Source organism: Castor canadensis, chromosome 3 (assembly GCF_047511655.1).
Source record: "Castor canadensis chromosome 3, mCasCan1.hap1v2, whole genome shotgun sequence".
Taxonomy (NCBI): domain Eukaryota; kingdom Metazoa; phylum Chordata; class Mammalia; order Rodentia; family Castoridae; genus Castor; species Castor canadensis.
In genome coordinates, this window is record NC_133388.1 from 88,595,040 (window position 1) to 88,883,397 (window position 288,358).

General features: G+C 39.0%; 2 long non-coding RNA genes and 1 pseudogene across 3 annotated transcripts; 2 read left to right on the forward strand and 1 right to left on the reverse strand.

Annotated features, from left to right (window-relative positions):
* Positions 1-32,554: 32,554 nt before the first annotated feature.
* LOC109677545 (uncharacterized) lies at positions 32,555-41,148 on the reverse strand. 2 transcript variants are annotated; one of them, XR_012446238.1, is made up of 4 exons: positions 41,094-41,148; positions 40,909-40,986; positions 39,639-39,727; positions 32,555-39,488 (listed from the first exon to the last, which is right to left on the reverse strand). It is a non-coding gene; the product is annotated as an uncharacterized lncRNA (long non-coding RNA). The 2 variants fall into 2 exon arrangements; XR_012446239.1 differs by lacking the exon at positions 41,094-41,148 and having other exon boundaries at positions 40,866-40,980.
* An 11,418-nt stretch (positions 41,149-52,566) lies between these two features.
* Positions 52,567-237,070, forward strand: LOC141421302 (uncharacterized). The gene is made up of 6 exons (XR_012445908.1): positions 52,567-52,750; positions 54,125-54,245; positions 128,790-128,890; positions 221,216-221,301; positions 232,444-232,519; positions 236,877-237,070. It is a non-coding gene; the product is annotated as an uncharacterized lncRNA (long non-coding RNA).
* A 15,708-nt stretch (positions 237,071-252,778) lies between these two features.
* On the forward strand, positions 252,779-257,605 carry LOC109676112 (pre-mRNA-splicing factor SYF2 pseudogene; annotated as a pseudogene).
* The last annotated feature ends 30,753 nt before the right edge of the window (positions 257,606-288,358 follow it).

Below are 288,358 nucleotides of genomic sequence, written 5' to 3' on the forward strand. Positions count from 1 at the left end.
CCCCTGTGATAAGTGGCCATGAGATTTTTGATCATTCCCCTTTACAAAAGGCTATGCAGGAGGATAGGCAGCAGAGAGGAGATATGAGGGGATTCCATTGTCTCCCTATTTGATTACAGGGGAATCAGAGAGTCTATGAGGCTTTGTCCTTTAAAATTTTAAAGGAACTGAAAGTGGCAGTGAGGCAGTATGGACTTACTGCTCCTTTCATTCTGGGACTAGTTGAAACATTGGTGAGTGAGCCTTTGCCTCCCTCGGATTGTAAGGCCATAGCCAAGGCTTGCATTTCAGGAGGTGATTACTTGCTATGAAGATCTGAGTTTCAAGATAGATATTTTGATCAATACATTAGGCCACCCAGATCCCCTTTGCTGCTGATCAACTGGCAGGGGAAGGCCAATGGAGAACTGTGCAGAAACAGCTGGATTTCCCCTAAGGAATACAATAGGCAGGTAAATACTTTGGCTAAGCAGGTCTGGAGGTAACTTCTTTCTTTGAACTTAAAGACAAAGGAGCTAAGTAGAATCGGTCATGGGCCAGAGAAACCCTATCAGGATTTTGTTTCCTGTTTGTTGCAAGCTGTAGGAAGGTTGATGGTAGAGGGAGAAGCATGGATGATCTTCGTAAAGCAACTGGCTTTTGAAAATGCTAATGCTGCTTGTCAAACAGCCATTCGGCCCTATTAGAAACAGGGAACTTTGGCAGATTATATTAGATTGTGCACTGATATAGGACCTTCCTATTTGCAAGGTGTGGCTGTGGCCGCTGTAATGAAGGGAATGATGCCACCACAGTTATGGAGAACAATTCTTCAATCTGGCAAGTGGTCACAAGGAAATTATTTTAATTGTGGAAAACCTGGACATTTGGCTAAGTAGTGTCCTCATCCTCAGAAGTCTGGAGGTACCTCCAAGCCTATTCCTTCTGAAGCTGTAGGACAAATTCCACTTCCTCCTACACTTTGTCCGAGATGCCAGAGAGAATGGCATTGGGCAAATCAATGTCACCCTCAGTATACTGCTGAGGGCCAGCCCATCACCTATTCAATCTAAAGCACAGCAGGGAAACTTCCTCAGAGGCCTGGCTGCCTGGCCCCCTCAAACAATGGCAGCAATAACATTCAAAATAGCTTAGAATCCAAACGAGGGATTTCAGATCTTCAATGGGCAACCCCTGGATGTGAGGGACTGGACCTCAGCCCCACCTCCAGAGTCGTATTTATCCCTGAAAGGGCCACTCAAGCCATTTCTTCAGGGATTTATGGGCCATTGCCTGCAGGTAGTGTTGGCTTGCTTTTAGGACAAAGTGGTATGACCATGAAGGGACTTCATGTGTTTCCAGGGGTAATTGATTCCAACTTTCAGAGGGTAATGAAAGTCATGGTTTATACTCTCACCACCATGGTTACCCTCACTCCCAAGGAAAATCTGGTGAAGCTAATTCTAATTCCTTACATTTTGGGCTCAGATAGGGTATTAAACAATCAACCTCGGGACAAAAGGATTTGGGTCCTCTGAAAAAACTTATTGGATTCAAAACATCAGAGACTCTCATCCTGAGTTAGAGCTTAACATTAATGGTAAGAAATTTAAAGGGTTAATTGATACTGGAGCAGATGTTTCAGTGCTTTCTTTGTATCATTGGTCTGATGCCTGGCCAATGCAGCCAGCCATAACTCAGCTTTGTGGCATTGGGCAGAGCCAATCTCCTTATCAAAGTTCTTCACTTCTTCAGTGGGACAATCTGGAAGGAAATACTTGTTACTTTCAGACATATATCCTATCACGTTTCCCTATTAATTTATGGGGACATGATGTACTAAATGATGTGGGGCTATAATTTGTTAGTCCTAATAGCCAAGTTACCCAAATGATATTAAATCAAGGTTTTGACCCATAGGAAGGATTGGGTGTCACCCATCAGGGTATAACTGATCCCATTCAGCCCTTCCAAAAAAAATTGACATGGTTTGGGGTTTAAACATTTTTTGCAGGGGCTCTGATGACTCCTCCACTGCAGACTGCAGGTGCAATGACCTGGCTGTCAGACAAGCCTGTCTGGGTAGAACAGTGGCCCCTTATTAAGGAGAAATTAGCTGCCACTCACAAGTTAGTACATTAACAGTTACAGGAAGGGCATAGTGAACCTACTACTAGCCCCTGGAATACTCCCATATTTGTAATAAAAAAGAAGTCAGATAAATGGAGGCTCTTGCAGGATCTGTGAGCTATTAATAAAACTATGCAGATTATGGGTTCTCTGCAACCAAGTCTTCCTTCCTCTACTGCCATTCCTTTACATTTTCATTTAATTGTTATAGATTTGAAAGATTGTTTTTTCACAACACCTTTCTACCCTAATGATTGTCCCAAGTTTGCTTTCAGCCTGCCAACCATTAATTTCAAAGAACCCATGCATAGATTTCAATGGAAAGTGTTAGCCTAAGGTATGGCTAATAGTCTTACCCTAAGTCAAAAATTCATTGCTCAGGCTCTTGTTCCTGTCCAATTGCAGTTCCCTGATGCTTATATCATTCATAATATGTATGATATCCTCCTTGCTTCTTCAGAGGAGAGTCAATTACATATTATCTTTGATAATATTCATCATGTTTTGGTTGCTCTTGGGTTATGTATTGCCACAGAAAAGTTCAAAAGCAAGCCCCCTATTCGTATGTAGAACATATTATTGATGGTTCCCAAATAAAACCAACAGTCCCTCAACTTAGATTTGACAATTTAAAAACTTTCAAAAACCTTTGGGTGACATTAATTGGACTTGTCCTACCTTAAAGCTAATTACTGGAGTTCTAAAGCCTCTTTTTGATATCCACAAGGGAGACTTTGGCTCCTCCTCTCCATGGGTACTGACACCTCCAGCTAAGGAGGCCATACAGATGATTCTAAAGTTCTTTGTCTGGCACAGGTCATCCAGATTGATCTTGCAGTACCTCTTTATTTGCTCTTAATGGCCACAGAACATACCCCAACTGCACTACTGTAGCAGAAACATGGGCCCTTGGAATGGCAGCATTTACCTGTTTCTGGGTCTCATACCCTTATACCTTTCCACACCCTCATTTCTTCTCTTATTGTAAAAGGCTGCCTTCACCCCCAGAAGCTTTTGGGTCTTGACCCTGATATTATTGTTCTTCTATTTACTAAAACACAGGTATCCTGGCTTTTTCAATCATCAGAAGACTGTCAGGTAGCACTGGCTGATATTCCAAGATGAATTTCTTTTAACTATCCAGCAAAGAATTTAATCCATTTTTACAAAAATAACATTTATTTTTCCTCAGATTATTCACAAAACTCCTATTCCTCAGGCTAAATTTGTATTTACTGATGGCTCTGCCAAAGGAGTAGCTGCTGTTGTCATCGATGGATGAGTTCACACTAGGAACTGCCCTCTGCCCAGAATGTTGAACTACATGGTATATTGCTTGCTTTTGAAATCCTTTCTAGTGATGCTTTCAATCTTTTCACAGTCAATATCTTTATCAGGTATTATGTACTATTGAAGCTGCATTGATCTTCCATACTGCAGATGAAGAATTATTTCACCTGTTCCTCCAGTTACCAGTTACATGCCTTTATTCATCACCATTCCACTCCCTGTTTTATTGGTCACCTCCAAGCACATATTAATTTATCTGTCCCCTTGATGTGGAAATGCCATCCCAGTGCTGCTACAGAGCAGGTATTTGTTTTACAACAGGCCCAGTATTCTCATGCCCTTCATCACCAAAATGCTGACACACTTGAAAAACAATTTGGTTTTTCCAGGGAAGCAGAACACCAGAGTGTTCACAGATGCACTTTGTGCCCATAGGATTTTTCTGTTCCAAGTTTTGGCATTAACCCTCAAGGTTTTTTACTTGGCCATTTATGGCAGATGGATGTTACTCACTTTTCTGAGTTTGGTAGACTGCAATTTGTACATGTTATCATAGATACCTTTTCTCACTTCCTTGTAGCTACCACATGAACTGGAGAGGCCATCAAGGATGTTGTAGCCCATTTTCTTCACACTTTCTCCATTTTAGGAATTCCAAAATGCATAAAAGCAGATAATGCCCCTGCCTCTACTTCCAAATCTTTTCTTTCTTTCTGTTTATGTTTTGGTATTAATCTTAAAACAGGCATTCCCTATAATCCTCACAGTCAAACAATTGTTGAGCATGCACACCAAACACTTAAAGCTCAATTATTAAAACAAAAAGGGAGAATAGAGTATGCCACTCCTGCTAATAGACTTAATCACACTCTTTGTTTTAAATTTTTAAAATGTAGATAAACAGGGATGGTCAGCAGCAGAAAGATTTTGGGGCCCTTCTAAACAGACTCATCCTCTGGTCATGTAGAAGGATCCACTGACAAATTAATGGATGGGCCCCAACCCTTTGTTAATGTGGGGTAGAAGATTTCTTTGTATTTTCCCCAGGAATGTTGGTTCTTCACATTAGATTCCAGAAAGATTGGTGAAACATCATGAGTTCTCTGGTGATGCCTACAACAGAGGACGTGATCAATTGAGGAGTGAAAATTATGAGAATAACTCAGAGATTGCCCCCTCATCCAGTAAAGAAGGCAAATAATACCCATGCCTCTTTTCTGCCTATTTGGGGTCAAATCATAAAGTTGGTTGCAGAGCATGAGGAGTTGCTGTGACATACATCATATCCTCAGACATCAGAGGCCTTGTTTTTGGCCATGGTTACCATACTCTCCTGTAAGGTGTGTGGGACTTCTGGAGAAACTTATTGGGCATACTTCTCTAATTCCCCTATTATTCATCCTGCATCACTGAATGACACTGGCATCAAGATTTTTACTAATGATACTGCTTTACTGGGGGGCTCTGACTCTTCCCATATTCTTATCAGTTGGCCTCCTTCAATTATTCTGCAAGGTCATTTTCTCCTCCTTTGTATTTATCCCATAATGATGGCATTGCATGTTTGGATGTTCAATTAACTACTCAAATGTCCAGTGCCTTGGGCTTGCAAGATGATTTTACTGAATTATGTTGGCATGCTATTTTTAAGATGGGCTTTCCTAGTCATTATCCTCTTGATCAACAAGGGCCACCTAGGGGCCTTCTTCCTTGTCCTGATCTGGATGAGAAGTTTTATGGAACTCCTCCTTGGATGGACTGTGCATACCCAACACCTGTTAAGCAATCCTTGGGTAGGTAAGGGACAAATGAACATCTCTGGGATTGGTCTCAAAGATGACCTATGTGTACCCATGTGGGGGATTGTGTCACAACTGCAGGGTGGATCTCACCCATATTGGTTACATCTTCTTGAGTGATGCAAAAGGATATTTGGTGGTTGGTAGCAGGTATGGGTCCTGTGAGGGTCTCATCAACACAGCATTATCAGATTGTATATCATGTTGTTTGTATCTCTCCACCTTATCCTTTACTAATAGGTCATGTTGTGATAGCTGAACATAGTAATAGAATCTCTTACCCTTACTAGGACATTACTTGTGAGCATCGTATTTTAACTAATTGTATTAATAACTCAAGACCTCTAGATCAAAAAAGGATACTGATAGTGAAGCAGCCTGCTTTCATTATGCTGCCTGTGCAGACAAATGGTATTTGCTATGACAATCCAGGAATACAGGCTTTACTGGAAATTGGAAAAACTTTGACCAGGTGCAAGAGTTTTTGTCCTTATGATTGCTGGAGTATTGGGTATGGTGTCACTCATTGCTTTTGCTGTGGCATCCACTGTAACCTTGTCACAAAGTATCCAAACAGCTCATTATGTTAATCATTTGGCTAAAAATGTGTCTTTAACACTAATATCTCAAGAAGCTATTGACAAAAAGATTGAGACACGATTTAATGCCTTAGAATCACTAGTTGTTTTGCTTGGGAATGAGGTACAAGCCACAAAAACCGATGTGTCCCTGTGCTGTCACTCGTCTACTAATGGATTTGTGTCACAGCTAAACCTTACAATGTGTCTCAATTGAGCTGGTAACATATTAAACAACATTTAAAAGGAATCTGATCTCATACTAACCTGAGTTTAGATTTAGTTGCTTTGAATCAAGAAATATTAGACATACAAAACAGTAATTTGCCTATCATTCAACCCTCAGATGTGGCTGATCAGGTGTGGATGCTTTGAATGTTTTTAACCCCTTTAACATATTAAGACACTCATTTTTGATTATGCTTGGAATGGCTCTCCTAATTTTTCTTATGCTGTGTTTATTTCCAGTCTTCTGCTGAATTGGCATTACCAGCTCTTCAAATTGAAAGCAGACCTTCACCACATTCAATTAAAAAATATAAAAGAGAAGAGATGTTGGGAACCAAAATCCACGGTCTGGCAAGGCCATTGTGGTTTAGCAGCATTCTAACAAGGTCAGAATTTGCAGGTGCACCATGTCTCTTATCACTGTGGGAAGGAACACTAAATGATTTCCCTTGACTGAAAAGAAGTTTATACTTAGTCAAGGACACTGGAAGTAAAAATACAGGATGGCAAAAACAGAAAGGTTTTAACTAGGTCAAAGTGCTTTGATGTTTAAGTCTCCTCCTCTTTTGTATAAAGCTTGCTGAGAGAAATAAAATTTTGCCAGTTGGTCATCAGCCTTCTGGCCCTCTTGATTATGTGTCTTGTCTATTCATTCCTATCCCAAGCCCTTTCCAGGTTTAAGACCCTTGTGATCCTGGCACCCTCACCCTTATTCCAACCTTTTGGGCTCTGTACCTGAGAAGCAGCTCACCACCCTATTGACCTCCTACCCACACTTAGGCTTCTGTTCAATTAACAAGTCATGCTATGCTACCTTTAGCCTCTGCTGTGTCCCCACTCTTGCCTTTGCTTTTGAGTCTCTGGGAGTCTGCCAGAGCTGTCTTTATCATTTGCATTTTCTGCACCAAAGAGGGGGCTCCTTCTGCTTTGTCTGTCTGACCTCCACTTGCTGCGTGGTCCATTTGCCTTTTCACTAGATTGCTGAGGGTAGCCACTAGGCAGCATTGGGGATTTCAGGATCAAGCCCTGTGGAGAATCTTTATTATCTTTGAGCATGTGCTGTCATTTCCTAGCTATAAAATGTCAAGCCTTGGTTTCCTATCAGCCTTAGTTTTTCTCTGTAAAATGGGACTGTCCTACTTGGTGAGCTTTGAGTGCTGGTCCTTAATGCAGTGTTCACAGCAGGTTTGTAGTACCTAGAATTGGGACAGGCATGGACTAGCTGCTTGCTGGGGTCAGCCAGCCTCTAATAGTGCTCAATATCAAGGAATAAGTTAATTCAGCTGTTCTAATTATTCTGCAAGATATTGGATTTTTGCCTGCTCAGCATCCTCTTCTCCCTACAGCCACTCATTCCTGAACTGGCCTTAAGTCACTCCCACATCATTTTATCCACTGGCTTCAGGGATTGGTTAGGGATTAGACATGTGATCCACTCAGCCAATAAATTGTTTTGGGTGCTAGCTGGGAATACTCTGAAGGATTCTTGCTCCTTGCCTGGGATTTGATACTAAGTCTCTATCTTGGAACATGGGAGAAAACATGACTGCCAAAGAAGTTAACATTTTAGCCCAGCAAGCTGTTCTTGGATCTTCCATCTGGACTTTTCACCCATCCATACAAATATTTATTGAACAGTGTTCTGTGCCAAGTACCACTCTAGTTGATGAAGACAGAACTGGGGGAAGACAGTTCCTACCTCACAGACAACACAGTACAGCCTGCTTCACTTTGCTCCTGCTTTTCCCTCTCCCTGTACTTCCTTTCCCATAATACCTCCTTGGCTCCCTCCTTGGTCCTTTCTATTACCCACGTCACATAATGACTCACAGGATTTCACCTCCTGGGCCAAATTATACATGCACAGATGTCTCCTTTCATTTCCCAGAGTATTTTCTTCCTCAACACTTGCAACCACCTGCTGCATTCTGTGGAATACTTGGTTTGCTGAGTTTCTGTCACCTCATGAGAATCTCAGCTCCGTGAAGGAAGGATTTTCATCACAGCAGCTCCCTGGAACCTAGAATAGAGCCAGGCATGGAGTAGGTGTGCTGATAGTGAGTCCCAAAAGGGCCCTCTGAGGCAGTGATAATGCCATAGTAGTTTAAAGGTTGCAGAACGAGCCAAAACTTTGAGAAACCCCCAGGCATGGGCACAGCATGTGGCCACTATTGCCATGAGTTCTCTTTGGGTTGAATCAGCTATGGCTAATTATTTATTTGGGGGAGGATGTTTGCTTTCAGACCTCAGAGCTTCTTGTGTTGAACTTGGTAGCCTGTCGTACTCTATAGCTGCCCCTCGAGGGCACAAGAGAGCACCTTGAGTGCACTTGGATTTGCAGTTACTAGCACACTGCAGAAACCAGGAAAATCAGGGACCATTTGATTATGATGATGTTGATGGTAATCAGCCCCATGAAGTAGGTACTATTGTCACCCCTGTTTCCCAATTGAGAAAACCAAGGCACAAGGAGGCCAAGTAACTTACTCTAGATTCCCCAAGATGGTAACCTTCAGCCATTGGGACTTTGATGTGAAGACCTTGGGAACCTCAATAAGGTGTCTGACCTAGCTTGGGGAGGGAGGGTGGGAGTCATGAGAAGTCTAAGAAGAGGGGACAATCAATAGGCCTGAAGAACATGGCCAGGACAAGCAGCCTGTAGAGAGGTCCCCTCAACTGGTCCTCTCCTCTGGAAGTATAGGTGAGTGCACAAAGCCTCCAGACTGACCTGGCAGCCTCTCCCAATAACCTTCACACCTCACTAGCCTGTGGGTCCAGGTGCACTCAGATGTTTCAACCATGACAGGGGGTAGCATTCCTTATTAGGTTCCCAGTGTGAGTGGCCTCTGTCTGTCAGAAAGATCTACCAGGCATCTACCATGAGCCTTGCTTATAGATACAGGAAAAACACAAAGTCCACATTCTCAGCATGCTTTGCCTTCTAGCAGAGGACAGAGATAATATGTCAACAGACTGATACATGTGTGTTTTGTTTAAGCAATGAAGAACAGTGCTGGACCAGGGATGGAGAATGGAGAGGCTGTCAAGGCAGGGGTAATAGAGGAGGAGGCATTGAGCCAGAGACCTAACTAAAATGCAGTTACTGAGCCAGGAAGAGAGAACTGGAAATGCAAAAACCATGAGTTTGAACCTTGCTCCCTCTATTCACCAGCCACCAAGGGACTTGAGCGAGTAACATAAAGAGGCCTGCATAGCTGGAGGGGAGTGAGTCAAGTCAGGAGGTCATTGTACATCATGCAGGGCCTCGTGAACTGTTACCTCATGTGAGGTGAAAGCCCTAGAGGTCTTCTGGCACAGAGGGATGTGAGAGGACATAGGGAGAGCCAGGCCCTGTGCTTGATGCTTAAAGTCCCCTTAACAACACCCCCCAGTGTGGGTCACCTTCACTGCTCCATTTTCAGAGTGGTCAGATGTCCTTATGTCACTGCCCAGGACCACACTGCCACCCTGCAGTAGATCTGTGACCATGATTGGGAATCTGATTCACTGAGAAGGAGCCTGTCACCCTCCAAGGCAAGTTCAGTAAATCTAGTGTGATTATAGAAAGAGGCCTAGACTAAAAATCATAATAAGAATTATATTTTCAAGAAGTAGAAGACATTTTATTAAAAGTGGATTAAATCATTCTATATAATCATGAGTGAATAAATGTATGGATGGTTCTGAAAAACTTGCAACTCATCAATAGAAGTACCCATTTGGTCTAGGATAATTTGATATTTTTCCCACCTCAATGTAATCAACCAAAGATTAATAGGTTTTGTTAAATTGCATTTATCCATAATTTTTACATGTGCTATATATATTTTTTTCTCAATGCATTATAAAGAATAGAGGGTGTATGTGCTTCTAAAATAATGTATCTAGACATCTACATGAATTGAGCTACAGTTTCCTTACAAATCCACCTGTCCACACAGCCCTTCTTCTTCCCATCTGTGGTGGAGTATCCTCAGCTCTCCTTAAGGTTGGTGTGGGGTTCTTGCATGTTCCACTCTCACTGTGGCCCCTCTCAGTGAGCAGAAATACACAGTCAAGTCTTCCAGCTGTGCAGCTGTGATGGTGAGGCCAATGAAACTGGTTGACTTCTGGAAATTCACACTGTTTTGCTCATTGTAAAATTCCTGGCAAATTAAGAAGACCATTTCCCCACTTGGTGGTCCTTTGTACCAGAATATGTAGTAAATAGTATCATGGGTTTCATATACACAGTCCAAAATCATAGCCTCCTTCTCAACCACAGAAATTGCAATTAGAACCTGAGTTACTTTCTGGGCCATACTGGTTCCTGCAGGGAAGATAATAGAAACAGACTGGTAAGTTATTTATAACCAAGGTATATAAGGAAGAAGTGACTTAGGACCCAGAGTGCTGATTCCCTCCCTTCTGAGCCTGATCAGAGAACAGTGTTCTTCTCTCCCCACCACCTTCAGCCCTGTGCCTGGGACATCCTTACCAAGACAGATGGAAGTGACAGCTTCTTCCAGCAGGCTGATAGTCAGCATGGTAGTAGCTGCTCCCTTACTGAAAAGCTCTGTCTAAAATCCATATGCTAATCTGTACCTTGTGCTCAAGAGAGGAACAAGCAAATTACTGGGTTGTGTGATTTGTCTGCCCAACAGGAAACACAGTTAGCAAACCTCAGGCAGGTTCACCTGGGTCTTGTCACATGCTTCCTGTACCAAGGCAGATGCTAGACTCTTTTGAGTATTTGTTGTGTCTCAATTTAACTTACTGGACTGTAAATAATCAGAGGTAATACTGAATCATGCTCAGGTAATTCTTGGATGGACAGTGCAGGTCTCAAGGTTTAATATCAACAACAGTGAACACATTGGGTAGCATACTCATGCATCTGTTTTGGGTTGGAACTTAGGGTTTTGTGCTTGCTAGAAAATCACTCTACCATTTCAGCCTCCCCTCCAGCCCTTTTTACTTTAGGTTATTTTTCAGATGAGGTCTTATGTTTTTGCCTGGGCTGGCCTCAATCTTCCATCCTCCTACCTTTGCCTCCTGCATACCTGGGATGACAAGGCATGTACCACCTCGCTTTGTTTGTTGAGATGAGATCTCACTAACATTTTGTCTGCACTGACTTTGAACCATGTTCCTCCCAATCTCTGCCTCCTGAGTAGCTCGATTGCAGATGGAACCTGCCTCTCATGCACTTTTTGTTCTTACATATGCCTCCTTTTCTCCAGACATTATCAATGTAAATAGTAATCACTGAGTTTATTCCCTAAAAAATGGCAAAACTTCTATTTTCATTCTTTGTTTCTACCTTGCCAGACATGAGATTCAGTAGAAATTTATATGAGAAATTTTATTGTTAATTAATGGTTTTACACCATGCCTCCCACATCACAAGTCTATCAACTGTATGCATGTCATGTAAACAGGCATTTTATACTCACACATGTAGATAAAACATTCATAATATTCTGAGTAGTATTCAAGTACAGAAATTTCAGTTATAACCAAACCCATGTTTTCCTGGAAATTCTCCTGCTCCTTCAAATCATACACAATTATGGCAGAAATTAGGATAAGGAAAACACCAAAATACACAATTTGCAATCAGTTCATTATCAAAGACAAGAGAAACCATGTTAAGATACTGGCTGAAACCAGGCATGGTGGTGCACACCTGTTATCCCCAGATTCAGAAAACTGAAGTAGACAGATTGAATGTGAGAAAAACCTGGGCTACCTAGTGAGGCCCTGTCTCAATAAAAGGACCAGTGGAATTCAAGCTCTATTGGCATTTGTTTCTTGCACTACAGCAGTAAATCATTGACGTATTAAATTAATAAAACTTGTATCAGCCCTCTACATACACAGTCATAAGAGATTAGCTAAAAACTTTGAATTATTTTCCTCACAAATCAATATTTTAACACCATAGATAGAGATATCATTATAGTCTTTTTTCTATGACTAGATTTTTACAGCAATGTAATGTATACTTTCAAATTGAGGAGCTGAGCAGACTGTACAGGGATTTCCAATCCCCTCCACACTCCTGAATGCACAGTCTCTCCCATTATCAATGTCCTGCAGCAGAGGGAAACACTTGTGCAAACTGATGAACCTGCATAACCACATCATTGTCAGTCAGAGTTCATAGTTTCATTAGGATTCTTGCCTGATGGTGTACTTTCTATAGGTTTAGACAAATCTACTTACAACTATCCACCACTGCAGTATCATACAGAGTAGTTTTACTGCCCTAATGTTATGTAATTAGATGCAATAGTGATGATTGGACACTTCTGTGAATATACTATAAGAATGAAGTTTATGGAATGTGAATTCTATCTCAACAAAGTGTTATTTTAAAATGAGAAACGTAAAAATATTCATATGAATGACAGCAAAAGTGTCTTGATTGCTCTGGTGGAAAGGAGAACTGGGGGTAGGGAACCTGCCAATATGAGGACAGACTGAGGCTATTATATTATGTCAGTCTTAAAGCAGAAGGTGACCTCTATGGGGTTCCAGACACAGAGCTACCACTAAGTAAATCAGGTTTTTATTTTAGAGTCTCTTGCTATCCCAGACCCCAGAAACTTGTGCTGGTAATTTCACTTTCTTTTCCTTACAGAGAACTCAGAAATCAGAGCAGCCCAAAGCCCTGTAAAACATGTCACCAATCCCAGAAGCATGCAAGATGGAGAAAGGACAGCAAGGCTTCGAGACCTCCAGAAGGTCAGGAGAGCTTCTTGTGTGCTGCAGCCATGAGTGGTTCAGTGAAAACACCTTCCTCTGTTTAGGCTGCATAGTGTAGAGAAATGTGGCAGTATTTTGTCCATCTCAAACCCAGTGAACTAGAGTCCATGGGCTTCCTCTCTATGTCTAAACAGACTCCTGAATCTTTCATTTGCTGCTGAATTTCACACGCTGCAAGTGGGACATGAATATAAATAAGAATAAGAATAATATGTCAGTTTCCACAGCTACAGTCATGTCCAGCATCCAGACGATGTCACAGCCTGCATCCTGTAGTCCAGAACTGGGTTGTCCTTTACCATTATAGCAAGACACTGCCAGACTAAGCACAAGGTCAGAGTGAGGGATGTCAGCAGAGTGAGGAAGACATATCATTTTGCCCCTGTATTGACTGGGCTGTTCTGTACCTGCAGTGTCCTGGACAAGAAGACAATATCTCCTTGGGACACTCTCCTCAAAGACTTATTAAGGCAGTGGAACTTCTAGAGCAACTCTGAGGGAATAGAAAATCAAGGGAAAGACAAATAAAGGCCCTGTTTACTGAAGGTGGAATTGCTGCTGTTAAAATCTGTAAGATACATTTCTCTAGTTCCAATTGTGTTAAAACAGCAACCAGATTACAGGCCACAAGCTAATCTGTGAACTCTTTTTCCTGAGAAATATTTCAACATAGACTAACAGGAGCTGTCTATCATATAGCAGTTACTTCTAGAGGAGAGAAGAGACATCTGTGCTGAAAACAAGGCAAACCTGGAAAACAGAAGCTTTATGCTGTCCCTAACCAGTGCCTCTCAGGAGAGTAACCCGTGAACTCCAGAGACCTTGGCTCCAAGGTCTGGAAGATCTGGAGGAGTCCTCCAGCCCAGAACCGTGAACCCCTCTGGTGTAAACTCACCCCCTCAACTCCTCTCACTGTGACTCAGAATGTAGTAGTACACAGCCAAGTCTGCATCTACATGGAGAATTTCTTCAGGTAGAGGAGCTGAAGCCCTTAGAATGACAGGCCTAGGGACCTGTGCTGCCATCTCTGGGTCTGATGAGCCTCTCAGGAGGAGCTCAGGTTCTTTATATTGATATTGGACATACCAGAAAAGGAAAAGTGGTCAACCGATTTGGAAAGTGTGGTTCAGGGTTTGCAGCTGCCCCCTTAGGGAGGGTGACCCAGCCTTCTTTCTCTGACTCTGAAGCTCTTTGAACATGTCATATTACTTCTTAGAGAGAGGAGACAACTTTTAGCCAATGTTCTATATTTCATCCAACAATCTCCTCCTTTTCCTCTGTCCTTTCTTTTTATTCTTCCTTTCTCCCCTTCTTCTCTATCACTCCCTCTGTCTTACCCACAATATATAAAATTCAATTTAGAAACATCTGTGAATCACTCTAGGGGATTTTTGGACATTGCTTTAACTGTTTAGCATTAGGACCCATTTTTGGCAGCAGCAAATTTTTAGCCATCACTGTCAGGCCCCATTCTAAACGTCCTATCATCCTTTCCTCATTAAACTTTCCACAACTCTGAAAATGTTGCTCTATATTGTTATCATACAGAGTACATAAGCAGCTGCTGGATGGGCAGATCTCGGCTTGACTGGATGTTATAACTGTGAAGCTTATTCTCAGCCTGTGCCACTGCCACAGAAACTGAAAATCCAGATACTCATTGTTATGTTGTCACATTTCTACAATACCATATGCTGAAGTCCCAATCCCAGTTCCTCAATGTGGCTGCTATTGAAGATAGAGCCTTTAAATGATGTCTTTATATTGGCCCTAACTCTGGGTGGCTTGGGTCTATGTAAGGAAAGGAGGTTCTGACAGATAAGACAGACAGAAGGATGGTCATATGAGAACACACTAAGAAGGTTGCCATCTACAAGCCAACTGCAGGAGAAATCAAGCTGTTGACATCTTAACCTTTGATTTCTGTCTTCTACAATTGTGAAGTCCTTTCAAATTCATGATTTTTTGAGTCACCTTGAACTAGGCAAAGGGACTGGGATTTGAAATTGGAAACAAATAACAGGCTCAGACCCGCCTGTCCAGGCTATGTGTCCTCCAGCTGCTCAGCAGTGTAGCAGCCTTGAATGTCCTCACTTGACATGAAGCACCTGGATTGCTGAGCTTAGTGGGTCCTTCATGCTCTGATTTCATCAGAGAAAGTAAGGTCTGGGCACTTGTGGAGGCTGAGGATGGACTGCCCAGTACCTGGACTATGTGCAGCACAAGGCTGTAGTGGGACATTGAGATGCTGATGCCAATCCTACAGTCCCCTAGTCCAGGATCAGTGCACTCATCAGGCCCTGCAGTGAGCAGGGAGCCTAGACTTCAGCTGAGTCTTTCATGTCACAGCCGAGGAGTGGAGCCAGTAATAAGTAAGGCAAAGATCCAAATCATAGAGTAATGGAGACCAAACCAGTTGTGTGATTTCTGAGCCTTGATTTCTTCATTAGGAAAATGGGAACTCATAAGAAAGTCATAATTTTTTTTGTGTGTGAAAATATTTAAAAAATTTTCATTTTTAATAGAGCAATCACTATATACATATTAATAAAATAAAGTAAAAATGCTAGATTATGTGAAGATTACACTGAGGAAAGAAACTAGAAAAAGTAGCCTCCCAGCTCTCGGGGCAGCCCAAACAAAACCTTCTGCTTGGCGTCATCCAGCTATGTTGTCTGCTTCCTGCTCAGGGATAATCATAATGTTGATATTCAGTAAGCATCATTTATTCAACATATCCAAGATGAGATGTTCCTTGGTGTTAGGATAACCTGTAACCCCCTTGGAAGTGCAGAATGCCCCTCTTATCATGCCAATGTTAACAAACCCTTTACTGTTTCCAGGAGGGGCTCTTAATTCAAAGAGGAAAGGATTCCAGTTCTCTTGATATTGGTATTTAGCTGTACATGCAAATAGTATTCAGACTCTGGGAAGGAGAATGATGAAGAGGTCAGCTGACCAGGATGAAAGGGAAGCTGTACATTGTACCTTCAAATTTTAACACATGAAAACTTATTCCTATTCAAAAATGAAATAAGTCAAAAAAGAAAAAGAGATACAGTGTTTGTTCCAAGAACTCAAGTATGATAATACTTAATATTTATATATTTAATATTATTATATTATTTAATATTTAAATATTAATTAATATCAATTATTTAATATTTATATATTAAATATTTATATTTAATATTTTAATATTAAAATACCCATTAATTCATCAAGTTAAAAATTCAGATACTTTGCAAAGGAGCAAAAGTGGTGAGTAAACTTCAAGATTTTTCCATATAAAGTTTTAATTACTAATCATGTTAAAACATAAACCATGTCTGTTCAAAACAATTCACACATGTTATACCCAATAGTCAAAAATTACATTTATTTAAAGACAAAAGACATGATTACTAAGTATTCATGGAATGATTTCCCAACAGTAGCCTTTTAAAAACAGTAAAAAGAGGGTGGGGTGTGGTCCAAGTGGTAGAGTACTTGCCTAGCAAGCACAAGGCCCTGAGTTCACACTAGTACCACCAAAAACTAAAAAACTGAAAAGAAAGATTCCATTCTTCATACCAACAACATTTAAATGCCTAGAAAGAAACACACATACATTGAAAAGACTGACATGTTTGTATAAGAAATTTAAAATTAAGAGGAAATGTATATTTTAGATATAAATTCAAGTCTATTGCACTTTAAAAGTAATTTTTTAATTTAATACATATTAGAAAAAGAAGGAAAATTTCAAACTAAAGCAGACTTTGAAAGCTTACCTTTCATATAAATCGAGAAAAATGTAATCTTAAGATGTGACATTTTTTACTTCTGGTCTAAAAATGTCAAGAATTATTCCTGTTATGTGTTGATTTCACTGGTAGAACATAACTTTGTATTGTGTGGTCTCTCACCTCCAGCCCTACAAGATGTTTAGTCAGCCCTTTCAGTATGATCCAAAATCATTTACTTCAAATAAATGCTGAAGTCCTATAAGTTTCCAGCTAAACGGGGAAAAAAAAAGTTACCCAACAAAGAGAGAATCAGGTTGATTTCCACTGAAACAGTAAATGACAGAACAGCACTTCTCAAAATGAGTGTCCGTGGCTCACTGGAGAATCTGTATTCCAGGTGATCTGCAGTTGAAAATCAGTTGTGATTTGTGTTGTCACTTTGTTGATGTTTACACTGACAGTGCAAATGCAACTGCTGTCACCTGAGCTCAAGTAAAATCACTGACCCCCATGTGAGAATGGTCACTGCCTGTGCATCACCACCCCACACAGAGCCACCACATGCTCACACAAGAAGAAAAAATCTAGAGCTGGCAGAGAGTCTCAAATGGTAGCGTGTCTGTCTAGCAAGCTGGAGGCATTGAGTTTAAAACCCAGTACTAACAAAAAAAGAAGGAAAGAAATGAATTGTTAAAAAAAAGAAGAAACGTTTTGTTGAAGGAAGTCCTTGATGAAGAAGCAAAAAAAACCAAAAAGTGTTCTATCTTGTCTCTTATCTCCATCTTTTTATTAATCTGGGAGATGAAATCAGAAGTGCCATGGATCACCTGTTTGGTGTGCTAAGAGTGATCAGGTCTCAAAGAGAGCACCAGCACTCTGTCTGAGATGAGAGCTGAAGAAGATGCTTTTAATAGAACTCCCATTCTTTCTAATATGGAAGCATAAGTACAGAGCTAAAAATTTTGTTAGTATGCAGATATTTTCTTCCAAATGAAAGATGGTGCCAACAACCATGAAAGAACTAAGTGGTTCTTGTCAGTGATAAAATTGGAATGTTTCAGTGAAAATTAAATTTTGCAGCATCTGTTCTCATGGACTTAATATCTTCCCAGTTTTTAATCATTTTCCTGATAAGATTGGTGATGATGGTAGAAAGTACAGCTTTATTTTGGAATTGTTCTGGAGCCACAGGAAATTACTAAAAGATTCTGAAGCCCTATGTCTTCTCACATAGCTTCCTCCAGTGGCAAGTTTTATAGAACTGCCATACATCCTGAAAACCAGGAAATGGCACTGCTCAAATACACTAGTGGATTATCTGTTTTCTACACTGAGATTTGTGACTTCTTTATTTAGTCTAGATATAAAGTCTCTGGTATATATCTGATTTACAAGCACTTTCTCTGTCCTATGGTCGGCTTTCATCCTCCTCACAGGGCCTGTCACAGTGCTGAAGGTTTTAATTTTGATAAATCCAATTTACTTTTTATTCTTTGATAGATTATACCTTTGGTGGCATGTCTAGAAGCATGATGCCTATCTTATCTTTTTCTCCATAATAAATACAAAGTCAGGATTCTTGAGAACTCAGACCCTGGGAGAATGAATATTTTAGTCAATCTACTAGGTAAATAATAACCCAAAACTACCTATGTCATGGCTGGACTGTAGAATAAAACTGGGAAGTAAAGGAAGAGGGAAGTTTAAGTCAATTGGAAACTCATGACTAAATCTTTGGTCAAGGAATGCAGTAGCTTCCTCTATTTTCTCTTTGTTCATTATACATATGTCTTCTTTACTTATTCTTCTCTCTCACTCACCATAATAATAATAATTACTATTTTTTGGTGGTACTGGGGTTTGAATTCAGGGCCTTATGCTTGCTAGGCAGGCTCTCTAACACCTGAGTCACTCTGTTAGCCTCGTTTTGAGTTTTGGTATTTTTAAAAGCCTTGTGAACTATTTACTTCGGGCTGCCTTTGAACCATGATCCTCCTGATCTCTGCCTCCTGAGTAGTTAGGATTGCAGGCATGAGTCACCAGCACCCAGCTTTCACCATAATTATTCTTACACAAAAAACTGAAGACTACATTTGTGGTTTAGTCTGTGTACAGAAACATATTCAGTGGACTCCCTCTGCATTTTATAAATGCTAATATATCCAGAGATTCACACAGTGAAGATTGGGACTACAGATTTCCTTATGTTGGGTCTGGAGACCTAAGGAAGATGAGTGAGTTTCCCATCCCTCCCATGGAGAGCCCTATGATTCCTGCATCCTGAGAAGGAGTTGTAAACCTGCATTTTGCATCCTGAGAAGGAGTTATAAATCTGCATTTCTGCATCCTGAAGAGGAGATACAGAGTCTGATAGATCTGCCACAGGGCTGATAAGCAAAACGCTCTCAAGATTGTTTCCCCTTCCCCAATAAGGGGCAAACAAATCAGTTCACCTAAGAAAACCCACAAATCCATGGGCAATGAAAAGAACCCACCCAACCCAAAGGTAAAGCATCCATAAAAACCTTCAGTTTTCACCTGAGCAGTGAGCTACTGGTTTCCATGCTCTGCTGTACTGCTCTAACTGTAGTCTTTTCTTTCTCTTTAATAAACCCTATTTTATATACTGGCTTTGGCTCATCAATCAGCTGCCTCATGAGCCAGTTCTCTGGCCTACATTAACTTCAGGTCTATTGTGAGGTCTGTTCCCATCAAGCTTCAAATGTTTTTCCTGAACATGGAATGGCAATTCCATGGTGCCCAAGAGTCAGATGGGGGACACGCATATGCACTTCTGTGTCTCTAATTCTCCTCACTAATATTTGCCAAAAGACTCTCAGTACCATGTGGTCATGATAGCTGATCCATGCAGACCTGACCCTCCACATTGTGTCTAGTACTCTACTAGAGTTCTTCTCAGAGAGCCATGCAAGAAATCAGGAGTCACCATGTTCTCATCTCCTGCTGGGGCTGGGGCCCTCTGGCAGTGTATAATGCTACCCATATCTCTAGGCCACACTCCAGTGCACAGCAGCAAGTTTCAGGACAGGAATTTGAAGCACTTCACAGCTGTTACTGAAGACTGGCGATGTTGATGCTTTCTGATTTTCAGTCTCTGCAACTGTCTGAGTTTTTGTTTTAATCAGTTCTCCCCTCTGACTCTAGTCCTTCTTTCAACCCATCAAATGTTTCCTTACGTCATCCAGGGATGTGGTTTCAGTGAGAGTGGAGATGCACTGGGAGATCTGTAATAAAATAATTTATAACTAATTTTTCAATTTACATCTTTTATGACTCATTTCTTTCCTTTGCATTTCTCTTGTTTGCCATTCCATTGCTAGTACAAGGCACCAAATATCTTCAGATACTGAATGAAAAACAGCAAAGTATATTAATAACTGTGAAGAAATATCTACTGTCCTGTTAAAATATTTTCTCTTATGTATAATAAAAGGAATTCCCTTGAATAAACTTGCATAAAACTGGATTGTACATCAAGGTGCAAACCCTACATATGTGCACCGTTTTGAATATCTAATGTACTACAACATTAAAGAAGAAACAGGAAGGAAGCTTTTTGAGCAATGTTTATGTAAATAGCATAGTTCATGGTGACAGTCTGTCTTTAAATTCTTCAAGATGTAGATGTTAAATGTGTGCACCATTTCTGTCCATACCTCAATATGAATTTTAAAACTGGAATAAAAAAGAAAATTGGAAAGTATTTCAATCAGACCAATACTGTGTTTTCAATTTCCCTCAAAGGAAATTTTAAGAACATTGAATACTTCCCCCATCAATCAAAGCCTCCTTGCTACTATTCTTAATTCCCATGTCATCTTCAACACAGTAGAATTTCCCTACCTTGTGGTCTGCGCTGCTCCTCAGGCCCTGCTGGGGCCCCTGTAGGCTTTGGAGCAGGCTGCAGGTGTCTAGGGAGCACTGTGTGCTCACTGCACAGAAGTAAGTGGCTGAGTCACTGGTGTAGGAGCCTCTAACATGCAGGGAAAGTAATCAGCTGGTTGTATTGAGATGCACTGTAAATCTTCCTTCACCTTTATCACCACTGGAGAATGGACACACCAGTAGCTCAAGGTCTTTCCAAGAATACTGTGTGTACCACTTGAAATTATTAGAAGCACTACCTCTTTATATGCTGTTGAGAGAGGCCATGGCTCCCTTTGGAACACTGAGGGGTTCAGGATGCTGTTCCACTTCCTTCTGTTGGCTACTCACCCCTGTGCAGAAAGACAATGGTCAGAAACAGATCCTTGGTTAGGTACTGGACACTACAAAATCTAAATTATCTTTTCACAGACCTCACAGACTCCCTAGTGAAAGGGCAAAAACCTTGACGTTTCTACTCAGTCCTGGAACAGACAACAACTTCCAACACTGTACTATATGTTCCCATAGAAATGTCCAATTCACAGCACAAATGAAGTCACAGAATCACTAGTAAAACTCAAGAATCTCATCATTCTTTTCCCCCATTCACTGAGGACGCAGATTTTAAATCCTATAAAAATAATCTCATTCAACATTTCTAATTATTGTCCTTTAGTAAACATAAAAAGACTGTTCTACCAATCAGAACAAAAAGAGGTTATTTTCACCACTCCTGCTACAACAGCAAGCCCTTCCTCTCATTCTCTCTCTCTCTCTCTCTCTCTCTCTCACACACACACACACACACACACACACACATACACACACACACACACACACACAGAAGCACTTGAGTTTTCCTGGAATTCCTGAGAAAACACTGCTCTCTAATGTTGTGATAGTGATCAAAAAGTACTCAAAATGCAGACCCTTAGGTGAACCATTAAAAGTCTGGCACTCTAGCTCAATTAAAAATTGAAATGACATTTGCCCATGTCAATGTGGGAGATGTGTATGTGTGTGTATTTTTCCTCAAAAGGCAGATCTTTTCTGAGTAAGATTAGTTATTTGCAAAATCCAGTTTCCTGCACTGAACAAAATCATTCATTGTGTAAATGGGTGAGGTTCTTGCAAATCAAGGAGTATTCATAATGCACAGCCCTTCTAACATGTCATGTTAGACACCCCACATCAATCCCTCATCTCTAATTTTTAAATAAGTTTACTGTAATTTAAAACAATCTTTTCAAAACAGAAAGGATAAAATCTTTATTAATAGACATGGTTCCTGCTTACAGCCTGGGAAAACATTTTATTTTTATGTTTTACTAGTGAGTATTAAATTTATAAAATAATGGGTTTTATTATGACATTTTCATACATGAATGTAATGTACTTTGGTCATAATCACCCCACCATTCCCCTTTCCCTCTCCCCCTCTCCTGATCTCCTTCTCCCTCCCTAATAGCTCCCCTTGCACCTCCAGGTCTTGCTTTTTTTTTCTAGATTCCACATATGAAAGAAAACATATGCTAAGTGACTTTTGGAGTATGGATTATTTTATTTAACATGAAATCTATGAGGTGCTTAATTGGGTGTATACAGAAACATGCATAGGACACTCATATTGCTCTTTGTCCCTCAATGGGCTTTGTCACTTTTCAGAAACTGGTGGTTGGAGTCCAGCAATGCAGCACACTTTTTACTACTCCAGAGCCATGGAATCCGCATCCACCAAAGATGTCCTTGTCAAACCCTTCTCTTTTCCACCAACAACTGCACAGAAAATAGAATGAGGATGAAGAGAAGAGTGAAATCTACAACAGTTCATTGCACTTGAGAAAAATAACAAGAGCCATTTTTCATTAATTGTGAAAAACAAAGGAGAAGTGACAACAGAGCAAGACGGCAGCCACCACAGTCTTGGAAAATGCTTGAAAATGAAGCATAATAAATATGGGGTGTGGGTCTGAGGCACAGTCTTTGTAAGAATCAGGCACTTGTAAGATTTTGAAACAAAAAATAACATATGGTAACCAACCTAAGAGCCACATCAGTACTGAAAAAATGACAGAATTCATCTAGCATCAAAGTTGTCCTGCAAGGGTTTATGTGCCTAATGATGTTAAAGGAGAGGTGACTCTGTCATGTGCATTCAGTGTCATGGCCATCAGTCAAAAGAGGAAAACCACAGCTCTCCCCACCATTTGGGTTGACCAGTCTTCATTCTCCACAGTAGTAAGTCTGTAGATATGTCTTGTAAACCACAAGGTTCTGAAAAGTCTGTTCCTACTCAAAAACAATTTATTTTAAGGTAAATCATACTGTATTGGCACTAATTAGGGTCCAATTGAATTATGCAAATTGCATTAATTAAAAAAGCAAGAATGAGTGAGAGCTTTATTTATATGGAAAACTATCCATGTCATTCCCCATTCTGCTCATATGTATATTTTTATATATGTATTTTAAATTATATAGGGAAAAGAAATAAGACCATACATACAAAATACTGGCTATTTATCTATGTGACAATGATGACTGTTCATTTTTTTTATGGTTCTAATCTACTGCTTAGTGCCATGTAATTTCAGTCTGGATGACTCCTCATAGGATTTCTTGTAGAGAAGGTCCAGAAATGATGAACACTATAAGTCTTGATTTTCTCCATTCATCTTTGATTTTTCAAAAATACTTTTGCAAGATACAGGATCATTGATTCAGTGGGTTTTTTTCTTTTAACCACTTTAGATAAATTCCAGTGCCTCTAAATGTCAATTTTATTAAGGATCACTTAAAGTGATTAATTTCTGTTGTCTTGCAGCTTTCTAGATTGTCAATTTGTCCTTGTCTTCAACAGTTGGATTATAATTTGTCTCAATGTGGATTTGTTTTTTGTTATTTTCTTGGTACATGCTGAACTTGAACATGTATGTTCATGTCTTCCACCAAATTTAGGAAGTTTTTGTTTACTGTTTCTTCATGTATTCTTTTACCTTACCCTCTCCTCTACCTTTCTAGGATTGCTATTATACTTATGTCTGTGCATTTGATAATGCCCCAAAGGTCTCAGTCTCTGTTTACTTTGCTCTCTGTTTTTTCTTCCTTGTCAAACTGGATAATGTTAATTTACCTATCCCTAAGGTTGAGGATTCTTTCTCTTAAATGCTCAGATATGTTGTTGAATCACTCTAGTGAAATTACATTGAGATAATATCCACTACATAGTCATTTTCCTGGTCTGATAGAGTTTTGACATATAGTGACATATAGGCAAATCTTTTGCAGTAGTGCTTCAAGGAAATACATCAAGCAGTCAAGCACAATGCTTTGATAACAAGATCTACTCTGCTTCTACCAGAATAAGAACCCACATGGGCAGTGTATATTGCTATTTAAACACTGTCCTTGAGCCCACGATGCAGAGATTTGGCAAAGGTAAGTTAAAATACCACAACGTTTTTGTACTAGCTTTCAATTACCTTTCTCTTCTCTCAAGTGTTTTCTTGGTTGTTGTCTACATTATGTGGTGTTTGGTTGGAGTAGGATGGTAACTGTCTTAATGTTTCCTGTCTTGTTGGACTGTTCTTTCCTTAGTCTATGATTAGAGAGAGCAAGTTTTTCTTTGGGCTTATTGTCTATACTCACTGACTTTTCCAGGTTACTGGCTTCTGCAGGTTCCACTTTTTTATATGAAGCAAAGCATAACTTAGGGAAATCACCAGGCTATCATTCTTCTGGTCCCAAGCTCCTTCATGTTCCCTGGCCTCTTCTCTCCTCTTTGTGGACTATTATGTTCTGTTTTTACATATTGTACAGGAATTTAGATGTTCTTAATGGGAGATAGAGAAAAATTATGTGAGTACTGCACTTTCTAAAATTGTAAGGCATGAAGCTTCATTCTTTCTCTTAACCACAATGATTGGTAGGTTCTCCTAGTAGTAACCTCATCAGAATGGTAATAAAATTGCAATCTGGTTGATGCTTCTGGATTCCCTAATTAGATGAACATGGTTCTAGAGCACGAGGCTATGTACCATTTATCTGAGCTCTCTGCTGTACTGTATAGAGGACTAGCAGAACCAGATAGTGAATATAATGGGTCTCTATAAACATCATGAAAATGTCCTTATCCCTATTGCTCCTTTTCCTTGTAGAAAAAAGTTTTGGATATAACTAAAAAAAAGAAAATAGAGAGTACACACTGATTTTGTTGTGGTGGAGAAAATGGAACAACTCCACTACCTAGAAATTGGAAACTATAGACCCTTGGAGATGCAGAGGTGTGTTAATACAAAAGAACCGTACGTTCTACTGGACCCAAGCAGCAGCTGCAGCTGTCAATCTGAGCTCCTGCTGGTTTGTAATCCTCATCTACATTCCCTGAAACAAGAATGTCATGTGAATATGGCCTCTCCTTATCTCTTCTGCTATAACAATGATAACTTCCCAGCATAGATTGCTATCCCCACACTTTACAGATCCATGAACCAGGAGAAGCTTTCCTTCAACTGGCTGATACAAACATATATGTTTGTTATGATGTCTGAAAGTCCTGAGTCCATGAATGTGTACAGAGACTACCAATTTAGTATAATACAAAATCCCATAGAGATCTAACCTACCCCTTCAGGTTATGTTATGTCTAGGAAAAAGGGGACATAGAACCTCTCTCTAATGGGAATCATAGTTGGGTTTTGGTCTCTTTGGCTATTAAACCAAATATCAAAATGTAAATATCAACTTAATTGCAGAGGTCATAATGGATAATATGTTACATCCTAGCTGACTATACTCTGGGACTTACTGACAATTGGTTGAATCTGGCATCATAGGAGACATATTGTGGTTAACTTAACAGGTTGGTTTAGAATTCTGTGGAAGAAGCTTAAATTAAGTGTGCTTAAATTAAATATATTTAGGAGCTTAAGTTAAATATATTTAGGTTCAACCTCTATTAACCAGATTAATGAGAATGGTGAGTAAAGTATATTTATTAGAAATATTTTGAGAACCATACAGAATGTAGGACCAGGAGTGGGTATTGTTAAAAAATTGTCCATTGTGAGTCTCTGAGATAAACATCAAACTTGCTTACTGCTTACTGTTAAACAGGGAAGTCCCAAGCTGAATGCTTGGCTATGGCATAATACTACTGCAGGCATACACCCATCTGTACACATTGTACTGCCTCTGTGGGACATAATTTAAAGCAAAGGGTAACTGCAGCAAATACAGCATTGTTTATGCTGTTTCCTGTGCATTAGCAATAAAGTCCTTTGTCTTTGACCCAAAAGTCTTGTATTTTATAGGCAATATCAATGAAACAACAAACTCCTCAGCTTCAAAAACGTAAAATCCAAGACCTGGCAACACGCTTTCTACTATAATAAAGACTGGTATGAAGTGGATCTTTTTTGAAGGATATAAGATATAGTCCTTTATGTGAATTAAACATTACTTCTGATAAAATGATTGAGCAATTTTCTGATATATTTTAATGAAATGAACACGCCTTCTGTAAATTAATGTTGCACACTCAGATGATTCTTAATCTTATGAGAAGCCTAATAGCCACTGCACAGATAATAAAAGCAGGACAGTTAGTAACAAATTCACTGACCCCAATAATGATCTTTAACAATAATTTAAAAATATCTACTCTCCCAGACAAGTCTACCATGGCAATTATTTGAATTTAATTCCTGAGGAGCTTTTTAGCTTGCAGTAGTTTGAGGTAAAACATTGGCAGTTGATCATAATTACCAAACTCCAGAAGTCACTTTTTAATTTTATACTCCCTGTGTCTTTTACATATGTCTTTTTAGAAAATGTTTGTTCTTCCCACAGTGTGAGAAGCCTTAGCTCTGACCCAGTGCTCCTGGTTATACTGATCGGGTGAGAGGGTTCATGAGCGAAGACTGAGGCCCCAAGTGGATCTAATTACATGACAGGGCCCGGAGCACATGCAGGCAAGGATCTGAGTCTGGGCTAAGTGGTCAGAGAGAACTGTGCTGTACATGTAATGAAGCAGAGATCACACACTAAGTCAGAGTTGCTGGGTAGGAATAGGAAGAAGGGAGAAGTGAGGGAGACAAGAGCCAAGCGACATTCACTAATTTACCCATCAGTCATTCATGCAGTGAATATGTCTGATCTGACCACTATTGGCCAAACACTAGTCTAGACACTAAGGATAAACCTGCGAATTAAACAAACAGTATCCCAGCCTCATAAAGCTTGTGCTCTGATTGGAGGAATAGGCAATGAACACATTGCCACACAAGTCAGTCACACACTGGCATGTTATGATGGATGGCAACTTTAGGCAGCAGGATCAGTACAAGTCAGAGGGTTTTTCTACAATAGAGATATTTGAGCTGAGACCTGAAGAATAAAAAAATGAGTCAGGCTCACCAAGATTTGGAGAATGTGGATAAAAGAGTAAGACTGCATGTGAGAGTTTCAGAAATCTGAAAAGAGAACAGTGTTGTTTTTGCTCAGAGAACCAGGAAAGGAGAGTTAAGAGCTGAGATTGGAGAGTCAGACCAGGTTCATATTATGTGCAACTTTGTAGATCACATCCTAAGTCTTCATTCATTTTAGGAGCAAAAGAAAGCCATTGAAGAACTTCAGGGAAATATAGATAGCTTTTGATTTCCATTGTAAAAATCCACGATGGTAGACAGATTGGTGCTTCTCCAACTTTTAAGAGCAATATGACCCTCGGGATCTCACATGCAGTAGTTTGGTGAGGGTGGGGGCTGAGATTTTACACAGATGCAGATCTCGCTCTTCCTCATCTGGGGATGCCTTGAGAAGAAAAGGGCCAGTGAGAAGGTAACTTGGACCAGAACAATGCTTTTCATAGTCATATATATATATATATATATATATATATATATATATATATATATCAATGTAGAAAATGATAACTATTCTGTGTGATGGACACTGATATTTTCTAATTTTGTTTTCCTTCTTTTTAACAACAAAGTGTGTACCCTCATGGGTTAATAGAAAAGAATAAAAATACTGTGAAAAAATGTTACTTGAAATAATGTAAACTACTTCAAATAATAACATCCATATTGATGAGGTATTGGGAAAGTCACATTAAGTACTGTTGTTGAAATCAGTACTATGACAGATATCTTCAAGAAAATTAGGCATTCAGTGTCATGTGTTTTTTTCTTTTGTTGAAATAGCTCTATTTCTTTCAAAAGTACAGTTTAATTGTGTTCATTAAATTATTATCTACAATACTCCATTGGTAGAAACAGTATCAAAGATAAAATATATATCTATAAAGTACACAGTCATTTCAAATTATGCCCTGAAAAGTTTTCTTGGCATGGAAATATTTAAATACAATGCAGAGAGAAACAAACATGCTCATAACACAGAATACCCATAAGCCCTTTTCATAGAAAAATATAGCTGTGTATGTATGTCTCCAAAGTTTTAAATGGTACTAGCTTTTATTTCCAAGCATAGATCATAAAATTATGGCAGTATTCTACTTTCTTCTGACAGTTTCTATATTCCAATATGTCTAAAATAACATGTACAATAAATAAAAGTTTAATTTAATTTACTTTATAACATTCATGCTTCCTTCAGCCTCTGGATCCTGCTGATCATCTCTTATGGAAAAATCAGTTGTCTTTTTTTTGTGATGATGTGGATAGAGCCTAGTACTTCACACATACTTGACAAGCTTTCTATCATTAAGCTACACTCCCAATTCCCTCACATCAATTGTCAAAGAGTACATATGCCCAAGTTCTACTCCTAGTTTTCTTTTCTGTAAGGTTTGCATTGAGTAAGTAAGGTCAAGCAGTGCAGAGATGAGATTTTTAAGGTGACACATATAATGCTATTATAATTTGTGATAGAAAATAATATAACCAGTACATCAGATACATGGTTCCAAATATAATACCAATTTCAGTGATAATTTTATGCTGTGATTTTGAAGTCCACTTAATAATAATTAAAGGAAATAAGGGTGTATGTATCATATAGATACGAAAATATTACACAGATTATGAACAAATGGGTAAAGTGCCTCTAGCAAGGTTACTGCTTGGTGAAAATTTGTTTCATGAACTCAGAGCCTGAACCATAGAGGGGTCGGCTCTCTTAGAGACAGAGAGGTGCAGTTCAAAGGATCTTTGGGCAAGCAGCCACAGAACATGAGCTATCTGAATGGAAGAGTGAAATAGAAGCACAGGAGAAGATGGCTAAGCCTGCAGGGTGAGTGACTGGGATGCTCAAACACTGTCTAACTTCTTCTTTTCAAGCAGATCTTTGTATTTTTGTCTTCCTCCTTTTTTTGGCTGGGTTGAATTTAGTCCAAAAATGTGAGTCCTTTTTCAGGATACTGCCCAAACCAATGGAAGTTTAAGACCTTTCTCTCTAGAGCAGTGCAATTAAGAATGGCAGGCATTCTCTCTTGGATACTCAGGAATTAAGGGCTCTGCTGCTACATAGGCAGGCTTCTCACCCCTGTTTAGATGGAGAATCACACACAGAGGAGATCCATTAAGGCTGACTACATTTTGAAAATACAGTCTTTCTTATCAATCCCCACAAATGGGCACAGTAATTCTAATCATCCTTCTGTAACTTCCAAGTTTATGGAGATTACTACAATCTATTTTTTCTTTGTGTGTGTGTATGCATGTGTGTGTGTAGTACTAGGGCTTGAACTCAGGTCTCCTTAGGCAGACACTCTATGCTTGAGTCCCTACAATCTGTTTTTTATTGACATCTCCAAAACCACCAACTCACAGCTCAGTTGTCACAAGAAAATATTGAATGAAACTCCCAAGTTTCTCTCCATTTTTTCTGTCCCTCAAATGCACTGAAGACTCTGGTCAGAGTCTGAGAGACCACAAACATGGCACACCAAATGTTTCATTTCCCTGAGTACATTTCATAATTCTGTCATTGTGGCAGTTGAGAGTTGCCCAGTCAATCAGAAACTGGATCCAGCCCTGTGCTCAGATCACATACCCACCACTGATTTCTGCAGAGGGAATTGGGAAAAGACTAGGTCAGGACCAGGTGCTGATGTGTAGGAGAACTGAGCTGTTATTTGTCTCCTAGATTCATCTTTCCTTTTTTCTTCTATAATAAATGTTAAATAGTTACTGTTCACTAAAAGGATTCCCCATCCAATGCAGGAAGTTGTTAAATGAGCTCCCAGGTATAAACATAGTTTTGGGCATTGTAGCATTGGGTAATGGTTTTATACATTGACTCTGCTCCATAAAGCTTACATGGATTTGTTATAGAAATTACACTAAATTACACCAGAAGCAAGAAATAGTCATTTTCTATGCATGTAACCTATCTTAGAAATTACATTAAATTTTATAAGAAGCAAGAATTGACCATTTTTTACCAGAAAACCTATCAGTTAAAGAAAGCACCCAAGACAATCTTGTTTACATTTTGGAACAAAGAGTTTAAATTTTAAAAGTCATTTTACTTAGAGTATTAAGAATATCACAGTCACTACACTTGGAGTAGCTCTCAACTTTAGAGTCTCACCTAATACTGCTTTTGATTCTTCATATGAAGAAATGTTGAAGTGATAGTGAAATGAAAAGTCTAAACCTGCAATCACACAGGAGATGAGTTCGTGTTAGGAAGCCACACCCTGTGGTGGACAGGGACTTAACTGGGGTGAATGTTTTCCTGGATTCTCAAAAGTCAGCAGTATGTCCTCCTTGACCTTGCAATATAAAGCACATATTATTCTGCAAATGTCCCTTGCACATGAAAAGGACAGCTATGTGACTTCTAAGGTCTTTTTTGTTCTTGGGACTCTTACTGACATGAAATACTGTAGTAGAAGATCTTGAGGTATCTTGGTAGCTAAGAAGATATTAATTGCTTTGAACTTTTTAATACAGTATTTTATATATTTATGGATCTATTGAGGAGCAGCCTGCTATCTATTCAAATGCTGTGTTTTGGCTTGAAACTATGTGAAGCAATAAAGAAGTCAAGTCATTACTCAGTGATTCTGTTTTTCACTACTGTACCTAACAAATAGATAGTGACTGACATTGACAAGGCACCCAACTCATATTTGTTAAGTGAAAATGAAAAAATAGATAGATGATCTTTGGTTGAAGAAAAACTAGTACTTAAAGGTATTATTTCCTCTGTTCTAAAATTACTCCCAAGTTTAGGGATATTATTTCTTTAAATAAGAACTTTTCGTGGGGGAGAACTCACTAATCAATACTCAAATATTTCATGATATCAAAATCATTAAAAAGTGAAAAACAGGTAATCCATACTGAAAAAAAAAACATAATTTAAGTTATTGAAAACTGATGGAATGGTCTTGGATCAATGTTTTTCCCCCATGATTTCATTGACTCTAATATAAGGTGACCAGATATCAGAAGGAGGCAAGTGCTAATGCTATACTCCAACGGTGGTTTAAGAAGAAGGATACTTTTCACATTGATGAAGCCCTTGGACAATCTGTTTCCTAGTGTTTACTCTCCACAGATTCAGATAAAGGCACTCATGAGTCCAGAGTCAGAGACTGTGAACAGTTTCTTAGACACAGACTTAAGAAATTTACTAGGAGGTATTGTTTGGGTTCACACATTCCTTTTCCCTTTCCTTCTTCCACTTTCCAAATCACATTGTAAGAACTGGACACAGACTATACTACAGAGAAAATCTGTAAAATCAGTTATAAATTTCGATTGTAATTTATGGGTAATGATAAAATAGGTTGGGATAAGGCTGAGTTACAAAACCAGTTTAAGTTTTACAGAATAAGAAGAATTTTAGAGATGGATGTTTGCAAGCAATGTGAATATACTGAATACCTGAATAGTACACATAAACATGGTTACAGTGGTAAAATTAAGTTATGCATCTTATAACTAATTAAAAGCTAGTAATGTATAAAAAATGAGTCCCTTTCTCAGTTTTTATCCACACCTCTGCTTTCCCAATGTAAATCTAGAGGAAGTTACAATAAAAGGTCATTTATCCACCAAACACTACAGCTCTGATTGTAAGACATGAGAAAGTAGGAGTGGAGTTGAAAGCAAGGTGGAGAGAATGAGCATTTGGAACTGAGCACATCATTCTGTCTGCAAGATGATGCACACAGCATGAGATGTTTTTGAAGAAGAGATGAAGGACAAGAGCAGAGAGAGGTGGACTGTCCATGTGCCAGTCATTATTGATCTTTCTATGGGTAGGATTGGTGTGAGATAGGCAAGCTTGCAGTGTAGAAGTTAAGCCTTTCATACTGCAGGTTGTAATAATGCCATCAAATTGAGTGGATTTTCCACTCAATTCTTGTCACACAAAAATCACTCAATGACTTTTATACATTAGTGGATCTATAAGTGAATGTCATTGTTAAAAAAAAGTTCAAGCTGTGTTATTCTATTAAAACACTGCCTATCATTTTTTAATTTCTTAATTTAAATATTCACATTTCTATTCAAGGTTTAGTATTTTTATCATGATTTTTCTATGTACTGAATTTAAAGTTAAGCCATCTCTATAAAATAAAATTTAATGGTAAGGACGTAAGATTACATGGCAAATTATACTTTGAAATGCAATATACTTTGAAATTGCAATATAACCAATGCAATTTTTTTTGATGGAACTGGGGTTAGAAGTCAGGGATTTGTGCATACAAAGCACATGCTCTTCCGCTTGAGCCATACTTCCAATATAATTTTTAATATAACCTTTTTGGATTTGGAATACTAGCAAAAATGAATATATAATATAAAATTCAATTTAAAATGCATAGAGACGGATGAATATGGAGGAATAGATTCTGAGAATTTCAGTAGAAAATAAACATAAACTTTGAAATATATGGAAGAACATAAAGGATTCTTTACAAATTGAGAAAATAGCATTTTCAAAATTAAAATTAATACATAAGTTGGTATTTCATATGTTAATATATTTGTTAAATATAATTTCAACTTTCTGGTTTTAGAAAATTTTACTTATCCTTTGTTTTAGTGGAGAATTGCAAAATATGAGGAAAATAGACATTTTAAAAACATTTTTATTATTGAAAATACAAAACTTCAGTCATTCTGAGGAATTAATTTACCCCAACAGGTAATAAATTTTACTACAGAACTATTTTCTGAATTTGGCACAGAATGAAACAAATAAAACATGGAAACATAATATGATGAAAGGGAAAATTAACACATTCAAAGGATGTTGATTACTGTAGAAAAAAAGAATGCTATATTTATACACAAATAAACAGTTTTGGGTCCAAGTGGGAAACACATACCCTTGACATGTTACTAATTATTGATTATTTTATGGACATGACTGGTGAGATTCAAGTAACCCTTCAGAAGGGAAGTTGAGCTCTTCCATGCTAGAGGTGTCAAGGAGTCAGAATTTATGCTGAGCACAAAGCCTGTCACTGTGGTAAATTTATTTATTCATTCATTCATTCATTTTGGAGTACTGTGTTTGAAACTAGGGCACTGTACATGCTAGGCAAGTCCTCTCCATCTTGATCCAGGTCCCCACCCCTTTTGTTTTTGTATGTGGTTTCTGATATTAAAAATAATTTTGCCCATGCTAGACTCAAAGTGGTGAACTTCCTTCTCCACCTCCTGAATAGCTGGGATTAATATGATGTTTTTAGCAAGGAAAAATAGAGAGATATTAGAAAGTCATCATTATTCAGACAATAGGTAGCATAATATTTGTTCATTAAAAAATCACTGGACAAATTAATCCAACAATTCAACAATTCATGATGATTTTTTATCATGTTTCTGAATTTTTTAGCCAGTTCTTGTAGTTCAATCCAATGTCCAAATGTGAATCATTTCTTGTCATTGTTCTTCCTTCTCACTCTTAGGTGACAAGTTCTGGGTCTAACTTCAAGAAAAGGCTTCAAGACACAGAAGTTTTTGGTTAATGATAATTTTGGATGTGGTCTATGAAGCACATCAGTATTTTCTCAGAGTGAGCATTTTCCCTCCAATGTAACACTTGTGCTGCCACAGCCTTGCCACTTCTTGTCTGGGCTGGCAATTCCCTGCCTCTGTCCATATAGCACATGAACATCTCAGGTAGACCCCTGGTTTTTTTTTTTTTATTATGGTTGTTGTTGTTATTGTACTGGGCATTTACAAAGGTTCTTACAATGTATCAAATACATCATACTTGAATTCACCCCCTCCACAGCTCTCTTTGATCCCCTCTCCTGATTCCTAGAACAGTTTCAACAGGTATCATTTTTGCATTTACTTACATGTGGACCCTTGGGTTTTTGTATGCCTCCCTTCAACAGCCACCTCACTGTGCCTCCCTCAGGACAGAAATGACCACTGAGTCCCCCAGCTGTGAAGCTGAGATGACAAACTTGATGGATTTGCCTGCCTTCTGGAAATTCAATGACAAGCAGCTTCCTGTTGCATTCTGCTGCCTGTAAGAGTCCCAAGGAATAAGGAACACTGTCTCCCCACTGCTAGGCTGTTTGTACCAGAGTAGACCCTAACTTGTCTCACTGGTGTCATCGCTGCACTGCAGGATCACAACCTCCTTCTCCTGCACCTACATTGCTGATAGGGCTTGAGTTACCTTTTGGGCAATATGGATCCTGAAGGGAGAAGACAGAATGACAAAATTTAGGTATCAGTGGTTTGGGACAAAGAAATTCCACTTTTACATCCCAATGCCCTTTTTTCCCCAAGATACTTCCTATACCCCAGCCCTCAGGTCACAGAGGAGGGCCATTCCCACTGGGATCATTCGTACCCAACCACAATGAAGCCATGACCAACTTTAGCAATCTAGAGAACAGCATGTTTGTGTTGTCCCTCTCGTTGTGAAAATTTTTTTTTTCCATTCTCAGGGCTCTGCACTGTGAGGTGAGCCTAACAAGGTGAGGGGAGGGACACTGCACTGTGTGCAATTGCTTCACCAGAACAGGAAACAGGAGCTTCCTGTTTTAGTGAGTTGGCATGTGTAATGTAAAACCTCTCTGTGTCCTGACTGACAGTCTCACCCAGCCCAGCTTCCTTTAGAATTAACCCACTGTTAATCTGATAGCCTTTAAATCTGAAAATAATCTTGGGCCTATCAAAGGAAAATCTGCCAACTGTTATGCTCAGTCATGTGTCTGATGGAAATGGGAAGTTGGAACTATTTAAACATATTATCTGTAATGGAATAGAGGACAAAGTGAGGTGTAGTAATCATGGGTCCTCACAGATATGTGTATGCTGTTTACTCTGAAGCAGAAATCAACTGCTTTGGGAATTGAATGCAAAGCTAGCTATACTAATACGTGCAGCTCTTTCAACTTAGTGTGAATGAAACAATATTCTACTTCATTTCAAAAGACTGTCTAGTTGCCTACCTTGAGTAAACAGGAGAGAAAACCTAAGTTCTCTTTCCTAAAGAGTCAGAATAAAGCCCTCAGATATTGAGTCCTGTTGCAAATGTTCCTGTCTCTAATCTATTTCATTTTGAAAGCTGAGCTCTCTTCATAAAGGTCAGATTTGACACAAGAGTTTTATATTTTTTCCTCTTGCCTCAACTGGGACCCTAAAGAAGCCACAGTGAGCTTATGCTTTCTAGATGCTAGCACTGGAGGTAAAGTAGTCTGCTGGCACTTTTCTTTACCCTAGGAAAGCTGATTTTAGTGTCACTAATTGTGATAAACCTGTATTTCTATGAACATTAAAGATAAGGCCATGTCCTGGAGATATTACTCAACAGCATGTCAAATTATGCAGACACATTGCCTATCATAGCCTACATTTTGGCACAGAAAACAAAACTTCTCCTCATCTTGAAATAATTCAGTCTTGTCTGCCTTGGTAGAAACATCTTCACATTTGCACTGGAATTCCCCTGAATCTGGTAACACCACGCTCAGTACGACAGTTCCACTCTCTAAGAGCACTCAACATTTTTCTACCACCAGGTTAACTAATTATGAGATATTATTAATTTATTCTCATAATAGTCAACTCCATTACATTTCTCATTCTACGAAGACTTACAACTACTGCTGTCATTCAAGTAGTGCTCATATCCAGAGCAGATATCTTGACACTTTCATGCCAAATTTTGAAAAGGAATTCTACCAGGCTGGTTACACAATAACCATTCAAGTCTCAACTGAAAACCCAGTGCCCAAGAAGAAGAAAAGCTAATTCAGGTGCTGAACTAGTGAGTCCCTTTTGGAAATGTCAAATTACAAAACTAATATGAACATCAATATGTTTTAATGTAGTTGACAATGTCCAAATATTAAGGAGTCAGTGACATTTCTTACCCTGCTTAACCTTATGTATCTCTTGTATCACTACAGAAAATGGGCACCAAATACACAATTTATTTCAAGTCTTTGTACTACTGGAAGAAACTTTTGTTATAAGGACATGATCCTCCAGTGTAGACAACACTGTAGCAACTAGGAAAAAATACTTGAGCAGTTAATCAGGCCAAGTTAAAGCTGCCTTTCTGACAAAAGTTCTTATGCAAAGACATCATAAAAATCATGCAGACATCCATGGATAAGCTCTATTATTCCATCTTAGATGAAAATAATTTGGTTTGCAAATTTTAAAGAAACATTAAACATGGTAGTCTTGTTTCATCAATGTAGAAAGGTATTTCCAAAGACAGAAAGGCTTGCTGGCAGAGACAGATGGTCTTCACTAAATGCTTCCTAAACACCTCCAGAGACAACTTCATTACACATAGTTGGGACATAATGAATGCAATTATAAATGAACACTTGTGAGAAAATTTTGGTAGAATGGCAGACCCTATGGCCAACTCATGCCTTCCTGAGCAAGCAAAATCCCCCAAATCTGCAAAGGTGGGATTAGTAGGAAGTTGTACCTGTGGAAACATTTGAATTTCTCTTAAAGAAGTTTATGAAATTGCATTACCTGTATGAATGTGTACTCATAACAGTATTACTTTTATTTTCTCCATGGGTTAAAGTCCTCTCCTGTCACACAGCCACTGTAGTCATGTAATCAAATGCAATTGGATTTTCTATTTCTTATATATGCCATGTCTTTTATCTACACGTAAGGGGGAAAATTTTTCTGAGGCAGTTTTGCAAGCTTTTACTCTCACCTAGAACATTCACATTTTTTATCAAGTTCTTATTATCTGACAATGAGAAAAATAACAAATGTAACAGCAAAACAAATAAATTCCTGTATCAGACATCCTTGAATCCATATTGCCAATGTGATGTATTATTACCTTAGCTCCCACTGTCCTTAATTATTCTTGCTTAGAAAGTTACATGTTGCCATGTTGTAAACTTATGACCAGTGGCCACATGTAACTCCCAAACCATGCATATTCCATTCTTTTACAAAAATAATCAGATAAATAAGCTCCTGAAATTCAATCTTTCATCAACACATCAATAAGGTGTCTTTCCTGTCCTTTCATTTAATCAGCCTTTATGTGACTTAAACCTGAATGACTTGGTGTTCTAAAAACAATTCCAGAGAATTGTTTAGCCCTGTAAAAATGAACTCATTGGATACTGTTTATGAAAAATTTAGTAGAAAAAGTATAAAGAACTGAACATTTGTTGCATCTTACCAACTAATATGACATCATTCATTCTTCAATGACAAGAGTTAAAAAGTTACTCAAATTGAAGATCTCAACTTCTACGTTGAATCTCCATAAGCAGAGAGTTTATAGAAGATGGGTGTTGACACAGGATCCTTGAAACAAACATGTACTTACATGTGGTAGATAGTATATACAAGACTATCACAACAGACCTCTCTACATGATTGGATATAATGATTGTTACACTCTCCTTCACATACTTACTTTTAGTGATATTTCCTCATGTTTCTTATTTACTCTGCTTTCTTCCCTTACTAACTTGCCCATGTACAGAGTTTGCTTGAGGCAATAATCACATGAATCCTCTACAAAGACACTGACAACAGCAGCTCTAAAGAGTTCTTGGATATGCCATTCAATGCCATTCCTTAGAAAAACCATTCCTTTCTAAACTCCAAAAACCTATCCCATATAATATGGTTAAAATTAATTTTAATCTACAATTACCCTGAAATATTGGGACAATATGTACTGATAAAAATTTAGAATAGAGTTGTTGTAATTAAGCTTATATACAGAGTATGACTCTCATAAATTATAAAAATTGGTGTAACCCTCAATAGAATGACTCCATTATCAATTTCCATGTTTTCTATACAAATAGAAATAAAACCTTGAAAGATAGTTGAACACTTGAAATGATTATCTTTAATAAAATTAATCAAAGTTTAAAACATTTAAGTGTAAAAAAACCTGAAGGTGGTGGCTTAGATGGAGAGTATGCATGTGCCCATGACATGGGCTTCCTCTAACCAAGACATGGACTTCTCAGGTCACATATCATGCAATTCCATTCATATTAATTTCTGAAAGATATAAAAATATAAAAGAACTAACTAAGATTTGCAAGGATTTAAGGTTGGAGAGGGTATGATTGCAACAATATCTCAGATTATTTGAGCTTTAATGCCATTACTTGTGTGCCTGAAAGAGGGAGATGTGACAACAGAAGAGATGTCTGTATGATGGTACAGGCAGAGATTGGAGTTATGTAGCCACAAGCTGAAAAACGCTGGCAGCCATTGGACCTGGAAGAGGCAAGAATGTGATTCTTTGATTCCTCCCTTACTGTTTCTGAAGAGGTGCATCCCAGTGAAACCAATCTGAGCTTCAGGCCTCCAGAACATGACAGAAATAATATTATATTATTTTAAGTCACCAAGGTTGCTACAAAGTCAATAAGACAAATAAATACACCAATCATGGGTTATAGATGTAATTATTTTAAATCAATTTTATCAAGAAAGAAAGACATAGATAAATGGAAACGAATATTTCCCTCAACTGCATTGTGCATATTTGAGGTTTACAAAGCTTTATCAGGAATCGTCTAGATAATAGAGTGGTTATGCTGTAAAGCATACATACCCTTTCTGCATTGTGACATTTTTTTGTGTTTGACAAGAAAAGCTAACATCTTAAAAATTCTTAATTCAGTATAATTTTTAACTATAGTCCTTCTATTATATATTAGACCCCTAAACTTGTTAATCTTGTATATATCCTTGTTTGTATCTTTCGAAATAATATCAGCAACAGATTTTCTGAGTACAGAATTGTTGATTAGGTATTTTCTCCATTTAGCATTAATGTTTTATAATAAAAAGTAACAAGTCCACTTTTCCAAAGAGCCAAATACCCATGCATTGAAAGGACAGTGATATTGATACTAAGGGGTTAGTTAAATGAGGAGAGTTTGAACAGCAAATGTACACTCATATTTAAAGCATGGATTTCAAGATAAAATATCACTAATTCCTTTAATAATCCACTAAGCAGAGCTTTAGATTTGGTGACCACATGGAGAAGTCTGGATTTGGCTGCCAGAGTCAGGACTTTGTGTTGCAGTGCGCATATGTATATGAAACCATCATGTTATACACCTTAATATTTAAGGTGTATGCACCAAAACAAAATTTTGTAAATAATCTATTAGGCAACAATCACACAAAAAATGTTCTAAGTCTTTCTGGGTCATATTGAACCTAACCTTAATACTATATGCTTTTAATGTCTACATGATAGTTTTCATTTACAAATAAACAATTTGCAAATGTTGTGCTGGAAGACCTATAGCAAAGGACATGGATAGGGTTGCAATCCCAGAGGCAGGTTTGAGGATAGGTTGTAGGTGCCTGCAAAGCCATGTACTCGAGCTGCACTGAAGTAGACGGCTGATTCTCCAGGCTGGGTACCTTCTATGTGCAGGAGGAACTGTTTATCTTTGTTGTTCAATAAAATCATGAGTCTTTGTTTTTGATTGCTGAGCCTGTTTGAACAAATGTCAATAATAAGCAAGCAAGGGACCCTTTGCAGGTTTCTGCTTGGACTTCCAGGGAAGGAGTCTGAGGCAGTGTCTGAGTAAGTGCAATTGATTTTGGAGCAGTCTCCTTCCTGCATACTCAGGATGGAAGGTTGCTGCACTACCTTCTCTGTTCAGCTCACCTCTAGACAGAAAAAGAGAAAGGAGAAGGTTGTCGGGTCAAAATTCTCCAGAATATTCTTTTTCTCCAGCAACCATAGAAAAATGATATTCTCCTTGGACATAGGAAGAACATCCACTGGAATATTTTGTTGCCCCCACGTGCTCAACTCACAGTCCAGCTGCAGCCACAAGAAGAGTAGTAACTCATGGATCAATGTCTTCAATGTTTTTCCAAATTAGCATCAATTGTAGGCTTGAAATCTGTAGTAAGGAGAGTCACTTCTATTAGTATGCTGTCCCCTTTTCTGTGTTACAATTATAGTGGCTATTTGAGCTGTCCACCCAGCCAATAAGTAAAAGGTTTTGCTTCTGCCTGAAGCCTATTCCTTCAGAATCCACTGAAATGAACCCTCTGCACACAGTGCATCAGCTGAGGTCTACTGTCCCCTTGTGGTCACATCCCTAACTACTGAACTCTGGTTAAATGTTCTTCTCTTAGCCTTTGTAGGACTCAGACACATAAAATGGTAAAACACGTTCCAGATCAAATATTAAATGCACAGCAAGTACCTAGAGATCAAAGTTGCTCTTTTCCTCACTACTGAGTGAGACGTTTTTAATAAGTTGAAAAGAGGTGGAAACTTCTTGTGTTTATTCAACAATGGGCTAAGTTCAGATGTTTCAAATCAAGAAAGCACCATGACTCACTCTCAAGAACATGAAAAAAAATCTACCTGGATTTCCTCTGAACTATGAACCAAACCACTGGTATTGACCAAGCAAACAAGGAGGCAAACTTACATGCACAGAACTTGAGGAAATATGGCTTTTGTTCTCTAAGTTCAGCGTCTCTTAGGACAAGTCCCTGATGATACTGTCAACTCCTTAATGCAATCAGCTTCAGGTCAAGTGCTGAAGGCCTGATTATTACAGAAAAGAGTACTTTTCCTTTCTTCATTTCACAGCACTAAGAATTTAGTATTATATAGCTTTCACAATGAGTAAACACTTCTGAAATAAAGCTCATAGAACATATACTATTGCCGAAGGATCTGTAGCATTGTGTACAAGTCTCTGTACCTGCCCATCCCTCCTTCTCCCATTTGCCATCAGAAAGCAAGAGATCATTCAGAGACAATGGGTGAGGCCTTCAGTCTCTGGAAACTCTACTGTCACAGGTGGTTTGTGCTCAGCTTCCCTTGCAGCCCCAGACACTGTGGCACCCAGAGCACAGAAGTACAAGGCTGTGTCGCTCCAATGCACAGAGTGTTTGCTCAGATGGAAAGAAGATTCACTCTTCCTAAATTCAGCCTCAAAGCCTTTGATGCCTTGAACCATGGTGTCCCCAGAAAGGTACTTAAGGAGAAGCTGGAGGCCCAGTCCAGGGTACCGGACATACCAGTAGAGATAAGGTGCTGAAGTATAGGAATAGGAATAGTTACATCTGAGCTCCAGAGAGGCTCCTTCAGTGACAGTGATCTGGACATCAGGCTGCATCACCAGCTGGGCTGTAGTGTCTCCTGGAAAAATCAGTTATGTTAGTGAAGGTAAGGCAGACTTCTCTATAGAAAGTAACCATTTGCAGTCAGAATCTTGAGGTGTAAAGACTGTAGGAAATCATACTCACTCATGGGAAAAAACATCCTCAGCACGAGGAGGAGCAGCAAGACCATGGCTGAGCAGAGGATGCACTGCTTCCAATTGGAAGACAGTGAGAACAGGCAGGAGAGTGGACGAAGAGATCCACAGCTTGGAAATAGGGCGCTTGGGGAAAGTTGAGCTGGACAAGTCTCTTTCTTATGTGTGAACACAAAAGCTGCTGAAATGTCTTGAGGGCTTTTGACCTCTGATTCTTGTCACGTGTCTCTGTCAGCAAAGAACTCAGCCAGCTGCAGGGAGGAGAAACTATGCAGAAGGTCCCTGTTGTGTGCAGCAGTGCCCTCTGGGAGGTCAGTCAAGGAATCACAGTTCTGAGAGCCACAGATGATGTTCCTTAGTGGGTTCCCTTTATTTTTCAGGACATATTCAGAGGTCCATGCAGCAGGTTCCTCTTTCTCCATTCTATTATATGCATTAGTCCTAGAGTCCATTGGAAGTGGGTAGCATGTAAATAATACACCGATCAGTCATTTCACTGAGAAAACCAACTTATGAAAAATACATCTGATTTCAGATTCAAGTGCCTCTGTCCTGAGAATCAGATCTGCCTCAGGCTGACGTTGAATGGTCTTGTAAAGGCATGGTGGTGATGGGCAATGGTAGAGATATTTCTCTTGTCTGTTGCTGTGAAACATAGAGGTTAAAACCAGGGCCAATAAAGTGAGAAGTGCCTCTGTTTTTCTAGTGAAAAGTGTAACTCTCCATGGGAAGGTTTTACCCCTAGAGCCAAAGGAAATAAAGCTACAGAAATGTCTTCATGGGCATTACCATCCCCAAGAGAGGAATCTGAAAATAAGAGGATGGAGAAATTCACAGCTTCCTCCATGGGCAGTGGGAACTTTTGACAAAATCAGAATATTTCTTTCATTCCAGGAGCATGAGACAAGTTCTTTCCTTGGTTCTTCATCACTTGATCTGTCTGTAGAAACTGTCTTTCACATGGAAGCTTTAGCAGCACCATCAATTTGCAAATGTGCAGTCTGTATGTGGACTTCTGATTCATATATATTCACTTCCCACCCCTTTCAAATTTCCTCTTAAGTAAAGGACTATAAAAATCAAAAGGAATGAATCTGAATCCACAAAATTATAAAGAATAAGAATGATCTGGGAAGGAGAGGTATACATATTTTCAAAGAAAGTAAATGGGATCATATTGAAGACAAAAATTTGGGCAGAAGATAACATAAAAAATAAGCCATGAGGAACAATTCCTGCTGGCTTTCAGGCTGGTGGTGTTTCTGACTCCTCCCAATGTCACTGGGCATTGGCAGATGCAGCCTGTGCTGATGCTCAGAGCAGAGCTCTTTTCTCTGCACTGCAGGAATGCAGAGGAATTCTCCAGTGCTCATGGTGGTAGAACTGGCATCTCACAGATGAAGAAGAATAGAGTCAGAAACATGTCTGAATTAGAAATAGAATATTCTCATTAATGGAAGTTGTTAGCATTCTGAGAAATATATTCATTGATTTGGAGGAAGATTAGTGTCTCCAGAGGCAGCTTAGATGACCACAATGCATGGCTCAACAAAAAGTACCAAAGATTAAAGTACAATATATTTCAGGTAAAATACCAAGGCAAGACCCCTTGGTCTTAAACAACGAAGGACAGGAATGTGAAACAGGTTATGCTGTCAGGAGAGTACTAGTGGGGGTCAGGGAGAGGAATAAATGAAGAAAGTAAAAGCGGTGAGTACAGAGGATGTGTTTTCTACACATGCATGAGTATAGAAAGTTGAAATCTGGCAAAGTCATTTTTAAATGGGGGAGGAGGAAGAGAGAGAATCCTGGAGAGCATGAACCAATATAGAGAGAAATATTATAATGAAACCTCCAGTACAATTATTATGTACTAACTAAAATGTATGAGAGAGAGAGAGAGAAAGAGAGATTGAGAATTTTGATAGTGTACTTCTTGGAGGTTGAATAGTGGTAACTTGACATAAATGGTAACATGAGCAAACATGGATGTATACTCCATCATGATGGTGAATTTTGCTGTTCACTTACTGTCTTTTTAGAATAATCTCTCTCAAGGTACATATAAATAATTTTTTTCAGTGAGTCTGAGATTTGAATTCAGGACTTCAAGCTTGCAAAGCACATTCTCTACCACTTGAACCACAACTCCAGCCCCAAATAATTTTTTTTATTATTTTATTATTCATATGTACATACAAGGCTTGGGTCATTTCTCCCCCCTGCCCCCACCCCCAAATAATTCTTTGTGGAAAATTTTTTAAATGAAGACTTGGTAGTTTTTTTGTGGTATCAGTGTTGGGCTCTCGTATTCATTTATTATTAGCTCAACAAATATTTAAAGGATTTTACTATGACACATGCACTCTTCTAACTGCCCAGAAAATAGCAATGCAAGAAATTAAAATCTTTTCTCTTTAGTCTCATAGAATCTATTCAACAAGACAGAAAATAATATGTATTTATATATAAGCATAGATTTATTCAGAAATTTATATTCATACATATGTATTTATTTAGATGATTATATGAGTCTCAAAAGGGAACCCCAAGCACTGAAGGACACATTGTCATGAGAAGTACTATTCTGTATGTGGTGGTTAGGGAAGACCTCACTGCGGCAGATTTGAGCAAAAATTAGAAATGATCCATGTGTGTATTCAAGGGGACAACTTTTTAGGCAGAAGGAGCAGCAAGTGAAAAGGCCCTGGAGTGGGCTGGACAGAGTAAGTAGCTATTCTTACTCTCAACATCCCTCCACACCACACGATGTGTTTATGTCAATGCAAGAGCTTTGGTTTTATTCTGAGTGAAGCAGGAAATGGTTGTATTGACACAGGCAGATTGTTGTTGTTACTTTGTTTTAAAGAGCATAATAACCTTTTCTTCCTTATATTTTCAAAGGATAACTCATGCTATTTTCTGAAAAACAGACTTCAGTACAAGGGAGAGAGAAGCAGGAAGACCAGTGAGCAGGCTTTGAAATAGTGAAATATTTCACTGGAAATAGTGAGGCCTTCGATTGATGTGGTAGAAACAGAGGTAGTGAGAAGTGGACACAGTTTGATAGACTTGGTAGGTTGAGCCACTGGACATTTTTCCTTTACTTGTTTTTATATTTGAAATGATATGTTCAGACTTAGAGTATCTATTTTCATCTTGTTAAAGGATTCAATTTTAAAAAGCTCTGTTAAAATATAATCCATAAACGGTACAATTCAGCTATTTAAAGTGTATAGCCCAATGTGTTGGTATGTTCATAGAATTGTGCACCATCAGCAAAATCAATTTTAACATATGTTTCACACCAAAAAAGAAGCTCTGCACCCATTAGAAGTCTGCCATATTTCACCACTGGTACTAGGCCCCTAAAAGTCTAGATAGATAGAGAAATTGATGTCTTTGGAGAGCTACCTTTACTGGACATAGCATATAGATATTCATATTTTTGCAGCTGGTACATTTCACTTATTTTCATATATTTTAAATGTTATTCCATCTTGTGAATACGTATGGCATTCATTTTTATTACTGAGTAATATTCCATTGTATGGACATGCTACATTTTTCCATTCATTATTCGATAGATAATGGGCAATTCCTACTCTTTGGCTATAATGAACAATGCTGACATGGACGTTTGTGTACAACTTGCTCTGTGCACCTGTGTTTTCATTTCTCTTTGGTATACTGCCGTCTTCCAAAGCAGCTGCACCACCTTACCTTCCCACCAACAATGCATAAGGATTCCAGTTTCTCTACATTTTTATTATTTTTGTTTTACCTTACTTATCTGCATGGTAGTCTTAATTTACAATTTCCTAAAGACTAATATATTGACTATCTTTTCAAGAGCTCTTGGCCCTTTTTATATCATTCTTGGAGAAGTGTTTCTTCACATCTTTGCCCACTTTTAAATTGGGCTTTTGTATCAGTGAATTTTTAAAAACTATTTATGCATTGTGACTGGAACTTTCTTATCAGGTAAGTGATTTGCAGACATATCCTAGTATTTGGGCTTCCCTTTTCATGATACTCATGATGTACTTTGAAGCATAAACATTTGTAATTGTGATAGAGACCAATTGAGCTGTCATACTTTTGTTCCTTGTCCTTTGGGTGTCATATATAAGATCGATTTACCCAACTGAATATCATGAAGATTTACTCCTATGTTTATTTTATACATTTTCAGTTCAGGATCATCCATTTAGAGTTAGTTTTTGTGTATTGCATAATAAAGCCAAATTCATTTTTATTACCATATCTTAATTTTGGAAAGGAGTTCATTGTGATCTTTCCATCTGTAATGTACTTTGACCAACTTCACCTCCTCTATTATTCTTCCCTTTTTTTTTATATTTTTAACAAGTTTCACAAATATCCATTTGTCCCCATTTTTTCTCCGGATTCTACGAAACTCCTTGTTGTGGTTGTATGTACCACTACATCTAATTCCTGGCCTCTGTTATCTTTTGTACTTACACTATAATGAAACTTTTGTTCTTACCACCGATTTTGAAACAATTGTTGCCCAAAGTCATCTATGAATTTTTTTGTGGTGCTGGGGATCAGTCCCGGGGCCTTACACATGCTAGGCAAGCCTGTTATCCTCGAGCTACTTCCCCAGCCTACCTGTGACTTTTCAAATGCAGGATTAAATAGTTTACAGTTTTCATCTCCTTAGACTTATCACCAGCATTTGAGACACTTGATCCACCATCCTCATTCATTTACTGCACTTGGCTCCCAGAGCCACACACTATCCTAGCTCTCTTCTCTTCTCCCCATCCTCTTTTTCTTAATGTTTAGTTTGTATTAAGACTCCTGGACCCAAAGGTTTGGTTCCTCATGATGTAGTCTCTCATCTTCCTCAGAGTCTTTGTGCAGCTTAAATGCTTTAAAAACCAGACATATGCTGATGGGTGCAAAATGCCTATCTTCATTTCAAACAGCTCCCAAGGATTTTGGACTCCTACACCACCCTGTGTATCTGACAATTCACCTTAGATGCCTAATAGCCAGCTCATAGCTAGCATGTCTGAAGATAAACATATATTTTCTGACTCTTTCCTTCCCAAACTGTTTTCAGACATCTTGATGTGTGAAGATAGTATTTTTCTGACACTTCTACTCCTAATTAGAAAAAATGCATGTATGTGTATAAAATGTCCTATTGCATCGTGGAGTGAAATTAGATGATCTATGATTGCACAGAATTCAAATTTGTAAAACACTTACAAGATTCATAATGACAAATTTCTGATGGAATATTCATGGTAAAAGCATGAGTTAAAAAATCACCCTGATTGTGAAATATGGATGGGCCTTAACTACCCATTTTAATGCCAAACACATAGAGAAGAAAATGACTAAGAATAGTGTCCATTTCCCAGAATTTCACCTTAACAGGAAGCCAAGTACCTGTAAATGCAATGTGAAATAGAAACTGCACCTTTGGATAAAATCTCATGTGATAAAATGAAAAATAATAAGAGAATTTTGGAAAAAAATATATTCTTCAGAAAATTACCAGTAACAGTGACAGGCACGTGTGACTTGGAGGTTGGTTTTAGAATGTTGTAGCAAGGATTATGACAGTATTTATGATTTATATTGTTAAAATAATATGGAAATATTTTTAATTATACTTCAGTGTATGTGAATAATTTTTTATTTTGTCAAAGTTTTATTTTTTATTTAGGACTATTTTAATAGGTTGATTTTGTAATCAACTGAGTTAATAGGCCAACTAATAAACCTTCTAATCTTTCAATTTTAGAGAATAAGAAACAGATAAGCAACAATTGAAAATCTTATTGGTAAACAAGATTTTTGTGAGCAGGCAATAAAATTCATTGACTGTTCTGGGGAATCATAGATTGGTGAACTTGTTTGAAAAGCAATTTGTTGAATCACATATTTTAGACGTTTCTTGTGGTACAGAGGCTTGAACTCAGGGCCTTCACCTTAAGCCACTCCACCAGCCCAATTTTTTGTAATTGGGTTTTTTGACATACGTTCTCACCAACTATTTGCTGGGGCTGGCTTTGAACCTCAATCCTCCTGATCTCTGCCTCATGAGTAGCTAGGGTTACAGACATAAAGCACAGGTGCCTAGCACATGTTTTAAACTTTAACTTCAGTGAATAATCATCTAGATATTTTCATTCAATTTTTATTTGTGGCTTTCTTACCTTTCATATTTGTTTTCTTAATCCACTGCAAATCCTCAAAAAGATGGAAAGTGTCTCTCAAGACAGTAAAGATAAGGTAGTTTACCAGTATTTATTTATTTATGTTACTTTCTGTTTAGAAATATTGCTGTAATGTAACTCTCTACTCTCTTCTGAGAAGACCATTGACATTGTGATTTGTGCTCTCTGGAAGTATGAGGGATTTTTCTCTCTTTAGTGTGCTGGAGTTTTATGATGATGTGTTGTCTTGAGAATTTGGATTCCTTTTCAAACTGGAAACACATATCATTCCTTTCCAGAAATTTTTCTTGGATAATTTATTTGATCATTTTCCTCTACTATGTAAGTTTTCTTTTTCTGAAATGTCTGTTATACATAAATTGGATCTCCTGAATTTTTTTAATGTGCCTATAATGTGTTATTTTTTGTTGTTTTAGTTTCTGGATGTTTTTTCCATTTGACTGCATCCTCTTCTTCCTATTTTTCTTCTTTTATGTCACAAAAGCTTCTATGTGTTCAAAAAAAGTTCATTTTTATAGCCTGCCCTTAATTTGCAGTCCCTCTGTGTTTCTGTTTTTGGTATAGTTTGGATTTGGGTTAATTTTATTTTGCAACTTGCTTTGTCTCTACTGCTCTTAAGTAATTTCTGGATCCTTCTTTCTTGTTCTATGGTTTTGGTTTGGGGGTTATTCCTCTTTGCTCCTATTATAGTCTTAATTGAACGATAGATTATCTCCAACTGCATGTTTTCATATTGGATACCAAAAAGCTAACTGAAGTCTATGTTTGCTGGGCTAATGGGAGGCTATTTTGTCACCAGTTTTCAAAGAAAGGAACACTCAGATAACTCTTTTGCCATGTGTTCATCTAATGAAATTAAAATAAAATCAGAATTTAAGAAAAGATGAATGTCTCACAAATCAGAACACAGACATTTATGCATTGCTTCTATTTTCAATTAAGCATTTCAGCACACCTTCAGATTTATTTTGTGTCCTCCAAACCAGAGGCCATATCTGGGAACCAAACCTTTACCATTTATAGTATTTGGTTGGTGAGAGTTCCTGTTGCAGAAGCTGGTGGAAGAGTTTGGGATAGAACTGCTACTCATAAAAGTCTTTTTAGCAATTCTGAAAAAAATAAAAATGAAAGAGGGAAGAATTAGAAAGGAAAACCATGCAAACTGAAAGATATATGAACAAGGTTCTTTGATGGCAATGACAGTGTTAGTAATGTGCCTAGTGACATTCCTCTACAGAGTCTGGGATATTGAATCACACAAACCATCCCCTCTCTCTCACTTTAGGTGCTTAAGAATCCTTCTCACAAACAAAAAAAATACTCTTTCTGACCCTATAAACTGAAATGCATGAAGTAGTTACAAAAGACAATCTCCAGTACTTGCAAGGACACCAATATATCTGCAGTTAAACCAAAGATTTTTCTTTGACATTCTTCCTCTTTCCAGCCCTGGACACCATCTCCCCTTCCACATAATACTTCCTTTCTGTAGGGGAAATAACTTAAAAGGTATCAGGGTAACTGAGTTTCCCTCCCCCATCAAACTAGAGATAGGAATATTTTCCTAGAATTTTTTTTCTTCAGACTATGGACACTACCTGTCTATCTTGAGTAATACTAACAGAAAGCCAGTTGCTGACAAGTTATAGAGATGGGGAAAGATCTCTTTGGTTTTGGTTATGCATAATCTGTATTGGAGAACACCATTGTACTTGTGTCATGTAATCCACTTGTCAAAAAATCTAAGGAGTGTTCCCTCTGTTATAGCACATATGTGAGGTACTTCTCTTTCTGTCGTGTTTTTAGTAATACTTTGGATGCCTTCTACACCACAACAGGGCCTAGGTGTGTGGTGAGGGGCAACAACGGTAGATATGTTCCTCATCACTAACCAGAGTGATTCCAGAGCTGATGCCCAGGAACAAGGCCCCTGTTGCTGCTTAGTTTGTGCTCAGATCCCTCCGTGGTTTCTGCCACTGTGTCACCCAGAGCACAGTAGTACACACACAGGCACATCTGGCTGGTGGACTGAGGCTTTCTACAAGTGAAAAGAGGTGCTTTCTCTACTGTACATGGCTTCAAAACTTTTGTGGCTTTTGTGGTGTCTTTTTATCACCAGTCCTTGTAACTCTAAAGAGGAGCTGTGGACCTTCTCCAGGATACTGGATATACCAGAACAGGTCAGCGCACTTTTTAGTTTCATAGGAACAGTTTACATTTAGGGAATCCCCTTCAGAGTGGACCACTTGGCCTTCTGTCTGGGTTACTGATTCTCCATTGCCTCCTCCTAAAAAGAAAAAATAATAACAATTAAATGTAGTTTACCTTGGTCTCCTTGGTCATGATCTGGTTTCTGCTTCTAAGAGAAACATATGCTTAAAAATTACATCATCATGGTGGAACAAAAGAATAAAAGCTTATGTGTCATTTACTTACCTAACTTTAGAGAACAGTGCATTTCCTGGTCTTGGAGAACAGTTCATTTTCTGAGCTCTGAACTCTATGAATCCTGAATTCTTAGTGTAAAGAAAGGTTAAAGTGACAGTGTGGATGAATGTGAGCTCAGAGTTAAGACAGGAAATGGAGATGTGTTAGGAAGATGACCCCCTAGTGGGCAAAACACTGAACACAGAGGATTTTTTATGTGTTCTCAAAGGTCATGCTGTATCTCCACCTCTGGCTTTTTTCCCCCTAAGATGCCTGTTAGCCTTTTTGTTGTCCTTTGGAATTCTAAGGAATAATTGGTATTTTTCATAAGCTTATTTTCATACTATGTATTGTCTTATTTAGATACCCCAAGTCAAGACATTTCTGAGAATTTAATTTTAGTTTTTCTTATTTAGTCCTTTTTGGACACCCCGTGATCCACTGAAAATTCATATAAGTAAGTTTTAGGATAAAATCAGAGGAATGTCAACAATGTTCAGACATTATTACATGACTTTGGAAAGCAGACACTTCAAGTTTTTAAGTCTCTTAAGTTTATTTAAACTGTGCTCTAACCCAGCCAGAAAACTAGCAGATGGTTAACAAGTGTTTCTTAAATGAATAAATGAATGGTCTTTAGTTGAGAAATGAGTCACTACTTAAAATATCACACACACAGCCTCACATTTACTACTTCAATTATTAAAAACATAATAATACCTTTCAAAAACAGAAAATTTTAATTCCACATATATTTACTGAAAAAATTAAAATAGATGGATGTATAGCTCGGGGGTTGAATACTTGCCTAGCATACAAGAGGCCCTGAATGTTCTCCCCAGCACCACAAATAAATAACAAATTTATAACCTTACAAAGAAGAAATACCTTAGTTAAAGTTATTAAATCCATGCAAAAGCATCTGCCATCAGCTCTTTCTGCCAGGATTTTAATGATGCCTGGATAATATGGTTGACCTAAATGCATCATGCAGTTTTGTTTTGTGGCTCTAAAACTTATTGTTCTGATTCTAAATTTTCCATGGAACTATTTCTCAAGTGTACTAGAGAAAAAAATTCATATATACATACAAACATATATATACAAACACATACACACATATATATCCATCAAATATATATCTCCATCTGACAACACTATTGACCAATGTAGTCCAACAAAATTATTGTCCTCATGGGACAGGATATAGATTTTCCTTATGCAAGCTAAGAATGGGCTCAATCTTGGCTCCAGGGTGAGGAAAGCATGTCTGCTGGGTGACACGTCTATGTTGGTAAGAGTTAGCTGCTGATTAACTTAAAAACTCAGAGTTGGAGATCTCTCCACTTACTTAGAAAACCAGACTTTCAGAATTAATAATATGCTGGGCTGGTTGTGGTGCAGTGTGTGAAACATGATTTCTCATGTTTGGGACACTGTCCTAAGTGAACAGTTGAGGTCCCTGTGAAACACTTCTTGGTACAGCATGGGAAGAGCCTTGAATCCTCATAGGTTTTTAAACCAATCTCCTTCAGGATCATACAGGGGAGACAGAAGCAAAACACAGGACTGCCTACTGGCACTGTTCCTGCCCATTCATGTATGACAATTGGCAGAATGATCCACAGAAAAACTGGGTGAAAGGGATACCTTTCTTCTGCCAAGCCCACTAGCACTTTTCTTTGAACATGGAAACCTTTTTCAATGTGCTTCCTGGAAACTCACTCTCCATGAATGCAGAGAAGGCAGCTGAGGGGGCCTGTATGCTGGGTTTAAAAATTTAGGTGTGGATAATATATATGTTCACAATCAGTTCTCTCCTTTTTTCTCCAACTTTGTGTCAAATCTCTGTGAGCAAGGAATGTCTTTCTCCTATCCTTTCTGGCTCAGGTATTTAACAAGTCCAGGTAGATACAGAGTAGCTGCTCCACCTTCCATGACGTTCTTTATGTCAAGTCAACCTCATCCCTTGTGATGATCCTCTGAGGGAATCTGTTGCACCCACCATGAGTTTACCTGCATTCACACGACATGAATGTCAGGGGGAATTTCAACAATAGGTATGATGGAACGTGGCAGATCTCAGAGAACAATGGGAAAAATACACAGCTAATTCCAAACTAATAATAGATTTATTCAGATGACCTGAATTCAAGAGCTCAGAAGCTGAGATTCATGGACATTTTTTTTTTTTACTCAGACACATTAGTGAAGATAATGCCAGGAAAATCATTGAATTCAGTCCTTATTTACACTAAGTGATATATACTTAGAATTTAGGGAATTATGTTTTGCATTCAGAAAACCTTTATGATAAGTAGGATAGACAGTAGCTGAATATGGACTATGACCCCTGTAAAATTTTATGAATTGCTCTGTCAAATCTTTGCATTTTTCAGAATGACAACATTGATCATGAAAAGGAATATGAAAGTTGAAAATTAAGCTAATGATATCTTCTGTTATTACATGCATATAATTTAAGACCTTAAGTCCAGTAGCTCTAAAAATGTACCATGTTCACAAAATAACCTGTGCAATGAATGCTGTCGAGTGAGGTATAATAAATGATACATGAACTCTTCTTTTCAGAGTAGGTGTAGTGTTGCTTGCCTTTAATCCCAGCACTTGGGAGGCTGAGGCAAGAGGATCACAATTTAAAGACCAGCCTGGGCTACATAGTGAGATCCTGTCACCTGTCCCCTCCCCCTCCAAATAAAAAACCACAGCAATAAGCCAAACCAGCAAAAATACAAAAACAAAATCCTCTGCAAAAGAAAGAGAAACTTTCTTTCAGTAAGATGAAAAAGAGATACTCTATTGCTGTCCTGTGACTATTTTGGTTAATATGAAACCAGAGTTTTGGGCCCCAGACCTGAATCTTGGGTTTCTACATGTCATGTTTGGCTGCTTGCTACATATACCAAATGAAGAAGCATTGTGACAGGCAGAGAAAGGAGATTTATTACACGGCCCAGGACATGCCTTGGGAACAGACAAGGTAAGCACTCAGCCCATCTTCAGCTAAGTTCAGGTTATAGATATGAGATGTAGGTTTAAATAGACAAAATCTGGGAACAGGGAGAGAAAGATATATATAATTATTAAATATCCACAGTCACAGTTGTGGCCTGGTTGGTCATTATCTCAGTCCTTATTCCCAGAGGACTTTTAGAAGACTTGTTCTCCACAGTCATTGTCACTGGCAAGTGGTCTACCTTGAGGAGGTGCTACCAGTAGGGGTGGTTTCCATTATCCTTGTCATAAAGATGATACCAGTTCTGTCCTTCCTAAAATTGAAGATGACTGCCATATGTCTGCAGAGAGAATGAATTAGAGCGAAAGACAATAGGTACAAAATGGAGACAGAAATGCCAATGTTTTCTACCATTTTAGTTAATTCATGGACCCAAGTAAGGGATCAGTGCTTTTCAGCAAAAACAGTTTAAGCACAGTTTACAAATACGCTTTCTAAAACTTCTGTATTCCGTGCCTTCTGATCCTATACCTGTCTTTTACCATCCAAGGTCTCCCTTTTATAGTAACAACAGCCCCTATACTTAAAGCTAGGACTCAAAGCAGTCAATCTACTCATAATGACTTGTTAAATAAATATCGTGGAATGTAATGAAAGTAAACAATTGATGAATCTCTGGATTGGGAGAGCATAATGTGCAGAAGCTTGAGGGGTTTTGCTTGTTCGTTTATTTATAGTGACTCTTGGTTTTTTCAGCTGAGTTGTTCTGTTGTCAACTTGGTTCCACAGAAAATTACATTTCCCCCATTTTCCTATCTCCTGTGCACAAAAGTAAATTTGCACAATATTTGTGATGCAGACAGCAAGTGTCACAAATTATCTTTGGATGGTCATCACTGGTCAGGCATGATGAAAGACATGGAGTATTGTCCAATTCCATGTTGCTCTTGCTCTTCCTGTTGGCACCCAGCAATGAACAACCAACTCCATGCACATAAAATTTTCATCTTCTAGATAAGTCTTAAATGCTCAGATGTCACATAACCTACTGCAACAACTCAGCTGAATCCATGCAACTCACAAATGATCAGTAATTGTGATGCTGCTATCTTTCAGGGGCAGCTTTAAATTGATGATTGCTAAATTGTTGAAAATATTTTGGAGGGCAATTTGGTAACCAGAATTAAAAATTTTAAAGTGCAAATCAAACAACAAAGCAAATTCCACTTCAAATATATGACATGGAGCATTCTATACCTACTCACAAAGTCATTACCTATGCCTGTATTTAAGGATATATCTGTAATTGTATTCCTAGTAGAATCTGAATAATAAACACTGGGCACACACTTTGAATAAAGTATTAACAAAATTTTTCTTCCATGTGAATAAAATTAGGTTAATTTCCTATCTCTCTTCTGGAAATACGATGAAGGTAGAATGTCACCTACTTTGAATACACATGGAGAAATGACTCTGATTGATAAATTGTGTTGGAACTGTGAACAGTCAATGCATGGTAAGAGCCATGGCTTTGGGACCATGGATTTTGTATGTCTTACAAGAGATATTGGGTCTGTTTCAGATATGTTGGCTTCTTGGTCTTGGTGCCATGGTCTTGTTTACTCACATCTGAGCACTTGGCATAGGAGAAGGGAAGAATGAGTTGCATAAAAAATAGACCATGAACTGTGTGAAGAGCTCTCCATTTACTGCCATTCTAACCTAAGTTAATTTATACATTTACCATAATCCTAGTAAAAGTACTAGTTGAGGTTTGCAATTTTGTTGTTGTCGTTATTTTGTTTTGTTTTTGAGACAGGCTTGGAACTTGCTATGTATCCCAGGGGGGCCTCAAACTTGTGATCCTCCTGCCTCAGCCTCTTAAGTGCTGGAATTATAGGTGTGAGCCATCACACTAGTTTGAGGTTTTGTGGTATTTAAAACAGAACTAGACATAGTGATTGAAAAATAATGAAAAAAGTCTAGACAGAAAACTTTTGACAAAAAAGAAATGAGGAGAGTCTAAACATAACAGAAATTACAATAGACTTTGAAGCTGTACTAATTGAAACATGCCATTTTCTTATCTGAACAGAACAGGCATTATGTTTTAGCAAATTTTAATTTTTCTACAACCCATCCAGCGTTTTCCATCCAGGGCATTGGTTCTTTAGATGTACATCCTGGTCAGGCCTCAGGCCACCTGTCACAGCTGGCTTGGCTGATGAGATCAATATGCCCTGCGACACTACCTGCTTGTGGGCGCCATGGAAAGAATCCATAAGCAGGAGTCAGAAGACCTGAGTAAAGGCAAACCTTTCACTCACTACATACCTGACCTTTGCTAAGGCATAAAATATGCTTTTTTCACAGTTTTGAGTGATACAATCTAAAAATATATAATATACAGCATATCATTCAAATATTGCTATATTAATCATAAAATCATTAGAAAACAAATATTTGATCATACCACCTTACATCACAATCTTTATGCTGTAATTTTTGTAGGTTCAGGAACACTAGAAAACAAAATTTAAGTACAAATATTAACATTGCAAAGTAAAATTCTACTTTTGTTCCTTGATGAAAGGTCTCACTATGTAGCTCAAACTGGACTTGAACTCACCATACCTTGTCTCAGCCTCTGAATAACAGTATTACAGGCATAAACACCACACCAGTTGCCATAAAATTTTAGGTAATACATCATAATTGTAGTTTTAAAAATTTTTATTAGCATATATTCATTATACAGGGAAGATTCATTGTGACAATTATGAATAGTCTTACACTGTACACTGGTTAGGTCGTCCCCACCATCTGGCCCCTCAACCCCCTCCTCCCCACTGAAAACAATTGTAAAAGGTTTCATTGTTCTATTTCTTATATGTACATGAATCCCATCAACCATATTCCCTCACCTTCATCTCCTTCCTTCACACTACTCCCTTCTGTTAGTAGCTCCCCATGGTACCTATTCATTTTTAATTCCAAAGTCAGGGGAATGCAGATATAGATAAAGAAATAATACATTATTTTGTGATCAAGCTTTCTCTTAATTAAAAACAGGCTTGAAGTGAGTAAAGTGAGTAGAGCTGTATCAAACTGAATTTGAAGGTGCAAACGGAAAAAAATGATCGAGTAATAATTTCTCCTTGTCCCGGTACACACTTGAGATTTTTCTCAACATCTCCAAAACATTAGACAAATAATTATGTTCCAGCACATTAAATCGGATGATAAAATAGCCAATCAACTCTACATTTTTCTTTTTATTAGCATACATTAATGGTACAAAGAAGCTTCATTGTGATATATTCATGCATGCATTTATGTACTTTGATCAAATGTATCCCAATATTGCTTTCTAATCCTCACACCTACTTTCCCTTTTTACCTTTTTAATGGGTTTCATTATGCAATTTTCATGTGTGCATGTAATGTTCTCAATCATATTCATTCCCATCACCCTCTCCTTTCCCTTTCCAGTGGTTCCCTTCTCAAACAGTCCATCTTCTGCTTTCATCACACACACACACACACACACACACACACACACACACACACACTTATGTAGGAATTGAAGGGAATATACAGGCACAATGTGGGTTTTTTCACTGTCAAAATTGTCATTCTTTGACCTTAGAACAGGCTATAAGTTCCTCTGTTCCCAGTACATTTTGTTTATGTTTTCATTCTGACCAATTATTTTATTTATTAATCAAATCAGCTACCTACACTAGACCACATGAGGGAAATCTCAAACAGTGTTGGAAAAAATCTTTAACATTCATATGCTATATTTGCACTGAAGGCTGAAGTTTATAAAACACTTTTATATATATATATATATATATATATATATATATATATATATATATATATATATATTTCATTATAACCACTGTGGAAATAAATCAGTCAAGAATTATTAATCTCTTTTTTATCTATAGTTTAAATTTATTCTTTTTTCCTTTTTCTTTTATTATTCATATGTGCATACAAGGCTTGGGTCATTTCTCCCCCCTGCCCTCACCCCCTCCCTTACCACCCACTCCGCCCCCTCCCTCTCCCCACCCCAACACCGAGCAGAAACTATTTTGCCCTTATTTCTAATTTTGTTCTAGAGAGAGTATAAGCAATAATAGGAAGGAACAAGGGTTTTTGCTGGTTGAGATAAGGATAGCTATATAGGGCATTGACTCACATTGATTTCCTGTGCGTGTGTGTTACCTTCTAGGTTAATTCTTTTTGATCTATCCTTTTCTCTAGTACCTGTTCCCCTTTTCCTATTGGCCTCAGTTGCTTTTAAGGTATCTGCTTTAGTTTCTCTGTGTTAAGGGCAACAAATGCTAGCTAGATTTTTAGGTGTCTTACCTATCCTCACCCCTTCCTTGTGTGCTCTCGCTTTTATCATGTGCTCATAGTCCAATCCCCTTGTTGTGTTTGCCCTTGATCTAATGTCCACATATGAGGGAGAACATACGATTTTTGGTCTTTTGGGCCAGGCTAACCTCACTCAGAATTATGTTCTCCAATTCCATCCATTTATCAGTGAATAACATTTCGTTCTTCTTCATGGCTGCATAAAATTCCATTGTGTATAGATACCACATTTTCTTAATCCATTCGTCAGTGGTGGAGCATCTTGGCTGTTTCCATAACTTGGCTATTGTGAATAGTGCTGCAATAAACATGGGTGTGCAGGTGCCTCTGGAGTAACCTGTGTCACAGTCTTTTGGGTATAACACCAAGAGTGGAATTACTGGATCAAATGGTAGATTGATGTCTAGCTTTTTAAGTAGCCTCCAAATTTTTTTCCAGAGTGGTTGTACTAGTTTACATTCCCACCAACAGTGTAAGAGGATTCCTTTTTCCCCGCATCCTCGCTAACACCTGTTGTTGGTGGTGTTGCTGATGATGGCTATTCTAACAGGGGTGAGGTGGAATCTTAGCATGGTTTTAATTTGCATTTCCTTTATTGTTAGAGATGGTGAGCATTTTTTCATGTGTTTTCTGGCCATTTGAATTTCTTCTTTTGAGAAAGCTTTGTTTAGTTCAGTTGCCCATTTCTTTATTGGTTCATTAGTTTTGGGAGAATTTAGTTTTTTAAGTTCCCTATATATTCTGGTTATCAGTCCTTTGTCTGATGTATAGTTGGCAAATATTTTCTCCCACTCTGTGGGTGGTCTCTTCAGTTTAGAGACCATTTCTTTTGATGAACAGAAGCTTTTTAGCTTTATGAGGTCCCATTTATCTATGCTATCTCTTAGTTGCTGTGCTGCTGGGGTTTCATTGAAAAAGTTTTTAACTCTACCTACTAATTCCAGAGTAGTTCCTACTCTTTCCTGTATCAACTTTAGAGTTTGGGGTCTGATATTAAGATCCTTGATCCATTTTTAGTTAATCTTGGTATAGGGTGATATACATGGATCTAGTTTCAGCTTTTTGCAGACTGCTAACCAGTTTTCCCAGCAGTTTTTGTTGAAGAGGCTGCTATTTCTCCATCATATATTTTTAGCATCCTTGTCAAAGACAAGTTGGTTATAGTTGTCTGGCTTCATATCTGGGTCCTCTATTCTGTTCCACTGGTCTTCATGTCTGTTTTTGTGCCAGTACCATGCTGTTTTTATTGTTATTGCTTTGTAATATAGTTTGAAGTCAGGTATTGTGATACCTCTTGCATTGTTCTTTTGACTGAGTATTGCCTTAGCTATTCGTGGCCTCTTGTGTTTCCATATAAATTTAACAGTAGATTTTTCAATCTCTTTAATGAATGTCATTGGAATTTTGATGAGAATTGCATTAAACATGTAGATTACTTTTGGGAGTATAGACATTTTTACTATGTTGATTCTACCAATCCATGAGCATGGGAGATCTCTCCACTTTCTATAGTCTTCCTCAATCTCTTTCTTCAGACATGTATAGTTTTCCTTGTAGAGGTCATTCACATCTCTTGTCAGGTTTACACCTAGGTATTTGATTTTTTTTGAGGCTATTGTAAATGGAATTGTTTTCATACATTCTTTTTCCATTTGCTCATTGTTAGTGTATAGAAATGCTAATGATTTTTCTATGTTGATTTTATATCCTGCTACCTTGCTATAGCTGTTGATGATGTAAGAAGCTTCTGAGTAGAGTTTTTTGGGTCTTTAAGGCATAGGATCATGTCGTCTGCAAATAGGGATATTTTGACGGTTTCTTTACCTATTTGTATTCCTTTTATTCCTTCTTCTTGCCTAATTGCTCTGGCTAGGAATTCCAGTACTATTTTGAATAGGAGTGGAGATAGTGGGCATCCTTGTCTGGTTCCTGATTTTAGAGGGAATGGTTTCAGTTTTTCTCCGTTATGTATAATGCTGGCTGTAGGTTTGTCATATATACCTTTTATAATGTTCAGGAACTTTCCTTCTATTCCTAGTTTTCTTAGAGCTTTTATCATGAAATGATGTTGGATCTTATCAAAGGCTTTTTCTGCATCTATTGAGATGATCAAGTGGTTTTTGTCTTTGCTTCTGTTAATGTGGTTTATTACATTTATTGATTTTCGTATGTTGAACCACCCCTGCATCCCTGGGCTGAAGCCTACTTGGTCGTGGTGAATAATCTTTTTGATGTGTTGCTGAATTCGATTTGCCATTATTTTGTTGAGGATTTTTGCATCAATGTTCATTAAGGAGATTGGCCTATAGTTCTCCTTTTTGGAGGTGTCTTTGCCTGGTTTTGGGATAAGTGTAATACTGGCTTCATAAAATGTGTTCGGCAGTTTTCCTTCCCTTTCTATTTCATGGAACAGTTTAAGGAGGGTTGGTATCAGTTCTTCTTTAAAGGTCTGATAGAATTCAGCAGAGAATCCATCAGGTCCTGGACTTTTCTTTTTGGGGAGACTCTTGATTGCTGCTTCAATTTCATTTTGTGTTATAGATCTATTCAGGTGATTAATTTCCTCTTGGTTCAGTTTTGGATGATCATATGTATCTAGAAATCTGTCCATTTCTTTTACATTTTCAAATTTATTTGAATATAGGTTCTCAAAGTAGTCTCTGATGATTTCCTGGCCTTCCATGGTGTTTGTTGTTATCTCCCCTTTTGCATTCCTGATTATACTAATTTGGGTTTTTTCTCTCCTCATTTTAGTCAGGTTTGCCAGGGGTCTATAGATCTTGTTTATTTTTTCAAAGAACCAACTTTTTGTTTCATTAATTCTTTGTATGGTTTTTTTGGTTTCTATTTCGTTGATTTCAGCTCTTATTTTTATTATTTCTCTCCTTCTATTTGTTTTGGGATTTGCGTGTTCTTGTTTTTCTAGGAGTTTGAGATGTATCATTAGGTCATTGATTTGTGATCTTTCAATCTTTTTAATATATCCACTCATGGCTATAAACTTTCCTCTCAAGACTGCCTTAGCTGTGTCCCATAGGTTCTGGTAGGTTGTGTTTTCATTTTCATTGACTTCCAGGAATTTTTTAATTTCCTCTTTTATTTCATCGATGATCCATTCTTCATTAAGTAATGAGTTATTTAGTTTCCAGCTGTTTGCATGTTTTTTGTCTTTACTTTTGTTGTTGAGTTCTACTTTTACTGCATTGTGATCAGATAGTATGCACGGTATTATTTCTATTTTCGTATATTTGCTGAGGCTTGCTTTGTGCCCTAGGATATGATCTATTTTGGAGAAGGTTCCATGGGCTGCTGAGAAGAATGTATATTGTGTAGAGGTTGGATGAAATGTTCTGTAGAACATCTACTAGGTCCATTTGATCTATTGCATATTTTAGATCTTGGATTGCTTTATTGATTTTTTGTTTGGATGACCTATTTATTGATGATAATGTGGTGTTAAAGTCTCCCACAACCACTGTGTTGGCGTTTATATATGCTTTTAGGTCTTTCAGGGTATGTTTGATGAAATTGGGTGCGTTGACATTGGGTGCATGCAGGTTGAAGATTATTATTTCCTTTTGGTCTATTTCCCCTTTTATTAGTGTGGAATGTCCTTCTTTATCTCATTTGATCAATGTAGGTTTGAAGTCTACTTTGTCAGAGATAAGTATTGCTACTCCTGCCTGTTTTCAGGGGCCATTGGCTTGGTAAATCTTCTTCCAGCCTTTCATCCTAAGCATATGCTTATTTCTGTCGGTGAGATGAGTCTTCTGTAAGCAACAAATTGTTGGATCTTCTTTTTTAACCCATTTTGTCAAACGGTGTCTTTTGATGGGTGAATTAAGTCCGTTAACATTAAGTGTTAGTACTGATAGGTATGTGGTGATTCCTGCCCTATAGTTGTCTTAGTTGTTTGAAGGTTTGATTGTGTGTACCTAAATTGATGTTACTCTCTACTGTCTTGCTTTTTCTTTTTCTGTGGTTTGGTGCTGCCTGCCTTTTCATGGTTAAGTTGGGTGTCACTTTCTGTGTGCAGAATCCCTTGCAGAATCTTTTGTAATGGTGGCTTTGTGGTCACATATTGTTTTAGTTTCTGCTTATCATGGAAGACTTTTATTGCTCCATCTATTTTGAATGATAGTTTTGCTGGGTAGAGTATCCTGGGGTTGAAGTTATTTTCATTCAGTGCCCGGAAGATCTCACCCCACGCTCTTCTTGCTTTTAATGTTTCTGTTGAGAAGTCTTCTGTGATTTTGATGGGTTTACCTTTGTATGTTACTTGTTTTTTCTCTCTTACAGCCTTCAATATTTTTTCCTTACTTTCTGAGCTTGTTGTTTTAATGATGATATGTCATGGAGTAGTTCTATTTTGATCTGTTCTGTTTGGTGTCCTGGAGGCCTCTTGCATCTGTAGGGAATATCTTTCTCTAGATTTGGGAAATTTTCTGTTATTATTTTGTTGAATATATTACACATTCCCTTCGCTTGCACCTCTTCTCCTTCTTCGATGCCCATGATTCTCAAGTTTGGTCTTTTGATGGAGTCAGTGAGTTCTTGCATTTTCTTTTCACAGGTCTTGAGTTGTTTAATTAATAGTTCTTCGGTTTTTCCTTTAATTACCATTTCATCTTCAAGTTCTGAGATTCTGTCTTCTGTTTGTCCTATTCTGCTGGATTGGCCTTCCGTTTTGTTTTGCAGTTCTGTTTCGTTCTTTTGTCTGAGGTTTTCCATATCCTGGCAATTTTCCTCTTTAATGTTGTCTATTTTTGTCCTGAGTTCATTTATCTATTTATTCATTGCGTTCTCTCTTTTACTTTGGTGTTTATGCAGTGCTTCTATGGTTTCCTTTATTTCTTCTTTTGCTTTTTCAAATTCTCTATTTTTGTTGTCTTGGAATTTCTTGAGTGTCTCCTGTACATTTTGGTTGACCCTATCCAGTATCATCTCTATAAAATTCTCATTGAGTACTTGTAGTATGTCTTCTTTTAAATTATTCTTGTGGGCTTCATTGGTCCTTTGGCATAGTTTATCTTCATTTTGTTGGAGTCTGGATCTGAGTTTCTGTTCTCTTCATTCCCCTCTGGTTCCTGTACTAATTTTTTGCTGTAGGGAAACTAGTTTCCCTGTTTTTTCTGTCTTCCCATCATTGTCTTTGGTGTTGTTACTGTCCCTGTACTGTGTGCAATTAAGTATTTTCTAGCTTGTAATAATAACAATGGTAATATTTAGAATGGAAGGGTGAGCTGAGATGGAAAGCAAGAAGTTAAAGAAAAGGGGAAAACAAAATATACAGACAAGAGGGAGAAAGCAGAACAAGGTATCAGACAAGAAAGTTTCAAAGGTATAAACAGGGAGTGTTAGTGTACTAATCGACAGTAAGCTGAACAGACATTAGAGAGACAGAGAGGGGATTGAAAATCAAAGATTAAAAAAATAAATAATAAGTAAATGAAAGAAATATCTATATATAAAAATGAATTAAAATAAAATAGAAAATAGAAAATTAAAAAAAAAACCAAAAAACTTCCAAGTTTATATGCAATGCAGTTTCAGTCTTAATAATTTGGGTGTCTGTCTCAATCTCCAATCCTGGAGTTGGTGCCTCAGATGTTGTTCTGTAGTTGTCTCATCAAAGGGGATGCATAAAGTAGAACAAAACTACACACACACACACACACACACACACACACAAAAGCCCCACCAAGTGTCCCAAGTTGAAATGCAATACAGTTTCAGTAAGTTTTTCAGCTTGCAGGTGTAATTCGGTTGTTCTCTCATCAAAGGTAGGGAGAAAAAGAAAAAAAAAAGAGTCTGGAGACAGTTCTGAGAATGGTATCTGCAACTGTGGCTTGCCTGCCTGCTGCTCTCAGCCTGCTGTAGCTGGCGCGTTATTTATGCAGATCTCTGTGGTGAACTTAGCACTCACCTGGTCCCACAGGCTTTGTTTGTTCAGAGTTCTCCTGTGCCGGAGCCTCTGCTACAGGCTTTCCCCTTTCCATGCACTGGGAAAGGTGACACTGCCCCCGCGTTGTCAGGTCTGCATGTTTATTTACAGTTCATGTGGGAGGTGGGTCTTCCCCCCTCTCCTGTGCAGTTTTCCTCCCACTGCCACTTTCACAAGCTTTCCTGCTCCTGCTTACTGGGCGGTGCTGCTGCTCCTGCCGGCCGCCATGTTTATTTACAGTTCACGTGGGAAGTGGGTCTTCCCTCCTCTCCTGTGAAGTTTTTCTCCCTCCGCCACTCTCACAAACTTCCCCGCTCCTGGTTGCTGGGTGCGGGCCCCACTCCTGCCAGAGGCTCTCTGGCCTGCCTGGCTTGTTTATTTACAGTCCCGGGAAGGATTCCCTTCCCCCAATCTTCAGCGCTCAGGGCACCCCACCCTCTTTCCTACGTGTCTTAATTGTTCTTATTGCTTATTACTCAGCTTCTCTTTTTTTTTCCCCCAGGTGGAGGTCATATGTGCATGTAATGTTCTCCAATCATATTCATTCCCATTACCCTCTCCTTTCCCTTTCCAGTGGTTCCCTTCTCAAACAGTCCATCTTCTACTCTCATCACACACACACACACACACACACACACACACACACACACACTTATGTAGGAATTGAAGGGAATATACAGGCACAATGTGGGTTTTTTCACTGTCAAAATTATCATTCTTTGACCTTAGAACAGGCTGTAAGTTCCTCTGTTCCCAGTACATTTTGTTTATGTTTTCATTCTGACCAATTATTTTATTTATTAATCAAATCAGCTACCTACACTAGACCACATGAGGGAAATCTCAAACAGTGTTGGAAAAAATCTTTAACATTCATATGCTATATTTGCACTGAAGGCTGAAGTTTATAAAACACTTTTATATATATATATATATTTCATTATAATCACTGTGGAAATAAATCAGTCAACCATTATTAATCTCTTAATGAGAAACCACTGGATGTTATTGAGTTGTCAGGCCTTACACTCATGATTACTATTCCAATGCTCCACAGTTCCCAGAGTATATTCCAATTGTAATGTGAAATATTCCTTATATTTCATGTTGTCTTAACATAAATGGCAACAGTCACAGCACCATGTGTGATTTTAGAAAAGGCTTAGAAGTTCTTCTTGCAGAGCTTGAGCACTGAAGGGGTCCTCAATTCCACCGGCACATTATGTACACCTGGGCAGATGCACACCACACCAGGACCCAAGTACTAAAGGTTCTGATGCAATGGATCTGGGCTGAGTGCCACCCCTCTTCCCTTTGATTCCAATGTGTAGCAAGTGTTTAGAGCCACCGGGATACAGAGACTGCAGGTGGCTGCCTAATGCTGTGTGGGTCTCTGCTCAGATGTAATGCCTGTGTCTAATCTGTGTCCAAAACAAACAGGGAGCTAGACTTCATTACCCTTCCAATGACAGCAGTATTTTTCACCATTCCTCAAAGTGCTTTCTCAGGATTCTGCCTTTGTATTGTCAACTGGGAGAAGTCCTTTGTAGTTGTTAATGGCTTCTCCTCTGGGATGCTCAAGGCTCCAGCTGACAGGGCTCCTGATTCTCAGAGTTGCACAGCTGCTGGAGATGGAAGACCCCTGGAACACAGGCATATTTTGATCGGTGTGAGACTCTATGTTTTCACAGTGGGCTGAGCTGCTTTTTCTCCATTCTGTTGCCTTCACAAAACTCATTCAGCCTGTGTTAGTCTGGATTAGTCAAAAACACCTAGACTGTATAGTTTTTGCTCCTATAAAACTACTTTTAAATGTATTTAACACATTTTCCAGTTATATAACACTGTCCATCAATGTCATCATATGTGTTATTTCTGTGCTCTCTACAATTTTACTGATGAATACATGGTCATACTTTATTATACTTGGCTTTCTGGCAGCCACTAGCCCTTCGCTTTGGATTCATTTGGTACCAAGAACCATCTGGCAGATCCTCAGCCCTGCCAGCAATGTCTTCAACATGGGAGCCAGTTCCATGCTTATGCTCAGTAACATCAGACTTCTAAAGTGGTTGCACCACAGTCAGGAAGCTCTTGGCTGTTCTCGGTCTTTAACCACGTTTCTATGAAAAGAATGAGTGATGAAGAAGAAATTTTCACTCAGTTTTTCAAACACCTTTAATTTTCAGACAGACTCAGTTTCTCCTACATGCAGCCCAGATCTTTAAGGAAACATGAACTCCATGAAGGCTGATCTGCCATGTTCAATACTAATGTATCCAGTGCCTGGGAGTGCTGGGACATTATGAGCTGATATGTGTTTGTTCAAAGCCTGAGTGAATAGAAACTGCTGTCACAGTATTTTCACAAATGATTTCAAGTAGTCATCATTCCTCTCAACTTGAGCTCTTTGGGGGAAGGAAGGAGTATGTGAAACTTAGTAGGTTTACAAATGTTATAAAAATGGTTAAAAATTAAGTTTACTCTAATCCTAGGAAGCTTTGCATACTGAAAGAGAACCAGAAGGCTTGCCTTTGGTACACAAACCTTACCCAGGGTCATGCTCCCATTTCCAGTTCCTTTCTCACAATTAAGAGAAGACATAAATTATTTTTGTGCTTCTGACAGACCCTGAAATGGACAGGTGGTCTTCATGTGCAAAGATGGACCTGGGCTCTGATGGCTTCTTCAGATGAGGCACTGAGAGCATGAAGGGTCACCTGAAAAGAGATGTGGGTCAGACGAAGAGCAGCCTCCATCCCCTCACCTCCCTGGTCACCCAGCTCCAACTTTTCACACTGGTCCTGGCTCAGAGCCTGCTGCTGATACTTCTGTCATGCTGCCACTGCCTAGCTTCAGGTTTAGGTAAAGCTTGCAGGTGCATGGGGAGCACCATGTAGCTGCAGCACAGAAGTAGGTGGCTGAGTCTTCAGGCTGCAAGGATGTTATATGTGAGCTGCTTCCATTCCTTAGTTATGTGACTCTGAGTCTACCTTCCTGCTTCACATCTCCACCTGAGAATTTGGAAAATAGATGTTAGAATTTTTCTCCCTGAATCTTGCCTGTACCACTGCAAACCGTTAAAACCACTGACTGAATAAGTGCAGCTCATGGATGTGACATTTCTTTCCTGGGTTCTCAGGAAACAAGGACTCTGTTCCATCTGGTTTTCTCCCTTTGCTCCTGTTCAAAAAGCAAGCATCAGACAAAATACATAGCCTTAGCTCAGACTTTTCATAATTTTGTGTCTAAATCTCCAACATGAAATGCCAAATAAGTCCATAATACAACTCTATTGTCCCCTATGATTCAGTGAAAGTTTCCTGAGGCTCTCAGTTCTTAGAAATCCCCAACTCACAGTCAAAGTGAAGCCAAAATATAATTAATGCAGTTCTCTGCATCTTCTCCATCTTGATTCTTTGTTTTGATACCTAACATGTTGCCCAAAATTACATGGCCACAACAGTCTTTCTTTCTTGGCTCTATTAGGACAGTTGACTAGAAAGTACAGTTGATGGAACCAGGGAATCTGCTTTTAAAGGAAAATGAATGTGTTGACATAGGAATGAGGCATGGTCAAACACCATCATGAGACATCAAAATGAGGACAGAGAGGCGACTAAGAGTGAACAGTAGCTAATACTGGGGTTAAGCCTCTGATAGGCAGGACTATAGCTAACTTTGGTGCTGCCTGTGTCAGTGGAACTGATTATGAATATTTTATATAATGTCAGCAAGGATCAGTTTCATCACACTAACAAGTAAACCACTTCAGAAATGGTTATAAAGATTTAGCTAAAAATGCTTTTAAAATTTCAACCCTGTGCTAAATATATGTTATAAAATATTAGTTATAGAACCAAATCAACATGCATTCTCTGAGGCACATAAATAACAATGTGAAGGTAGAAGGAGGAACAGAAGAAAAGTGTTTTGTTTTGCTTTTTGACTTGTTACTTCTGTGTAGACAGTAAATACTTCAAGTCAGGCACTGTATCTTACACAGCTTCTAGGGAAATCCTAGAACATAGAAGATTCCCAACAGATGCTGTTTTTTAACATGTGCATGGTCTAGAAAAGTAATGTAGACAGGAATAACAATGTGATTTTAAGGAGTTTCATGTTTTCGTGTTTTCACTACATTACACTGCAGGAAGCACAAGAGCCATTTGAAGCTGACCAGCTCCATTCACTTCTAACAGACCAGAAAATAACTAAACAGTGACACACATCCCAACCAAGGAGAACAGAAATGCCTGGGATGGGAAGCACAAAGCAGAGTGTAGAGATTGCCATAGGAGACATTCATATTTATATTAAAGAGACAGACCATTTATCACAGAAACCCATGGAATGAGAAGAGTTACAGAATGGAGCAGGTTCATTAAATTTCATCATAGCCAGAGTAGGCCTCCCTAGGGAACTTTAGGAAGACCAGCCTAGAACAGAGAGAGGAAAACCTGTTTCATAGGGGAACTAATTAGACATATGGATGTCTTCTCAAATATATAGTTCTACAATACAAAGAGCCACCAAAAACTGTTGGAGAGGTCTAAGAGTGGAAATCAAAGACAGGTCCTTATTTGTAAAAAGGAGAATTTTTGTTAACACTTCTACCATTTCCATCTCCGTAGTATATTAGACAACATGATTCCATTGCCTGGAGAAACCACAGGTCTGATAGAGGAAGGAAGTCCTCAAGTTCTTGGGGTTTCATTTTCTAGAGCATAACCTAATTCAGAAGGAAGCCCTCCTTTCCAGTCTTAGATCCTGCATCCTTCCCTAAAGCATCCCTTTTCTCCATTTAGTGTCAATTGCTCAACTCTGTGCGCAAAGGCCTAATCAAACAATAGCTTGTCTAACATCAGACTTGGTTCTGACCAAGGTGCCAGCAAATTTTTTTTCTGGTAATGGTTCATCCTTGACTTATAGATGGCAACCTTTTTGTTGCATTCTCATATGGCATTTCCCCCGGGGGGGGGGAGAGAGAGAGAGAGAGAATGCTTTGGATGTTCTTCCTGTTAATGTAAGGACACCATCCCATTGAATGGGGCCCCAAACTTATGACCTCATTTAATCTTAACCTTAACTATCTCTTTAAAGGCTAGTCTCCAAATGTCCATTTCAGTAATTTTCAGAGGTAAGGCTTCAACAGAGCAAATTGGGGGAGGGGAGATACAGTTCCAAACATCAAGTCCTTGAATCATTATGTTGTCAAGCTTTGGAATTTCATTTATGCAGGATACTTCTTGGTATCTTGAAAAGACTGTGTGAAGCTGGTGTAAGAATTGTGGGAGTGTTTCTTTGGCTTTCTCATGCTTTTCTTTATAGAATTTCACATTGCAGCAGAAGTCATAGGTAGCACTGTAGCTCCCAGTGTATTTTCTGATTGTACCTGAATGAATTAGGGGCTCAGTTCTGGAACCCAAAATGCACCCAGTTTGCAGTTAAGGATTACTGCTTCCCTGTGTCCTGGTCCTAGGAAGCACAGGATCATTACTTGCACTGGACTTGCCACCCACTAAGAAGGACAGTTCCCACACCATGCTCTTTATGCTCACCGACACCAAAAGTTCTCTCCTAGTGGGGTTAGAATTCTACTCCAAGTGGGTAAATTTTTATTTCCATGCAGATAAATGTGTGACTATAATGAACAGACATTTAAATCATGCAGAAAGAGCTGACTCCAAAGCAAAAGATTTCCTACCCCAAAACCCGAAACCAAGAATCCAGGCCCCTGTGAAACGGTGCTTTTTCTGGGATTTAAATGAAGAGCCATGGGAGACTTTCCTTACTTCCTTTCCTGAACAGGCTCAGCCTCATTGGCTATAGCAATAAGAACATGGGAAAGCTCCAAAAAAGCGGACTTTTCTAAAAGATCACCTTCCTCTTCAGTGTTTCTGAGAACCTGCAAAGGAAGGAAGGAACATCTGAAGGGAGAAATGAATAACCAGGAGCTAAGAAGAGGTCCCATACCACAAAATATGAGAAGCCCAATGTCGATCAGAATTTGGGGAGACATGTGCAGAAGTCAATGTTGCCTTCCTGAAATCCCATTAATCCTCAAGAGAGACAAATCCACAGATTCTCTAGGAGATGTACCATGTGGAACTTTAGTTCATGTTTACCATGGGATAGTTTCAATATAGAGGAACAAAGTGGAATTCAGATTGACAATAGGAACATCATGGAAACTGGACTCAGGTTGCATTTAAAATTCTTCTGCAAGTCCTAGCTCTAGCCTTACCAGGGTTCCTGAGTTCAGAGGCATCAGAGCTGAAATCTGTTCCTGTTCTTCTAGGTGTCCCCATCAGGAACACTACTTGGGGAGAAACCACAATTGTCCTCTCCTAAGGCTGCCCACACCCAGGACCACCTGCACTCCTCTGGGTTTTTGCTGGGCTCCCCATGAAGTCCCTTCACTGTGTCCCAGAACACAGTAGTACACAACTGAGTCTGATTTGTGCACTGCGTATTTCTGCAGGTGGAAGGAGCTGTCATCCTTTACATGACTTGCCTGGAAACCTTGGTGCTTTGTCCTCTGGTTTTCCACTGGGCTCTTCAGTAGGAGTTGAGGAGATTTATTGAGATACTGGACATACCAGAAAAGGAAACCTGAGTAGCTGGTTTGGTAAGTGCAGTTCAGGGTCAGAGGTGTCCCTTCTGGAAAGATAACTGTCTGAGTCACTGAGTCTCCATTGGTCTTTCCTGAAATAATTAAGTTTTTGTTATTAAAGAATATACAAACACACAGACATTCCTCAGGGAGGAAAAGGATATCAAAACCCAGACTAGGATTAGAAAATAAGTTTATAAAAATGAAACACCACTCACTGGAATTTAGCACTGAGACCACCAATAGCATTGACCAAAAAGCAGAGAGCATGACTGGAGAGAAACAGGAACCACTAAGGACTGTGCCCAAGGTAGACAGAGCAATGTCGTAGTTTCAAAACCTGGATTCTGGAAGGATCTGTTGTAAGTTCTTGTTCCGTAGGGGGGGGAAAAAAGAGATTTCCTACTCTGCAGCAACTGAAAAATAAATGAAAAAGGAACATAATTTGCACAGAAAAGGAGATTCACCCAGTGAACCTAAGAATAAACTTCATCTAAAGACAGGCGCGCCCTCTTGTGGATTTCCTTAGCACCTGCAAAACAGAAAGGGCTGGGGCATGGTTCAAGTGAGAAAGCACTTGCCTAGCAAGCTATGAGTCCCTGAATTCAAATTCTAGTACCACATAAATAAATAAAATGAAAAGTTAAGTCACATGAATTACTTCTAATCACAAAACGTCACTCCATTTTGCCCCATCTTCCCCTCTTTACCTGAAATGCTCTCCTAGTCACTATGTGGCTTAATCCCATGTTTCCTTAATGCATTTTTCAATGAAAAGGATAACCAGGATCTCTTTCCCACATATAATATTACAACTGGAGACAACACCACTCACAATCCCCATCCACTTTAAATGTACTAATATAGTATGTAAGTTGTTTATCACATTTTGTTCATTCAGTTTCTCCAATGAAATATGAACTCTGAGAGAACAGAAATGTTAGTCTGATTTGATGTATTCTGTCTGTAGATAATAGGGCCTGGTGTTTAAAAACATAGCAGAAATGCAGTACTGTTTGTTAATCAGCCTGGTCTGTGAAATACAGATTGCTTACATGTTTACATACTGATTATTTCAAATAGAGTTCCACATGATTTACAGTAAGATTAATGAAATTGCTGTGAGATTAAAGCTCACATTTTTAACTCATTTTTATTAGTGTATATTAATTGTGCAAGCTGGGTTCACTGTGGTATTTCTATAATGCATATAATGTACTTTGATCAAATTCACTCCCTCTATTACTCTTTCTTATACCCTACCCACCTTTTATAAACAATTTTATTTTTTATTTTTTCTTTATTCATTTATTCACATGTGCATACATTGTTTGGGCCACTTCTCCCGCTTGCCCCCCATCCTCTCAATCTTCCCTCAACCCCCATGGGAACCTGATTTGCCCTTTTCTCCAATTTTGTTGAAGAGAAGACATAAGCAATAATAAGAAAGACATAGCGTTTTTACTAGTTGAGATAAGGATAGCTATACAGAGAGATTCTTAGCATTGCTTCCAATGAATCAACCCAAATTGATTCATCTCTACCTGACCTCTTCCCCGGTTACCTTCCCATATTGACATCTGTCATTTTAAGGTTACTGTATTAGCTCTTCTGTAGTGGGGACATCAAACACTTTCAAGTTTTGGATTTCCTACTTATCCCCATTCCTCCCATATGTGTGCTGCTCTTAGCGTGTGACCCAAGTCCAATAACATTACTGCATTTGCCCTAGACTTAAAGTCTGCATATGAGGGAGAACATACGATTTTTGATCTTCTGAGCCTGGCTAACCTTGCTGAGGATGATGTTCTCCAGTTCCACCCATTTACTTGTGAATAATAAGATTTCATTCTTCTTCACGTCTGAGTAAAATTCCATAGTGTATAAATACCACATTTTATTAAACCATTCATCAGTAGTGGGTCATCTTGACTGTTTCCATAACTTGGCTTTTGTGAATAGTGCTGCAATAAACATGGTGTGCAGGTGCCTTTGGAGTAACCTGTGTCTCATTCCTTTGGATATTTTCCCAGCAGTGAGATTGCTGGATCATATGGTAGATCTATGTTTGGATTTTTAAGAAGCTTCCATATTTTTTTCCAGAGTGGTTTCACTAGCTTGCATTCCCACCAGCAAAGTATAAGAGTTCATTGTTCCCCACATCCTCACCAACACCTGTTGTTGCTATTCTAGCGGAGGTGAGGTGAAATCTTAGTGTGGTTTTGATTTTCATTTCCTTTATGGTCAGAGATGCAAATCTTCAGTATTTTTTCATGTGCTTTTTGACTATTTGAGTTTCTGCCTTTGAAAAAGTTCTGTTTAGTTCAGTTTCCCATTTCATTATTGGTTCATTGATTTTGGGAGAGCTTAGTTTTTTGAGCTCCCTGTATATTTTGCTTGTCAGTCCTTTGTCTGAGGTATAGCTGGAAAATATTTTCTCCCACTCTGTGGGTCTTCTCTGCAGTTTAGAGACCATTTGTTTTGCTGTGCAGAAGCTTTTTAATTTTATGAAGTCCCATTTGTCCATCCATTCTCTTAGTTGCTGAGCTGCTGGGGTTCTATTGAGGAAGTCCTTGCTTATATCTATTGTTTCCAGAGTATTCCCTTCTCTTTTCTATACTAGCATCAGAGTTTCAGATCTGATATTAAGGTCCTTGATCCATTTTGAGTTGATACTAGTACAGGGTGATAAACACAGGTCTAGTTTCAGTTTCCTGCAGGCAGATAACCACTTTTCACAGCAACATTTGTTGAAGAGGTTGTCTTTTCTCCATTGTGTGTTTTTGGTGCCTTTGTCAGAAACAAGGTGGCATAGCTATGTGGATTCATATCCGGGTCCACTATTCTGTTCCACTGGTCTTCATGTCTGTTTTTGTGCCACTACCATGCTGTTTTTATTGCTATTGCTTTGTAATATAGTAAAAACAATTTTAATGGGCTTCATTTAAAAGTACTTCAATCATATTCATCCCCCCATCATCCTCTCCTTTCAACTTCCCCCTGCCTCTCATCTTCCATCAAACAATCTGATTTGTATGCTCATGTCACTGATTTTTTTAGGTCTAGAATTCACATATAAGAGTCTCGATCTGGCTTATATCATTTAGCATGATGATCTCCCTTTCCATCCATTTTCCTGCAAATGATGTAAGTTTTTCATTCTTTATTGTGGAATCATAGTATATTTATGGCACATTTTCTTTAACCTTTCATTGGTTGATGGACACCCATGCTAATTCAATAGTTTAGCTACTGTAAACAGTGAACAGTACATCTAAAAACATAGGTGTGCAGGCAGGTATCTCTATTACATGCAGACTTACCTTCCTTCTATACATGCCTAGGAGTGGTATAGTAGGATCTTAGGTAGTTCCGTTCTTGGTTTTTTAATGAACCTGCATACTGATTTTCACTGTGACTACACTGGTTTACATCCCCACCAACAGTGTATAAGGGTTCCTTTTCTCCACATTCTCACCAGAATTTCTTGTGTTTTATTTTCTTGATAGCCATGTTGACGGGGGTGTGATGGGATCTCAATGTTATTTTGATTAGCATTTCCTTTATGTCTAAGGTTGTTAAACATATCTTCAAGTATTTATTGGCCATTTGTACTACTCTTAAGAATCGTATGATAAATTCATTTGTCCATTTATTAATTAGGTTGTTTGTTCTTTTGGTGTTCAGTTTTTGGGGATCTTTACATTGTGGATATTAATCCTTTAACTAACAATAGCTTGCAAAAACATTTCCCTCCTTTCTGTAGGTTGTCTCCTGATTTTAATAATTATTCCCTTCACTGTGCTGACAATTTTTAGTTTGATGCAAACCCATTTGGCAATTGTTAGTCTTATTTCCTAAGCAATTGGAGTCCTGTTCAGAAAGTTATTACCTATCCTATATCTTCAAGGGTTTTCACTATGTTTTCAGGTAGTTGTTTCAAAGTTTCATGTCTTAAATTGAGGCATTTGATCCATTTGGAATTGATTTTTTATACAAGATGAGCAGTAGGGATCTACTTTCTGACTTCTGCATGTGGGCATGTAGTTTTTCCACTACCATTTGTTGAAGAGGCTGTCCTTTCTCCAACATGTGTTTTTGACAACTTTTTTTGAAAATCTCATTGTTGTAGATGTTGAGGCTTATTTCCGGTACTTCTATTAATTTCCATTGGTTTATGTGACTGTTTTGTGCCAGTACCATGCTGACTTTCTTACTAATGGCTCTGAAGTATAGTTTGAAGTCAGGTATTGTGATACCACCAGCATTGCTCTTTTGTTAAGGATTGCTTTGATTATTTTGGATCTTTTACACTTCCATATGAATTTTAATGTTGATTTTTCTATTTCTACCACAAAATGATATTGGAATTTTAAGGGGGATTACAATGAATCTGTAGATTGCTTTCAGTATTGTCGACATTTTCAAAATACTCACTGTTAATCCAGGAACATAAGAGATCTTTTCTTCTTTTCTTCTTCCAGTGTCTTCTACAGTTTCTTTCATAAAAGTTTTATAGTTTATGCTGTAGAAAACTTTCATACCATTAGGTAGTGTTATTTCTAGGTATTTAATTTCTTTGAGGCTACTGTGAATTAGATAATTTTCCTGATTTCTTTCATTATTGGTATATAGAAAATCTCTTCATTTTTGTATGTTGATTTTTTTATCTGCTATAGAGTTTCGGGGTAGAGTTCTTTACATACAGGATGATATTATCGGCTTCTTCTTCCTTTTTATTTTTTTCTCTTGCCTTATTGCTCTGGCTAAGAATTCCAGCACTATGTTGGCTATGGATTTGTCATATAAAGCCTTTATGTCAAAGCATGCACCTTCTAGTCCTGGTTTCTTCAGTGCCTTTATCATGAATGGATGTTTAATTCTGTCAAAGGATTTTTCTTCATCTACTGAGGTGATCATGTGATTTTTGTCCTTTATTCTGTGTATGTGCTGTATTACATCTATTGATTTGCATATGTTGAACCATCCTTCGTCCCTGGAACTTTGTCATAGCATATAAGATCTTCTTTTCCTCCTTCCTTCCTTCTTTCCTACCTTCCTTCCTCTCTTTCCTTAACTTTATCTCTCCCTTCCTCCTTTCTTTCTTTCTTTCTCTCTATTTTTTTGGTGGATTAGGGTTTGAACTCAGGACCTCATACTTGCTAGGCAAACACTCTAACATTTTAGCCTCACCTATAGCTTCCGCAATTTTCTTATTTCTAGTTTCTTCTATGATATGACACTTATTATTATTGAACCCTGGGATTTAGACTGAATGACAGCTAAGGTATTCCTATATATTTTTCTTTCAGTACCTCACCCCTAGACTCACAAAAACAGCACCATGATCACATTATTATGACAGTGACTCTTTGTGACCCAGAGTGGAGTGTGTCACCCACTCTAACCACAAATATAGTCAGGAAATCCTGAGAATTCCCTGCCACTGGAAAAAAAGAAAATACATATGTAAATCATGTAGAAGAATAACTTTCCTATCTTAGAAACTCAAACAGATCCCCTTGATATCTGAAATATTTGGATATAAGGAGACACAATCTGATATTGCAGTGAAGTCTATCTACAAGCTAATGATCACAATATTCTTCTGAGATATAACTTGCAATTTACATTGCAGGTTTCATGGATTATCATAGATATATGTGTGTATCAAGAGTCATACTTATAGTGAGAAATCAATGCATTGCATGTTATACTGGGAAGATGGAAGCATAGTGTAACATGGGAAATTTTCACTATGTAGTATTTACTACAATGGCTTATTTTCTCCATCAATGACTTACTCACACTCTCAGGATATTTCTACAATACAGCAAAGTGCAGAAGAGTAGACATCACTTCATCTAGATGAGAAAAACCTCCATCTTATCCAACACTTACACGCTTTATTTCCAAGGTACCCTACTCCTCTCTAGCCTAAATCACTGCACATGTTGTACCTGTTATTTCAAGGTGAGTCACCCTCACTTCTAGGAGAGCCACAGATCAGCAGCCAGCCAGTCCTTCTGAATCCTCTCTGGCATGATTACTGCAATGGAAGTTACTGAATCTGGTTCAGCAGTGGTAGCTCCTTTTACAACTAGGCTTCCCCACAGTTTAACCCATAAACCAGACCACAAGGAGGCCAGAGTAAAATATTTTAGGTGGATACCAGATGGCAGTACTGCAGCTAAGAATAGCATTCTTTCTCTAGAAATGGTGTCTCTAGAGCCTGATTCTCAATGAAGGAAAAGTAAAGATTTAGACTAAGTTTTCATGAGCTGATGACATTGAATGGAGGAAGTCAAAAGTACACCATGCACATGCTTGACAGGGAGCTTTACAGACAAGAGGCAAAGGTCCTGATATGGAAACATGCCTGAATGTGTCAGGAATATCTTTCCCTTCAGCCCCTTATTCTTCACAGCACACCATTGCAGAAGAGACTTGCTGATGCATTCAGCACTATTAATTGGTTGCTTGATGATTTTTGGATGTACTGGTCCTTGAGAAATTTGTAGCTAGGTTTGGAATCTCTTTCTTCAGGTCCCTTTGTGATACAGTTGAAGTCAGTAATTTCACCATCACTGAGACATGTGACCAACCTGCTTTGGAGCCATTGCTTCTCCAAAGTCTCTTTAGGAGCCTCTCAGATGTCACATCCCAGCTGACAGTAAAAGTCAAACATGGGGAAAATTATGTCTATTTTCCAAACATTAGAATGGGAAAAATAAAACCTGCATCCATAGCCTTTTGATATTTAAACTAGATAATGATTCTGAAATCTGTCATATAGTTCCTCACATGTAGTAGGCTTGACAGAGATCAATTTTAGCTTTCTTAGTAAATCTCACCTTTCCTCCAAGGTTCAGGTCTGTGGCTCATTTTTGCCTTTTCCTCTCCCCACATGGGTTCCATAATGTAAAATTCTAGAGAACCATCCCTCTCCCTGGTGATCGTCCTTATTTTTACTATCAGTCAGTGGGTCATTTCTTCCTGACTACATTGGTACACTCAGGGTGTTGAAAGAACAGAAATGGTTACAAAAATGGAGAACAGGAAGGAAGGACCCGTCTTGTCTCAGGGGTTGGTCCAGTGGGAGAGGGTAGGATACAAGGAAAGGGTGTAGGAGGGTGAATATGGTGGAGATACTCTGTAAACATGCATGCAAATGGCAAAAATGAAACTATTTCCAGAATGAAGAGAGGGGGGACAAAAGAGAATGATGGGGGGGTGAATTTACAAAAGTAAGAACTTTTGTAAATGTCACAATATTCCCCTCCAGTACAACAATAATGAAAAAAGAACAGAAATGAAACACTTAAATGACATTTTATTTTCATTTCCATATTTTCTTTCTTATTGATTTTATAAACTTTCTTATATTTTCTGCATTTGAGTCTTTTCTTGGGAATATGTATTACAGAATCAGATAACTGCAAATATAATCTCTGAGAAGCTGAAGCATCAGGATCACTTGAACCCAGGAGTTCAAGGCTAGCCAGGGGAACAAAGTGAGATCCAATCTTTAAAAAGAAAGAAAATACAGCTTTCCAATATGTGAATGGGTTTTCCTCCTTCATAAAGTGATATTTTCAGGTGAGGTCTGGCTATATTACCCTTTGTGACCTAAATTTATACCCTTTTACCTCAGCTTCCCACATAGTAAGACTACAGACTTGTGTCACTGTGTCTGACTTAAAAGTGATTTTTAAAACAGACAATAAAAATATATTTCATGTTCATAGGAAGGTAGCTTGAAATTTTTATTTTCCTTCAACACTTTTAAAATGCTTTTTACTTGTTGATTTCCAATATATCTATCTAATGAGAATTCAGACATTTTCTTAATGTTTCTCAAGACAGAGTATCTGAATTTTTGTTGGCAAAATTTTGTTGTTTTTAATTCCAAATTTGGAATGCCTTCATTTGTCTGGCTGTAATTCTGCCAAAACCAGAGTGTGTTGTGCTTACTGAACTCCTTATTTAACTTCATGGCATCCATATTGTCTTGCTCCTAGTTGAGGGTCTTATTTTGTAGAAAGTCTAAGAAGTATACTTTGTCATGAGCAAAGAAATTATGGGAATGTGTTAGAGAACAGGTGGTTATTAAGACCAGTTGTAGTCACAAGCTCATTTGTGGTAAAGGGACTATCATAGCTGTGAAATATATGAAATTTATTTTTTATCTTCATATATATACCTATATATATACATGCACACATACACAAACACATATGTATGTATACATATACCATGGTTTACTCTTCTCCTATTGACTGCATGTAGCAGCATTAAATGTTCTAATGACAGTTAATCTTATATCTTATATCTCATTATATCTCAGGATATCAGTGGAAGAGTGTGATTCAGGTAGAAGAGGAATGCACATATCCCACAAATGGATAAATGAACTTCATATCCTTTTTTGGGAGAGAGTTAGAATGTTTGCAGTTGAGCGAGGAATATTGCATCATATCAGCAGGGAGTGAGACTGATCTGATTGATCTGTTTTCTCTATTTGAACTTTAAGTGAAGTTAAAGTAGGTACATATGGGTGGTGGTTTTTACTGTCTTCACTTAACCATATGCAAGTGTAATTCTAAGAATGTGCTTCTCTATGTTTTCTGTTCTACCCACAAAAATTGCAAAATACTTGGAAGGTAGGTGTGATTCATCAGTGATTTCAGGAAGCTCTGCAGGCTCAGGGCTTCCAGCACTGGGGAGCTCACACGTTGCCACTGTTCAACCAACACATTTTATTGCTGATTCAGCTCCTCCACCTCCCACATGGTCTCCTCCTTCTGTTTCTCTTTGTCTAATGTCAAGTATGTATGTAGCGAGATGGCAAATGACACAGTTTGTCCTCAGGGTCATCCACCAAATGAGACTGAAGGAGTGAGGACAAACAAGTTTTAGTTTGACCTCATAGGTTCCAATTGTCCTGATGGGTCCCACTTTATCCTTGCAAGTGACAGTTTCTCCCTGTGCCTGTCCTCATCAATTGTTCCCACCCAGTTGTTAATCTGGCTGACTGTCAGTAATTCAGGCTCCAGGCCAGATGCAAGCACAGTACCCTTGCCTAGTTCTCCCACTGCTCTACTCTTAGCTTAAAGTCAGTTCTTTATAATTGATCTCTCAATCTGGTTCTGGTTCTCTGACTTTAACTAACACAAAGTGTAAAAGGGCTTAGGAAATGGTTTTCATGGCTATTCCAGATAACTACACTGATCTTTGTGCTGTGAACACCTTTAAGTGAAACTGACTCTTTAAATTATTTTGGACCATGTTTTTCAACTTTACCCAACTTTACACATTCTGTGTATGATCTACTTTTGACTCAAAAATTCAAGACAGAGTGTGTATTTGATTTCCAAATAAGATAGAGGAGATTTTACTTAGAATTTCATCCTTTGCTCCTGACCACAGTTTGGTAACCACAGCCGCTGTTTTCTCATCTGTATCTCAGGTGTGCGTACCAGCTGGCTCCTGCACAGAAAGCTTTCTCTAATCCAGCTCATGAGTTTTTGTTCAGCCTTTACTGTCAATTCCATCACTGTGTTTCCCAGAGAGCACAGAAGTACTTTGCAGAATCTTCCTTCTGTAAGGCTGAAACAGTGAGACTGATATGTTTGGCTGATTTCTGGAAATTGACCAAATAGCGACCGCTCCTTGCATTCCCACTATTATAAAACTGACTAATGAGGAAATTCATCTCTCCGCTGGGAAGTTGCTTGTACCAATAAAGATAGTATGCTAGCCAATTTGTTTCATAGGAGCAGTCCAGGGTGACTTTCTTCCCCTCTTGCATGGATGTGGCTGTTTGGACTTGAGTCACTTTCTGGGCCACACTGGATCCTGTGGGAACAATCAGAAAACAGAGCTCATCCTCTCTGATGTAGTAGTTCTTACAATAAAATATTGTAAGAATTAGGGTTAATTTAGAACCCAAAGATCAACAAAACTGTAGTCACAATTTGCTTGCTTTTCTCCAATGCCCTTTCCCCTTCAGGTCCAGTGAAGCACTGTGTGCCTGTGTACATTGCTTCATCTGTGACATCCCAGCCATGTGTGCACCATACCAACCAGAGAAGGTGAAGATAATAAATGCCCACAGCACATGGCACATAGTTCTCTGCACAAGTGTGTCTTGTTCTGCCTCAGGCTCAGAGTCCAGTGTCTCTGAGTGTCTAGCAGTGAACATATGCACCACAGGGTTCTTGTGCTATGCTCCCAAACAGGAAATCGGGTTTCTTAGGTTCAGAAACTACAAGGTTTGTACAAAGAGGAGAAAAAAGTGTGGCTTACCACAAGCTGTAACTTTGTTTACTTATCTTTCAGAGGTAATTAACTTGGGTGTAAACTAAAGGGGGCATGAGAAAGTCAGTTAGTGTTGAGGGCTGGAACTGAGGGGGTATGCAGGTAGAACTACCTGACACAGATTGATGTCACTCAGTGGATAATTTGGGGACTTATTAAAAGGAGAATTTATTAGGAGCCTTGGACTCTCCTTGTGATCTCTTTACTACTTGTTAACTTAACCTACATTTTCTTTTCACCATTCAGAGTGTTATAAAACTTAAGAGAAAAAGAAACAATCATAGGTCTTTGTCTTTTTTTCATGGAAAGCCATGTTATGCAAAAAAAAATTACACCATCTCTTTGTTCTTCCTTACTGTGTTCAAGAACCTATTTAAATTCAACAATTAATAAAGGTACTTTTAAATCAAATGATGAAAGACAATGCTCCAGACTTTTAGAAGGTAGTCGGTTGTTCATGTTTTTTGTGAAATCAAAGCAGGAATAAAGAGTTGTTCTTTAAAATCTGACATTAAGTTTTATTACAAGATTTTTAAGAGAATGGTGACATTGAGTCCTGTTGCAACCACAAAACAATGTACATTTTAGATGATGTGTCCTACAATTGTCATGACACCACATTTTTATAAAATGGATATGTAGTATTCAGTATCACTTCCTACATACTGTGTGTTTGATCATTTGTAAGATAACCTCATGATAAGCATACAGCTCTTTCTTTGATGATAACTGTAATCTACACAGTTATCATCAAATGTAACTCATATACATATATAGGCTGCAAGCACATATGGGCATGTCAGCACCACATGAATTTGTGGCTGAATTTAGACACCTAGGCTGATTCTGTAGCTTGACTCTTGTGAATAGTGCTGTTGCAGATACAGGTGTGGAGGTTTCTATGTTGTATGTTGACTTCCATTCCTTTGTGTGTACATCCAGGAATGGTGTGAAATGATCATATGGTAGTTCTATTTTTAGGTTTATCTATTGACTTTTTGACCCTGCTAGGAGTTGAACTCAGGGCTTCACTCTTGTTAGGTAGGTGCTCTACCATTCAAGCCACTCTGCAGCCATTTTGCATTTGTTGCTTTTGAGCTGTGGTCTTGCTATATACCTCATCAGGCCTGGACAGCAATCCTCCTGTTTGTGTTTCCCAGTATAGCTGGGATGAAACACATGCTACTGAGCCCAGCCATTGCTTGATATGTGATCTCATGAATTTTTTGCTCAGGCTGGCCTCAAACTACCATCCTCATCAGTTCTGCCTCCTGAGTAGCTAGGATTACAAATTGAGCTGTATGTCTTGTTTTTAATGTGATGGGGCACATATACAGATTGAAAATTACCTTTCTATTACAAATTACCTAGGATTTTTTTCCAAATGTCAAACTGCTATAATGTTAAAATCTATTTAGTTACTCTGTTTCTTCTTCAGTTACTTTTGATTAGCATATACTGATTGTTGTATTTCCATAAATGAGTATAATGTACTTTGATCAAATTCACCCCCTCTCACTCTTTCTTATCCTCTTCTTCATTTACGTATGTTTTTATCAGGTTGTTTCTTTTTCTAAGAGTCTTAAAATTTTATTTTTAAAATCTTAAAATTTTATTTCTAATAGTCATGAAATTTTATCTACTGTAGACATATTTACTTTTTGCTCGTTGTTTTTACTAGTTTTACAGTTTCTTATGGTGGCTATAAGAAATTATGACAAAGTTGGTGGTACAAAATAATGCAATTTTTTTCAATTTAATTTAATTTTTTGAACTACAAGCATTAATAATATGAGGTGATTTCACTGTGATAATTCCATTCATGCATAGTTTACTTTGAACAAGTTTACATCCTCCATTATATTCCCATTTCCCCATCACACACCTCCATTTCTTTATCCATTGTTTGGTGGGTTTCTTTATGCTTTCTTCACATATCCATGTGCTGAATTTCAAATCGCTTCACACCATAGTATCTTTTCCTTTCATTCTCCTCCATTCCACTGATCACTTTCCCCCACCCAGATAGTTTCCCTCTTATATTCATGTTCTATCATAATTATTGCCATCATCACTTTAGGCCTAGGCTCCAAAAATGAGCAAGGGCACACAATATTTCACTTTTTGATATTGGCTTATGTTGCTCAACAAGATTATTTCCAATTCCTCCATTTGCTTACAACTGTCATAATTTCATTTTCCTTATGGTTGCATAAATTTATCTATAATGATACATATATTTATATGTCATATTTTCTTTATATATTCATCAGTTGTTGGTTAACTTGGCTAATTACACAGTGTATCTATTGTGAACAGAGCTGTAGTAAACATGACTGTGAAGCTATCTCTCTTATATATTGATTTACACCCTATTGGATGTATACCCAAGAATGATTAGACAAAATCATAAAGTAGGTCTATTTTTATTGTTTTTAAGGAACCTCTGTACTGATTTCCACAGTGGTTGTTCCACTTTACATTGTCATGAACTGTGTAAGAAGGTTCCTTTTTCCCCATTTCCTCACCAGAATTTTTTTCTTTTTTGTTTTCTTGACTATTGGTGATCTAACTAGGTTGGGATGGAATCTTGGTATAGTTTTGATTTTCATTCCTTTATTGCTAAGGATGCTGAACACTTCTTTATGTCTTTATTGACTATTTGAATTTCTTCCTTTGGGAGCTGTGTCCAATTTGTTTGACCATGTATTAAATGAATTATTTGTTCTTTTGCCATTCAATTTTTGAGATCTTTGTATATTCTGAATATTAAGCCTTTGTTGAAGAGCCTGAAAAAATTTTCTAATTTTGCAAGTGGTCTTTTGATTATGATAACTATTACTTTTGACATGCAGACACTTTTTAATTTGATGCAGTCTCACTTGTCAATTCATATTCTTATTTCTTAGACAATTGGAGTCCCATTCAAAAAATAATTACCTAAGCTTATATCTTCCAGGGTTTTCCCTATTTTTTTACAATAATTTGTTGTTGTTGTGCTGAGTGGGGGTACATTGTGGGATTTACAAAGGTTCTTACAATATCTCAAATATGTCACACTTGAATTCACCCCCTCCACTGTTCTACTTTATTCCCCCTCCCCAATTCCTGGAATAGTTTCAACAGGTTTCATTTGTACATTTACATACATGTGTACAGTATTTGTACCATAGCATCATATTCACCCTCCTACAACTTTTCCCAACCACCTCCCCCCTTCCACTGGTACCACCCTGCCATGCAGGACCTGTTCTGCCCTCCTCTTCTCCAATTTTGTCGGAGAAAAAAAATGACATTTTTGCTCATTTAAAATAGCCACATATGGAGTCTTTATGAAATTTGCACATGTTTATATGTATTATAACCCGATTTAGTTCTTCTCTATTTTTCTTCATTCTGCCTTATTCCCTTTTTATGGTAGTTTCAATGAGTATAAAAATTCTATATTCCTTCTTGTATAGAAAGTACATCAACCATATTCACCTTATAACTTCCTTCTTTTACCCTCCTTTCTTGTATGTGACTTTCCCTTACTGTGACCTGTTTTTCATAATATTGCTTGTATTTGTATTAGGTCTACATTCGACATATGAGAGAAAACATATGGCTTAGGTTTTCTGAAACTGGTGAAATTAATTAATATGATGGTATCCAGTTCTATTCATTTACCAGCAAATGACAAAATTTCATTCTTCTTTGTGGCTGAACAAAATTCCGTTGTATATAAATATACATTACCTTAATCTATTTATCTGTAGTGGGGAATCTTACTTGTTACTATAGCTTAACTATTATGAATAATGCTGCAAAAAACATGTGTGAAGTGCCTTTGTTGTAACGTGGCTCACATTCTTTTTGGTATATCCTTAGGAGTGGTATGGCTAGATCATATGGTAGTTCTATTTTTAGTTTTTTGAGTTTTGTACTGTTTTCCATAGTGGTTGTGCTAAATTACATTCCCACCAGCAGTGTATGAGGGTTCCTTTTCCCCACATCCTCGCCAACATTTTTTGTTGAGTTTTCCCCATTTTTTCCTGTAGTAGTTTCAAAGTTTCAGGTCTTACATTAAGATTTTTGATTCATTAAGTTGATTTGTGTACATGGTGAAAGATAGAGGTTTAGTTTCAGTCTTCTTTATGTAAAGAACCAATTTTTCTAGTACTATTTCTTGAAGTGGCTGTCTTTTCTCAAGCTTAGATCTTTGGCTCCTTGGTCAAAGATCAGATGGCTGTATTTGTCTGGTTTGATCTCTGAATCACGTGTTGGGTTCCATTGCTTTTTTTTCTTTTTTCTTGTGCCAGTGCCATGCTGGGGTTTTTGTTGTTAGTATTGCTCTATAGTATACTCTGAAGTCTGGTATTATGGTACCTCCAGTGTTCTTTTTGGTCAGGATTACTTTTGCTATTCAGAGTCTTTTATCTTCCTTATGAATTTTAGCATTGATTTTCTTTTCATGCAAAGAATGACATGGATATTTTGATGGGTATTGCAATTGAATGTGTAGATTACTTTTGGTAGCATAGTCATTTTCACCATATTAAATCTGTCAGTGCCTAAATATGGGAGGTCTTTCCATCTTCAGGTGTCTTCATTAATTTCTTTCTTCAAGGTTTTATAGTTTTCATTTAGAGTTCTTTCACCTCCTTGGTTAAGTTTATACCTAGCTTTTTTATATGTAAAGCAATAAAAATTTATTCTCTTATGTTTCTCTTGGTCACAAATTTAAAATAAGTTTTTTTAGGAGCCAGCTGGTCTACTTCCATCTGATGACTATGTGGAATAATCTGTTTCTTGCCTTTTGTACTTTTAGAGGCTGATGTTACTCCCACATCACTTCACATTTTTTGTTCTGATTCAGCCACCTATCTCTTCTAAGGATCTTGTGAGTAACATGAGTCCACTTTGATAATCCAGGATAACCTCCTCATCTCAAGATCTTTAAACTAATCATATTTGCAAAGTCCTCTTGCCATAAGCAATTCTGTTGTAATTGCCCTCCCCCTTTCACAATTTATATGTTGAAGTCCTAATATCTAATACTTTTGGACATAAACTTACTTGGAAATAGCATTTTTGGTCATGCAATTGATTGCACTGAAGTCATGATGAAGGATGCTGGGCCCCTACTTCAATGAGGAATTCGGATTGTGAAACATTGAAGATGATCTTAGAGGTGGGGTGTATAAAATGGTCCATATGGCATCATTAAGTGCTTTTGTCAGAGGTATATGATCGATGAGAGCAAAGAGAGAATCAATACTTTGCTCTGTCACAATATCCCCCCAAGAACCAGGAATTATTGATTAATGGGTAATTAATCAATTATGGGACATGTAAATATAGGGTATAGAAATTGAGTTCTTTGTGCTAGATGTAATTAGTCTCTGAAGCAGAATTAGTTCTCAGCATAAAGTATGTTACACAGTAGACAATTTTTTTAATAGATGTATAAGTTAATACATTTTAAATAAATTCTGGTGATTTTTCTGTTGATTCACTGTCTCTAGTTTGTTAGCCTTCTTAATATAAAAGTATTCATTTCTAGCCAACAGTGAATATTTTTATTGTGGTATCTTTCTATGTTTTGGGTTAGGATTGACTGGCTCCAAAAAATTTTTTTTTATTGTTTTATTATTCATATGTGCATACAAAGCTTGGGTCATTTCTCCCCCCTGCCCCAACCCCCTCCCTTACCACCCACTCCACTCCTTCCTTCTTTCCCCCCCAGGTACCCAGCAGAAACTATTTTGCCCTTATCTCTAATTTTGTTGAAGAGAGAGTATAAGCAATAATAGGAAGGAACGTAGTATTATGAATACATTGAATATTACGTGCACTTTGAAAATTGAAATTTTCAGCTGCATAACCAATATAATTTGCAAATAGCTATTTTTGTACTTGGAATACTAGTAAACATGAATATATAAGAGGAAATTCAAGTGAAAATATACAAGCACAGATGATTATGCAGTAATAGATTTAGAGAAATTAAATTGAAGACAAAGGTAAGAAACTTCAAAACACAAACCTGTTGGACTATTCATAGTTGCTCTTTCAACCAACAACATCCTGAACAGAACTCCATACCTCAGGAAATAAGAGCCAGAATACACAAATGGGATTGTATCAAACTAAAAGCTTTCTACACAGCAAAGGAAACAGTTACTATTATGAAGAGACAGCCTACAGAATGGGAGAAAATCTTTGCCAACTATTCATCTGACAAGGGATTAAACAAGAATATATAAAAAGTTCAAAAATCTGAGCACCAAAATGAACAACCAATTCAATTAATAATTGGCCAAATGAATTGAACAGATGTTTCTTAAAAGAAGAAGAAATGTTCAACATGCCTGACCATAAAGGAAATGCAAATCAAAATGGCACTAGATTTTTCTCACCTGAGTTAGCATGGCTAAACTCAAAAACACATGCAATGACAAACGCAGGCATGGAGGCTTACGGGAGATGTAAATTAGCACAGACACTATGGAAATCAGTATGAAGTTTCCTAAAAAAACCTAAAAGAACTACACTGTGATCCTACTGTAACACTCCTGGGCATGTATTAGGATACAAGAGAGACACCTGTACACCCATGTTTATTGCAGCACTACTCACAATAGACAAGATATGGAAATAGCTTAGGTGCCAACCAACAGGTGGATGGATAAAGAAAATGTGGTGTATTTACACAATGAAATATTATTCAGCCATAAATAATGAAATTATATCACTTGCAGGAAAACATAAGGAGCTGCAGTCATCATGTTAATCAAAATTATTCAAGTTCAGAAAAACAAATGTTTTCATTCATATTCAGAATTTAGAGTAGATAGATAGATAGATAGATAACACTAATGTAACTGTTGGACTATTTCAGGGGATCATTGAGGGGAAGAGAGTAAAGAATATGATAGGGTAAATAATATTGAATACTTTGTATCTGTGTAGGAAGATGGCATAATGAAGCCTACTAAAAACTGTTGAAAATAGTGGATGTGGAACAACATGGAAAAGAAGAAACAATAAAGGTGGTTAATGCACTATATGCATGTCTGTAAATACCACAGTGAAACCTCTTTATACCATTAACATACATAAACAAAAATAGGCAGACAAATATAAAGAAGTTAGAGGAAAATAAATGAGCAGATGATCAGGAGAAATTAAGCATTCCTTTCTGACTATAGTCCTTATACAAGGGCCTGCTATGCAATGTACAGACAAATCCATGGAAACACTACACAAGTCCATCCCAGATGCAGAAACTTTGGTCCCAATATGGTAAAGAAAAACTACAAACACTTGATTTGTTTCATCAATGAGGATAATATATTTCCAAAAACAGAAAAGTGGAGCTACATTGAGTTCTTTAATGAACTCTTGATAAAACTTCCAGAGAACTCATCACAGTTGAGACAAATTGACTTCAATATTAAATGAACACTGAGAAAATGTTCCCAGAATGACAGTTAATGTGGCCACTTCATATATTTCTGAAACCAACAAAATCCCATAAAATCAATGAAGGTGGGATATTAACAGGAGTATGGTCCTAGGGAATGATTTGATAGCTCCCACAGTACTTCACAACATTTCATTCCCCGTGTGGGTTATCAGTATATTCTACTAATCATAGATTGATTAATCTGGGCTACCTAGGTTGAAGCACTCTCCTGTCAACCACTGTACTCATGATAGCTGAAATCCTGTACACAGGCAGAATATTTCTGTAGGACAGAAATATAAGGCTTTGTCATCACTCAGAAACTTAAGTTTTTTCATCATCACCTCCCTATCTGCTGAATATCTGGTGACAGCAAATAGAACCCTAAGACTGCAATGAATTCCTGTATCCTTGAATCTGTATGGCCTCGGCAGTAAATTAATGTTAGCTCTCTGCCCCACGTGCTTCCTCTTCACAAAGTCCTATGTCAGCTTGTGTGAACTGATCACTGGGCACAGTAACTCCCAAACCATGTATATTCTATTCTTGTGCAATCTTAACTAGATAAATTCACAATGCTCAGTCCCTTCAACTCACCAACAGGTTGCTTTTCCTGACCTTTCATTTAATCAGCATTTATGTGACTTAAACTTGGATGACTTGGTGTTCTGAAAATAATTCCTGAAAAAGACACCTGTGAACCCTATTGAAATAACCTAATTGGGTACTGTTTCCTGCACATTCAGCAAGTAAAGTACAAGGAATTGACCCATGATTGCATTGTACCTGGGAATATAACATCACCCATCCCAAAGTAACAGAAACTTAAATGTTCTCCACATAAAATGTGTACACAGAATGTTTGAGCAGACTGTTCAGAGAAGATGAGGGCTATGGCCAGTCATGGTGACTCTTGCCTGTAATCCCAGCTACTTTGGAGGCATAATAGGAGGATTGTGGTCCAGGAAAAAGTTTCCTTGAGCTACTATCTCAAGAAACAAGCCAGGAGGACAAGGTAGAGGAGGAAGATGAGCAGCAGAGGAAAAAGAAGAGTAAGAGGAGAATAGAGCTAACTCAGGAGCCTTGAAACAAATCTGTAATTGCATGATATAGACAATCCACTGAACACTATCATAACTGAGCTTGCTATATGATTGGAACCACTAATGGTCACACTCTCTTTTGCAACCCTTTGTTTTTCTCCTTTTAGTGATATTTTTCTCATAACAATGGTAGAATGTTATATATTTGTAATATATCCTACTATATTAAATTAATAATAAAATAACTTTCTCAGGTATAATATGACTTGAGGTGATAACTACACTAATGCCACCTTTCACCTCTAAAAGCCATTGCTGTGTAACAAACCTAAATATTTTTTCCGTCTGTCATTATATGAGAGGGAAGAATATCAAAGATTAGATGACCATGAAATAGAATCACCTGTGCGCTTGTAAAAGGGAGCCAAGGAAAGAGCTGACACCAGAAGAGATGTCAGTGTCACTGGGGAGGCAGAGACTGAACTGATGCAGCCCGAATGCTCATTGCCATCAGAGCTGGGAGAAGCAAGGAACAGATTCTCTTACAGTCTCTGAGAAGGGCAGCCCTGCCAGTATCTCTATTCCAGCTCAGAACTGATTTCAACCTCAGGTCTCAGCCATGAGAGAAAAAATATTTCTGTTGTTTTTAGCCAACAGGCTTGTTAGAGAGGCAAATGAGAAAACACACATCATCCATGGTGAGCATCTAAAGTTTAAATTTGTCTAAATCCGATATAACTGGGTTTTGATGCTATACACTCTAGCTACAAAAGGATTTTTTTTCATGCAAAATATTGTCATCTTAAGAAGATATGACAAATTCGAAATAAGGGCAAAATAGTTTCTGCTGGGTATTGAGGGGGTGGGGGGGAGAGGGAGGGGGTGGAGTGGGTGGTAAGGGAGGGGGTGGGGACAGGGGAGAGAAATGACCCAAGCCTTGTATGCACATATGAATAATAAAAGAAAAAAAAAAGCTGGCTGAGGGAAGAGGCAGGAGACAATGGCTAGGAAAGTAGAAAAAAAAGAAGAAGATATGACAATTAAACCTATGATAATCATAGCCTCTCTCTTGTAACCAATAAAAAAGCCAATAAATTATAAGCCATGTTTCCCTCTTACCTCATTACCAGACTTGGAGGAAGTGGACCAATCAAGAGCTGGCTTGCTTTTCTGAGACAGGAGCTCATTGTATAGTGACGGGATGTAAGAAAATCAGTTGAGGATTGGGCTACATGTTCAGATATTTTAAACCTCTTTTCTAATGACTATAAGAAATAACCAATCAACTAATGACTAATATCCATAAATCAGCCAAGAGGGATCATTCTCACCATACCAATGGTCAATTATATCCATCCTTAGTAAGAATATAGGAGATCTTGATTAGCTTACCCCTGACCAGAGGTGGGATACAACTTTTTTTCAGCACAAAACATAACCTTTTGAAAGAAGAATATGGTGATAACAATGTCGATCCAGTCCAAACCTGAAGATTAGGCAGAGAGAGAGATTTATAGGAGGTTTTCTGTAAATTAATCATTTGTCCAAATTCCCTCTCCAAACTGTTATTGAGAGTTGAGCAGGATGGTAAATAAATATACATAAAATTTTAAGCATATGCCAGAAAGAATAATGCAGTAGTAAAAATTAAATGTCTAGGAATATATTTAATAATGATGAAGCTTTACTGACAAAGACAACAGGAAAGAAAAACTTTATAAAAATAAGTTTTATTGTTCATTATTTGAGGTATATAACTTCATGTTATAGGATGAATGTAGGAAGTAAAGAGCTTACTACACAAACAAATTATCAGCTCTAAAATAACAGGTGTAATTTTATACTGTCACTCTTTTGAGCATTTAGCAATAGCTAAAACTTATGTACTTAACAAAAATCTTATATTGTATGATCTATATTGTACACTGTATCTGTAGACTTCTTGATCCTACATCTCTACTTCTTTGTAGTCTTAAAAAATATTAATAAAAGATTGGGTACAGAATCAATAATTTCCTAGTTTTTGTATTATTCACATTTTCTAAATTTAGCATGTATTCCTTTGTTTGTAGTACTGGAATCTGAACTCTGGGTCTCACACTTGCTAGGCAAGCTCTCTACCACCTGAACCACTTCACCAGCCCTTTCATGTGTAAAGCATTTTTGAAACAGGGTCTGGCAAACTATTTTCCAGGGCTGGTTTCCAACCATGGATCCTGCTGATCTCTGCGTCCCAAGTCTCCAGGATGGGCATGAGGTACCAGAACCCAAGTGCATGTAATAATTTTTAATCCTAAAAAAATAAACATGAAATTTTCAAAAAAAATCAAAAGCCCATGAATAACAGATGGTGAAGATTGATAACTAAGGAGTTATTTACGTGGAGGCATTTGAGTAGTAAATGTAGAACACACTTATGCAGAACACATTTCAAGAAAAACATCCTAATTGCTTTTAAGAATCCATTGATTACAGTTTCAGGATCACAGAACATAAGGATGTGCCTGTTTTGGCATGCTGGAGAGGACAGAGGCTCTGTGCTCGTTCCCCCAGACCTTGTCCTATGCATGTCCTCATTCAGCTGTTTTTGTTTTTCAAATTCAAAACTGTATAGGGAGACATCATGCAGTACACCTAAAATATAATGAATAAAATAAAAAATAGGAAAATAACCTGTAAACCATCAGCCAACAAAATGTTCTAACCATTTTTGAGTCACCAAGAACCTAATCATCTTATAACATTTATTAATGTCTGTGTGATAGTTGCCACTTACAAAAAAACAACTGTCAAATGCTGTACGAAATAGTCAGTGGCAAAGGACAAGGGTAGGGCTGCAGCTTCAGTGTCAGGTTTGAGGACAGGTTGCAGGTGCCTGGGAAGCAATGTGTACTCGCTGCACAGAAGTAGATGGCTGAGTCCCCAGGCCAGGTGCCACTGATGTGCAGGGAGAAATGTTTGTCCTTCTTGTTCAGTAAAACCATGAGTCTGTCTTTACTGTTTGTGTCCTGATTTGAATGAATGTCAATAATGAGCTGGGGACCCTTTCCAGGTTCTTGCTTGTACCAAGAGAAGTAGTATGAACCACTGTCTGAGTAATTGCAGTTGATAACAGAGTGGTTTCCTTCATGGACACTCAGGACAGAAGGATACTGCTCCACCTTCTTTCCTTGGATCACCCCTATGCAGAAAGGAAGAAAGAAAAGAAAAGGTTGTCAGGTCATTACTCTCCAGAATTCTCTTTTTCTCCAGCAACTAGAGAAAACTGAATAAACTTATATCTTCCTTGAATATCTAAAGGACATCCACTAGCATACTCTCTTGCCCCAAATCCTCAACTCACAGTCCAGCTGCAGCCACAAGAAGAGGAGTAACTCATGAATCAATGTCTTCATTGTTTTTCTCAATTAGCATCAATTGTAGACTTGCAATCTCTAGTCAGGAGTGCCACTAATAGTAGCAAATTGTCCCCTTTTATCTCTTACAATTACACTGACTTCTTGAATTGTTTACCTAGCCAATAAGAATTCTACCTTAAGCCTATTCCTTCAGAATCCTCTGAAATGAACCCTCTGCATATTGTACATCAGCTGAGGTTTTCTGCCACCTTGTGGTCACATTTCTACTACTGAACTCTGGTTAAACATTCTTCACTTACCCTATACAGGACTCAGACACACAAAATGGTATGTTTTAGATCAAATAATAAATGTACCATAATCATATATATATCAAAGTGAGTATTTTCCCTTACTACTCAGTCATTATTAATAAGTTGAGAAGATATGAATGCTTTCTCTTTTTTATTCAACGATGGACTGAGTTCTAATGTTTGAAATCAAGAAAGCAGAAAGCACCACGACTCACTCTCATGACATGGGAAAAAACTTGAATTTTCTAATTAAGTCTACCTTCAAGATTAGTTTTTCATGGGCCTAAAAGGACTCTGTAAACAAAAGTTCAAAATAAGAGAGACAGGAACACTGAACATTTTAAGAGCATATTATCACAGGCTCTGCTCCTCCGAGTCTGGTCTAGCCCATCACCTCGCCTTTCCTGGAGACGGGACAGAGCCAACAGTCACACTGAGTTACCTTCCTTTAGGAAAGAGGGCTGTGATAAAAGTAAAGGTAACGTCTCATTGAGAAAGGAGAAGGAGCATACTTCTTGAGTTATTAGTATTCCAGCCTTGGAAACAGTTTAATTCATAATTTGGATTGATTTGCATTGAGGAATCTAGCATGCATTCAGAAATCTTTTCCTATTGCTCTGCAGCTTGTATTTGGCAAAAAGCTGAGAGAAAAAATAGAGATTCTCAAAAAACATCACACATATTTGAAAAATGTAACCACATGTAAGTTTATTACCGATGTGTTTTTATTTTCTGCCATGAAAATGGATAGTGCATGTTTAAGATGCGATATCTTACTTTCATCTTCCTGGATTTCCCATACACTATGAACCAGTCTTCAAGGCCTGGACTCCTGCTGCCTTGATCATTGATCAAATTCGGTGACTGACCTATACCCTTCTTGAAATTTCCTCTAACCTCTGAGGCAACATTTCTAGCATGGACTCTTGCTTCCTTGGTCACTGTTTTTCCTCCCAAACTCTACTATAATTTTCTTTTCCCAAAAACATTGAAAAGCTATTTCAGTCCTATACATTTCTAGTTTTATCTTCCTTTGCCAAAAAGCATTTCCATTTACTTGATGTCTTGATATTTTCTGATTACTTCTGTAAAGAATAATTCCAAGGGAACCTAAATATTGCCTGTGTGTGTTACAAGGATAATATAAAAGTGTGACCCTCAAGAACTGACCATGATAAACAATTTCTGGCAAATAAACATGATCTCATATCCAGAAATGGAATTCCTTTCTTGTGATTGTTCTTAGTCATTCCAAGAGTTATAGAGAACAAATCTAATCCCTCATTCACATCTCACACACTTGAAGATTTTTGACCAGCTGTGGTGATGAGCATCAATTCAATATTTAAATACATGTGCATACAAGTAAAATATATTTTCACATATATAATATTTCTCTTTTCTATGATTCTTCTCATTTCTCACCCATTCTCCATGTGATGGAATTCTCAAATCATTCATTCAGTGAATTTTCTTTTTCTTAGAGACAGATAATTCAGGCAAATATTTGCTTTTGTAGTTATGGTATCCAAGAAAAGATTTTTATAGCATATTAATGGACTGCCAGCTGCAGAAGGACAATACGTCCCTTAATGCTTAAATTTCAGTGGCAATTTCTGCTAACAGTGTGGGAGGGATGTTTATTATGTTGGCATCCTTCCTTCAAGGGACTTCCACCCAGGTTAGTTAATGTACATTGTCACTTTTAGAAAAGTGCTAAACAGCATGTGGGACGCAACATCACTGTTGGTTCACTCCACAGCAGCCAATGAGTGTCTGACTGATTTTCTGGTGGGAGAACAGACGCTCATCCTAGGACTCCTTCCTGTGTCAAACATTTACAGGAACTGGACCACTCTGTTCTGGTGGCCAAACTGATTGGACCTACTCTTTTCCTGACCCAAACAGCAGAGGTTAAAGTGGCTGGGCTTTGGTTAAGCAGTTTCTTCTTGTTCAGCAATAGGTGCTGCAGGAATGAGGCAGGGGCCAGAATGCTCAGTGAGGAAATGGAGTTTTTTCTACTTACAGTCATTTACTGATGTTTTTGACTGGCATCTTGCATATAGTTTCTCCTTTGTAAACTGAATGTGGACTACATGATTTCTAAGGGTTCTGCCATCTCTGGTATGCTTTTACTCTACTTAACAGAAAAAATGTTTTTTGAAGACTGTGTGAAATGTGGAGCCTAAGCTTATTATATACTTTTACTGTCTGTGTGATACTTACCACTTACAAACAAACAATTTTCCAATGCTATACAAGAAGGACAAGGGTGAGGCTGCAGCACAGTGGCAGGTTTGAGGACAGGTTGCAGGAGCCTGGGAAGTGATGTGCTCCTGTTGCCCAGAAGTAGACGGCTGAGTGCCCAGGCTGGGTGCCTATGATGTGCAGGGAGAAGTGTTTGTCTTGTTCAATAAAACTGTGAGTCTTTGTATTTGATTTGTGTCCTTGTTTGAGAGAATGTCAACAATGAGGTGGGGACTCTTTCCAGGTTCTTGCTTGTACCAAGGGAAGTAGGCTGAGGCACTGTCAAGTAAGTGCATTTGATAAGAGAGTGGTCTCCCTCCTGCACACGCAGGGTAGAGGATGCTATTCCACTTTCTCTTCTGGGCTCACCCCTATGCACAAAGAGGGAGAGATAGGGAGAAACAGAGAAAGAGAGAGAGATAGAGAGAGAGAGAAAGAGAGAGAGAGAAGGGAAGGTTGTCAGGTCATTACTCTAAGACTCATTTTTTCTGCAGTAGCTAGAGGAAACCTGAATAAAACTGATTTATTGATGGATCTCTAAAGGACATCTACTCATATATTTTGTTGTCTCCAAATCCTCAACTCACAATCTAGCTACAGCCACAGCAACAGGAATAAAGTGTGAATGGATGTCTTCATTGTTCTTACAATTAAGATCAGTTATAGAATTGTTAACTCTTGCCAGGAGACGTACTTCTGTAATCAGGTTGTTGCATTTTATCTCTAACAGTTATAGTGGCTACTCAGGCAGACAGCCAAGAACAAAAAGGGTTTGCTTCTGCCTACTCAGTCTTAATCCACTGAAATGAACTCTGCATATTATTCACCAGTTGAGGTTTACTGCCACCTGGTGGTCACATCATTACCTTCTTTCACCCATGAGGTATTCAGAAAAACAGCAATAGGTCAAACAAGATAGGTCTTAGATCAAAGAATACATGCAGATTAAGCATGTAGAGATCAAGGTTGATATTTATTAATAAATTGGAAATAGGTGTACAGTGGTTTATCTTGATTGTCTTCATGATTAAATAAGAAACATGCAAAGCACACATCTGGGCCTATGAAGGCTTTTTCAGAGATCATAAGGAGTCCAATCTAATAATGAATTCAAACTTTGAATAAACTATTGAGAGGTGGTGCAACTGTGGAAGGTGGGGTCTAGTTCGAGAAAGTGGCCACTGTGGTCTTGACCTTGGGGGAATACATCTTGCCCTGGCCCTTTGCTATTACTGCTCCATTCTGATTCTTGGCTTCTAGGTGTTGATCAGCTCTGCTCCACCACACCATGGTGAACTGAAACCTCTGACGCTATTACTTAAAATAAATCTTTCATCCCTTAAGTTATTTATGACAGGCATTCAGCCTCGGTGACAGGAAAGGTAACTAATGCAGGGTGGATGCTACCAGTGTTTATTCAACAATGGGCTGAGTTTACATGAACAAAGAAAAAATATTTTCATTTTTAGTAAAGTGTACCATTAAAAACTCTTCATAGAAATGTTTGTAAGCCAAAGATTAAAGTAAAACAGATTACTCCACTGAATATTAAAATTTATATTAACTCAGACTCTGCTCCTCCAAGCTTGGTCTTGTCAATGACATTGCCATTCCCAGAAAGTTGACAGGGCCAATTGTCAGATAAAGATATTCAAGGTATCATCCTTTGTAGAGTCTGCTGGTTTAAAATGTAAACATCACTTCTCAGTGCTAATAGGGCAAAGGAATAAATATTTGAGTTGTTAATATTCTAACTTTGGAAATAGGTTGACCTATAGTCTGGGTCACTTTGCAATAAGAAATATGATACTTTAAGAATTTTTTCAGGTTGGATGCCTGTGGTTCACACCTCTGGGAGGCTGAGATCAGGAGAATTATGCAGGGTTGGAGGCCAACCTGGACAAATAGTTCTCAAGATCCCATCTCCAAAGCAACCAAAGCAAAATGGAGACTCAAACTGTATTCTGAGTTCAACCCAGTTTCGCCAAAAAAAAAAAAAAAATTTCCTATTTGTGGGTGATTTGTTTGCTTTGAAGTGATGAAATAAAGAGTAGAAATTCTCAAGAACAATCAACGTACACATACAAAAAATTAAGGTAAAACCACGTACAATCTTCTTCTTCTTCACTTGCAGTGCTGAGGATCTAACCCAGGGCTGCACTCATTCTACTTTAAGTGCTCTCTCACTGAGCTAAATTCTAGGACTGTAAGCTTATTATTGATGTGCTTTTATTTTCTGCAGTCGAAATGGGTGGTATGACACTGAGTGCAATGACAGACTTATATATTCCCTGAAATTTCCAGTAACCCATGAGTTAATCATCCTGGCATGAATTCCTGCTGCCTTGACCATTGATTCTTCCTCCAAACTCTACTACAATGTTCTCCAAAACATTGATAAAAATTTCTCAGTTCTGTAAATATCTAGAATCATCCCTGTCTGCCAAAAAGTCTTTCTCATCCAGTTTAATTCCCTAATATTTTCTGACTGCTTCTGAAAGGATCATTTTAGAGAAGCCTAAACAGTGCCTACCCCTGGTAGTGGAATGTCACAAACAGAAAACTGACCCTAAAGAACTGACCAAAAGAAATGGTATGTGGCAAACCAAGAAAGCCTCATCTCCAGAAATGGAAGCCCCTTTCCTGTGATTTGTGCTAAAAGACCACTGGAGTAATAGTGAGTAATCTGTCCTTCATTCACATCTCATATGTGTAGTATCTAAGAACAACTGTGATAACAAACCTCAGCTCAACATATAAGTATACATGTGTGCATGTAAATTACTGATTGGCCAAGACATTTCCACACACAAGCAGCAAAGCTCAAAGTAGCTGGGTTTCCATGAGGCGTTTTCTCTTTGCTCAGTAGATGGTCCTGCAGGAATTTGCCAGGGGACAGAATGCTCAGGAGGAAGGGAAGAAAGAATTTCTTTCTGGTTGCATTCATTGACTACCTAAATTTTTATCCTGGCCCATGTCACATGGTGTCTGAATTTGTATTATGAATTTGCTCTAAAAGACTTCTATGGTTGCTGTCAGCTGTTTAACAGAGAAAATCTTTATTGAGGATCAGTTGTGTGCAACATGCAGTGGAATGGGGGTTGTGAAAACCTGACCTGCACTGTGGAACTGCAAGACCATTTTCATGTCCACATGCAATCTGCGAATAGTCCTTGGATTATTCACATGCAAAGTGAAGACACATTGTCAGTAATGAGGCTGGATATGTAAGGAACTAGATAGATCGCCTGATACTCAATGAAATGAAGAATTTCAATCATATTTGTTATGGATTCAGGAGTGAAGAAAAATCTGAGTAAAAATTATATATACATTTATTATCTATAAAGCATATTATATAATTAGCATATTATATACACAAAACTACATGTTCTCATTCTTTTAAAAAACAATCTTTAATTTACTATAACACAGGATCATTTACCTTTTTCTTGGTTCCAGAATTGGGGTTTGAACTCAAAGCCTCACTGTTGATAGGCATGTATTTTCCCACTTACGTCATGCCTTCAGCCCTTTAGACTTTATTTTTCCAATAGAGTCTCAGGTTTGTTGTCCAGAGTCTGCTTTTGACCTCCTGTGTCTGCAGCCTGTGTAGCTGGTACTACAGGGGTGCACCACCATGTCTGGATCATTTGTTGAGAGTGGTCTAGCTAACTTTTTGCCTAAGCAGGCTTCAAACTGCAATCCTCCCAGTCCCTCCCTACACATAGCTAGGATTAAAAGACTGAGGAGCTGAGCCTGACTTTTTTCTATTTCTTAACAATCAAATTATTTCAAGTCTTTTTCAACACAGTAATTCGTATGTAATATAGTCGCCTCCGAGCTATGTCACTCATCGGAAAGGGAGACCTGGCCCCAATGCCCAGTGAGACAAGACAGGGACTTTTGCAAAGCTGTGGGTAAGAACCATGAGGGGGGGTAGGAGGCAATGCTCCTCTACACACACACACACACATGCACACACACAAATACACACAGGCACATACACACACATGCACACGCACACGCACACGCACACGCACACGCACACACACACACACACACACCTTTCTGTAACTTGACTGTTTCCCATGTTCTCTGGCTTTTTTCTTAACTGTTCTGTCCTCTGGGATCTTCAGAAGTCATTTCTGTGAATTCTAGAGAGCCCCCTAGTGGACTGAAGCCATACTGCAGACTTTTTAACAGCAGTCTCACACCCTCAGCAGCATCAATTCCATGAAGGAAATGCAGATTGTCAGGAAACAAAACCACTACCCACAGGGAATGGGGATAAAAATGAGCCATGCTAAAGATTCTATTTCATGGAAGTTAGATTTTAAAATAAGCTGTCATTCTCATTATGTGCTGTTTATTAGATTTCTCAATTTAGTCTAAAATAAAACAATGAACATTTACTGGAGTGAATAATGAGTATATGAAAGGAGTTCACAGTCTAATGGGGAAGATAAAATGCACATATTTGTAATAGTATCAAGGAGTCAGGCTCTGAGAGGAGCACAAACTGAAGGATGTGTGATGCAGAGGAAAAGAAATACTGATACATGGGATGATCAGACAAAGGCTTATGAAGATGTACTTTTCTCCACTTTCACAAGAAGAATAAAAACTGATAGGACTACATCTTTATGATGGCTTTTATAAAAAAGTTTATTGGATTTTAATGTTAGAAAAATGCATGAATATCTAAATTAATAAAAAGACTACACATGAACTAAAATCCCCATCAACTTCACTACTCATTCTGTCCCTTCCTTCACTTATTACTCTTAATTTTTCTTTCATCTTCTCAATTTGCAGGTAATATTCAGGTGTTTTCCTGTAGGTTTACAACATTACACCATAGGAACAATCGAAAATATGCAGTATTTCACTTAAAGTTTTTATTTGTGACATAATGATACAACTGTGAAAACCTTTTTGTAACATCCTTCATGAACTCACAAACAATATATATATATATATATATATATATTTATTACTCATAAATATAATGTAGGTTGCATTATATTAGCACAGATAGGGTCATATTATGGACATAAGTCAGTTTATACAACCCTTCCTTAGTTGATGAACACTAAGGTGTTGATAACTATGAAATACAACACTGCAGTAAACTACGTAAGGAATTTCTCTTTTTCCACAAGCACCCATGATATTCTAGGGGCAAAGATGAGGAAGAAGACAAGGGTTGATCCATATTGCCAGCTAGGGGAAAGTGGACAGACCAGTGACAGAGGCTCTGAAGGGAATTAATTCACTTTGTGTGATTGTGTGGATCATGGTTGTTTTTATTGCTTTCCTATTTTGTGCATTGGAATTATAGTTATGAAATAACATAAGGTCTTAAACTATTGCTCTCCACATAGCTGATGTGTACATTCATCTGACCCACCACTGGGATGATTCCAAAGAGGTCAGGAAGAGAAAAAGTACACCCAAGACAAGTGATATACATAAGGAAAACCTGCTATAGAATAACACTGTGGAAAGAAAAATGTAACAGGAGACATAGGACAAATACAGTATATATGTAATTAGATAGATGTACATATATGATTTAAGAATACTTAACATAAGAACAGAAGTATACTTTATAGTGTAACCATTAAAGAGAAAAATAAAACTTGGTTACACAAGCAAAGAGAGGCCTAAAAAGGAAAGAGCCAGGTGCAGTGGCTCACGCTGTAATCCTAACTTGTTGGGAGCTTGAGATCAGAAGGATCATGGTTCAGGTCAGCTCAGGCAAACAGATCTCAAGACCCCATCTCCAAAACAACAAGAGCAAAATGGACTGGAGATGTGGCTCAAGCAGTAGAGCACCTGCTTCACAAGCCTGAAGCTCTGCATTCAAACCACAATACCACCAAAAAAAGAAAGAAAGAAAACAAAGAGTAGTGCCAGCAACAACAAAACATTACAACTGTATCCAGACATCGCTAACAGAAACACATATGAAAAGAAATTATGATTAAATCAAAATTTAAAATCCTTCTCTATATAGCTAAAGAAAAACACAGAAGGTGACTACCAAGGCATCTGAGACTACAAAATGGGATTCTCCTTCTTTCCCCTGTGTGAAAGGACAGCAGCTCCTTCCCTCATCCACCAAACCCACCACCACACCCAACAGAGAGGTCCCAAAAGCATGTCAGTTCTGCTGACCTGCAGAGGCCTTCAAGAGAACAGCAAGTGTGTAAGATGAATTAGCTCATGCAAAGGTACAGTCAGAGAGAAGAACAAAGGAGAAAGGGGGAAGAAAATGAATTGACATTCTGACATAAAACAAAATTGGGAAAGAATGGAAAATGACAAAGATAACATATCAAGAATACATGAATATTCAGTTGTATCAAAAATGATTAAATCAAAATTCCTTACTCTGATACAGCAGAGGAGAAAGCAGCCAAGTACAAACAGCAGCATTTAAATTTTTATCACTGTCCCTCTAACTCCATTCTTCCACAATTCGAAATATTTTCTGAAATACTTGTAATGGAATATTTTCAGTTCTCCCAGAAACATATTTCTTATGAAAAGGTGGGAAAACTCATCATTAAAATTATATTTGATAATTTCATGCACCAATTATCCACAGAATGTTGGATCAAGGAAGCTTCAATGGTCTTTATGAACCTATCATTTATTTACTTCAGGGCTGTTATAGATTGAATTGTATCTCACAGAAAATTTATATTTTGAAACCCTAACACTAAGATCCAGAATGTAACTGTATTTGAAAATGGGACCTTTAAAAAGTCATTAAGGTCAAATGAGATTGTATATTTGAGTTCTAATTAAATATGACTGATGTTCTTATGATAAGAAGAAATTTGGACCCAGACATGCACACCCTCAGAGAAAGCCCATGTGGGAACTCTTTGAAAATGCAGCCATATTCAAGCCAAGAAAAAAGCCTTCAGGAGACACTAATCCTGCTGACACCTTCACCTTGAAATTCCATTCACTCCAACTGAGAAACTAAATTGCTGTCACTTAAGCCACAAGCCTATCACATTTTGCTATAGCAGCCCTAGAAAACTCATATGAGAGCCCATTTGTAATATCCTATTACATGAAACAAGTGAAAAATCTATTTGGAGACTTAATTGTACATATAAAAGTGAAAGGAGGGAATGGAAATATAATGGAGGGAGTACCATGTCCAAGAAGCACTGTGCACATGTATGAAATTGTCACAATGAAGTCCTCTTGTATTTTTAATGTGTTTGAATTAAAAAATAAAATTTAAGATGAAATCATCTGATGTATAACTAGCAAATATTTTCTCCCACTCTGTGGGTGGTCTCGTCAGTTTAGAGACCATGTCTTTTGTTGCGCAGAAACTTCAGACAAAGGACTGAAAACCAGAATATACAGGGAACTTAAGAAACTAAACTCTCCCCAAATCAATGAACCAATTAAGAAATGGGCATCTGAACTAAATAGAACTTCCTCAAATTGCCAAAAAACACATGAAAAAATGCTCACCATCTCTAGCCATAAAGGAAATGCAAATCAAAACCACACTAACATTCCACCTCACCCCTGTTTGAATAGGCATCATCAAAAACAGTAACAACAACATGTGTTGGTAAGGATGTGGGGAAAAAGGAACCCTCATACACTGCTGGTGGGAATACAAGCTGGTGCAACCACTCTGGAAAAAACCATGGAGGCTTCTTAAAAATCTAAATATAGATCTGCTATATGATCCAGCAATCCCAACTCCTAGGGATATACCCAAAGAATGCGACACAGGTTACTCCAAAGGCACCTGCACACCCATGTTTATTGCAGTGCTATTCACAATAGCGAAGTTATGGAGACAACCAAGATGCCCCACTACTGACGAATGGATCAAGAAAATGTGGTATTTATACACAATGAAATTTTACTCAGCCATGAAGAAGAACGAAATCTTATCATTTGCAAGTAAATGGATGGAACTGGAGAACATCATTCTGACCGAGGTTAGCCAGACTCAGAAGACCAAAAATCACATGTTCTCTCTCATATGCAGTCTTTAGATCTAGGGCAAATACAGCAATGTTGTTGGACCTGGGTTACATGACAAGGGGAGAACATATGCGGAAGGTGTGGGGATAGATAGAAAACCCAAAACACAAAAGCATTTGATATCCCCACTCCAGAGGAACTAATACAGAAACCTTAAAACCAACAGAGGTCAATATGAGAAGGGGATCAGCAACCAGTGTAAAGATCAGTGAGAGATGAATTAATTTGGGTTGTAACACATTTGTACATGAAAGCAATGTTAGGAATCTCTCTGTACAGCTGTCCTTATCTCAACTAGCAAAAACGCTATGTCTTTCTTATTATTGCTTATTTCTATTCTTCAATGGAACTGAAGAAAAGCGCAGAACAGGTTCTGCCTGGAAGCAAGGGGAGGAGGGGAGAGAAATGACTCAAACAATGTATGCACATGTGAATAAATGAATAATATAAATAAATAAATAAAAGGAAATCATCAACATTTTAACGTTCTATTTTTATATCAATATTTTAGTGCTTTTGTTTCCTAAATAAGAGTATCCCCTTAACTTTGATATCAACGAAAGAATTATCTCTTGAGATCTAATTATCCTAACAGTCATAGTCAGATACTAGGATTCAAAATTTCTGTTTCATGTGCTTTTTTTGCTGTCAAAGAATAATTTTGTGAAGTTTTTTATAAGTTATGTAACAAGATTTTCAAAACAAATATTCTTTGAATAACATAATTTGAATATTCTACAAATAAATATTGAGAAAAGACTACAATTACATGACTTTCAGATGCTCAGAATGTATGAGAACAATTACTCAACAACTGCTCAGACTATCTGTGTTTCACAAAGTAAGAATGAGTGTACCAAAGTACTAAGTGATATAATCAACATTAATTATTTTCCAACCCAGACCTTGAGATATGGAGTATGTGCCTGGTAAATGTCTCAGACCTCAGGAGATTCAACTGACCAAGTCAAGGAAGAAATTCCAGGGGAGCTCAGCCCCTGCTGTAACAGAGGCCAGACAGTGGGAACTACAACTCAGTCACCTACATCTTGATCAGTTCTTGTACTTTGCTGAATATCAAGGGGGTATCAGAGATTGGGCTTTATTAGCAACATCAGTGTCATATAAAATAGCATAATTAATATTATAAGTGGGTTTTAATAAATCCATTTAAGATAATGTATTTTCACTAAAGTATTTTAGAGACACACCCTATCCCTACATTTTTCATGTATATATAAGAACCTTGCTTAGCCTGAACATTACATCCTTAAGAATAGTAGCAAAAGCTGGGCATGGTGGTTCAAGCCTGTAATCCTAGCTACTTGAGAGATGGACATCAGAAGGATTGTGATTTGTGGCCAGCCAGGGCATAAAGATTGCAAAACCCCATCTTAACCAATGACTGGGCATGGAGGCACATGTCTGTCATCTCAGCTGTACAGGGAAGCAAAACCAGGGCATCACAAGTCCAGGTTGGCCTTGGGCATCAGGTGAAACTGTATCTCAAAAGCAACCAATGCAAAAAGGTGAGCACCTGCCTAACAAGTGTAAGGCCCAAAGCTCAACCCCAGTATCAGAAAAACTAAAAGGTCACAAAGATTTAATCTCCAAAATATCTTGTCTTCAGCCAGTGGTAGATTGGTGGTAGCAATAAATAAACAAATTGTGGTACATGCACATGGCAGGAAACTATGCAGCAGTAATAATAATGAATGAATGACATAACCTGAAAACATGCACGAATCTTAAAAACATGCTTAGTGAAAGAGACAAGGAACAAAAGAGGACCTCCATATGTTTCCTGGACTTAAAGTTCTGGAACAGCTTGGACAAATCCGGTGATAGCAATAAGAACATCTGTTGCTTCCAGAAGGTGGATTGACAGCACAGGGGCACAGGAAAACATTCTCGTGTAGTAGATGTGTTATGTCCAAAGTTTGTTTTCACATTATCACTGCCTTCTCATTACATTTTAAAGAAACACTGAATCAAATTTAAGGGCCTGATAGCATTGCATGTATAAATATTGATGTGGAATTACAGTCTTCAAATGTATCCCCATTTGAAAATAAAGGTGTATTTGTGTTCTAAGTTTATCTTTTAAAAAATTGATTATAGTTTGCCTCAATGATATGATGGAATTTTGTGTCAAATACTGTATGCATGAAATGTGAAAAATCAAATTAATTTCAATAATATCAAAGAACTTCTTATTTCTAAATTCTTCTCTTTGTTTTGAGGTGCTAGAAGTCAAATCCAGGATCTTGTGCATGCTAGGCAAGAGCTCTACCAATAAGTTACATCCTCAGCCCTCTTAATTCTTCTTAATGTAATTTTCATTATAGTAATCTCATAATTATATAATAATCATGTAACTAATGCAAAGTCTATGTAACACAATAGGTAAATAAATCAAGCAAGCAAACCCCTTTGATTTCTTAGGCAGGAATGGGGTGGGAGGATGTTAGGTATTCTTTTGGTGCATCTCTTCCAATCAGAGAAGAAAAACAGAATAATTTGAACAGAGAAAGTAATATTAATATTATTAACTAATAGGAGGTTGACATTAATGGGACAATGGAGAGTGAGGAGGAAAAAGAAGACAGAAGCACACAGGAGTGGCAGATAGGATGGGGATGGAACATCCAGTTTTCCATCTCAATACCTAGGGCTAAGACCCAAGTCTTGTTGGGAAAGGTACAACCATGGCTCACTAGATGACAGAGAAGGCACTGTGGTGCTTATATTTTTTGCACTAGAAAAACTTACTGAAAATTCCCTCTCTAGAGGGAATTTGGTGCTGGGAAGAGCAGTTCACAGGGAAGTTCCTTCTTACTGGAGAATCTCTTTCATAAAACAACTCACAATGGAAGTGTTGGAGGAAGGTGCAGGCCACTGTGCTCTGCACAAGCCAGATACAGGGGTCCCAAATGATCCGGATAGGGCAGAAGTCTCCCAAGTGGTAAGACCTGTTATACAGAAAGAAAACCTCTCTTTTCCTATAATTTAACATTGTACCAACTGGCAAAAGAAAAGAGCTGACAAGCCCAGATCCATTTTCACAAAGCAAGCAAAGGATGAATTTGGGTCAGAGATGAAGAAATCAGCTCCCTCTCTGACTACTTCATATGCAAGTATCTAAACACATTGGAATGCATACAGCAAAGCAACTCTATAACTCTACCTCCTTGAGTATACACATATTCTTCTTATAAATGAACTTTTCAGCCGTTCGCAAAATTAGGAGATGCACAGACAACAGTCATCACATTCATCCGTGGTTTACTAAAAACCCTTCAAATTCAGTGAAAGTTCTTCTGAAATTAGTTACCTATATAATAAATCATAAACTCATTTGTAACAGCCTGTATATAAAATAAAAATAGGAATCATAAACAGAATAAAATATTTAGAATGTACAAATAAGTTCAGATATATAACAAGCATGCACATATCTACAGAAGGTGTGGAAATGTACCACTGTCTTTTTTTCTACAATTGTTCACAAAGTGTCATCAATATCTATGTATTTTTCATCTGTACCTACTCAATATTTACCCTACCCTGAGTGAAAACTTCAGCCTGCATGGGTTTTTTACCTGGATGAGTGACTCAAAACTTTATTCTGGAAAGATCTGCTTCTCTTTGGTGCAGAAGATTTTCTCCAAGCTTTATCATCAGACATGAAGAAACAAGAAGCTCCAAACATACTGATTTTTACTTCCTTTGAATGGAAGCAACCTAATTTCCTCTTGCTAATGAAGACCACTCACAAAAATTAATAGATATTTGTCTTCCATGTTGGTTCAGTGGCTAAGAAGCCCAGAACATCCTGGAAATATTCTCATAATCCATTCAAGGAAACACTTTTTGTGTCCCTTGGTAAGAGAATTCTACCCTTACAGATTAACCTGCCCAACTCCACACAGCATAAAGTTACCAAGCAGGGAGGGGCTGGCTAAAATCTGTTGCTGGGTTATTAGGTACAATAGTGAAAGAAGCCACTCTCCTGGCTGTGAAGGAGATAGGAACATAACAGGTTTTGTTCAAAATACATGCTATAAAATAATGCCCCATCCTTTCTGTGCATTCATTATGATAGTTCCTATAATGGTTTCTTTCTAATTTGGTCTTGAGATCTCTCTCTCTCTTAAGAATGACAATCAAGAATTGTGCAACAGTGGGGAAACTCAGATTGAGATATATTGGCCAGGTGAGACACAAAATGGAAGCACTCTCAGCTACATGAAGTCCTCGCTGTGGGATTTATTTTTCTTCAATACTGAGCTTGACATCAGGATCAAAATAAACTGTCAGTTTTCCTTCTTAGGCCCATCTCCATAAAGTGCCCACCATAGTCACTACAGGCAATGTGGCCGAGTTGATGATGTGTGTCACATGAAATAAACGATACTATCTAAGGTAGAAGAGAGTGTGATCCAAAATTGGAAAGGAACAGAGGAAAGAGAGAAAGAAAACATTACATGAGTAAACATTTCTTATTCAGAATTACATCTCTAAGTTCCCATTTACCTTCCTTATTACCCCCAGCAATCACTCACACATATTTTTCATACATAATCAAAAATGCTATTGATCTTTTCTGTCATATGATAAAGATATATCATTGGCCATAAAATCTACTCACTCTCTGGATTTTACAGATTGTTCTGTACCTCTCCTGTTATATCTATGAGACAAGCAGCAGCTAGGAAACTCCCTCTCCTCCTTCTCTTCTTTCTCCAGAGCATTTGGTATCCTCACAGGCTGCAAGCACAACATGTCTGAACGGTATAAAAACAATGAGTGGCTTAAAGAAATTGTATCCACAAATTTCAGACATAGACTTGTAGAAATTATAGTATTGAAAGTATAGGAAACTACATTTATGACTGTGAAGAAGTCTTTAGAGAAACACTGAAGAACTGTAAATATTCACTTATCCTTCTGCACTGTTCTGAAATAGTTGCAAGAACGGACATGACTGTGGTCATTTTCTAAGCCCTTAATGATTCTAATCAATCCCTGTGTTGCTGAGTAACATCAAATACTCTTGAAATAAAATTGTTTAAATCTAGAAAAAAATTTTCCTTTATTGTTGTGATGGGTGGGGTTACATTGAGGCATTTATACAAGTTCTTACAATGTATCAAATATATCTACATGAATTCATCTCCTCAATCATTCTCCTTTATGCTTCCCTCCCCCAACACCTGGAGTATTTTCAACAGGTATCATTTTTTCATTTTCTTACATGTGTGAACATTTTATTGCACCTTATTCACCCTCCAACCCCCTTTTCCCAACACATCCCCCTTCCACTGGTTTCAGCCCTCCCCCTGGGCAGGACTTGTTCTGCCCTCCTGTTCTCTGATTTTTTAGGAAAAAGAAGAGGTAAGATAAAATGAAAACATGACATTTTAGCTTGAAATAAAGATAGCTACACAGGGAGTTTCTTTGTGATACAGAAAAAATATGTCAACATATTGTGGTCAGCACAACCAGAGCCAGACAAAGAAGTTCTAGGAAAACCATCCTGACTGACCAGGTAGACAAGGTGGCAAACTTACATGCAAAGAACATTAGGAACATAGTTTTTGCTCTTTTTGTAAGGTGAGATATAAAATGATAAATAAAAGTCTCCTTCTCTTAGGTCATATCCTTACTGACACTGTCACCCCTTAATGCAGTCAGCCTCAGGTCAATCACTGAAAGCCTAAATAATATGGATAAGAGAACCTTCCCTACATTCATCACACAGCACTAAGAATTTAGTACTATATAGTTTTCACAGTGAGCAAAAACTTCTGAAACACAGCTCATTAGAAATGGGCTATTACAGAAGGAGTTGTAGACTTGTGTACAAGTCTCTGTATCTGCTCATCCCATCTTCCTTCATTTGCCATCAGCAAGCAAGAGATCTTTCAATGACCACAAAGGATGACCCTGAGTCTCTGGAAAGGCTTCTGTCACAGGTTTGTTTTCTGCTCCCCCTGCAGCCCCATACACAGAGGCACCCAGAGCACAGAAGTACAAGGCTGTGTCGCTCCAATGCACAGAGGGTTTGCTCAGGTGGAAGGAAGATTCACTCTTCCTAAATTCAGCCTCAAAGCCTTTGATGCCTTGAACTGTGGTGTCTCCTGAAAAGCACTTAAGGAGAAGTTGGAGGCCCTGGTCAGAGTAATGAATGTATGAGAAAACATATGGTCTTGCACTATAGGAATACTTGCATCTCAGCTCCAGAGATGTTCCTTCAGAGACAGTGACATGGACATCAGGCTGTGTCACTGACTGGGCTACAATGTCTCCTGGAAAAATTAGAGTTATGTCTATAAAGGTAGGAAAGACTTCTCTATGGAAAGTAAACATTTGTAGTCAGAATCTTAAGGTGTACAGACCATAGAAAATCATACTCGCTCAGGACAAAATGCATCCTCAGCACTGGCAGGAGCATCATGAGCATGGCTGAGCAGTGGACACAGTGCTCCTTATCACAGAACACCTCGAGAATAGGCAGGACAGTGGCTGTAGAAAGCCACAGCTTGGAAATAGGATGTGTGCAAAAGTTCAGCTGGATGAGTCTCTTGCTTGGATCAAACACAAAAGCTGCTGAAATAAGCCTGGAGGCCTTTGACCTCTGATTCTTGTCATTTGTTTCTGTCTGCAAATAACTCAGCCAGCTGCAGGGAAGAGAAACTGAGATGAAGATCCCAAGTGTGTGTAGCAGTTCCCTCTGGAAGCTGCTGACAAACCACACGTTCTGAGTGACAGAGGTATGCTCCATATTTTTCAGGAACATAATCTCATCCTTATAACTTTCAGGATTTATCCAGAGGTGCATATACTATGTTTCTTCATCCCCCTTCTGTGCTTTGCATTAGTCCTAGAGCCTACTGGATGTGTGCGGCCATGTAAATAATAGAGTAATGAGTTACTTCACTGTGAAGCCAGTTTATGAAAAATTCATTGGACTTCAAATCCAATGCCTTGGCATCAGATCTGCTGCTTCAGGCTGAATTCCAATGGCCCAGTGATGGATGATGTTAGAGATATTTCTCTTGGCTGGTGATGTGCACTATAGTGAAAAACTATGGCTCATAAATTAAGTAGCTGTCTGTGTTACTAATAACAAGTTATGACAAGCCATAACACTCAATGGGAAGGTTTTACCCCTAAATCTAAAGGAAATAAAACTAGAGAGGCTTCTGCATCTGATGGCATTACCACCCTCTAGAGAGGAATGTGAAAATCAGAGACTGGAGAAGTTCACAACTTCCTCCATGGACAACAGTAACCTTGACAAAGTAAGAAACTTCTTTGTTTCTGGAGGTATGATCCAACCCCACAGAAGATTGTATTCAGGTCTTCAAATCCATTCTCTATATTCGAAAATGAGCCCATACTCCATTCCAGAGTCAAGTTTCTAACTAGACTGCCATCTACTGGTTTGAAAGATTCATACTGAGGAGCTGATGGAGGAAGATAAGTAGATAGATAGGTAGGTAGGCAAATAGAAAGAGATAGGTAGTGAGGCAGTCACTCAGGAAAGCTACTGAAAATTATGATTTTTAATACATTTGCTTATTTTTGTCACGATTGCATTTTGATTGTTTTGATATTTTATTCATTTGTTTATATTCATTTGTTCTCATTCATTTTCTTTTTAACTCTGCTTTCTCACCCCCTTTTTTCTCTGCAGTCATTGTATATAAATCATGATACCAGTCTTTCAGAATTCAATCTCAAACTACATTTGCTCATTCCTTTTCCTATCACCCTCCCCCAAAATTAGATCCACATTAGAACAGCTCTTTTGCTCACATTTTGCTTCTATCATTATCCCCCCCACTATATCCTTCTTGGTTACCTACAATTTCACCAGATCAATTAGATTGTCAGTTGTCTTTTATTATTATTGTTTTTGTCATATTATTCTTCTATTGGGGAATGCATTGTGACATATACCAAAGTCCTTAAAATATATCACATCGCTTTAAAAATTTTTATAATTGGCTTGTTTAATTTTCTGTTTTTTGAGTGGGACTGGGGTTTTCTTTAATTTTCTTCTTCTCCCTTACCCCTCTCTTCCCCAATACATTAACTAGATCTTGTCTACCTTTCTCACACACTTTCTCATTAACCACTATTAGTAAGATAAGCCACAACCCCTCCTGACTTAAAACCATACATCCCGTATTATTCATTATGTTATAAAACCTATTTCCTTCCCATTACCATCCTGATTAGCTAAGGTCTTCCTAGATCATGAAGATTTACCTTTGCTCATATATTCCTCTAAGGATACTGGAACACAAGTGGTGAGTGGACTTCATTAGGGTTTGCCATAACCTCATGGCTGTGGTTTATCACGTAGGATAGCTTTTGCTCCTCCACTTCTTCTTCCTGAGTGGAGTTTAGAGGTGACCCCAGAGTCTTAAACATTGAAGTTGAATGTTTGACTATTAAGCCACAACACTCCAGTCAAGTGTCAAGACAATACAACAGAACCCAGCCACTACTAAGCTGAAAATAATCTTTAGGGAAATCCTAAGTAAAAGTACAGAGAAGATTGAAGCCTCCAACTTAAAATTCAGGCCCAGATGCATAAAACAAAAATTTCATGGAAAATAAGTCAACATGCCTCCTTCAAAAGTCCACAACTCCACAATAAAGAACTTAGAGTGGTAGGGTAGAAGAATTTTCAAACAAGAAATTTTTTTTAAATTGATGAGAATTATCAATAAAATTAAAGAGAAGATGTATAAGCAGATAAGAGGATACAAATGAACAACTAACTGAACTCAAATAGTATTCAAGCAAAAAGCTGAAAGAAATAAAGAAGACAATGCAGGCCATGAAAGAAGAATTCAGTAAAGACACAGAAATCATGAAAAAATGAAATCTTGGAAATGAAAATCTCTACAACTCAAATAAAAAATCTCAGTTGAAAGTTTTGCTATTAGAATGGAGCAAGTTGAAAAAATAGTAACAAGGGCTGGCCATTGGTGGCTCAGGACTTTAATCATAGGTACTTTGGAGAATGACATCAGTAGAATCAGGGTCTGAGTCTAGCTTAGGAAAATAATTCATGACATCCCATCTCCAAAATAACCAGAGCAAAAGAAACTGGAGGTGTGGGACAAGTATTAGAGTACTTGCCTTGCAAGCATGATGCCGAGTTGAAACCTTAGTCCCACCAAAATAAAATAAAATAAAAGAAGGAAAGAAAATTAAAAAAGAATATTAGGTATTAAAGACAAAGAAGACAAAGTAGAGGAATTAAATCAATTAGTCAAAGACAATGAAGAAATACTGAGAAAACATGCATGGAACACTGAAGACCTCATGGACACCATCACAAGTACAAACATACAAATCATGGGTGAAGAAGAAGAAGAAGGGGGAGGAGTAGGAGAGATACAAACTAAAAGCACAGATAATTTATCTAATAAAATAATGGCAGAAACCTTCCCCAGTATCAACAGAGTATCACCAAACAGGCAAGATCAGAATAGACACCAGCCTCCCAGACAAAATATAATTGAAATGGTAAACATACATAACAAATAAAGAATATTGAAAGCTGCAAAAAGAGAAGCATAAGGTCACATAAAAAGGCAAACCCATCAGAATAACAGCAGGAAAGAATAAACCCCACTAGACAAGTAGTCCAGCAAATGAGGAATAGGAAAAAGTAAGCATCACAAAACAACAAAATAATAAGATATACTAAAACATACATTTCAATATTAACACTGAATGTTAATGATCTCAAGTTTCCAATCAAAAGATACAGAATAGACAATTGGATTTAAAAGAGAGACTACAAGGTTTGTTGCCCACTCGAAATGCATCTCACTGGCAAAAACAGACATTGTCACAGGGTAAAAGGGTGGGAAAGGTATTCAAGGGAATGAACCCTGAAAGCAGGTAGGAGTAGCTGTACTCATATCTGAGTAAGCAGGCTTCAGACCAAAATTAGTCAGAAGAAACAAAAAAGGTCTCTTCACATTAATAAAAAGAATAACTCATCAAGAGGAAATAACATTTGTTCATATATATGTGCCAAACATCAGTATACCCAACTACATTAAACAAACACTATTAGACTTAAAAACACAAATAGACAACCCCACGATAATATTGGCAGACTTCAAGATCCTACTCTCAGTAATAGTTAGGTCACATATACCAAAAAAAAAAATAATGAAACATCAGAATTAATTGACAGTACAGATCAAATAGGTGTAACAGAAATCTGTAGATTAGATTGATAAACCATTCCCTATCAAAGAAAGAAGGAAAAAAGCCAACACAATGAAATCCAGAGGATCATCTGGGAATACTTTGAAAATGTATAACTAATAATTGGAAAACCTAATCCAGAGGAAAAATAAATTTCTAGACTCATATTACCTTCCAAATTGACTTAAGAGGAAAATAACAACTTAAACAGTTCCATAGCAAGCAATGAGATTGGAGCAGTAAGAAAAAGTGTCATAACAAAGAGCCTAAGATCAGATAGATTCATGGACAATGCTTCTACACTTTAAATAAAGACCTAATGCATTGCTGCTCAAATCGTTCCATGAAATAGAAATGAAAGGAATGCTATTAAACTCATTTTATGAAGCCAGTATTACTGTGATATCAACATCAGGCAATGACAAAACAGCAGCAAAAAAAGAAAAAAAAAAACTAAAGACCAATTTCTTTGATGAACATAGATGCCAAAATTCTCAATAAAATACTTGGAAACCAAATTCAACAATACATTAAAAAGGCTATTATTAAATTGGTTTCATTCGAAGGAATCATTGATGGATCAACATACACAAATCAATAAACAGGATACACCACATAAACAGAATCAGAGACTAACTCACATGACCATCTCAACTGATGCAGAAAAAGCCTTTGACAAAATCCAACACCTCTTTATGACAAAAGTCTTGAAGAAGGAATAGAAAAAACATACCTCAATGTAATACCCTATCTGTTCCAAATCTGAAGTCAACAATGAAATAAAGAGGAAAATCTGAAGTCTTTTTCTCTAAAAGCAGGAACAAGGCAAAGGTGTCCTCTCTCTCCACTCTTGTTCAGTATAGTGCTGGAATGTTTAGCCAGAGAAATAAGGCAAGAGAAAGAAACAAAAGAGATGCATTCAGGAATGGAAGAAGCAAAACCATCTTTTTGCAGACAATATGATCCTATATTTAAAAGACCCTAAAGACACCATCAAAAACTCTTAGATTTGATAAATATCTTTTGCAAAGTAGCAGGATACACAATAGACATGCAAAAATCAATTTTTATACAGCAACAATAAACAAGCAAATAAAGAAATCGGGTGAACTCTCCCAATTATAGAAGTTCCCCCAAAAAACAAATATTTAGGCACAAACTTAACTAACGAGGGGAAAGACCTCTACAAAATCAGAGCTATTAAACCTTGAAGAAATTGAAAGCACAAGAAGTTGGAAAGATCTCCCATGCTACTGGATAGGCAGAATTAAAAAATGGCTACACTACCAAAAACAATGTGCAGAATCTATACAATGTACATCAAGATCCCAATGTCATTCTTCAAAGAAATAGAAAAATCATTCCTAAAGTTTATATGGGCATGGTTAAGTGGAGGACGCATGCACTGCCCAGAGCATTCCCTCCTGCCCCCTTCTACACACTCTCTCTGCCCCCTGGCTCACATGCATCCCCCACCCCACACAACCGTATCCTTCAAGCCCCAGGCTGGGTGCAGGCTGAATGATGTCACTGCAGGCTTTTCCAAGAGAAGGCAAGCCCCTATCCTCCGGGTGTGCACCCCCTGGTTCTACCTTTGCGGGTACACTCTACAAACGTGGGGTGGAGAGGGAACCTGCCCCTCAAGATGCCCTCTCCCTGCTTGCGATTGGCTGGTGAGATCTGAGTCGCATTCTGGCTTCTTGAGCTGTGCAGCTGTATGGCAGAGGGGTTGTGGGGAGGGGGGTAGACACCATTGGGGAGACCCTTCTCCCCTCTCCTCTAAGTAGAATTCTATGGAAGGCTGATGGTGAAGTCTGGTTTTCCAGGCTTCCCCTGGGCCGCTGAGTTCCTGAGGCCCATACGAGGGAGGCTGGGGGATCCTCTGACTGAAGTGAAGCCCCTTAGAAACAGCCCGCATACCTCCCAGTGCCCCCAGACTCTGAAAACAGCATCTCCAACTCTTCCAGAGAATGGATGGGTGCTGGCATGGAAAACTTAAGGATATAGGAAAGGTAGACTCAAGAAATGGCACCTACAGAGCTTTAGCAAGAGGGTTTCCTTTCCCAGGCATCATTTCTTTGGGAGGGGGAGGAGAACTATGGCTCTGAAAAGAACCAAGTTTCAGGCATTATGGCCTGGTTTGGAAGAACCACTGTTGCCTGAAGTCTGTCCTTGAAGGCAGGTCAGTCTTGGGCCCTGATGGGGTGAAGAAAGTTCCAGGGAGAGGAGGGTCCCGCTCCTGCCCTAATTTGATCCTTGCATCTTCTTTTCACTGCTTTGTGGTAGCAACAACATCAACTTCCCATTAGAAGCCACTGTATAACTAGGTAGGTACTTTGTTACAGCAACTTATCTCGGTTCTTATCTCAAACAAAGCAAGCAGCACAGCCCTGATATCTAATGCAGACTACAGTACACACTTCACTTTTTAAAGATGGGACACTTTGGGGTGTGCACTCCCCTGCTTCTATGTTTCTTGCTAGCAAGGTAAGAAAGGGACCCAAGACAAAGGACACAGAATTGGATAAAAGGACAGAAAAAGGGAGAAATGAGAGAAGAGTTAAGAGTGCTACACTCAAAACTGTCACTGGTTCCATTATAAACCTCATTTTTAGGTGTTTTTTTACTTGGTTGTTAGTGTTTAAAACAAAAACGTCTTTATGTTAAATCTGGGCATTAATCTTAGCCCAGGGAAACAAAGAACAGAGAAAGCTCCTAGTAGTAGCCTCACACTTGGTTACTTTTGAGTTACATTACTGATAAAACAAACAACCAGCAGGTTGGGTTTCCAAAGTTCCTCCCTGCCTCTTTCATTTAGTATCTTCAGTAACTTGCTCAAGGTGAATTTTTACAAGCTATTTGTTCATAATTCAGTCTAGTTCATTTAGGTATTTCAAAGAGAAGGTGTGCTTTTTGGTTTTTTATAATGCAGGTGCTGGAGGTTTTATTCTCCAAGAAGTTACTAATCAAACTTAAAGATCCTGACAGACTCTTTAGCCTTTATGTTTTGTTTTTTTCTTATGGTCTGCCCATATGAACTTTATTTTGTAAATTACATTTGAGCCCCTCAGACTGCATTTTTACTCAAGCAATAAAAATAAACCATGTCTTAATTAAAAACAAGATTTAAAATCCAAATTAGGGATATTCCAAGATGGTGAATAGAGGGAGGAAGCAGAAAGCATGCTTCCTAAAGTAAAATCTTGGAGAGATGCTGGAAATACACCTAACAGGATAAACCACCGAGAAGACGCAAGACTCCAACTCCTCCAAACCCCCAGCCCACGCATAGCATCTCCACTCCACGTTAAACAGAGAAACCAGGAGGGCTCCTGCACCACCAGATGCCAGCTGCTACTGGCTCAAGAGATGCAGAGCAACAGGTGAGCTAAGCAGCACATGGTATTCCCACAGACAACCTTGGGCCAGATCAGCAGAGCCCCCTGGACAGACTAACCCCCAACCAGGGAAAAAAGAGAAAAAAAACCAAACTGAATAAACAACAACAACAACAAAAAAAGACATGTAGCAAAGAGGGTGGGGTGCCCTGAGTGCCAAAGAGTGGGGGAGGGGCAATCCCTCATGGAACTGTAAATAAACAAGCTGGCCAGAGAAGGCAAGATTGGCAGCACCTGCCCAGCAACCTTAGAGCAGGAAAGCTTGTAAAAGTGGCTGTGTGAGGAAAGCTCCACTGGAGAGGGGGGAAGGGACACTTCCCACGTGAACTGTAAATAAACATGACAGATGGAGAAGGCACGTGTAATGCCACCTCCCCCAGTGTTCTTTGAGAGGAGAAAATTTGTAACAGTGGTGGTCACGCCCAGGAGAACTCTAAATAAACAAAGCCTATGGGGCTAGGTGAGTGTTAACTCACTCCTGAGATCTGCAATCAATATAGCCTCCAGCAACAGCTGGCTGACAGTAGCAGGCAGGTGAGCCACAGCCTCAGAAAGACATTCACAGAACTGTCTCCAGGCCCTTTTATTTTAGTTTTTCTCTTCCTTGGATGAGACAACGACTGAAATATAACCTCATGCTGAAAGACTTACTGAAACTGTACTACATTTGAACCTGGAATTTTTTGTGTGTTTTTTTTTTGTTTGTTTGTCTTGTTTTTCTTCCCCCCTTTGATGAGACAATGACAGAACTACTTCTGAGACACCATCTCCAGGATTGGAGGCTGAGGAACTAACACAAAAATTATAAGACTGAAAGTTTATTGCATTTGAACTTGGTGATTGTTTTTTAATCCTCTCCCTGTCTCTCTAATGCCTGTTTATCTTACAGTTGATTAGTACACTATGTCTCCCTGTTTATTTCGTTGACACTGTTCTATTGTTGTTGCTGTTGTCTGTTTGTTTTGTTTTTTTACTTGTTCATTTGTTCCTTTGTTTTCCCCTCTTTCTTTACCTTCTTTGCTTTCCCTCTCCTCTCATCCTTCCATTCTAAATATCAAAATTGTTATTATTAAAAGCTAGAAAATACTTAATTGCACACAGTACAGGGACAGTAATAATAGCAAAAGCAATGGTGGGAAGATGGAAAAAAGAGGGAAACCAGTTTACCCCCAGCAATAAATTAGTACAGGAACCAGAGGGAAATGAAGAAAAGAGATATTCAGATCCAGACTCCTACAAAAAGAAGATAAACTATGCCAAATAACCCAATGAAGCCCACAAGAACAATCTGAAAGAAGAAATCCTGCAAGTAATCAATGAGAATTTTATAGAGATGATACTGAATATGCAGGACAAAAATGTACAGGAAACATGCAAGAAATTCCAAGACAACAAAAATAGAGAATTTGAGAAAGCACAAGAACAAATAAAATAAACTGTAGAAGCACTGTATAAACATCAAAGAGAAACAAAGAACATGATTAATAAAGAGATAAAAGAACTCAGGATGAAAATAGAGATAAAGGGACTCAGGATATGGAAAAATTCAGATAAAAGAACAAAACAGAAGCTCAAAACAAAATGTAAGATCAATCCAGCAGAATAGAAAAAGCAGAATACAGAATCTCAGAACTCAAAGATGAAAGGGTAATTAAAGGAAAAACTGAAGAACTATTAATTAAAAAACTCAAGACCTGTGAAAAGAAAATGCAAGAACTCACTGACTCCATCAAAAGACCAAACCTGAGAATCATGGGCATTGAAGAAGGAGAAGTGCAAGCAAAGGGAATGTGTGATATATTTAACAAAATAATTACAGAAAATTTCCCAAATCTAGAGAAATCTATGCCCACACAGATGCACAAGTCCTCCAGAACACCAAACAGACCTGACCAAAATAGAACTACCCCACAGCATATTATCATTAAAACAAGTACAGAGACTTGAGAAAGAATATTGAAGGCTGTAAGAGAGAAAAAAAACAAATAAAATACAAAGGTAAACCCATAAAAATCACAACAGAATTCTCAACAGAAATATTAAAAGCAAGAAGAGCTTGGGGTGAGGTATTCTGGGCACTGAATGAAAATAACTTCAACCCTAGGATTCTCTACCCAGCAAAACTATCATTCAAAATAGATGGAGCAATAAAAGTCTTCCACAATAAGCAGAAACTAAAATAATATGTGACCACAAAGCCACCACTACAAAAGATTCTTCAAGGGATTCTGCACACAGAAAGTAAAACCCAACATAACTATGAAAGGGCAGGCAGTACCAAACTACAGTAAAAGAAAAAGCAAGAAAATAGAGAGTAACCTCAACTTAGGAACACAAAATCAAATCTTCAAACAACTAAGACAACTAAATGACAGGAATCACCACATACCTATCAGTACTAACATGTAATGTTAATGGAGTTAATTCCCCCATCAAAAGGCACCATTTGATGAACTGGATTAAAAAGTAAGATCCAACAATTTGTTGCCTCCAGGAGACCCATCTCACCAATAGAAATAAGCATAGGCTTAGGATGAAAGGCTGGAAGAAGATTTATCAAGGCAATGGCCCCTGAAAACAGGCAGGAGTAGCAATACTTATCTCTGACAAAGTAGACTTCAAACCTACATTGATCAAACAAGGTAAAGAAGGACATTCCATACTAATAAAAGGGGAAATAGACCAAAAGGAAATAATAATTATCAACCTATATGCTCCCAATTTCTCCAAACATACCCTGAAGGACCGAAAAGTATATATTAACTCCAACATAGTGATTGTAGGAGACTTTAACACCCCATTATCATCAATAGATTGGTCATCCAAACAAAAAATCAATAAAGAAATCCAAGATCTAAAATATACCATAGATCAAATGGACCTAATTGATGTCTACAGAATATTTCATCCAGCTTCTCCATAATATACATTCTTCTCAGCAGCCCATGGAACCTTCTCCAAAAGAAATCATATTCTAGGGCACAAAGCAAGCCTCAGCAAATATAAGAAAATAGAAATTATACCAAGCATTCTATCTGATCACAATGCAATAAAACTAGAACTCAACAACAAAAGTAAAGACAAAAAACATGCAAACAGCTGGAAACTTAATAATTCATTGCTTAATGAACAATGGGTCATTGAAGAAATAAAAGAGATAAAAATTAAAAAGCTCCTGGAAGTCAATAAAAATGAAAACACAATCCTCCAGAACTTATGGGACAGAGCAAAAGCAGTCTTGACAGGAAAGATTATAGCCATGAGTGCATATATTAAAAAGACTGAATGATCTCAAATCAATGACCTAGTGATACATCTCAAACTCCTAGAAAAACAAGAACAAGCAATTCCCAAAACAAAGAGTAGGAGGGAAATGATAAAAATAAGAGCTACAATCAATGAAATAGAAACCAAAAAAACATACAGAGAATTAATGGAACAAAAAGCTGATTCTTTGAAAAAATAAACAAGATTGATAGACTCCAAGCAAACCTGACAAATATGAGGAGAGAAATAACCCAAATTATTAAAATCGGGAATGCAAAAGGGGAGATAACAACAACAAACACCATGGAAGTCCAAGAAATCATCAGAGACTACTTTGAGAACCAATATTCAAATAAATTTGAAAATCTTAAAGATGTAGACAGATTTCTACATACATATGATCATCCAAAACTGAACCAAGAGGACATTAATCACCTGAATAGATCTATAACACAAAATGAAATTGAAGCAGCAATAGTCTCCTAAAAAAGAAAAGACCAGGACCTGATGGATTCTCTGCTGAATTCTATCAGACCTTTAAAGAACTGATACCAACCCTCCTTAAACTGTTCCATGAAATAGAAAGGGAAGCAAAACGGCCAAACACATTTTATGAACCCAGTATTACACTTATCCCAAAACCAGGCAAAGACATCTCCAAAAAGAAGAACTATAGGCCAATCTCCTTAATGAACATTGTTGCAAAAATCCTCAACAAAATAATGGCAAACCGAATTCAACAACACATCAAAAAGATCATTCACCACAACCAAGTAGGTTTTATCCCAGGAATGCAGGGGTGGTTTAATATATGAAAATCCATAAAGGTAATAAGCCACATTAACAGAAGCAAAGACAAAAACCACTTGATCATCTCAATAGATACAGAAAATCCTTTGATAAGATCCAATACCATTTCATGATAAAAGTTCTAAGAAAACTAGGAATAGAAGGAAAGTACCTCAACATTATGAAAACTATATATGACAAACCTACAGCAAACATTATACTTAACAGTGAAAAACTGGAAACATTCCCTCTAAAATCAATAACTAGAGAAGGATACCCACTATCTCCACTCTTTTTCAACATAGTACTGGAATTCCTAGCCAGAGCAATTAGGCAAGAAGAAGGGATAAAAGGAATACAAATAGGTAAATAAAGTATCAAAACATCCCTATTTGTAGATGATATGATCCTATACTTAAAAACACAAAAAAATTCTACTAAAAGCTCCTAGACACCATCAATAGCTATAACAATGTAGCAGGATATAAAAAACATAGAAAAATCATTAGCATTTCTATACACTAATAATGAACAAACTGAGAAAGAATATATGAAAACAATTCTATTTACAATAGCCTCAAAAAAAATCAAATACCTAGGTGTAAACTTAACAAAGGATGTGAATGACCTCTACAAGGAAAAATATAAACTACTGAAGAAATAGACTGAGAAAGACTATAGGAAGTGGAGTGATCTCCCATGCTCATGGATTGGTAGAATCAACGTAGTAAAAATGTCTATACTCCCAAAAGTTATCTACATGTTCTATGAAGTTCCCATTAAAATCCCAATGACATTCATCAAAGAGATTGAAAAATCTACAGTTAAATTTATAAAACACAAGAGGCCACGAATAGCCAAGCAATACTCAGTAAAAAGAACAATGCTGGAAGTATCACGATACCCAACTTCAAACTATATTACAAAGCAATAGCAACAAAAACAGCATGGTACTGGCACAAAAACAGACATGAAGACCAGTGGAACAGAATAGAGGACCCAGATATGAAGCCACACAACCATAACTAACTTGTTTTTTTACAAAGGTGCTAAAAATATACAATGGAGAAAAGACAGCCTCTTCAACAAAAACTGCTGGAAAAACTGGTTAGCAGTATAGTTTATCACCCTATACCAATATTAACTCAAAATGGATCAAGAATCTTAATATCAGACCCCAAACTCTAAAGTTGGTATAGGAAAGAGTAGGAATACCTTGGAATTAATAGGTATAGGCAAGAACTTTCTCAATGGAACCCCAGCAGCTCAGCAATTAAGACATAGCATAGATAAATGGGACTTCATAAAGCTTAAAAGCTTCTGCTCAACAAAACAAATAGTCTCTAAACTGAAGAGACTACCCACAGAGTGGGAGAAAATATTTGCCAGCTACACATCAGACAAAGGACTGATAACCAGAATATATAGGAAACTCAAAAAACTAAACTCTCCCAAAATTAATGAACCAATAAAGAAATGGGCAAGTGAACTAAACAAAACTTTCTCAAAAGAAGAAATTCAAATGGCTGAAAAAAATGCTCACCATCCCTAGCAATAAAGGAAATGCAAATTTAAACCACACTAAGATTCCACCTCACCCCTGTTAGAATAGCCATCATTAGCAACACCACTAACAACAGGTGTTGGCAAGGATTCAGGGAAAAGGAACCCTCTTAAACTGCTAGTGGGAATGTAAACTAGTACAACCACTCTGGAAAAACATTTGGAGGCTTCTTAAAAATCTAAACATAGATCTACCATATGATCCAGAAATATCACTCTTGGGGATATACCCAGAAGAGTGTGATTCAGGTTACTCCACAGGCACCTGCACACCCATGTTCATTGAGGCACTATTCACAATAGCCAAGTATGGAAACAGCCAAGATACCCCACTACTGATGAATGGTTTAAGAAAATGTGATACCTATACACAATGGAATTTTATGCAGCCATGAAGAAGAACAAAATGTTATCATTCGCTGGTAAATGGATGGAATTGGAGAACATCATTCTGATTGAGGTTAGCCTGGCCCAAAAGACCAAAAATCGTATGTTCTCCCTCATATGTGGACATTAGATCAAGGGCAAACACAACAAGGGGATTGGACTTTGAGCACATGATAAAGAGAGAGCACACAAGGGAGGGGTGAGGATAGGTAAAACACCCAAAAAACTAGATAGCATTTGTTGCCCTCAATGCAGAGAAACTAAAGCAGATACTTTAAAGCAACTGAGGCCAATAGGAGAAGGGGACCAGGAACTAGAGAAAAGGTTAGCTCGAGAAGAATTAGCTTTGAAGGTAACACACATGTACAGGAAAGCAATGAGAGTCAACTTCCTGTATAGCTATCCTTATCTCAACTAGCACAAACCCTTGGTCCTTCCTATTATTGCTTATACTCTCTCTTTAACAAAACTAGAGATAAGGGCAAAATAGTTTCTGCCTGATAGCAGAGGTTGGGGGAGTAAGGGAGGAAGTGGGGGGTAAGGGAGGAGGCAGGGAGAAGGGGGGAGAAATGACCCAAACATTGTATGCACATATGTATATAACAAAAAGAGAAAAAAAGGGAATTAGAAAAGAAATTTTTCCTGAATTCAGAGTGGCTGTATGTATGAACTAAGAATATTTACTATCAGGAAAAAATAAATAAACAAAGTCATAAAACTGTGTCAAATATTTCCAACATTTTTTCATAAAAACCTCCAACATATAACACAATCAAGAGTACTTTAATTCCTAGCTATCCTTAACTTAACTAGCACAAACACTTTTTCTTTCTTATTACGATTTTCTCTTTTCTTCAACAAAATTAGTGATAAAGGCAGAATAGGACCTGACTGGAACTGATGGGGAAGGGGGGAGAGGGTGGGGGAGGGGGGAAGGGGGAGAGAGTGGGGGAGGGGGCAGGGAGGAGAAATGACCTAAACAATGTATGCACATGTGAATAAATGAACAATAAAAAAAGAATACCAAAACCAAAAATAAATAAATAAATAAATAAATAAATAAAACCCAAATCAGTACACTCAATGTATGTTAAGGAACTAAGGACAGTAAAAGTCAAAAAGTCCACATTGAAGATGCCTTCACCCACCGAATTGTGGACTCTTACACCCCTTATCATTTATGAGTTGTTTTGTTATTGTAGTGCTCCGGATTGAACCCAGGGCCTGCGTTCAAGCACAAAGCCCAAGAGAAACACCTTAGAAATGGATCATAGGGCTGGGAATGTAGCTCAGAACCCTGCGTTCCATCCCCACCAAGTCAAAAAAAAAAAAAAAAGAAAGAAAGAAAAGAGAGGGAAAGAAATAGGTAGTTTCCCCAGGAGTAGTGAACACAAGAGAGAAATCTCTTTTTCCAGCGTCTTGATTTTTTTTTTGAAGTTCTGTTGTTAACAAAGAAAGGTCTCTAGGGTGTGGCAAGGGAAGGGAATATGGCTTTCCCATGGATAATCCACTATAGAGTTATTTGTTCTTTGAGAAATCTGGTTCTTCAGGTAAGTGGGACTGAAATGGTAACACAAACACAGCCAGAGATATTTAATGCTACTCCTAACCCATTATCTTAGGTCTCTGCTGAGTGAAAGAGCACAATTAAGAAGTTAACCTAGAAATAAGTTGAATTAAAAACCAAGCGTAGTGCAAATTTTGCAAGAACAGTGGGCTGCAAAATTATGATTCAAGCCACTTATCTGACCTATCCACCACCACCCCCTAGACAGCTGCCACCAACCACCACTGGAAAAACAAAATGTTTATGTGGAAGCACAAAAGACCTGCAATAATCAAAGTGTTGCAGAAAACATTACAGACAGGATGAGTGATCAGAGAGATTAAGACTCAAATCCAGGTGGCCGGAGGAAAGGAAGGTTTATTATGCTAGCAGGCCAGCACCTGGATCTCTCAAAAGTGGTGCAGGCCCCAAGCTCAGGGTGGTTGAGGTTTTTGTACTTAGAAAAGCAGCAGCAAGCAAGCAGGGAGTGCAGAAGCAGACTTGGCAGTTAGCTCTTCATGGTTACAATATATCATGTCAGCACAGCTGTGGAAGAAGGCCATCTGCAGTTTCTAACAAGATAGCTGGATGTAGGAGCCCCTGCTAAGGGGAAGGGCTTTACTGTTCTCTGGTCCTTTTTCTCCTGGCTTTGATCTTTCTCCAGCTTTCCTTATCAAAAGCAGTTCTGAGAAAAAAGAGCTCTATGGGAGGTATCACAATACTAGATTTTAAATTATACTACAGAGCCATACTAATAAAAACAGAATGACACTGGCACAAAGACAGATATAAAGACCAATAACAAAATACAGAAGACTCCAAAATAAACTCACACAACTATAGCCAGCTGACTTTTGACCAAAAAACAAGCCAAAAACATATGTTAGAAAAAAAAGTCAGTCTCTTCAAAAACAGTGCTGGGAAAACTGATTATCCACATGTGAAAAACTAGCCGGGTGCCAGTAGCTCAAGCCTGTAATCCTAGCTACTTAGGAGGCAGAGATAAGGAGGAATTTGGTTTAAAGCCAGCCTGGCAAATAGTTTGGAGACCCTGTCTCTAAAAACCCTTCACCAAAATAGGGCTGGTAGAGTGGCTCAAGATGAAGGCCCTGATTTCAAGCCCCAGTACCACACAAAAAAAAGAAAAAAAAAACTGAAACTAGTCACCTATCATTCCCCCTGTAAAAAAATAAATTTTAAATGGATCAAAGGACTTAATGTAAGGTCTGAACCTTTGAAACTACTACAGAAAACATAAGGAAATCTCTTGAAGACAGTAGGAGTCCTAAACAGGACTCCAATTGTCCACCAAATAAGAGGAAGAATTGACAAACAGGTTTACACGAAACTACAAAGTTCTGCATGTCAAAGGTAACAATTAACAGAATCTTAAGGCAAATCACAGAACAGGAGAAAATCTTTCCCAATGATTCATTTAATAAAGGTTTAATATATAGAATAAACAAAGAGCTCAAAAAGTTAAACAACAAAAGCACAAATAATCCAATTAACTAATGGGAAAATGAATTAAATAGGCAGTTCTCAAAAGAAGAAATGCAAATGGCAAATAAACACATGAAGAAATGTTCAGCATCTTTAGCCACAAAGGAAATTCAAATCTAAACTACAATGAAATTCCTTCTCAACCCAATCAGAATGGCTTTCATTAAAATAAAAAACACCAGTAAATGAGAGTGAAGACCCAGGGGAAAGGAACCACCCTACACTGTTGGTAGGAGTACCTACTGCTGCCGCCTCTATGGAAATCACTATGGGGTCATCCAAAAGCTAAAAATAGACTTACCTTCTGACCTGGCTATCCAACACTTGGACATATATCTGAAGGAATGTAAATTAATATTCATGGGGAAGACATGCACACCCATGTTCATTGTAGCACTATATACAGTAGCCAGGCTATGAAGTCAGCCTAGGTGCCCAACAACTAATGAATGAATAAAGAAAATATATTACATATTCACAATGGACTGTTATTTAGCCATACAGAAGAATGAAGCATCATTTGCAAGAAAAGGATGAAACTGGGGATAATCACTTAGACAGAAATAATCCAAGCTCCAAGAGCCAAATATTACACATTTTCACTTATATGTGGAATCTATGTATTAAATAATAACAACAGCAATAATAATAATGGGACATGAATGAAAAAGGGAAGCCTATAGAAGTGCAATCAGTGGGAGTAAAAGTGATGAAAGGGTAGAGCATGGTAAAGAGGTTTAACGTATACATGTATCTATAGAATAACAAAATCCACCGAATACAGTTTGAAAACAGGAGGAAGGAGAGGGGGCTAAAGAAATACAATGGAGGAGCTGAACTTGAAATTATCACAATGCAGCTCCCTTGTACTATTAATGAAAAACTATTTAAAAATAAACTAAAATAAAAAAGAAAACATACCCTTTTGTTAGGATATCAGAGACAGCAGAGCTAAACATACATGTTCAATATGCCATATTTAGTAAAAAGATAGTCTTTTGTATACCAATTGAACAATTTTGAGTTGTTTTTCTTAAGTCCATAAATTATATTTTGTGAGTAGTTATTAGCTCAACCAATTAAAAAGACCTAAGATGGGGCCTCTGAGAGGAAACAAAAAGATAGGAGAGTAGACAAAGTAATCATAAAAAAATTAAAGATTCATGCACAAATCCCTTCAATGACAGAGACGATGCCAGGGCCATGCAGTGGCATTCCGCTGCAGACACTGAGACAGTGAATCATGTGTACAGCTCCTCACTGTCACTTTATGTCTGTCAGATAATTCTCACAAGCAAAAATGCTCTCTTTCTGACCCAATCAGCTGAAGTATATTAAGTGCTATGATAGACAAGACAAAAGAAAAAAATATCCAATACTTGAAAACCAATTTATCTGCAAATTAAATCTAAAAATTCTTTTTTTTTGAGACAAGTTTACACTATGTAGTTCAGGCTATTTTTCAACTCTATGCAATGCAGGCTGACATAGAATTTGCAGTCCTCCTGCCTTAGCCTCCTGGGTTCAGGGATTACAGTCACATTTAGACGCACACAGTTCACAGATTCTTCTTTGCCATCCATCCTCCTTAGCAGCTCTGGCCACCATCTATCACTCCATATACCACTTTCTTTCTGATGGAGAAATGGCTTGAATGATATTGGGGAAACTGGGATTTCTTCCCCTAGAAATGTACATCCTTAAATTTTCCTCTCCAGACCTGAATTCTGTTTCTAATTCAAGAATTGCCTTGGTAATACAAAGTCAGCTAGGTAAAAAAATTATACATCATACAAGACCTCCATTTTTTTTGGTCAAGAGTAACCTATGTTGAAGAACACCAGTGTTCTCCATGTAACCACCCTACAAATAGTCAAAAGAATAGTCCACCTTTTCTTTCCATAGATGTGGTCATATGCAGCAATCTATTGTTGCAGGCTGGTGCTGAGGGTCCTTCCCTTCACTAGACAAAGAATTGGCCAACGAGGCAGTAAATTGACTCTCAAGAGGACAAGGTCAACGCACAAGTAGGATTCATTAGAGAGGAAGGAAAAGCTGCCCTTAGAGGGGAACAGGGAGTCTGGACAATCTGTAGCTCCCTGTTGTTCACAGAGGGGGCTTTTTTATTTGGTCCTTTCTGCTGAGGAGGGGAGTTAGGAGTTGGGTGGAGTGGCCTTTTGATTTATCTTTGTAGAAACACACTCTGTTGGGGAGGGGAGGTGCAGGAGTCAGGAGTGGAGTGGTCTCTTAACATGTCTCTGCATGAACATATACACAGTTCTTCAAAAAAGCCTCCTGGTTATCAGCCTGGTGGCATTTCGAGGCATCCCCAGGGGGCCATGACTTGTGATGCCACCTGTCCCTTTACAGGATACTGGGCCAAAAGTGCTCTCATGGGGGATGGAGGCACTGGCTTGTTCTTGTCTTCTGACCCCCAGACTCAACACTGTCCTCCACAGCCTTCCTTATGTGTTCTTTCTTCAAGGACCTATCATTTCTGGAACTAAAATTTCCCTCAGAAGTCACCAGTTTATCAGGGAGACATTAAATGTTTGCATCCTCATGTGCCAGAGCTGTGTTTTCCCTGCATGACCTGGATCAAGGTGATAAGGACAGAATTATACTCAAGGATGAACACATGGACTATCTCATTCATCTTGAGGTTTTATCCCTTTAAAATCACAAACTTCAGGTGTGTTTGAGGGGCTATGGTGCACACTGTTTTTACTCTCACTGTTAAACATGTGCGTGAGGCACATCTACTTTTCTCCTCCTGTGTTCTTGTGCTACTTTGGATGCCTTTTATACCAAGGCCAGGTCAAGGCGTGTGGTGGGACAACAATAAGACATGTTGTCCCTAACCAGAGGGATCCCAGAGCAGACACCCAGCAGCCAGGACCCTGCTGCTGCTCAGTTTGTGCTCAGCTCCCTCTGTGGTTTCTGCCATGGTGTCACCCAGAGCATATCAGTACACAGCCGAGTCAGTGGGGAACCTAGTGATTAAATTCTTATTTGAACTAAGTGAAATATTCAAATATAGAGAAATTAGAAGAATTTTCTTTTAAATCAGGAGTCTATGACAATTAGAGCAGTAAGCTGAAACTGGGCTATAATTTTTGTAATGTTTTCAAATTTCTTAGATATTTTTTGTCATTTTTCAGAATAATGGCACTGAATGTGGAAAGAACTATACCATGCATGAAAGGGGAAAGCTAAGCTAATGACTAGCATGTTGTCTTTTGTTATTGCATACAAGTTTTAAGACTTTTTAAGACCCCATCAGGAACTGAGAGGATGTGTCATATGCACACAATAAAGTCACCAGTAAATGTTATTGAATGAGTGTTCAATGACTGACAAAAAAAATTTTTAACTGAGGTGAAAAGTGAGAATATCCTAGTATAAAACTGGCTATCATTTCTCAGGAAATACATTTTTTATATTCTGGATGCATTGTTTTCTGGTTCTATCTATAACTTTCTCATTTAAAATCCCCTATTTGTAATAGCAACAGTACTATCCACCCCTACACACACACACACACACACACACACACACACACACACACACTACTCACTTGCCTCTCATAAAATGATCCTTGCTGCCATCTGGCCATGAAAAATTGGATGATAGAATCTAATTCCATGTATTTGATTTCTAGGACCACTTTTGTGCCACATCTCTTAACACTGACTACCTGCAGAAGTCAGTCTTGAAAAAGTACTGTATTTGGGAAGTGCAAGAATCACAGACAGAGAAAAGGTAAGGTGATGTAGGGAACATCAAATGTTTTCAAGGGGGTGAGGAAGTAGGAGTCCTTTTGTGCTGATGAAGAGCACGAAAATTGGTAAGAACACTTTCAAGAGCAATTTGCAACCACAAGTAAAATTTTAAAAGCACAAGTCATATAATAAAGCAAACACCACTTCAAGTATAAAGCAGTGTTCTAGATCTATACATATCGAAATATCCATAATTTTATTCCTTTAGGATTTTTATAATAAAACACTATAAATACCTCTTGAACAAAGGGTCAAAAAATCCTTTCTCCTTCTACATAAAAAATGCTTAGCTTAATTTCCTCTTTCTCTTCCTCTGGAAACCTGATAAAAGTAGAATGTCAGCATATTCTAGGTAACGTTGCTATGGAAACAAAAATGGTCCTCATTGATAACTTTTATCTGCACTGTGAATTAACTGTGAATACCTGGCAAGATCCATGACTTTCTGTCAGTGACATTTATAATGAGTTGTTGTTGCTTTTACAGTACTGGGTATGATCTCAGGGCCTGCAGGTTGCAAGCTCTACCATACCCTCAGGATGTAACTTTTGTAACTGTTACAGGAGTTACTGATTACAACTGTTACAGGTTCTTATTTGGAACATACTACTTCTAAACATGAGTGCCCTGTTTGGTTTTGTTCCCTCACACAAGCACTTGACCTGGGTTGAGTTGAAGAAGAATAGATCCTGAATTGTGTGGGCAGCTGAGAGAGCTCCCCTTGAAAACATAACTGGTGTGAAGGAAGTAAATACAGATGTGACCCATTGCGCTTTGTAAATTTGACTGTCTGGTTGTGATCCAGACTAATTCTGATGGCATTGCATAATCCAAATGTGTGTCTTGTTGGGGGTGTGTCTCAAGTGATAAAGTGCCAGCTTACCAAGTGCAGGGACCTGAGTTCAAACCCTAGTAACACCAATTGTCCATCCAAAAATGGCATATGGTATGTTCATAGTAGAGATACTGCAGTTAAAAATAATGGAATATAAGTATAAATTTTCTATATTTCCCAAACATTTTAGTGAAAAGAGCAAGTCTCATGATCACACATACAATAGAGCCATATCAGTGTAATGTTAAAAACAAAAATACATTGTGTACAAACACACATGTGTGAAAAATATCAAACCATGGGCCTGAAAAGCAAAGTTCATAAGCTTATTTTGAGAGAGGTGGAAGGGAATGGGACTGAGGCCAAGAGACAAGTGTGATGATAATGCTATTTGTGATGGTTTATTTATGTAGTTATCTGATGGCACTGATGTTTCAACTCAGGCCCTTGCACTAGCTAGGCAGGCACTCTACCACTTGAGCCACTCTGTCAGCCCCTAATTTATGTATTTTTAAAATTATGAAACTTTATATTTGAGTGTGACTATAGTTATTAATTTGAAGATATAGTATAATGTTATTTTTTAAAAGGTTACATTTGGTACATTAAAAATATTAAAGTGTAAATATAATAGTAAATATAATTGTGCCTAAAATTTGGGGTTTTTTTCTAACTTTGTTATTAACATATTTATGTATTTGGTAAATTTTTTCACATTTATAGAAGAATAGTGTAAGTAAAACTGCTTTGATAGCTCAGGCAGGGCTGCTGGAGTGAGGAAGTTGAATGCTCTCCAGGTGCTGGAGATATTTGGTACAGGAGTTACATTTCCACAGTACTAAGCTTCAGTGTGGAGCTGAAAGAAATTGGCATTTCTCCCTCTATCGTGTATTGTGAAAAGTACCCAATCTTGTCATTTGGAGCATGGAACTGATTGATGTCCTTAAGTCTCATGGAGATAATCAGTCTCTAAAGACAGTAAAGAATGTAGTCTGAAGAGCACAGCATCACATTTTTGTGAATAATTTTTATGTGGCTTACACAATTTCCACAAATTCTTCACATGGATGTGCCACAAATAGCCATATCAATATGCCTTTGAAAGCAATGCAGCTCTCTGAATGGTAGGAACACCATGGCTTCTACTGTGTGGATCCAAATCTTCCAGACAAAATCATCTTCTCCAGTATTGCAGTTTGTGTACAGCTCCCCCTATGTCTCCAGATACTGTGTCACTCAGAGCACAGAAGTACCAGGCTGCATCGCTCCAATGCACAGAGGGTTTTCTCAGGTGGAAGGAAGATTCGCTCTTCTTAAATTCAGCTTCAAAGCCTTTGATGCCTTGAAAGAGAGGTTTTCCAGAAAGGTACTTGAGGAGAACTTGAATGTCCTGGCCGGGGTACTGGACATACCAGAAGAGATAAAGACTACCCGTATAGGAGTAGGTACACCTCAGCTCTAGGGAAGCTCCTTCAATGACAGTGACTTGGACGTCAGGCTGGGTCACTGTCTGGGTTGCAATGTCTCCTGAAAAATCAGTGTTGTGTCAGTAAGTGCAGTGCAGACCTCACTATGAAATCTACTTTTACTCAAATTTAAATCAGGAGACAGGGACCTTTGTGGATCCAGGGACAACAAGGAAATTTTACTCACTCAGGCAAAAATATAGCCCCAGGACTAAGACGAGCACCAAGAGCATGGCTGAGCAGTGGCAACTTTGCAAGTGTTTCTCTGGAAAATCTTGAAGCAGGAAACTGTGGGACGCGGGTCTTGGAAACAGGTGACCTGTAGGTTTTTAGGGAAAATACAAAAACGCTGAGCGAGTACTAGGTGCTTTCTGATCTCTGATTCTCTCACTTGTCAGGTCTTGGAAGAACTCAGTGAGGAGCTGCAGGCACCTGCAGGGAGGAGGGGCAGAGCCCAAGGTGCAGCTTGAGCTCTAGTCCGTGCAACAGCGCGCTCTAGAGGCGAATGCAGGACAGAGACTCTAGACTCCCCCAGGAAACTAATCTGAACTTTCCTTCTGTTTTAGAGATGCACCAAAAACGTTCAACTGCATGTTTCTTTCTTCCCTAATCTGTTCTGGGTCACTCTCTGCAACGCGTTATGTTAATCCTATCCTTAATGAGAAGTGGGGCCTGTAAAATAGAGCAATAATTTACATTAGAGACAATGATCACTCTATAAAGCAATTCGAGTTTGGACTACACCACCCACCTCCTGGGTGTAAAGGCAATGGAGCCTACTGTAGACAGACGCGTTCAGTCTCCCTCAGACGGGCGTTGCATGGACTTGCTGGCAGTGAACTTCCAGTGGAGGGGAGATGGTGGTAGGGTGTAGAGGCACTTCCCTTGGCTGGTGAAATTATAAGTGAAAGTCTAGAGCAGGGACCCTCACCTATTGTAACCAGAATTAGGAAGACTCAGTGGCTTTAGATAAATGATGGATAAGTGAGTAAAATTCCATTGTCATCTGCCCTGAACAATCCTGGGAGGTCACAGCATCTATGGATGAAAACCAGGCCAACTGATGAAAATAAAACGCCACTCATGTTGAAGAAAAAAGTAAATTTTCACCAACCTGGAAGCAGCTCAAGAGGGAAGAGAAGCTTCTGAAGGGACTAGAAGACATGGGAAACATTTGATCCAGAAATTCAGCTCAGATAGGCAGCCAGCAGTTTTATATGGGTGAAAATCAGCTCTAGTAAAATGAGAGTGGTGTTGCCAGTGTCCAATAGCAAGGCCTTTCTTTTGAAAGAGAAGCTTTTCTGCTGATTTCAGCTCCAAGATGCCTGGGACAAATGAGTGACCACTGTGTCAGCAGATCAGTTTGAGAGAAGGGAAATGGAAAAGGTAGCTGCTTTCCCTAGAGCAAATGGTGCCCTTTTTCTGAAGTGAGAAACTTCTTTCCCAGAGCTGTAATTATTTCCAGCAGCATGAGGTCAACATTTTCTTGTTTCTTTTTGCCATGATTGTCTCTTACATAAGTGAAATTGGCATTTTGAAAACTTACGTATCCATGAATAATATTTCTGATTTTAGATAGCAGGTGACCATACCTGTTCACTGCTCAATCTCTACAAAATCTCACTGCCAAAAGAGCAGGAATGAAAAGAAGATGACAATTAAAGGATGGACATGAAAACCACCAACAAAACCTAGCAAAACTCCAAGAACAGAGATGTAATGGAATCCTAATAAATGGCTCTTCAAATCTAGCACTAGTTAGGGTGTTCAAGAGCAAAAACATTGAAAAGCAGCATCAAAAACTTGGTTCACTATACATATATCTCAGAAAATTAAAAGCAAAAAGTACAAACAACTAATAAATGGGAAAATAAATTGAATAGTTACCAAAATAATTAATATAAATGGCCAATAAACACACAAAGAAATACTCAATATCCTTAGCCAATCAAATCAAATGACATTGAGATTCTGTGTCATCCTTCAGAATGGCTATCATCAGAAAACAGACAAGAAATGTTGGTGAGGGAGGGGTTGAGGGAAGGAACCCTTATACACTATTGGTATAAATGCAAATTAGTGCAGCAACTATGGAAATCAGTATGGACATCCTCCCCAAAATTAAAAATAGAGCTACCTACCATATGATCATGTTATACCACTCCTGAGCATATATGCAAATGAACGTAGGTCAGCATACAATAGAGACACTTGCACCCATGTTCATTGTAACACTATTCACAATAGCCAAGCTGTGAAATCAGTCTAGGTGTGCATCAACCAATACGTGAGTAAAGAAAATGTGATATGTGTGTGTGTGTGTGTGTGTGTGTGTATTTGTGGATATATATACAACAGAGTATTATTCAGCCATGAAGAATGAAGTTATATTGCTTGCATAAAAATGGAAGCTGCTGGAGATCATTGTGTTAAGTGAAATAAGCCAGACTCAGAAAGACAAATATCCTGTTTCTCTCATATGCAGAATCTAGCATACAAAAACAATGAAAAAATAACATGAATGAAAAGAAGAGTATTTAGAAGGAAGTATGAAAAGAGAAGGTAATGGAGCAGTGAACATGATCCAATTCCATGATATGCATGTATGGAAATATCAGAATGAAACCACCTACTTTATGCAGTAAATAAATGTTAATTACAAAGAAGGAAAGTGGTAATAGATATAACCCACATTAATAAAAATGTGATGGAAAGCTTGAAAAGAATGGACATGAAGACCAAGGATAGTGTGCATTTGAAGATGATCTCAACACTTCAGACCTGACTGAAAGAGAGAAGCAGGGAGGAAAACCTTAGCTTAAAGACAGTTATTGCTAGGCACTATGGTGCATGCCTGTAATCACAGCCACTTGGGAGGTGGAGACAGGAAGACCCAGAATTAGATGCCAGGCTGGGTGAAACCCTATTTTAGTAACAAAATAAAAACAAAAAGGCTAAGAACATGACTCAATTGGTAGCATGCTTAACTAGCAAGTGTGAGGTACTGAGTTGAATCCCCAGTACTGAAGGGAAAAAAAAAAAGAAAGCTTTGATTTTGGATATGTTCAATTTAGTGTGGAATGTGGCACGTAGCTTGAAAAAAAAAGCCAAGCTTACAGCCAGGAAGAGGAGACATTTATGTTGTATTCATTTTTGCCCACAGCAGGGAAAGTTCTGCTCACAAGTCAATGTCACTCAGTTCTGAATGGTGATGAATACACGCCAGGATCATGCTGAGGTGCTTCATTTCAAACATGTTGACTGAAGCTCATGATCTGTGCATGCAAAGCATTTTACATAGCTCCTTTCCTAAATTTCCACTATAAAACATAAAAAGGTAAAATACGTACAAGTGTTGGATATGGAAGAGCCCAAGACATAGACCTAACAGCGAGACATGTCCTGAGGGAAGTGTAAGGGAGATCTGAGCAACTCACACTCCCAGCGTGAGATAAACTCAGCTGGGAAGAGGACAGGCAATCCTAAGGACAAGTGAGCAATTATCTTTGAGCTTATAGCAGTGGCCAGTGATCTGCAGAGCAGGAAGAGACTAAGTGGTTAAGACTAAAAATAGAGAATTCTGGTCACAAGTCCTATGAAAAAAGCAGGCTTCCATTGACTAATGACAATAACAGCAAGGACATATAAAAAGACTTAAGTTATATAACATCAACTGTTCTCTACAAGACATTTCAGAAAACCTGTTTTAAGCACACACACACACACACACACACACACGCAGACACACATTTGTATCCTGGAAACGAAACATGTCATTAAAGGAATACTGAACAGCATCATGGCCATTGTTAATGAGCTAAGCCAGGGATGCTAAGTCCCTGGATGCTCTCCTTATGATAAAGATGGCACCAAAACGAGGCAGAAGTAGTTGAGTGACTCAGGCACAAAATGGGCAGCACTAGAACACTGCTATGGATCCGGCTGGGTTGTCAATATGTTGAGGAGCCATTCCTGTCAGTGACCAACATTCTGGCCTCAGGCTTAGCAATTAATTCTAAAACAACTCTGATCTCCCTGTCTACCCCTAAAAGATTTTTGATAAATTCAGCACCATCAGTGATGAGAGAAACCTTAACTTTTTTTTCTTTTCATTTAAAAAATTTTTTATCTTTTTTTTTTACTCATTTATTCACATGTGCATACATTGTTTGGGTCATTTCTCCACCCTGCCCCTCTCCCCCACCATCTCCCCCCTCCCTCCCTCAGTTCTAGGCAGCTCCTGTTCTGCTCCTATTACTAATTTTGTTGAGGAAAAGTCATAAGCATAATAAGGATGACAGAGCGTTTTTGCTAGTTGAGTTATGGACAGCTATACAGAGAGATTCCTAACATTGCTTTCATATACCCATGTGTTACGGCCCATGTTGATTCATCTCTAACTGATCTTTACACTGGTTCCTGATTTCCTTCTCATGATAACCTCTATTGCTTTAAAGTTTCTTTATTAGTTACTCTGGAGTGGGAAAACACACAAACTTCCTTTTAAATGATGTGAAAATGAGAAGATTATGTGAAATGTGAAAAGATTCAGCACCTTGAATGAGAAGAGAGAGAAGCATGAAAGACAGTATGTGTGGCAATGACAAAAATTGTTCTAGAAACCATTCATCTGTGTAAACGACCACATGTGAGTTTATGAAACATATTGTATTTCATAGAAATGTAAGATATAATTAAAAGGGAAAATAAGTGGTGACTTATAATATGACTCTTAAAGTCATTGAAAATTAAATTTCAGACTGGCGGAGTAGCTCAAGTGGTAGAGTGCCTGCCTCGCAAGAGGAGGCCCTGAGTCCAAACCCCAGTATTGCCAAAGAAGAAAAAAGATGACAGCTGGAAGAATGGGAAAAAATAGATTTCTTAAGATTTCACAAATGTGAAGTGCTCAGATTAGGGTAGAATATAAGTGGAAGTGAGCCAAAGTATCAATCTATGTGATCCTAGTTTTAGTAATATTTTAATGAAGAAGGAATACAAAATGTCAGCCATGATTTAACTGTGTGACAGGATTGTAAGGCATTTTAATTTTCTACTCCTTAATTTATTGTTTCCTACACCATACAGCTAATAATTTTGTAATGAGAAACAGTAAATACTGTTAATAATACAATAGCCTTTCCATCAAGACTCTGACTGTGACATCAACATTCCCTCAGTAGGGCTCAAATCTGAATGACACAAACTTCACACTAGAGCGTTGACATCTGACTAAGAGATCACTTCCTTTCAGTGACAGCTTGACTGACTGACTTTAGGGGTGTTTTACAAGGTTCACATACTAAAAATATGATGTCTCACAAAAATCCTGGTCTCAAAGTGCCTGGGGAGGACTGTGCTCCTGTTGCACAGAAGTAGGTGGCTGAGTTCTGGGTGTGCAGGGGGAGATGTTTGTCTTCCTTATTCAGTAGCACAGTGAGTCTTTGCTCTGGTTTGTTGTCCTTATTGGAAAGAATGTGTATGAGGAAGAGGAGACTTGTCCTTGGCTTTTCTACCAGTAGAAGCAAGAGCATAATGCAGTTGATTACAGAGTTGTCTCCCTCCTGGACACTCAGGAAAGATGGCTGCTACTCCATCTGCTTTTCTTTGCTCACACCTGTGCAACAGGAAAAATCAGCCAAGGTCATCAGTTCATCAACCTCCAGTTGGCATTTTTTCTACAGTAATTTCAGACAATCTAGAAAAGGTTCCTGATGAATATTACAAATCCCTTGTTCTCCAAAGCTCTCAATTCACAGTCCAGCTGCAGGCACAAGAGCGGTAACCAGGACCTAGTCAATGTCTTCATTGCTCTCCCCATGGGGACTGTGACCTTCAGCCAGGGGGAGTCTTGTTATCAGGTTATCTCTTCCTTTCCTCAAAGCACTGTGGGTTCTTGAGCTCTCTGTATAGGTGACTGCTTCTGTTTGTAGCTGGCTCTTACAGAAGGTTGGCTTCTTCTGTAAGATGTACCCAAGGTGGCAAAAAGAATTTTTGACACATTCTGTGCAGCAGAGATGCTTTGCCATCTTCTAACCAGATCCCCAAGGGCTGAACCACCTTCTCAGGTCCTCTTTTATCCTATATCTCTCTGATATTCAGACCTCCAAAATAATAAACTGAAAAATAAGGAGAGTGCCAAGTATGTCTGCAGGCAGAATTTATACAGACAGCAGAAAGTAAATGGTGAAAATGTGTTCAGGATTGCATTGCATCTTCTCAGCATACTACTCAGGAGTTTTATGTAAATTTGGAGTTTTAGGTTTTCCTTTTTATTTATCAGTATTGGTCCATTTGAAATAAAAAAAATGATAGGACTTGGTTTGCTAAGCAATTGAAGAGTAACATTCTTCCTCTTCATCCCTCTCCTCCTTTTTAAGTTGACAAAAGAATCAATTAGGCAAATTAATAATTCACCTCTCAGAAGACAACTCTTTCTACAGGTGACATTGAAGCACAAAGGCTAGATTAAAAGACATAGTCTCACTGCATATGTCAGATGCACGCTGCTGCAAGCTGTGCTCCTCCACATCTCACCTTGCTACCAATCTTGCCATTTCTTGGAATGGACATTGCCGTGAGTCAAACATGGATTCTCCTTTAACAAGTCATACAGAATAGAAGAGGCAAGGAAGGCTTTGATGAATTCATAAAATTAGTCTAATCAAAAGCATGGTTTATAATGAAAATTCAAAATTCAAATTGAACTTTGAAACTCAAGTATAATTAATAGCAATAGTTTTTTCCTCCAGAGACACTCAAGAAAAGTGTAAGCTCAGGAAATTATCTGAAAGAATAGATGAGATTATAGATATGTGAATTGTTTATTACAAGGAATTGTAATAACCAGGCTATTGATTTATATAACAATTTCTGTACCTAAGCATACCTACATTAAAAAATCAGTGAGATCTCAAAGAGATATTCTAATGATACACCTCAGGTTTGTACAAAAACAAGAATAAGCCAAGCCAAAATTAATAGGAGGAAATAAATATTAAAGATCAGAGCAGAAATTAATGAAATGGAGACTAAAATTAATACAAAGAATCAATGAAACACACAGAGGTGAATTTTTGAAAAGATAAACACAATTGACAATCCCTAAAAAAAGTGAAACACAAAGAAAGTGAAAGAAGACACAAATTGAGAGAATTAGATAGAACAAAGAGAATGATATGAGATACCACTAAAATCCAAAGAATATTTTGAAAATTTACATGCAAGAAAATGTGAACACCTAAATCATGAAAGTTGATCAATGAAATTAAAGCAGTCCTGCAGTTCATAAACCCCAAACAAAGAAAAGCCCAAGACCTGACAGATTCATTGCTGTCTTCTACCAGACATTAAAGAAAGAACAACAATAACGCTCAAACTATTTCATAAAATGGAAAGGGAAGAAATGAGTCCAACCTCATTCTACAAAATCAATATTACCCTGATGCCAAAACAAGATAAGGACACAACAAAAAAGAATAAAATTGTACACCAATTTTTTGATGAACATAGATGTAAAAATTCTCAATAAAATACTTGCAAATTGAGTACAACACACATTAATTAGAAAGATGATACACCATGATCAAGTTGGTTTCATTCCAGGGAGGCAAGTGTGTTTCAACATTTGCAAATCAATAAGCAGAATACAGTGCATAAACAGAATAAAGGACAAAAATCACCTTATCATCTAAGCAGACATAGAAAAAGCTTTTGACAAAAAAAAAATCAATACTCTTATGATAAAATCCATGAAGAAACTAGGAATAGAAGAAATGTACCTTAACATAATAAAGGCTATGTATGACAAAACCTAGAGCCAGCCTCGTACTAAATCAGGAAAAATGTGAAAGCATTTCCTCTGAAGTCATTAATGTGACAAGGGTGTCCACTGTTTCTACTATTATACAATAATTAAATATAGTGCTTGAATTTTTGGCCAGAGCAATGAGGCAAGCGAAAGGAATAAAGCGAATATAAGTAGGAAAGGCAGAAAGCAACTTATTCTTATCTGCAAATTACATAATCCTACACTTAAAACAAACTAAAGACTCCAGCAAAAAACTCTTTGCCTGGTAAACACTTTCATTCAAGTAGCAGGACATAAAATTAATATAAAACAGTTACTTTTCTATATACCAGTGATGAACATTATATATATATATAAAATGAATCAATTATAGTCCCCAAATATGCCAATAAATAAGCTTAACTAAGAAGACAAAAGCCTGCTGCAATTGAAACTGCAAAACATTAAGAAAGAAATGAGGAAGATACAGGAAGATGAAAGACCTCCCATAGTCATACATGGATAAAATCACATTTGTAAAAATGGATATAAAACCTATGGACTTAATACCATAATCAAAACCTCCAGTACCATTCTTCTTAGAAATAGAAATTGTAATCCTAAAATTCATGTGGAAGCAGAAAAGAGCCCAAATAGTCAAAGCAATCCTGAGCAAAAACAGCAAAGTTAACCAGACAAACTGGTGGAAGTCTATAATCCCAACTCATGAGGAAGTAGAGACAGGATGATCACAGTTCAAGGCCAACCGACAAAGTTAGTGATACCCTCTCCCAACAAAGAAGCAGGACATAGTGGCACAGGCCTATTGTTCCAACTACTCAAAAGGTGGAGTTGGAAGATCACAGTCCTAGGCCAGCCCCAGGCAAAAGCATACACTTTACCTGAAACAAACTAAAGCCAAAAAGGGCTAGGGGCATGGCTCAAATACTACAGCTCTGCCTAGCAAACACAGGCCATGAGTTTAAACCCCAGTACTGCCAAAAATACAAAAACAAAAGAGCAATGGTGGAGATATTGTAGTACCTGACCTCAGAGAGTTCACATTAAGAAAAACAGCATGGTGCTGACACAAAAACAAACATGTTAAACAATATTGGGAAAACTGGATATCCACACATTGAAGACTGAACCTGATCCTTGTCTCTCACCCAGTACATATATCAATTAAAGATGGATCAAAGACCTTAATGTAAGACCTGAATCACTGAAACTACTATGAGAAAATATTGATCATATAGGCATGCCTTTCTGAATAGGAAAGGAAGAACAAGAGTTGACAAATGAGATTCAATCATATTTAAAAAGATTCTGTACATCAAAGGAAAAAATTACCAAAAGGAAGACATTGCCTACAGAATGAAAGAAAATCTTTACCAGCTACTCATGTAATAAAGGTTTAACATCCAGAATATGTAAACAACTCCAGAAGTTAAATGCCCATAGAATAAATAAATCCAATTAGTAAATAGACAAATGCATTGAACAGACAATTCTGAAAAAGAGAAATACAAAGGACCAATAAGTACATGAAGAAACGTTCAACATACTTAGCCATAAGGGAAATAAGAATCAAAACTACACTGGGATTCCATCTCACCCCACTCAGAATGTATATTGTCAACAAAACAGATGCAAAAAATGCTGGCAATGATCCAGGGGAAAGGAAGCTTACAAACTGGTTTAAGGAGTGTAAATTAATACAACCACTGTGGAAATCAGTATGGAGGTTCCTTAGAAAACTAAAAGAATGAGTACTTCCTCCCTCATGGGTGGGGCACCTGAGAATTAAGATAGATGTATAAGGCAGTCTACCTAGCTCCTTTCCCCTTGCTCCATGATCAGTGGACCTAGGTAATGACAAAATCAGCTATTGCCCTGGCTCAAAGGTCAATGGAGTCAGGTAATAGCACACCCATGCCTCTTCCCATTAATTGATTATTGAATGGAAATCACCCAGTTCTTCCCTTTCCACAGGTTAGCATAGGCTTTAAAAGCATGCTTTCTCTGTCTCCAGATTCCACCTGGACCCCAACAGGCTCCCTTTTGTACTTCACTTCCATAACTTTAGTAAACTCCCTCTACACCCCCATGTCCTATCATGGATTCTTCCCAGTGGGACACAAAGAATTTGAAAGTCTTCTGATGACAGATTCCACTACCACTGCCAACACTAGTAGAGGGAGGGCCCTTGGCATCCACTTAGCCCAGAAAGCCACTGTTTCCAGTTGTCCATGTTCATTATTGAAGATTGAGAGCATGTTCCTGAAGTCTCTTAACAGCATCATGAACAATCCTGGACTGATTGACATAAAATCAACATTGACATTAAAAAAAAGAGCATTCTTTTTGTTGGGTCTGGAGACCTAAGGCAGATGTGTGAGTATCCCATCCCCCATGGAGAGCAATGTGATCCTGCATCCTGGAAGGAGTTGGAAATCTGCATTCCTGAATCCTGAAGAGGAGATACAGGGTCTAACAGATCTGCCACAGGGCTGATGAGCAAAATGCTCTCAAGATTGCTCCCACCCGCATAAGGGGCAAACAAACCAGTTCATCTAAGAAAGCCCACGAATCCATGGCCAATGAAAAGTTAAAATGTCCATAAGAGCCCCAGCCTTAACCTGAGCAGCAAGCTACTGATTTCCAGATTCCACTGCACTGCTCTAGCTATAGCCTTTCCTTTCTCTCTAATAAATCCTGCTTCATATACCACTTTGACTCACAAGTCAATCAGCTGCCTCAGAAGCCAGTTCCCTGGCTTGTTAAGGAAAGGACCCTCAACACTGGTCCACAACACTTCAAACCAGCACATAGTATTTTGGCAACTGCATAAAGGGACATTTCTCTTGAACCAAGATTGGTATGACTTGAGCACCAAACAAGCAGGGGCATGCCTAAGGTATGACCATGAGTGTCTGGTGCCCTGCTGGATGCTCCTGCTGGGGGAACACCCCCTGCTGAGGACTAGGCAAAAGCAGACTTCCTTGCACGACTCGCCCTGTCTGTCTCTGTTCCTGTCTTCCTGAGGGACTTTCCTGTCATGGTATCAAACCAACAGATCCTAGCCAACTTTGGCCTCATGGTGATTCCAGCTTTTACTCCTTCCCTACTGGCTGAGAATGAGCCTGGGTATTATTCAAGAAGGACTTGTGCTACATTGGAGGAGACCTGATTGATTTTGGTACCAGATGATTTTTCATCTTTTCCCAGCTGTCAAATACTCCTTCTGCCAGAGGCAGTGACCTGAGCATAGAGATCTTGTGTGCCTGGCAGTGTTCCCGTATCACTTTGTGGGAGTGACATGGAAGTGTACTTAATCATTAATCCCTCAGGCGTGTATCCTGCCTCCAGGCTCTGCCTTCCCCTCCCTTACCTAAGATGTCAGGTCACCCCTTCTGTCCCCACTAAAAACAGTGTACATACTTTTACTCACATGCTCCCTCCGCAGTCCCACTGCATGGTCCGTCATCTCTATCTGCCTTCTCACCCTGTGTTTACTGGGACCATGGCCTCCCATGAAAAACTCTTACCATGGTACCATAGGACTTTCATTTTTTTTCCATTTATTCATATGCACATAAAATGTTTGGGTCATTTCTCCCCCACCCCACCCTCTCCTTCTCCCTTCCTACCCCCTCACTTTCAGGCAGAATCTGTTCTGCCCTTATCTCTAATTTTGTTGAAGAGAGAGTATAAACAATAATAAAAAAGACAAAGCATTTTTGCTAGTTGAGATAAGGATAGCTATACAGGGAGATTCCTAGCATTGCTTTCATGTACAAATGTGTTACATTCTAAGTTGATTCTTCTCAAACTGACCTTTTCTCTAGGTCCTGATCCCCTTCTCCTATTGACCTCTGTCACTTCAAGGTTTCTGCATTAGTTCCTTTGCATTGAGGACATCAAATACTATCATGTATTTTTGGTTTCTTACCTATCCTCACACCTCCTTTGTGTGTTCTTGCCTTATCATGTGAACAAAGTCCAATCACTTTGCTGTATTTGCCCTAGATCTAAAGTCCACATATGAGGGAAAACATACGATTATTGGTCTTCTGAGCCTGGCTAGCCTTGCTCAGGATGATGTTCTCTAGTTCCATCCATTTACTTACAAATGATAAGATTTCATTCTTCTTCATGGTTGAGTAAAATTCCTTTGTGTATACATACCACATTTTCTTAAAACATTCATCAATAGTGGGGCATCTTGGTTATTTCCATAACTTGGCTATTGCAAATTATGCTGCAATAAACAAGGGTGTGCAAGTGCCTCTGGAGTAACCTGTGTCACATTCCTTTAGGTATATCCCCAGCAGTGGGATTGCTGGATCATATGGCAGATCTAAGCTTAGATTCTTATGAAGCCTCCAAATTTTTTTCCAGAGTAGTTGTTCTAGTTTGTATTCCCAGCAGCAGTGAATGAGGGTCCCATTTTCCTAACATCCTCACCAACACTTATTGTTGGTGGTGTTTTTGATGATGGCTATTCTAACAGGGGTGAGGTAAATCGAAGTGTGGTTTTGATTTGCATTTCCTTTATGACTAGAGATGGTGAGTATTTCTTTCATGTGTTTTTTGCCATTTGAATTTCTTCTTTTGAGAAAGTTCTGTTTAGTTCACTTGCCCATTTCCTTTTTGGTTCATTAATTTTGGGAGAATTTAGATTTTTGAGTTCCCTATATATTCTGGTTATCAGTCCTTTGTCTGATGTGTAGCTGGCAAATATTTTCTCCCACTCTGTGTGTGGTCTCTGCAGTTTAGAGACCATTTCTTTTGTTGTATGGAAGCTTTTTAGTTTTATGAAGTCCCATTCATTTATATTTTCTCTTAGTTGCTGAACTGCTGGGGTTCTATTGAGGAAGTCCTTGCCTATACCTATTACTTCCAAAGTGTTTCCAACTCTTTCTTGTACCAATGTTAGAACTTGGGGTCTGATATTAAGGTCCTTGACCCATTTTGAGTTGATAATAGTACAGGGTGATAAATATGGATCCAGTTTCAGGTTTTGCAGATGGATAACCATTTTTCCCAACAAATTTTGTTGAAGAAGCTGTCTTTTCTCCATCATATATTTTTAGAGACTTTGTCAAAAATAAGTTGGGTATAGTTGCGTGGATTCATATCCAGGTCCTCTATTCTCATTGGTCTTCTTGTCTGTTTTTGTGCCAGTACCATGCTGTTTTTATTGCTATTGCTTTGTAATATAGTTTGAAGTCAGGTATTGTGATATCTCTAGCATTGTTCTTTTTGCTGAGTATTGCCTTGGCTGTTTGTGATCTCTTGTGATTCCAAATGAATTTTAGAATAGATTTTTCAATTTCTGTGATGAATATCATTGGGATTTTGATAGGAATTGTATTAAACATGTAGATTGCTTTTGGGAGTATAGCCATTTTTACTATGTTGATTCTACCAATCATGAGCATGGGAGATCTCTCTACCTTCAGGAGCCTTCCTCAGTCTCTTTCTTAAGGGGACTATCATTTTCCTTGTAGAGGTCGTTCACATCCTTTGTTAAGTTTACTCCTAGATATTTGATTTTTTGAGACTATTGTAAATAGAATTGTTTTCATATATTCTTTCTCAGTTTGTTTGTTATCAGTGTATAGAAAAGCTAATGATTTTTGTATGTTGATTTTATATCCTGCCACTTTCTGTAGCTGTTGACGGTGTCTAGGAGTTTTTGGGTCTTTAAGGTAAAAGATCATATCATCTGCAAATAGGGATATTTTGACAGCTTCTTTACCTATTTGTATTCTTGCTATTCCTTCTTCTTGCCTAATTGCTTTGGCTAGGAATTCTAGTACTATGTTGAATAGGAATGGGCATAGTGGGCATCGTTGTCTCATTCCTGTTTTTAGGGGAAATGGTTTCAGCTTTTCTCTGTTAAGTATTATGCTGGCTGTAGGTTTGTCATATATAGCTTTTATAATATTAAGGTACTTTCCTGCTATTCCTAGTTTTCTTAGAAGTTTTAGCATGGAATGGTGTTGGATCTTATCAAAGGCTTTTTCTGCATCTATTGAGATGATCAAGTGGTTTTTGTCTTTGTTTCTATTAATGTGCTGTATTACATTTATTGATTTGTGTATGTTGAACCACCCCTGCATTTCTGGGAGGAAGCCAACTTGGTCGTGGTGAATGATCTTTTTAATGTGTTGCTGAATTCAGTTTGACATTATTTTATTGAGGATTTTTGTATTGATGTTCACTAAGGATATTGGTCTATAGTACTCCTTTTTTGGATGTGTCTTTGTCTGGTTTTGGGATGAGTGTAACACTGGCTTTATAAAATGTGTTAGGCAGTTTTCCATCCCTTTCTATTTTGTGGAACAGTTTATGGAGAGTTGGTGTTAGTTCTTCTTTAAATGTCTGATAGAATTCAGGAAAGAATCCATCAGGTCCTGGACTTTTCTTTTTTAGGAGACTTTTTATTGCTGCTTTAATTTCATTTTGAGTTATAGATCTATTTAGGTGATTAATGTCCTCTTGGTTCAATTTTGTTTGATCATAAGTATCTAGAAATCTGTCCAATTCTTCAAGATTTTCATATTTCTTAAAATATAGGTTCTCAAATTGGTCTCTGATGATTTCCTGGATTTCTGTGGTGTTTGTTGTTATCTCCCCTTTTGCATTTCTGATTTTACTGATTTGGGTTTTCTCTCTCTTCATTTTAGTCATGTGTACCAGAGGTCTGTTGATCTTGTTTATTTTTTCAAAGAATCAACTTTTTGTTCCACTAATTCTTTTTATTATTTTTGTTGTTGTTGTTTCTGTTTCATTGATTTCAACTCTTATTTTTATTATTTCTCTCCTTCTGTTTTGGGATTTGTTTGTTCTTGTTTTTCTAGGAGTTTGAGATTTAGCATTAGGTCATTGATTTGAGATCTTTCTGTCCTTTTAATATATGCACTCATGGCTATAAACTTTCCTCTCAAGACTGCCCTTGTTGTGTTCCATAGGTTCCAGTAGGTTGTATTTTCATTTTCATTGACTTCCAGGAACATTTTAATTTCCTCTCTTATTTCCTGAATGACCCATTGATCATTGAGCAACATATTGTTCATTTTCCAACTGTTTGCATGTTTTTTGCATTGTTTTTGTTACTGAGTTCTAGTTTTAATGCATTGTAATCAGATAGAATGCATAATATTATCTCAATTTTCTTTTATTTGCTGAGGCTTGCTTTGTGCCCTAAGATATGATCAATTTTGGAGAAGGTTCCATGGGCTGCTGAGAAGAATGTATATTGTGTAGAAGTTTGATGAAATATTTTGTAGTCATCATCCAGGTCAATTTGATCTATGGTGTGATTTAGATCTAGGATTTCTTTATTGACTTTTTTATTTAAATGGCCTATCTGTTGGTGATAGGGGGGTATTAAAGTCTCCCACTAACACTGTGTTGTAGTTTATATATGTTCTTAGGTCCTTCAGAGTATGTTTGATGAAATTGGATTCTTTGTTGTTTGGTGCATTTAGGTTGATAATTGTTATTTCATTTTGGTGTATTTCCCCTTTTATTAGTATGGAATGTCCTTCTTTATCTCATTTGATCAATGTGAGTTTGAAGTCTACTTTGTACTTGATAAATATTGCTACTCGTGCCTGTTTTGGGGACCATTGGGTTAGTAAATCTTCTTTCAGCCTTTCACCCTAAACCTTTGCTTGTTTCTGTGGATGAGATGGGTCTACTGTAAGCAACAAATGGTTGGATCTTCCTTTTTAATCCAGTTTGTCAAATGGTGTCATTTGATGGGAGAATTAAGTCTGTTAATATTCAGTCTTAGTATTGATAGGTATGTGGTGATTCCTGTCATTTAGTTGTCTGAGTTGTGTTAGGGTTTGATAGTGTGGCAGCTGAATCAATGTTTCTATTTTCTTGTCTTTTCTTCTCCTGGGTTTGGTACTGCCTGCCCTTTCATGGCTTTGTTTTCTTTCACTTTCTGTGTGCAGAAGTCCTTGAAGAATCTTTTGTAGTGGTGGCTTGGTGGTCATATATTGTTTTAGTTTCATCTTATCAAGGAATACTTATTTGCTCCATCTATTTTGAATGATAGTTTTGCTGTGTAGAGTATCCTAGGGTTCAAGTTCTTTTCATTCAGTGCCTGGAAGACCTCACTCTATGCTCTTCATGCTTTTAACATTTCTGTTGGGAAATCTGCTGTGATTTTGATGGGTTTACCTTTGTATGTTATTTGTTTTTTCCCTCTTACAACATTCAATATTCTTTGTGTATGCTCTGTGCTTTTTGTTTTAATGATAATGTGTTGTGGGGTAGTTCTATTTTGGTCAAGCCTGTTTGATATCCTGGAGGCTTCTTGTACCTGAATGGGCATAATTTTCTCTAGATTTGGGAACTTTTTTGTTATTATTTTGCTGAAGATATTATGAATTCCTTTTGTTTGCACCTCTTCTCCTTCTTCAATGCTCATGACTCTCAGGTTTGGTCTTTTGATAGATTCATTGAATTCTTGCATATTCCTTTCACAGGTCTTGAATTGTCTGACTAGTAGTTCTTCAGTTTTTCCTTTAATTATCATTTCATCTTTGAGTTCTGAGATTCTGTCTTCTGCTTCTCTCTAGCCTTGTGAAGTGGCTTTCCATTTTGCTTTATATTTCTGTTTTATTCTTTCTTCTGAGGTTTTCCGTATCATGAGTCCCTTCCTCTTTAATATCTTCAGTTTTCATCCTGAGTTCATTTATCTCTCTATGGTGTTCTTTCTTTCACTTTGGTGTTTATTCAGGGTTTCTATGGTTTCTTTTTTTTGTTCTTGTGATTTCTCATGTTCTTAACTTTTTTTGTCTCAGAGTTTCTTGAGTGTCTACTGTGCATTTTGGTTGACTATATCCAGTATCATCTCTATAAAATTCTCATTGATTACTTGCAGGATTTCTTCTTTCAAGTTGTTCTTGTGAGCTTTTTTGGGTTTCTTGGTATAGTTTCTCTTTGTTTTGTTGGACTGTGAACCTGGGTATCCGTTTTCTTCATTTCCTTCTTTTTCCTGTACTAATTTGTTATTGGGGAAAAATGGTTTCCATCCTTTTTCCATCTTCCCATCACTTCACTTGGTGTTATTAGTGTCCCTATATTTAGTATTACCTAGCTTGTAATAGTAAAGGTAATGATATTTACAATGTAAGATTAAGAGGAAAAAGAAAGCAAAGAAAGAAAAGAAAAAAGAAAAAATAGAGAACTAAGGAAATTAATAGGGAGAGACAGTGTACTAATCAACAGTGAACTAAACAAGCATTTAGAGAGAAGAGCAAAAAAGAAAAAAAGAAGAGACAACAATAAAAAAAAATCCCGGGTTCAGATGCAATGAAGTTTCAGTCTTAATAGTTGTGTTGTTACTACTTCAGCATCCAGTCCTGGTGTTGGTATTTGAGTAGTAGCTCTGTCATCCCACCAAAGGAAAAACAAAACAGTAATAATAATGAAAACAGAAAAAAAATTAAAAAGATATATAAAACTATTAAAAAAATAAAATTTTCAGGTCCATAAACAATGATGTTTCCTTTTCAGTTCCTTGTTTATCATTCAGTTTTTTTCCCCAGGGTGGGGGTCAGACTGTCCAGGGGGCTATGCTGGTATAACCCAGGGGTGGCTGTGGGGGTACAGTGAGCCACCACATTTTGGTCTACTTCTCCCAGGCAGGTTTGGAGCTGGTACCTGGTAGCACAGGAGCTCTCCTGTTTTCTCTGTGTAATGTGGTGTGGAGAAGCTGTATGGAAGCTGGGGGTTCAGGGTGTCGGAGTTTTGCTTCTTCTTGGTGGTTTTTCCTGCCAGGTGTGTCTCCAGCATCTCAGCAAGATTTTTGCTTTACAGAGCTCATGCTATGTGCTTCCTTCCTCTAGTCACCATCTTGGATCCTCTTTCCCTATGACTTTCTTAAGTTACTCCCACACCTAGTTTGTCATGGCCCTTGGTCCACAGCAACTTTAAATCATCTGCTGAGCACAGGTGAAGGCAAAGGCACCAGCAGAAAACTGAAGCTGTGCTACACACTGCATCACACAGGGGTGATGGATCCCTTTGTTAAAGAGGTAGCCTTTGTTAAAGAGGCTGCCTGCTTTTGGCTAAAAGACAGGATCCTAGTGTTTTTCTCTCACTCTGTTAGTAAGGTGGCCTATTCCAATCAGTCACTTCCTTTGGTCCTGGTCAGGGATGGTGGAAGGAAGTTACAAGACAGTGATGCCTGCTCTTGTTAGGTCAATCCCCAGTTGGGACAGTGACAAAAGAACTGACCCAGTTTTTTGTGTTTTTCATTTGAGAGGAGGATCAGGAAGAAATTACAGGACTGACAGAGGGAAAGTTTTGAGCATCGATAATGGTAAGCCTGTAGTATGGTACCTCTGACCATCTGCCATAACAGATCATGCTGAATTAGGAAATAAAAAATGCCATGTTCAGGTAAATGATTATCATTGTCCAATTTATACTGGGGCCAAATTGTGTTATAATACAAAATTAGCTGTTTGGGTTTAATGGTCTATTTAAGCCCCAGAGTCTGAACATTTCAGAGGAGACATGACAATGGACTATCTCTTGGGGGTTGGATGATTTCTCACTCATTTTTGTTCATTGGAAACACAGGGCCTGAAATTGGGATGGGTCCTGTGGGAATCTGGATCTGGAATTGAGGCACTTCACATGGGACCTAGAATCTGGACTTGAGATAATTCCCCTGGGACCTAATGTTCAGAACTGAGGTGATTCCCACGAAGCCCAGGGTGAATCAAGTGATGTTGTATAATCCCCAAAGTGGTCTTATCTGGTAGAACAGACATATCAGAGTTCAGGAGATTCACTATTGCCAACCAATAGCCTATGATAGTGGATGCAGCTGGATCTTCTAGGCATCCCAGAAAATAGCAGGTGAATACAACCAGTCAGCAGATGGTGGGATTCTCTCACCTGGTGGGGGCTTTGGATGAGCTCCACAGTGGGACAGGCAGTGAGACATACCCAGATGGAGGGGCATCTCACCAAAATGTGAAGGCTGCTGTTGGATGGAAGTTCAATGATGAGGAGATGGTCACTGGTGTAGCCATCAAAGACTGGATAGTATGGAAAAGATCAACAGATGGAAAGAGAGGGAGAGGCAGTAGGGGATGAAGGAGGATGACTCTAGCCTCTGCTCAGGACCTGGGAGAGTCATTGGTTCAAAAGTTGAAAGAGCAGAGAGCTGAGAGTTGAACCTACACTCACTGTCCTGGGTTTCAGCACCATATATTAAAATTGAGAGAAGGCACAGAATGCATGGTGGGGGAGAAGACTCAAAAAAATTATAGTTTACTGTGAAAAAATAGCCCTGCAATAGATCTGGAGCCCACAATTACTTTCAGACTGGGTATAAATAAAGGAGGTGAATGGAGAAGTACCATGAAGGTCACTGGGTAGGATAATCCTCAATATTCCTCAGACCCTTCTGAGATAATGTCTTAAGGGTGGGTCATTCCTTCTAGTCCAGGTGGGGAGTTTCTACTAAATGGATAAATGTGGATGTCTATTTTTCTTTAGGGCTAGGTGGAGTGTTTCCAATAAGTCACCTTCAAGGAGGAGGAGGTAGAGTTTCTAACAGCTTCCTTTTGTTCACCTTAACAAGCCCAAGTAAGGAGTTGGTGTTTTTTAGCAAAAGAGGTTTAAGCATTCTTACAGTTTTGCATAATTGTTCAAATTATCTGCAAGTAAGATGGATTTTATAACCAGAAGAAAGAGTACTTAAATTTTTTTCTTTTTTAAAAAGTCAAACTCTTTTCTTAGGGAATTGTACTAAATTGCAATAAAAAATCAGCTGTGACTGTAAAGCCCATTGGTGTAATGCCAACACATGGAGGTCATTCTGTAAGAGAATAACTTACACTTTCTGGTAGCAGGAGGTCCACACAGCTATCTCCATTCTTGCATCCAGCAAGAGAATATTGCAGGCAGGATGCAAAATATTGAGAGCAATAGCAAAGTTTATTAGGAACGGTAAAGTCTATTAAAATAAAAAGGCACTTTTGGTACTGGTGGATGTGTTCCTGCAGAGGTGGTGTCTGTGATCAGTAGACTTCCAAAATCTTTGTGTCACTTGTGGAAGAATCCATTACAGGACACATGGGTGTAAATGGAGTTTATTAAAAGATATGGAAGGAAAATACAACAGGGAGTATGGTGGGGTCCAGTGGAATCTAAAGGCAGAGAGCGCATGCTTCCCTTCTCCAGGTGCTCTTAAAACCTATGCTAACCTATGAAAAGGGATAAACTAGGTGATTGTCATCCAATAGTCAAGAGCTGGGTGGGTATGGGCAGTTTCCAGGTCAAGTGAGGGCAGTGCTGGAGGCAGAGCATGATCAATCTTAAATGTAGTAAGTTTTTATGAGTCCCACACTTTTCCTAATTTTAACCTGCTTCAAATTCCCCCTGAGAGACAAGATCCCAAAAATGTCTTTTTGAGTTACTGAGGTGCTGAAGTTCTCTTTTCTTCTGAATCTGTTTTGAGCTGACTAGGAGCAGCAGACCTACCTACAAGGGGAAATGATCTCTCCTATTCCTTTCTCTTAGGCTCATTTGGACACAGGTATCTGAGATATTGTTCAGTACAATTAAAGTTCCTCATGGAGATCTGGGTTGCTCATGGAGATCTCACTTATTTGCAGAGATCAATAGTCCTCTCTCTCTATATATATATAATAGTGCCTCATGATTTGGGTCCTAAAGGCTTTTATCCTGAAAGAGATAAATCTGATTTAAAGGCATGACCTGAACATTAAGGATAGGAGCATCAGAAGGGCCCTGACAGATGCAGCAGGAAGGATAAAGAATCTAACTTTTCATTTAAAAAAGTGACTATATTATGCTTAATTCCTATAAGTGCTTATACCTGCAGATATTTTTAATCCTTAGATGGCCCTCTGTTTGGACTGGCACTGTAGTGTGCAGTTAAGGACTGATGGTTTGGGGCAATATCTACATTAGGGGCAAGTGTACCATGGGGCAGGTGACAGCCCTGTTAGTATGTAAACATCAATAGGAATCAATTCTGTTAGAAAGAAGACTCACAGTGTCCCTAAGTATAAGATAGATACCATTGCCATTGCTTAAAGAAAAGACTTTGGCCAAAGACACAAGTCTTCCTTTTTGCTGGGAGCCTAGAAGGCTTAACTATTATAGAACATGTGTAAGAGCCCCTTTTAAAAATCTGTTGGGTTTGGTTACTTTTAGAGATCTGGAAGAATTGGTGCCATCTAGATCTGGAGAATTCCCCTCATTTATGTAGTCCTTTTGAACTGTCTCCAATAGCTGAAAGAGTCTTGTCTCTCTAAAAAGTTGGGGGGAAGCCAATCTCTTGGGGATCATGCCTTCTTAATCTGTTTCTCTGAAAAGTTGCCTCTGAAGATTTTGCCAATTTGGCAGTTTTGTCCCCTGGAGCCAATAGTAGCTTATTCCAGAAAGTCATAACTTCTTCCAGAAAGTCATATTTGTTCCACAAAGAATAGGGAGTAACACATGAAATGGATGAGAAATCAGTGCCAATGCAATCTTTCTAGCCAAATTAAGCAACAAGACAGTTATTAAAAAATCATTCTTAGGCTGGAGTTAATTAAATCTAACTGTTCAATAGGGGCTGTAGTGACACTTTTAATTGATATAAACTACAGGCAACATTATAAAGTTTTTACAAGGAAAACACAAAATGACCTCAATATTTAAGCATGTCTGTCCTGATTGACACATAAGCAAAGTTATTTTCCATGAGCTTATCTAAAAATGTCCTAGTAGGATTAGAAATGTAATGACAAAACTTAAATTAACCATGGTTAACTATGTAGTAATTAACATAAATATCTAATTAGTTTTAATGTACATAGTATTTCTAAATCTTCCTTATCACAATTAGGAACATATACACTAATTGGTAAAAGAAGTTAAGACACCAGCTTGGTATAGTACCTTTTTATAACTCTATTTCAGAGGGCTTATATGTTTGACAAACATAAAGACACCTAACATTTAAAGCACCCAGTAGCAGCATCACAGATTAAACTTGAATTTTGGTTAGGTAAAGTAACAAGTTAGTGGTTGTCAGTAATGTCAACATTGTACTGACAATTAAAAAATGTACATTTTTCAATGGCTGGTGTGGGAGACCAGTAATTAAATAGACTGAGAAGAAACTGACATGAGCAAGGCCGTGTCAAAGTCCTTTGTGCTGAGAAAGCAAGGCCCTGGCACGAAGGAGGTGAGCAAGGCTCAGCAAGGCTGCCTTGCAAGAAGGAAGACTGAGGCAGTGGAAGTAGCCTTGGCATGAGCATGGCTCTGTTGAAGGGCCTTTTGGCTGATAGGCATGGACCCAACCAAGGGGAGGCAAGGTTTAGCATGGCTGCATTGCAAGAAAAACAGAACACACCGACCTAGTCAGTAGGTCGTTGGAGGTGGAGGGTGTTACCAGGATCTCCCTTTAGGAGTGTCAGATCCACCCAATCCCAAGCTTCTCTATATGTCTGTTTGTGTCTTTTTTCTCAATTCCCAGTCAGGTCAAGAGATCTGCTCATGCTGGTCATGAGAGGTGGCGCATGAACAGGGACCTGACTATGGGGGAACTCACAGCTCAGATGAGGGAACTCTGTCTGAGTGGTATGCACTGTAAATTAAGGTAAGGTGGAGGAGCAAAAGTAGAGTTAGGTGTAAACAAAATGGCTCAAAGGACAGAGAGCTCTATGTAGAAATGCTAAAAGCAATGCTTAAAACTAGAGGAAGGAAAGTTACGTCTCTTTGGCGTATACAATTTTTAGATTATGTTCAGGACACATGTCCTTGGTTTCCAGAGGAAGTCACTATAAATCTTGATACTTGAGAAAAGGTGGGAGAAAGACTCCAAGCTGTTACATGGCTGAAGGGCTAGACAGCATTCCAATTTTTACTTTTGATTTGTGGAGTCAGATTACAGATTGTTTAGATCCAACTCCCATACATAAATTAAAATTTCCCTCATCTGTGTCAGAGCCTGAAGGTGTAGGGAGTTTTTCTCAGGTACCTGTGGTCCCTTCAGGGGAAAACCAGACTCTAGTAAGTGGGGCAGACTCTATTACCTTTCCGACTGTTCCACCCTTAGGAGACACAGAACTTGTTTTTAAATCCTCATAAGGCTGAGGATTCAGACACAGGGTCTGACTCCAGTTATGAGGGGGAAGAATATGAAGATGCCTGGCTCATCAATTAAAACAGACTCTTCACTTGGGGGACCATACATAGCCCCTGAGACCTGAGAGCCAGGACAGTCCCTTACAAAAGGCCACAAGCACAAATGCATGTGGAAGGTATGTCAGGTTTCTGTATCTACCCAGTGGTTGAGAAACCTGATCCCAATAATCCTCAGGCACTTATCAGAGTTCAGGAACAAGTCTCATTCAAGACCTTAAAAGAACTCAAACAGGCATGTACTGTGTATGCTCCTACTGCTCCTTTTACTGATCAATTGTTATAGAGTGTAGTGGGTGATTCAGCCCTCCTGCCTGAGAATTGGATGGGGATTGCCAAGGCTTGACTAATCCCAGGGGAATACTTATTGTAGAAAACTAGCTACATAGAGTTATGTGGGGAACAGGCAACTTGTAATGCTGTTCATGGAGTTCCAATACATGTGGACATGTTACTTGGCAGGGGTCCATTTGAAGGGGTGTTTAATCAACTTCAGTTCCCTGTTCGGGCTTATCAGCAGGTGACAATTGCAGTTAATCATGCCTGGAGTGAGTTGCCTGCTAAGGGAGATAAGTCTCAAGAAATTACTAACATCTTACAGGGGCCTGATTAGTCATTATAGGATTTTGTTGCCACCTCATGCAAGCTGTGGGGAGAATAGTGATGGACCATGAACCAGGAACCATGCTTGTCTGACAACTGGCTTTTGAAAATGATAATAAATATTGTAGGCAGGCATTATGTTCCCTCAGAAGAAAGGTTTCCATCCAAGATGTGATCAGGATTTGTTCTGATATAGTGGCTCATCATATTCAAGAGGCAACTCTTGCTGCTGCCCTAAAAGAGGTTATCCATCCCTACAAAAAAAGGGGGCAACAGTGCCTGCTTTATTTGTGGGCAGCCAGGGCATTTTGCCAAAGAATGTCGCAAGAGAAAAAGACTCCCATCCAGTAGGGCTGAAATGGTGTCATCCTTTTTCCTTTCAGGGGCCTGGACCCCTGAAGTTTGCAGTGCCATAGAGGGAGACACTGGGCAAATGAGTGTCATTCCCAGACTGATGTTGAGGGTCACACCCTATTGGAATGGTGAAACTCCCAGTAGGGACCACCCCAGCTCCATCAAACAATAGAGGCAATCTCTGTTTGCCAAACTTGCACCATACCATTGAGGACCTCTTTCAGGACCCCAGGAAGTGCAGAACTGGACCTCAGTCCCTCTGCCCAATATGTCTTATCACCTGAAATGGGTGTTCAAGCCATCCCTACAGGGATGTATTGTCTACTTCTTAAAACACAGTGGGATTAATATTAGGGAGAAGAAGTGTGACCCTCCAAGGTTTACAGATTCACCCAGGTGAAATTAACCAAGATTATATGGGGGAACTTAAGATCTTGGCTCAAGCCCCTCAAACATTTATTGCAATAGCCCCAATTGATCATATAGCTCAACTGGTTCTTTTCCCTAACATAGAAAATGGAAAGTTGTTAACATCTACTCCTTGAAGAGATAAAGGGTTTGGACATTCAGATCATGCTTACTGTGTCCAGCAGGTTATGCTGAGAGACTGGAAATGACACTATTCCTAAGTGGCAAAAAATTCCAGGGTCTGCTAAACACTGGCACAGATGTCTCAGTGATTACATCTTGCCACTGGCCTTCAATGTGCCTGCATGCAGGCTTTGGCAGACCTGCAGGAGGTGAGGTCAGCCAAGGACCCCCTACAGAGTGGTGCCATAATTAAATGGCATGATGAAGGGGGACATTCAGGTTTTTTTAATGTCATATGTTTTAAGATACCTCTCAGTAAACCTGTGGAGAAGAGATGTTTTACAAGGGATGGGAGCCATACTTGGTAGTCCCAACGGTGTGGTCTCCCACATACTACAACAGGGCTTTGATCTCTGTAGAGGACTGGGAAAAGTCAAACAGGGAAGATTATACCCTATTGATAGTGATACACACTCTGTGCACACTGGATTGGGCTTCTCCCTTAATCAACCTTTTCAGGAGGGGCCCTGGTAGGACAACAATGATCCCTCCCAGAAAGGACAGCCACTTGGATTACATGACTGACAAAAGAGCCTGTCTGGTTAGACCAGTGGCATTTAATAGGGGAAAATTTGGCTGCAGCCCAAACACTGCTTTTGGAACAGTTAGAAATGGTACATATTACTCACAGCACTTGGAATGTCCCCATATTTGTAATTAAAAAGAAGTCTGGTAAATGGCATTTATTATAAGATCTCAGAGCAGTTAACAAAGTGATGCAACCCATGGGTGCCCTCCAGCCAGGGCTTCCATCTCCTACAGCCATTTCCTTACAAAATTATTTACATATTATAGACTTTAAAGACTGTTTTTTTACTATCTCACTCCATCCAGAAGACAGGAAAAAATTCTCCTTCTCTTTACACTCTATAAATCACCAGGCCCCATACAAAAGATATCATTGGAAAGTCTTGCCACAAGGTATGTCCAATAGTTCCACTATATGCTAGGAATTTGTTGCTGCAGCCCTTGAACCACTTCAAGAAAAATTTCCAAAAGTTTGTATTATTCATTATATGGATGATATTTTTGTGATTAGTCACCAAAATGAAACAATTTTACATGAGACATTGACTCGGTTGTTACATACTCTGCCTACCTGGAGGCTAGTTGTTGCCTCAGAAAAGATACAATGACAGTCTCCATTTCCTTACCTTGGCCACCTCATAGAAGGGTGCACTCTCCACCCCCCAAAGTATGAAAATTCATAAAGAAGTTTTAAATACCTTAAATGATCTTCAAAAGCTTTTGGGAGACATTAATTTGCTATGTCCTGCTCTTAAATTAACTGTCACAAAACGTTCTCCTCTTTTTAACATACTTAAAGGAGATAGTGATCCCTCATCTCCCAATTAATCCTGGAGGGATGACAGGCCCTACAAAGGATAGAGAAGGCTATTAACAAGCACAACTGAACTGATGGGACCCACACCAATTGTTACAACTGTTAGTATTACCCTCTCCTGGTACCCCTACTGGGGCCCTTTGGCAACAACAGGGAAGAACAGAATGGATCCATCTTGGGGACTCCCCATCAAGGGTGATTACTAACTATTCTGATTTGGTGGCCAGGATAATTGGGCAGGGACATTTGAGGTGTGTAGAGCTTGTGGGACAAGAACCATGCTCTATTATAATCCCATTTTCTAAGGAACAACAAAATTAGCTTTGACAGTTTTCAGAAATGTGGCAGAATGTGCTGGCAAATTTTCCTGGACAGTTAAATGAACATCTTTCCACTTCTAAGCTTATACATTTTGCACCAATTCATTCCTTTTTGTTTCCACATTGGCTATGAGAAAACTCTATTCCTGATTTCCTTACTGTTTTCACAGATGCATCAGGGACAGGGATGGGATCCTATTATTCTATAAAGGGCCATAATGTTGAACAAACATCTTTTTTTCACTGCTCAGCATGCTGAGCTACAGGCTGTCATAGCCTGCCAAGATTTTTCCACTGAGGCCATTAATGTTAATACAGACAGTGCCTATGTCATAGGAGTACTGTGTGCCATTGAAACTGCCTACATTGGCCATACCAATAATGAGGAACTAGTCCATCTGTTTTGCCAGGTGCAGACTACCTTTCAGGCTGGCCACCATCCTTACTTTGTGGGACACTTACACTCCCACTCTGGTCTCCCAGGTCCTCTTGCTGAAGGCAACCAAAATGCAGACAAATTGGCTTCTTCTTCTCTACTTCTAGGACATGTTAACCCCTGTGCTTCTGGTTCTGCTGTCACACAGGCTGTTCAGAGTCATGCGCTCTATCATCAAAACTCAAATGCCCTTTGTAAACAGTTTCATCTTACCAGAGAACAGGCCTGACAAATTGTTAAAATGTGCCAAACTTGTGCATAACATCTCCCCTCTCCACTAGAAGGGCTCAACCCTTGTGGCCTCCGGCCAAGGAGTATCTAGCAGATAGATGCTAGTCCTTTGGGCACCTTCACCTTGTACACATCACCATTGACACTTATTCTGGTTTCATTTATGCCTCTGCCTGCAACAGTGAAGCCACCAAACATGTCATAGTCCACTGCCTGGTTACTATTACTATTATGGGTAAACCTCACCAGATCAAAACAGATAATGGGCCTAGGTACACATCAGCTGCTTTTCATGCATTTTTGTCAGTCATATCAGATACTCCATTCTACTGGCATTCTATATAATCCATAGGGATAAGCCATTGTAGAACAAGTCCATCACACCTCAAAATTACAATTAGAAAAGCAAAAAGGGGGAGGTACTCTCCCTCTTGCCACCATATTAAATAAAGCTCGTTACACCCTGAATTTTTTAAATTCTACAAACCAGGGCATAATCCCAGCAGAAAAACACTGGGCTGAGCCCAGCAAGGTGACCTTGCCTCAGGTTCTTTGGAAAGATACGTTATGGGGCATATGGGTAGGCCCAATCCAGTGCTAATGTGGGGTTGAGGGCAGTTTGTGTTTTCTCCAAAGGTGCTGATCAGCCAGTGTGCTGCTGTCTCGCTTTGTGAAGCCATATGGATCTATTCATCTCGCAAATGAAGAAACTGTGACTGATGGACGAGGACAAGACAGAACAGATAGAGAGACAATTCGAGCCCCCAAAGCATACGAAATGCCCACTTCGTTAACACACTTACTCAAAATACCACATATGCCCTTCAACAACAAGTGTCTTTACATGAAGAAACTTATGTCTTCTTAAACACTCTGGAGGTGGTTCTCCTTACTATGGGGGATGAGCGACAAAGTATGAAATTCAGACAGGACCTCCTATGTTGTGTGGGCTTCCAGCATGTTTATATCACTGTTGCTTTCTATAATAAACCAGAGTATACTTGGCAGAGCATCAAAGCTCAAGTGATGGGAGCCTGGGAAAATGGCAATGATACCTTAAATTTGCAACACCTCAGACAACAGATATTGGCAATGCAGAGAGCATATGACCAGATCATCCTGCCAACATGGCAAAAACTATATTAGATAAGGTGCAAGGTTTTAATTCATTCAACATCCTTAAACATTCCTTTTCATACTTTTATAACTTTTCAGTCAGATGCTGAGCTCCTTGGACTAAACACCAGTCTGCACGGAGAACATTTAAGAAATAAAAAGGGAGGAGACATGGGAGACCAGTAACTAAATACACTGAGAAGAAACTGTGAAATGGGTAAGGCCATGTCAAAGTCCTTTGGGCTGAGAAGGCAAGACCCGGGCACAAAGGAGGTAGCAAGGTTCAGCAAAGCTGCCTTGCAAGAAGGGAGACTGAGGCAGTGGAAGTAGCCTTGGCATGAGCATGGCTCTGTCAAAAGGCCTCTTGGCTGATAGGCACGGACCCAGCCAAAGGGAGGCAAGGTTCAGCATGGCTGCTTTGCAAGAAAAACAGGACTCACTGAACTAGTCAGGATAGTCTATAGTAAATAACAACACACCACAGCTGTGCTGTTCCTGCTGCCTATGTGACTGGACCCATGAGAACTTGACCTGCACTTCACCCCTCTTTCCCACACATGGTGTATAAACAAATGCACTTGGAGGTGGAGGGTGTCAATGCCATCTCCCATCAGGAATGTCGGACCCACCAGATCCCAAGCTTCTCTAAATGTCTGTTTGTGTCTTTTTCCTCAATCCCCAGTTACTCCCAGTCAGGTCAAGGGACCTGCTTGCACTGGTCATGAGAGTTATGAGCAGGCAGTGTCAGTAATTTCAAATAGCTCCTGTTTTAATGTCTGATTGCACATTTTATATATACAGAAAACAAAAGTTTATCTAGCCAGTGTCAGATAAACCAATGCTTATCTGACAAACAGATGTCTAGCCTAAATGGCAGAACTTTTAACATTTGTCATAAAGAGCAGAAATGTTAGATAAAATGTACCTTAGATAAAAGAATTACAGCTGTTTATATATAACATTTACATGCATGTATAAGGAACTAGCTGTATTAGAATCAGTTAAAAGAATTTTTACTTAGTTTAAACTTAATTTCCTCAGTGTTACCAATAAAATACCCTAGGGTTCTTGCATCTAGAAAGAGAATAATTTAGACAAATTGCAAAAAATAGTGAATAATTGCAAATGAGAATTTACTCATTGAGTTTGATGAATTAGAAAAAACCTTTTAATATATGTTTACCAATAAACAATAAAATATTAGATCTACCATACATTTGATAAAGCAGTTTATACCAAAAACAACATGTAAAATGAAAAGATTACAATATAAAGGAAGACAATCTGTTGTTTGTTAAAAAAGGAAGCACCTTAATATGAACATTTGTAACCAGTGTAGAATTAACTATCAAATCCAAATAGCAGCAAAGTAAGCTTGACTAGTACACATCCATCACTTGTGAATTTTCACATCAGGCCATGGGATTGCAGTCAGCTTGTAAACTTGAGAAGAATGGGAGAACAGTAGATTTTCTAAAAAGATAATAATAAAGAAACAGAGTTAAGGGAATAACCATAAGATTAGGAAATCCCATGACTGAGAGTCATGGCTTGAATATTGATAAAAAATAACATCATAGACTGCTGATGTTAATTAACAGAATGGCTTGGGAGACACATCAGGGTTGTTTTTGACCTGCATGCAGCCTCTAGAACCCAAGGATAACAGGCTCAGTCATTGAGAGTTAATGACATGCACAATCCAGTATTTTAGGATTATTCACCTTTTAGTAGACCCGATGAAAAACTTAAGGCTTCCTCATTCCATCTGAAGGGTGAACTTTTGTTTGGTTTTGGTAGCATTTTGTATCACCCTATAGCACCAAAAGTCCCTACAGTTATTTTGATAAAACAGAAACCCATTTTTAAATACACATTAGTGCCTTAAATTGTGACCTCACAAAATTTCTAGGCAAATTTTATAGCCAACTCAATTACACACATATAAACCTATAAGCTTTAAGACCTTAATTTGTATCTTGAAACAACCTTTGTAAAGTTCCAAATTTAGACAACACTGTTTTTAATAAAACTCTTAGTGACATTATACCTCAAAAGACTCAGGAACAAAAGTGAATTAAATATTTTTTAACAAAATCAAACTATAAGAACACAAGGGTTAGTAAACCTAATTACAAAAGAGTTAAATGTAAATTAAACTCACAATAGAATGAAATAGATTATAGTTAATATTTTTTTAGTATTAAGGCAGAGATACTTAGGTATCATTGGGATTAGAACTATAGATAACTTACCAAACAACAGTTTTACACATTAACTTTGTAAAAGTACTTTAAATCTGTTTTACACATTAACTTATAAAAGTAGTTCTAAAATCATCCTAAAGACATTTAATTTAAGTGCACGTGTATTGGTTCAAAAAAGTAAAAATTCAGGGGACACAAATACACTGGTAGAAGAGAAAGACATACAGAGAAAGCACACAAGGATAAACAAAAGAATCACATTAATTCAGAGTGTACTCTTAAAAAAGTCAATTCTTTGTAATTATTTTTAGTAGGTTAGTCAGCTAGATTCTTAAGTGGTTTACAACAGATCTTTAACACAAATACCCTAATTTTCTAATCCTTAACAGATTATTGCATTAAAAACAATGTGCATAAAAACTATAATAATTGAGATAATTTTAACCACAAGTTAGTTGTAGTTTTCCTGGGGAGGGGGGATTACAAGAATTTCACCCATGAGTGTCTTATCACTAGGGAGTGGCAAGATGGCACTGAACACATGGTGGCTTCTTCCAGGTGGCAGCATTTCCTGTGACCACTTGGTCTCTCCAAAGGGGCTCTCAAGTGGAACCCAAAGACATGCTACATGCAACATATATGCTCAAAACAGCAATCTGTCAAAGAAATAAAAGACATCTCCCCCTCAGAGACACGTTAGCCATCCTTTTCAGATTAGCAGGATCAAAGTATCCCCAGTATTTAAGGATGCAGCCAAGTGATAAATATATTGGCTTTCCCTATGCTGGCTGGTGGAGAGAGAGAGGGAAAGGGAGTGGAGGATCTGCTCTGTAAGAGGGAGCAAGAACTTCCAAGATCTGAAAGGCATACCTCTTGTATCAAGGAAGCCTCCAATAAGGTCCTTGCAACCTGGTTCTATCAGACATATCTGGAGTGACAAAGTGCAGGGGTCCCTGACTGAGTCAATGGTTCTCTTATGGGCCACCTCTCCATCCCTGCAGGAGGGTTCCAGAATGGAATGCTGATTCTGAATGCTAATCCAAATATTATCCTAATGAAGAGACCAAATAATAAAAGCAAACTAAGGTGGGATTTGAACTCATGACCTCACTCTTGTTAGGTAGGTATTCTACCATTTGAGCAACTCTGCCTTCTTTAGCATTCCTAAAGAAAGAAGACTTGGAAACTACCTTTAGGATCTGGTACCTTATTCCATAAGCCTCATCAGTGAAGGGTGTCAGTCACTTACTGGCAAGCCTGGGGCATGTGTCCTTGGGACAAAGGAATGTGACCTTGGAGGGAGTGTTTCCATAGCCTCTGCATGCCACTGGGACGAGGAGAGCATGAATAATAGTTGAGATGGGGTGCCCAGAGCAAACAGAGGCAAGATGGTGCAAGTGAGCAATGGCACAGGGGAGGAAGAGGAAGAAAGGTGCAGACACATGGTTGCCACAGGAAATAGAGTTCCAGCCTAAAGCCCAGGGCTGTGGCAGGCAGAGCTGGTGACTTTCTTAGCTTCCCTGGGGGCTCACAATGGCAGCAAACTAGACTACCTTCCCTACCGAGGCTGGGTTGACTGAGATGGAGGTGGAACTCCCAGCAAACAAGTGATTGCTGCTGGTCCTGACACACCCCACCAGCCTGACAGCCCATGCCATGGCCTCCCGGGCTGGTGCTGTGAGACAGGGTCTAAGAACCTAGGCAGAGGCATGTGGAGTGTCGTGCCTCTCCCCTGTGTCTGGCACTTCTAAGCTCCAGTTGGTGGGCATCCGTGGCCCAGCCGGAAGCAGGTTATAGTCTAGGGCCTGTCTGGTCAGGTAAGGTGTGCTTCTCACTTGCCCTCCAGGACCCTCCTGGTGGCCTATAGGAGGTGGAGGATGGGCAAAGGTAGGCCCAGCATGAGTAACAAGGGTGATGGTCCCCATGGCTGGCATGTGGACCATGCCATGGCTAGCATTGTGCAGGGCTCTGGAGTGGTCTTGAGTGCCTTTCCTGACCACATGAAGCCTGGGCCCAGTGGTCAGAGACCTTGGTGTATGCACTCTGAGCATTTGGGAGAGATGCTAGCAGACTATGAACCTATCATGCAAAAAAGGGGAAGGGAGGAGGCAGAGGACAGAAGGGAGAAGGGCATTGTGGTTTTAAGGTGGCCTGTCTGCTGGGGCATGTGTCCCAGGGGTGTGATCCCACATGCAGCCTCAGGGTGAACCTGGTCCCTGGTGCTGTAGCAGGGAGGAGAACCAAAAGAGAAACAGACAGCTGTGTTCTGATAATGAGGCAGGGAGAAGGAATGGCAAAGCAGAGAAATAAAACTTAAAGAACTGAAACATGAAGGAGGTCACGTAACACTGAGGAAATAAAATACCCAATAAAGTCACATGCAGCCATATGTGGGTTGAGCTTTGCTTTTTGCTTCTGTAACCTACTTGTAAGAGTATATAAGGTGAGACCTCTTTGTTCTCAGAACTCAGCCCTTGCACACGAGTCTGCTGAGTCTGTGCCGGCACAATAAAATGTTGCCTCCTGGTAAACTGCCTCAGTGTCCTGTATCTTAACTTGAGATTCCTGCAACAGTGCAGCACAAGACACTGCATGTCTGGCAGATGGACAATGCTGGGTCTCACAGGGAACCTTGGTCCTGGTGTCTCCCAGCTAGGCAGAAGGAAGAGAAGCAGTAGAAATGATCCTTTAAAATACAGTGACCAGAGGCTAAACTTAACTCCTGGCTGGTTTTGCCAGGAATAGTGCAGACTATGATCTGGAGACTTCCAAATTCTTTGTGTTTCATTTGGAAGAATCCATAGCAACATACTTGGGTATAAATGGAATTTATTAAAAGTTAAGGAAGGGAAATACAGATGGAAGTTAGGAAGCAGAGAGAGTCTACTTCTAGCTCCAGGTGCTCCTAACAACTATGCTTAGCTATGGGAAGGGAAGAAATGGGTGATTCCCATCCAATAATCAATGAGTGGGGAAGAGCATGGGTGGTCCCAGGCCAGGTGAGGGCAGTGGAGTTGTTGCTGAGCCAGGCATGGGCAAAATACACATACATACAATATTAAGCAATATATTTTCTATAAGTCCCAAACTTTCCCTAACTTTAGCCTGCCTCATTTTTACTGTTTAAAATGGCACCAAGTACAGTGTGAAATTGTCAGATAGTGTGGTTCAGTGCAAGAAAGTGGCTGAGATGTGCCTAACGGAAGAACACGGAGCAGAGAAGTTTATGGTGCTGTTGACCAAGAGCTCAGTGTTAACAAACAATATATATTAACAAAGTTGGTTATTTTTTTCTGTGGAGGGGTGTGGAGGGGGATTCTGGGGATGAACTCCAGGGTCTTCTGCATGCTAAGCAAGTGCTCTATGCAGAGTTACATCCCCAGCCTAATAAAGTGTCTTAAAACATAAACACACCGAAAACAGTTACATATTATCACTTAATGAAAATATGAGTGTCTGGCAGAAACCTAAATCCTATTTACTCTAGGATCAATGATTCACTATTTACTAATTCATTGTTTTCAGTGATTTTACAGAACTATTGAGAATAACAAGAATTGGCTGCATCCATCTACTTATCCATCCATCCCTTTCTATCCTTCCATTTAATCAATGTTATACTCTGGATGTCTTTCAAAATAGAGTTATCAGTATGGTCACAGCCTAAACATTCTGCATGCAGATCATTAAGCAGGGCTCAAATTTTTATGGTGCTTTATGTGGGGGGAATGCAACAAAATCAACAAGTCTTAATTGCAGACTCTGAGCATTTTTTGGTGTTGGTATTGTTGGGGTTTTTTTGTTTGCTTGCTTGTTTTTGATATTTGTACTACTGGGGTTTGAACTCAGGGCTTCTCCCTTGCTAGGCAGGCACTCTTATCAATTTGAACAATGCTTCCAGACCACTCTCAGAGTTTTTATTAATACAGACACCTGTTTATCCTAATCCCTATCAAGATGTAGGAGATCACTATCACCTCAGGAAGTTTAAGGTAGACAATCTTAAGTTATCTAACTTACCAAATTATCTATCTATCTATCTACACATTCATTCTAATTCCTCCTCCTCCCCCAATCACACATCTCATTTTAATGGCTGCATCATAGGTCACATGGGAGTTAAATGTTAATATGCTTAACCAATCCTCTATTGATGGATATCAAGATTAGCTGTGCTTTGTAGAAACTTGTCAAGGAAGACAGAGGAACAGGGCAAGGGGCAATTGTTAGGACTGAGGGTAAGTCAGTTGAAGGGAGGAGCCAGCTGATGGAGCAAGCTTCTCTTGATAAGCAAAGATTATCCTGATCCCCTCACCCCCAACCCTCACACTGGGCTTTTTGCAAAGCTGTCTCCTCCTTCTGATCTTTGCAAATGTGACCTCCTCAGAAAAGGTGACTATCCTAGCTATAAGGACCTCTTCTCTCTCTTGATACTATTTCCTTTGAAATCCTGACCTCGGTCTGTAAGGAATCTGTTGGTTCTCTTTGTTTATTGCACCCCCTCCTCACAGTGTTATCTTCAGGAAGGCAGGGAGGGATCAAGTCTGCATTATACATCTATAGCCTCAGCACCTAGCTTGAAACACAGTAAGAATTCAACATGTCTGGGAAAGATCCTGTATGTGGGGCTTGTGGTAAAGTTTGTAGTTTATCCACTGGGATCATGAGGGTGGGTGAGCAGACCTGAGTGTGTTGGTGAGCCTTGAAAGTGTGCCTGGGTATATATATGCAAAAGGATTTTACATGGTAAAGTCTCAGCAATGAATAGCAGAGCCTCCAGGGTTGGTATACACCTACCAGCTAAGAGCTTTGAGCAGGTAAGCCACATATCTGCCTGCTTCAGTTTCCTTTCCTTTGCTCACAAATATTAACTGAATACCTACTGGACACCAAGCACTGATAAACATGGCATAAAGCAAATAAAAACAAGTGCCTGTCCTGGTGAGGCAAGTAGACTAAAAGCCAAAACCAAAATCCAACAAAATCTAGGCTGTCACATGGTGATTAGAGCTGTGTGTGGTAGTGAGGAGGGGGTTGTAATGTGAGATTGGGTAATCAGAAGAGGCTTTCCCAAAAGGGTGACTTTACCATCAAGAACTAAAGGGAGCTGTGGAAGTGGTGGGGGCAGCTCAGTGGAAAAGCCCTTGCCTAGTAAGTCAGACAGAGGCCCTGGGTTCCATCCCCAGCACCAAATCACAAAACAGAACAGCCCTAAAGGGAGATTGCAGCTTTGAAGTGAAAGGTGTTCCAGGCCATAGGATGGCAAGTGCAAAGATCAGGAGGCAGGACTTTATTAGACATCTTAGAGAAAGAAATGTTGAGAGGTCAGCAGCCTGGAGCTGAGCTAGTCAGGGGAAAATGGGAGGAGATGGGTACAGGGAGGTTTTTATCCTGGTCAAGGTAGAATCCCTGGGAGGGCATTGAACCAGTTCCTTCTACCAACTCCTTCCATGGACTGCAGTACCCAGGCCAAGGTTCTGTTAGAAGAATTATATAAATTAATGCAATAAAGCAATAGCACTGTGCTGGCATGCACAAAAATGCATTCAGTGCTAGCTCTTACTATATGTGGTGACTGTATCTGTGTCTGTGTCTGTCTGAACCAAACTGAAGCTGTTCATGAGTTTGTTATGTTGAAAGAATCTCTAAAGTGCTCTTTACAACTCTGCTGCAGCTACTGCTCTCTATTGTGGACCCAAAATCTATGTGCAGATGCTATGCAGATGTCAGGTGAGGTCATTCAAACCTCAAGATGCAGAAAAATCTAGTGCCTCCTTTCTCCCTGACTCCAGGAAGTCTAGTGTTCTCCCACAAGAAGTCTGTGGGGAAAATTCCCAGGGCCTCCATTTGCATGGGTGCTTTTTGGCCAAGTCCCTGCCAGATGGAACCTTGGTGCCACCCCTTTCCCTATGGTTGTTCCCTCTTCCCTTTCCTTGATTTCCCCCACCCACGTGATGTGTATGCCAGTTGCTTACAGGTCTCACAAAAGATGTAATTTTTTTCCCAAAGACTTTGCTGGCAGCCAGCTGCAGTGGCTCATACCTATAATTCTAGCTACTCAGGAGGCAGAAATTGGAAGGATCATGGTTTGAGGCCAGCCTGGGTGAAAAGTCCATGAGACCCCATCCAATAAAATGCTGGGTATGGAGTTGTGTGCCTGTCATGTCAGTTACACAGTAGGTGTAAACAGTAGGATCAGGTCTCCAGCATAAAAGCAAAGAGGGTTGGGGTTTGGGTTCAAGTGCTAGAGTGCCTGCCTAGCAAAAGTGAGGCCAAGTTCAACCTCAATACTGCCAGAATACTCTGCTGTGACCTGATGGGAAAAAAATTGTTTTCAGCCCACCTCACAGACTTAGGCTATAAATTGGAATATCCTTTTCAAGGTTTTTGAGGGAGCTTTTGAAAGCAGATGACAGGATTCTCTGGGGCCAGTAATAGAGCAGTTGTCTAACATGCACAAGGCCCTGGGTATAATGCCCAGCCCTACCAAAGGCAAAAAAACCAGAAAAATGCTCAACTATGAGAATAGGTGTTGAACAACTTAAATTAGGACTGTTTTCTTTGAAGGAAATCTTTTTTTCTGAGAGGAGTCTGGTTATGAGTCAAGTCTGGCCTGGAGCTCAAAACCCTTCTGCTTAGGTCTTCTGATTGCTGAGATTACAGATATGTTCCATTATACCTGGCTAACCTTTGCATTTGTATCAGTAGCTTTTGCTATGTAACAAACCACCAGGAGACTTCCTGGCTCAAGACAACACAATTTATTACTTCTCACAATTCTGTGAGGCAGCTGAGTTCTATTTGAGTCAGCTGGGCAGGAACTGAATAGGGTGGGGTGGTCACATTCATGCACGTAGCTACTACTTCAGTGTCACCTATGTAATGGGGTGAGCCGGCCACAGTGCACTCATTCTTTAGCAGGCTAGCATGGGCTCACTCACACAGTGCTGGTTGTAGGATTCCTAAGAACAGACACACAGGAGGGTAAGTTCCAGTGCACAAGAACTTTCCAGGCCTCTGCTTGTGCAATGTTACTGATGTCCTGTTGACCCAAGCAAGTCACATGGCCAAAACCAAAGACACTATGGGGAAAGGGCCTACCCTAGGAAGAAGGATTAAAGCATTTGTTTTTGCAAACAACTATCATTGGATTGGAACAAGGGGGTCATAATGAAGGTATGGGCATCTCAAACCTGGGTGTTCGCAGCTTTCTTTCCATTTTGACTGTCAAAAAACATCTGGAAGTCTCTGTCTTCTGGTACCTGTTGATGGCTGGTCCAGATGCTATTCCCCTTTGTCTAGATGTTGCATCACCTGTGCCACTGAGGTGCTCCCTAAGACACTTCCAACATGGGACAGTTCGTCTCCCACTTGCTCATTTGCATGTCTCTTCCCAGAGCCCTCCCCTTGAGGGCTCACCTATTCCACATAAGTCCAGCTGCTCCAGAGGTGCTGAGATCTAGAGGGAGCATGCAGACATGTAAAATCCAGTTAGAAAGAGTTGGAGATGTTTTGTCGGGCAATATCCACCTGCATGATGGATTGTACAATGGAGAAACCCTCAAAGATGAGGACAGCATGGGTGACCCCATCCCCCAAGACTAAAACCACTCCTGTGGTATATCTGGTTGCATATCTGTCACCAGGTCAGCATTCTGTCACCTCAGTCACTGAAGCATTGGACCTTCTATCCCCTGGAAGGGATCCTTGGATATTTGTATTATTTACCCTGAAACAGAAATTAAGGGACCTCCAAAAGGGAAAGTCATTGAGGGGATTGAGGGGCAATTTTTCCAGGGAAGTCAAAAGGTTAGCCACAGGAAGTATGGGACCTCAAGGGCCACTCACAGACTGACCACAGCCTGCATAGAGATAAACAGGGCTGGTATGTTGACTGTGCAAAGAATATCTCCATAGCTTTCTCCCAGTTCTTACTAGAGTTGAGCAGGGCCTCTGTTAGAACAGGATGCTTTAAGAGTTGGGAGAGTCATGGGTGTGCACAAAGACAACATGCAAGGCCTTAAAAGGTTCCTTCCCAAGCCAAAAGCCCTGCTTTGAGCACAGGTATCTGTAGAATCTGATCCTTCCAGAAGGCTCTAACCCATTATCAGCTGGTAGTTTCTCTTCCAAAGATCTAGCTCTCTGGGAAATTTAGCTTGACAGCCACTAACTCTGTTCAGGTAGACACACACACACACACACACACACACGTGAAAAGGCAACAGGCCCTACCAAAATGAAGACAGGGAGTGGGGAAGCCTAACCAGGAAGTAGAGGATGAAGGACACAGCCAGGAAAACTGGGAGACTGGTGGGAAGGGCCAGCTGCCACACCTCCTAGAAAAAGTCTGCAGCTGACCCTTGGAGTAGATTACTACCAGATGTGCTCCACGTCATTCCTGTCCTGAACCATGTCATGCTTCATGGGAGAAGGGGTGGGAAGGCCAGATGTGGCACCAGGCCCTTCATAAGACAACTGTTCCCTGCTTTCTTGGAGGCTATCCTCTTCCTCTCCCCTAAATTGAGCTACCCATGCCCACCAGTTGTCTTCCTTCTCTATGGTGGGTCCTGAACTCTGAACAGGCACATCACACCAACTGCATCTTGGGCCATCAGAACTCAGCTAGCTTCAACTGGCTAGGTCTCAGGAACTGATCTGGTGGATCTGAATCCCTAGGAACTGCTCTCTAGGTTGATCTCTGCAGATAAAATTGAAGAGATAGGCCATAGGTCTTCATCAGAGCAGCCATCAAGTCTGGGTGACTCTATTTTTATTATTATCATTATTATTATTATTTAGTAGCTCCTGGGCTTGAACCCAGGGTCTTAAACTTTGCTCGCTGGCTGCTCTACTACTTGAGCCATATTGCTGTAGATATTTTTCAGGTAAGGTCTTGCAATTTTGCCTGGGGCCCAGCCTCAGACTGCAATCATAGTACTCACTGCATTCAGTGTACCTCAGTTTACAGGTGTAAGTCATGGCACCTAGATCTTTTTATTTATTTGAGACTGGTTCTTGCACTGTAGCTCAGGCAGGCCTGGAATTTTCCATTCTCCTGCCTCTGTCTCCTGAGTTCTGGCAATACAGGTGTGAGCCACCATGCCTCATTACAATTCCTATTATTTTTTAATCAGGTTTTTCCACTGTAGTTTCAAAATAGCTTCAAGATAAGACATGAGGGGTTTTAACAATGCTCCCCAGAACAACAGTATTTCAACCTGTACCTCACAGAAGAGAGGTGCCACACTTAGTATTTTACAGCTAAAATGTGCAGCAGAGGTCAGGAGAGTATCAGCAGAATGCCCTCTGTTCATCATTCAGCATTCCTATCACTGAGACACCAGTTCGGAGAAAGGCAGGCCCCACAGTGTTACCTCTGCTTTCGGTCTGATAAGGAGGTTCCTCTCCAGGGCTCCAGCTGTCACCCACATGTCCTTAGGATAGCCAACACTACAAGGACACATTATGTCAGTAAGGTGGGCCAGGGGTCTCAGCTGATCTTGTGTTCAGTGAAACTCAAGTCCAGATCCAAAGTTCCAGTGGCTAGCTGTCTTCCACAGCATCAGGATGGGGCCATGGGACAATGGTCTGAGAGTGGGTCTATGGGGCAAGGGATTGAAGAACAGGCATTGGCAGGACAGGAAGCTCCGGGTCCCAAGGAATGGGCTACCTCTCACAGACGGTGTCATGGTCCACCCCTGGCAGAGGGTCAGTCTTCTACAGCCACGAGGACTCAGTCCACACTCTCACTTCAGTGGACAGGGCTGTCACTGTCATTTGCACAGCAGAGGTGGGCAGCCCCAGAAGAAGTGTGTTGCCCCTCTTACTCACTTCCCTTGCCAGGGCTTCTGGAACAGAGATTCAGTTCTTGGAAACCAGAAGATCTGATGAGCTTCCATCCCAAACTGTGACCCTCATTCCCCACACACCAAGAGGAGACTTCCATTACCCTCTGAGTTCCAGGAGAGCTGAAGCCTTCTAGCATGCCCATGTTCACTCTGATCACACTGTAGCCAGCACTTGGGGGCCTGAGGATCCTGCTTTTCCCTGCTGGAGTCCCCTAATGCAAAATCTGCAGGATCTGAGGAGAGGCAGGATTGAAGGGCTCCAGCCAGATTCTTTCTGGGATGGCACCCCTTTCCCCCTACCTGCCACCGACACCATAGAGAAAGACTTTCCTCAACAGCAATGAAACATTTTGTAGAATTTAAAATAAACCCTGAAGAAGATATTTCCAGAGGGTCTGGGGATGTACCTCAGAGTGCAAGCTTAGTATTCCTAAATTCAATCTCCCGCACAAAAAAACATTTCCAGGGATGAAGGGGTGCACCAAACTTCCCCACCCCCTGCCCTTCCTGCTGGAGTTTAGTTCTCCCCTTTGGAGAGAACTCCCTTTTATTTTTGCTGCTGCCACTATGGCTCATCCCCCGGATAATGCTTGCTGCCTCTCCTCCTCCTAGGCTCAGTGAGAGTATCCAAAGGGGAAATCCAGAACACTTGTCCTTTCAGAGCTCTCTGGAATGTGTCAATTCTACTAATCTGTTCCAGGAGTTGTACTCAAAGACAATGACACAGGGCCAGTGTTCTCCCAGGAAGCAAACAAGGTGGGAAGGCTGTTGCCCCAGCAACACTTACTAGTTTGGAAAACAGTATTTAAGAATCTGGTCTTCTGGCAATGCAGCCTTGATCACCCCTGAACCCTGCAAGAAAAATCATAGTTTGGCTCCTGACATTCACCTCCAGATGAAGACATTCTCCTCCAGCTGGCTATGGTACCAAGGCAGGCCAGGGAGGAAACCAAAGATCCTGTTCAGAGGACAAAATAACTCACACATATACCAGTGGTTCAAAACTGAGGGTGATTTTGCACCCCCTGCCCTGGGAACATTTGGCAGCGTCAGGTGACTGAAAGGGAGATGGCGGTGTTTGAGATTGTGTCATCTAGTGGTAAGATGCCAGGGATCCCACAAAACACCCTACAGTGTACAGGCCACCCCCAAGACCAACCATTATACAGCTTAGAAGGTCAATAGTGCAGTGACTGAGAAATCATTAAGTATGTCCTCCTCTGAAAATTCCAGGGTTAGGAGGAATCCATGGCACACATCCACTCCCCAAACACAGCTAGATGCAACCCCTAATGGCAGTTTGTTTTCAAGAGCCTCCCCCAGCCCCAGCACAAGTAGACCACATACAAGTCCTACCAGGAAATATCACTGGGTGCAGGGGATAACCGGCACCTTTCCTCAAGAGGCTTCCCTATAGACTATGAGAACTTTGTCCAGCCCAGAAGCTGGACCTAGAATCTCAAAATCAATGTGATATCTAGAAACCTCCCACCCAGTGAAGAAATTGACTTCTCAATTCCTCTTTTCAGCAATTTTAATCACTACCCTCCATGTCTGCATATAGAAATAAATACTTCCAACTTTCAGGGAGGGGCTGGAAGCACAAATTGGCCAGGTGGTTGCCCTCTGAATCTATATGCTTGTTAATTAGTCTATGTGACTTATCTGTGCACCAAGAACAATAGTCTGGCTGTTCCTGCTGCCTGCTGGAGAACTGGTCAGGCAGCACATCCCCTAAGCCCAGATCGAGCCTCATTGTCAAACATTCCCTGCTATGACTCAGTGGACCCACATAGGTACTCCAAAAAAGGCAGCCATAAAGGGACCCTGTTGGGGTCACGTGGGGAGACGGCTCTTAGAAAGAGCATCAGTGAGCCAGTGTCAAAAACTCCAAGGTCACTTCATGAGAAGCAAAAGCTAGGGGTACATCCATAGACCCTAGTCCTCTTCTTCTTCGCATGTCAGGCCAAAAATCCTTCTACGGCAGGTAAAAGCAAACATAGTCAGGCATCTTCAATCCGAATTGCTTTCTTGATCTTGGGAAGAGTGGCCCACTGAACTCTGTACTGCCTTGTAGGTCGTGGAATTTCTGCTCTGCACAGAGGGCATTCAAGGAGAGAGACAAAGAAGTTGAGATGCCAACCAGGTGGTGATAGGTACCTGGCTGGTACAGTAACTTATATTTTTTGCCTCTGGGTGCTGCCTCTTGGGACTGAGGCCAGCTGTTTACAAAGGGGCAGATGCCATCCAACCTTCACCAGGTGGCCAGAGCAAGGGCTGAAGGATAAGCAATGGGACTGGGTTTGAAACCTGCCTGGTGACTCGATGCTCAACCAAAAAGGACTGGGAAATCCTTGCACAGGGGCACATGCTGTCTCCAGTTCCACCAGAGCTGGAGGTTTGGGACAGGGATTCTAAGGCTCTGGGACAGTTTAGGGCTGGGACTCCCATGGGAGGCTGGTCTCAGGCCTTTTCACCTCTTCTGGCCCTTTTGTCCTGGACTTGGATCCTAGTAGTCCTGCGGGATGGTGGAACGCGCAGTGAGGGGTAGACAAGCACAGCCGGCGGGAAGGAGGGGCCCTACCAACACCACTGCAGGCGACCTCAGGAGCTGGGCGCCCGAACTCCTGGTTACTGGGCCTCACCTTGTCAAGGCCCAAGGGCCGGTTGGCGATGATGTCATAGGATTCCATGGCCGGCCAGGTCTGAGTCCTGCCCAGCAGGCGGGCTGAAGGGACCAGCTGGCAGGCAGGCAACTGGTACATTGCAGACACCAGATGCAGCACCCAGTGTAGAGCATGAGGCCTAAGGGAGTCCGTGTTACCTGCTGGAGGGCGGCCCAGCAGCCAGTCACCATTCCCACCTGGCCCAATTGACAGGGAAAGATAGGCTGCTATGAAGAAAGGGACGGGACTCCCGGGGCTGGCCATCCAATTGAGGCCTCCCGGATAAACTGCAGGGGCGTTGCCAAGGTCGGCTGCATAGCATCGTGGGATGATGTCACAGCTCAGGTCTTAAATGGAGGCGGGCAGAAGAAGGTGGAGCTGGGCAAGTGTCACGTCTGTCTGGAGGTGGGCAGATTGACAATTCACCTATCCAGGAAGAGGTTTTTCGCACCCCAGATCTTCGACCACACTCCTTCGTGAGCTTTCTTTCCTCATAGAGGTTAGCCCTGGATATTTTTATTTTTTATTTAAATGGCAAAAAATTACATTTCCTTATTAGTTTGATACTGGCATTCATTGAACACTTTCTATGTGGCTGAAGAGCACTTCACACAAATCCTTGTAAGAACTCGACCAGGTAGTTTTATTATCAGTCCCATTTTCAGGTGAGGTAACCAAGGCACCTCATACCTCTGTAATTTGCCCAAGGTTATGGAGTTGGGATTAGTACAAAGACAAAATGTATCAATGTCGCACCTATGGAGGAGCCTATAGTTTGGGGTGTTCACAAGTTCCCACTGGTAAGTACTGCAAAAGAAGACATAATCTCCCTCCCCCAAAAAACAACGAGATGATGGAGTGCTGGGCATAATACTGCTTTCTCCTGGTTTCTACCACAGACACCCAGTTGTAACACCAAGTAACAGGAGTGAGCAACCACAAGTATTAAGAAAATCCCATCATCCACATTAACTGGGGCAATGGGAGGCAGCCTGAGTGTGTCCTCTTGATTTTGTTTGGATTTCTCTTAAAGTATGTTAGTCCCTTGAGGACTTAGAAGAGTGGAGTGAATTGAAGTTAGATGCCTAGGCATAATTTGCCACCATAGAATTAGAATCCTATCATTGTATTTATTTTTTGTGTTTTGAAAGAGAGAAAAATAGGACCACTTTGTTTTACATTGCTTTTCCTTTGTTGAATTATAAATGAAGTGTGAAAAAATGCAAGTATAAAAGGGTATCATTTCATGAGTTTTGACGTATGAACATATCTGTGAAATCGTTTTCACTATCAGGATAATGAAGAATGCAAGTGTGATGGAACACACCTGTAATACCAGTTACTCAGGAGGCAGAGACACAAGGATATTGAGTTTGAGGCCAGCCAAGGCACATTACGGAGATCCTATCTTAAAAACAAAACAAAACAAAAAATAAATAAAAACAAAGGGGCCTGTGGCATAGATGAAGTGCTAGAGTGCCTGCCTAGCAAGCATCAAGTCCTGGGTTCACTCAAGTACCATGAGAAAAAAATGATATACATTGCCCCAAAAGTTGCATTGCATAGTCCCTTGTAATCCATCCCTCCCCCATTCTGTTCCTCCCCCTCATTTCCAGGCAACTTTCTCTACTATAGAGATTATTCATCTTCTGGAGTTGTATATAAATGAACTCCTACATGGTATACTTCATATGTTGTTTGTCTTCTTTCATACAGTATAATTATTTTCAGGTTACTTCATATTGTTGCAAAACATGTTTGCTCCTTTCACTTGCTTAGTAATATTGCATTACATGGACATCACACAATTTATTCATCCATTTACCTTTTATGGATATTTGGGTTTTTCTAGTTTCTTCCTGTTGCAAATGAAGTCACTGTGAACATTCATGTACAACTGTTTGAATGTGCATATTGGGAAAATACCTAGGGCTGGAAGGCCTGGATCAGATAGCAAATTCATGTTTTAACATCTTAGGAAAATGATAAACAGTTTTCTAAGGTGTTCTACCACTTTACATTCTCATCAATTGTGGATGAGAGAGTTCCAGTTTCTCCACATGGCCAACATTTGGTATTGTTTTTTCCTTTAAATTTTGTCATTATGTTTTATTGTGTTTTTCTCTAAAGTCTTATACAGTTGTGTAAGTTTGCATATCTTTCATGTATTTACTTGCCATCCTTGAATTTGATCCTCCTGTTTTACATTTCTGGCCTTTAATGGGATGAGAGGTAGTACCATTGTGCCAAGCTTTTTTTCCATTAAGATGGGGACTCACTAACTTTTTGCCCTGACTCACCTCAAATGGTGATTCTCCTGATCTCAGCCTCTGAGATCAGGCTGTTTCTTTTTGAGTGGACTATGTTAGTTTATGTCTGCCACAGAAATTTCAATAAGTTGAAATTTTCCATTTCAATTTATTGAGTGAACTGGCATTATGTACTCACTATTTCCTTTTACTGTGTGCAGTATATTTTGAGATGTTTACTTTCTTATTCTTGACATTATGATGTGTGTCTTCTTTTTCCCTGGATAGTCTGTCTAGAGGACTTATATTTTATTGATTTTTCTAAAAGAACCAGCTTTTTTATTTTATTCACTTTTCCCCCAGTGGCTTTTATATTTTCCAAGGATGGTAATATCATCCTTAAGAAGAAGGTGCTGCACAGATACATGTAGCCCTCAGAGCCTAAGATATTTTCTACTTTCCCTCTAGACTTGGGTGACTACAGAAAAATAGATGTTTTTGAGCTGGGTGTTGTGGTGCATGTCTGTACTCCCAACCTCCCAGGAGGCTGAGGAGATAGGATATATTGAGTCCAGGAGTTTGGAGCCAGCCTGGGAAACATAGGGAGAGCCTATCTTGAAACAAAATAAATCAAGCAAACAATAAACCCCAAACAAAATGTTGATGTTTCCCCTCATGCCTAGCTCCTAAGTAAATCTGCATGGAAATGAGAGCAATTCTGTATGTGTAACCAGAGTTTTGGATCCAAGTCCAAACTCCTGAAATTCCTTATGCAAGGTCCACCCACCTGCCCCTAAATGCCAAATAAAGAGGCATGGTGAAGGCAGACCTAGGAGATTTATAACACAGCTTGGGACATGGTGTGGAAAGAGGCAGAGTAAGTACTTGGGTCATCTTCAGACATAATGAGGGTATAGACCTAAGCTCTAGGTTTAAGGAGGTGAAAGAACTGGGGCAGTTCAGTCACAGGTGTGGTTTGGTTGTCATTATCTCAGTCCTTGTTCTGAGACAGGTTCTAGAGTTGTCATCTGGAGCCAGGCAGGTGGTCCATCCATCTGAAGGTCTATTATTGGATGTAGTTTCTGTCCCTTGCCATCAAAATGTTATCTGTCTTTCCTGGAATCCAAGGTGATTGCAAAGTAACTACAAAGAGAATGGCTTACAGCAAAGACAGATATAAAATGGAGGACAGATGCTGTGTTTTTTCCTGCTATTAGTTATTTGTGCACCAGGTAAGGAGTCAGTGCTTTTCAACAAAAGCAGTTTGAGTGCCTCTTACACTGGTTACACAAAGGTAAACCACCCAAATGGCCCATGTGTGTAGGCTACAAGGTTGCCCTGCTTCTCTTTCTCTAGTGATGTGATGAAATAGGAGGGAGGGGAAGGGGAAATGTCAGATTTGGGGCTGTTTTGAAAATAGAAAGGAGAGAATTTGTTAATGGATTGGGTGGGGAGGGGGTGAAAGAGAAAGACAGGAGTCTGGGATGAAGTCTGGATTTTGTCCCAAGCAAGTGGAAGGACAGATCTGCTGCTGAGAAAAGGAGGATGGGGGAAGGTTGCAGAAATCGGTGGTGGGGATCAAAGTGAGGGGCAGGAGGGCATCTGGCTATGGATTTGGCCAATTTCCTATTGCTTTGGTTTTCTAAAAGCCAAAGAATTTTGTGAAAGCTTCCAGGCAAATGGCTCCCAAATCAGTCTTTGTTCCCATGTCTTTCCTGCCTCTGCTGATTTATTATGGTGTTCCAAGACCTGTTTTTGGCATTTCCAATGCAATGTGGAGATTTTAGGCCTTCTTGGGCTGTCATATTTCCCTTCACAGAGACCAGAGTGAAAGACCTGGAGCTCAGGTAAGCACTTGTTTACTTGTTTATTTACTTACTGACATTTGCAATTGGTCATTTCTTCTTTCAGTTATGTGGAAGGTGTAGATTATATATACTCTTTTTATTATTTTTATTGTAGTTTTTGCATTCTTGAAAATATGTTAGAGAAATAAGATTTATGATACAGCCATGACCTTGTGGTGTGGGTTGAATTGTGTTCTCCCAAATTCAGATGTTGAAGTCTTAACCCCCAGGACTTTAGAATGTGAGAGTGTTTGGAGACAGTCATTACAGAGATAATTAAGTTAAGAGGAGATTTGGACTCAGGTATGTATAGAGAGGAGGTGATGTGAAGACACATGAAACAAGCATATCTATTGGCCATTTCTTGGAAGAGGTACTTTTCCTGTGGCCCTTGGAGAGACTCAAGTTTGTCAACACCTTGATCTCAGACTTGTGGCCTCCAGACTGTGAGAGGATAAATTTCTGTTGGTTAGCTCACCCATGTTGTAGTACTTTGTTATGGCAGCCCTAACAAATGAATACACCTAAATTGAACTCCCCAGGATTGTACTAAATTGATTTGTGTTTGTGTGTGTGTCTGTGTGTGTTGTCAAAGAGTAAACCCAGGCCTCACACATGCTAGTGCTCTGCCACTGAACTAAACTTCATCTCTTGTGTGTCTTTTTGTCCCCAGAAGACTCAAACTCAGCCTTTGCACACAGTGCAGAAACATGAGGGCTCTAAGGAAAGCCCACTATAAAACTTGGGGACCTAGTGAAACATTCAAATTTAGGAAAAAAGTATAGTTAAATATACTAAAATATAAAAATTTCCTTTGAAAATATCTATAAAAGACTACTTATATAATCTTACAGGGAAAAGGTAGTATATGAGTATCAATAGGAATGTATCATTTGGGTTTTTACTATTTTTGTACAATTTTATTTCACTCTGTCAACTTTCTATCACTCTGACAAAATATTTGAGATCATCAACTTAATAAGATGAAAGATTTCTTTTTTTTTTTGACTTATGGTTTCAAAGGTGTCAAACTATAGTCACCTGGACCCATTGCTTTTGTGCCAGTAGCAAGGCAGAATATCATGGCAGAGCATAAATTGGATCAAATCTGCTCAGGTGGGCAGGAAGCAGAGAGGTGCCAGGACCACAGAGGTCCTTGACTCAAAAGGACTAGGAAGAAATGAACAGACAAGATACATGAAAAGACTCACTCACTCAGGAAGGCAATGATAAGACATATGACCAGAAGGCTGGTGACCAACTGGCAAATTTTTATTTTTCTTAGCAAGCTTTATACAAAAGAGGAAGAGACTTAAACATCAAAAACACTCTTAGTTACAACCTTTCTGTTTTGCCACCCTGCATTCTTTCTGCCAGTGTCCTTGACTAAGTATAAACTTCTTTTTAGTCAAGGGAAACCATTTAGCATTCCTTCCCACCATGATAGAGGCATGGTGCACCTGCAGATTCCGACCTTGTTGGAATGCTGCTTAGCCATAGCAACCTTGTCAGACTGTGGCTTTTGGTTCCCAACAGAGAGGGTCCTGGAGTCTCAATATCACCTTTTAAGGGAAATCCCAGTGACCTACCTTCTTCTAACTCTGCTTTCCCAGCTAATGGTTTTACCACTTTCCAATACAGCCACAGGGTGGTGACCTAACACATGAGCCTTTAGGGAAAGTTTCAGATGCAAACTACAGCAAGCAAAAATCTTATGTATGTGTGTATTTATGTTTGTATTCATTTATTTATTTTTACATTGCAGGGGATCAAACCCCGAGGCTTGTGCAAGCTAGGCAAGCACTCTACCAATGAGCTAAATCTCCAGCCGGTTAGTGTAATAACCCTGATAGATCATGGGTTTTTTTTAGCTGCTCTTTATTACTAGTAGCATGGATAAGCTTCTTTGTGACTTAGATCCCACAGTTTCTCTTTCTAGCTCTTTACAATCTTCTTTCCTCATCCTCAGATTTCCATCCTGTCTCACTGTCTCTCTGCCATCCCTTACTGTGTCTGTTGCTTCTTCTTCCTGTCATGTTTACCCTGGCTGCTGTCACCATTGCCACTGCTAACATTGTGACTGCCAGGGCAGTGGTCTGCCATCACTTCTAGCTCAGCCATTGTTTTTCACTGCTACCTATACTATCACTTTTCCTGCTACCACTGCCTGGACAAGGGCTGCCTATGCCACTAGCACAGCTCTGTCAATGTTCCTGGTGCTGCCAGCTCTGCTATCATGGCCATTGCTGTTCCTCTGTTGCTGCTGCTGCTGCCCATGCTACCTGCCTCTTCTCTTCATGTCACCAGCCCAGCCACTCTCCTAATGATAAATGTCAAAAATAGGCAAGAAAAGACCACTGGACAGAAGACTTTATTGGACTTAAAATACCAGGAGCAGACAGGAGGATGTCTCCTGGCTGACTCTTAAATTGAAATGAATAACCTGCTTAGTCAGAAAGGTTGTGTGGCAAGAATCTGCACCAATCATGGCAGTCCTTTCATGCAAATGAGGACTGTGTGGACATCAATCATTCCACAGCCCCTCATATCACCAATCAAGGCAGCTCCATTACACAAATAAAGGACTGTGTTTGCACTAATCAAAGAGTTTCTGTTGGGCCACCAGGGATGGACTCCTCACTCTGACATGGGTGGAAATGGTTACAGAGTCAACTAGAGTTTACAGAGGCCTTTGATAGCAAAACTCCAGGGCAAGGTATGTGCTGGGACAGGTATGTGCTGGGACAGTGCCTTCAGGAGTCAGTGTTGTGCATTGGCAGCAAGCTGTGGTTGTTTTGTAGCTTCCTCTATGTGTCACCTGCCATGGACTTCAGTAGAGGTACGAAGACATTGGAAGAAGGCCAGTAAGTGCCACATCTTAGGGGATGCATCGTTTGAAGTGGTGGGCTGTCAGAGAGATAGCAAGAGAAGGGGAGAAGTAGATTACTTTTGTCAAGACACTGAAAAATCTAAAGGTTTTCTGTGATCTGTTCCTTCATAGATGTACTGGTGATCTACACCAAACAATCTGCGTGTAGTGAGTCCCAAAACTAATCCCAGCATCACATGACATCGATAGGAGCACTGAGGGTTCAAGGTCAGACTGGGCTATGTAGAGAAACCTCAAAAAACAAAATAAAACAAAAACATAGAGAGGACTCATCACTATCCAGTTTTGGGCCTCCACTATGGTCTTAGAATATATCCCTATGGAAATGGGTCAGGACCATACATCCAGATCCAATGAAAGATTTAAACACAGCTAAGGCTTATTTTCTTCACGGGTTGAAATTACAAATTTTCCACAAATGAAAATAATTTTCTTGAAGACGTCACTCTATTTGGTATGACTCCTCCCCCTGTGACACTTTTGGACTGTATTTGGAGTCCTCTGCTTGTCCTTGGTTATCTGCAAGTCACCTGCCCCTCCTGCTTTGAAGGATGCTCTTGATCTGCAGTGTCAGAGCCCAGTGATACCAGCTGTATCACACCTGTGTCCACCATTTCTGCTCACAGAGATAGTGAGGGCTTGAGGCTTCAGGACCTTGTTCCAGGGATGTCAGCTTAAACAGAGCATGAGAATCACTGGGGGAGTTGTTACAGGAACTATTGCACCTGCCACCATGATCAGATTCAGTGGCATGGGGTACAAGCTTTGCCTCAGATATTTATTTACATATTTTTGTTGCTGGGTATGGAACCCAGAGCACCATGCATGCTAGACAGTGCTGTACCACTGAGCCACACCCCCACCCTGTGTCTGTTAATTTTTAAAGCATTCCAGGTGACTTCAGGCTGGGACTCACTGATCTACAAGTTTATCATTTATAATATGAGAAAAACTAAGGCCAAGGAAGTCCTCTTTATCAGAGAATACAGTTGTGAGCCCCAGCTGTGAGCTGCGGAATCTGTCCAAACTCCAGCAAAATTGCTCTTCCCATTGCCTGTGATTAGGTCAGGAGTGAAGACCACAGCTGCTCTAGGCCTGAGAAAGACCTCCAGAAACTGGACCTATGACTCACGCCTGTTGTTCTAGCTACTCAGGAAACAGAGATTGGGAGGACTGCAGTTCCAAGCTGCCAGGACAAAAAGTGAACAAGTCTTCATCTTAACAAAGAAAGATGGGCCTTGTCACACATGGCTATCATCCCAGCTGCATGGGAGGCATTGGTAGGACAATTGAGGTCTGAGGGTAGCCCCAGGCTGCTCCTGCAGCTCATCAACTATGCTCTTGTTCTACTCTCTATCACCCAGAAAACACTCTTCTTCCCTGGCTGTGCAGCCAACCCTGTATACTGGAGGAGAGCCAGTGCCTCTGAGATGAATGTCTGCTTTGGGGTTGGGAGAATGCATTCCACAAAAGGGCCTACTGACCTTCCCTTGCCATGAAAACACTGGCCTTAGCATGGATCACCTGACTTGCCAGCTGTTCTCCGAGAAACATTTTCAGGGACTTGTGTGTCAGTGCATTCATCCAGGAGAGTGTGGTGAAGAGGACTCACAGTTTTCTTGGTGAAACTGATGGCTCCTTGTGTGTGTGTTGAGCTCCTGTTCCACGTAGAGCATGGATTCCTTTGAAAATGGACACAGAATTTATGTAGTGAATGGGATTTGTGATTATTGTTTTCTGTTGCTTAGCAAAGAAAATCTAGAAAGGGAGGTAAAGATCCTGTTTCTCAGGGAAATGTAGGAACCTGAAAGCTTTGCAAAGGAAGCAGACCTTGATATACAGTCATGTTCCATGTAATGACATTTTGATCAACGGGGCACCACACATTTGGTGGTGGCAGCCTGGGTGTATCCTAGGCTACACCCTGTGATGTTCACACAATGATGAGTTTGCCTAGCATTGTAGAATATATTCCCATCTTTGAAAGACACATGAATATATTTCAAAAAATATAACCAATGGATTAGTGAGTTTTATAACCAATGAATTAGTAAGTTTTCTGATCTTATAGAATCAGTTAACATATAGACAGCTTTTCTGTTTGGGTTTGTCAGGTCCTTGGCAGTATCAATATTATGGATTGTCAGGGGAAGGTCCCATCTTTCTTCTGTTCCTACTCTGATGACATGGGGTAATCATCACATTTGATCTTGGTTCAGTCTGTTAGTCCCAGAAAGCTACTTCCTAATGTCCTTACTGTAATACACTGGCTGAAAGGGGCTGTTGGGAGATTGTGAGCACTAAGTTTTTGGTGATGGAGTTGATACAAGCTCCAAGCATCTGTGAGCAGGGGCATTTGGGAGTCTCAGTAGATTCTGTGGACAACTGGACCCAGGTCCAACCCTCCTTGTCAGTGCCCACTTTCTCCTGAAGTCTGCTTAGCCATGGGCCTGTGTTCTGGGTGGTAGAGCCCAGCTGGATTTCTTCTTTTCCCTCTGCCTGGCCCTGGCTTTGCTGCTCTTGTGTTGGCATGTCAGTTTGGTCATGTCTGGGTACACCTGTACCTGTAATTTCTATTTGCATGGCTCAGAGATGCAGACCAGACACCAGGTCACCTTCCTTACTGAACTGCCAGCACTTTCTACAGTTTCTGTGTGGAGTGGGCTCAGAAAGACTCTGCTCTGTGAAAGATACACAGCCTTCATTTCTATCCCACACAACACAGGCACTATGATCCTTAGGAACTTGAGCTTGGGTCTCTGTAGAGTGACCAGGATCATCTCAGTGGAGGAAATCCTCATGTTCCCATAGTCATTAAGACTGCCTATTAAGAATGCAATTGGGTGCAATTACCGGAATGCCTGACTTAAGAGTGGGCTAAGCAAAGAGCAAGTTGTTTTCTTTCTATCACAAACATATTTGGTACAGTAACTAGGGTTATTAGGGTGAGTTTGTCTGTGGTCATCAGGCATTTTCTGGTGCTGTGTGTCTTTGTTGCAAGATGACTCCTTTCTAAGCAAGAGCAGAAGGAGATAGGGAAGTGAACCCTCAGCAACTTTTTATTATTTTCTAGCCTGAGAAGCAATACTCTTCTTGTATCCCAGAAGTTTTCTGAGCATCTGTGTGTGTTGCATGCCCTGGCTGCCAGGGAGGATGGGAAAGGAAGCATCTATCTGAGGTCCTCAATGATAAATCAAGACTGGAACAGCATGCAGTGGAAATGCACAATCCTTGGTGGCTACCTCATTTTCCTGCCATATGAGAGTGACATTTTTTTTACTTCGTATTACACATCTTTTTTCTTCCTTTCCCATATATACCATGTGTGCAAGGTTCCAATGAGTAGAAACTAGCAGGCTTACTAGCTTATCTGGGGGTTATTGTTCTGAGAAAGTGTGGATGAGGCATTTGGTCTTTAGCATGAATGTCACACTTGTGCTGGGTTAAATGCCTTATGGACATTGCTATGCTCAATTTGTGCCAAAGTTCTCTTGAGTTAAATGATAGCATTCCTGCCCTACTGGTGAGGGGAACCAAAGATCAAAGAGTTGAAATTGCTGGCCCAGTATTGTGGGCCAAGTGCAACATCAGGATTTGGTCTAATACTGTCTGCCACAACACTGCAGATCTTATTATAGAAGTATTCCTAAGAGAAACAATAAGATGTTAAAGAAATAAATGAGGTGCATCTTGCTCATTCATAGGACAGCTTGGGGATGATCTCAGGAGTAGGTCAGAATGACACTATTATGAACAAGTAAATTATGGCGCTACATTGCAAATGTTCAGCAGAGTTTCTAGCCACGTATCTTTTATGGAAAATGTTAACTGCAGGTTATCCAGTGCAATTACAGTTTTCAGAAATGATTTAGGTAGCTGGGGTTTCCCTTGCCAAGACAGGGCATTTCTGACCATAGCATCCCTTATTCATCAAGTTCATCACATTTATTCAAGTATTCAGAGACCTGTTTAGGTACTTACAGAATAAAGCATGTCAGTCCTATGTTGTGGTGTAAACATGCCATTGTTTGCTTTCCTGGACACGAAATTCTATCGCAGGTGTTTCCCAGTGAGCCCTATACAGCGTTGAATTATGAATTGAAATCATCTGTTCAGCTGACTACAGGGGGAGAAGAGGACAGAGGCAAATATATGTGGTTGAAGCTTGGAGTGTTCATATTTTTCTAGGCCTATATATTTTGTCAGGTGTTGGATGCTATCATTTTAGCATTCTAGAAGCCAGTGACTGGTGGGCAGTACCAAATTGAGATGTGAAGGAAAGAGCTGTCTAAAATCCTTCCTGTAATGGTCCATGAACTATGGAGTCAGGTGGCCATCTCTGTGTTATGGGGTAATCACTGAAAGGCACAGTCAGGTGAGATCTACCTTTCTGGATGCATTTCAGGAACAAGAACTTGACTTTGAGATGTGGATCACTGTTCCTTCCAAGGAGCATGCTAGACATAATGTAATAACTTTCCTTTCATGAGTACTTTTGGATTCACTGTATACATTCTCCATTCACTTCCTTGGAAAGCATTGCCATTCTTCATACCTCCCCACCACTGACCACCTGTCTGAGCTATTTTTTTAATTTTTATTTTATTCATATGTGCATACAATGTTTGGGTCATTTCTCCCCTCTTCCCGCTCGCTACCAATCAGAAACTATTCTGCCCTTATTTCTTATTTTGTTGAAGAGAGATAAGCAATAATAGGAAGGACCAAGAGTTTTTGCTAGTTGAGATAAGGATAGCTATACAGGGAGTTGACTCACATTGATTTCCTGTACATGTGTGTTATCTTCCAAGTTAATTCTTCTCGAATTAACCTTTTCTTTAGTTCCTGGTCCCCTTCTCCTATTGGCCTCAGTTGCTTTAAAGTATCTGTTTTAGTTTCTCTGCATTGAAGGCAACAAATTCTATCTAGGTTTTTGGGTATTTTACCTATCTTCATACCTCCCTTGTGTGATCATGTGATCAAAGTCCAATCCCCTTGTTGTGTTTGCCCTGGATCTAATGTCCGCATATGAGGGAGAACATACGATTTTTGGCCTTTGGGCCAGGCTAACCTCACTCAGAATGATGTTCTCCAATTCCATCCATTTACCTGCAAATGATAACATTTTGTTCTTCTTCGTGGCTGCATAAAATTCCCTTGTGTACAAATACCACCTTAAGCCATTCATTGGTGGTGGGGCATCTTGGCTGTTTCCATAACTTCATTATTGTGAATAGTGCTGCAATAAACATGGGTGTGCAGGTGCCTCTGGAGTAAATTGTGTCACAGTCTTTTGGGTATATCCCCAAGAGTGGTATTGCTGGATCATATGGTAGATCAACGTTTAGATTTTTAAGAAGCCTCCAATTTTTTTTCCAGAGTGGTTGTTCTAGTTTGCATTCCCACCAGCAGTGTAAGAGGGTTCATTTTCCCCTGTATCCTCACCAACACCTGTTGTTAGTGGTGTTGCTAATAATGACTATTCTAAGAGGGGTGAGGTGGAATCTTAGTGTTGTTTTAATTTGCATTTCCTTTATTGCTAGAGATGGTGACCATTTTTTCATGTGTTTTTTGACCATTTGAATTTCTTCTTTTGAGAAAGTTCTCTTTAGTTCACTTGCCCATTTCTTTATTGGTTCACTAATTTTGGGAGAATTTAGTTTTTTAAGTTCCCTATATATTCTGGTTATCAGTCCATTGTCTGATGTGTAGCTGGCAAATATTTTCTCTCTGTGGGTGGTCTCTTCAGTTTAGAGACCATTTCTTTTGTTGAGCAGAAGCTTTTTAGTTTTATGAAGTCCCATTTGTGCTATCTCTTAGTTGCTGAGCTTCTGGGGTCCCATTGAGAAAATTCTTGTCTATACCTATTAATTCTAGAGTATTTCCTACTATTTCCTGTACCAACTTTAGAGTTTGTGGTCTGATATTAAGATCCTTGTTCCATTTTGAGTTAATCTTGGTATAGGGTGATAAACACTGATCTAGCACAGTTTTTTGAACACTGCTAACTTGTTTTCCCAGCAGTTTTTGTTGAAGAGGCTGTCTTTTCTCCATTGTATATTTTTAGTGCCTTTGTCAAAGACTAGTTGGTTATAGTTGTTTGGCTTCATATCCAGGTCCTCTATTCTGTTCCACTGGTCTTCACGTCTGTTTCTGTGCCAGTACCATGCTGTTTTTATTGGTATTGCTTTGTAATATAGTTTGAAGTCGGGTATTGTGATACCTCCAGCGTTGTTCTTTTGACTGAGTATTACCTTGGCTATTCGTGGCCTCTTGTGTTTCCATATAAATTTAATGGTACATTTTTCGATCTCTTTGATGAATGTCATTGGGATTTTGATGGGAATTGCATTAAATATGTAGATTACTTTAGGGAGTATAGACATTTTTACTATGTTGAGTCTACCAATCCATGAGCATAGGAGATCTCTCCAGTTCCTATAGTCTTCCTCAATCTCTTTCTTCAGGAGTTTATAGTTTTCCTTGTAGAGGTCGTTCACATCCTTTGTTAAGTTTATACCTAGGTATTTGATTTTTTTTGAGGCTATTGGAAATGGAATTGTTTTCATATATTCTTTCTCAGTTTGTTCATTACTAGTGTATAGAAATACTAATTATTTTTCTATGTTGATTTTATATCCTGCTACCTTGCTATAGCTATTGATGGTGTCTAGGAGCTTTTGAGTAGAGCTTTTTGGGTCTTTAAGGTATAGGACCATATCGACTTTAAATAGGGATATTTTGACAGTTTCTTTACCTATTTACATTCCCTTTATTCCTTCTTCTTACCTAATTGCTCTGACGAGGAATTCCAGTACTATGTTGAATATGAGTGGGGATAGTGGGCATCCTTGTCTCATTCCTGATTTTAGAGGGAATGGTTTCAGTGTTTCTCCATTAAGTACAATGCTGGCTGTAGGTTTGTCATATATAGCTTTTATAATGTTGAAGTACTTTCCTTCTATTCCTAGTTTTCTTAGAGCTTTTATCATGAATTGGTGTTGGATCTTATCAAAGGCTTTTTCTGCATCTATTGAGATGATAACGTGGTTTTCGTCTTTGCTTCTGTTAATGTGGTTTATTACATTTATTAATTTTTGTATGTTGAACCACCCCTGCATTCCTGGGATGAAGGTCATGGGGAATAATCTTTTTGATGTATTGTTGAATTTGTTTTGCCATTATTTTATTGATGATTTTTGCATCAATGTGCATTAAGGAAATTGGCCTATATTTCTCCTTTTTGGAGGTTTCTTTGCCTGATTTTGGCATAAGTGTAATACTGGCTTCATAAAATGTGTTAGGCAATTTTCCTTCCCTTTCTATTTTGTGGAACAGTTTTAGGAGGAATGGTATCAGTTCTTCTTTAAAAGTCTGATAGAATTCTGCAGAGAATCTATCAGGTCCTGGAGTTTTCATTTTGGGGAGACTCTTGATTTCTGCTTCAATTTCATTTTGTGTTATAGATCTATCCAGGTGATTAATATCCTCTTGGTTCAGTTTTGGATGATCACATGTATCTAGACATCTATCCATTTCTTTAAGATTTTCGAATGTATTTGAATATAGGTTCTCAAAGTAGTCTGTGATGATGTCCTGTACTTCCATGGTGTTTGTTGTTATGTCCTCTTTTGCATTCCTGATTCTACTAATTTGGGTTTTTTCTCTCCTCATTTTAGTCAGCTTTGCCAGTACTCTGTCGACTTGTTTATTTTCTGAAAGAACCAACTTTTTGTTTCATTAATTCTTTGTTTTTCTTTTTTTTTTTTTTTTGGTTTCTATGTCATTGATTTCAGCTCTTATTTTTATTATTTCTCTGTTCCTATTTGTTTTGGGATTTGCTTGTTCTTGTTTTTCTAGGATTTTGAGATAGATCATTAGGTAATTGATTTGGGATCTTTCCGTCTTTTTAATATATGTACTCATGGCTATAAACTTTCTTCTCAGGACTGCTTTACTGTGTCCCATAGTTTCCAGTAGGTTGTGTTTTCATTTTCATTGAATTCCAGGAACTTTTAACTTCCTCTTTTATTTCATCAGTGACACATTGCTCACTAAGCAATGAATTATTCAGTTTCCAGCTGTTTGCATTTTTTTGTCTTTACTTTTGTTGTTGAGTTCTACTTTTACTGCATTGTGATCAGATAGAATGCATGGTATAATTTCAATTTCCTTATATTTGCTGAGGCTTGCTTTGTGTCCTAGGATATGATCAGTTTTGGAGAAGGTTCCATGGGCTGCAGAGAAGAATGTATATTGTGTAGAAGTTGTATGAAATGTTCTGTAGACATCAACTATGTCCTTTTGATCTATGGTATATTTTAGATCTAGGTTTTCTTTATTAATTTTTTGTTTTGATGATCTATCTCATGATGATAAAGCAGGGTTAAAGTCTCCCACAACCACTGTGTTGGAGTTAATATATGCTTTTAGGTCCTTCAGTGTACGTTTGATGAAATTGGGTGCGTTGACATTGGGTGCATAAAAGTTGATAATTGTCATTTCCTTTTGGTCTATTTCCGCTTTTAATAGTATGGAATGTCCTTCTTAATCTCGTTTGATCAATATAGGTTTGAAGTCTACTTTGTCAGAGATAAGTATTGCTACTCCTGCCTGTTTTCGGGGGCAATTGGCTTGGTAAATCTTCTTCCAGACTTTCATCCTAAGCCTACGCTTATTTCTGTCAGTGAGATGGGTCTCCTGTAAGCATCAAATTGTTGGGTTTTCCTTTTTAATCCAGTTTGTCAAATGGTGCCTTTTGATGGGGGAATTAAGTCCATTAACAATTAGTGTTAGTACTGATAGGTATGTGGTGATTGCTGTCATTTAGTTGTCTTACCTGTTTGAAGATTTGATTGTGTGTACCTAGGTTGAGGTTACTCTCTATTTTCTTGCTTTTTCTTTTTCTGTAGTTTCGTTTTGCCTGCCCTTTCATGGTTATGTTGGGTTTCACTTTCTGTGTGCAGAATCCCTTAAAGAATCTTTTGTAGTGGTGGCTTTGTGGTCACATATTGTTTTAGTTTCTGCTTATCATGGAAGACTTTTATTGCTCCATCTATTTTGAATGATAATTTTGCTGGGTACAGTATCCTAGGATTGAAGTTATTTTCATTCAGTGTCCAGAAGACTTCATCCCAAGCTCTTCTTTCTTTTAATGTTTCTGTTGAGAAGTCTGCTGTGATTTTGATGGTTTTACCTTTGTATGTTATTTATTTTTTCTCTCTTACAGCCCTCAATATTCTTTCTCAGGTCTCTGTACTTGTTGCTTTAATGATAATATACCATGGAGTAATTCTAATTTGGTCTGGTCTGTTTGATGTTCGGGAGGTCTCATGCACTTGTATGGGAATAGATTTCTCTAGATTTGGAAATTTTTCGGTTATTATTTTGTTAAATATATTATGCATTCCCTTTGCTTGCACGTCTTCTCCTTCTTCAATGCCCATGATTCTCAGGTTTGCTCTTTTGATGGAGTTGGTGAGTTCTTGCATTTTCTTTTCACAGGTCTTGAGATGTTTAACTAATACTTCTTTGGTTTTTTCCTTTAATTACCATTTCATCTTCAAGTTCTGAGATTCTGTCTTCTGTTTGTTCTATTCTGCTGGATTGATCTTACATTTTGTTTTGCATTTCTGTTTTGTTCTTTTTTCTGAGGTTTTCCATATCTTGATCGTTTCCTCTTTAATGTTGTTCATTTTTGACCTGAGTTCATTTATCTCTTTATTAATCGTGTTCTTTTCTTCACGTTGGTGTTTATACAGTGCTTCTATGGATTCTTTTATTTGTTCTTTTGTTTTCTCAAATTCTCTATTTTTGTTGATTTGAAATTTCTTTTTTTTTTAATTTTATTATTCATATGTACATACAAGGCTTGGGTCATTTCTCCCCCCTGCCCCCACCCCCTCCATTACCACCCACTCTGCCTCCTCCCTCTCCCCCACACCCCATCAACACCCAGCAGAAACTATTTTGCCCTTATTTCTAATTTTGTTGTAGAGAGAGTATAAGCAATAATAGGAAGGAGCAAGGGTTTTTGCTGCTTGAGATAAGGATAGCTATACAGGGCATTGACTCACATTGATTTCCTGTGAGTGTGTGTTACCTTCTAGGTTAATTCTTTTTCATCTAACCTTTTCTCTAGTTCTTGGTCCCCTTTTCCTATTGGCCTCAGTTGCTTTTAAGGTATCTGCTTTAGTTTTTCTACGTTAAGGGCAACAAATGCTAGCTAGTCTCTTAGGTGTCTTACTTATCCTCACCCATCCCTTGTGTGCTCTCGCTTTTATCATGTGCTCAAAGTCCAATTCCCTTGTTGTGTTTGCCCTTGATCTAATGTCCACATATGAGGGAGAACATATGATTTTTGGTCTTTTCAGCCAGGCTAACCTCACTCAGAATGATGTTCTCCAATTCCATCCATTTACCAGGGAATAATAATATTTCGTTCTTCTTCATGGCTGCATAAAATTTCATTGTGTATAAATACCACATTTTCTGGATCCATTCGACAGTGGTGGGGCATCTTGGCTGTTTCCATAACTTGTCTATTGTGAATAGTGCCGCAATAAACATGGGTGTGCAGGTGCCTCTGGAGTCACCTGTGTCACAGTCTTTTGGGTATATCCCCAAGAGTGGTATTGCTGGATCAAATGGTAGATTGATGTTTAGCTTTTTAAGTAGCCTCCAAATTTTTTTCCAGAGTGGTTGTACTAGTTTACATTCCCACCAACAGTGTAAGAGTGTTCCTTTTTCCCCGCATCCTCGCCAACACCTGTTGTTGGTGGTGTTGCTGATGATGGCTATTCTAACAGGGTTGAAGTGGAATCTTAGTGATGTTTTAATTTACATTTCCTTTATTGCTAGAGATGGTGAACATTTTTTCATGTGTTTTCTGGCCATTTGAATTTCTTCTTTTGAGAAAGTTCTCTTTAGTTCACTTGCCCATTTCTTTATTGGTTCATTAGTTTTGGGAGAATTTAGTTTTTTAAGTTCCCTATATATTCTAGTTATCAGTCCTTTGTCTGATGTATAGTTGGCAAATATTTTCTCCCACTCTGTGGGTGGGCTCTTCAGTTTAGAGACCATTTCTTTTGATGAACAGAAGCTTTTTAGTTTTATGAGGTCCCATTTATCTATGCTATCTCTTAGTTGCTGTGCTGCTGGGGTTTCATTGAGAAAGTTCTTACCTATACCTACTAATTCCAGAGTATTTCCTATTCTTTCCTGTATCAACTTTAGAGTTTGTGGTCTGATATTAAGATCCTTGATCCATTTTGAGTTAATCTTGGTATAGGGTGATATACATGGATCTAGTTTCAGTTTTTTGCAGACTGCTAACCAGTTTTCCCAGCAGTTTTTGTTGAAGAGGGTGCTATCTCTCCATCGTATATTTTTAGCTCCTTTGTAAAAGACAAGTTGGTTATAGTTTTGTGGCTTCATATCTGGGTCCTCTATTCTGTTCCACTGGTCTTCATGTCTGTTTTTGTGCCAGTACCATGCTGTTTTTATTGCTACTGCTTTGTAATATAGTTTGAAGTCAGGTATTGTGATACCTTCTGCATTGTTTTTTTGACTGAGTATTGCCTTGGCTATTCGTGGCTTCCTGTGTTTCCATATAAATTTCATGGTAGATTTTTCGATCTCTTTAATGAATGTCATTGGAATTTTGATGGGAATTGCATTAAACATGTAGATTACTTTAGGGAGTATCGACATTTTTACTATGTTGCTTCTACCAATCCATGGGCATGGGAGATCTCTCCACTTTCTATAGTCTTCCTCAATCTCTTTCTTCAGAAGTTTATAGTTTTCCTTGTAGAGGTCTTTCACATCTTTTGTTAGGTTTACACCTAGTTATTTGATTTTGTTTGAGGCTATTGTAAATGGAATTATTTTCATGTTTTCTTTTTCAGTTTGCTCATTATTAGTGTATAGAAATGCTAATGATTTTTCTATGTTGATTTTATATCCTGCTACCTTGCTGTAGCTATTGATGATGTCTAGAAGCTTCTGAGTAGACTGTTTTGGGTCTTTAAGGTATAGGATCATGTCGTCTGAAAATAGCAACATTTTGACAGCTTTTTTACCTATTTGTATTAATTTTATTCCTTCTTCTTGCCTAATTGCTCTGGCTAGGAATTCCAGTACTATGTTGAATACAAGTGGAGATAGTGGGCATCCTTGTCTGGTTCCTGATTTTAGAGGGAACGGTTTCAGTTTTTCTCTGTTAAGTATAATGCTGGCTGTAGGTTTGTAATATGTAGCTTTTATAATGTTGAGGCTCTTTCCTTCTATTCCTAGTTTTCTTAGAGCTTTTATCATGAAATGGTGTTGGATCTTATCAAAGGCTTTTTCTGCATCTATTGAGATGATCAAGTGGTTTTTTCTTTGCTTCTGTTAATGTGGTTTATTACATTTATTGATTTTCATATGTTGAACCACCCCTGCATCCCTGGGATGAAGCCTACTTGTTCGTGGTGAATAATCTTTTTGATGTGTGGTTGAATTCGGTTTGTCATTATTTTGTTGAGGATTTTTGCGTCAATGTTCTTTAAGGAGATTGGCCTATAGTTTTCCTTTTTGAAGGTGTCTTTGCTTGGTTTTGGGATAAGTGTAATATTGGCTTCATAAAATGTGTTTGGCAGTTTTCCTTCCCTTTCTATTTCATGGAACTGTTTAAGGAGGGTTGGTATCATTTCTTCTTTAAAGGTCTGATAGAATTCAGCAGAGAATCCATCAGGTCCTGGACTTTTCTTTTTGGGGAGACTCTTGATTGCTGCTTCAATTTCATTTTGTGTTATAGGTCTATTCAGGTGATTAATTTCCTCTTGGTTCAGTTTTGGATGATCATATGTATCTAGAAATCTGTCCATTTCATTAAAATTTTCAAATGTATCTGAATAAAGGTTCTCAAAGTAGTATCTGATGATTTCCTGTACCTACATGCTGTTTGTTGTTATGTCCCCTTTTGCATTCCTGATTCTACTAATTTGGGTTTTTTCTCTAATCATTTTAGTCAGGTTGCCAGGGGTCTATCAATCTTGTTTATTTTTTTCAAAGAACCAACTTTTTGTTTCATTAATTCTTTGTATGGTTTTTTTGGTTTCTATTTCATTGATTTCTGCTCTTATTTTTATTATTTCTCTCCTTCTATTTGTCTTGGGATTTGCTTGTTCTTGTTTTTCTAGGAGTTTTGAGATGTATCATTAGGTCATTGATTTGGGATCTTTCATGCTTTTTAATATATGCACTCATGGCTATAAACTTTCCTCTCAGGACTGCCGTAGCTGTGTCCCATAGGTTCCGGTAGGTTGTGTTTTCATTTTCATTGACTTCCAGGAACATTTTAATTTCCTCCTTTATTTCATCGATGGTCCATTCTTCATTAAGTAATGAATTATTTAGTTTCCAGCTGTTTACATGTTTTTTGTCTTTACTTTTGTTGTTGAGTTCTACTTTTACTGCATTGTGATCAGATAGTATGCACGGTATAATTTCTATTTTCTTGTATTTGCTGAGGCTTGCTTTGTGCCCTAGGATATGATCTATTTTGGAGAAGGTTCCATGGGCTGCTGAGAAGAATGTATATTGTGTAAAACTTGGATGAAATGTTCTGTAGACATCTACTAGGTCCATTTGATCTATTGCATATTTTCGATCTTGGATTTCTTTATTGATTTTTTGTTTGAATGACCCATCTGTTGATGATAATGGGGTGTTAAAGTCTCCCACAACCACTGTGTTGGCGTTTATATATGCTTTTATCTCTTTCAGGGGTATGTTTGATGAAATTGGGTGCGTTAACATTGGGTGCATACAGGTTGATAATTATTTCCTTTTGGTCTATTTCCCCTTTTATTAGTATGGAATGTCCTTCTTTATCTTGTTTGATCAATGTAGGTTTGAAATCTACTTTGTCAGAGATAAGTACTGCTACTCCTGCCTGTTTTCGGGGCCATTGGCTTGGTAAATCTTCTTCCAGCCTTTCATCCTTAGCCTATGCTTATTTCTGTTGGTGAGATTGGTCTCCTGTAAGCAACAAATTGTTGGATCTTACTTTTTAATCCATTTCATTATGCAGTGCCTTTTGATGGGTGAATTAAGTCCGTTAACATTAAGCATTAATACTGATAGGTATGTGGTGATTGCTGTCATTTAGTTGTCTTAGTTGTTTGAAGGTTTGATTGTGTGTATCTAAGTTGAGGTTACTCTCTACTTTCTTGCTTTTTCTTTTCCTGTGGTTTGGTGCTGCCTGTCTTTTCATGGTTAAGTTGGGTTTCACTTTCTGTGTGCAGAATCCCTTGAAGAATCCTTTGTAGTTGTGGCTTTGTGGTCACATATTGTTTTAGTTTCTGCTTATCATGGAAGACTTTTATTGCTCCATCTATATTGAGTGATAGTTTTGCTGGGTAGAGTATCCTGGGGTTGAAGTTATTTTCATTCAGTACCCGGAAGATCTCACCCCACGCTCTTCTTCCTTTTAATGTTTCTGTTGAGAAGTCTGCTGTGATTTTGATGGGTTTACCTTTGTATGTTACTTGTTTTTTCTCTCTTACAGCCTTTAATATTCTTTCCTTAGTTTCTGAACTTGTTTTAATGATGATATGTTGTGGGGTAGTTCTATTTTGATCTGGTCTGTTTGGTGTTCTGGAGGCCTCTTGCTTCTGTATGGGAATATCTTTCTCTAGATTTGGGAAATTTTCCGTTATTATTTTGTTAAATATATTACGCATTCCCTTTGCTTGCACCTCTTCTCCTTCTTCAATGCCCATGATTCTCAAGTTTGTTCTTTTGATGGAGTTGGTGAGTTCTTGCATTTTCTTTTCACAGGTCTTGAGTTGTTTTTCCTTTAATTACCATTTCATCTTCAAGTTCTGAGATTCTGTCTTCTGTTTGTTCTATTCTGCTGGATTGGCTTTCTGTTTTGTTTTGCAGTTCTGTTTCGTTCTTTTTTCTGAGGTTTTCCATATTCTGGCTGTTTTCCTCTTTTAATTTGTCTATTTTTGTCCTGAGTTCATTTATATGTTTAGTCATCATGTACTCTCTTTCACTTTGGTGTTTATACAGTGCTTCTATGGTTTCCTCTAGTTCTTCTTTTGTTTTTTCAAATTATCTATTTTTGTTGTCTTGGAATTTCTTGAGTGTCTCCTGTACATTTTGGTTGATCCTATCCAGTATCATCTCTATAAAATTCTCATTGAGTACCTGTAGTATGTCTTCTTTTAAATTATTCTTGTGGGCTTCATTGGTTCCTTTGGCATAGTTTATGTTCATTTTGTTGGAGTCTGGATCTGAGTACCTGTTTTCTTCATTCCCTCTAGTTCATGTACTAATTTTTTGCTGTGGGGAAACTGTTTTCCCTGTTTTTTCTGTCTTCCCATCATTGTCTTTGGTGTTGTTACTGTCCCTGTACTGTGTGCAATTAAGTATTTTCTAGCTTGTAATAATATCAATGGTAGTATTTAGAATGGAAGGATGAGCTGAGATGGAAAGCAAGAATTTAAAGAAATGGGAAAAACAAATTCACAGAGTGGAGGGAGAAAACAGAACAAGGTGTCAGACAAGAAGATTTCAAAGGTATAAACAGGGAGCTTTAGTGTACTAATTGACAGTAAGCTGAACAGACATTAGAGAGACAGAGAGAGGATTGAAAATCAGAAATAAAAAAAATAAAGGTAAGAATAAAAATAAAAAATAAGTAAATGAAATAAAAATCTATTTATAAAAATGTATCAAAATAAAATGAAAAAATGGAAAATTTTAAAAAACCAAAAAACCTCCAAGTTCAAATGCAGTGAAGTCACAGTCTCCAATCCTGGAGATGGTGCTTCAGATGTTGTTCGGTAGTTCTCTCATCAAAGGCAACGCATAAAGAAGAACAAAACTACACACACACTCACAAAAATAACCCCACCATGTGTCCCAAGTTCAAATGCAATACAGTTTCAGTAAGTTTTTCAGCTTGCAGGTGTAATTCGGTTGTTCTCTCATCAAAGGTAGGGAGACAAAGAAAAAAAAAAGTCTGGAGACAGTTCTGAGAATGGTTTCTGCAACTGTGTCTTGCCTGTCCGCCGTTGTCAGCCTGCTGTTGCTGGAGGCATTATTTATGCAGATCTCTGGGGTGAGCTTAGCACTCACCTGGACCCACAGGCTTTGTTGCTCAGATTTCTCCTGTGCATGAGCCTCTGCTACAAGCTTTCCCCTTTCCAAGCACTGGGAAAGGTGACACTGCACCGCGTTCTCAGGCCTGCGTGTTTATGTACAGTTCATATGGGAGGTGGGTCTTTCGGTTATTATTTTGTTGAATATATTATGCATTCCCTTTGCTTGCACCTCTTCTCCTTCTTCAATGCCCATGATTCTCAGGTTTGGTCTTTTGATGGAGTCAGTGAGTTCTTGCATTTTCTTTTCACAGGTCTTGAGTTGTTTAATACTTCTTTGGTTTTTTCCTTTAATTACCATTTCATCTTTGAGTTCTGAGATTCTGTCTTCTGTTTGTTCTATTCTGCTGGATTGATTTTACATTTTGTTTTGCATTTCTGTTTTGTTCTTTTTTCTGAGGTTTTCCATATCTTGATCTTTTCCTCTTTAATGTTTATTTTTGACCTGAGTTCATTTATCTCTTTATTAATCGTGTTCTTTTCTTCATGTTGGTGTTTATACAGTGCTTCTATGGATTCTTTTATTTGTTCTTATGTTTTCTCTAATTCTCCATTTTTGTTGATTTGGAATTTCTTGAGTGTGTCCTGTACATTTTGGTTGACCATATCCAGTATCTTCTCTATAAAATTCTCATTGTTTCCTTGGAGGATTTCTTCTTTCAGATAATTCTTTTGGGCTTCATTGTGTTCTTTGGCATAGTTTATCTTCATTCTGTTGGAGTCTGGATCTGAGTATCTGTTTTCTTCATTTCCGTCTGTTTCCTGTACAAATTTTTTGCTGTGGGGAAACTGATTTTCCTGTTTTTTCTGTCTTCTCATCATTGCCCTTGGTATTGTTATTGTCCCTGTACTGTGTATAATTAAGTATTTTCTAGCTTGTAATAATAACAATGGTGATATTTAGAATGGAAGGGTGTGAGGAGAGAGAAAGGAAAGAAGGTAAAAGAAAAGTGAAAAACAAATAAACAAGTAAACAAAACAACAAGCAAACAAAAATTTTCAAATAATAAACAGTGAGAGATACTGTTCTAATCAACAGTAAGCTAAACAGGCAATAGAGAGACAGAGAGAGGACTGAAAAATAATTCCCCAATTTCAAATGCAATAAAGTTTCAGTCTTAATAATTTGGGTGTTAATCCCTCAGCCTCCAATCCTGGAGATGGAGTCTCAGAAGTAGTTCTGTCATTGTCTCATCAAAGAGTAAAAAAACCAAAAAAAACCAAAACACCACAAAGTGTCCCAAGTTCAAATGCAATACAGTTTCAGTAAGTTTTTCAGTATACAGGTGTAGTTTGTTTGTTGTGTCATCAAAGGAAGAGAGAAAAAGGGGAAAAAAAAGAGTCTGGAGACAGCTTTGTGAATATCTATCTGAGGCTGCAGCTAACCTGCCTGCTACTGTCAGCCAGCTGTTGCTGGAGGCTTTATTTATGCAGATCTCAGGAGTGAACTTAACACTCACCTAGTCCCACAGGCTTTGTTTATTTAGAATTCTCCTCAGTGCAGCCACAAATGTTACAAGCTTTCCTCTTTCCACACACACAGGGGGAGGTGGTGCTACACCCGCCTTCTCCGGCTGGCGTGTTTACTTACAGTACACGTGGGAAGTGTCCCTTCCCCCCTCTCCTGTGGAGTTTTCCTCCCACCGTGACTTTTACAAGCTTTCCTGCTCCTGGTTGCTGGGTGGGTGCCACCACTCCTGCCTTCTCTCTCTGGCTTGTTTATTTACAGTTCCGTGATGGATTTCCTCTCCCCCACCTTCTGTGCTCAGGGCGGCTTGCCTTCTTTGCTACATGGCTTTTTTATTGTTGTTGTTTATTATTCAGTTTGATTTTTTTCCCTTTTTCCCCTGGGTGGGGGTCAGTCTGTAGAGGGTCCTATGCTGATCTGGCCCAGGGTTGTCTGTGGGAGTACCACATGCCACTTAGCTCACGTTGTGCTCTGCATCATCCCAACCAGTCTGGGAGCTGGCGCCTGGCAGCACGGGAGCTCTCCTGATTTCTCCATTTAACATGGAGTGAGGATGCTATGCGCAAGCTGGGGTGTGGAGCAGTCAAAGTTTTGCCTCTTATCGGTGGTTTTTCCTGTAAGGTATATCTTCAGTATCTCTCCAAGCTTTTACTTTAGGAAGCATGCTTCCTGCTTCCTCCTTCTAATCGCCATCTTGGAATCTGTGCCTGAGCTCTTATGAAATATTTGCTCAGGGCACCAGAGCTGATTTCTCCTTTAGCCTATGCTAACTGCCAAAACTAGAGAATTCACCAGACAACATATGAAAAAAAATTAGTAAAACAAAACAAAAGAAAAAACCTCATGCATATCTGCCCCTTATCACCACAAATAACAGATAAATTGTTTCCATTAAGAAGAAATTTGAAAATAAGTCATTATTTACCAGGATAAACCTGGTATGTCTGCTGTATTGAAAATATAAGACTATCAGTAAAGCAATTTTGTAACTAATAACCATACCAATGTATTTCATAAGCTACTTGATTAAGACGAATTGTCAATATTTTACTATATGTTCTTGCTAGCTTACTCTGCAGCAAATTTAAGTCAATACCTTTAGATGACTCAATATGAACACATTTTTAGTAAAATTCTTTGTAGAGTTAAGTGTATGTATTCCTAGTGAATCAACAATTTTTCATTAAAAATGAACGGTGTGTTTGTCATTCATTGGATGAAAGCTGCCACAGTTGATGTTATTAAACATGCACCATATAGGACCCTCTACCAACTATCTTGTAGTGTTGCCATGTGCACAAAGTCCTACTTTGCTTGTGAGGAAACCACATGAAAATGAGCCTTGTGTTGCAATTTGAGGTTCTTGCAGGCCCTTCGCCAATGTTTTATGACACTGTGAATAGGTGGCTGCAGATGAATGCTCTGCTCAATATTCCTTGCAGAAAAATATTACTTTAAAAAGCATACATGCAGATTCAATGAAATATTTAATCACAGTTAAGGTTTCTCTTCGCATAAGTCATCCCCATCCTAAAAACTTGAGCAATTCTGAGTTTGGGTGAAGTTTATAAGAACTAGAAGAGCATCTGACTAAGATGTTTGGTAAGTTGCCACCTCATGTGAAACCTGCTTTTCCTTGGTTGTCTCCCAGTTCTCTCCCAGGTTGCTGCTTTGAGAGGAAGACAAGCAATTTGCCTTGTGGTTAGAATCAGTTCCTTTAATTGTCAAAGTTCTGAGTAATAAAGTAAAACATAGAAGATAAACATTTGGATAGACTCTCATCAAAGAAGGAGACATGTAGCAGTAGCAGGGCTACCACCTGGAAGCAGGAAATCCCCTCATGGATTGTGATTGAGACATTCTACCCTGTCCACAGCAATCAGATACAGTGGTGTGTGTGTGTGGAGGGGGTGAATCTTTGCAGTGATGATTTTTGAAGTCCTCCAGGGACTTTCAGCATATTGAGCTAATCCAAGATGCCCATTTTATGAGAAAAACTAGGGTCCATATGGAAAATGGAAGGGCAGGGAGGATCCAGGAATCTTTCCCTTTACTGAAACAATAATAGAGCTGACAAAAATTATCATGGAGTATTGTCTAACACTGACAGTCCCCATGTTGAGCTTAACAAAGATGCTAGTAGGTTTGGGCAAATTGCAGAATTTCATGTTGCAGCTCTCATTTTCTATCCCCAAGCTCTGTGGCACACAACTTTGTGTATAGCAGCCCATAGTCCAGTGAGGCTTCCTGGTGCCTGGGTTAGCAATAAGGATGTAGTCCTCCAAATTTCAGAGTTGGTTTGCTATTTAGATCACAACAGGACTGGCCGTTAGATTAACTATTGCTTAAAGCTTCCCACAACCTTTTTGAGGGGATTTAAAGAGGCATTTTTTTCTCCTTTTTTGGAGATACTTAAGGAAACCTTTGTTGGTCCACTGGCTGACTTCAGATGTAACAACATAAGAACAGCATCCACATATAATAAAGAACACATACTTTGCAACAATAGTCAGGAAAAATCACAAGTGGACAGTCCAGCCATTAAAAAGTAGAACTCAGCACTCCCTGAGATGTGAGTAGATTACATTTCATGAGTTACCAAAATGTAATACTCAAAATGTCTGTCTTAAAAACAAAAGTACACAATATACAAAGGATCAGGAAAGGATTGCTCAATGATAGGAAAAAATAATTTGACAGAACCCATCCATGATTATACCTGGGCATTGAAATTATTAGTCAAAGATGTTTAATCAACTGTCTTTAGTATGTTGAATGAGTAAAGGAAACCATTGTCAAAGAAGTTAAGGAAAACAGAAAAGCAATATTTGAACAAAATGAGAATAATATCAATAAAGAAGACAAGCAATTTCCAGACGTGAAAAGTACAGATATTGAAATGAAAACTCTCTAGAGGTGTCCAACAGCAAGTTCTCCAATCTGAGGAGAAGGAAGGTAAATAATGAAAAGTAGTAGAACTCAAGGGACTTAAGGGACACCATCAAGAGCAGCAAGACACACAGTGTGGGAATCTCAGAAGAAGAGAAAGAGGAAGAGAAAATGAATAATTTGAACAAATGATGGCCCCAGACTCCTCAAATCTGAAGAAAAACCTTAATAGACACAATGAGAACATGTTAATTAAAATGGTATGTTGAAACACTATAGACAACACAAAAGTTGTTGGAACTAACAAATTCAGCAAAGTAGAGGATACATATGCATCACACAAAAGTTATTGTGTGTTTACATTAACAATGAACAATTTGAGAAGTAAATTTGAATAATTTCACTTAAAATGGTATTAAGCAGAACAAAATACTTAGAGATAAACTAAAGCAAGGAAGTAAAACACTTATTCACTTGTAACTAAAAATGAATAGATAAATTAGTCATTAGGGAAATGTAAAATAACCCATGTTCACCCATTAGAATGATTATTAGTAAAAAAAGAAAAGATTCCATGTGCCAGGAGCTCACACATGTAATCCTATCTACTTGGGGGCTGAGATCAGGATGATTGCAGTTCCAGACCAGCAAAGTCAAAAATGATTACCAGTCTCCACATTTCAACTGGAAAATGCTGGGTGTGGTGGCATGCACTGGCATGCCCCCTTGGGCAAAAAGCAAGACCCTATTTCCAACATAGATTGAAATGATAAATGAATATATAAACAAAGGCACAATCACATAATCATATGCATTTCAAAAAATGGAACCCTAAAGAATTAACAATAGTTTCATAACAGAAGACCTTTTGGAATATGTTTTGCTTTATTTCTACCCCACAACTTTCAACTACTTTTATGGGTAATCTCTGGAAAAGTCTTATAGGGGAATGACACCGCGAATGAGAAGGAAAATTATGGCACTGTGGCACAAAATATCATAAAATGTAGAGCTGAATTTCTAGCCACGTATCTTTGGTGGATAGTGATAACTGCACTGGCTATCCAATGCTATTAGGGTTTTCAGTATGTGGTAACTGACGTTATGCAACCGACTAAAGAATATGGGTCACTGCTGGTCTTTGAACTCAAGAAGCCTTGAGAAACATCAGTTATGTCTGCATAAGGACAGCTGAAGACCTTCAATGCAGACACTTTTGCAGACATCACATAGAGCAATATTTTCAAGTTGCTTGTTCCTACATTTTCTAACTAGCTGGAAAAGTCCTCCATAGGTCAGAATTCAGGCTGCAGCTCCATTGATGTTTTCATCCTTGGCCTGTAGTGTGGTTTGTGAGTTGCATTTCCAACTCAAGTAGATCTGTCTGTGAATCTGAGTCCATGTCACAACCAGTTTCCTTGGACAGTGGAGAGGTGGAAGCAGGCTGATGAGGCTCAGAGATATAAAAACCCAGGATCTTCTCCTTATGGCTGAGAGATTTGATTGTAAACTCTCCATGGCACTTTTAAGTAAGCTAGGAAATGCAGGGGTCTCTTCTCCAAAATGCTTGCTGCACGGCACACAGATCTCCAGTTTTTAAACTTTACTTTTGCAGAGTGCAAAAACATTGGCTTGTGAGCTTATGAAGTTTGCCAAAGCTTTTTTTTTCTATTTTGCTTATAGTCTAGCAGGATTCGTCCCCTTCCCTACCATTTTGCTTAGTGCTATATTAGGGCCCATTGTTTCTTTTATGAATATAGAGTTCCAATATTTCTGGATTTCACTTAGTCTCCAAGTGTCTACTGTTCCCTGTTGCCCTCCCTTGTCTTTCTACCCCACCCACCTTTCCATGCAGCCTTGGAACTTCTGCTTTGTCTCAGGCTTATCTAGTTAATAGTTTTCTAAAGTTGAATAGAGGTTTGGAAATCCAACCATGTATTTGAAAACCTGATATCATTCTTACGTTTTCCATTGAATACAATCCAACAAATAATTACACTCAAAACTCATCACATGTAAAGAAGCCCGTAATTTCTTCAAAGAACTTTACTTAAATGAAAGCTTATGACCATAATGATGGTAAGTATGGAGAGAAGTTCTTAGTTCTGTTTTTTTTTCATGGTGTAGAGAGGAAGAAAATAAAAATGCATGTGGAATTGTAAAGACTAGTTTTTATACAGCCCTCTGAAAAAGCTAGGTGAGCACAGTTCCTTGATGGACTGACTCCAGGTTGTCCAGAGATTCTGGACATAAGTCATATTAAATTGGGGGTCTCTGTCTCTTGCTCTCTTGCACTCTCTCTCTCTCTCTCTCTCTCTCTCTCTCTCTCTCTCTATATATATATATATATATATATATATATATATATATTCTTCATTCTTCTCCCTTCCTCTCTCCCTCCCTCCATGTCTCCTTTCTCCTTCTCTTCCTCCCTGTTTCTCTCTCTCTCCCCCTCTCTCTATTTCTCCTTTCTCTATTTCACTTTTTGGTACAGGGGTTTGAATTCAGAGACTCACTCTTGCTGGAGAGGCATTCTACAACCTGAGCACAACTTTACCTATTTTTGCTCTGGTCATTTTGGAGATAGGCTGTCGATTTTTGCCAAAACCAGCCTAGACTGTTATCCTCCTTTTTAGTCTTCCCCTGTTAGCTGGGATGACAGGTGCATGCCATTATTACTAGCTTTTTTCCTGTTAAGATGTGGTCTCACAATCTTTTTACCCAGGCTGTCCATGAACTGCTATCCTCCCTCCTAACTGGAAAGATGGCCATGTGCCACCATGCCTATTGGTTGAGATGGGGTTTCTCAAAATTTTTGCCTGGGCTGGACTTGAACTTTGTTCCTCCTGATTGAAGCCTCCCTAGTAACTAGGATTACAGGTGTGAGCCATGAGTGCCCAGTTTGGGAGTTTTCTCTATTTTCTAAACCAAATTGAAATAGCAATAAATTCCTCTCTTTTCCCAGGAATAATTAGAGCTTAATGAGATGGATATTACACACACTTGACCGTCTAGTCACATTACAGTGATTTCTCATCTCTGTGAAGGTGGCCAAAGAGGAGAAACAAAACTTGCCACACACTACCCCTCCTGTTCTTGGTGTTCTCCCTTCTAAGGCCTGGGTCTCCAGCATGGTTTGACATCTTTTGGAACTGTGAGCTTCATTATTTCTCAGCTTCCACCTTCCCATTTTGATAGCTCTTCTTTCCATCTGCTAAATGGTTCAAACAGATCTTCCCAGAGCTCCTGCCCTGGATCCCTCAGAACATCTCTCATCCTTTTCTCAGTGCCATTCCTTTGACAAAGACAGTGTCCCTGGCCTCCCAGTTCTCCAAGCCAAAGTCACTAGGCCCTTTTCCAGGTCTCCCATGGAAATTAATGAATCAATGGCAGAACTAGGATGGAATTATTTCTCATAGTCACCCTGTCTTTGTTCTTCTAAAAGATTCTATAGTCTCTCTACCCATAGATAATTCCTTTTCATATCCTTGCAACTCAAGAAGCATTTCATATGAAACTTTTTAGATTAAACCTTATTTTCATGAACATTATACCATCTGTGAAAAAGCCTTACTATTTCTATTTCATATAAGGAGACTGAGACTGGGTTTCAGAGATGTTGAGAGACAGATAGATATCCCCCAGTTGATCCTCTTAAGCATCATTTCTTACTGGCAGCCACAATATCTCCTGCCATTTTTTAAGCTCTACTGTGACTTGAATCAAGGGCCTCATGCTTGCTAAGCAAGTCCTCTATGACTTCAGCCATGCCACCAGCCCCAGTAATATCTCTTGGGAACAGAAAGACTTGCACAATCTCATGCCTACATAGACACACCTATATTTCCTGAGTTAGAACTTGGGAACCCAGCAATATGGACTTTAACAATTCTTCCCAGTCATCCTGAAGTATTCCACGATAACAATCACTGCCATCAGTCATGCATGGGTTAAAGATCCAGGAATTTGTTAGATTAAAATAATGAAACCAAAACACTGATGCACTGTTATATATTTAGAATCTTCTCCAAAATTCTCCTTAACCCTTCACTACTTCTTTCTTCATAAAAACAATATTCACAGGCCAATGGTCATTTGTAAATGAACACGTTACCTTTCTGTCATTATAATAAAACATTTGAAATAACCAAGTTATAAAAAGAAAAGGTGTATTTTGGCTCAGAGTTTCTGGAGTTTCTAGTTTAGGACTGATTGGTCCTATTGTTTTGGGCCTGCTGTAAGGCACCATATCATGACAGGGGTTTGCAGGGGAGCAAAACTGCTCACTTCATGGCTGGGAAGCAAAGGAGAGAAGAGGGTTCCCATGGTCCTCTTGTAGGTTTCTCTCTATGATCTGCAGATCTCCCATTAGGCACTACCTCTCAAAGGTTCCCCTACCTTCCAATAGCATACCTTGTGTCCCAAGCCTTTGACACATGAGCCTTTGGGGACATTCAAGATCTAAACTATAGCAACATACTATTTTTTTTTCTTTGTAGACCACATTTTAGAGGAGAAGTGCGTTCAGGAATCCTCTCTTTTCAACAGAGATGTAAGAAATAAATTGACTACTGCAGCTAAGGAAACACCTCAAGAAGCAGTTAATTCATGTAACAATCCTCATAGCACAAACCCAGTAAGATCCTCAAGTACAGAGGACTCCAAAATGTCTTTTGCCCTTCTTGGAATTTCACTTGAAGAGATGTTAACACACCTTTAATTCTCCTACAAAAGAATATGGTCTGAAACTAAGAATAGGAATTTAATTAACTCTAGGAATTTTACTTTTTGTAAAGATGTTACTTTTTCCATTTTTTCCTCTCTCTTTTTTCTTTTTGGTACTGAGGTTTGATCTCAAGACTTCATTAATGTCAGGTAGGTGCTCTGCCACTTAAGCCAACCCTCTAGGCCAAGAATATTCCTTTTATGTTGACAGGGTCATTCTGCCCATGGGCATCATGTTCTTCCATTTCTGGACACTGAGGCTCTCTAACAAGCAGGAGAGATTAATTGTTAAGAGTAAATGTAGTTGATGATATGTCTGACATTTTCCTCTTTGTTGAATCTCCTGATCTCTTGCCTGCAGAGAATGGGTAGAAACTGGCCCATGCTGGTATCAAGTTCTGTGCACCCTCCACATAGCCACTCAGTGTCAAAATGATACCTGGTTGTAACTCTGTACCTTTCAGAAATTAAATGCTGAATTATTCCTACAGAGCCCTTAGAACCACTTATCTGCTGCCTCTTGACAGCAGAGATGAAGATTTTGGACATGCTCCACTTTCTCACCATAACCCAAGAAGGCCGTCGACCAGCACTTTATTCCCTCTGTGACCAGCTCTACTTAGCATGTCTCTACACTAAACCTGCTGATGGTCGTCATTGTATCTCCATGTCCTATTTCCCCAACCTGCCTTCTCTTTGAGCACATTGCAAACGGAGTGACAAAAGCTCCAGGAGTGAAAGAAATTTCCAGGAGACCCTTATGTCATCTGGATCTACTTTTCTGGAAATCTAGAGAAGATTGCCTAAACTCCAAATGATCAGTGCCATTCCAAAGCCAGCTTCAGGATTTCTATAAGAGCTTGGAATCACCTCTTATGTTTGCCTCAGGTTGGCACAGTTACAGACCCCTCAAACTTACTGTGTTTTCATTTTTGTTGGTGTGACAGATACCTGAGAGAAACACTTTAAAGGAGGAAGACTTATTTTGGCACATGCTTTTGGTTCATGGTCTTCTGGCTGCTTTCTTTCTCATCCACTGTGAGGCATAATAGCATGGCAGAAGAGTAGAGAGGAACAAAGTTGCTTATCTCATGGTACCAGGAAGCCTAAATTAGGAAAATGCTTGACTGACTTTCTCATTTTTCCATGTTTATTTCCTCCAGGCCCCCAGCCTATTGGGTGGTGCTGCCCACATTCAAGGAAAGTCTTTCTCCCTTAATTACTGCCTCACGTGGTAATTGCTTCTGGAAATGTCCTCACAGACACAACCTGAGGTGTGCTTTACTAATCGTCTGATCCAGTTAAGTTGACAGTCAAGATTAAACTGCATAACTACACCTGTATGGATCGTTCAGGAATTTACTGAAGCTGTTAGTGTAAGGAGCAAGGGAGAGATTTGAGTTTTGTACTTTTTTTTTTCATTTTGGTGGTGCTGGGGATTGAACCCATATCCTATTGCATGTTAGGCATATGCTCTGCCACTGCATTACACTCCAGGCTCCCGCCTTCATTTCTCTCAAAAGTCTTTGCAGTAGGACTTTTCACCTCTATAGGACCTACTTTCCTCATGGAAACACACCTCTGTTCAGACCTCCTACAATCTATGGTTTGTTGAAACTATTTTTGGCTGCTTTGCTTCTTGACAGTCCATACCCTTAGCACCTCACCTATCAGTGAATAAGTTATGAATCTATTACCCAAAGCAAAGCCATCTCCTTCCCTGACAGGACTTCTGTTGCCAGTGACTGACAGTAGTGTTTTCATTCTTGCTCTGAGGAGAACCACTAGGTTGTCCTCGTATATGGTCCTTGTGGGTCATCTGGCAGGGATATACATGGGGTCGCTACTGTGTGTACCATGCATGTGTCTTCTCATTTAGAGATATGAAGTAAGAATCTGCCATGCTGCTTTAGTTTCTACAGAACATCCTTGCCGTGGTCATGATGACTGTAATGCTTGCAATTGCAGTGCTATTGCTGCTCATGTTCTCTGTATACACGTGGATGAAACAGTCGTTGTGAGTGGCTTTTTGCATGCACCTTCCTTCCAAAAACTTGTAAGTGTTTGGACTAACGTTGTCCCTGGTGTTTCCTGCAGATCCCAGATTTAGGAGGAGGATGCAGGGATCTCTTAAGTCTGATTGTGTTTCAACATCACACAATGTGCTGATTATTGATCATCAGAGCAATTGGTTTTAGGCACTGTCTGGTGGTTCTGTTGCACATCCAAATTTGGGGATCCTTGGCCTGGGCTAAGATGAGAGCAGGCCTGAAATTCAGATTGTTCACCCAGCTCAACTGCACTAGCTGTTAGCATACAGAAGTATGGCCCTACTGATTGTTAAACAGCCACTTCCTAGAATTTCCCATGCTATTCCCCATGATGCTGTATGTGAAGGGTTAGTGCCTGGGACAACAGGGGCCTTGAGAGGCCAGGCTCCAAGAGTGTTCCCTTTGCTACACTCATTAAACATTCTGATTACCTTTCTGGACAGCCAGGTTGAAGCACAGAGACCAAAACTTTGAGTGGGTACTTGAAAACAAGTAGTTCACAAGATCTGTGTATTCATAATTGCCATTGTGAGTCTCATTCTGCATCCCTGGAAACACACATTGCAGATCACAGTTACAGAAGCTACCACCAGACCCCTCAGGTTCTGCCCCACACTGTGTTGTGTGCTCAGCTTGTGCCCAGAGAAGGGGAGGAGATGTGTGATTAGGAATGAAGTGCCCATCTCCCACCTCCACCCCTCCCCCTTTGAGGCTATAATATTAACATTTTCCTTAACAATGACATTGTTTCTCTAAATGTCAATACCCTTGGGATTAGTCAACCATTCAGGTCGGACAACACTACCTTACATACAGTTTCTTCCATTGATTCGGGAATGGGACCCTTGAAGCAAAGTGGGAGTTTTGGATTTGGTAGAAGTTAGAGATAGTGGATTTAAGAGCTCCTGAAAATAAACAGGGTACACTTTTCAACTAGGACCTGGGCTCATCCACTGGGCACACCATTCTCTTTCCATGCAATGTATGATATTACATACATTGGCTCTACAGCAAAGAGATGAATTAAAGTCGTGAGTGTCCTGAGATAGTTATAAGAGAGTGAAGGAGGGAGGAATTTCCCAGAGGTACTGTGCTGTCTGGAGGAAAAATAAATTTTATAAATGAAGCATGGTTTTTGTTGATTTGTTTTAGATATCCTCCAACAAACATGAAATACAATATTTTAATAATGAATGGGAAGGCATGGTTGCAAAACTCTGAGGAAAAGAATCTCAGAAAATCTGTGGAAAATCTGAAGAATTATTCCAATGTTTAAGCTGGGTCCAGGGGCCAGCCAAACCAGAATTTTAAATCATGATGTTGTGGAAATATTATCAGACAAGAAACCAAGTGACACTCAGAGAAGTAGGAGTACTCAGACATTTTATTTCACTCTTCCAGTCCCAGATGAGCTTGTGTTCAAAATTCTCGGCCCCCAGCAGTGAAATCACAGGATTCTTAAAGGGCAGTGCAGAGGGTCGGATTACAGGGAATGTGCTGGGTGCTAATAGGTGGTCTCACACTGGGTTTAGGGACACAGGGTTTAGGTAGGAGCAGCAGAGGGGACCGTTTTGGAAAGTCTTTACAGAAGGAGACAAAAAAGGTGGGAATGGGCAGTTATCTCCACATGCAGCCTTTTATCTTGTCCCTGGTCTCATTTTATGGCTTAACTAGCAATTTCTCTTATCCCATAACCTACTTTGAGGTGATCTTCCTGTTAACTCCCCCATTTGATGCTTTTCCTACTTGTAGATAAGCATTGACCCTAGGTTCCTGGGATTCAATCAGGTTACTCTTGTCCCAAGTGTCTGTATTGGGTCACCAAGAGCTGCAAATTTATTACCTCCATTCGTGAGTTAATGAAGTGAGTTATGACATTGAGAATGCAAGGGTCAAATACAAGGGCCAATAGGAGCATAAAAATAAGACCAGACAAGGGGAGTATCCATGAGGCCTAATTCCAGATGCTTCGCCATCTGTTTCAGGAATTCATTAGTTCCTGTCTCCTACATGTGTCCCACTCCCGTAATTGTTGAGCCATATCTCTTACCATTCCTGACTGATTCACATAAAAGCAACATTCTTCATTTAGGAAAAGGCAGACCCCCCATTTTTTGGCAGTGAGTAACTCCAACCTCCTCTGATTTTGAAGACCACTGATGCTAGGGAATCCAGCTGGTCCTTCATGGCCACTATGGACCTAACCACTTGTTCTATGTCATTTTTTAGGTTCACAGATAATTGATTATAGTAGGAGGCTAATGAGGCAATTTCTCCTATGCTTATTCCTATTCCAGCTGTTATCCCTAATCCCATTAGTAAAGGTATGAATTGGATAGCTCTTTGACTGTGTGTGGGTATCAAAGGTATAGGGTGAGTTTGGTTGCTAGGCACTGTGTTTATATGGGGGGTGAGGAACACTAATGTGCAATGCCCTTCCAGTTGTCTGGTAAGCACCGATAAGCAAGGGAATACAAAGGGAATAAAAAGAATGTTTCTGGGCTGCTGCAACATGTTCTGTCAAGTGTACATTTAATGGCAGTGGCTGTACAGTTTTGGACTTGGGCACATTGGATAGCAGCCCATTCCCTGACTGTATAGTATCCTTTTGAATTGTAGATACATTTAGGAGCCCTCTGAGATACCTATATATTGCTTACTTTGGGTTTCATGATGGTAGATTTGGGAGTATCATCAATGCATGATCTGGTTAAGGGGGCTCACCAGGGATGCTATATAAAGGAGGGGACCTGAGGACAGGCAGAGCCAACAATCACCTGCCAATGGTGGGTTCATAAGTTTAAGGAGGTTGTGAGTTGCATTTAACAGCTTGTACAGTTGGGGTTCCAAGTTAAAGTTCCCTGTCCCAGAAGGAAGCCTTAATGGGGGTTGTAGTGGTGGCAGATCATGTCTTTTATAGGCTCATAGCCCTCTAGGTAATCATCTCTGGATTGCCTCTATTTCTGTGGCTTTTGCCTTTATAGACTGATATGGAGACTGGGGGTTGGGGAGGGTGCCCAGATATAATGAGGTTTATTTTCTCCCCCTGTCATTTCATGATTCCATGCCTTTAAGTGGGCCCCATCTTTCTTCCAGCAAATGGTCTGCCCTATAGTGCGTTTGTTCTTGCAGGACCCTGTCAGGCCTGTCAGTTTTCCCTTACAGTAAATTGTCCCTCCTCTGGTACATTCAGAAATTGATGTGCTGCATGTGGTGGGTAACAGGTATTTGTAATAGGTGAAGGCATATTGTAGCCTTCCCTTGAAGCAGAGAGGTTTTACACAATGTAAGCAGTTATCCCAGTCTCTAGATGGAACAACCCTAAAATGTAATAGAGTCAGAAGGCAAAACCACATCAGAGACCTCATGCCTGAGACTGGGTTCTGGGCTACAAATAGCACAAAACAACAGTAAGCCTTCCTATGATGAGGAGATAACAGGAAGTCAGCAGTATTCTTTGACCTACATTCCAATCCTGGGGAGCAGTGATGGCCAGTTCCAGTGTGAACAGTTTTGCAACAATGTTGTTCAGCAGGATGGGATAAGGGTGGCATAAAGGGGAATGCATTTATGTCCTGGTGGGCAAATCCTCAGGCTTCCACCATGAGTTGACTAACCAGCTTCAGGAAGTGGCTGGAGCAGAGCTGGAGCTCTCTCAGGTGATGGCGTGTTGCTGTGATGTTCTCTGAAACCTCAATTTTAGATGAGTCATGGGCAGCTTGCCAGTCATTTGGGTCTGCAGGGGCTGCTGCTTTCTTGATCCAAGAGTGACGAATCCAGGGAGTAATATCAGTAACATTAACAGCTGTGGGATTTGCTAATATTACTAGATGGGGACCCATTCAACTGGGCTGGATTGGTTCCTTTTTCCAATCTTTTACCCATACCATAGCCCTGGATGGGTGGGGATGGGCCTAGTTACGCTTGGAGATTGGGGTCATTTCTGAGACTTCCCAGGAGATATGGCATAGGGTTTTTCTTTGGGCCTGGAGATGCTGAGACATATCTAGATTTCTGATTTGCTTGAGGTCCCCTCTGAGCCTATTTATTATAGGAGGGGGTCTGCCATAGAGAATATCAAAGGATGAATAGCCAGAGGGTCTAGGGGTGCAGTGTGCCCTGAGCAGAACCAATGGTAACAAGTCTATCGAGGAGGATTGTGTTTATTAGTAGAGTTTGACTAAAGTAATTTTAAGGGACCTGTTCATGTGCTCTACTTTACCTGAACACTGAGTCCTGTATGCTGTGTGGAGCATTCATTTTATTTCCAAAATTTTAGCCAGGTCCTGGTCTATTTCTGCTATGAACGCTGGTCCATTGTCTGATGTGATAGAAAAGGGGAGCCCATATCTGGGGATAATTTCTCTTAAAAGGGATTTTCTGCCTCATGCCTTCTGTCTGTGTGTGGGGCAAGCCTCAACCCACGCTGAATAAGTGCAGACAAGGACAAAGAGGTACCAGTATCCTCAACAGGGATTGACCTCCGTGAAGTCCACTCCCAGGTCCTCAAAAGGCATGGTGCTCATTATTTGAATCCCAGAGACTGTCAACAGTTTGGTAGCATTCCCTCTGGTGTTTCCCGTACTGACATTGTTTGTGCCCCTTTGGTGGCCTCTGCAGTGGATAATAGCCACCTGAGACAGTTGCCAGACTGCTATCAGCAGTCCTCTCTTCCTGTATATTGCTGCATGAATGCAGCATAGGGGCAGATGCTACATGGTCCTGAGCACCTGTTGTAACTCATCATAACCTACTGGACTGGAAATAATCAGGGGTAAAGTTGACAATTAAGCTAAAAACTTCATTGAGTACAGCCTTATTTAGTGATCCTTCCAGGGGCCACCCTACACCAAAAGTGGGCCAATCTAATTCACAAAGCATCCTAAGTTTTTTAGGAGTTAACTTGATTCCATAGTCTCCATTATATCCCTTTTTAAAGTTTTTAAGCATACACTCCAAGGGAGTCCCCTTACCCTGACTTCCACCATTCCCTCCTGTACAGATGTCAGGACAGCACAAAGTGGTAGGGGTTTTGGAGGAGAGGTAAGGGGTCCACTTCTCTGACACACAGAGAAGAACAATACACACCCCTTATCAGTGACTTGGACGTAGTTGCCTGGCAAGAACTGCTTAGGGTCCTCACTTGTTTTGTAGCCAAGGTATGTCTCAAACTCACACTCTTACACACAATTGCACCCTGCTCCCTTAATCTGAGAGACAGGGATTCACTTTGGATAGGGCTACTTGGGTGTCTGTGGGAAGTGATCAGGCTTCCCTTCTGCCTCCTACAGGCAGAAATATCATTTGAATCAGGGTTATTAGCAGTCTGATTGTCAAGACTCCCAATTGGTTCCTGAGAATCCTCTGGGCTCCTTTGTGCAACTGAGACTCACTCCTCAGGGTGCCTGAAGAAGTGACTCCCTCTGTTGGATCAACAGGTCCACTGGTACCTGCCAGGGATGGCTCTCCCTATGAGCCAGGGATGCTAAATCCCAGTGACAAGGAGGTAAAAGACACATCTCCAAATCCTGCACTGAGCCCCTAGAAATGTTATGGTATATTCAAATAGGGAAATGGGACACCAAGGCATTTTAGCAAGCAATATTTATTAGCATTCTGGAAGCAACTCAGCAGATTCACATCCAAAGGCCTCAGCCAAGAACAAAGGGGCCTTGCCTTATATACCCTTGCAAGCAAATTACAGAAGTGAGAAGCAAAGTTTAACCTGTATATGGTTACTTCATTCTCAGTGCTCCATGACCTTTTCAGATTCAGTGATTTTTAGCGTTCAGTTTCCTGCCATGATGCCCCTTTTTCCCCACTATAATATATCCTGAGGAATGGCCACTAACCAGCTTAACATAGATGGGGTTCCCACATCACCCAGGGCCTATTGTACAGCACTTTGCATATGCTGTCAGAGGGAAGGATTGCTGGTAATAGAACTCAGCTGTTGCATCTTCATGGGGATAATACCAAAGTATCAGCCTCATAGTCCCATAAGCACAGATTCCATACCACAACAGATTCCTCAGGCTTTTGCTGAGACTGTTGGTCAGCTTTCTTAAATCCTCCAGAACATACTGCACAGAAGTAGTATGCTCCTTCACTTCTGGAGCTCCCACTGGCTGACCATATTGGTCCAATTGCAGCTCATGCTCTAATTGGTGTTTAACAATAGGCTGGTCTCTCAGCATTACTGAGGTAGGAGGGATGAGCCACCCAAGCTAGAGGCCACTGATTCACAAACTTGTTCCTCCAGCTTGGTTACCTTGGCTTCCAAGGCAATCTGAGATGTAATCATATGGTGTAACTGAGCTTGCAAGACCACTTCCTCTGTGTGTTTCCTGGTGCACAGCTTGTAAAAACAGCAATGCCAGTGGGCAGGCTGATTCACAATGCTCCTCAGGGAGCCAGTACAACACCACTGAGACAACCATTTCCAAGGCATTGGCGGTCACCTCTGGGTCCTTCCCAGCCTCTGTGGGAGGCTTGCAATGGTGTAATAACAAAGCCACCACTGGATATCATAAATTAATTGGGAGCATGAGATATTGCCCCTAACTAATCTGCCCAGGGAATGGAAGGCTCTGCCGCGTAACTTACCCACAGATCCTGCCAACAACATCAGATTGTCATGCCCATCATTTTGGCCAATGGTTCCAGAGTGGATCTAGTGGGAAGTTGGAAGGAGGCACGTGGAGCCAGGGGCAATTGCATATAGGTAGATTTATTGCAAGCAACACTACAGGAGAGAACTGGAAGGAAGGAAAGACAGGTGGAACCTGTCATCTCTGCCTCTTAAAGGAGAACAAAACTGGCACAAAGCCAGTTACAAAGCAGCTTGAGCCCATCACAACATACTGTTACATAAGTGTACTTGGCATCCCAAGGCTGCTGCACTTTCTAAGGCTACACCTGCATGAATGAGAATGTTGTCTCCTCAGTGATATATGGGGAATGTTTTCATAACTTACACATAACAATGAGCAGAAAATTTGTGTATGCATGGAAAAAGAAGTGTCTTGGACATTGTGAAAATTTTGAATACTTAAGCATAAGTGAGGAAAACTGAAACAGGGAATAATTTTCAGCATACTTTAGGAGAAAAACAAATTTGATCAGTGCTATTTTTACAAACTTTTTAAAAATGTTTGGCTGAGCCTTTGGGAGAGAGCAAACATCAGGTCCTCAGTCTTTACAGGTGCCTCAGTGGAATCAAATTAGCATAATGAAAAGAATCCAGAATTTGGAGGGCTCTCCATGTCACCAAGCAGGAGTTGAAATTCCATTGCTGAGGCAGATAAGGCACTATTATCAAGAAACCTGATACATTTTCCAAGCAATAGTATGAATGGATTACTTGACCTGGGGCATATCCTTTGTGACAGCTCAGGTACTGAGTTACAAATGCACTCTTACTTGTTTGAGGTGTGTATTTTGAATGTACATTTGCATTGTAGAGCAACTTAATTCATACTGGTCTGGTGTAGAAGAAATCTGAACTTCAATTTCTTTAATGGAAAGACTGAAAGGCAGGTCAAAACAGAAAGGCATGATGGCTGGACACTTCTAGGGTTAATTTTGATTCCAGAATTCAGAGTTGTTGAAGTGTGGGCAGTTGAGTAATCTTCAGACCAGTTACCATGAGCATCCAAGCCCTAGTTTCATTTATTCACAAGTTATCAATTCACTCAGACTTGTAAATAAATTCACATGTATAGCCCACAAAACAATAAATTGATCTTATTTTATAAGATTACATGACATCTTGGAATACGTATCCACTTTAAATTTATTTCTATTTCTGTCAACTGGTGATGACAGATCAGATGCATTATTCCAAGTGTGACTTAAGACATCTGTTTATATTTTTAATCTCAATTTTAATGAGAGCAAAGAAGTTTTTTCTAAAAAGAAAATCACTGTATTGCCACTACCTAGAGATTACCACTTGAAATGATTGAGTGTATATCTTTCATGTTTTTCTCAGTTGGTGTCTGTCTTTCACATAAGCACTTACCTAATTCTCAAACCATATCTAAATTTCTCTAATTGTTCCATAAAGGGACTTCACAGTTTGTTGATGTAACACAGTGTTCTAATCACACTTAGGTATTTTGTCCCTTATGTCACTTTTATAAACCATTGGAAACTAAAGAGCCTGGGACAGTCATTGTGCTGCCGTAGGGACACTGCATCTGCCAGTGTCACACTGACAGTCTGGGCAGAATGTCACCCAGAGGAGCCGTGGCAGGTGACAGAAAAGGTGGTTCTTAGATCTGGAGACCAGCTAGTTGGTGAAGCAAATCTCTCCTGAAAGGAACCCTCCTAAGAAGCTGAAGAATACATGTCAGGAGGAAGAAATTAATGTATTGCCATCAGACACGCAGACTTGTTGCCATTCTTTAGTGAACATTCTACCTGTAGCTGGAGCCAACACTGAGTTCTTCTCTACCATCCAGCCTAAACTGCCACTGCTTCAGTAACAACTATGTTGCATGTTATCCTTGGGAACAGCTGCACAGTAGTTAACTTCACAGATTGAGTGAGGATGTCTCCAGGCTGTATAGACATATAAGTTCAAGCTTAAATGCAACCATATCTGAGAGAGAAATAAAAATTCACTTGTGAAAACACAGACAGCAGACACCTCCTCAACCTCCTTGCCAACCTCCTAGAGCAGGTTTGGGTAATGGGTTCAAATGTCTATGGAGCATTGTGCACTCAACACACAGATGTAGGAGGCAGTGTTGCTGAGCTGGGAGAAATGTGATATGTAGGGAGTTATGTTTTGCATTTGCATCCAGAATTGAGGTGTATGTTCTATTCCACATTTTGCTCTCCTTGAAAGTCATAATCATCATGTAAACAAGGCCTCTCCCTGTGTCCTGTCAGTTCTATCTTAAGTTGTTAAAGGAGCTCACAGTATAATTGCACTGAAGAGTGCAGTTCTCTCCCTGCAGGACAGTCAGGGACCCAAGACTATGATCTACCTTGGTTTTGCCACTCACCCTATTCAGAGAGCAAAGTGAGATTCAAAAGATCAGTCATCAGGTCTTAATGCTCTCTAATTTGCACCCCTCCTTTGTTCCCCATAGGACTCTCAGGCATTCTAGAAAATGTCCCTAGTTTCTTCTCTCCTCCCACCCCAATGCACTTCACTTTTGCCCCAAATCCTATGGAAATGTTCCCTGGACTTCCTCTAACAACCTGGCTGAAATTCCCCACTAACTTACAAAAATAAAGGCACAGAACCACCAAGGAGGTCCTCAAATGCTGCTCCATTCATTTAGCTGCAACAAACTGGAATTATCAATTTAACACCTTCTGTTTCTCCTAACATTAAACTAGTGGATTCTCAGAGTGTGGCCAGCCAGTCTGAGACAAGAACACACATTCACTCCTGCACAGTGCCAATACAAGCACTTCCACCTTTGGGTTAGAGCTGTTCTTGCTCAGAACCTCTTAAAAAGCTTTGTTTTGTTAAGTTTCTTCTTTATTGTTCTCAATGTAGAATAAAAGCCCTTATATGTCTGTATAAGTGCAGTAGATTAAAATTAAGGCATATATTTGAGGGTCTCAGTTGAATTTTTGTTCTATATGATATTGGATAGGAGAGATAATCTTATATTTCTAATCTGAAAATAGATTTATAAAATTTAACTGATATTTTTTAAAGACTTTAAAGAAATCATTCTTGTAAAGGGCCTATGATAGTGACTAGCATGAATTTAGCCCTCAATTAATAGGTAAGATCTTTTAGGATAGAGACATTTCTCTGTTCTGTTCTCTACTACATCTTCAGATTCAAAAATAGGTTTTGTCAAAACACAGACACATAATAAATAAATGCTAACATTTGCTATAGTAGTTTATAGCATATTTCAATCATTCATTTTTATTTCAGTAATTATTTTTTGAAGAACTAGTGTTTGTCAGGTATGGTAATATTGCTAAAGAAAAGCAAAGTCCCCACTCTCAGGGAATTATTTATAATAAGAGGAAATGTGGACTATGTGAGCACAGAAGCTGGCAAGTGGTAAGTGTTGAAACTTTTGAAAATCTTCCAAATTTTCTGTTCTCAGTGAACTAGAAAACTAGTGAAAGTGAAAATATAGATATGTGAGATTTTATTGAAAGTTTGAGGTTTTATGCACAGGTGTATACATATATGCATACATATACATATGTTTATATACCCAAATGCACACACCTATGCAGACACACACCCACATACAAATACATTCCTACACACACATGCATATATACACACATGCACACACACTCAGAAACACACACACATTCATATGCACACACACACATACAAACACATGCCTCTTTCTTGGTGATTTGAGGCTAGGTGGTGATCCTGATTCCTAACCATTGCCATGAGGAGGAAAGATAGAATCAGAAAGGTCAGGGGTATGTGGTATGGGGCAAAGAAATTCCAATTTCATACCCTGCTGTCCTTTCTTCACAAGGTCCCCATGTGACACTTCCTATATCCCAGTCACATTCCCACTGAGACCATTCCTACCCAGCCACACTGAATCCATGACCAACCTGAGAAGAATGTTTATGTTTTCACTTTAGCTGTGAAATATATTTTTCTCCTTCAGTTCCAGGGCTCCATGCTGTGAGGGGAGGGTCACTGTGCTGTGTGCAGCTGTTGCACTAGAACAGGAAACAGTGGTTTCCTGATGTAGTGAGTTGGCATGTGTCATGTCAAACCAATCTGTGTACTGGCTTCCAATCAAACTCTAACTTCCTTTAGAATAACACACTCTTCATCTGATAGCCACTAAATCTGTATATAATAATGGGCCTATCAAAGGAAAATTGACTCGAACAACTGTTATGCTCAGTCTTTGCATCTGTGATGGAGCTGGGAGATTGGCACTGTTTAAAAATACTATGTGTAATGGAATTGGACAAGGTAAGATGTAGTAATCATGTGATCTCATGCCTGTGTGCTATTGATTGCTCTGAAGTCAAAATCTATCATCTAATCAAAAAAGGCAAAGCTGTTGTACTAATCATTACAGCTCTTTTGACCAACCATGGATGAAAAAGTATTTCTCCTAATTTCCAACACTGGAAGATATAAGCGCACACAGGTAACAACTTCCTGAATAGGACTATGTACATCAGGAAAAAAGGGCATGAATAGACAAATGGGGTTGTATAAAACTAAAAGCTTTCTGCACGGCAAAAAAAAAGTCACTATGATAAAGAGACAGCCTACAGAATGGAAGAAAATCTTTGACAGCTATTAGTCTGATAAAGGACTTAAACAAGAATATATAAACAGCTCAAAAAACTAAAAATCAAAAGAACAAATGATCCAATTAATAAATGGCCAAATGAATTGAACAGAAAATTCTCAGAAGTAATAGAAATAGCCAACAAATACATGAAGAACTGTTCAACATCCTAGGCCATAAAGGAAATACAAACCAAAATGGCACTAGATTTTATCTCATCTGAGTTAGAATGGCTAACCTCAAGAACACAAACAGCAACAAATGCTGGGAAGGATACTGGAGGAAAAGGAGCCATTATACACTATGATTAGGGAATGTAAACGACAGCAACAACTATGGAAATCAGTATGGAGGTTTCTTGTGGCCTGTGTGAGCTTGTCCTCAGTCTCCATTACCTCCAGTGAGTTTATTATATACAGTGGTAAAGAAGGAAGTAGAGCAACAATTCTTGGAAGGCATGACATTGTAGTTACCAGGAACAGGGGAACCTGCAATTGCTACTCTCTGCACATAAACATCTTTGGAAAAGAAACTGTGCTGCATTTTGCTCTCACTCCCTTCTGCAGCTGGGGGCTGTGTCAATCCCAGTCCACAGACATAGCTGTGCTTATGTCAAGTTATCATAGGCTTCTCATATTCCACTCTCCACATCTTTCCATTTTTTATTTCTTACATGCTCCCAATGAAGCCTGACCCTTAATCCAAGGAACTGTCTTTGCACCATGTGGCATCCGACTGAAAGAAAAAGAAAACAGATGAACAATAACACACTTATTCCTGCCAAATACTAGGAGTGCTTCAGCAAATTAAGTGCATTGAAACTCTTGAGTTCATCCAAGATAGGTTTTGCAACATTAGCTGGAGAGTTTTATTATCATAAAACTTTTGCATGGCCAATATTTTTTGCCTTAATTGCTATAAGCCTACAGTATTGTTGCTTCATTCCCATGTGTCTATAAGATGAGCTTTTACTGTTTTCCAGCAAAATTCTGATTCATTGTATCACAAACATGGTGGAAGTCAAGATGGCATAACAACCCTTGTTGATATTTTATGGTATCCAATTCATTGCCTAGTGTGATAACCGCAGCCTCAAGTATATTGATGTGAACATCCATCTTGTCATCAGTCTGCACTTGAGCTTCTAGAGCATAAGTAACATTTTTGGTCAAATTGTTAATATAGTGGGCCTTTTGTACAGCCTTGAGTCAATGCCGCTGTGGCTGAAGCATCCATGGCCATCATGGTAACAAAGACCAAAATGCCTGCTATACATAGCCCTTCCATCCTCTTTTCTCTAAGCAAAGGCCCTTTTAGTTCCTTAACTACTTGTGGGCCTCTATCAGTGTACCAATCTCCTAAAATGTTGGTAGGCACTAGGACATAGAAAGGTTGGGCCATGATCAGGATGTCTTTGTCTTTGTTATGACTGGAGATGTGGGTGGTAAGGTTGCACCCTTGAAAAACAATATTTTCTAATCCTTCTCCCTTGGCAACCTCGACAATACCAATTACCAAAGACCTAAGGGTATAGGATACAGGCCTGTAGGCCAATCTTCTCAGCTCCTCCGCTATCCAGATTGGCCAATGACCAACTTGTGAGACTGAGCAAGCCAATAGCAGCTGCCAATTTCCATAAATCCCTTGGGTGTCACCCCATCTAGCCCCAGGACTAACTAGTGCCAGAATCTTATGTTATTGGACTCCTGACTACCACTTTTCAACCAACAAGTTATTTCATTTCCTGATAGGTTGAAGATAAAAACATTATGAAAGAGACACTCTCTCCAAGGTGCCACCCCAGACTTTCAGGTTACCTGATGAACAGAGCACCAAGGTAAGGGAAGAATATGGGTGGCATTATAGGGCTCTGTGGCATTAAGTCCATTAAAAGACAAACATATGGGTAAGGAACTAGACATTCCTGTAAAGTTTTAGTCACTATATTGAGTCACCAAATGTCCTGAGGAATGACCTCCCATGGGCACTGTATCATCGGTAAAGATAGCTACACGGTGATTTTGCCAAGTGATAGGATGCACCATTGGCAGTTTGGGCATGATAGTCCAATGTGCATCCCTCTGGGAAGCACCCATCTGTATTGTGATTATGACCAATGCCACCAGCAATGTGGCTGTGGGATTCCTAGCCATCCCCATGTTACTTGTTACCATTGTCATCATGTCCATTAATTCCTTGATTTGACCCCAAGTGGTAGCTTGCTTTTTTGTGTCTGTCTCGCCAGTGGCAAACTCCTTGGCCACCTCTGGTTGGTGGAATAATCAGCCTTAGTGGTTCCCTGTGCTGGGGTGAGTCTTCCAGTCTCAGCCTCCTTATTTTTGGGACCAGGGGATCCATGAGGATTGACAAACTGTGATGGTACCCACACTAAGTGTTCTACACCTTCAGGAAAAACACAAGCATCCCTTTGACCTCACATCAGGACAGAACTAGGACCATGCCATTTACCAGTCAACACATCTTTCCAAAGAACCCGAGGCCAGATAGTCAGCTCTTGCAGTTGCCAATGCGTTTCAGCAGGTGTTAAATTCTGTTCTGGGCAATTTATATACCCCTAAAAATTTAAGGGTATATAAAGCTTTATGTAATTGGTTAGCTGGGGGAAGTACCTCATCTCCCCCTTTTAATTTTTTTAATTGCATTTTGAGAGTGGCATGTGCACTTTCCCCTTGGTCTGCCCTTGAGGATTATAAGGAATGCCAGTGGTGTGATATATCTGGTAGGTCTCACAGAACACTTGAAAAGAAAATGAAATATATGCAGGGTCATTGTCAGTCTTGAGCTGTTGGAGTTTACCCATGGTGGTGAAGGCAGCCAAACAATGAGCGACGGCATACTTAGTGGCCTCACCAGCATGTGTGGAGGCATAGATATAACATGAGTAAGTGTCCACTGACACATGAGCACAGCACTGCTAGCCAAAGGAAGGTGTGAATGACATCTATCTGCCACTAGATTCTAGGCCAAAGGTCTGGAGGTTAACCCCCTCAGGCACCTGTGGCAAACATGTGACACACTGCTGGCATGATTTACTGATTTGTCAAGCCTGCTCTCTGGTAAGGTGTAATTGCCTATGAAAGGCTAAAGCATTTTGATGGTATAAAGCATGACTTAGTCAGGCAGCTTCTACAGGTGTAGCAGTTTGCCTGGGCAAGCCCAAGGCAAGCCCAGAGACTAGGTTATTTTCCCAGGAATTACTGTCAGTGAGTGGACCAGGGTGATTAGAATGTGAGTCCAAATGGCTCACAAAAGAGGGATAGAGGCGGGTTGCACCAGACTACGCAACTTAATAAAAAGGTTAAATAACTCTTAATTATTAGTATGACCAATATAAGCAGTTTCAATGCACAGTAAAACACCTACCACATAGTGGCTATCATTGTACAGATTGATAGGCTGTTGTGGAAAATTCCTGAAGACGATGACAACAGCATAAAGCTCTGCCCTTTGAGTGGAGGCAAAAACAGTATATTCAAACTTGTAGCAATCTTTGGTGTAATGGGCAGCAGTACCATGCTCAGAAGCATCAGTCAAATTTGTGACAGCCTTTGACAGAGGGGATGATGCAATAATTTTTAAAAAGACAAATACATGAAGGGAGGCAAACTGTAAGAGTTTTGAATATGGGAAAAGTTTCTCAACCTGTCCCATAAAATTAGCCAGTGCAGAGTGCTGTAAGTCTGAAAATTGCCATAACCAATGCTGTTGATCTTTTGAAAATGGGACAGCAATGTTACTGGGCTCATGTCCCAATAATTCACAACAATGAGTGTGTCCCTTAGCAATCAGCCTAGCTACCAGTTCATGATATGGTGTAAGAACCTTATCAGGAGAGTGACACAAGTGTAACCATTTCAACACCCCCTGCAATTGCCAGAGTGCTCCTGTTGGCATTGATGGACAGCATAAAATCAGTAATTGAGCAGGCTGCTGTGGTGATTCCAGCTCTAAAGCTGGGCTGTAGTAATTGCTCTCTCTACCTTAACCAATGTCTGTTGGGTGTCTTCTGTAAGTTCTCAAAGTGAGGAAGGATTAGGGTCACCCTTGAGCAGTTGAAAAAGAGGAGATAAGGTGTCAGTGGTAAGTTTTAGAGAGGGTCTGAGCCAATTGATATCTCCCAGCAAGAAGATTAGATATGAAATGAGCAGTTCACACACATCTTTGTAAGGTATATACTCAATATATATGACCAAACAGAAACCACATAAGAATACACCACAAAATACAACTGATTTTTTCTCTCACATATAAACTTATAGATGACTATTTTTCACTTTGCTTTCTTAGAATTTGCAATTTCTACAATGATGACTTCTTCAGTAATCGAAATAATGTAACTTGAATGTTTAATAGTTCAACGTCTTTCCTTGTGGGAATGTCACTAAACCAATAATCAAACAGGTATTGTGACTGAAGAGCCCATTTTTGTATGAGGCTCACCATATGAATGCCATTCAAGGAGATGAAGACAGTTCCTAAGTCACTGAGAATGAACTACAGTCTCAAGATAGGGTATGGAGGGAAGACTGCACTGTCATCCTCAGTTTGTAATGGCATACAATGTATTTAACTTCTCACATACTCAACCTCCTTTTCTTTAAGCACCCTGTTCTTTTTGTCAGCTCTATGTTAAGCATTGCCATTCATCATCTCATGTATTTCTCATAATAACCACTTTTGTATATATTATCTATACCTACATGTAGAGAAAGGGAAATAAACCATAGAGATTATTAGGAAACCACCCCAATATCACTGAATTACTAAGCGGTAGAACCCCAACACAAGGATATGGTATCAAGAATTTAGTCAGACTGCCTCCTTAAGGCAAGATGTTACCAACCTTGAAGAGTTCCAATAATAATTAAACAAAACCCCCAAGTGGTAGAGCTTTTGTCTTGCAAACAAGAAGGCCTGAGTTCAATCACCAGTACTGGAAATAAACAAAATACACATATGAAAATCATGTAGAAAAATAACTTCCCTATCTTTGCCACCCAACTAAATCCACTTCATGTATAAAATATTGGGGTATTTGAAGACAAATATATGAGATTGCAGAAAAGTCTATAAGATAAAGCTTACAAAATTCTTCTGAGATGTACTTTTCAATTTATGTAGTAGGTTTCATGGATTATAATGGATATATGTGGAGTATCAAGTGTCTTACTGATGAGAAATCAATGCAGTTCATGTTATACTGAGAGAACGGGAGGCAAGGAGTAACATGGGAAATGTTTACTACACAAGGCTCTCTACAATGGCTTATTTTCTCCATCAATGACTTACTCACACTTCTTAGGTGTTTATATAATACAGCAAAGGGCAGAACACTAGACACAATTTCACTTAGGTGAGAAAAATATCCTACCTCCTTCAGCAATGCCAAGCTTTATTTCCAAGGTACACTGCACTCCAGTCCAAATCACTCTACCTACTGTATCTGTTATGTCATGTTCATTCGCATTCACATCTCGGAGGGCAACAGATCAACAGCCAGCCAGTCTTCCTGAATCCTCTCTGGCATGATTACTGCAATGGAAATTTGCTGACTTTGGTTCAGCAGTGGTAGCTCTTCTAATGCAACTAGGCTTCCCCAAAGTTTAACACATGAACACTAGAGGACCCCAAGCTGGCCAGAGTAATTGTCTCAAAATATTTTATCTGGACACCAGGTGGCACTACTACAGCTAAGAAATACTTCCTTTCTCCACAAGTGATGTCTTGAGATTCTGATTCTCAAGGGAGGAAAATAGAGATTTAGACAAGGTTTTCATGAGCTGGTGACACTGAATAGAGGAAGTCAGAGGTATGGCATATAGATGCTTGAGGGGAGAGATTTACAGACAAGGAGTGAAGGTCCTGATATGGAAACATGCCCTAGTGTGCCAGCAATATCTTTCCCTGGAGCCCCCTATACTTGCAGCACAACATTGCAGAAGACAGTTGTTGATGCGTTCAGCATTGTTAACTGGTTACTTGATGATTTTCTAATCTACTCATCCTTGAGCAATTTGTAGCTACTTTCGTAGTCTCTCTCTCCAGGTCCCATTGAGATCCATTGCTGGTTAATAATATGACCATCATTGAGACATCAGGGCACACTGCTTTGGGACCATTCCTTCTCCATAGTCAAATCCCTGCTCTTTAGGAGCCTCTCAGTTGCCACTTTGAAGAGCACCTCTTCAAAGTTAGGGAAATTTATGTTTTATATTCCAAACATTAAAATGGGAACAATAAAATCTGTGTCATAGTGTTTCAATGAATCTGTCATACAGTTCCTCACATATAATAGGCTTAATAGAAATTAACTTCATTTTTTCTTAGTAAGTCTCACCTTTCCTTCAAGCTCCATGTCTGTGGCTCATTTTTGCTTTTCTTCTCCTCACATGGGCTCAAGTATGGAAGATGTTAGAGAATCATCCCTCTCCTTGGAGGTAGTCATTGCTTTTACAATCAGATGGTCATTTCCTCCTGACTACTTTAGTACACTTATGGTGCTGAAAGAACAGAAATGTAACACTTAAATAGCATTTTATTTTCATTTTCCTAATATTAAGTGCTTTTATGTGTTATTTGCTATGCAATACATTTCTTAAGTGTCTAAATTTTGCCATTTTATTGATTTTTTTTCTTATCTTCTTTTCATGTATTTTCTGCATTTAAGTCCATTTATGGAAATATGCGTTACAAAGTCAGCTGATTCAGCTTGTAAATATAGTCCCCGGGAATCTGAAGCAGGAAGATCACTTGTGCCCAGGGCAACATAGTGAGACCCAACCTCTAAAAAGAAACAGCAAATACAGTTTTCCAATCTCTGAATGGATTTTCTGCCTTCTTAAGAGTGTTTTTTAAAGGTGGGGCCTGACTATGTTTCCCTGTCTGGCCTTAAACATTCAACCCTTCTATACTAGCTTCCCACATACTAGGATGAGAGACATGTACCACTGTGTCTGACTTAAGAGTGATTTTCAAAACAGAAAATTAAAAATATACTTCATGTTCACAGGAAGGTAGCTTGAAAATTTTGTTTTCTTCAAGCACTTTCAAAATGCTTTTTAATTGTTCATTTGCAGTGCTGCTTTATGTGAAGTCAGGCATTATTCCTTATGTTTCTCAAGTACAGAGTATATGAACTTTCTCTCTTGGCAACATTTTGTTGATGTTCTTTTTCAGTTAAATAGGCTCTCCAAATGTGGAACGCCTTCATTTGTTTGGCTATAATTCTCCTACCAAAACTAGAGTGATGGGCTTACCAAAATTCATATTTAACTTCATGGCATCCATATTACTTTGTTCTTACCTGAGGATCTTGTTTTATAGAAAATCTAGTAAGTACAGTTTGTTATGAGCAGAGAGATTATGGGAATGGGTAAAAGAACAGGTGAACATGTGGCTAATAAAACCAGCTATAATCATGAGATCATTTGTGAAATTAGGAGCTATTATACCTATGGAAGATACAAAATCTCTTTTTTTAATCTTAGTATATATACATATACTCATATACACATACATATACATATACAATGGTTTACTCTCCTATTTTGGCTGAATGTAGCAATATCAAATATGCTAATGAGAGTTAATTTTGTATCTCGTTATATCTCAGTATTTCAGCTATAGGATATCAGTGAGAGAGTGTGACTCAGCTAGAGGAAGCATAATCATATTCCACAGGTGAAGAAATGAACTTTGCATCCTCTTTTGGGGAGAAGGATAGAATGTTTGTGGTTGAGTGAGGAATATTGCATCACATCAGCAGGAAGCATGATTGATCTATTGTCTATTTGAACTTTAAGTGGAGTTAAAGTAGGTGCATATGGATGTGAAGTTGACAAGGAGGTATGTGGTAATTTTGTACTGTTTCCACTTAACCATCTGCAAGTGTATTTCCAAGAATGTGCTTTTCTGTATTATCTGTTCTAGCCACAAAAGAAATTGTACAAGACTTGGAAGGTAGTTGTGATTCATCAAGGATTTCAAGTAGCTCTGCAGGTTCAGAGCTCTAGCACTGGAGCAGCTCACATATTAACACTCATCAATCACCACATCTTATTGCTGATTCAATTCCTCTGATTCCTATGGGGATTTCTTTGGCTTCTCATTGTTTAAGGTCAAGTATGTATGAAGCATGATGGCAAAAGACACTGCTTGTCCTCAAGGTCATCCACCAAATGAGATTGAAGGAGGTGAGGGAGACATATTTTAGTTTTATCCTTAGAGGTTCTAATGAGTCCCACTATAACCTTACAAGTGACAGTTCCTCTGTGTATCTGTCCTCATCAATCATTCCTACCCAAATGTTCATCTGGGTGACCATCAGTAATTCAGGCTCTATACCAGATGCAATCATAATACCCTTGTCTAGCTCCTCCACTGTTGTACTCTTTGCATAAAGTCAATTCTTTATAATTGATCTCTCATTCAATTATCCGGTGTGGTTCTGGTTCCCTGATTATAACTAACTAACATAAAGTCGAAGGGAAAAGGGCTGAGGAAATAATTTTCATGGCTATTCCAGAAAACTACACCAAGATGTGTATTGTGAATATCTTTAAATGAAACTGACACTTAAATTATTTTGGAGCAAATTTTTCTGACTTTATGCAACTTTACACATGCTCTTTGTGATCAATTTTGATTTCAAAATTTAAGACAGAATGTAATCAATTTCCAAATAAGATAGAGGAGATTTTTCTTAGAATTTCAACATCCAATCCTGACCACAGTTCAGCAACCACAGCTACTGCCTTCTTGTCTGGATCACAGGTGTGCATCTCAACTGGCTCCTGCACAGGAGACTTTCTCTAACTCAGTTACTGCCTGAGTTTTTGTTCAGCTTTTACTGTCACTTCCATCACTGTGTCTTCCCAGAGAGCACAGAAATATTTTGCTGAATCCTCACGCTTTAAGGCTGAAATGATGAGGCTGATGCGTTTGGCTGACTTTTGGAAACTGACAGTATAGGGACCACTCTTTGTATTCTGACTACTAGAATGCTGACTAATAAGGAAATTCATCTCTCCACTGGGAAGTTGCTTGTACCAAAAAAGATAGTATGAGCTCAGACTTGTCTCATATGAACAGTCTATGGTGACTTTTTCTCCCTCATGCCTGGACATGGCTTCCTGGCCTTGAGTCACTTTCTGGGCCACGCTGGATCCTGTGGGAACAATCAGACAACAGAGCTGATCCTCTTTGATGCAGTGAAAAAATATTGTAAGAAATAGAATTAATTTAGGACCTAAAGACATACCAAATTGCAGTCACATTTGCTTGCTTTTCTCCAATGCCCCTTCCTCCCTCAGGTCCATATGAAACACCATGTGCCTATGTACAGGGTTTCATCCTTTACATCCCAGCCATGTGTGGACCATCCTTACCAGAGAAGGTGAAGGCCATGAATGTCCACAGCAGACTGGAGAGCAGCATGTGGCACATAGCTCTCTTCACAAATGTGTCTTGTTCTTTCTCAGGCTCAGAGTCCAGTGTTTCCAAGTGTCTGACAGTGTACATATGCACCACCTGCTGTGCCCCCCAAACAGGAAATGGGGTTTTATAGTTTCACAGACTATAAACAGAGGAGAAAAATTGTGGCTCACCACAAGCTGTTATTTTGTCTACTTGTCTTTCTCTGGTACTTAAGTTAGGCAGTACTAATGGGGGGCATGAGAAGTTCCATTATTATTGAGAGCTGGAGCTGAGGGGAGCTGTATATTGTATTACTTGTCACACATTAGTCTCTCAGAGGATAATTAGGAGACTCATGTAAAGTAGAATTTATTATGAGCCATGGACTCTCCTTGTAATCTGATTATTGGTCATTAATTTAATATGCATTTGCTTTTTACCATCCACAACATTATGAAATTTAAGAAAGGGTCTTTGTCTTTCTCCATGAAAGACAGTGGTATCCAAAATAATTATAGCATTTCTTTGTTCTTCCTTACTGAGTTCTAGGGCCTATTTAAATTCAACAGTTAATAATGCTACTTCTAAATCAAATGATAAAAGGCAGTCCTTTGGACTTTCAGAAGCTAGCCACTTGTTCCTGTTTTGTGAAATATAAGCAAGAACAAACTATTGTTACTTAAAATCCAAGATTGAACTTTATTTGCAAGTTTTTTTTTTCTTTTTTGAGTACTGGTGTTTGAACTCAGCACCTCCACCAGTCCTTTTCTGTGAAGGGTTTTTTTGAGAAGTCTTGCAAACTATTTTCCTGGGCTGGCTTTGAACTGTGATCCCCCGATCTCTGCCTCCAGGGTAGCTAAGATTACAGATATGAGTCACCAGCTCCCAGCTATTTACAAGATTTTTAAGATGATAGGGACATACAGTCCTGTTGCAGCTACAAAAAAGTGTATATTTTAGATTATGGGTCCTACAATTGCTATGATATCATGTTTTCTGTTCTATTGATTTGAAGTATTCCGTCTCACTTGTTAAACACTCTTTTGGCACTTATAAGGTAACTGCATGATAAGTATACAGCTCTTTTTTGACAATCCAATAATCCACTCCTACACAATGTGATACATAAACATATTCAGGCTGCAAGCACATTGGAGCATGTCAGGACCATATGAACTTGTAGCTGAATTTGGACACCACAGTTGATTCCATAGCTTGGCTATTGTGAATAGTATTAAATAAACATTCATGTGCAGGAATTTCTATTGTATGCTGACTTCTATTCCTTTTTTTTGTATACCCAAGAATGGCATAGCAGGATCATATGGTAGTTTCATTTTTAAGTTTTATTTATATATTTTTGACCCTGCTAAGAGTTGAACTAAAGGTCTTTGTAGAGGTCTTTTACCTCATTGGTTAAATTTATAACCACAATTTTAATTCTATTATGGATTGAATTGTAATCCTGATTTTTTTCTCAGACTGTTTATTATTGCTATATTGAAGAAGCTACTGATGTTCATTTGTAAAGCAACACAGATTTAGTCTCTTCTGTTTCTAGGAGACAAAAAGTACAAAATAAGTTTTATTCAGAAAAAGTAGTTCTACTGCCTTCTGGTGGCTATGTGGAATAATATGTTTCTTGCCTTAGAGCTGGCTCTCGTTTCTTATTTCCATATCACATAACTTTTTAAAATCTGACTCTAGTGTCTCTCTCTTCTATGAATCCGGTTAGTAATGTGGCTTCACTTTGATAATCCAGGATAAACTCCCCATCTCAAGGTCTTTACATTAATTATATCTGCAAAGTCTCTTTTTTCATAAGCAATTTTGTTTATTTTCCCCTCCTCCTTCCACAATTAATGTGTTGAAGTCCTAATTTCTAGTATTTTTTAATATAAAAATACTAGATATAAGCATTGTTGGTGATGCAATTGATTACATTGAAATCATGCTGGAGTATGCTGGGCCCACAGTCCAATCTGACCAGTATCCTTATAAAAAGTATGTCATGTGAAGAAACAGGTACACACACAAAGGGAAGAGGATGGGAGAAGACACAGAGAGCACACTTCCAACTATAACCTGAGACTACCAGAGCTAACAGAATTGGGAGACAGGGTATTCTCTAGAGTGTTTGGGAACCAGGGGCATAGACATGCCAATACCTTGATTTCAGGTATCTATCTGACTTCTAGGACTGTGAGACAAGAAATATCTCTTGCTTTCAGTCATTCAATCTCCAACTACTTTCTTATGGAAGTCCTAGGAAACCAAGAGTTTTCTATAAGATGAGTTGTGGTTTGAATATGAAATTTTCCAACAGATTCATGGGTGGGATACATCACCTTTAACTGGTAGTGCTTTTTTTTGAGAGAGATGGTTCTGGAAATATTAAATTGAGGAACCTAGTTGCAAGAAGTAGGTCATTATGGGCATACCTTTGAAGGTTATACCTGGTCCCTAGCCCCTTCCTCAGTCTCTGCTTCTTGTCCCCACTTAGGTGAACAGCATCCTTTGTTATACATTTCCACCACTATGATGTTCTGCCCAGAATCAATGAAATCAAAGACTATGGACTGAACCCTCTGAAATCTTCAGCCAAAGTAAAACTTTCCTCTGTTAAAGTTGTTTTCTCAGGTATCTTTTCACCACCCAAAATTATTAATTTATAATTTAAGGTAACATGTTCACAGATTCTGAGGATTAGGACATGAACCTTTTCAGATGACATTAATCAACCTACCACTTCATTCAACTATTGTCTATTTTTTCAATTATCAATATTATTAAGTATGCATTTTTTATTTACTTCTTAAAATGCTCAGCATTTGAGTTCCACTTGTGTTCAATTGTTTTTTCCTATTTGATTTATTTCAGTACCTGTCTTTATTTTTATTGAAGTATAGATTATACAGTAAAATAAATGGTATAAAGTGTAGATTGGGGGCGAATTGTAAATTGCAGCTCTGTAAAAACAACCCCCACCAGCAAATAGGATCCTTCTTCCTTCACTCCATCAAGATCACTTGTGCCCCAACCAAACACTCCTATACACAGCTGTAATGCTGTTCTGCTTTCATTTACCTGGATTACTTTCCCTGTTTCAGAGTTTTAAAAAACTGCAATTAAATAGAATGTGCTAGTGTAGGTCTGGCAGTTTTGCTAGAAATAATGTGATCGAGGTGTATTTGTGTTATGTGTATCTGTAGTTCACTGCATTTTATAATTGGTTAATATTCTATTGAATGTGTACAACACAGTTGATTTAATATCTTGTTCATGGACTTTTTCCTCTTGTTTATTTCTACTATGAAGGAAGCTGCTATAAACATTCTCCTACAAATCTTCTCCTGATTGTTTGTTTTCATTTCTCTTGGGAAAAAGCCAAAAACTGGTTCATTGAGCCATAGTAGCTGTGTGTTTTCTTGTTGTTTGGGGTTATTTTTGGCAGTACAGGAGCTTGAACTCAGGGCCTTGCAGTTGCTAGGCAGGTGTTCTATCACTTGACACACACCTCCATTTCTTTTTTGCTTATTTTTAGATTGGGTCTCGTGTTTTTGCCAAGGGCTGGACTCAGACTGAAATTCTTCTATGACTCTTAGTAGCTTGGACCACAGGTATGCAAAACCACCCCAGACTTGTTGATTTACATGGAGTCCTCATGTACTTTTTGTCCTCGATAGCCACAAATCTTCATCCTCCCAATCTCCACCTCCCAAGTAGCTGGGATTACAGACATGTACTACCATGCCTGACCCACATGTTTGTTTTATAAGAATTTGCTTAAGGGATTTCTCTCCTTACATTCCAACCGGTAATGTTTAAATACCTTGTTGTCTCATACACTTACTTTTTATTTGAGGTAATTTTAAAATTACATAGAAGTTGAAAAGGTAGTACAGTGTTTCTGGCATATTCAGCTTTCTTCTATAACATGATACATAATTTTAGTTATATGCAATTATCCTTTCATTGTATCAAAACCAGGAAGTTGATATTGACATAATTCATTGAAGTACACACTTTATTCTGACTCATCAGTTTTACAAGTGCTCTGTGTGTGCATGTACACTTCCATGGATATTTGTTACATACATGAGTATGTAACTACCACTGCCGTCAGCACACGGAACTATTCCATCACCCTAAGAAACTGTGTAACCATCCCCAGGTACTTACTATATTTTTCTATATTTGTGTAATTTTTACATATAAAAATGTCATAAAATGGAATAATGCATTATGTAATCCTTGAGATTGACTTTGCTGAATTAGCATCAAAGCTATGGGACTTTTCCCTGGGTTCTCCCTGAACCATTGAAGGAAATAAGTAGCACTGTCGGTTTAAGTGCAGTGGAGAAGCAAGCTGTCTCCCTCTCCAGAGTCCCAGGACTCTGCTTCACCTCCTGTTCACTGCTCACCCCTATTCCCAAAGAGAACGACAGAGAAGGGAATGGTTAGAGACAATGAGTCTTTGGGGATTACATTTAATATTTTGCAATCTTTATAGAAACTCCCATCCAGGCACAACTCCCTATCTGTGCTAGGAGATATGTCCTAGCGTTTGTCTGCCTTTTGCCCATTTCCAGATCCCTCTGACTCACAGCCAAGTTTCAGCCACAGCAGGAGCAGGGCCAGGGTTTTCTGCATTACTTCTGCCAGTCAGATGCACTGAGAATTGAGTTCTTACAAGATAATGGATCCCCTTTGCTGCTTCATTGTCCAAATATTTCTACAGGCAACACAGAGTTAGTGAAGCTAATCAAGAACAAGACACAAGGATACACATGCACAGGCAGGTGTGCACATGTGCACGTTCTCACGCACCCTCCTCTGATCTGCAGAGTGGAAAGTGGAAGTGGAGATACCACCATCTCAGGACCAAGCCCAGCTCTGCTGTAGAAATGCTTCTCTGTCCACTTCCTCTCCTTCCTCTTTCTCCTTAATAATAATAAAACCTAATGTCAATTTGTCAGAATGCAGAGAAATCAATGATAGAAACCTATAGCTCTGAATTCTTTTATTATAACAGAAGAAATCTGAGTTTTGAGCCTCTAGTGACAGCTACTTTCTCCAGATTCCTGAGTGCTTCCTCTACAGACTTAAGGACAAATAGACTTTAACACACACCTAAGTGGAAGTCACTTTCTATCATTTCTATCCATCCAACTTGGAAAAATGTAGGATTTCAATGGTGTCAGAAAATGGACATGCTCCTACCCTGATACCTGAAATAAAAAGTAGTAAAGATTTAAGGGGCTACTTACTTATCACTGGTTGCAGGAATTCCTCTTATCTGGGAATTTTCCATCAGAAATACTCTCATAAATACATGTGTAAAATTGTGTATCATATACAGTGGTAAAAAAGTGGAAAATAATTGGATATTCTACAATACAAATGTCAATATATTATGGTAGATCCATATTAGGATACACTTTGAAAAAGTATAAGGTAAAAATTATATGGAAATGGACTGGAGGAGTGCTCAGGTGATAGAACACCTGACAAGCAAGTGTGAGTCCTTGAGTTCAAACCCCAGTACAGGAATAAATACATATATCTATAAATTAATAAAATTGTATTAAATATATTTGCAAGTATATATGTATACATGTATATATATGGAGGAAATTATAAACAAGAATGAGGTAGGTTATAATTTCTGAATTGCAAAACTTTCTTTTACTGAATCAAATTATAGAAATTTACAGCATAATCTTATTTGTTTTAAAAGTGTGTTTATTATGGATGTTTAAAAAAAATAAATAGAGACAGTGAAAATGTGTTCATTAAATGTTTAACAGTCATTGAGAGCTTGTCAAGAGAAAATCAAGAAGACATCACATTTTAATTCTATATTGAGATAGTTGCTTAAACATTTAAATGTTGAAATTTTACTTTGTACTTTGACTCACCATAAGAATAATATACCTAGCAGTTATTTAGGTAGTAAGTATAAAGCAGAAATAAATATTTTTGACATTTATTAGCATATATTAGTGGTACAGGAAGTTTCATTGTGACATTTCCACATATGCTTACAATGTACCTTGGTTTGATTCACCTCCACAGTTGTTTTCCCTCATTCTCCTCCCCCAATTTTAAAATAATTTCAACAGATTTTTCATTGTTCTATTTTCATACAAGTATATAAGTACATCAAACATAGTCACCCTCCTTTATCCTCCCTGCTGGTACTCACCCTGAAGAGGACCTGTTTTACATTTCTGTAAATTTCATACATGAATATATTGTTCTAAAATCAGATTAACTGCCTCTATTATTCTCTTTCCTTATTTTCCCCAACCCCCATTACTCAACAACTGTCAGTGCATTTTGTTATGCTGTCTTAATACATATATGAAATGAAAATCTTAATACAATTTACCCTTTCCAGAAATTTTTAAGATACATTTATGTCTCAAATGCATGAGCTGCAGTTATAAATTTGAGAGAATTGAGACATTCTCAGAAGAATAATGGTAAATACACGAGCTTCCCATTGGACCTTTGGCCAGAATGAAAAGTGAGATGGGAGAAAGGCCTGTGTCTAGGCTCCTCCTTCCCTGCTTTCTCTAGCCTTGCCCAAGCCTTGATTCCATCTGTCATTTGCTTTTATTCCCCTTCCTTCCTTCCTTCCTCTCTCTCTCTCTCTCTCTCTCTCTCTCTCTCTTTCTATCACTGAGTGCCTTGAGGTGAATTGTAGCTCCTAAGTTCATATGTTGAAGTCATAATGTTGTACCTCAGAATGTGATCCAATTTAGAGATAGGGTTTCTTAACAGAAGTAATCAAGGTAAAAGAGGCTATAAACATGTATACTAACCCAACATAAGAGTGGAAACTATGGGCATAGACAGGCATAGATGAAAGATGATGAGAAGAGACAAAGAGGAAAATTCCCATCTACAAGCCTAGGAGAGAGGCCTGGCACAGATTCTTCCCACCCACCCTCAGAGGGCATCAACCTTGCCAACACCTTGATTTCAGTTGTTGCCACCAGATGTGTGAGATGACAAATTTATGTTGTCAAATTCACACAACTTGTGACACTTTGTTACAGTTGCCATAAGTACACACCAAATATGTCATGGCCACTCACACTGAAACTGTGTCTTCCTCAGAAGGTACACAGGTGTGAACTGCACTCTTGACCTAAGTATGTTGGGTGAGGAATGGTGACAAGTGGAGATGTCAGGTCCCTCTGTTGATTCCTTTCACTGTCATCCTTTTTAGTCCTGAAATAGTCAATGAAAGTCTGCACGATACTCACTTTTGCTCTAGTCAAACAGACACTAAAACGTGGATGCACTGTTTAGCCTATGTGTCTGTATCTGCAATGGAGGAGATAACATAACACAAGTGCATCAGCCCAGTCATCTCTCCCACTTGGCATGATTGTGAGAAATGTCCAGGGGAGAGTCAGCCAATAGGATAGCACTTCCTGGTTGGTACATACTCCCCAGTTTAGTCTTGTCCCTGAAGAGGTTGAAATTATGAAACATGAACCATTCTCAGCCGTTGGTTCCTTTAGGAGAACATATGAGATTAAAACTCTAAAATTAAAATCTACACAATTCATGAAGAACCATTTGTTGACAATATGAGAGAATGACTATATCTTGTTGGTGATCTGACACTCCAAGGAACTCAAACAGCTCTTCTTTATATCCAAGAAAAATCCATGAAGCCTAACACAGTCATGAGAGAATGGAGACCTTTCCTTAATTGATGAGAAAGAGTGAATGAGGCTCAGATGCAGAAGATGCTGTGTGCAGAGTGACTGGGGAAAAGGTCTGTGAGCCAAGTGTCTTGAATCTATGGTTCTCTGACTTCCCAAAATGCCTCTAGGAGGGCATTTACAGTTGGCAGGTTCCAGACTAAAGCATCAAGAGGCCTGGGGTAGCACTTGTCCTTATTCTCCACAATACCTGTCCCTAACCCACCATTCACTTTTCTTGGTGTGCCTACAGATGACATACACCTGAATGAGCAAGAAGAAGAAAAAGGAGACAGAAAACCAGGCATTATAAGAGGAAAGAAGGAGTACCCTTGGAATTTTCCCTTATTCTTGAAGATTTATGATAGCTTACATAGGTTGAAAAAAATACCCTCCAATCTCCTTTTCTCTGTTACTGTGACAATTGACAAAAATAAAATAATTGAGCTTGAGGACTACACAGTCATGCCCTGTTTCTTTCTTTTATTCTGTCTTCAGTATAGATAATTCTTTGAATTATTTTATTATGATATGGAGACATTGCCATGTTTCCCTCAAGAGGACACTATGAAAAGGAAAAGATTCACTTCTAACCATGTGATTCAATTATTATGATAAAACTAACATAAATACTTTGAAGGAAGGAGCATGTGTACCTGCACAGATTCTTTCTAAAGGCAATAGACTAGAAACCAAGACTCTTGCAACCATTCATGTATGCATATGAATATATATATAAGGAAGCTCTGAACTATTGTGAAGAGCAGACTGACTCATAGACATGAACAAAGCACAGAGTATGACAGAATGAACAGTAATCTCAGCTTTGCAGCTGTGTGCAGACTTCATTCTGCACATAACAACCAGAAAAGGTTCTGGGCTCTGAATAAATTCCCCTTGGAGGAGGAAAACAGCTTCTGCCCATGTTGCAAAGCCAAGCTGCAAGGTTTTGATGCAGGTTTCAGGTGTCTGGGGAGCACTATACATCTACAGAAGTAAATGGCTTAGTTTACAGGTTTAGGGGCAGTGATATGCACAGAACTTCCCTTCTTGGATAACATGGCTTTGAGTCTGTCATTCTGCTTTTCATGCTCAATAGAATACAGTCTAAAGAGGAATCTGGGGCCTTTCCCAGAATCTTGTTTATACCAATGTAGTCCTTGAAAATAACTGGTTGTGTGACTGCAATTGAGGCTGCCACTGTCTCCCTCCAGGAGTCTCAGAATCTCAGGACTATGCTCTACTTCAACTTTTCCATGTAACCCTGCTCAAAAAAGACAATCAGAAATGACACAAATTCTTTAATTCAGCAGAAAACCTGGGAGGATCTGGGACTAAACCCCTATCCTCTCCAGGTTGGATGAAGTTGTCCCAGGTTTTCATCTCTTACTTACAGCCAAGCTGATGCCATAAGCTTATGAACACACATTGAGACACGTTCTCCATTCTGACTTCTCAGTCTTGAGACAAGTTGAAATGATTCCAAACCTTCATTTCTCACAGAAGCTACTTGTCTTAGTTCTTCTCTGATGCCTGAGACAGCCTTTCTGTTGATGGCATGCCCTCTAGTAACTTTGCTAGTCTTTGAAATCCAAGGCAATTGTGGAAGGAGGAGAATGGAGACACTGCCCCCTAGTCCTCACAAATGCATCCTACAGTGCTCGCTTCATGTCACTTGGCTGGGTGCAAGTAGCTAATGCGAGAGCAGAGATTTAGAGGATCTCAGTTCAGTTCCAGTCCAAAGCAAGTAGTTAGTAAGACCCTATCTTGAAAAACCCAACACAAAAATAGGGTTGGTGTTAGTGGCTGAAGTGATAGAGTTACTGCCTAGCAAACTTAGCAAGACTGAGGCCCTGATTTCACCTTCACTTGTCATTGTTCTTTGAATGGCCTTTAAACCTAAGATGGTACCATGGGCTGTAAAATATTTGACACAGTTGTTATGTGTAGTGGATGTTCTTTCTCTTTAAAATACACAAGAGCTTACCAGCTGAAATCTCAAGAAAGCTAGATTATTGAGCAAATATGCCGATGATGATAAGCAAGAGAGCTCACTGATAAAGGAAGCAGGACATGGCTCTGGTCTGTTGTGGACTGAGCAGAGATTAGTGACCATGATTTTACAGGGCTTCAGCTAAACTTATTGTGAATTTTTATTCAAAAGTTATTAGAAAATTCCTTCCAGACAAAGAAGAAATAGATCAGAAATAATCTTTAAACAAAATATTTACTTATTTATTTCATGACTGGTCTTTTACATTTTTGCTAAATGTTGAGAAACCTCTTTTGTGTGTCTCCCACCCTTAGTGCTTCATGCAACAGATTCTAGGCTAAATTTTTCCATATCAAATCTCTGACTTATTCCTTCATAAGATACAAATATTTTCCTTATTAAATCATTTCTCCAGAAAACTTGACTTATTTCCTCCAGTATGTTTTCACATTTTCAGTTTCTTTCACTTAAACTTGATGATGATATAGCTACAAAATTCTCACTGTATCTGGTAAGCTGGGATAATAGGATCACACCAAACACGAGGCCAGTGTGTTTGTTGAGATGCGTCTGTTGGATCTGGGAAGTGAGTGTGTTTGATGAAATTGGGTACATTGACATTGTGTGCATATAGGTTGATAATGTTATTTCCTTTTGATGTGTCCTTCTTTATCTCTTTTGATTAATGTAAGTTTTAAGTCTATTTTTTCTGTGATAAATATTGCTACCCTTGCCTGTTTTGGGTGTCTTTGGCTTGGTAAATCTTCTTCTAGCTTTTCATCCTACGCCACTGCTTATTTCTCTCAATGAGATGGGTCACCTATAAACAACAGATTGTTGGCTTTTCCTTTTTAATTCAGTTTGACAAATGGTGTGTTTTTGTGGGAGTTAAGTCCATTAACATTCAGTGTTAGTATTGATAGGTATGTGGTGATTCCTGACATTTAGTTGTTTTTGTTGTTTAAGGGTTTGATTGTGTGCAGGTGAATCAGTGTTACTCTCTGATTCCTTTTCTTCTCCTGTGATTTGGTACTGCCTGTCCTCTCGTGGTTTTGCTTGCTCTCCTTTTCTGTGTGCAGAATTCCTTGAAGTATCTTTTGTAGTGTTGGTTTGGAGGTCATATATTGTTATAGTTTCTGCTTATCATGGAAGACTTTTATTGTTCACTCTATTTTGAATGATGGTTTTCCTGGATAGAGTATCATAGGTTTGAAGTTATTTTTATTCAGTGCTCATAATATCTTACGCCATGCCCTTCTTGCTTTTAAGTTTTCCATTGAGAAATCAGCTGTGGTTTTGATGGGTTTACCTTTATATGTTATTTGTTTCTTTCTCCATTACAGCCTTCAGTATTCTCTCTCTATTCTCTTTGCTGTTGCTTTAATGATATGTCATGGTGTAGTTCTATGTTGGTCAAGTCTCTTTGTTGTCCTGGAGGCTTCCTGTACCTGAATGAGCATAACATTCTCTAGATTTGGAAAAATTTCTGTTAATATTTTATTGAATATATTATGTGTTACTTTTTCTTGCACTTCTTCTCCTTCTTCAATGCCCATGATTCTCAGGTTTGGTCTTTTGTTAGAGTCAGTGAATTCTTGCATATTCCTTGCACAGGTCTTGAGCTGTTTGAATAATAGCTATTCAGTTTTTCCTTTAGTTTCCATTTTATCTTCAAGTTCTGAGATTCTGTCTTCTACTTTTTCTAGTCTGCTGTAGTGGCCTTAAATTGTGTTTTGTATTTCTGTTTCATTCTTTTTTCTTAAGTTCTCCATATAATGGAGAGCTCTTTAATATTATCAATTTTCATCTTTAATTCATTAATTCTCTATTTTAGTGTTCTTTGTTTCACTGTGGTATTTAGAGCTCCAATGAGTTCATTTATTCCTTTCTGTTTCTTTTCTTATTCTTTATTTGTGTTGTCTTGGAAGTTATTTAGTGACTCTTGTACATTTTGGTTGGCCATGTCTAGTAACATCTCCATGAAATTCTCAGTCATTACTTGCTGGATTTCTTCTTTGAGAGTGTTCTTGTGGGCATCGTTGGGGTCCTTGGAATCATTTATCTATGTTTTGTTGGAATCTGGAACTTGGTATCCATTTTCTTCATTTCCCTCTGAATCCTGTATTAAATTGTTTTGGGGGGTGAGAATGGTTTCCATCTGTTTTTCGTCTTCCCATGGCTATAGTTGGTACTGTGTAACCATGTTCTTGATAGGCTTTTTGTGATTTCAGTTACCTGTTTGCTTTCCCTTGGTTTAATTTTGTTCTGTGAGTGTTTTGGATTTTTAGCTTAGTGCATGTATGCTATTTCTGTCCCTGGTCTGGGTGTAATTTAGTATTGACTAACTCACAATAGTAAAACTAAGAAAACAAAACAACAACAGCAACAAGAAAGACCAAAGAAATCAGCAGGGAGAGATGAACAATCAAACACATACAAACAAACAAGAAACAAAACAAACAAACAAACACACAAAAAGAACTCCAGGTTCAGGAACATTAGAATTTCAGTCTTAATAGTTCTGGTGTTACTCCTTCAGTATCCAGCCCTGGTGATCATATTTAAGTAGAGGCTCTGGTTTAGTCTCACTAGGTGGTTGGGGAGTCTCACCAGTTTTTCTTCTGTATTTCAGTGGCAGCTGCTTAGTCAGCCTCCCTCAGTGAGCTATGACACTTTTAGATTTTATGTTGTCCTCAGGTTCCAGATAACAGCTCTGTAGCCCATCAGTCTTTCTGCTTTGGAGTTGGGTTTTCACTCTGTTGGTTTGCTGGGGGGGTTGTTTCTTTGCCTCACCCCCTTTCTCTGGTCAAGATCAGTGATCCATCAGCTGGTCCCCTGCTGTCAGCGTGTTGTGATGGTTTGATGATGGTTTTTCAATTTTGCTGTGTCATTTGATTTTGGGTGTTTCTTACTGACTAAGGAGATGAGCTTTGTGGACCACTGCCTGCCTTATTTCAGGCAGTGGCTTATCACCAGCCCACTGTCAGCCCATCTATCCTTCTAACCATTTGTTTACTGAAGGTTTGCATGGAGATCAGCTCCTTGACCTCCCCCCTTCTCCCATGCACTTACACACCCTGTCCACTCTCCTGTATGTTAGTTTTCAGTTCCTTGTTTAGTAAGATTTTTTTTTCTTTTGCAGGGCTAGGGGTCAATCTGCCTAGGGGGCTATACTGGTTTATCCCAGGGGTTGCTGGAGGAATCCTGTGTGATGCTTTGTGCTCACATGTTGATCTGCCAAATGTCTCCAAAGCAGGTTTGGAACCAGTGTCTGGCAGGGCAGCAGCCCACCTGTTTTCTCAGTGTAACATGGTATGGAGAAGCTTTCCATGGGCTAGGGGTTTACAGTGTCGAAATTTTGATACATCTTGGAGCTTTATTTCTGCCAACTGTGGCTCCAGCATCTAAGAAAGATTTTGATTTACGGAGGTCAAGGTGATTGCTTCTTCACCCTTGTCGCCATCTTGGATCCTTCCAGGAATTTTTGTTGTAACTCACCCCTGTCTTCCTGAAAATATTCTGGTTGTTCAAACACACACACTACTTATGGTAATATTTTGGATAGAGAAAATGACAAAATATACAATTTGCAACCAGAGTGTTATAGAAAAGCAATAGAAATTCTATTAAAATACAAGTAGAGGATAAGTTCCTTTGGTATTTGTCCTTTTTGTCACAGTCAGCAAATTCTTTGTTGTCTGATATTAATAAAATTTACATTCCACCTCTCTGACTCTAGGTTCATGAGAGGTCATTTGTTTACAGTAAAATCAGGTTAACAAAAATTTCGTGTTACACTTTTCCTAATTCAATGTTTTAACACTAGAGATGTCCTCAGTATTTTTATATGAATTCTATTTTTGAAGCAGTTTTAGTTTCAAAAAAAAATTGGGCAATCAAGCAGAAGGTACAGAGATTTCTCACTACTTGCCTGTCCCCACCTGCCAAATCCATAGTCTTCCCCATTATCACCATCCTGTACCAGAGGAATTCATTTGTGAAAACTGATGAGCCCATGTGGACACATCATAGTTGCCAGAGTCAAATTTTACATTATCATTCTCTTTTTGTGTTGTACATTCTCAGGGTTTGAACAAATCTGTACTGACAAATATCTGCCACTGCAGTGTCAAACAGAGATGTTTTATTGTGTTTGTGTTCTGTGATTACATACAATAGTGATGATTGGAGATGTCTGTGAATATACAAGAGGATAAAGTCTAAGGTATGTGAAATTGTAGCTCCATGAAAGTGTTGTTTAGAAATGTTTGAGGGGGAAATACTCATATGACTGATATAGCTAAAATGATTCAAATGCTGCAGTAGAAAGGGGGACATGAGGCTAGGGAAACTGCCAATATCAGAACAAACAAAGCCTTTTATATTTGAATCTCAAAGAAAAAGGTTATTTCTGTGGGGTTCCAGACATAGATTTGCCATGAAGAAATACGGATTTTAATTAAGATAGCCTTGCTATTCATGGCCTCAGAAACTTGTGTTTTAATTTCATTGCCTTTTTCCCAGAAAGCTGTAGAAATCTGAGCAGCACCAGGCCCTGCAAATCCAGAATTATGTGTGATGGTGAAAAGACTGAGAGATTCCTAGAAGGTTAAGGAAGCTTCTCTTGGTGAGCTGCAACAAACATGAGAGTGAAAATACCTTTCTGAAATTCAAATTTCAATTATTTTGGATAAATACACAGAAGTGAGATTGATGGATTATATGATAGTTCTTCTTGTAACTTTTTGAAGAAGCAACATAGCATTTTCTCCAGTGCCTACACTGTTTTCTTTCCCACCAACAATGTACAAGGGTCTGATTTCTTCCCATCTTTGCCAAAACTTGCTTGTGTTTGGTTTTTGATGATAGCCATCCAAACAGATGTAAATCTAATTTCATGTGTGAGTAGTGATTTTGGTCATCTTTTTATATAACTTTTTGCATGTGCATGTCTTCTGTGAAGAAACATCTAGAAAGCCCTTTGCCTATTTCTAAGTCAAGTTATTTTTGATTTCCTATTGACATGACAATACTCAAGAGATGGAATCAACCTAAATGTTGATTAATGAATGATTGGATGTAGAAAATATGCTATATATGCCCTATGAGCCTCCAGGACATTATGCTGAATGAAACAGACCCATTTAAGAAGAACAAACACTCCAGGGCTCCACTTATAACAAGTACCTAAAACAGTTAAGCTCACAGAAGCAGAGAGAGAAGTAGTGGTTGCAAGGGACTAAGAGAAAGTAGAAATGGGGTGATCCTGGTGACAGATACAAGTTGCAGTTAGAGGAGATGAATAAGTTCTAGGGATCTGATATACCATCTTGTGCCTGTTAACTAACAATATTGAAATGCAGATTTACAATTTCATAATGATCATTGTTCCTGTGTTAAGTGTCTTACCACAATTTGAAAAAATATTTTATGAAAAATATAAACCTTAGGGAACTAATGAATCATAAATGTCATAATTAAGGATGAATGTCTTGTTAGAGAAATTAAAAGCAAAAATGAAAATGGGTACAAAGATAAAACTGGAGCTGGAGGAACACCAAGAAGAAACCAAAGGATGCCAGCAGTTGAAGAAATTAAAGTGAGCACTTGAGTCTTTGATGTAATGGACAAGAAGAGGTCTGTTAGAAAAATATCTGTGAGCAAAGACCATCCACCCCTTTTTGTTCAATTCATGGGAAATTTTATGGATGGGGTTTTCTATATTGTCAGGGTTGCTCTCCTATTTGTGGGCTCAATTACTTCTTCTGCAGCAGGGAGGAGGACAAGAAGAGAAACAGACAGGTATGTTCTGATAATGTGGCAGGAGAAAGGGATGGCAAAGCAGAGAGATAAAACTTAAAGAATTGAAACATTAAGAGGGTCACATGGCATTGAGGGAATGAAATAGACAATGAAGTCACATGCAGCCAAGTGTGGGTTGAGCTTTGCTTTTTGCTTATATAACCTGCTTGCAAGGGTATCTAATGTAAGACATCTTTGTTCTTGAGTCTTAGTCTTTGGATATGAGTCCGCTGATTCTGTGCCAGCACAATAAAATGTTGCTTCCTGCTAAACTGCCTCAGTGTCCTGTATCTGAGCTTGAGATTCCTGCAAAACTTCTACTTCTGTTTCCCATGAAGCTGGGACATAGGAATATTTTTTAAACTATTTAAAAGCATGTTTTAATAGTTTTAGGGATGAATTCAAAATGAGGTAAGAATCACACATCAACTAATTTTAATATTTTTAAGTGAAATGATTCACTTCATTTCTGCTTCAACAATTTAGGATATTGTAAATTAAGAAAGACTTAACTTATGCATGTGTCATATTTTAAGGGGCAGGATATTTTTATTCTATCATGAACTAACTGCAATATATATATATATATATATATATATATATTATATGAAACTTCTTAACAGATTGGTTACTTAGTAGAATTTTCTCAGAGTAAATAAAAATGTTCTCAGTCTTGGCAATCCCTTTGAGAATTTGATATTGTGAACTTTGGTAGAGAATGTTGGTTTTCCTATTCACTTTGTCAGTGTGATTTAAAAGACTAAAAATTCTCCTTAAACTGTAATTTTAATGCCATGTCATGAATTAGTATGATTTTTTTTAATGGCATGCCTAAGAGTTTTTCAATAGATTTATCTGTTCATTTGATATCATTTTATTGGTTAATTGACTCAAAATTTTTATGGAAATCACTGAAATAGCTCTGTTTTTAAAATATTACAAGTGAATGTCTTTTGCATTTTTAGTATCACTTAAATAATTAGTTCACTTAGTTCTTCTGTTTTGTATATTGCTTACAAGATTGGAAATGTAGCTATTTCATGTAATATAATTTAACACGTCAGTATCATGATGGTATATTATATTTGTCTAGAGGTAAAGCTTTCATCTAGTTTGAGAGCCTCCAGTGCACTGAGAATCTGTGCCATCAGCATTGCCTTAGATGAGGGTCTGAGCTGCAGAGCTGCTCAGTTAACAGCATGATCAGGGGCTGTGTTGGTCAGCCCCTGAGGCAATGCTCATTATCATGATTAATGGTACAAATGATTTTTAATAAAACTATCACTGCATTGCTAACTTTAGAGCCCTGACATTTTTTATGTATTTATTTCAGAGTGTAAAGTGGGGTGAGAAATAGGGAGGAGAAGGGGATCCCTTTAGTAGAAATTCATCTGAAGACCTCCTTCTGGGGCACAGTGTTTCTGTATATAGCAGGACATTGATGGGAAGCCACTGTTAAGGAGACAAACCCTATTTGCCCTCACAGAAAAGAGACCTTGTCAAAAACCCCTGAATTCTTGAACCACAAAAGGTCTTGTGTCTTAGGAGGTTTGAGCTGAGCTCCCTCTGCAGCTCTAGGCACTGTGTCACTCAAAGAAGTAATGGGCTGTGTCACTCCATGGGCTAAGTGTTTCCTCAGGTTGAAGGAAGTTTCATTCTTCCTAAACTCAGTCTGGAAATCGTGGATGCCTATTACCAGGGTGGTCTCTGAACTGAACTTGAGGAAGAGCTAGGGCGTTGCACGTGCCAGGAGAGAAATGGGACACAGTTGATGAGCAGCTGCATCTCAGCTCTAGCACAGTTCCTTCAGAGACCAAGATGAGGCCCTCAGGTTGAGTCACCGACTGCATCCCACTTCCCCCTGCAACACAGTGGACTTGACTGTGAATCAAAGTCACGTGGCCTGCACAAGCTTATCTTAGAAACCTAATTGGAAGAGACAGGAGATTGAGAAAGGACAAAAGACAGAAGACAAACATGCAGAAAGCTGGGGTCATGTGGGCTGAGCACTCTGATGGAGACACACAACAGCCTCATCCACCTCCGTTTAGTTTATTACATACAGTGGTAAACAAGGAAATAGAGCAGCAGTTCTCAGTGGAGCATGACATTGCAGTTATTGGGAACAAGAGGAAGCTACAATCACTACTCTCTGGAAATAAACATCTTAGGAAAAGCAGCTATGCTGCATTTTGCCCTCAACTCCCTTCTGAAGTGGGGGCTGTGCCCATCCCAGCCTACAGATTATTGGACATAGCTGGGCTTGCTCCCTTCCACAGCTGGGGGCTGTGCCAAGCCAGCCTGTAGATTATTGGACATTGGTCAAGTTCTCATAGGCTTCTCATACTCCACTCTCCACATCTACCCCTTTTTATTTCTTAAATGCTCCCAATGAAGTCTGAAACCTCAATCCAAAGAGCTGTCTTTGCACTGTGCACCATGCAACTGAAATGACAAGAAAAGAGATGAACAGTAATACACTTATCCTGCCAAATACCAGAAGGAGTGCTTTAGCAAGTTAAATGGATTGAAACCCTTGAATTCATCCAGGATAATTTTTGCAACATTAGCTGGAGAAACAACACTATCATAAGCTTTTGCATGGCCAATATTTGTTGTCTCAATTGCTGGAAGTTTTCAGTATCGTAGCTTTGTTCCCATGCACCCATAAGATGATCTTTACCTGTAAAGTTATAGTCACTACATTGAGGCACCAAATATCCTGAGGAGTGACGTCCAATGTATACCATATTAGTAGTAAAGATACATACAGGGTGGCTCTGCCAAGTGCTAGGATGCACCATTGGCAGATTGCTCATGAAAGCCTAGAATGCATCTCCCTGGACAGCATCCACTTGTATTGTAATTATGACCAATGCCACCAGCAATGTGGTTGTGGGATTCCCAGCCCCATCCAGGTTACCAGTTATCATCATTGTCATGCCTATTAATTCCTTAATTTAACCCCAGGGGTGTGGCTAACTGTTCTGTGCCTGTCTCAGTGGAAGCTGTCTCCTTGGCCTCCCTCTGGTTGGTGGAGGAATCAACTTCAGTGGTTTCCTCTCTAGGGGCGAGTCTTTCTGTCTCAGCCTGCTTATCTTTGGGACCAGGGGGTCTATGAGGCTTGACAAACTATAATGATACTAACACTGGGTGTTCCACATCTTCAGGAAAATCACAAACATTCCCTCGACCCCAAATAGTCCAACAATGAGAGATAACATGTTTATGGCTTCACCAGTGTGTGCAGAAGCATAGAATACAAGGCTGAAGCATTTTGATGTACAAAGCATCACTTAGTCGAGCAGGTTCTACAGGTGTGGCAGTTTTTATAGGCAAGCCTAGGGCAAGCCCAGATAATAGGTTATTTGCCCAGGCATTACTGTCAACAAGTGGGCAGGGAGATTAGAATGTGAGCACAAATGGCTCACAAAACAGGGATGAAGATGGGTGTGCACTAGACTATGCAACTGGAAGAAAAGATTAAATAACTCTTCACTACTAGTATGATCTATATAAGCAGTTTCAAAGTGGTGTGAAACACCTACCATATGGTTGCTATCACTGTATAGATTGATAGGTTGTTATAGAAAGTCCCTGAGGACCATGAAAACAGCATAAAGCTCTGCCCTTTGAGCACAGGCAAAAACAGTATGTTCAATCTGTGGCAATCTTTGGTGTAAAAGGCAGCAGAACCATGCCCAGAAGAAATAGGGAAAATTGTGACAGCCTCCAACAAAGGAGAGGAGAAAATAATTTTTAACTATTCCAACACCCCCTGCAATTGCCAGAGTGCTCCCACATCAGTGGAACAGGAATGGGGCCAGGCATGCACGGGGCTGAGTTCTTTCAGGAGGTGGGTCCGATGCTATGGCTCTGCTGACTCCACACTATGACTCAGTCCCTGTCAGGCCCACCTATTCCCAGCAGTAGCACCTTGCTCCACAAATCCCATTCCTCTCCTCTGACACTGAGGGCATGTCTTGCAGAGTTAAGTCAGATAGCAAAAAGGAGAATCTTTGTTTATCTGAGGCAGTGGGAACCAAACAATTCCTATTCATGAACCATGAAGCAAAAGTAAAAATGGCCATGTATTCTGGCCCATCAGCTGTATATTGTGCCCTCAGCCTGTCTCCTACATTGTTCCATGTTTCTAAATTTACTGTGCCTTCCTCAAGGAACATGTTTCAAGTATCCTGTACAAAATCTGAAAACAGCTTAAGTGGAAGCAAACTTACCCTGCCTCCTCTAATCTTTAGCATAGCTTTTAAAACCTTTATATAGAGCTCTTGGTCCTTAGACTCATACTGTCCCATGTTTTTACACCTTACCGTATTCAATTCACTCTCCCCCTCACCTTATTTAGTTTCTGTTATGTGTGCACTTCTTGGAGACTGTCTCCTCATCTCCAGCTTTGAGTTCCCCCATAGTTAGGTCCCTGTTTGGGTGCCACCTCTCACAGCCTGTGCAAGCTCATCCTAGAAATCTAAATGGCAGCTATGGGAGATTGAGAAAGGACAAAACACAGAAAACAAACATGCAGAAAGCTGGGGTCAGGTGGTCTGGGCACTCTGATGGAGACATATAAGAGCCTCATCCATCTCCAGTGAGTTGATTATATATAGTGGCAAAAAAGGAAGCAGAGCAACAGTTCTTGGGGGGGCATGGCATTGTAGTTATCAAGAACAGGAGGAACCAGTGATTGCTACTCTCTGGACATAAACATCTTAGGAGAAGCAGCTATGCTGCATTTTGCCCTCACCCCCTTCTGTGTCTAGGGGCTGTGTCCATCCCAGCCTGCAGATTATAGGACATAGCTGTGCTCATGTCAAGTCTCATAGGCTTCCCATACTCCTCTCTCCACAACAAAGGTAGTGCTACTCAGATGCAATCAGAACACAGTTGCCTTGTGGAAGGGGTCAGGGACGAGCCTGTACTTACTTAGGGTGAAGATCATGTCTCATCCTGGGAAGAGCAGTAGGAGTGTGGCTGAGCCTGCATGCTGTAGGACTGAGCAGGGGTGGAAGCTCAAGTCACTTGGCCTCTAGGGCAAGCAGAGGACAGACTGGGCTGCACAAATACCTTGCCTTTGAAAGTTTCAAAGATGGTCAGAAAGACATTTCCCTTAGAAGCCTGGATGTTTCTGCCCTTTTGTTCTCATCACAGTTTGTCATCTATAGACATCAGTGAGGCTGCATCAGCCAACTGCAGGGAGGAGATGCAAAGAAGAGGTACAGAGAGGAGGAGCCCAGAAATGAGGATTTAGAGAGTGGATGGTGCCTTCTCATTTCAGAGATGTAGAATCAAAAATTCCACACACTTAGTGTCTTTCTTCTCCAATCTGTGACAGTGTCAACTTCTGTAGTATACAGCATGGATCCTAACAGTCATGAGAAACTTTAGTTATGTAAAAAGAGAGGAACACTATAATTTACTTCTCTTAGAAATTAGTCACCAAAGACAATAGACTTTAGAATTCCATTTAAACTTTTCTTGACAGTATCAAAACCTTTCATTCCACAGAAGGAGAAGAAATGAGTATACTATGCCATGCTGAGCCTTCCTAGAGCTCTGTGCTGCTGGAAGTAAACATAACAGTAAGGAAAATGATTATTTCTTTGTTTGTTGCTAAAGGACAAAAGAAATAAGACCATTCTAAAAGTGAGCCAGTATCACATCACTGATTAATTAATATGAACTAATAAAGGCTTTAATTCATCATGAAGAAGGACCTAAGGTTTCTTTATTTCAGGTCAAGATTGATATTGCTCCAGGTTATGAGAAAAATCACTGAAATATCACATGTTTAAGAAGAAAAAGTTAGTCTGGTTACAATTGTAAATGACCATAACAGACTGATATATTGACACAAATTATGAAATGTTTCAATAAAGGGTACACTGATGGATGGAGATCTATGTGGAAACTTAAGCAGAATTACAGGGGTAAGGAAAATACACAGCTAATTATAGAAATAATTAAGGAGAGAAAAAAGTAAAGTGGTGTGTAGCCAATAAAGCAGAAAGAACACCAGAAGACCAGAAATGTAAGAAACTTGTGTGAGGAACAGAAGACATGTCAGAGTTTGTCAGAGACCGTCAGCACAGTTAAATACTCAGTTGTCCCATTCTTAGAAGTTAGGACCAAGAAAATGAGAACTTGTAATCAATGGTGTAATAACAAAGTGAAAGTATTCCTCACAAAATTTAGCATAGGGACCATTGGAACCTAAAAGTGAAATTCATAATTTAATAAGGAGAGAATCCCAAGTGAAATGAGAATCTGGCCAACAGGGAATGTTTCACAAACTTAAAACAACACATTCCTTTCTTGGCACACCACTGAATTGTACCCACCTGGAACCACTTTACCCCTGAGCTTCTAACTGTGTCTTAATCCTGCAGATAGATTTTCTTTCATATGTAAGAACAAATCATTTAATCAGTTCAAATATTTAAGTATTACTGTGGTGTGTTTCTGATAAAAAATTCTGACTAAGCACTTGTACTCTTTTCTTATCTTTCCAAAATTCCCACTGAAATAAAATTTGGAAATATCAATAGGATGAGCCTAAATCCACACAGGTAACATAATTTTAAAAGAAAGATATAAACATCTATAACACAGAAAGCAGAAGAAGGAAAAGGTTTAACACAGAAAGAACTGTAAGAATACTGCAGTGGAAATGTAAGTGAAGGAAACCTAGACACTGGGACCCTGGAAGGGCTCTGTGTTGTGAAGAGAATAGGGGTGATGGAGGGTGGGAGGGTGAACACAAGGGAACCATCTGAATGTCAGTGCATGAAAGGGCTACACTAGCCTCTCTGCTGCTGCTGTGCTGGGGTGACAAGCACAGGCAGGCAATCTTGTCCCAGGTGCTAATCATCACTAAATTGAAATGAACCACCTGGGAAGGCACAAGATTTTAGTGTGAGGTGTTGACAGAGTTCATCCATCTTCAAATTGGCTTTAGGTGCAGGGATGAGTGATTGAACTACCATTACCTGCTTTTTCATTGTACTAAGAAGTCTGCCATTCACATGTGTGCCCACATGACAGTACTGATGGCCAGACCCAGTTAAGAAGGGACCTTGTAGAGAACATGAACACAAATGCATAAGGAGCCCATTTTCCTCAGAATGAGCTAATGCTAGCCATTCATAAATATACTTGATGGTGTCTCTTTCTGTCTGCCTTTCTACACACAGAAGGCAAAACTATCAGCTATGAATCATTAGCATCATTTCTACATTGGTACAAGTAATAGGTACAATGCTGTAGAATCATTCCACTAAGAAATTTTTTAAATGAGACACTGCTTTCCTAGTCAATACTTTAAAAAATTCTGAGACTTTGTGTTGAATAATAATTTTTGTATCTATATTTTCCATCCTAACAATTGCTTTAGTTTAAATTATTTTAATTCTTCAAGAACAGCAAGATCAGCTATATAACCTGATTAAATCAAAACAGTAAAGTTTGGAAAATAGGAATTAGTCTATCATTAATAGAATGTTGACCATGTACCGGGGAGTTCCAATGTCAATAGTAGAAACTGTTGTGCACAGCCTAATTCCCCTTTCCCAAGCCAATATAGCCAATACCCAGCTCACAATTTCCCTCTTTCTCCACACAAATGACCTCCATCAATGATAGTAATCATCATCCAATATGGAATATCTCTACCTGAAGGAAGACCATAGCCAATGACTTCTGCACTCAATTCTTATGCATAAGAGGTCACCAGACTGGCCTCATTACCTGAAGGTGGGAAAGATCAACTCTGGGTGCTATTGATGACCCAGTGCTCCCCATGAGATGAGGCTGAATCAAGATTCCAGCTAAATCACATCCATGCTTCATGTCTCCTTGACCCAATCTGTTTTCCTCAATAAATCACATGCAAATGAATTTCAAGTCAAACTCTGCTGTTAAGAAAGTCAACATATAACAATGTTACCTTACGTAATGCAGGAGTGTGGTTGCAATTGAGGTGTAAGATCTCTAACTAAAATAATGTATGACCAAAATGTTTTTGTAAGTAGATTTGTATGACTCTTTTCTCCCATTTGAATTTTTGTTTTGCTATTACATTCCTAATGCAATGCATCAGACATCTTGAGAAGCTGAATGGATAAAAGCAAGGTAAGCTGATAACTATGAGGAAATATATGTTATATTAAAATGTTTTCTTGAATGTATAAAAGGCATCAGACAACCATTCTATTGAGTAAATGTGTGATATAAAAAACTGGATTGAACTTCAAAACACATATACTAAATATGTCCACATTTTGTATGTTAGCCACACCCCACTTGTTTTGGATGAACTCAAACATATTATGAAGGTAATTCATAATATGAAGGTAAGTCTGCTTTTCTCAAAATCTGAAGACATAAATGGCAATATCATCCCCCCAAAACCTCAATTTACAGAAACACACAAAATACTATTGATGTGTGCATGTGTGTATGTAATTGCTTGTGATTTTCTTTTTTTTCCTTTTATCATTTTTACATTTACTTACATGTGTAAACATTGTTTGTGCCACCTCCCCCCTCACTACCCTCACCACTCCAGCAACCAGGCAGAACCAGTTCTGCCCTCTTCTCTGAGTTTGTTAAAGAGAAAATGTAAAAAAATAATAAGAAAAACATGGCATTTTTGGTACTTTGATATAATGATAGATATGTCAATAAGTTCCTAATGTTGCTTCCATGCACTTGTGTATTGCAACCCACATTGGTTCATTACTACCAGACCTCTTCAGTACTTCCTAGTCACCTTCCAATAGTGGTCTCTGCAAAATTCTGATTACTTTATTCACTCCTCAAGTGGGAGCACATCAACTACATTCAAGTTTAGGTTTCCTCTTCTTTCCCTATTTCTCCCATGAGTGTTTTCCCCTTATTTTGTGACCCTTGCCCAATAATATTACTGTATTTGTTTTGGGTCTATAATCTGCATATGAGGGAGAAAATGCAATTTTTTGCCTTTTGAGCCTGGCTAACTTTGCTTGAGACGATGTTCTCTAGTTCCATCAATTTACTTGTGAATGACAAAATTTCATTCTTTTTTGTGACTGAGTAAAATTCCATTGTCTATACATACCACACTTTCTTGATCCATTCATCAGTTGTGGGGCATCTTGGCTGTTTCCATAGCCTGTATATTGTAAATAGTGCCTGCAGCAAACATGGGTGTGCAGGTGCTTTTATAACAACTTGAGTTGTATTTCTTCAAGTATATCCCTAAGAGTGGTATTGCTGAATCATATGGCAGATCTATGTTTAGCTTCTTATGAAGCCTCCATAATGTTCCCAAAGTGGTTGTACTAGCTTACGTTCCCAACAGTGTATGAGGGTTTCTTTTCCCCTGCATCCTCAGCATCATTTTTTGTTAGTGGTGTTCTTGATGATAGCCAGTCTAACACAGGTGAGGTAAAATCTCAGTGTGCTTTTGATTTGCATTTCCTTTATGGCCAGAGATGACGAGCATTTTTTCATGGTTTTTTTTGAACCTTTGGATTTCTTCCTTAGAAAAAGTTCTGTTTAGTTCAGTTGCCCACTTCTTCATTTCTTCATTGGTTTTGGGGAAGGTTAGTTTTTTTTAGCTATGTGTATATTCTGGTTATCAGTCCTTTGTCTGATGTATAGATAACAAATATTTTTCTCCTTTCCTGGGAGTGGTCCCATTTGTCCACCCTTTCTCTTAGTTGCTGGGCTGATGCAGTTCTACAGAGGAAGTCCTTGCCTATACCTATTGTCTTCAGGGTATCCTTGCTTTTTTGTATACTAACTGCAAGGTTTTGGGTCTGATATTTAGGTCCTTAATTCACTTTGAATTCACTAAGGGTACAGGCATGGATCTAGTTTCAGTTTTCTCCAGGCAGATAGCCACTTTTCCCAGAACCATTTGTTGGAAGAGACTATCTTTCCTCCATAGTATATTTTGGGTGCCTTTGTAAAAAATAAGGTGGGCATAACTGTGTGGATTCATATCTGGGTCCTGATTCTGTTCCGCTTGTCTTCACATCTGTTTTTCTGTCAATACCATGTTGTTCTATTGCTATGGCTGTGTAGTATGGTTTGAAGTTAGGTATTGTGATACCTCCAGGATTACTCTGTTTGCTCAGTATTGCCTTGTCTATTTGCAATCCTTTGTGTTTCCAAGAACTTTAGGGTCTATTTTTTTAATCTCTGTGATGAATGTAATTGGAATTTTGATGGGTATTGCACTGAACATGTAGATTGCTTTTGGTAGTATAGCCAGTTTTACTATGTTGATTCTACAAATCCATGAGAATGGGAGATCTTTCCCCACTTTTTAAAACAAGAGAGAGGAGGCACACAGAGGTGGTGTTTATATTTGTAGCAGTGTTTATATTGACAGTTTCATAGGAATATATTTATCTTCAGACACATCAACATATACATTGAATATGCATGCTTTTTGAACATACTTCAAAATTTCATATTTGTACAGGAGAAAATTGGAAGATATCTTGACCAGAGAATCATAGGTGGGGTTCTGTACAGGAGCAGTACAAAGAGGATTAAATATATGGATTTATATGATTTGAGGCTTCATAGTTTAACACTGCTTGTGTACATACTGGAGAGCCTTTGCACCATCCAGGCTCTTGGCCTATTGGACTGTGCTGCCCACACTATTAGAGGCAGGTCTTTCACCTGTGGTTGCTGTCCTATGTACAACCTGTCTGTGAAAATACAAACAGAAATGTGCTTAACTAATTTCCTAGGTGTCTCTCAATCCAGTCAAATTGACAGGATTAACCATCACATAAAGCAATATTGTAGCTTTACTTCCCCTTCAGGGTCAGGTATTTTTAGAGCATAAAAATACTTCCACCATCAATCAAATCCTCCCTGCTACTGATCTTAATTCCAATGTCATCTACAGCACAACAGAATTTCTCTGTGGTCTGTGCTCCACCTCAGACCCTGTTAGGGGCCACTGTAGGTTTGAGTACAGACTGCAGGTGTCTGGGGAGCACTGTGTGCTCACTGCACAGAGGTAGGTGGCTGAGTCACTGGGTTGGGAGCCTCTGATGTGAAGGGAAAAATCTTGGCTGGATTTATTAAGATGTGCTGTGTATCTTCCTTCATCTTTATCACCACTGGAGAATGTGGACATTAGCAGCTCAGGAACCTTTCCAGAAGACTGTCTGTACCACCCGAAGTACTGAGAACTGCTGCTTCTGTAAGTGCAGTTGAGAGAAGCCATGGCTCCCTCTGGAACACTGAGGGATTCAGGATGCTGCTCCACCTGTTTCTGTTGACTGCTCACCCTGTGCAGAAAGACAATGGTCAAACAAAGAACCTTGGTTAGGTAGCAGACACTCACTCTACAGAACTTAAATTATCCTTTCACAGGCCTCACAGCTTCCCTTAGTGAGAAGGTAAAAAATTTCATGTTTCTACTCAGAGGACTGAAACACAACTTCCAACACTGTACTTTATGTTCCCATAGAAATGCCCAACTCACAGCTCATTTGAAGACACAGGATCACTAGTAAAACACTCAAGGATCTCATCATTCTTTTCCCACTGTTTATTGAGAACTCAGACTTAAAACCCTATAAAATGCGTTTCATTCAGACATTTCTATTTGTTGTGTTTTACAAAACAGTAAAAAAGAAAAAGGACTCTGTTCTACCAATTAGAAAAAAAAAAAGAGGTTCTTTTCATCACCTCTGCCACACCAGCAAGTCCCTCCCATGATCATCAATCATCAATGCTCTTGCTCTTCCTCTTCCTCTCTCTGTCACTCTCTCTCTCTCTCTCTCTCTCTCTCTCTCTCTCTCACACACACACACACACACACACACACACACACACAAAAGGAAGTTTCCCAGGGTCCCTGAGAACACACTGCCATCTTGTGGTCTCACACTAGTGATCAAAGAAGTATTCAAAATGCAGAGCCTTCTTAGGTGAACTGTTAAAAGTAAAAAATCTGGCACTCCAGTTTAAAAATTTAAGATACATTTACTGTAAGTCTTTGATATGCATGCATTATGCATTTTAAATCTATTATTATAGTATATATTCTGAATAAGAACAGTAATTCCAGTAATCATTTTCTTCCCTGAAAAATTATTCATAATATTTCTCCTATAGTAATCTGGATAATGAGGTCTTCCACTTCAAGGATCATTTCATATTGATTAGCTCAGGCCAGGCAACTCCATGCCACCCCTTATCTCCAATTTGTAAAATAAAAAAATCTTTTAATTCAAAACAATCCTTCCAAATCAAAATGACTTAAAATCTGATTGTAAGTTTGCAGATATATACTGTGAATCACAAAATACTAAAAAGCTTGTTCTCATTCAAGGAATTTATCTTAAGGTAAATCCTAAATAGTACTAATTTTATGCCCATTTGTAATATGAAAGTTTTATTATATAAACAATATCAACACGATGGAATTGTCCTGCATTGTTGCTGGAAGTAGGAAGAAGGCTATAATGGCGGCTGAGTTTGAAGTCCAGAAGGTGCCAGTGGATGGCTCCAGGAACTGGCTGCCCCTGAGCGCGAACAGAGACTGAGCAAATTCCGGGAGCTGCACCTGAAGTGGAATGAAGCTGCTAAATTAAATCACCAGGAAGTTCTGAAAGAAGATAAAGACTTAAGTTGCCTGCAAATTGGGAAGCCCAAAAAGCTCCTTTGGAATAAGAAAAGAAAAAGGAATGTGCAGCGAGAGGGGAAGAGTACGAGGAAGTGAAGCTGCTGGAGATCAGCGCAGAAGACCCGAAAAGATGGGAGGAAGAAGAGGAAATGTTGAACTGGGTTCTCTGGTTATGCGGCTGCCATTTACGCCAGGATCACCGGTTGATGAAGCAGAGCAAACCTGACCTGGAAACATAGGAGCGACTGAGAGAAAAACATGGAGAAGCGTTTTCTCAACACCCAACTTTCTTCTCCCCGGCACACTTGTGCCTTCCACAGAGGAAATTGATAGAAAGGTCGTAGATCTGGAAAAACAAATTGAAAAACGAGACAAGTACAGCCGAAGGCGTCCTTCCAAGGATGATGCCCATCGCCACGTCCATGGAGAGCAGAGCGAGCGCGCGGAAAGCAGAATGTGGAAAGAGGACAGCTGTGCTCTTCCTTCGGGAATCGCTGGTAGAAGCGTGAGAATGGAGAGAGAATTCTGCTAGCGATTGAACCAGTAAAGCAGAACTTAGTCCATGCCTTCCCAGCCAGCATTTCTAAGAAAACATCTTTCCTTGAGCATACACGTTCATGTATAGTTCCACGTTTTCGTGCTCGGATATAAGATGTATCTCTTGAGTGAAGTTGTTTTGAAAAAAATCTACTCTGTATAAATCCTGATTGCATCAATTTTCTATGTATTTTAAATGTGCATTACTTTAGTCTTGGAAGCATTTTAGGCTTAAGATAGTCAGCATATACACAAATACAGTCACTGCTGCTTTAAATCTTGTTAGGAATTTGACAAACTCCACAGCTGGGCTGTGCAGCCATTGGGGATTGAGGACTTGGAACCAAGGACAGTGAAGATGGCAGTAGCTCCTGGAGCTGACCACATTCAGGGAGTCACAGAACTTCCTTTATGAATATTCACCATGTACAGTTTCCTTTGTAAAAGGGAATAAAATGCTTTGGAATAGAATTAAAAAAAAACAATACCAACAGTGGGAGAGATCTTCACACACGTGAAAACTACACATAAACCTTTACCCATTGTCTTACAATTAACAAGTCTATAAACACATTTCATGAAATTGCCTTTTAAATTATATATGGAAAAGAGGAGAAATAGATGTACAAAAATAATACCTTTGTATTTGTTTACATAGGTAACTTTACCAGTGTTCCTTCCTACTTACTCCAAACTACTGCCCAGTGACTTTTCTTTTCAGATGAGACTGGGTGTGATCAGGGTGGTATGGCCATAGACAGCCTTTTCCTTTCAGTTTGGAGGACTGTCATTAGAATTTTTATTGAGAAAATCCACAGGTGATCAATCCCCAGAGTCTTGTCTATATTGAAATGTCTTGATTTCTCCTTTATTTTTTAAAAAGTAGTTTTTCCAGATATATGCTAATATATAGTAATGTATATATATATATATATATATAGGTACATATCTATATTATATATAAGTATGTATATTATATATATAGTATATATATATATTCATATGTATATTATATATATAGGTATATATATATTCCTATGTATATTATATATATATAGGTATATATATATATTCCTATATATATATACTAACTATACTATTTTAATGTAGAATATGTACTAATTAACCTATCTTCAAGTTGACAGGTTCTTTTTCTTTCCGCACTTTAGATATCTCATCCCACTGCCTTCAGGCTTTGAAGTTTCAGACCAGAAACTGACTGTCAGTTTTATTAAATATCTTTTGCACAGGATTGGTCACTTCTGTCTTGTAGCTTTCAAGTGTCTCAGTTTGTCCATGTCTTCAGGAGTTTTATTATCATGAGGAGTCTCAGTGAGAATGTTTTTGGCATTATCCTCTTGGTACATGTTGAACTGTTGGATGTGTAGATTCATGTGTTCCATGAAATTTGGGACAATTTCGGTCATTCTTTCTTCAATTATTCCTCCTTTCCTTTAATCTTCCCCCTCCTCTTCAGGGATTCCTATTATATTCATGTCTACACATATGATAGATACATGTGTCACAAGTCTCAGGATTTGTTCATTTTTCTTCACTTTTTTTTCTCCTGCTCAAGGTGGATAACACTAATTAACCTGTCTTCCAGTTTGAGGATTCCTAATCTTGTGTGCTCAAATATACTGATGAATCACTGTAGTGAATTGTTTTGAAATAATTTCCTGTCCTTGGGCATATCTCTGCCCTGATAGGGTACCGAGTTGTGTGAAATACAGACAGGCAATTTTCATTAGTCTCTCAGGAAGCCACCTGACAGGTCCAATCAGTCAAGCACTGCTCTTTGATAACAAGATGCACTCTTCTTCCACCAGCATGAGAAACACACACTGAGATTCTGCATTACCATTTATCACACTGCTGTGGACAAGCAATAGTCTTGGCACTAAGGATAAATCTGTAAATTAAATAAACAATACCCCAGCCTCGCTGAAACACAAGTCATTCATACATTATGATATCATGTTATGATTCTCAGCATAACCAGGGACATAACCTGTGTGGTAGGATAAAGAACATGGATGGCTACATTAGGCATGAGAATTGGCACAAGTCGGAGGATTTCTCTACAGCTTAACAATAACCCACAACCTTCAGACCAACTGAGAATTTCTCTACAGTAGAGATATCTGAGCTGAGACCTGAAGAATGAAAATGAGTCAGGCTCACCAAGATTTGGGGGAAGTATCATTTCAGAAGGATAAAAGGAAAAGACTGCATTTGCAAGGTTCAGAAAACTGAGAGGAGAGCAGTGCTGTTGCTGCACAGAGAAGCTGTGAAGGAGAGTTAAGATCTGAGACTGAAGGGTGAGGCCAGGTTCAAGTTATGTAAAACCTTGTATATCATAAGCCTGAAGTCTGCATTTCATTCTAGAAGCAATAGGAAGACTTGAGGTATTTAGGAAAGTACAGATAACTCTTAATTTACACTTGAGGAGTCACTGTGGAAACACATTAGATTGGTGCTTCTCTAACTCTTAAGTGATAGACTCTCCTAAGGATTTAGGTAGCATGAAACTCAAGTTCAACAGACCTGATCAGAGCCTGAGATTTTGCACAGATACATGCCTTGAGATAAAGGAGGCCAGTGAGAAGGTGACCTGGACCAGAACAATGCTTTTCAAACTTTGAAAAAAAAATACCTTACTGTAGAACAAGATAATTATTTTGTTATTTCTCATCCCAATTGCATATTTTTTTAATAACAAAATGTAGATTAATAGAACGAAAGTTAAAATTATGGACTTTTACTTAAGGAAATTGAAATCACTTTAAAGCAATAATGCCCATAATTGATAAAGTACTTGGGAGATCAGCAGCAAGTTGTGCTGCTCCTGAAATCACAGTCTGGTGACAAAAATCTTCCTCAGAATGAGGTAATCAGTGTCATGTGTTTTGTCTTATTCAACAACACTATTTCAATTAAAACTACAACTGAATGATGGCCACTAAAAATTGTCTATACCACTGTACAATTAGTAATATGAAAGGTGATTGATTTAAAAACATACATTTATGTACAGAAAATATACAATCAGTTATGTCCCCAATAGGTTTCCTATAATAAAGATACCTAAATACAAAGGAAGGAACAGCATGTTAAGAAATACTGAATACATAATAATCCCTTTCAGAAAAATTCTGGTGTATATGTTTATTCAAAAATGTATGTCCCAAGTTCCCTAAAGGTTTTATATGGTAATAATTGTCAATTTTAGGTTGTGAAATTGTGAGTGCTATATTTTCATCTGAGTATTTACATATTTTAATTTATCAAATATAACCTGTATAATTAAAAGATAAACACTTAATTTAGCTCAAGTTAACAACACAAAACTCCCTTCAGACTCTGGAAACTTCTTTGAACCTTTTGTGTAAAAGCAATTCTAAGGGGCCACAATGCCTGCGTTCTTTTCACAGTTTGCATTTCTGTAAATCACACTTCGAGAAAGTCGTGCCAAACGTGGATCCCAATGCTTTCATCAATTAAATGAGGGACATGGGCTGGTTCCACCTTTCCAAAAGCATGATTGACGTAGAGGTTATGCCAAGCAAGACAGAGACAAGCTTTTTAATTGTTGCAGATGATATCAATGAAGCTAGGATAATTTTATGTAGTTATTTTAGAGTTTATATAGTATTAAATAAAGTAAATGAGTAAATTCAATATCATCACATATAGGTGATAATATTGTTGTTCACTGTTTGGAGAAAAGACTATAAAGGAAATACCCTCTACAAATAAAGACAACTCCTCATACTTGCAAGGTCAGGCCTGTATCTGGAGGCAGAGTTGTGGTTTAGGCTTCAGTTGTATGAAGACACTGTGTTACCAGGAGTTATCACTAATTGGGAAAATATTTTCTAATGCCACATTTTAATAATTTAATTAATTTAATTCAGTCCATACAACCATGTGTTCATGTGATGAGGTATGTGTTATTGCAGATGATGAAGCATAGGTGCTGTAATTTTGAGTAATTCTGTCCATGTTCACATCATTTAGTAAGTGATAGATACAAAACCACAATGCCCATGACTTCTAATCCCATATGAAGCCTGCAGGTCACTAAAGCAAATAAGGGAAATGCATGCATTGAAACACAAACTTCACAGGATGTTCCTTAAAATAAATTGTACACTATGGACAAAATGAAAATCAAACCTCATGAGGGAAGTTCCTTTGGATCTGTATTTGTTTTTTTCATTACTTATAGCTACAAAACACCTGTAGCTTATTATGCATTTCATAAATAATTGTATAATTAATAAATTCAATGTGCATCTGTCCTTCAAGATCTAATTATATTTTCCAGCTCCTCATAAGAGGTCCCTGGCTCTTTATTTTTATTTTTTGGCAATAATGTAATTCAAACTCAGAGCCTCATACTTGATAAGTTCTACCACTTGAGTTACTTCCTGTTCATTTTTTGTTTTAGTTATGTTTCTGATAGTCTCACTAATGTTTGCTGGAACTAGCCTCAAACTATAATCCTACTGCTCTGTGTCTATTGAGTAACAGAGATTACAAGAATGTGTCACCACAACTGTCCCCCCCAGGTCTTTTTTGTGCTACAGTTATCTCCTCAGAATACTTTTAAATCTTGTTTGTACTATGTGCTTGGGATTTTACCTTTTGGTTAAATTTTAATGCATTTTATCTTGTTCTGAAATTTATAAGTTTTTGCGATAATTTTATTCTGAGTAATACCAATATTTTGTACTGCTTTATAGAAGAGTCAAAAGTCTGGAAGCAGTACATTGTACATATGATTTTTCTGAATATATATCCTTTTTCTTGCTTATCCACTTATCTTGATTGCCAGCAAGAGGACAAATCTTTGTTCTATGAACATGTGGCTTCTCAATTTCTTAATATTATAAAATCTTTTATAATAGTTATTATCAACTAACATCTAGTTCTTCCTGTCAGCCAGGATTTCATAGTATTAATTTTTTAATCCCCATTAGGATTGGGGGTCAGACAGAGGTTGTATGCAATACAGGCAATCTGGTTTCTAAGTCTGTGTTCTTAGCCATTGACCTTATATTTCTCACACTGCTGCATAATAAATAAATCACATGGTAAATGGTGATGATGCTTGCACATGAATGCTCCATTTGAGTTTGTGAAAAGATGACTATTCCTCATGGAGTTACTGAATGGACTCAACACCCGAGCATTATGGAGTTTCAAAGTCCACTGAGGGAGGGGACAGACCAGAAACCCTATATCCTGTTCACCTCCAAGAAAGTAAAGAATGAGATTTAGGGAGAGAATACCAAACACATACTGCTGGTATTACATTCAATGTTGACTATTGAATGCTGTAACATCTACTGTCAAATGAGAGACAAATAAATCATATGATAAAACAAATACCATGTTTTCATCATGCATCCTATGGCTAGTTACTGAGAAATAAGATTTCTTGTGATGGTGCTGATTCCATGGTAATTGGTTGCAAACATGCACATATATATGCACACAAGCAAATATATATGCACACACAAACACACACATGTACACACAAATGCCTCATCCTTGATTCCAGTGTAAGTGTTGGCACACATGTACACACACACTAACATACACCCACATGCACCCTAACACATGCGTCCTCCTTCCTTGATTCCAGGGTGATTGGTGGTTCTGATTGTTAAACCTTTTCGTGACAATACAGCCCACACACAGTGCTCCTTTTCTTCTTTCCCTAGACCCAAGTGTCTTCATTATCTGACGTGCTATGCAAGCTTTCATTTCTGCAGCTACCTCTCACCCTCTAAAGTTCTATAGATGTCACTGCAGTGCATACTTTGCAGGTTTACTGATCTTTTCAGTTCATTACCATCATTTTTATTGCATGTGTGTGCCAATACTGGGATTTGAACTAACTGCCTTAGGCTTACTAGACAGGCAGTTTACCAGTTGAGACACAAACACACAGCCACTTTTTGCTTTAGTTTCCTTTTTTTTCAGTTTGAGTTTCATACTTCTGCCCATGGCTATCCTTGGGTTTCATGCTTTTTGCCCAGGGCCATCCTTGGACTACACTTCTCCTGTGTAGACCTTCTGTGTAGATGGGATTACAAGACTGGACCATGATGCCCAGCTTAATGTGTGAGACCTCACTTTTTCGCTATCCTGGCCTAAATCCAATCCTCCCATCTATGCCTCCCATGTATCTATGTATCTCCTATAGAGCCATAATGCGTGGCTCTTTACTGTCTTTTAAATAAGGTTCCTGAAGATACAGGATAAAAATGCGTGCTTATTCTTCCACTAGCTCTATAAACTATCTCACTTAAGCTTTGGTAGAAACCCAGGTGATCTATGAAACTGCCCAGAGATATGCATCATTGGGACCTGAGTCATTTCTTCAATTATGCTTTGTCTCCCTCTCTTCCTTTTTTGCATCAGTCCTTGTCTGCCATGTGATGTACCACTAATGAAACCCTTCCTCTGGAGGTGAAAATCCTTTTCCTCTTAGCATTGTTGTTATATGCAAAATTCTTTTCCACCTCATTTTTTCTCTTCTCTTGTTTCTGTAGGAAGAATTGTGAGGTATTAGAAAGCCATTATTATGCAGACAATAGGTTAAAATAATATTGTTTAATAAAAATTATTGGACAAATTAATTCAAATATTAACCAATTCATGCAATCTTTTACTGATGTTTTTCTGTCATATGTTTCTGAACTTTGTTAGCCAATTCTTCTAGTTCATATTTGTTAAATGAAAACAAAAAAATCCATAGGTGATCTTTGGTTGAAAAATCACTATTACTTGAAAGGTCTTTTTCCTCTATTCTAAAATGACATCAAAAATTTTTTAGGGATGTTATCTATGTAATGAATACTTTTCATGGGGAAAACTCACTATTTAATCAACACTCAAATATTTCATAATATCAAAGTCATTGAACAGTAAACAATATGTAATCCAGATTGAACAAACACCATAATTTATGTTTTTGAAAACCGATGTAATGGTCTGAGATCAGTGTCCTGTTCCCCCATAATTTTATTGGCTCTATGTTAAGGTGAAATATACTGCTGAGTCCCCAGCTGTGAAGCTAAAATGACAAGCTTGATGAGCTTGCTTGCCTTCTGGAAATTCAATGAAAAGAAGCCTTCTGTTCCATTCTGTTGGTTGTAAGAGTCCTGATGAATAAGGAAGACCATTTCCACTCTCTGTACTGCTTGTACCAAAGTAGACCATAATTTGTACCACTTCTGTCATAGGTGCACTGAAGAATCACAGCCATCTTTTCTTGCACCCACATTGCTGGGTGGGCTTAAGTTACCTTCTGGGCAATATTGGATCCTGAAGGAAAAACATAGAATAAGAAGTTTAGGGATAAGTGGTATGGGACAAAAATATTCGTTTTACAATCTGCTGCCCTTTTCATCCCAAAGTTTCCACAAGACACTTCCTATAACCTAGTCCTCAGATCACAGTGCAGGCCCATTCCCATTGGGACCATCCCTACCTAGCCACACAGAAGCCCTGACCAACTTCAGCATGTTTGTGTTCTTTCTCTAGTTGTAAAATGTAGTTTTCTTCTTCAGATTCAGGGCTCTGCACTGTGAGGTGAGCTTAACAGGGTGAGGGGAGTGTCACTGTGCTGTGTGCAGCTGCTGCCCTAGAACAGGAAACAGGGGCTTCCTCTTGTAGGAAGTTGGTGTGTACCAGGTCAAACCTCTCTGTCTCCAGGCAAACAGTCTCACCCAACCCAATGTCTTTTAAAATTAACATAATCTTAACCTGATGCCATTAAAACTGAAAATATTCATAGGCCTATCGAAGGAAAATTTACTTAACCAACTATTACAGTCAGTCCTGTCTATGATGGAACTTGGAGGTTGGAACAATTTAAATATGTTATGTGCAATGGAAATGGGTAGAAAGTGAGATGTAATAATCATGGGTCCTCCCAGTTATGTATTTTGTTTATTCTGAAGTAGAAATCAACCACTTCATCAATTGAAGGCAAAGATAACCACCATAAATCTTTTGACTTACTATGGTTGAAACCATACTCCTCCTCATTTCCAAAGTATGTCTTGTTGCCAACTTTAGTAAATTGCAGAGAAAATCTAAGTTCTCTTTGCTAAACAGCCAAAACAAAGTCCTCAGACATTGAGTCCTGTTTCAAAAGTTCCCATCTCTTCCCTGTTTAGTTTTGACAGCCGAGCTCTATTGAGAAATATTAGATTTGATGCGAGAGTTTGGTCACTAGACATCTAGTCTTTTATATTTCTCCCATTGGCTCAACTGGAACCTTAAAGGAGGCATGCAAGCTGATGTTTTCTGGATGCTAGCACTGAAGGTGAAGTATCATGGTGACCCTATCCTCTTCCCTAAGATACCTGAGGTTAGTATCATCAATTTGTGATAAACCTGTATTTCTGTGTGAACATTAAAGATAAGACTATGCCCTGGAGATATTATTCAACAGTATGTCAAATTATGCAAACCCATTGCCTATCAGAGCCTACATCTTGGCACAGAAGACAAAGCTTATCCTCCTCATCTCGAAATAATTCAGTTTTGGCTAAATTGGTGGAAGAATCTTCATATTTTGCACTGGATTCGCCTTGAATCTGGTGACCCCACATGTGGTACAAAAATTCTGCTCTCTAAAATCACCCAACATTTTTCTACCACAGCATTGACTGATTATGAGATATTATTTATTCTTATAATGTACAACTCCATTATACATCTCACTCAAGGTATAGCAGGAAAGGGACGAGGGCCAGAAAAGAAACAGACAGACTGTGCTTTTTCTGACAAGGAGACAAGAGGAAGGGATGGCAAAGAAGAGAGAGAAAACTTAAAGAACTGGAAACATGAAGGTCACATAGCACTGGTGAAATAAAGTAGCCAATGAAGTCACATGCAGCCACCAGTAGGTTGAGCTTTGCTTTTTGCTTTTGTAACCTGCTTGCAAGGATATATAAGGTGAACTCTCTTTGTTTCAGGGCTCAGCCTTTGGACACAAGTCCGCTGGGTCTGTGCCAGCACAATAAACATTGCTTCCTGCTAATCTGCCTCAGTGTCCTGTATCTCAGCTCTTAATTTCCTGCAATGTATTTTGGGGGCTTGTTTGCCGGTATTGCGGAGATGGCGATTTATCACTTCCCTTGTCACTGGGAGGAGATCCCACCAGCCACCAATAGGGAGCTTTATCCGAAGGTGATTCATCCTCCCAAGGGTGAGGGCATTGGATTCACAATGGAACCAGTGAGGTGCAGGAACAAACTTGGGAGCATGCTCATCAAACTGGTAAGACCCGGGATTCAAATTCAGGACAGCCTCAGGAGGCAGAAGAGGAGACTGATCACCCCCCAGAGACCCCCTAATAACACCATTGGGGTAAAACCGGGTCTCTCAGGTTAAGGCAGAGAGACAAAAGTATGTAAGACACCTCCGAGAGTTAGGGAGGTTAAGCTTTTCCCCAGAAATAGTCACAACTGATGTTAAGGGATGGATAACAAAAAATTTAGTTTCAAAGCAGGGAGACTCCCAAGAGAACAGATGCATCATCCACAATTCCACATGACAGCCCTCTGGGAATAATTTAAATGGTTTTTTTTTTGATAGTGTACTCTAATTGTGTGGGTGTTTATGTATGTGTGTGTATATATGTGTGTATGTAAATTTGTTTAAAGCACTGGGCAAAAATTAATTTGCCCTTAAGCTCATCTTATGTGAGCTTAAGTTGACATTTTTTCCTAGCACACTTATGTTTGTGTGCGTATGTAAGCATCTTCAAAATGGCTCTTAAACCATTATAATATAGATATGATATTTAAGGTAATAAAAAAACAGGGTGTTTGTTTTAAAGACCTCGGTTACAAATTTCTAAAGCTTTTTACATTTAAATATGTAAAAATCTTGAGGATGGTTCTTATTATAAAGTAAATGTAAAAAAAATTATTATTCTGTTCTACTGCTACTTTAAGAAAACAGGTTTTTGAACTTATTTCAATCAGGTCTCACTAGGATGCAGGTATTCAGGAGTTAACATTCTAGCTTAGAACAGAAGAAATGAAAAAAAAGGGAGGCTACACTCTGCAACAGAAATCTTAAAATTTGGGTAGTTAAAAATGACCTTAGCTTGTTTAAAATCTGGGATTTAATTCTCTCTTATAATATGTGGGTCTATTAACAAATGGGCTTTTTATAAATTGTTTTTATACAAAAAATAATTTTAAGGTTGCTTTCTTTCTGTTTGTTTCCATACAAATATAAGGTTCTAAAGTAAAAGGTTTTACAACTTAATTTCAACAAGTAACATTTATATATATATATATATATATATATATATATATATAATATATATTATATATCACATATATATATCATATATATCATTTATATCATACATATATCTTATAGATGTGATATTAAAGAGATCATTTTTTAAATAAAAGGATAAAAAATACTTTTAAATTTAAAAAAGGATAAAGACAAGCTCCCCCAGGGCATACAAAGTAAGTTGTCATAGTGGTACAGAGTAAGTTGTCATAAAAGGATAGAGGTTATAAATGCTTACATGAATGATTGAGTTGACTAAAATCTGGTTACATTACAGGTTTTTGTAAAGTCAAAATTTAATGTACTGATGTTAAACTAAAACTTAATTCTCTAAGCTCATAAGAGCAAGACTATCTTAAAAATATTATTCTTAATAACATTTACAAAAGCTGTCTTAAAAATGATTTTTATTCTGTCAAGAAAAATGTCAGGAATTTTTGGTGCTACGGGTTAATCTGCAAATTTATCAAGACAACAAGAATTTATTAAAAGACAGAGAGTCAAGAGGCAGCTGAGCACAGGGAGTACTGCTACACTGATATGAGGGTTAAGACAGATTTACTTATGTAAAGCAAAGTAAAAATTTTTTAAAAAGCCAAAGTGCATCTTCCTGATAAGAAAGTGCTCAAAAAAAAACTCAAAAAGGAACACTACACTGGAAGTCAAGACCTCCAGTTTTTATTGGATCAATGGAGTGGGGATGTTAGTCCTATTCCTTCTACATGTCAGGCAGAGGGAATTTTTGGCCTGGGATGGCCAGCTTGGGCCTGTTATTTTAGGGGCAGGGTGCTCCATTGACTATAGGTTGGTTGGATCCTTCTGCATGTCACTAGCCATTTTGTTAATGTCAACAATCTGGGATATGATCCATTATCAATATCTCAGCCATGATACTTGACCATTAGATTTCCTAACTCCACACTTAGTTACCATAAATATTTACCTGTGTTCTCTGGTGATTTTTGTCAGGGTTTTAACTACTAAGGTAACTAAGTCATGTTCATTTCAGAGTTGGTTTATGTTGGGGTCAACAATGAGGACAGTCTTGTTAGTACTAAACCCTCTACCTCCTTACAGATGTCTTACTAGGAACTTCCCACTCAACCCCAAAGAGTGACAAAGAGGCAGTTATTAACCTTTTTTTCCCAGGATGGATACCAAGGACAATTGGGCAGACAGTGACCTAACTACAACTTATCTTTCTTTGTTGCCCAGCAGCAATATCACTAAGTAATGTACCTGGTACTTTGCCACTAGCCCCTTATATCTATACCAAGCCTGTATATGGCAATGGGCTCTAGCTCTCTTGCTGGGGTCTTCCTCCACAGGGCTACTGCCTAAACAATAAACCCTGTACTGGTGTTTGAACCATCTCTCTGCCTCTTCCATGGCTCTTATTTTCTGACAGTTTATATAAAATATTCTAGATCACCCCATGGTTAAACATGGGGTTTTGGGTGATTTTAATACAGTTGGTACCCTATACACATCTGTGGCTGGGATATTTGGATTTATTAAAACTGTTCCTCCCCCCCAACTGATAAAAATCTTAGGTTTTACTTCAAGAACAACTAAACTCATATGTATATATAACCTCTATAGAGCTATGATGCTATTGCTGGTTCCTTATACTAAATATATTTATGTTTTTCAAGTATATCAATCCTTCTAAAATATAAAATTTAGATAAACATGGTCAAAAAAAGTTAATTTTACTGATATACTGTTCTGTTAGTTGCTAAACTGTCCATCAAAAATTAAACCATGTCTCTTTTAAGTTTTTGTCATTACAGTTCTGATTCTTCTGGGGCATTTACAACCAAGTCCATAAAAATGATTCTAATAAGTGCTTATGTGTCAACCAGGTTAGCTTTTTAGACACGTGCTTTTATTTGATTTTGTTTTGTTGTCCTTGTCTAAAACCCCATTGCCTAAGGACCACTTCTTCTAAGCATCTTTGCCACTTAGATTTGGCCAAAAGGGTCTAATTGTCACTGACTCCCACCTGATCTGTTCATTATTTCCTTCTCAATGTGGGACCAAAACCAAACAAATGAACAAAATCCAAGAAAGAACAATCCTCACAATGAAGAAAGAAAATGATCAATACAGAAAGATCTTCAGTCTATGGCCATATCACCATAAATGTGCTCAATGTTGTCTGGCCTCAGAAGCTAAACAGGGTTGGGCCTGATTAGCACTTGGATGGGAAACAGATCTTCAGAGGAGACTTCTCAGAGACAAACAGTTTGAAGACAAGGTTGGAATGCCATCAAAGATCAAATAGAGTCATTCATGCCAGACCTCTCAAAAATAACTAAGGCTGAGGGGATTGAGGAAGTGGTTGTTATACACATTTGACTATCTGACATTAAAGCCAGAAACAAACTCATATTGTTTTAGACAGGGTCTTCTACTTAAATAGAGACAAAATACCTATTTCGAAGTATTAAAGGACATATTTAGAGCCAATATGCACTTTAAAAACAGTGCATTTTCTTGGATATATATATATATATATATATATATATATATATATATATATACTGATAATATATTGTTGCTATGGAAATTCTACTTAGTTAAAAAAAGACATTGTCTGAGTAAAAGAATAAAAGAATAAAATATCCAGCCATTAAAACCCTATTAGAGGGGCCCTTTTGTTTTTGTCTTGTCTATCCCCACCACAATAAAATTAGCAGAGATTGCACCTTGGACCAAGCACAGTTGAATCAAGCCAGCTTCCCTCAAGTGGGAACACATCCCTGATCCAACTTCACCATGTAAGATCACCCTCTGGAACTTTAGCAGCCTCCCTTGGCAAGACTCCTCTTCCCAGGAAACAACAGGGGACCAAGAATGGCAGAAAAACAGCCCTGCTCTAGTCACTGAGGAAACTGACTAATCTACACACAGCTAATCTTGAGGAGTCAAATCTCCAACAGGACAAACAGATTGTTTTCCACACCAGTTATTTCACTGTAATGTATTGTCACTCCTTGTCTGTGTCTGTTGCTGTAGTTCTCACCCAAGTCTTTGCCATAGTTTTGTCAGAAACTGCCCCCACTAATTGGATTTATAAACTCTCTTCTATCTCTTTTGGGCAGGATAAATAATTACTGTTTATTGTTACTGATATGGTTTCCCTTCATTGTCCCAGAGCCCCCTCATCCTGTGACCTACAACTTGGACAGGAAGTACTGTCACTAGGACTTTGATTTTCCATACTTACTATTCCTGTGCAGGCTCTATCATTGGGACATACACTCACAATCATACCACCTATCTAGTGTGCTTCCATAGGAATCAGCATATCTGCTACGACCCCACTTACTGCCCCCAGGAGTAAAGGCTAGAGTTCCAGAGCATCCACAACCCTGGGAATCTCATCAGTTTCACACAGGTGTTTAACCCTGATAAACCAGTGTCTGTGTTCTTTGATGCATGTGGGGCTCTAGACCAAGGTGGATGTGGAGGTATAGACTATGGCTATGGGGGGGTCTACCTTAGGAAAGAGCCTGTATGTCAAATGGTAAGTATATGTGCTGGGGAGACAACTCTTGGCCTTGTGATGACATAGGTTCTTATTATTATCCTTATTGAAGTTGTGCTTCATGGGCCACATGGCAGAGGGCTAAGCATGCAGATCTCCTTCACAAGGAAAAAGCTGCCACTGACTGTACCCATGGACCTTATAACCCTTCACTATACTTAAGTGATCTGATTGGACACAGGGACATATAATTGACATAATGATATATGGAAAGGGCCTGACCCTGGACTCTGATACATTTCAAACTAGTAACTATTACCCATGAGGTTCCCCATACCCAAGTTTTTCACTCCTTTTATGAGGAGATAAGAAATGAACTTTCCATCTCTGCCAAGGCTAAAAATTTGTTCCTCTTACTGGGTGAGTCTATAGCCCAGACACTGAATGTCACTTCATGCTATGTTTGTGGGAGACCAACATGGGAAACTATTGGCCTCGGGAAACAAGGGAGCTGAACCCACAAGAGCCTTTTAATGAGACTGCTTTTCCAAAACACAAAAAAGGCATGTGATTCCTGAAATCTTCCATCTTTCAGAAATTATTTTATCTGCCACTCAGAAGGCCAATTCTCCACCTCTATGGTGGATTTAACTTGTTTGGGACAGAAATTTTACAATGACACTTCCCAAGAGACCCAATTGATGGGGAGCTCCTAACCATACAAAACCCCAGGCCCACCCACTGGCCAGCTTCTGTAATTTCAGAAAAGCTTTGGAAAATCTTACTGCAAACATTGATTGACAAGCACCCAGGGGGCTATATTGGCTATATGAGAAGCAAGCTTATACAGTGCTACCTAGTAGCTAGTTTAGGTCTTATATGCTGGGCTTAATCAGACTATCCTTTTTCTTGCTTCCCTTCAGACAAGGTAGTAAAAACTGGGAGTCCCCATATATAAAGAAAAAAGTAAACTGACAAAACAGGGTGACTTACAAATTGGCAATTGGAAAGATGTGAATGGCCTGAGCAAATCATCCAATACTATGGTCCTGCCACTTGTGCAGAAGACAAGTCCTGGGACTATTGCACCCCTATACATGCTCAACCACATCATCAGTCTATAGGCTGTTGTTAAAATTATAACTAATAAAACTATGAGGGCTCCCAAATTGCTGACAAAACAACCACACATGTAATGATTCTGTAAAAAATACAAACCTCTAAATCAAGATGATACTCTTTGACCCTGGGTGGGTCTGAGGATCAAAGGGAGGAATAATGTAGAAAGAAAGAGGGGGAGCAGAAAAAAAACAGACAGACTGTGTTCTGACAATGAGACAGGGGGAAGGGATAGCAAAGCAGAGAGATAAAACTTAAAGAATTGAAACATGAAGGTAACATAACACTGGGAAAATGAAATAGCCAATGGAGTCACATGCAGTCATATGTGGGTTGAGCTTGGCTTTTTGCTTCTTTAACCTGCTTGCAAGGGTACATAAGGTGAGACCCCTTTGTTCTCAGGGCTCAGCCTTTGGACACAAGTCTGCTGGGTCTGTGCCAGCACAATAAATGTTGCTTCCTGCTAATCTGCATCAGTTTCCTGTATCTCAGCTCATAATTTCACACAACAAAGGAGGCTCACAACTGCTCAGCTGTCATTTAAGAAGTGACCATGCAAAATTTGAAAAGTGATCATATCAAGCAGGTTACACAATAACCACTCAATGCTTAACTGTAAGACCCAGTGTCCAAGAAGAAACAAAACTAATTCAGGTAGCTGAACTAGTTGCTCCTTTTTGGGTATGTCAGATTACAAAAGATAATATAAATATCAATATGTTTTAATGTAGTTGAAAATGTACAAATATTAAGGAGCCAGTGATGTTCTTAACCTTTTCTTAACTTTATGTATCTCATGTATCCCTCCTGAAAATGGGTACCAAATACATAATTTATTTCAGATCTGTGTACCACTGGAAGAAATTTTTGTTATAAGGCTGAGATTCTCTGGTGTAAAGAACACTATACAATCTAGGAGAAAATATTTCAGAGCTAATCAGGCTAAGTTAAAGCTGCCTTCTGACAAAAGTTCTTATGCAAAGACATCATAAAGATCATAAAGCCATCTATAGAAAAACTCCATAATTCCATCTTAGATAAGAAAATTTGGTTTACAAAGTTTAAAGAAACACTTAACATGGTAGACTTGTTTCATCAATGAAGATAAGGTATGTCCAAAGACAGAAAAGTTTGCTGGTGGAGACTGATGGTCTGCAATGACTGCTTCCTAAATCCTCCAGAGAAAGCTCATTGTAGTTCAGACATACTGACTGTAACATTAAATTAACACTTGTGAGAAAGCTTTGCTAGAAAGGCAGGGCCTATGGCCACTTCATGCCTTCCTGAGCAAACAAAATCCCAAAAATCTGCAAAGGTGGGATTAGTAAGAATTTGGCCCTATGGAAACATTTTGATTTCTCTAAAAGGAGTTTATGAAATTGCATTACCTGTATGAATATGTACCAATATCAGTATTATTTGTATTTTCTCCATGGATTCAAGCACTATTCTGTCAGACAGCCACTGTAGTCATGTAATCAAATTCAGTTTGATTTTGTGTTTCTTATAGGTGTCATTTTCTTTATCCACATATAAGGGGCACAAATTTTTCTGGGACAATATTTTCACCTAGAAAATTTTCACCTAGAAAATTCACATTTCTTATCAAGTTCCTATTATCTGACAATGAGAAAATAGCAAATGGAACATTGAAACAAAAAAAAATTTCTGTATCAGACATTCTTGAATCCATATCACTGATGCAATGCATTATTACCATAGCTCTCATAACCCTTCATTATTCCTGTTCACAATGTCATACGTTATCATGTCATAAACTAGTCATCGAGTACATGTAACTCCTAAACCATTCATATCCCATTCTTTTACAAAGTTAGCCAGATAAATAAACTCCTGAAAATCAATCCTTCCATCAACACATCAATAGGATGTCTTTCCTACACTTTCATTTAATTAGCCTTTATGTGACTTAAACCTGGATGACTCGATCTTCTGAAAACAATTTCAGAGAAAGACATCTTTGAGCTCTGTGAAAATGACCTCATTGGGTAATGTTTAAAACTAATTTAGTAGATAATATGCAAAAAAAGGTCAGTTCCTTATACTTTATCAACTAGTACAACATCATTCATTCTTAAATGACAGAAATTAAAAGAGTTACTCAATTGAATACCTTAATTCAGATTCCACATTGAATCTCCATAGGAGAGAGTTTACAGAAGATGGGTGCTGACACAGGATCCTTGAAACAAACATGTACTTGCATGTGGTAGACAGTATATACAAGACTATTGGAACAGAACTCCCTAGCTGATTAGACAGAATTATTGTCATGCTCTCCTTCTCATATTTATTTTAGTGACAGGTTTTCACATTAATAGTAGGATAGCATATGTTTCTAATTTATTCTATCTTCCATCTTTACTAATGAAATAACTTTCTCAGATACAGGGTTTACTTGAGGCAATAGTTACATGAATGCTCAATAAAGCCACGACATTGCAATAGTCCTTAAGAGTTCTTGAATATGCCAGTCAATGTTATGGCTTGGGAACTCCAAATAGCCCAGCCCATGTAGTGGAAATAAAATTAATTTCCATACAGAAAATTACCCTTAAAATACTGGGTCAATATCTACTGATAAAATTTTAGAATAGAGTTGGTGAAATTTAGTTTATACACAGAGCATGACTCTCACAAATTATAGAAATTGGTGCTACCATCAACTGAGCCACTCCATTATCAGTTTCCATATTTTTTCAGAAATAGAAATCAAATCATGAAAAATATTTGAATACTTGAAATGATTATCTTGAATTTAAAATATCTTTAAATATTTAAACATTTCAATCATTCAAGTGTAGGAAAAATCGAAGGTGGTGGTTTAGATGGAGAGCATGCATGTGCCCAATGACACGGGCTTCCTCTAACCAAGATTTGGACTTCTCAGAAGGTCATATATCATATTATTCCATTCATATTATGTTTGAAAAAGATAAAAATATAAAAAAGCTGACTAAGAATTACAAGAAGTTAAGGATAGGGAGGATGTGACTAAAGCAGGAAAATAATAGATATTTTTCAGGTGATGAAATTGTTCCATATCATGATTGTGTATGTTTTCTGAGTCTGTACAATGCATTAGAATTCACTATTCACACATAGAAAACTATATACCAAAAAGTTAGGTTTTCTGTACAATAATTAAAAATAATAATGCCATAAACAAGAAAACAAAATGATTGTACGTTCTACTTTTCTGACTAGATTCTGCCTAAAACATAGATTATTTTCTCAACATGGAAAAAGAAAACCTAATAGTGACAACTGTGGTAGGCAAAAAATATCTCCCAAATTATCACTCCCTAACCCCTGGTATGTGTAATACATTTCATTCAGGTATGATTAAGTTCAAGATCATGACATGGACAGAGTCTCTTGGATTATTTGTGTCTTAATGCCATCATGTGTGTGCCTGTAAGAAGGAGATGGGACAATACAAGAGATGTCAGTATGACGGTAGAGGCAGAGATTGAAGTTATACAGCCACAAGCAGCCATCAGAGCTGGAAGAGGCAAGGATATGGTTCTTTGATTCTTCCCTTATTTTTTCCAAAGAGGTGCATCCCAGTGAAACCGATTTGAACTTCAGGCCCCCAGAACAATGAGAGAAATAATATTCCATTATTTTACATCACTAAGATTGCTACAAGGTCAATAAGACAAATAAATATACCAACCATGGTGAAGGTCTTAAGCTTATTTGTATCTGGATCTGAAATTCTGGAGTACTGACTCTGCACACTCTGGCTAGAGAATTTCTTTTATTGCATTGGATAAATTATCACCTCACTAAGATATAACAGTTAAGCCAATGATAATTATGTCTTTTCTCTATAAACCATAAAATGTGAGCCATGCGACCCCTCTCACTGCATTAATTAGTTGGGGGAAGTGGACCAGTCAAGAGCAGTATTGCTTCACTGTGATATGGGGGTGGATTATAGTGAGAGAAATAAGAAATGACTATTGAGTCACTACAAAACTTACCTTTCTTGTTGGCCCAATTTGAACAAATGTCAATAACGAGCTGGGGACTCTTTTCAGGTTCTTGCTTGTACCAATGGAAATAGTTAGAGGCAGTGTCTGAGGTCTGAGTAAGTGCAGTTGATAACAGAGAGGTGTCCTTCCTTCATGCTCAGGATGAAAGGATGCTGCTCCACCTTTTCTCCTTGACTCACCCCTATATAGATAGAAAAAGAGAAAGGAGAAAGTTTGTCAGGTGAATATTGTCCAGAATATTCTTTTGCACCAGCAAGTAAAGAGAACTGAATAAACTGACCTTCCGTTTAGACATCTAAATAAACATCCACTAGCATACCCTATTGCCACAAATCCTCAACTCACAGTCCAGCTGCAGCCACAAGAGCAGGAATAACTCATGAACCAAAGTGTTCATTGATTTTTCCAATTAGCATCAGTTGTAGACTAATGGTATCCATTCAGCAGAGTCACTTTTATTAGAATGTTGTCCTCTTTTGTCTCTTACAATTACAGTGGCTTCTTGAATTGTTTACCCCACCACTAAGAAAATGGTTTTGCTTCTTCTTAAGCCTATTCCTGCAAAATGCACTGAAGTGAACCCTCTGCATATTGTGCTTCAGCTGAGATTTTCTGCCACCTTGAGGTCACATCCCTCAAGGTTAAATGTTCTTTTACTCTACTCATACATATAAAATACATAAAAGTAATATATGTCTTAGATCAAGTATTAAATGCATAACAAGTAAGTAGAGATCTGGGTTGGTATTTTTCTCATCACTGAGTCATTATTGATAAGTCAAGACAAGGTGAATGCTTCTTGTGTTTATTCAGCAATGACCCGAGTTCAGAAGTTTCAAATCAAGAAAGCACCATGACTCACTCTCATAAACATGAAAAAAAATCCTTTTAGCCAAGTCTACTTTCAAGGTAAGAAGCTAAGTTTGTTACAGGGAAAAACTTTTGCTATAAGGAAAGCCAATGTTCAAATTGAGAAAAAGAGAGAGAGAGAGAGAGAGAGAGAGAGAGAGAGAGAGAGAGAGAGAGAGAGAAACTCTGGTCCTCCAAGTCTGCTCTACCCCATCACCTTGTCTTTACCTGAGAATAGACAGAGCCAACAGTCAAACTGAGTTACATTCCTTCAATAAAGAGGGCTGTGATAAAAAGTTAAGGTCTCATCTCATTGAGAAAGGAGCAGGGGCATACTTCTTGAATTATTAATACTCCAACTTTGCAAATAGTTTGATCCATAGTTTGCATTGATTTGCAATAAGGAATCTGACATGCATTCAGAAATATTTTTCTACTGCTGTATGGCTTGTATTCTGCCAGAAGCTGAAAGAATAGAGAACCTATAAAATCATCAGACATACATTAGAAAAATGTGACCAAGAAAAGACCAAGCTCAGTCATAAAATTATTCTTGTGCTCCTGACAGGCCTTGTAGATGACAGGTGGTCTCCATGTGCAAAGATGGACCTGGGTTCTGATGATTTTGCTTCTTCAGATGATGCACTGAGAGAATGAAGGGTCATCTGACAAGAGACCTGGCCAGATGAACACCAGCCTTCATCCTCTCACCTCCCTGGTCACCCAGCTCTAATTTTCACACTGGTCTAGGCTCAGAGCCTGCTGCTGATGCTTCTGTCATGCCTCCCCTGCCCAGCTCCAGCTTTAGGTAAAGCTTGCAGGTGCATGGGGAGCACTGTGTGGCTACAGCACAGAAGTAGGTGGCTGAGTCTTCAGGCTGCAAGGCTGTGATATGCAAGCTGCTTCCATTCCTCAGTAAAGTGGCTCTGAGTCTTCCTTCCTGCTTCACATCTCCAGCTGAGAATATGGAAAATAGGTGTTTGAGGCCTCTCCCTGAGTCCTGCCTGTACCACTGCAAACCATTAAAACCACTGACTGAGTAAGTGCAGCTCATGGATGTGACATCTCTCTCCTGGGGTCTCAGGGAATGAGGACTCTGTTCCACCTGATTTTTTCCTTTTGCCCCTGTTTAAAAAAACAAGCATGAGACACAGTATGCAGCCTTTTCATGATTTTGTGCCTAAATCTCCAACATGAAAGGCCAAGTAATCCAATCTACATCTGTATTTATCCCTATGATTTAGTGAATGTCCCCCAAGGTTCTCCGCTCTTAGAAATCCCCAACTCACAGCCAAGGTGAAGCCAAAATATAATTAGTGCAGATCTCTTCATTGTTTTCATACTGACACTCTGTATGGGTACCTAAAATGTTGCCTAAAATTATGTGGCCACAATAGTCTTTCTTTCTTGGTTCTTTTAGTGCACTTGACTAGGAAGCATTGCTGCCTATCTGCCAACCAATCAGAGCTAAGCTCTGCTCTTGTAAACTTACCTCTTTGGGGTAAGGAGGGGGCATTTACAAAGGTAAAGATTCTCACCACTGTCACCTGGTGGTCACAAACAGAATCATTAGAGTAACATTATGTGGTGTGTGCCTCTTACAAAACGTACAGTGTGCCAATGGGAGGAAATTGCTACTCCTATGTGGTGGAGTTTAATTTTTTTTTCTTTTATTCATATGTGCATACAATGTTTAGGTCATTTCTCCCCTGTCTCCCCAGGAGTTTAAATTTTTAAAGGTTTTATAATGTGGTCATCAAACATTTCTCTGGTTTTGTTTTTTTTACTAATATATTGATTGAAGTCAGACCTGTCTTAGAGCAAAATTATCACTAGCAATTATAGGTCAGGTGAGTCAATCAAAGTGAAAAATTTGTTAAAAATTTTCTTCAAAATGCAACAAACTTAGCTAATGAAGCCAAGGAAGGATGAGCAAAGGAGCCTGGAGACTCACAATAAACACAAACACACACCACACATGTTCTACAAACATACACTAGAATGCCATGCATAAGCATATCAAACACCAGAACATTAAGAATTCATGTATGATAATGTACCTTTGTAAGTAACATATACTTTACCTTATGATTAGCCTTACCTCTTAAAGAGGAAGGTAAGAAAACAAGACAATGAATTTTATTCACGAATGTAGCATGAGGAAGAAGTCTCTCATTCCCTTCTTTCCCTCTTCACTCCCTTACTAAACCCTTCCTTTCTTTCTTTCGCTTTTTCTTTCTTTCTCTTTCTTTCTTTTCTTCCTTCCTTCCTTCCTTCCTTCCTTCCTTCCTTCCTTCCTTCCTTCCTTCCTTCCTTCCTTCTTTCTGTCTTTCCTTCTTCCCCTTCTTGTTATCTGGTTCTCTCAGTCTCTGTTTCTCTCTCTCATCAATATGTAAACCTTTGGTGCTTAGGACTTCATTATATTTTCAAGTAAAAGCATACAATTTTACTACAAAGCAATAAACTTAGAACTTAATTAAGATGCCCAGGTGCTCTTGACTCATACCTGTAATCCTAGCTACTTGGGAGGTTGCGATTTGGAGAATCCCAGTTGAAGGCCATCTTGGTCAAATAGTTCTGAAGACCCCATCTCAACCAATAGCTAGGCACAGTGTTGAATATCAGTCATCCCAAGCTACAACAGAGGCTGAGATCAGGAGTATTGTGGTTCTATTCCAGTTGTGAGACCCCATTCAAGGAAAAAAGTTGGACATTGTTACCTCAAAAAAGGCAGGAAGCTTAAAAATTAGGAAGATCACAGTGCAGACTGGCCTAGACAAGAAGGAAGACCTTATATCCAAAAATGACGGGAAAAAAACATATGGAGACATGCACGCACAAATCTCTGAGTTCAAACTCTAGTACCACCAAAAAACATTTTAATAAAATGGTAGGTGGCTTCATGTGACCTGCCTTGGCATATCTACATCTAAATTATACTGCAAGTTGTATTGATTTTTAAAGTGTAATAAATTATATGACAGAACAGTAACCCACAATATACTGCTATTGACAAAGTTAAAAACCATTCAATGGTTTTAACAGAACATTATCGTTCACTAGTAACAGATTAGAAAACAACTCAACAGTGACACACATTGCAGACAAGAAGGAGAGAAATGGCTGGATTGAAAACAGAAAGCAGAGTAGAGACATTGCCATATGAGATATTCACAATTATAATAAAGAAGTAGACCAGCTATCTCAGAAACCCATGGAATTATAAAGATGCAGAATGGACCAGGCTTAATCATGGCCAGGCTAAGCACCTATGGAGTTTTAGGAAGACCAGCCTAGAAATGAGAGGAAAACCTGTTTCGCAGGGGAACTAATTAGACATATGGATGACTTCTCAAATGTAGTATAGTTCAGCAATACAATGGGCAATCGAAAACTACTGGGGAGGTCTAAGGGTGGAAATCAAAGGCAGGTCCTTACTTATCGAAAGGAGAATTTGTGATAACTTCTATCATACCCATCTCAGTATTACATTAGACACATGACCCTAGTGCTTGGAAAAACCATAGTTCTGACAAATAAAGGAAATCATGAAGTTCTTAGATCTTCATTTCTTCCTCTGAAACTTGTAAATATTTGTAATGTATAACCTAAATCAGAATGAAGCCCTGCCTTTCAGTCTTAGATCCTGCATCCTGCCCTAAAGCACCCATTCTCTCCATTTAGTGTCAACTCTCAACTCTCCACAAATGCCTAATCAGATAATAGCAGATCCAACATCAGACCTGGTTCCAGATAGAAGCCCATGACCAAGGTGCTGGAAAATTATGTTCTGGTAATGGCTGACCCTTGACTTAAAGTTGGCAACCTTCTTACTGCATTCTCATGTGCATTTCCAGAGAGAAAGAGAGAGAGAGAGAGAACACACTTTGAATGCTCTTCCTTTCATTATAAAACTCCAATACCACAGAATTGGTGCCCCACCCTTATGACCTCATTTACACTTAACCATAGCTATCTCTAAACGTCAGCCTCCAAATGTCCATTGCAGTCATTTGGTGAGATAAGAATATATTGGGGGTGGGTGGTGGAGGGATTCAGTTCCAAAATCAAGTCCTTGGATAATTAGGTTGTCAAGCATTGGGATTTCATTTATGCAGATGCTTTTGGAAACTTGAAAGGACAGTGTGAAGCTTGCACAAGCATTGTGGGAGTATTTCTTTGACTTTCTCATGCTTTTCTTTATAGAATTTCTGATTTAAGCTGAAGTCATGGGTATCACTCTAGCTCCCAGTGTTATTTCTAATTGTACCTAAATAAAAGAGGGTCTCAGTTCTGGCACCCAAAATGTGGGCATGATTTGCAGTAAGAGATTCCTGCCACTCTGTGTCCTGGTCTAGGAAACACAGAATCATTACATGTTATGGACTTGCCACCCATTAAGAAGAACAGTTCCCACTTCATGAGTGGGCTCATTCATTGTCTATAGCAATAAGAATGGGGGAAAACTGTAAAATTATAGGAAAACTGTAAAAGTCCTACATCCTTATAAATGATCATGTGTAAGCTTAGGAAACATATTGTATTTCAGTACAAGTATAAGATGATGATTACAAGAAAAATTAAGATGTGAATCATAAAATTAGTCTTTTTTTCATTTATTCATATGTGCATACATTGTTTGGGTCATTTCTCCCCCGTACCCTTGCCCCCTCCGTCTCTCCTCCACCCCACCTCACTTCCAGGTATAACCTGTTCTGCCCTTATCTCTAATTTTGTTGAAGAGAAAACATAAGCAATATTAAGAAAGACAAAGCATTTTTGCTAGTTGAGATAAGGAGAGTTATACAGAGAGATTCCTAGCATTCCTTCCATGTACAAATGTGTTACATCCCAAGATGATTCTTCTGTAACTGACCTTTTCACAAGTTCCTGATCCCCTTCTCATGTTGACCTCATTGCTTTAAGGTTTCTGTATTAGTTCCTCTGCAGTGGGGACATCAAATACTATCATGTTTTTTGCGTTACTTACCTATCCTAATACCTCTCCTCTTATCGTGTGACCCAAGTCCAACCACATTGCAGCATTTGTCCTAGTTCTAAAGTCTGCATATGAGGGACAACATACAATTTTTGGTCTTCTAAGCCTGGCTAACCTCGTTCAGAATAACGTTCTCCAGTTCCATCCATTTACTTGCAAATGATAAGATTTAATTCTTCTTCATGGCTGAGTAAAATTCAATTGTGTATAAATACCACATTTCCTTAATCCATTCGTCAGTAATGGGGCATCTTGGCTGTTTCTGTAACTTCGCTATTGTGAATAGTTCTGCAATAAACATGGGTGTGCAAGTGCCTCTGGAGTAACCTATGTCACATGCCTTTGGGTATATCCACAGGAGTGGGATTGCTGGATCATATGGCAAATCTATGTTTAGATTTTTAAGAAGCCTCCAAATTTTTTTCATAGTGGTTGAACTAGCTTGTATTCCCATAAGCAGTGTACAAGGGTTCCTTTTTCCCCACATCCTCTCCAACACCTGTTGTTGGTGGTGTTTTAGTGATGGCTATTCTATCCACAGAGTGGGAGAAAATATTTGCCAGCCATACATCAGACAAAGGACTGATAACCAGAATATACAGGGAACTCAAAAAATTAAACTCTCCCCAAATTAATGAACCAGTAAAGAAATGGGCAACTGAACTAAACAGAACTTTCTCAAAAGAAGAAATTCAAATGGCCCAAAAGCACGTGAAAAAATGCTCACCATCTCTAGCCATAAAGGAAATGCAAACCAAAAATATACTAAAATTACTCTTAATATCATTAAAAATTAGGTTTTTTATTATTGTTATACTGGGGTTACAATGTGACATTTACAAAAGTTCTTACAATATAACACAGTTTAATTCACCCCCTCTGTTTTTCCTCTCCCCCTTCCTTCATTCCTGGAACAGTTTCAACAGGTCTCATTTTTCTATCTACATACATGTGTACATAATATTTCCAGCATATTTGCCATCCTATATTTGTTCCTTGTATCCTCTCCCCTACACTGGTTCCAACCCCCTAGACAGAACTTGTCCTATTTTCCTGTTTTCAATTTTTGTAAAAATATTGACATTTTTACTTGTTTACAATGCTTGTATATGGTGTTTCATTGGGACAATTCCATGCATATATGGATTATAACCTGCACTGGTTAATCCCCTTATTTCCCTCCTTTCTACCTTAGTCCCCTTGTTATGGTGATTTTAACAGTTTTGAAAATTCTATATTCAATCTCGTATAGAAAGCGTATAAACTATATTCACCTTCTTAATGTCTTTCTTTTGCCCTCCTTCTCTCTTATGTGACCTCCTCTTAGCATGACCTGTTTTTCATAATATTGGTCATTTTTGTATTAGGTCTACACTCCACATATGAGAGAAAACATCCAGCCTCTGGTTTTCTGAACCTGGCTAACCTCACTTAAGGTGATGTTCCCAGTTCTATCCATTTACTTGCAAAGACAACATTTCATTCTTCTTTATGACTGAATAAGATTGCATTATATATAAATAGCACGTTTCCTTAATCCATCCATCAGTTTTGGGGCATCTTGGCTGCTTCCATGGCTTGGCCATTGTGAGGAATACTACAATAAATGTGCATATTGAGGTGTTTTTATTGTACCCTTACTGACATTCCTTAAGGCATTGCTGCAGTCCAGCTGCAGTGGGGGCTCTGACTCTGGCCTTGGGTGCTTGAGTGGTGAATAATGACATGAACTCAGGGTTGTCCTGGGCAGCAATGGTGCAGTTTATTTTATGAAGAGAGTATTTAAACAGTGCAGACAAGCAGGAAGGAGTGCGCGGCAGCCCCCATGTTTCCCTTGACCTCTGTACTAGGTTTGGCTGTCACGTTGCTATGGCTATGAGCCCAAGTACAGAACATCATGTTCACTGGACCGGGTTTTCCCAGTCCCACACAGAGAGAGAACAGGGGAGTTCAGCAACTATCCTTTTGGACTGTTGCAATCTCTCTTAGGGCTGTTGCACAAAAGCTACAGTGACTCCGCTCCTTTCCAAGAGGCTTTGGGGTCCTGAGGGTTTCCCACATCTCCCCATTTTTATTTTTTATGAAAAAGGTATTTCAAAAGTTTTCTTTTTTGTGGCAGTTAGTTTTTCAAATGATTAATCTTTTTAGCCAAATGAGACTCAGTAGACTCAAAAGCATGAGTCCACCTATGTCTATTAGTCCTTTGAGTGCAAAATTAAACAAATGACTAGGATTAAGTTTGTCTAACCAACTCTGCATAGAGTCCAGGAAGATAGTAGAGAGATGGGCAGCTTTTAGGTCAAGAATATCTGTAGTCAGGTGCTGGATGTGTATGGTTGAATATTGAGTCCAAGCTCCCTGAATATAATGTTCTATCAAAATCCAATTGTGGTAAGTGCCATTCCATTGAGCAGCAGTAATGCAGATGTGACAATACCAGGAATCACAGGTGAGCTGTATGTATTGGACTACTCCAGCAAAGGTTTCTTCCATAAGGTTCAATTCTTCCTGTAGTTTGAGGATCCCTTGTTGAAGGTCCCTGTTAAGGTTGTTTCAAGGGTGCAATATGTTAGAAACGTTTTTGGTGAGAGTATTTACATAATGAGTTATTTGAATTTGTTGGGTTAATGCCATTGAAGAAGAGGTTGTGCTGGCTATGAGTGTTATAAGAGAGACAATTCCAAAGATGAGAGCACCTAAAAATCTCATGGGGCAATGATTCTGTTCCAGGACTAGATGCAGTAATGCCAACCCATTCTCACCAGTCCAGGTATGGTTTAGGGTAATTGGTAACCAAGCAAAGGGAGGATGGTGCATGATTAAAAAAGGAGAGGTGACTGAGGAATTAATACAAGCCCATGAGGTACAGTTTTTACATTGTATATGTCCTAACATCTGGCTTGCAGTAACAGAAAAGTTTAGACTACTGATAAGAAAGGCATAAGGAGGTCTGACACAAGTGGCAGAAAACTTGAGTGGATGATTAGAATTAGAGGAATCCAAAGAGAAGGTTAGATTATTAGGAAAAACTGTGACATTGCAAGAGGAGAGGCTATAAGGTTTCAAAGAACCGAGCAGCATATTGAGGGTGGTGTACACTTGAGATTGATATTGAATAACAGAGTGGCAGAGGGTGGGGCCATGACATGTTTATGGTCTAGATTCTCAATTAATATCAGAGAACTGTTGAAGGTAAGCCGATTTAGAGGGATTAGATTCATTCCAAGAAGGGAGAAGGGTCTGAGACATAAAAGGCACCAAAGGATGTATAGGTGCAGGGTAAAGTCTTATGCAAGTTGTCCAAGGCGCATGATCAGTACCGAGGCCTTGTGCATAAGTCTGCACCTTAGGGCAGTGGGAGAGAAAAGGAGGTGGTGTTGGGAGTCTAGTGCAATTAATATCAGTACAATTGTTAACAGGGAAGACTGTGGAGAGTAGAAGCCCTACTCCAGTAGAATTGTCCCAAGTATATCTATAATTAAGTTGAGCCTGTAGACAAGGTATGGGCAAGTCATATTTACATCTCTAGGGCAACAAAAGCACATAGGGTGTCCTACAAAGGAACCATAATATTGAGATATTGCAGCTGTTCAGAGATGTTATAACAATCTCCTAAGGCATGAGAAGCATTATTCCAAAATATATGAAGTGGTTCTCCCCTAACTTTGGGACGAAGGATTGGAGGATGAGGCACAAATGACCAGTGCATATAATTTTCCTATGTTTTGGCCCCCTGGGAATTAATATTAAGGAAAGCCAACAGACAGACAAAAAGCATCTTAGGTTTAGTAATATCATGTCCAATAATAACAGCCCAGCATTCAGCTTGGGTGATTAATCCTTTAAGGGCCGCCCAGGCAACTAGAGGGGGTGGGGTTTCCTTCTTCTTCTTTTTCTGTCAGCATCAAGATCATGGTCAGTCACCTAGCAGAAGTCTTTTCATAGGTCCCATCAATGGCTGTGACTGGTTTGATGCATTGGAGAGGCACCAACTTGATCATCGTTCATGTTCTGGAAAGACACAAGCATACCCTCGACCTGTGGTTAGTAAAGGATCAGGTCCCTGCCATGTGTTTGTCTCTAAATTCTTGCAAAGAATATGCACAGGTGGGCAAGTGTTCCATGCATGGAAATGCTTTTCCATAGGCATAATGCCTTGATTGTCAAGTGAGAAAAAATTTAAAGTTAATAGGATGAGATGTAATTGGGTATGTGGAGAATTGGGGGTGAATTCCCCCTTTTTTATTTTAAAAAGTTGGTTTTTGAAGTTTTGATGCTGTCATTCTACAATGGCTTGGCCTTGAGGATTGTAAGGAATTCCAGTATTGTGAGTAATGTCCCATAATTTACAGAATTCATGAAATTTTTTACTTGTGTATGTGGGACCATTGTCTGTCTTTATGAACTTTGGAATGCCAAAGGTTGCAAAAGCACCAAGCAGGTGACCAAGGGCATGTTTGGTAGTTTCTCTTGTGTGGGCTGAAGCAAAGAGGACACCAGAGTATGTGTCCACTGTCACATGAATATATTTTAAGGTGCCAAACTGGTGAATATGAGTGACATTAGTTTGCCAGATATAGTTTGCTTTAAGACCACAAGTGTTGATGCCATTATTAGGGCCCAAAGGTAGAAGAGTACTGCAAAGGGGGCAGGCCCTAACAGTATGTTTGCACTGTTCTCGAGTCAAGGTTAGGAATTGTTTTTGTAACATGTTAGCACTCTTGTGTAGTAAAGAATGGCTCTGTAAGGCCTGCTGAACAATGGAAGAAGGATTTTGTGAGTTCTCAACAGCAATGAAAGAGATGAGCTGATCTACTGCTTCATTTCGTTTGGCCATAGGGCCAGGCAGGCCCTATGATATGGATAGGAGTAATAAAAAATGCAGAAGTGCAAGCCTCAATGACCATTTGAGCCTGTGTGAATAACTGAAAAATGGTAGAATTAGGATCACCTTTTAGTCTAGCTGTTTCAGTAGAGTTAATGGCTTTAACTACATATTGAGAGTCTGAAACTACATTGACTGGACTAGGGAGAGCTTGCAGGTATGCAAGAACTGCTAAGAATTCAGCATGTTATGCATTTGCCCCTGTAGTTGCAATGTTTATTTGATCTGTACCTGTTCTGTACATGTAAATGGTATAACTGGCTCTCCCTCTACTGGTGCCATCAGTATATACTGTGATTGTATTGGCTAGGGCCTGTGATGTGAGGTAGAATCCAGGCCTGAGAAGTTAAACATTTTATGGTAGGGTCTTTGGGATAGTCATTGTTCAATTGTCCCGAGTAATTACTAATTGTAATTTGCCATAAATAGTTTTGTTGATAAAGATAATCTATCTGAATATTGGTGAAGGAAGTAACAATGAGTGACAGATCATTGCCAGACAATTGTTTGCATTTTTTGCCTTCCCTTCATAATTATATACATTATCTCTTGTATATAGGGAGTAATACTCCTAGGGGATGTGTTATGGGTAAAGAGCATTTCTATCATTTTATTTGGCCATTGTATAATAGCCCATGTTGGAGTAGTTGGAGTTCCCCATATGATTAGCTGGAGGGGCTGACTGGGGTCTACCCTGTTAATGAAACTATATTGAAGAGTGGTTTCAACAAGCTGTGTAGCTTGTTGTGCTTCTGGAGTTAATTTTCTTAATCAGATTAATTGTGAGTCTCCTTTTAATCATTCAAATACAGGTTTTAAAGAGTTCGAGGGGATCTTAAGAAAAGACTGAATACAATTAATGTTTCCCAATAGTGTCTGTAATTCAATTAATGTCATAACCTCTTTTATGTCTATTTTAGTTTAGGAGGTTTGACTATATTATCAACTATAGTGTGTCCCAAATATTTGAATGGCGGACAGATCTGTGTTTTTTCATGAGCTATACTTAAACCTTCCTTGACTAGGCACCTTTTTAAGTT